Source organism: Atractosteus spatula, chromosome 16 (assembly GCF_055471065.1).
Source record: "Atractosteus spatula isolate fAtrSpa1 chromosome 16, fAtrSpa1.hap1, whole genome shotgun sequence".
NCBI lineage: Eukaryota > Metazoa > Chordata > Actinopteri > Semionotiformes > Lepisosteidae > Atractosteus > Atractosteus spatula.
The window spans coordinates 10,288,830-10,535,000 of NC_142721.1; the positions used below are offsets into that span (position 1 = coordinate 10,288,830).

A 246,171-nucleotide genomic window follows, 5' to 3' on the forward strand; every position below is an offset into this window, starting at 1 on the left:
TGTCAGCCTGCTGCAAGGACATTTCATAAGGCTGTTAATATGTCTGTGCCAATGAAAGAACATGCTTTAAAATCTTTTTTCCTCGGGTAATCATTTGTGACTGTGCACATTTAGGCTTACAAATGTTCTAGGGAGCAAGTACTGGTCTTTTACTTTTTACCCAATTAGGGATTTAGGTTTTGTAACCTGATCACCTTGGACTTATTATCATAAATATAATTTAATGGGGAAAGAAACAGCTGGGATCTTTTACTGATTTTCTAGATTGCTGTCTTTTGGACACAAGACAGGATATACCATTGATCGCAGGGCAGACACAGACATGCACACACTGGCACCAGGGCCCATTGTCCCAGAAGCGAAATGACCTAGCTGTATGTCTTTGGACTGTGGGAGGAAACCGGAGCACCTGGAAGATACCCCCATGAGTGTGAGGAGAACATGCAAACTTCACGCACCCCAGGAATTGAACCCAGAGCCATAGTGCTGTGAGGCAGCAATGCTAACCACTGCAACACCGTGCCTGAATGCTATGTTGGGGTTAAAGCTACAGTTACCACCCTTGGTACCCCAAGACTGTGAGGAGTGTGACAGTATTGGCATCATGAAATCTTAACTCCATGCAGAGTCTTAATACAGTGCCGTTCCCCCTCAGAGGTGTGTTGGAGACAGCAGTCTGCACCTGGGACCTTCTAGACCAGGCTGAAAGAAAGCAGTGCTGATCAGGAGAAATGCAATTTAATGTAGGCATGTGCGTAATGGGGCTTCTGGTGCCTGTCAAGTAAGTTTAGATCCCCCTCACCATGTCAGTGGTCCTTGTTGTAGTGGGTCAGATGCTCGACTGGGCTTTGTGGTCCAGGATAAAGATGTATGTACGGTATTTGGAATTGTGTCTGTGATAGTGAATGGGATCCAAGGTCCGGCCTCATGTTTTACACTTGCCTGTCCCCAGATGGCCCAGACTGCTTTTGCTTTTTGAATTTTTAATGGGAACAAGAGTTTCACATCCTGTTAATGTGCTTTGATGGCTATTAAACCTTTTATTTAAAAAAAAACCTCTTATCTGCCTAGTCTGTCTACAGCTTTGTGTGGCCAGAGGAGTTTTCAGTCTCCTAAAAGGCCTGCTTTAACTGGCTCGGTGTATTGTTCCTGTTGCAGAAAATAAAAAAATTGTGAAGTAATAAAATTCCAAGTAGATCCTGCAAGAGGAAATTACCTCAAGGTTGCTGAAAATATGATTTGTGTTCCTAATTGCAGATGCATTTTTTTAAGAAGATACCTTTTTCTTTCTTGGAGTTTCACAGTCAGTATTTTATCTTTTATGGTGAAAATGCAGTCTGTCTTTTTAAGCTACAGTTTCATGGAATGAAAACGGACATGTAGCCAGATAGAAAAATGGCACCTTACATTATGGAAAAAACTCTAGAAAAATAGGAAACTATAATGCATCTAAGAAGCTAGAGATTATAGCACTGAAACAGTTGTGCCAGCAGTTCGGTGTATTTGTCATAATGCACCTGCCATGAAAAGCTCAATTGCAATGAGATGCTTATATGGTAAATAAGATGTGATCAGTCTATATGATTTTAAAAATTGATCATCTCCTGTGGACAGTAAATGCATATTTTGGAGTAGCAAATACGTTGCTCTGTCTTTAGATTACTTTGAAATACGCTACTGAATATAACGTATTGACTGCCTTTGCCTCCCATGTGCTTGTTATAGCTCGGTTGGTGGCTGGGATGTGGAAGGTATTTTTCCATCTTGGATTCGGTTTTCCTTAGCAGTGGGGTGTTTGGTGTGTAAATCGTAGTGCCACGTGTCGCTAGTCATTTGTTCACCCTACCTGTACTCCACTGGGATTGTGTTACAGATTTAACATTCCCATTTATTTGTATTGATTTTTATGAAGAACATTTTGTTCTGGAAAAATCACAGGATATAAATGTTTTATTTTTCACTGTGTGGAGGCATTGAGTTGTGTGATCCGAACATTATGACTGTGGGCTTGGGATTATTTTTTTTTTGTCCCTTGGGTATTCTTTCTTTCTAACCCTCCCCCCAACAAGTTGCCTCCTTAAGTTAAAGCAAACTTTCCCAGTGAGGTAGATTTTTTCTGAAAATAGCAGTTGCGCTTAATATTTAATGTGAATGCCTGTGTAGGTCCCTTCAGCACCAAGTTCACAACCAAGTTGTCCGATTAAACTGGCAATGGTGAAGCATTTTAGTTTCGCCCATCCAACAGTGTTTCTTCATTTGACTTAGTTGTGCTGCAGTAACTAAGTTGGAAGGTTTGGATGTTTTGTGAAGCAGAGTGCTGTCAGCTGTAATAATTGCATTGGCTGACATTGAAATTAATCATTTTTACGAAGCTCTAAACGAGCAGAGAATGTACAAATGTGAGCGGTTTGGAGAATGGTGAGAGAGGCTTTCCTGTACCTTTTTTCTCATCTTGGAAAGTGAAATGGATGAAATTTAGTTCAGATCTTTTTATTGAAGTTTTACAAGGTGGACAACGCATCACCATAAACAACTGAACAAAGTTTCCAAGTTGTAAATCCCCTAAATTCCTGATCCTAGATTCAATCTCCCCCCTGAAGACATGGATGGGTTTTAGAAGCGTTTGGCACTCTTGTTAGATAAAAAGCTATTACTGGAACACTTGCAAGTTCCCGGTTTTGAGAAAGCTTATTTTTAGATCATTTTTGGACCTGACCTTCAGAATGTTTCCCCCATTGTGTTTTATTTGATTGGCTTCATGGGAACTGAAGTTAAAGGAGATGGTCGCCGCAACCCTAAGGCCCAGAACACAACTTTGACTTCCTCGCCAATCAAAAAATTAAAAATCATTACTTGATGACAAATTTTCATTGGGTTGAAGCAAGAACTTTCTGGCAGAAAAAAGGGCAGCTTTCCAGCTTTGGGTATATAATTTACAGGGTGGATCAAAGCTTGTGCTGAACCCAGGCTTTTGCTCCAGTGGGCTAATTCAGTTTTGTTTTCTTTGATTTCTTGAACCAGCACACACTAGGTTCCCTTGGTTCAGAGTAATCATGTTCTGACAGCTACAATGTGGAACTTGCTGTCAGTGGTTTAGCTGTATGTAAGTTATTAAACTGTAATTTATCATTGCCGTGATACTCAGTCCTTTCATGACAACGGAAAACAAATGATCTGATGCCAAAAATAACATCTAGGTGCCCAACACTGAATTTTCCTTTAATTTCATATACATTTTTTTTGTTGCCTTTGTCTGACTGGAGTGCAATTAGGGCTTTTTCTTTTTCATCTCCCTATTCAGCTCCTCAACAAAATTATTTATTTAACATTGCATAATCTGTTTGCCACAAACATGCAAATTGTCCTTCTAATGTCTAATACAGTGTTGCAGACAGATGAAAGTCGGGGAGATCTCTGTCTAGTATTGCAAGAAGAGTTCCAAGATGTTTTTGCCCTCTTTTTGAAAAGTTTTCTTAATTAGTTTAGGGTGGCACTGAAGCGCTGATGACGAAAAAAGCAACGTCAATCCTAATGCGGTTAATTGCAAACAGTGATTCAGCAAGAGGAGGAAAAAGACATTTCCTTGATTGGACTTCATGATAGGTTTGAGTCTGTTTTGCATTTTCCTGAAGATGGAATAATCAGACATGAACAAAAACGCTAATCATTTCCATTATTTCTTCATAAAAGCTCTGATTTGTGTTAGAAATAGAACGTTAGGAATGCTTTTTTTGCCTAGTTTCTATTTCTATCCAAGACTGAGTGGCACAGATAGCCCTGTACAAAGGATTCAGTATCTTGTTCGCTCCCAGATGTTCACAGGAAAAACACAGGACATCCATGATCAATATCTTAAGATGTGCCTTTATTATTGAACTGAGAAAGCTCCAGAATTGATTTTTATTCCATCACTCAATATGTATGTTATTAGTCTACACAGGTTTTTGTACAATGCCAGAACTAATGCTTTTTCAAGACAAGCATTTCCATTACTGTATCTGACGCGCCCACTGATGCCTTCCATATTAATTATTTAATTGGCTGTATTTTGTTGTAAGTCTCAGTTTAAATTTCATTGATGGAGTACTTTATTACTGTAGAACTTGAACCTGTGTAGAGGCACCTATTCATAATGCAATTTAATCACCATTTTGATTTGTTCTGAGTTGGCCAGCTTCCCAGATACTGCGTGCTAAAAGCAGAGAAGTTGTCATCCTTGCTACACATAAATCCATGTTATTGATAACATACTTTCCCGGCCAAAGCAGCTGACATTTAAAATTAATTGAATATTAATGGTGGCAGGAATCTGTAGTATTAATAGAGGGTAGGAATCTAGTGGAATGACCAAATTGCACTGTCCCACTGCCCTCATTTCTTTTGAGTTAATGGAGTAGGAGTGAAAATCCTACCACACGACATTAGAACTTTGCTGTTAAGAGTCTGTGCTTGTTGCTATATAAATAGCTTGTTGCTATGTATATAGGTCTGCGGTGCATATTGACAATTTCATGAGGTAGTATAACTCGTTTTTTTCATGTTTTACTTTTTTTAAGTAAATCTTCAGGTCATGAAACAGTATGTGAATGAAGAGGAGTCAAATGCATACTTCATGCATACTTCCTCATTTCTAATAATATTCCCAAAAGGGATGGCTACTTTAAATACTGAGAGTAGCTGTGTAATAGGTAAATACACTTAGGTTGTCAGGGAGGACCAAGCTGTCAAATGTGATGTCCAGTATTTCTGTTATTCCTGGGTGCTGTGGAAGACAACGGCGGAAAGGAGAGTGTGCTTAATGAGGAGTGAAGCTCTGCTGACAGACAGACAGGAGGGGAGGAATGAACATCCGTGGACAGCAGGGTTCAGTCGGAGCCTCCTGTAGGTCCACCGACCATCTGTCAGTAGGCCCTCTTTAAAAAAAAAAGCCCCACCACTTAAGGAAGATGCAGAGCAGGTGGCGCACCATCATTCGGAGGGCCCTTGGGCAGGGGGATGGAGGCTTGTGTGAGAGACTGCGGAGAGACGCCCAGGATTTGCAGCTGCACAGAGAAAATGAGCTGACTCCTTCTGCTGGAGTCCCAAGCCTTTTTCCATCTGGAGGCTCAAATACGAGCTCCTGCCGAAGCACAGTCTTTTAATCTGTGCTCGCATTACATTAGCCCAAGCGAAGAATCTGTTTACTGGTTTTCCTTTTTCTTTTTTCTTCGATTCTTTATTTTCTCTTTGGCAAATGACATCCACGGCTGGTCGATTCTGTAGGTCCCCCTTCTCTCCGGGTTTTGACCTCGCCAAGTCGTTGCTGGTTGTGACGGGTTCGGATCTGGACCAGAAGCAGGTGTCGCAATAAGTCACATCCGCGCTGTTTCGAGAGCAGGGTTGCTATGTGTGGGAACAGGGAACAGGTGTCACACTTCGTTCTGCTAGCTGCAGGCCTCTGCTCCTGGCCGTGGTCCCATATATCTTTATTTTGTCTCCTCATTGTACAAGATTCTTCAAGCTGTTCCTGGCACCGTTCAGCCCTCTTCCGCCACCCTTGTTCTTTGCCATTTTCTCCCAGATAAGAATGCTTGCTGGCTGCTGTATTGCATTAACCTGAGTTGAAATTTAAATTTAATTTGGAATATCAACTAGATTTTCTATCCTTTGTTTTTTTTAAAAATAGCAATACCTTGGGTGTACGATTAACAGTTAGTTAAGTGTGGAAGACCTGCTTCAAGACATTTAGCAACAATTTTAATCCCTTCTTATGATGGATTAGTACCCGTGTTATTTTATCTGGCTAAAAAGAAGGCAAGTTCAGTCTTGTTACTGCATCAGTACTTTTCCTTGAATTGGTTCTGGATTGGTGTCCACAAGTGAATGCTGGAGGCTTAAAACTAACAAATCTCCTCCCTGCTTCATTTTGACAGCGATGGAGTAGGTAACATTTTTTTGCTCTTATCAAGCTAAAAAGAAAACTATTTACAATGTAATGCTTTTCCTTCACTGCTATCTTGCTCTGAGAAATAATTTGCGCGCTGCCTGAAGACACGAGCGGATACCAGCACTCTCCTCGGAATTGCCCCATGACAGGTGGAAAGGGGCAAAAACATAATGCGCTAAATTACACATTCATTTCTTATTTGTAGACTTAATATTTTCATGGAATTCCGTCATATAGGAGGACCAAAATTCAATTTAACGCTTCAGGAATTTTGCCCTGATAAGGGGTGCGTTGAACAGTTCACTTCTGTACCCTGAAGTGGTTAGTTAGATATTCCCAGTTTTTCCTTGCACGTCAGTGTGGAGCTCTGTAGTTTTTATCACTTGGGCTGCAGACACGGCCCTGACAAAGAGCCGTGAAAGCTGTGAAACGCGCCATGGGTGTTGAGAATATGTAGGAGGTTAATGGAAATTTCTCAACTGCTTTACCGTGATTTATGTTATGTGATCGAAATCCTGAAGCTGCTGTCTGGTCGCAGTACCTGGAAAGTCGTGGAAGCTGCTTTCACATCACTAAGGATTTTTGTTCTGGAAGAAGATGTTCATTTGCATTATATATTCCAGTTTTATGTGGGTGTTTGACTGTTTGCTTTATTAATGCTTTTTTATTAAGCTGGAATGATTTTTGAGGTACACTGATGGGGTCAAAGGAATGATTACATTTCAGATAATCCAAAGGGGAGATCCTTTTTCCTTTTTTTTTTAATGGACACACAGCATCCTCTTTTTGCCTGAAGATTCAAGATGTTTTTGTGACTATTATTGTGTTTCAGTACTGGACACGGTATCGAGTAATGCTGTACTGTGAGGATTAAATGTTTTCTCATCCAACAGGAAAAAGGTCTTCTGTCCATTTCCACAAATTAAATTCTTCATTACTTAAGGTGATATACTGTAGGTGTTTCTGAAGGATATTTAATGCCATGCTCCTTTGCATAGACCTTATTTAAAAAAAAAAATTTCCTACAGTTTCAGTTTAGGGCTAACCATGGTCAATATAAAGGCTTCAGAAATTTGTAGCTGATATTTTGAAATTTCTGATTGTTAAAACCTTTTGCACTGTTCTAATTTAACTCCTGCTTTTTCCTAAACTGAAAAGAACATAACATAGTTAGAAAGCGATGGACATATTTTGGGTTACTGATATAGCATTTGGTAAAAATATTTAGTTTTCTTTCATTTTGCCACACTAGGAGTCTGCCTTTCCGTTTTCTAAAAAGGTGTTCGATTAGATGTGATTTCAACGTTTTATTAATCAGACCTGTTGTGCAGTCTTTCTTATTCGGAACGATTGTAGAAGGAGAGTCCGTACATCATCAGATGCTTTTTCCCTTGCCTGTTTCCAGGTAGGTGCTTTGCATTACAATGTGATTTGGGAGGGGGGGTGGCGTCTCCAGCTGTGTGGCTAAGTCTGAAGATCTGCAGCCTCTGGAGTGCACACTGGGATAGCTCAGCAGGTGGCAGCTTCACTCGACTGAACACGAAGACTGGAATTAGGGATTGGGGAAACTAGGGGGAAACGGCAGCACTTCCATCCACAGAAAGGCGAAATGAGACCAGCAGATGGAGACGATCCTTGCCGTGCCTCTTCCAAGACTTGTAAACCACCCAGGCATAAAGCATTCGGTTCATATTATGTATGTTTTCTAAATAATTGATGAAGTTGAACAGGTTTATGTATTACTACAGAAGTGAGGCTCTTTTTGAAACTGGCTGTGCTTTTTTTACAAGCTGGGACACCCAGCTCCACTCAGCCAGAAAGAGGGTTTGGTGTTCATAGAGGGTCTTTGCGGAATATTGGAAACGTATTAGTTCCCCTACGCAAAAGGAAACAATCCCTTTGTTAAAGATAGATACTTATTGTTGAAGTAGTACTCGCAGAAATAAGGAGCGATGCTGTGGACTGGTGATTTACATGGAAAAGGTCTTGTTCCAGTGCCCTAAGGAAGAGTGAGTTTATCATTGTCTTGCTCTCATCCACCTGATCTTAGTAGAAACTGCACAAGGCCGGACCTGGTCAGCACAGGGTTGAGAGACCTCCAAGGAAAGTGGGTTGCTGTTGTAAGTGGCGTTGTTGGACCAGTAGGTGCTGCTTTCTCCTCTGGACCAGAATTTGCAAAAACTAAATTCCCCAGTATGGCCCTTCCTGCTCTCTAGTCACTTTAATGACTCATCTAATGCGATGTACAAGCGAATAAGTACAGGTTCTGCTCCAGACCTTTTACTGCAGAAATGTTATCGGCAAAACTATCTCAAAAGTCGAGAGCAATATTTCTGTTGTATTAAAAGAGGTGTATTCATAAGCCTGCTCGTTTACAATGTAATGAGGTTGTTTCACCTCACCGGAGGTTTTGTTGCCTCGTTCTGAATCACAGACAATTACTGAACATGGCACTGAGCATACCTGTAAGTTTATTAATCTATTTTGTGATGTAAATTGGAGGATTTACATGTTGCTGTGTACATTTGACTTTCATTGTGGTTTCAGAATTAATTCATCAATGCTAATTCTTTCTAACCCCCAAATATAAAATTAGCATTGCAGTTTCCCTTTAAGAAGATGTGTTAATCCCACTGTTCTGGCAAAGTACCCCTTGGGGTCCGCATAATCTGGCCCCCTTAAGAGAAATTCCCACTTGGTGGAGCAGTTCCTTAACGTCTGTACCTGATCGGTTGTATAGTGGGACTCTTGGCGCAAAGTGACTGCTGTACGTTTCCCTTGTAGATACTGTGCTTCAGTGATGGGTGAAATGGGTCTCCTTTTATATGTGAAGCAGTTTTGGATCCTTTCAAATAAAAGTACTATATAAATGCAGGGATCTTGACATTAATTAAACAAAATAACAGTCAGCACGGCTACGTTTGCAGTAGAGTATCTTGCTTTGTGTCTTTTAACAGCCCTTTCATATCAATTGCACATATAATCACTACCCACATTTTGTTTACATTGATTTCAGCTATATTCTTGGCTGCTGAACACATAAATTACATTTCTGAATCTTGTCAACAGCATCATTTGACATGCTGTATCAACACTCTGGAGTTTGTTTTTCAGGATGCATAATTAATTTTGTAATTAAACTAAAAAAACATAATTTAAATCAAATATCCGTACATTTATTTTTTCAACGTATTTTACTTTGTGCTAGAATTTAGTGCCTAATCAGTGCCTTGAGCTATGTGATTCCTCTAGTTCAGCTGCAGCCCTGTAGGTAATGGTTAACTGGCTTTTGTTGCTTTATTCGTACAAATCAGCATCAGATCTCCAGAAAGGGAGGAGAATATCCTGTCGCCCTTGTTCTGAAGCTGATAAACTCCTCCGCAATTATTAGAAAGCACCACTGGCTGAAAATTATGTTGACTAAAATTACGCTGGGAAAAAATAGCTAAATTCCTTAATTAAACGCAGGTATTTTCTTCTAAAAATTGAAAACTTAAAAAAAAAACTGCAAAAAGGATTACCAAAAAGAGCTTTGTATTTAAATTGTTCCTGACTGAAAGGATGTGTTGTCCACATTTGTACTTTATTACTAATAAAATGGATCTTTTAAACCTTCCAAAAACAATACAATTAAAGATTTAGTAATGAAAACAATAATATTAAAGATGACAGTTGTATTGAAGTGTATTCAGTCTATGAAGTATTGACTTTATTTATGGCTCATCAGCTCAATATTTAACTGCTTACATGTGGGAAGCATTTCCTGTACCTCTAACTGAAAACTTTAGCTGAAATTTACTTTCAGCAAATATTTGAAACTTCAGAAAATAGTTTCTCAAGAACTCAGAATGATTCAGGGTTATACCCTAGAAAGCAAGCCATTTTTTACAAGAAGACCAAACTGTAGAACATATTTTCAGGATCTAAATGTATGTCTTAAATGGCCATTGTCCACAGTGCTCCATGAAGTGAAAGTGAACCTGACTAAATCTGAAAAAAGTGTCAGTCAAGCAGAGTAAGCCTTGTGAATATTTAATGATTACAGTTTTGAACACAAGGTGTGAATGTTTAAAAAAATGAGTTGGTTCAGGCTGTTTTGAGCAAACTTTCTTCATGTCTTTAGATTGATATGTAACCACACTGCAAAAAATGCAAAGAGTTACAGTTAAACTTGTTTGTTGTTGGTTGCCGGTTGTAATTATTTGCATTGAGTTAACGAGAATGGCAGATTTTATTGTTATTTAATGAAAGATGTGGTCCAACTTAAATGACACCAGTAGAGGAGGAACTATTTATCTGTCAAGAACTAGCTGTGCTTTGAGCTTGATTTTGTGCTGTTTTGTTTTCCGTATTCATAATTTGGCACACACTGATTCTGTAATGTGTTCAAGTTGCCAATGCTATTGGCAGGGCTACAACCAACGCAAAATGTGAGTAGAGTCCTTCAGCATCTGGAATGAAAGGACCAAGTGAGGATTTCCCAGACCAGATGGTCTTAATTCTTTTGGATCAGGTTCGCGTTTGAAAGGCCGAACGTTGTTACTTGAGTGAGAAATGTTGGTTCAGAAAAAAAAAATCTTTTATACTCCTGTTTCTGACTCTAGTTTCTGTAGGGTCAGTTCATGTGTACAGTCCCACAAGCCCTGCAACGTGTGCTGAAATGCCTTAGGTTATATTCTGCCTTTCACCAGCCGAGATGCCAATACTGTTAATTATCCCCTCTGGGTGAAGAATATCTTTTGCAGTGGCTTGGTAGTAGTTTTGTACGCTTGCCTGTCATCATACTCTTTATTGTGATATGTAATGAAAAATACAAAGAAGCCTAGTAGTACTTGGTTTCTGAACACTGAAAGGCATACCGTAAACTTTGCTAATGAAAATGTGGTTTATTTTTTGCATGCATCTTGATTTTGTTAGATTACACGTAATGGAATTCACATTTGCATAAAAATAATAAATTCATATGAACAAAGAGTGAAGTATAAATTGTAGATTCATACATTTGCTTATGCTAGACATTCCTGTGGTAAGTAGCTTGTCAGGTTAAAAGGTTAAATGCATTCCCTTCTCTAACTGTATGCTTTTGTTGTGGTATGTTAACAACGGTTTCATTACTAGTAATTGGAAAACAAGATTCTTTTTTTAATCTTGGTCATTTTGGTGAAAAGTGCTTGTGTAAGCACAAAAGAACAGAGCTGTCTTGGCTGACACTCAAGGACATTGGTGGAATGCAATCTTCTCTCTTAATAGGTTTTGGTGTGGGCAAGAGAGAGACCTGATAGCAAGACTGTGGAAGGCTAGATGTAAGGTAACTGGATACTACATTTGCATTAAAGCAACCAAAACCTATGCATACACTTGATACAACTTAACCAATAGGTTACATTTTAATTTATGAAACTGTGTCTTTGTTCTAACCCTGGACTGTAAAACTCCAAGAAAATGTGCTTGTTCACACTTAAATGTGAGCTCTCACAATTATTACACGGCTTTAAATCAGATTTAACTGAGTGACAACGTGTCTGCCACTGAATGCAAGAAAATCGTGCAGTGTTGGTCTCTTGATGATTTAGTTCAATACAGTACCAAATGGACTCTGGAAGAAATCAATATTTCAGAAGACAGACGTGTTTTAGTGAAAGATATTTATATAGTCTAAAAACAAAGAATTTACCTACATCTTTTTTCCCTATGACACAATCTTGTTAAGTGTGGCTTTAAAAAAATGTGTTTGAAATTAGCATACTAGGTTTCTCAGGAAAGTACCTACCAGATTCACAAAGATTAAAGTCCTCTACTTCAGTAAGAATAATGTTATGATGCTGAAACCTGTGTGCACTGAATGTTATGCTGTTACCAAAAATGCCTGCATAATGAAATTGGGAGACCTCCAGTGCAAAGAGGTCAGACCTTTTTAATGATTATTCATCACCTGCACAAGGCAAGCTTAAATGAAGACTGAAAAAAATCAAAATGTTTTTGTGTGCAACGTCACCCAGCGTTCACTGCTTCAGCCTCTCTCTTGATCTCCTGAGGGTTCTGTCTGTGTAAATGTCTCTTGAATGATAATTTTGATATTGGTTGGGGCTGCACTGAAGTACTGCAATGTATTAGATTAGCATCCTTGTTCTGCAGTTCTGTATACTGGGGCAGTACAGCCTGCAGCCCTTCCAAGCCATTGCATTGCGTTTAAACAACCATTTTTTTAATTGCTGTAATAATCCTGCTAATTATCAATCAACTAATAAAGGAGCTATACGTAGTAAAATTCCGCACTTGGCAGTGGATCCTCCTTGATTATCCCTTTTATCGCATGCCTGGCCTGCTACAACAATGGGTTAATTCATTGCTCCTATTTTCTCTTCCATTTAGCTTTCTTACACATGTGTAAGCACCAACAAGAACCTCTCGCTTAGTTTGATTCTGTGTGCTGTTAAGTTAGTAATGGATGTAATTTATTAAAAGCGCCCCCTTTAACCATTTTCTGCTATATTTAATCTTGGTCTTGATAACAAAATGATGGTGTCTGTGACTCTGTTATGGAATGGTACAGTCTGCTGTATTGTGGAGAGAGATAAGCACACCCAGCTGAACCTGATGTGCATTATTATATGACACTGAGCAACTCATCTGGGTGCCTATTGCCTCACTGTGCTGTGCTGAGTTCCAGCATACATTTAAATCTGAAGGGGAGCTTTTCAGTAACCTGGGAAGTCAAAAAATATAAAAACATTATAAAATCCTATCAGCGTCTTGCACTTGTCATTGTTATCAAAGCTATGTGCCCAGTCCTTGGATAGTGCAGGTGTAAAATGTGCTTCACAGGTTGGGCAGTAATTCTCTCGTCACTGGTGAATCCTCCCCCCGGCCCACCTCAGCCACCTTGTGTCCACTTTGTGACAGTTCAGGCACTTCGTGAGCCAGCTTCACACGGCCGGGTCCTGTCTATCTGTGAGCTGGAGCTCCTTAACGTCTCCTCAGTCAAAGGCTCTTGCTGTCTTTCATGTTCAAGATCCTGAAGTCCGTTCCTGGGATCGAGTGTAACCCGGTGCAGGGGCCCATGCACTGCTGGTCCAGGATCTTCATGCCTCCTGAAGCAGTGGAAGAGGCCACAGCAGGACATGCAGTATTGCGTAAAGTGGCTTGAGGAGACTGGTGTATGCATTGTCCCTGGAAGGACCCTACCACTTCAGAATGACAGTGTTGCCTCCAGCTGAACAGCCTAAATTGCTACCAGAGTGTGAGATTTACATATAAATATTCTTTGGGTTCTCGGATCTTGAACACTGTCGTCTTTCTGCACCTCCTGCGCACACTCTTCTTCTCGATGCTCCACATTTCACTGGCTCGTTGTCGCCAGGAGACGTGTATACAGTACTGTAGTTAAAAATGGAGGCATGTTGGGAAAAGTGAAGCAGTAGTGTTCCCCCCAGTAATGAGATTCAGGGCTTTTCTATTCAAAAGGTGTCCCCATGGAGCAAAGACCAGAGAAGGTGGTGGTGGGTCATCAAGGTGGAGCAGGAATCTACATGTTGATTTTATTGTCTAAGAAAGTGAGCCCAGAACTTGTTACTCTGTATATGATTTCTTTAGCATTATTCTTTATGCAACCTTAATACATTGTTTGGATTTTAAGGTTTTTATCTACTTAGAAGACGTTATCTTTTAATTTTTTAAGAGGTAAATGATTAGGAGGTTAAAGAGAAATTGGGATGTATTTTAGCCTTGGTAGATCTAGAGGAGCAGTGTGAAAGAGGCAAGGGGGGTGTTGCATCATCTGGATGATGTCTGGGAAAGATAGAAATTAAGTCTAACTTCGGCAGGAGTTTAATTTTTTTTGGCAGTTCTTTTTCCCAGTGCAGTTGTTTCCAGGATGAGCAATGTTTTCAGCTAGCTTGTCTAAAACCTACAGATTTTTTTTCCCTTTTGATGGCTGTCTTTTTGAAGCAGATCTATAATAATTATAAGGTGCAGGAAAGTATTTTAGTATTTATTCTCATTTGTTTTGTACATAGGGGTTTTATGTTATGTTACTGTGGCTATTTTTTTCGTAAAGTGCTCAGAATCCCTCGTTGGTGTCAAATTCCTCTCTCACCTTAGGCTGGCTAGCGATATGTTTTTCTCTACTATATATCTTGAAGAAAAGCAATTGAACACTGCACACAAACGGATCTTTTTGATTGTGTTCTCTCATTACTGCGGTTGAGTCCTTTGCCAGTTATTGCTAGTGACATTTCTCTGCATCTATTTGGCTATAAAGGTGATAAAAGCCATGTGATCTGAGCTGCTTAATAGGATTTAATGTAAATGGAATAATCTGACAGTTTAATACCTTAACTCCAGGTAGGTCTCCCTATGATTAAAACACAAATTCCTGCCAAAACACTGCAGACTTAATATTAGTGTTTTTTCTGTTGTGGGGAGATTCTGTATTAACAACCATTCAGACAACATAACCTTTAGTATGAGTTAAGTTCTATACATCTTTGGGCAAAATGTTCAGTTTAATGCTTTAAGTATTTCTGGTTTTGATAGTGGTATAAAATTACATTTGATAAAAACTGGATATCTGCCGAGACCTGAATGTTAGCATTTCCTTGGTTATGTACAAATTGGAATAAGGTTTTCTGTTAGCACTTTCTGTCCTTGTTTTTTAAATGCTGAAAAAATACATGAAGGCGTTTTCCCTTTTTTACCCTCGGAGTAAAATAAAATTCACTCTTTGTGCATGTGGTGAGCGAGAGTATTTATCATGGTCCCTAGCTGGGACTCCTCTATTGAGTCCACTGTAGAGAAAAAAAATCAGTCAACATCTGTGCAAGTGGTGTTCTAATGAAGAGAACTGGAGCCATTATTTCATACCCCATGAGACATAATGCCTTAGCAGTAATATCTGCTGAATTTATCAAAGTTGTGGCACCAAAGTGCCAGATTTGCTACACTGAGATGAGGACAGAACAAGCTGAAATATCAAAACCTATAAATAGATGTACTGAAGTGTTTCATGTGAAAATCTCAGATTTAAAAGAGCAGATGTTTAGTGCTGTACAGTCCTTTGTTTTCTTGCTTGCTGAATATACAGGGCAATAAAAACAGAACAACTGTGCATGTATGTTTTTAAATCACGTTTACAAATTCTGGATCTTGATATTAAATATTGCCCTCATTTTGATTGATCATTCATGTTTGACTAAGGCTTTAACTGATGTATAAGCAATAACTATGTTTGGGAACAAATGGTGATTTGTCCTTTCATTGTCAAGCCTAGTGAAAATAAAAAAAAAAACACCCGACAACCAATATTCCCCATTACCTGGAGAGCAACGTCTTTGTTGGAGGCCAATTGCACTGTTACTCACTGGGTGGGCTTCACAGTTAGAACCTGCCAAAATCAGCGGTAGGCCTCATTCTGGGAATTTAGGAACCCCGACACCTCACAGGATCGATGGTGAGGTCCAGCTGTGATGGTCTGAAAAAAAGTGTTTCGTTGCTACGGAGCTACACTTGCAGTGATTGAGGGCAAACTGATCACATGGTGGCCTGACCTGTTGCCCTTTTTCCTGCAGGCTCATGCTGCTCATTCTCGTGGCCTCATGCTGTTCGTGTCGATACGGGTTTCGTGCAGAGGCTAAGGCTCTCCACGCTCGACTCGCCATACTTGAGCCGCACTGAACTGGCGTGGGGTGAGCTGGGCCGAGGTGTGCCATACGCCTTGTCTCGGCAGCAATCGCCGCTTGTTTTTAATTGCTGTGATCGTGCACCGGGCTGTGATCTGTGGCGTTTTTGTCTTGGACGGGCAGTCCTGCAGTAACCCACACCGATGTCGAGTCAGCCCATCAGACTTGTAACCTGAAAGGAATCACTGCTGATGCTATCTAAAATGAGTTTGGTAGCTGTGCTCCACGAAGTCAGCCAGGTGATCATCAGTTACAGTGCCGGTTCTGAGGGGACGCCTTTCCTCATCCAGTGGTCTTCTGATTGGCTCATGGTTAAAAAAAAAAGGGTGATCTGCCCCTGTATGTTCACTTGCAGTAAACTATTAAGGCTGAAGTAGTGGGAGGAAAAGGGGAACAGGGAAATCATTATACTATGTGATCTGTTCTGTATCTGGGAAGGCCCAAATCCCTTTTTGTGGCATGTTAATTAAAATCTGGATGGTACGAATGGTCGTACGATTTGTTTTCACATTTTGGTTTCTCTGTGGGTTAAAAAAAAAGTATTGCTCTGGTGCCTTGCTATCTACTGTTCATATGAAGACTTCCTAAATGAAAAAATCTGAGTTTTGACTTGCCAGTGCGTGAAAATTAGAATTACGCATTTTTTTATATGATGGCATTCAGATCTCAGTTACCTCTTAAACACTGAGAACAGTACGAATTCTTCTAGCGGTTGGTCATTACAACGTCAGTCTTGCTGCCACATTCATTTGACAAGGGTAGGAGATTTGCACTGTCAGCCCTGTATGATATGCAGTGTTCTCCTGCAGGGAGGCGTTCAATCAGTGAGTTCGTAGTCTTACATGTTAGCATAAATAAAAGCTTCTAAACTGGAATGTTGTCAGCATTGTCACCCCTATCCCAAAAGAGGAGGAATACCTCTGGAGTTGTTTGATTCTTCATAAAAAGATTCTAATAGCTTCTAATAATAGCTATTAGAAGCTTCTAACAGCTTCTGATAATGGGGAAAATATAGTGCTTACATTTATATGTAATGTGGGAAATGAATCCCACTTGAGCTATTTTAGTGTATGTTTTAATTGAGAATTTAATGGAAAATAACCTGAAGAATGGTGCAGTTGTAAGGCTTTTAATTTAAAAGGAATTACTCAAATGTATATGTTGTAATTTGTGTTTGTTGGTATTTGCAGTCTAATACTATTCTGCTTTAATTTGAGTAGCATTTCTCCTTTCTCTGTTAAATGGTAGGCTGTGGAGAGTTTTTGGTTTCAGAAGTTTAGTAGTTAGTGGTGCCTTGGCGGGGCATTGAGCCAGAACTGTTTTGAAGCACACAATACATCGCCGATCAATTAGGGTTGCTAAGATGGGAAGTAACCGCAACAGTAACGTGCGTCGAAATATAAAACACAACCTTCCTTTGAAGTGAGGTTAGAAACTGCACGGGAGGATGGCATTTTAATGAAACCCAGAGCGTCGTCTTCTTCAGGGGTGGAAAGCAAAGATCATCGTTTGCAATGTTTTCTTATGAATCAAAAAGCCAAAGCGTGCATTGAAAACAAAGTTGTTGGGTATCTGACGGTAAAATGTTTCAAAGTCAGGAAATTCAAATGCTATGTGCATGGCCATAATTTCTTTGAATTTATCAGCCTTTCATGTTAAGATATTTAAAGAGCCCTCTCAAGCAGTCTTTGGGGACTGTTGTGATAGATGATGAAACAATAAACCATACTGCTTAACAACTGTGTTTTCTGGGGATCACGCTTGACAAAAAACGTTTTTGTCACAGCTGTAATGAATTGTTCTGACTAATGTTTCTTGCACAACATATAAACAAAATCACATTCTGCAGTGGACTAAATCAGACATGTGCTCTGCTTTGACGTGCTTAGTGCAGCACATTAGAAAGTGTGTGGTTTGGAGCCACTTGATCCTGTGTCCCTGTAAGTGTGGTTGGTCCATCCATGTGAAGCCAGGGAGGAGACTGGAGTATGACATGTTATGTGCTCGTCTCTTGTCCAGCCACGCGTGGCATGCCACTTCAGTTCGTTTAAAGTTCTGCAGATGTGTGAGTGCGTCTTCCATATCTGGCATCCTCCGACTTATTTGACGGTGAAAGGATGGGATTTCTGTGCCCCAGCCAGAGTTAAGCCCCTTAGTTGACTCGGCTATGCACAGATTTATTTTTCCCTGCCTTTCTTGAGTGAGGTGGACACACAGATAATCCGCAGTAACTATCCTTGCTTGAATTGAATGCATGTGGCCTGTTGGTTTTCAAATGACAACATTTGAATTCATCCCATGCAATGACAGCTGGAGGGTGATGCCCACTTATTTGGGAACATTGTGGAAACTGATATGAGTGTAGCAGGTGGTATTGCTTTGGATTGTGGCGTCGCACTTGAATGTTCAATATTATCTGTTGCTGCTGTGCGGAAGCTGAGTAATAAGCCTGTGTATGAAAATACACTGGCATTTACTTGAATTACTTTTGAATTCTGTAATGAGAACTGATGAAGGCTATTTATTTCCAAAGACGGGGTCTCCGGCTATGTCAAAATACATGGCTGACTGACATGTTTGTGAATTGATTTTTAAGAATGTTAATTATTAAAATTTTGCAAGCGCGAATGTTAGATTCATAAGCAAGAAATGTGTGCATAAAAAGCCGGGAAAGCACATTTACCATGTCATTGTAATTATTGCTGTATCTGAGGAGTTTTCAATGTAAGTGGTTGAAAAAGATCGAGTCAGTAAAAAAAAAAAACTCTATTTCCCCCCATCCTGATGTTTTTCATATGGTGGGAATGTGTGAGGAACGGTTTAAATGTAAATTAGCAGTGCAGTTTTGGTATGCATTGCTTAAAAGAGCTATAAATCCCCTGATGGATATTATAAAAAAACCATACCAGCATCTTAAAGTAGAATTGAATTTTCTCTTGAGACATTTATTTTATTCATAACTAATAAAGGATTGGTTCTGCATGCACACAAATATAATTGGAAAACAGCATTTTAAATATTTATGGAGGTGTTACATTTTTGCATTCATCAATCTCTGTAACCTGTTTGGCTTCAGTTAAAAAAACTGAATATAGTATGTGGAGCTAAAGCAGTATGTATACCATGCAGCCGTAATTGATTTCTACCTCTGTGCTATTTAAGTAGCCAATTTCCTAATGATTTTGAGTCACTTTTAAACCATGGGGGTTTATACTCTTTCTTGCAGGTGTGTTTTTCCTTCAGGGGCTTCAGCCAACGTATGAATTTTTCATGAACTGAAGTTTTGGTAATTAAATGGAGGCCTTGGAAACCAAGATACGAAATGCAGCGAGCAGTACAGAGAGGAAAGCTTGGGCGCCTCGGAGAGGTGCCACCATGAGCTCCATGCCGAGCTCCTGAAGCCACTGTGCCTGGCCTGCTTTTGCCCTGGTGAATTAGTATGTGAGAGGTCCTGGGATTTGTCATTCTTTCCCCTCTGTAGCAAAGCAAGGCTTTTGTACGTACTGTACAGCGCGATGGATTCACTTTGCATGAGTAGATCAGTTGAGTGTAAAGAACCAGTACTGAAGGCTATAAAGCTGTAGTACTATCTAATATATACCTGTCCAAAGGGCAGGTACAGCTTGTTGCTTTGCCCAGACGCTGTTTGGTGTGAAGTCCTTTGTTCATAAAAAAAAATGCTGTTTTGCACCTGGGCTTTAACATAATATCGCATATTCTTTTTGAAAGAAGCATCGCTGAACTGAAGAGGAGCTTTGGCCCAGGAACGGACTGCAGAGAGAAGAATACTCCAGGAAAACTGGTGGGGGAAGCTGCAGTGAGCTTCACCTGTATATCGAATGGGAACAGGCTGTGGGTTGTGTCTAAGATATGAAGCATGCTGCTGTGGGAGCAGCTGGTTTCCATTGAGGGCAAGACTGATGAACTCGATTGGAGAGATCTGAGCTCCTATACCTGGATCATGGCCCACAACACAGTTGTCAGAGCATGTGAGGCTAAAAGCTACAGCAGCTTTGAAGATTACATTACAAGCACTTTCGTCATGCATTGAGTTTTGGAGTGCTGTGTTACTTGAAAGAAAGGGTTTGGTATCTTGAAATCCTTGCTTAATCTTTTAAAAGGGATAGAGGCTTCATAGACTAATCTGTTTTTCCCAGCTTACAGGCGGTGTGTGCTTGGCATGTTTCTTTCTTTTTAAGTAAGGAGGAAGATTTCCTGCTATAAGATTTAGGTTTGCCTTGTAAAGACTCATCACACAAATCTGAAATGGATTTGCAAGCTGTTGTTGTGCAGGTACAACTATAGAGCTAAATCCTTTTATGGACTACCTATGGAGTTCCTGCATATAGTGTGTTCTGTATCTCAGTGGAGTACTGAGCAATGTCAGTACATTTCAGTTCTTGAATGTAGCTGTACACCTTAGTTTCGGTTTGCTGTAGTGGAGTGAACATCTAACAGGGTTTCAATTCTACTAGAAGGAACCATAGCACAAGGAGGCATATCCTATATGAAGTTTTAATTCCAACAAATAAAATTGCTTTCAAATTGGATTCATATGGCATCATTAATTTTAGTCTAACGTTTATGTAAATGTATTATCTTTCTCTTCTCATTATGACCAAACCTGAAGAAATTCATCCCGTTGCACGTTGCCACCTGTCGGCTGATTATTGTAATTACATAATTAAAATTAAAGTCCATTTCTGTGTTTATTGAGGAGTTTTAGGGTCTTGTAATATAGATCACCTTCTTTGAATGTGGGCGAGCAGAAATGTGCAGCTGTGAACAACATTTTTCCTCCCTCTTTTGATATATTTATGTTAGCAATTGTTGTATTTATATATCAGCATGTACTGTATGGTGTGTTTTCACATGTTCTAAGTCTCTTTGAAGAGTACTGTCTGCTGTTTTTATGTAGCAGGGTTGTTTCAAGTGTGTGCTGCTCATTTGATGGATGTTTGCCTGAGAATAATATAAATGTTTATGGGAGAGGGGCACTTGTAGGAAAAACAAACATTTATTTGGAGGTTTGCAACTGCTTTTCTTGGGTGGTTGGTCTCTTGTTGACGATGGAGTGCTTTTGTTTCCACTGTTAAGTGATTTTTTAAAAAGAAAAATTCAGCCGTGTTTTGTCTCCTACAGTAGTGATTTTAATTCTGATTTTGATACGTAGGCTTAAAGTCTGACACATTGAAAGCTGAAGAAGAAGGTACCGAGAGGTCTGATTTGGGTCGATGCCTGTGCAGTGCTGTGAGGCTGGGAGTGAGGCGATTTCCCTTGAACATGAAAAGGCCATCAATCATGATGGGCGGAAGGTCCCAATTGGGAAGCCTGTTTCTCATGTTTGCTTTTTTATTGCCAGCATGCAGCACATACACCTATCAATGGACGCATGTTCTAAGATTAGCTCTGGAGCTCTCAATGTTTAGGGTTTTGTCAGACATCTATTAGTCTAACCCCAAACTGTGACACTTTCTTTGTTACCTTCCCCTGCTATGTTTGATTTTGGTTGGGTTTAGGACATGCGTTGAGCTGCTTCACACAGCGTGATGTGTAGCAACCCCTGCCCCCTACTCCTTAATGCCAAACTCTGCAGATTTGGGAATGAAGAGGGTTTTTTTAGTTTCTGTGCCCGTGTCTGGGTTTCAAGTGAGCGCATCGGGACCTGTCTTAAGACATTTCTAGTATGCTAATTGGAAAATGGTTATTCTGACAAGTACCCATTTCTTACAAATAGACGTGCAATTATGCAACAAAGCCATTTTTATTTTTTAAATTGCACATTTTGAGCAGTTTCCATCAAAGACCACCTGCTAGCCAAGTGAAAAGTGGCCTGCTTTTGCTTAAAATTAAGTTATTGGAGCAGCACTTCAGCAGTAGGTTTGTGTGTGTATTGAGTGTGTGATTGTAGTATTGTTAAAGAACCCTTTTAACTGCAATTGAAAAAGACTTGGTCTATGTTTTTTCTTCTAAGCTTCATTAAACTTCGTGCAGGTAACCCCAGTTTGAGTGAGTGTTCATTAGCTTCCTTCACTGCTCACTAAGAGGATGACAACCTTTTGTATTAACAAGACATCTGTATTCAGGGGACCTCGCTTCGGGCTTCACATGACTGCATGCGCTTCAGACAATTCTCTCCCACTGTTCCGTCGATCCTGGAAGCAGAGTCAATTTCACAACAGTACAGAAGTTCCTCTTTGCTGTCTCAGGCATGTCAAAATTCAGCAGATTTGTTTTTGACTCTCCACTGCTTCTTCTTTTGCTGTAAGGAAGGCACAAAGGTTCTTCTTTTAATGCACTGCTAATTGTAAATGGTAGTTTTAGACATAAAGGATGTCTCCGTGACTTGAATTTGTCTTATTTTTGATGCAGTGTGCTGTCAGTACATTATCCTTTGAGAATGTGTTTGCACCATGTGTCCCAAGTCTCTTGAACTCTGGAGAGTTACATAACGATCCTGGTCAAGCTCATGCTTGACAATTGGTAAACACATTGCACAGATTTTTCATTTGCAAAATAATTGCAATTCTCTGTAAAGTAATGAAGCTACTGGAGATGCAATCATTAAATGGTAAAGGACAGAATATAGGCTGGGTGTCAAACATACAAGCAAAACTGGCCCACCAGTCCCATTTGTCTGGTCCTTGTGGCCTGTGAATTGCGATGCCAGGATTCAGTTTGCACCTTGTCAGAGCCTGCATATCGTGCACACAAAGCAGGTGCCTTTGGTGATTCCACTGTATCCATCCACAAACTCAAGCTCTCTGTGGTTCTCTGCCTCTGTCTAATCGCAGTGCTGCTTTTTGATGATATCACACATGTAGTTTGATTGGGGTGTGTCATTGCATGAAAAGTGCAAGACCTTTACAGACACTGCCTCCAATTTTTGGAGCAAGTGAACTGCACTGAAAGTGCACCTAGTTTTTATTATGATCTCAATTGATTTGTTTGCAGCAGCTGATTCATATGCAGCAGATAGCTACTTTCCAAATAGCAATAGTTGTAGAAGTGGTTGTTATTTGTTTTACTGGAATCTAGCAGTTAAATAACTTTCTGTATTTTTGGTGTTTTATCATGCAACTTCCCTTTAATCTTTGTCTTTTATCAATTTTATTTCCCAGTTATAAACCTTGAAACTGTTAAATATGAAAAAAGACAAACTGCTTCTCTCTTGCCAACAATAGCTTTCCAACAGAACATACAGAGGATGCTGATCACTCATCCCGGATCCCACATCATTTGTGTTTTAATCCTGTAGTTTACTAACGGATAAGTGGTATCTGTTGGTTTACAAAGGTAATTCAAAATTGTTCCCAAGGTCTAGAGAATTGCCTGCCATTACTCATTTTTAAGAGTACTGGATTGTCAAAATAAGGACACTATTGCTTGTTTATCATGATTAATTAGCTCATGTATCTCATTTATCTAAGTAATGAGACAAAATATGTAAGAAAGTATAAACTGATAAACATATGCACAGCGCAGCTACATTTAAGGCAAAGCAAATGTCTTTCTGTCACTTTAAGTTTTACAGCCAGGGGGAAATGTTTTCCTTATTTTCTTTGCTTTTGCAACATGTGAAACACTGGCAAAGAAAAGCAATTACTTAATAAGCAAGATCTCAAGGGGAATCACCTTTGTTGTAATGAAAAAGACTCATTTAGCAGCAAAGAGGTGTTAAAATAAACACTTTGTTTTAGCAGAAGTTAGGAAAATCAATTGTTCATCATACATTAACCCATCATTCAGTATAGTTGCACTTTTTTGTCAGTAGTTGGATGAGACATTCCAACAATATTCTTTTCAACACATCAAAGTTTTATGTAGGGTATACTAATCACCATTCCGATATTTTAAATAATTACAGTTAATGCGAAACAATATTCCGTACTCGAAGAGTAACCAGTGAGTTTAGCTGAGCCGGTACAGTATCTAGTAAAGACGCAATCATTTCTAATTGCATTTTAAAGAGAGATTTAATGTATAAACTCCAAAAAGTGCAAAGCACTGCAAATAATACTATTTAAGGTTTGTGTCTTGCATTTCAATAATTCATGCTATGTTTGGCCCAATTGAAGTACATTTAGATCGAATCTGGCCTGCCATTGCAAATGTGTTTGACACCTCCTGGCCTAGGTGCTCTGTTATCCTTAATTTGAGTAATTAAGGATATCTTCATTTCCTCTCTGTTCTGCCAAACAGCTTTAGTATGTACACTTTGTGATTATAATTGTAAATAGATTTTATTAGAGCACTCTAGAAGCTGCTTGGGTTTAAGTCTTTTTAAGTAGTATTGATTCTCCCATTACTATTGGTTGTTTATCACAGCAGTTACTTCACCCAACACTTGCAAACAGATACTTCAAAATAGGATTAGATTTTTTTTCGCCCACACCACATAATTTGCCTGGAATACTAATAGTGTTAACTGATTGTTTGACAGCCCCCTGTGGGTATTGAAGAGCCTTTGTGGTTTTTATTGCTTAGAACTCCTCAGTATTAGTAAGCAGATTTTATGGGGCTCAAGCAGTAAAGGCGCTTGCTTGAGATCTATGATCCAGGCATTACGGGTTTGAGCTGAGCTGCAGTTGGCCAGGGCTCTCTCTGTACTCGGCCACACGGCGCCCCCTGTTGGGACAAGGATGTGGGCGGGGCGGGCCGAGCATGTGTACGCGTCCTTGTTCTTGCGTGAGTGCAGGCGAGGAGGTTGTAACCACCAGCCAGGACTTGAAAAAGTGAGCACACTTTGGCTGATGCATGCCATGAGTATTTATAGTTTTCTATAATTTCTAAGTGCAGCAAAGGAGTTGAGAGGTAAAAAAAAAAGCTTGAATTGTAGCTTATCTGCTGGGAACAATAATAAAGAATGGCCATCCTAAACTATCAGTAAAAGGCTTCTGAGTTTCAGCTGGCACACTAATGCCTTCTGTTAAAACCATATGTACTGATGCTTCCTGGTTTTTATTGTTATGGTGGAATGTAACTGTAAACGTGGTCGTATAAAGAGACTAATCGATGCTGCCCTTGACACAGGTGGTTCATCCTCCTTACCGCCATTACAGAGGAGGTTTAAATGATGATTTTTGCAATAGGGAGAAAGCAAAGGGGCTCGTTCTTCTGGGCAGGTTAACGGGAAACTGTGCTCCTCAAGTCGCTGGCTCTCTTTATAGTCCTTTAATGGAAGGAAGAGATTCAAAGAGGAGTTATTTATGACTGCCTGCTGTCATTAAGCAAATAACAACATGGGAAGAGCCTTAATTAATTATAATGGCTTTTAAGCCATGGGAGGCCCAATCGGATAGCAGTTTAGAAACAGAAGGAGAGCTTGCTCACCTTTTTGGGTGGAAGGGCAGTCTTCTTTTGAAGAAGAAAAAATATGCTCACAGCTAAAGTTGTATCATTAATTGTGGTATATAAAAATGCCTAACATCAGTGTTTCTGTGCTCAGAAGACTTTCTGTTTAAGCTGATCATTACCTTCAACTGTTTTTTAAAAATGTTGTAACAGGATGTTTTAGATAGAGTGATTTATCGAATAGCTCTGTGATCACATATTCCAGAAAATGTGAAAATATTAACTTTGGATCTGCGAGAAAAAAAGATGTGATGTGACATTTCTTTCTTAAGTACTGTAAAGGTATTTCCTGGGTATTACAATACAGAAATGAAGACTCTACATGCTATTCATATGAGGTACTGATATTCTCTATTTTATCCTGTGAAGAATATAATGTCCTAAGTTTTCTTTGAAAAAAAATGTTTTTATTCAGCTCTGCTCTTATCTCACCACAGCGGTTTACCATTCAATTCACATTTACCCTGCTCTTGACCTTAGTTGTGTTATATGAAGACTGCAAAGGCTGATGCTTCCACATGGTCCCATTTGAAGGTGAATGGTAATATCTGTCCATTTTAGTCTGAGTGAATATTTTGAGGATGACTTGTAGGAGACTTTATAATCAGATGTGTTTAGTCTATTACATTGGAATATTTTACAGACGCCTACAGTATATCGCACAGTCACAATAGTTTGTTTTATTGATCTTATGAGTTCAGAGAGTGGCAAAAACTTACTAAAATATTAAAGATGAGGTAAGCTGTCTTTCGCTGTTCTCACATCTGTTAAATATTGAACACAAGCTCTTATTGACTCCATCTGCATATATAAACCACTAAGCAATGATCCCGATCTTGTCAAAGTAATTCTTGCTTTGAATGCCCCTTGAACAGTATTCAGGTTGACATGCTCCTATCTTGGAAGATAATTGTGTTGGTTAATGCTACAATTTATGAAATAGCTTTGACACATGGTATTTGAAATAGAAGAGAAAGTGACAAATATTTATAGCAGGACACCCATTGTCCTATTATCCTATTAATTTTTCCCCCCTGTCTTCAGCTGTGGTTTTTGAGAAGGAAAAGTTACAGAATTTAAAAACATTCCTCATGGAAAAAAGGTTATCATTGATACCATTAAGAGCCTAGTAATGTTACATGCATATGAGTGGAAAGAGTAATTGGCATTTGTCATATTAAATTCAATTCCTTTTTATTTTCAAGTCACACAGTATATTGCTACTGGCCCATTTCTTGTGTTCTTTATCTTCAGCAGTGTTGTATAGGGCTTGTTGTTCTGCATAGAGCAGCATATTCCCCTGAGAGAGAGACATACAAACTGGGGAAGAAAAGCTTTCTTTGTAGCCGATACTATTTATTACAGTGACTATCTGCTAAGGCAGCACAATACTGGTACACCCAGGCAGTGTCACACAATATCCCACGGCCTTGGGCTTCCTGTGTTTTTCAGTGATAAACTTCAATAACATTTGAACATTTCAAAGGCTTTTTAAAATAGAAGCACTGTGTGATTGTAAAATCCAGAGGGTAAATGCCTTGTTTCTTTATCAGCTCAGTGCAATTGTACTTAAATTCATCCTCTGACAACAGTTGCACAAACAGTCATTAAATGTGGTTGGTGTCTTCCGCCTAAGATAGCAACACCTATTTCTATATTTCTACACTGGATCAAATACAGCAAAATGTTTGCAATGTGGCATCAGTATTACTGTCAATACTAATGGTGAAAAATACAGGGAAAATAACCTGTTTTCATTCAGAATGTTGAATTTTACCAGCATTTATCTTGTGATACACTCTGAGTGGCTCACTTTGAACTAACATCTCACTAGTGTCTTTATGTGGATGCTTTTCTTATGATCACGTTACATTAAGTTTTTTGTTTCTTTTTCTCCTGACACATATAAGGGTGAGATGCTACTGAACAGTAAGAAGTACCAGCTGAGAAAAATCATCTAAAAAAAAGAGGGGTTTAGCGGATAACCTGAACTTTTAGCAAATCATTTATGTGATGGATTTGTGACCTTTACATGAATGGTAATAGGATTGCACAAACAATACCAAAAAAAAATGGAATGAGACTTAATCTTCATGCAGGTTGTGGAAGTCCTCTCGAGGAGAAAGCCTGAAACGTCACTCTGTGTCTGTGTTAACATGTCTGTGGCTTATTAATGAGTATTTTAATCTGTATTATCAAATGTGTGAAGTTGAGGTCCCATCTACCCCCCCCCATCCCCAGAACCCCTTCCCTTTATAAATTAGCTCCCGATATCCATGGCATTATCACTCCTCGCAGAACTGCTTTGTTATCACTCTTTTTTTTTTCTTCTTTGCTTTCTTCTTGTCATGCAAATCATGGCATTTCCCTCTCGCTCAGTGCACAGGCACAGATTAGAGGTGAAGACGGTGTCCCACTGACCAGCTGCTCTGTGCGTGTCTGCATGCGTGGTTTTTTGTTTGGTTCTCACTTCCCCGACTTTCCTAGCTCCTGCCCCCGTCGTTTCTCCCGCTAATGTGCTGGTAACGCAGTCCCCTGGGACTGCTGGCAGCTCCGAGGCCCGGCCTGGCCCGGTGACTCCCTCAGCGCTGGGCTTTGTGTGCGCAGCTGCCGTCCTGTGCTGACCTGGGGCAGGTGGCACATCTCGGGGCTCACTGCCTCCCGACCGGAGAGGGGGATCAGGGAAGAGGCGGGGATTCCTGTCCCGGTTTGGTGTCCTGATCCCCTGCGGATCATCCTCTGGGGCATGCTGGGGAGGTTTGCCGGTGGGCACAGCCAGCATGCTTGGTGGCGCGGAGCTCACTGATCTATTGATCAACTCCATTTGCTTCTTGGGTTTGAGTTTGAGTTTGTTGTCGTTATGAAAACAATCACACAAAAAATGTAGTTTACCTGTGTTCGTAATAAGATGCTATTTAATTTGTGCGCTTGGGATTTTGTTTTATCGTTTAGAAGGGTTTCCATCCACGAATGGGGCATGTCTGTGTTGTATAGTTTCTTTATAAGTAAGATATTGTGCTGGTTTCAGTATTTTTTGTTTCTTAAGGTACCTGTTGCTAAAATTGGTTTTGCCATTGTCCCTATTTTTTAACATGTGTGTTTGGATTAAATTAAGAGAAATTCATGTTTTAAATTCTATTTACTTATTATTTATGTAATATTTTTTTTACTGTGATGTATGGAAAAAGACTTTTCAATAAGGACCTTAACAACGATGCAATATACAGTAGTTGTCATTTGCCTTGGTCTGTGTGGGGTGAGAGAGGAATAGAGATATACCTCTGTGTGCAGGACACGAGTGAGTTACTCTGGCAGGCAAAGATAATAGGAGCGACCTTGTTAACTTCCATGTCCAATGGTGCAGTGTAACTTAGTAGGAAGCCTGGCTCTCTGTTTTTAAAGCATTTGCTGAACACAGAGGTCCAAATTCATTCTTTCCCTGTTCAAGGGGTAAAGACAAGGGTAAAGATAACCCTTTGGGAAAATTCTTCTTGGTCAGCGAAGGATCAACATAAATGGTTTGTGGTTTGATTCAAGCATGATTTTTATTATTTTATGCTGCAGTTGGTCTTTCTTGATAAATGTACAGGCATTTCACAAAGGTACAGTAGCTGGTTTGGAGTCATGGAAAGTGGAACCCCTATGATGACAGTGCTGACCGGATGGCCCTAACATCACCGGTGCCCAACAGAGGGTCTACGCTAACCACCAGGAGGTGCATGTACTCCTGCTTCCCCCAATCTTTCTTCATCACACGATTGATGTTTCTGCCTGGAAAACACCTGTCCGGGCGTTTTTTGAACATTTTAAGATTATAGTGACTTTTATTATTATCACCAATGTTTTTTTTTTTGGATTGTGTGGTGGGATACTACACTCTCTTTTCCAATTTAATAATAATAATAATAATAATAATAATTGCTTACACAATTATTAAAATTGCTTACACTTTTCTGGACACTCCACTCAAAGCACTTTACAGGTAACTGAGTTAACTAGGAGGTATTGTTGGGTGTTTTAGGGGATTATGGCACCTCCTGTATTCAGTCTGGCTAACATGTTTTGGAATGCTGTGGGCTATGAGCTGAATGAGAACAATTCTTACTCTCTTTTGAGTGGTTTGGTGGTTTGCTGTGTGCTGTTGGGATCACTGTTGGGTTGTTATCAGCAATGCAATTAAGCTGATAGAATCTGCACTTTAACAGGCCTCACACTGAACGTATGAAAATGTGTAGAATGTGGGTTATTCAGTAGAAACAGGTCGATGTAGTCGCAGTGGCTAATTGTTCAGAAGTCTGATCTGCTCAAAAAATCTGCTCATTGGACATCGCTGTTACCTTTAGAGCAGCATAACTAAAACACTGTTTTATTATTGGAGGTGGAATACAGAGGTGTAAGTTGTAGACTACAATTTAAGAACAATTGTCAGTTTAAGCAGGGGTTTGGAGTGGGGGATGGTACTGAAGACCCTGACATTGCCTAATGATTTTCTGATACTGTAGGAGGAGATGTAGATTTTTCTTCTGTTGTTTTGCAAGCATGTGGAAGCCATGACTGCAGCTTATGTTCCTTTGTTGACATTTCCCATCTAGAAATGTGAGTAATGCATGAATGCACCCTTTCCTACTTGTGTGCACCCCCCACCCCAACTCGGCCTGTCTTCATTAGCATGAGTTTTTAATGATCTTGCATAAGTTATTGCTGCACACATGCAAGTGCATGAGTAATATTGTAGTTCAGCAGGAATGCTTCCTGTAATTCAGAACAAGATAATGCTAATTAAATTTAAAAAAAGCAAACAAATGTGTGTACAAAAGGCAGAGGAAAGATATATTGATTTACTTTAGTTTAATTTACACCCAGCTCTGCTCCTTGTATTGCCATTAGTTAAACATTTTGTAGTTAATTTTTGGTAAAAAAAAATGGCTTTTGTTTTGTTTTTAATATTTCCAGTAAATTTCAATTACTATTGAAGTTTTGGTACCATTTATCACCTACCACCACTTGTTGAACTGCGCAGAAAAGTAGATTTGAATCTCACAACCCCACCCCACCCCATTTTGTACTGGTTTATAAGACATTTTGTTTTACAAGCCCCGTAGATCTTTTTTCTTTTTAACCTGCTAGATGACGGGACTGTGTGAAACAACCTCATTTTGGGCAAATACGGTACATTCATTTAGAATGTCCTTTTGAAAATTCCATTTGAAATAAGAGATTTTAGTGTCTAGTGGCACTTATGGAGTAACTGGATTAGTAAAACCCCTATTATACATTTCAAATAAGCTTCCATTTTATGCAGTGAGTGTGTAAGTAATTCTTTTTTGCCTTTTGTTTTGATGGTAATCACTGTTGTCTTTATATCAGTGGCTTGGTCAGAGATATTGTTTATGCCTTTTGTCTCTAGCATTCAGCTGTGTTGTCAGTTTTACTCTGGAGAGGTAGATAAAAAGCCATCAGACCAGCTTCATGTTTGCAGCCTTTATTCTGAAAAGTGGGGTAAGGGGTTGAGGCGCAGGTGAGCTGATTATGCTGTGCATGTAACTTATATATTCTGTTATATGTGGCATATTTCTCCACATTTCTGGTTTATTTTGATTGCTGTTACTTGTTTAGAAGCAGTGTGTTTTACTTTTAGCATTAATAGCTAGTAAGTTTCAAGAACAATAGGTTCAATAAGTTTCAAGAACTTATTTTCACCTTTTTGATATCGTGATGAGTCATTTTTAACAATTTCCCATCAGGAGATTTTGTCCTGTTTTTAAATGTTTTTTCCTCATTATAATCGTTACATATTAACGATTACATAATGGTTAATGTAAATTTTAATGGAATAATTTCCTGAAGTTGGTGGAAAAGCATTCATAGACATGCTTATTTTTTCACTCTGGCTAATTAAGAGGTATCACAAAGACTCAAATGGGCTTATTAGAGAGCTACAGCATAGACCCACAGTGTAGCTGAATCATGGTTCTAATTAAAGCAAGACAACACTAACATTGGTGGCTCCCTGCCAACATGGAATCCACTCTCTCCACAATAGAAAGAGGGTTTCCTCTTCATCGGGTGACCCCACACCTTACAAATGGACCAGATCATATTCTGCAAATAGTCACTTTGGTTCACAGCTGGCCTTGACACTATCAAGATGATTGACGAGCTTATATTTTATCCTCCTGGAAATTTAAATCTTTCTGTGCTGGTTTTGGTCATGGGCTAGGGAGCAAAGCTTTTCAATGAAAGCTTCTTTACCTGGACAGATTAATTGCTCTGCAAGAACTAAAAAGGTGCAACTGTACCTCCTTGAAATATATAGCCATCCAATTTGATGAATCTGATGAATAAATGAATAATATATATGAGCACTCCTGTGTAAATTTAGCCAATTTACTGAACATCAGTGATGCCTAGCTAACGTTGCAAAAATGACAAGTGTATGTTGGCACAGCAAGCCAAGGTTGCTATTGACTAGCTAGCTCTTTGTCTGACTGAGGCAATCACAAGCTGAACTGTGGACTGGAACGTGTAACCAAGAGAGAAGTATGCTGATCCATTTGAAAAGGCTGCTGTTCCATCATGCATGGTCTGCCTCCCTGTCTTGTACCTTTTCAATATTTGATTTCTGAGCAGAGCTCTTGTGGAACTGCTCCCGATTTGCTGCTGTGTGTGAGTGAGTGTTTCCGTAACAGTAACTGGCCCTCGATTTTGCCATATGTTTTGGGCTGTCTGGTTTCAGTCTCAATTGTGATGTGCTTCAGCGTCTCTGGGAAGTGTGCTTTTGTGTCAGTGTTTAAGTTGCAGGATCTGGGGGGTGATTTTGCAATATGCTTCTTCTCTCTGACAGGAATGGTGAACTGGAAGGTCTTATTGTCAGATATGTTTTCGAAGTGGATATAAAGAAGCCATAGTATGACTCCCAGTGCACACGTTAAACTAGGCTTTAGTGAAATGGTGACTCGAAGGGCTTTGTTATTGTTCGGGCTGTTCCCAGAAATATTTTGAAGGCTGTAGAACTCTTTTAAACTTACTTTAACCTTGAGAATTGATGATATTTGCATTCATTCATGTTACAATAAAGAGGCAGTGACAATAAAGAAAATCGCACAGCTCACCCAAGAACACCAAAACACCAATATCATAGGGTATCTGACAGAAACATCTGTTGATCTGGATGCCTGATGTAGGTGAATATGCAGAAGGTACTATTACATCCGTTCTGTGGCACAACTAGACAATTCTTCTTCTTTAGAAGAGCCTTTACTTAACTGGTTACATTCTTTACCCCTCTGCTCCTATTATACTTAGTACCACCATCCACAGTCTCCTCTGTGTATTGTAATTCTGTTTTATCTTGTGTATTATTTTTATTTATTGTTGTCATTCTTTAAAGCGCTTTGAGAAGCCACCTTTAAAGGTGCTATATAAAATAAAGTTTATTATTATTAATTCCAGTTGGTCCAATTTGTTTTATATCGCACAGCTCTGTACAGATGTAAACCTTTTGGTGCCATATATAGTAACTAGCCATTGAATCCAGCCACACTGCTCAGCATCGCAATGAGCTTCACTGTATTGTCTCCTGCTGAGATACTTTATGTGCTGCAACACAAATGAACATGTTGAAACAGACTCCTGGTATCCTTAGCCTCTGATCCTTTAGTGCTTTTGGAGCGTTTCAGTTCCTTTTGCCATGTGCTTCTGTGTAATTTCTGTTGGCCTTCAATGGCATTAGACATGGCTGTTGCATAGTCTGTGACCTTGGCAGTGAAAAGCAGATGCCTTTGTCTCAGCGTGAAGCCTTTTTAAGAAAGCCTGAGGCTCTGGCATTCTAAGCTTCTGTAGTCAGATTGTGAACATACCTGTTCCTAGCAAATGGGATTAGGGAGCAGTTCAGTTCTACAGACGTTCAAAAATGGCTTGATACATTGGGAAGATGGCCATGCATCATGGGAAGAACAAAGGCAGATCCTCAGGATTGAAACCAAGGCCTTCACTGTTGCGGTTTTGCTCATGTAGTTTGTGGACTGCTGTAGTCATTTGTTTGGAACACGAAAGAGACAAAACAGTTAACGTGTTGCTCCCACACACGCAGACACTCAAAGGTCTCCGACAGACTTTGCCACTCTAAAGCCAGCAGGCTGCCGATCAGCTTACAGGCACTGGTGGAAGAGGATAGTGACCGAGCATCCGACTGTGGATTAATGGATCAGCTCCCAGTGTCAAACTGCAGTGGATTACTGGTGTAATCTGGGATATTGGCTGCGACCTGTAATTGAGACGGCACCTTGCCAGGGAATCTGTCCCAGCCACCCAGGCACATTGCCTTTTTCTTCCAGGCCTCGCTTCAGGATTTATGATCAGAACAAAGGCATTATAACTGGGTGAAAGAGATGTTTTTTACTACTGGTTCATTGGTTTATTGTTTCTAATGAGCATTATAATTAAGTGTCATATCTCGTCTGAATGCTGGAATGGATATATGATTGGAATGAAGAACTAAAAGCCTGAGGGCGAGTCTGTGTTTATGGCTAGAATCCAACCTACTAGTGCTTGCCTGACTCTCTTGTACGTCTCTGAGAAAAAGTGGCGGCTCTTGGTGGTGATTATATAATGTGTTTTGTGAGTCCTGTGTAAAGTACCAAGGCACAGTTGTAAAGCTTGGCTTGTGTGAGCTTCTCGTTTTACATCCGTTCAGCTCAGTCTAGCGTTTTTTGTAATGCATCTCAATCTGTGGTCACATGGCAGTGCAGTGCAGGTTCACTGAATTTGTGGTGGCTCAGAAAGCATGAAACACAAATTTGAAAAAAAAAAGTGGTTTTCTGATATTAGGAAGCATGATTTTAATGGATCAGTGTAATCAGTCATTTTCTTCTCTTTTTTTATATATTCTGATTATAATCATATACATAGCACTACCGTGCATGCTATGGCACAGATAAAAAAGCATTTGAATGGGGTTATGTGTGGTCATTTCTGTGTGTAGGCTATCTGATCAGCACTGAGGAAGAGCTTAAAGGAGCTGTAGTTAACATTTTGTAGACATGGCCTTCTGAAACTGGGGGTATTTGCAGAACAAACATGTCATATTCTACGTTTACACTTGGGAAATCACAAAGGCTATGGTGGGAGAGCCAGTGATTGTAGTGTCTGATGGCAAGAGCCCAGTGTAGTAATAGATGATGAGTATTGCGACAGGTTGTCCTGTCTTTAGCACCAGTCCAGTGGTTCTTTGAAGAAGGTTTTCCTCTGTTGTGCCGGCTTCTGCAGACCTGCCTGTAGGGCTCCAGGACTGGCCTGAAGGGGGTTTTGTGGACCATGGGAAACGGATGTCTCAATGGCTGCTCAGAGCTAAACTGCTTCTGCTGAGCCAGTAGGAGAAAAGTAGCAAGGATTGTGGGTAGTGTTACCTGCACTGTTTATTTCCAGCCTTAGAAATACAAAAAGTGTTACTTTCAAACTTTTCCTTATGAAGAATTATTCATTTTTTTTCCTAATGGTACATGAGGAATTACTTGAATTGTTTTAAATTAGATTTTATGATAGGTTATATATACATTGAAGCGTCCTTCAGACTCTATTGGCTGAATACCCTCTTCTGCCATTTAAAGCATCAGCATTATTTTTAATGTGCTTGTGCCTGGTAGTTAGCTGCTAATAGACAATTTGATGCCATTGCTTCCAGTAGTACAGCTGGGTCTGTGAAAGCTGTCATAGCAGGGGTCTAAGAGTATTGTAAATGAAGAGGCAGAGTCCTGTCATCTGTAGCGGGGTTTTGTGAATGCTTTCATTCTGCTTTTTTGTGGCTGTTCCCAAAATATGCTGAGCTCTAATTTAAGGGGTCGATTTGCAGACGCACTGGTGATTTAGACTGCGATTAAGCTGGAAAGCATTTGCTTGTTGTGGATGGTGAAGGGTATGTGTATAATATCAGCTCTGAAGTGTTCACACATGTTTGCATGACTGGTGTTTAATATCATTGAGTCTGGCATTTTAGCTCACCTCCTCTCAATAGTAATTCATTTTCCGTACCGTAAGCACATTCATTGCAAGAATGAATGTAATTTCATTGGATGTTGCTTAAAAACACTTTGGGAGAAAATGCACCACAAATAAATGGAGCGCTCAAATGGGTACTTTAATAAACGCTGTGAAGATTCATTTGTGAAGGGGCACTCGTCTGTTAAATCATTCATCAAAGTTTCAAAATTGAGCTATATATAATTCACATTGAAGGCTGAAGAGATTATTTTGTCACATTTTAGCCTACATAGTTTAAATTTAGGGGGGAAAAAGACTTCTGTGGATGATAAATGCCTGTTGTGCTGAGTAGCAAAATGAGCCAGTCCAGGGTTTGAGTAATATTGCATTAATCCAGGGTAAGAACAAAAAACCTAATTGCATAGATTTTCCAGATTGACTCCCAATTATATAATGTATTAGAATTCTTGTTGATGACTGAGCCTTTCATTTCCTGAATAGCATTGTCAGGCTCTCTTGGGGAATTCTTACACTGTATACAAGTTTGTTATTTTTTTCTACGAGTCTTTGATTTGTCTTATCCTGAAGTGAACCTCTGGTTGATAATTCCACACTATAAAAAGCATTTTCCCTGAAGCAGATCGTGGGCGTTGATAACTAATACTTACAGTCTGATTCTTTGTGCTGGAACCCAGAGCATTCAGCAATTCACAAAATCAAACCAATGTTTGGTTTAGTAGACCATTTTTTTATGTGACTCTAAAAACAGTTCTTTATATCCAGCATTTAACTGTCCCTGTATTGATCCATCTAAGTGTCAGAAAAACAAATTCATAATCTTTTCACTGCACCATGGTTTTTTACAGTATTACCACTGAGAGACCTTTGTGCAGCAGAAGGTAGTGGTTTAGAAATGCTTACTGAATGCTGAAACTAAACCCATTATTTTTCTGCCATTTTATTCTACATGTACTTCATAATTCAACCACTTGTCAACTCCGATGGCTTGAAAAAAACACATAACTGCATTTGCTTAAATATGATACTGGGTCATGCTGAGTACAGGGGTACCTGGCTGAAATCTCAGAGTAGTTGCTTATAGCCATTTCAAGTTTCAAATACCCTGTTCTGAGAACAAAAAAAAAAGATTGGATACTAGTTTCGCCCCAGCGCCTTCAAATTAAACCAGCAGTCTGTAGAATAGTGAGTGGAAGTCATTTACACTGAGCCTTTGGATTCAACTTTTCCTTTCATCCTTGACTTTTAAATTGCTCTGACCTTTCAGTCTGCAAGACATTGAGTGGGCAACTCTTCTATTTAAGGAGTCAGCATTTCAAAGCATAGAACACAGCCATTATCGTGACCTAAAAAAAAATCAGTCACCTTAATAAGGTTAAGTGCTGTTTAATGTACTGTATATATTGAAATTTCATTGTGTTGGGTCAGTTTTAGATGAAAAAAACTGACATAAGTCTTCACTGTTCATATCTATTTTCACACACTGAGGCTAAGGGTGCATTAGCAGGCATCTGTTATAGGCAGCTATTCTAGCATTACACCACTGTTTAGGTGAAATATCCAGGAAGAAATAAAGTACATTTCTGCATCCTTGTGTCCTAGTCCAATCTGTTGTCCTCCAAATGTTGGGTTTCCCCAAAACAAAATCAGTACTCCTTCTCTCTCCAGCTCAATCCATGTCCCTATCAGCCACCTCTGCTCTTCCCTGCTAGTTGGTCAGTCTGGTATGTTTTCTTTTACTTAAATACCTGAAGCAGATGTTTCCCAGGTGTGTTTTTTTCCCTTGATTGCCGAGTTTCCTGGGACTTGAGTACCACGGCCTTCAGCGTCTCTCCACAGCTCCATTCCTGTGACCCTGTGTTGCGCTGTTCTGCCCCCTCACCACTCAGTGTTTTAATATATCCACTAACGGACATCCAAGACTAATCATTCCTTTGGTGAACAGTGGCAGAAAGTTGATTTAACATGAAAGTATACTTTTGGTAATTTTTGATAGGAACAAAATCAAAAGCAAAAGATGTTTGGAAAAACTTTGAATGTTTGTGTGTTTCAGAATGCAAGAATTACACATTTATCCATATTCCATTAAATAATTTCCTTTGGCTTTGATAACCATGAGAAGATGCTTCCTGTAGCCATTTAATGCTTTTAATCTTCTCAAAGCAGTTTAGACCTTGTGCTAAATCTTTCCAGCTCCTCCAGCTTGCTTTCTTCAGGTTTTTTAACATGTACCACAAATGTTCTGTTAGAGAGCGTATAACTGTCTCTGAGTCAAGGAAACTGATTATTGTGCCCTCTTAACCTTCTAGTGTATGTTAAAACCCATAATCTTTTACCTTAAGGTTTCATACAATCCTCTGACTTTCCCAATGAGGTGATATTGATTTTGTTTTGCTTCATTGTTCAGCCTCTTAATACTCAGTTAAAATCAAGGTGACATCTGAGCTTATTGAGACATTGAGGTTTTGTGTAAACCTCCTGACTAAATAACAGTACAGGATTAAATTCATGGATCTTATTCATTCAGTAATTTTTACAGTGATGTTCTTTGCTACCCTTTCCATACCTACAACCAAATAAGAGTTACCCTGTACTGTAGGTGGTGTCATCCTTCAGCTGAGATGTTGTACTTTGACATGACTGTACAGCAGTATCTATCGGCACAAACGTAGACCTTAGACTTAAGAAAACCATTTATTTTTTCAGCTCTGCATATGTCCGTTTCATTTGATGAGGAGAGCTGCATTTAAAAAGCAGCAGTGCGACAGACAGACAAATGACTCTTTGAGCCTGAGCCACACTGCAGGTAGCCAGCAGCTGTCTGCAGTTCACTTGATCTCACTCATATCTCTGAGGTGTAAGCCTTTCACTGGGAGGTGGCTGAGCCTTATTTTTCTCTTTTTCCTGTATTAATATTCCTAGAAAGAGCAGTGTAGGGTAAGCATGAGTACAGTAGTAGCCCTCATACTGCAGAGGTTTGAATGAATATGATTTTATCCGAACTAGCTCTTTATCACTTCTGTGTGGGGTTCTTTGTAGTTAACAGTAGTGCTGCCATGGTAACCAGTCACGACAGCTGTTACTTCAGGTTCCCTAGAGCAGATGCTGTATGAGAGTATGCTGTATGGCAGTCAAAGGGATATATGACTTGGGAGAGTCGGTCTGGACTGAGACCAGGTTGTAAATGAGCAAATAGTGTGGAAACTCACCAGCCTTATTAGCAGTAATTAAGAAACAGTTATTTATTTTTGGTGTGTGTGTGTGTGGGGGGGGGGGGGGGGGTATGACTGTGTTTTTCAGTACTAAACAGCTGTCTGTTTTAAGCCTGTTTTTAATTAAGTGAATGTAATTTGTTTGTGATGCTGACTTATTATGAGATTATTGGAAAATAGCCTTTGAAATGTTTATTACCTGGACCTCTTGTCAACTAAGTGCATATTAACCTTTTTACTTTTGTGCTTTTTGGCTCTTTGTGATTCTTCTGGGAATGCACTCCGATGATGTAATTTAAGGAACTAAGTAATCTATGTTGTATACTGTAACACCCTGTCTTTTCTAATGAAGCTATTACAAAGAGTTATTGCTTTGGGTGGGTTATCCTTCTGGGATTGTAAAGGGCAAAGTCTAAAGGCTGTAACTAAATGTGACCTGGGGGAATTTCTCATTCAATTGATGGTTTAATAGACCACATTGTTGGGAAGATTTTCTAATATAGTCTTTTGATTTTCCTGAAAAGTTGTTTCAAAGCGACAGTGTTTGTCCAAAACTGAACCTTCCCCTTAATTCAAAAACTGCATTTCAGAAAACACTGTGACAGTTTCTTTGTATGCATCTTTGAATACGTCATCCCTTATAGGTGAGATAAAACATTTCACCTCTTTTGTTTCACATGTGTAGCTTATCTTAAACCAAACTATGCAGTGTAATTTAACTGTAAAGTCCTCTGCAGCAAAGTGTTGCCAAATAAAAGTTGTGCTGTGCCAAATAAAATGATTGAATGATTAATCAAATACTTTCATTAAGATGAAAATGGAAAAATATGCTTTTTTTATAATTTTATGATTTTTTTCTCTCTTGATCTATGCTGTTGCTCCTTTTTGATGCATTGTCTCATTAATGATTTCACACTCTTACTATCATGGAATTTCTAAATGCTTTACCAGGGATTTAATGTATTTACTGAATTATTTAGTGGTTTTGTGAAATCCCCGGATCCACATTCTTCCTTAACGCGTATCTACATGGAGTACTGGACCTAATAAAGGTGAAATCTGAAATCTACAGATAAATTTGACAACCTGTGCTGTATGGCTCTACAGACCTTTCTTAGATCTCTGAAAGGAAATTTAAATGGTTTTTCTCCCTTTCACTCAGTATTATAACCAGTCATTTTTAATTTAATTTGCATTTAAATCCAAGGGAACAAAGTTAAATTGAGTCCTTTTCATAAAACACTTGGATATCCATTATCTCCTCCAGCTGAAAAAGTGCGATTCATTTCCTTTTTTGTAATCACTTAGTTAAAATGTTTAATCTAAGTATGATTTTATTAAATTTGTGTACTGTCAGTGGAGGATAGATTTAAATTAGAATCATTAGTTTTTTAATGAAGTCTAGGGCTTTAGTGTCTTGTTACTCTCATTCAAAGTAATACATGTTCTGATAAAAAACGTGGTAATTTACTCTGTAATTATACAGTTACTTGGTGGATGGGTGTGTGGTTTGGGAAGTGTTGGTGTGCATAAAAATAGCTCATGATTCTTGTGAAAGTGATGTCTGTACAATTTATAGAAGTTTCCTGAAAGGACAAGTGTAGTCCAGTAAAATGGCAGAATGTTTTCCTTAATGTCCTTCACAAAGTTTCTTTTGAGTACCATGTTTTTTTTCCGATTTACCACTTAATTTCTTGCAATTCCTTACAACTTAATTTCATGTTAAAATTAAAAGAAATGTATCTTAATTTTGTCATAGCATACCCTCTAATGTAGTAAACTATTGTAGGTAAAGTTTTTAAACCTTCAAGTTTTTTTCTGTTCTGTCTAATAGTAGGAGTTTTAGTGTTGTAAAATTATGTACAGTTTACTTGAATAATGTGAGATTTCATGTTAATGTCTTAATTTCTTGTGAACATGGTCTTGGTCTCTTATTCTTCAGCTTGAGTAGTAGCTTGGCTATGCACCACAACAATATGTTTACAAGCTCACCAAATGGTAATTGTCTTTACCTTTTCCCTGTCTGAGAAGCTGTTTTGAGATGGCAAAGGTTGTTTTGCTAGCCGTGAGGTATGTTTTTACCTGCCCATTCAAATTGGTTATTTTTTTATGACACCATACACACACATAATTGGTTATCGCTTTGCTGTCTGAGGACCTTTTAATCTTTAACTAGGAGCTACAGTCAAGTGAGTCACCTGATGGGTTATCTGTGAATCCTAAATGGCTATACTAATTACAGATTTTGAACAACACTTCCTCCTACACTTGAAAGCCTTCTTAAACGGCAGGATTGAGTGATAGCAACCTCAGCAGAAATGACACAGGCCACATTTCATTTTGCATTGTAAGGTACCGTAGCTACCATATGTTTGTATCTCAGAAAGGTCAGCAAATGAAAACCATATTGTGACATTTTGTTTCAAGGCCTGAAAGGTAAGTTGCATTTCTGAGCGTCAGTAAATGTTAGATACAGTGATATGTACTTCACTTCCTGGACTGATCTGTGCCAGGTTAGCAGTGGTTAAATATTCAGTAAGTCTACTATCATTACAGATCATTAAAATTGTCCACTCTGTTGAAGTCATATTCTGAAAAGAGTTATTTTCTTACTTTTTGAGTTCATTTATGGCTCAATTTCTTTTTTCTCCTAAATGTACAAATAAAGTGTAAAATGTACAACTACAGTAGAAATAAATGTACAGTTCTTTTTTTCAGAAAGTTAGGTACAACACATGTTTGGCAACTTCAAAAAGCAAGAAAAATGCAGAGGGCAGTCACAGAAACAATTGGAAGTCATAGAAGCGGCATCATCTGATGTTGTTGGAAGAGTGGAGGATAACATATAATGGATATTTGTTTTCTTTTACGGTATTTAAATTGAGGGCCTTGCTTATAAAGCATATTCTTATTACCTGTGTGGGTATCTGGCTCGGATTTTTTTATATCAAACCCATTCCTTTAACAGTAGAAATAATAATTGCTTTTGAATAGCATTTTCATTCGAAGGATCCTAATGTGCTTAACCTCACTATTGTACTATCCCAGATCTTTAACTCATCTTCAGCCTTTCCATGTTTTCCTACGGGTTTGTGAAAAAGTGATTGCTGTATCCTGTGCTATAGGAAACAAGTTGATTACCCTTGACCACTACTCGATAAGCATTGTGGTATATGCATCTGTATGACTTGCTTAAGGAATTCAAGGAAATTTCTAAACATGATACATACACTAGGAATGAAAAGACTGCCTGGGGCAGCCACAATTGGAGAGACATTCAAGAAAAGAAACCTTGTGATGATGATAGTTAAAGAGTAAAACAACTGAATATTAAAGTTATTGTTGTTGTTTTTTTCAGTTGCATCATCTTTTCTAGTTTTCCTAATATTCATATTTTGTAACTGGTATTTGTTAAATCTTTTTTTATCTTAGTAATTGCCAAACAGGTTTTTCTTTTCTGTTTCAGTCATGTTATAAACTCATTAAATGTGCATAATTCATTGAAAGGCCATATCACTGCATTATATGTAACTAAAAACTACAATGCAAATTCCCCGGTGTCAGGGAGCAGAGTGTTTACAGCCATGATTTAATTATCTGTCGGAGGCATGTAACCTGGAGCTCGGGGGAATTATTTGAAATGAGAAGGGAAGGGTTGTAAATATCTAGATGCAGCAGAGAAGCGAAGGTAATGACAGGGTGAGTGATTGCTCTCAAACCAAGACGCAGCGCTGCTGTGTGTGAAAGGGGATGTTTTGAAATGAAATTTTGCTTCTGGAAAAAAATACCCCAGCACCCTCCTGTCTGTTTTCTTAAAAAGAAGGAAAATGGGGGAAAAAAATGGAGTAGCTGATGAAAGTGCGTGTCAAGCTTTCCTGAAGCATGAGCAACTTGATGGATGTTGTTTCCTCTTACTGTGGTATAGGACTTGTAAGAGCCAGCTGACGACTTCACTCTGAAAGAGAGCAGGTTTACCCCTCCCCTCTCCTGCCTCCCCCCCCAATTAAAAATTGCTGAGAATGTTACCCAGCTAAACCTGCATGTGTAGCATGCACTCGAAAATGTGATCCTGGAGGTAGTCTAGACATATTTCGCTTGTTTTATATCCATGGCAGCATTATCATGTATATTTTAATGTTTTAGTATAGATGAGAAAACACACTTGCATGTCTGAGGAACCCCCTCTCACTACTGTAGCTCAGCATGGTGTTCATAGGGAATTGGAGCATCCAGCATTCATTTTGAATGTGTTTTGTGCGCACTGCACTTCAAACATGCATTCCACTGAGGATTACAAAATATTGTGTTTTCCCTTTGTCTTTGTTAGCTAGACTGTGTGCTTTTTAGACTGCTCTTGGAGAGAGAAAACTCTTCTTTACTCCGAGCTGAGCAGAGCTGCCCTCTCCTCAGCGTCATTTTGCACCTGTCAGAGCACTCCATACATAGTTTGCTGTACACAATGGGTCCCTGTCCTGCTGGAACACAACACACCAGCTCCTGCACGGCACAGCTGTGAGACAGTTGAAAGACAGGTACTGTAAATACTTCTCCAGCAAGGGGGGCTGTTAAGTGAAATCCTGCAGTGCCTGTGCCTTCAGAGGAAACTTGGAAGGGCCTCTTTCATAGTTCTGGACCAACCGAGGTATATGAAGCGCAGGCTACAAAACTGCTAACTCAAAATGAGTTGACCTAATAGTGAGGACTGCATACAACTACCATTTAAAAGGTAGGCCAGCTTAGTTTTTTGTCCTTTTGTGTTATACCTTTGATTTAAAGTCCACTTAATTTCCCTCCTTTCCTTTCAGTAGTCAACTGGGGGCGTTTCCATGATTGTTTTCTTACACGGTCTACATCCCAGAGGTACATTGTATGGTGCTCAAATAGAACTTTATCCGGCGCTGATTTACAGCACGGTCACCTGACTGGCATATTGTTTCTCTGTGATTCATTGCACCAACAGCAAAAAAAAAAGTATTGGATTCAAATTGAAATTGGATACGACTCCTTTATATTTATTTCTGACAGGTAGTATCCTTTCAGCTTCCTATTTTGAAATGTGTTCTGTGGGATGGTTCTGCTGCATATCACATCACTTCACATGTCTAATGATAGAGAGAAATTGGACTTTCTGCACAATGTCAATGACAGAGAATCTAATCATGAGAATTCTACCATTTGTTGAATACACCGTGGAAAAGACAGGCTCTCAAGTGGAACTGCCTCTGGCATGAGAAGATATTTAGGTTCTTTCCTTTCTTTTGTCCTTACTGTTACGTATCATGCTTATTATATAGGATAGACACCTATATACTGTAGCTCCAGTATATATGGCCTTGGATGCATTTTTGAATTATGAGCAGTAGTTTTTATTGTTAAGGTGAGGTGTTTTTAGCATCTGTGAGTTACACTTGTTTTGAAAGTTAATATCGGAAAGCTACAATAAAGTGATGTCTTTAAAGCTTCAGATGCGTTTGTTTCTTTTCATTTTGCTGAAAATATTTTTATTTCGAATTCTGCATTTTATGGTAGATTTTTGGTCATTATGGCATTTTTTTACATTAAAAAGGGTGAAATGGTTTGTTTCCTGTGTCCTTTCTCTGGCTTTAGACCTTCGTTACTGAATGCTTCCGTAGTTGCTGGTTATGTATTTTGGTAACTGCTGGGTGTTTCCACTGAAACCAAGCAAAACTGTGTATGATTTTGGCCACTACTATATGGCACCAGAAAATGCTGCTGAGCTATATTAGCAATAATGTCTACTCTTTGGTAAAAGTGTCTCAGCTGTAAATAACAAATTGTAGTAGTACTCAGCTAGTATTTTTTCATGGAAAAATTACAATCTAACAACAAAACAGTTCATATTAAGCCATTATTGTTTCCCGGCTAATTACTTCTGCCCTGAATTTCACTTCCCAATATTCTGAGATTAACCGGAAAATTCCAAGACAAAGGAGTGTCTGCAGAGTGCACGGATTATTTAATAATCGTCATTCAAAACAAAATTGGCCTTGCTCCTAGAGCTGTCTTTAATATAGCAGATAATGAAAGCTGGAGAGCTGATAAAACTGCAGCCCTTTTTCATTGTTGTAATAGTGTTTTTTGTCCCCTGGAGTGTGGGGAACAATGCCTAATCCGTTTTTAATAAAGCAGGAATATGTCTGGAGGTTCCTGTTTCTATAGAAACAGCATTTCTTGTAACCCTCCATATTTCGTGTATCCACTGCATATGGATGTGTATATTTATGTGTTATACATCGCTGTTTCTAGTGCTGTATTGGTCTTGTAAAGTGAAAGTGCTTTAAGCCCCTAGGTTATGCTTATTTACACCAGTGGACTGACATAAAAATTAAATTTGACCGCTTAATGTATGTGTTTTATAACTGATGTATCCATTTTTCATTTTAGCTTCTGAGTGATTATAATAGGTGTGTTTAGACACAACAAAGTGGAGTTATGTTTGCTATTCATCACGGAGAGACAGACGCGCAAAATCACCATTGCATTCATTAAAATGGCAGATGCACAGTCTATTTTTCAAAAATAAATCAGTACAGATGGTCAAAACTGCTTGCTGTATTTTTAATTTAATAAGTACAGAAACTTCAAAGACTGATGCACATAAATTGGAAATATACAAATGATGGCTTAGTACTTCCCGGTGGATGATTGTTTTGAATGATAGATGATAGTGCTTGAAGAGTGCAGTAAATAAGTTTCAATTTTCTTAGACATTAATTGGCGTCTTTCTGTTGTTTCAGATGAGTTTTGGAATGTTTGGCGCATTTTAACAAATGTTCTGGATCCTGTGCTATACTGAATTGAAAAAAAGTCAACACACAAATCGCACTTTAGAATCAGAAGCTTTGCCAATAAACAGCTACTGTAAAATAACTTTTCTTTTATTTGCCTTTAACATTTACAAGGGGAAAAAGTTTTACATGGCTCATGCAATATTTTATATATATATTTTTTTTCCAGTTGAACATCAGATGACAATCCAGTGTCAAAGACTTGTGCATGTTGTGTGTTAATGTGTGGTGGTGAAATACACTAATGTTTTAAATTAATTATGTAACTAGAATGCTTATTATATGTGTCAAATGAGCAATTATAAGCTGTATTTTGTGCTTTCCTTCTTATGTTCTGCCTCTGGAAGTCATTATCTGGTTTTAACTCGCATTGCTCACGATAATTGGAGTCAATTTCTTATTCCTTTGAATAAAGCTTTTAAGGGTGGTAATACGTTTCATTTGATTTTCAGATTTATGCATCAGCCCATTCACGTGATGGTGATGTGAGAGAGCCTTTTGCTCCACTTCTAACGATTTTTCTTTGCTTACTAACAGCTTTTTTGTTGGCATAGAGGGTGAGTCTTACTGTGGACGAAGTACATTGCACTTTATTAATAGAAAATATTTTATTTGGTTTATTTTATCCTTAACAAACACCCCACCACTCCCATAAAAATGTATTTTTAAGATATATACTACAAAATATTAATGTAAATATTATGTCAAACTGTCCCATGATTCTTATTGATCTGTTATTATTTTTCTTTTTGTTGCACAGCATACAGAGTTACTTATACAAGATATCTGTTCGTTATTACTTTCCTTTTCCTTGCACAATTTCTTGTTTCAAAGGTTTCTTTTTCTCCGTCTTTCTGACATTTTCCTTTTTAAATCCATTTTTTTAAATTAAATGATAAAATAGCTTGAATAATCTCTTGTCTGATCTCAAATAATTTTCTCCTCTGGTATATTATATTTAATATCCAGCATTTTTTCTTTCTTTCCTGAGATAATAGATTTCCAGTTGTGATATATACTAAAATTTATTTTTGTTGCCATCAGCTCATTCAGAAAGTGATGATAAGAAATTAGTTCTGGATTTATAGTCTGTAAATTATAGCTTCTGGCTTTATTTTGCTCAGGCCTGTAAGATAGTGTCGATATGGACTGATGAATTGTACTATTGTATTGATTTAAATAAAATATTCCCCTGATATTTCATCTCCTGAAACACGTGAGATCTTAAATCTAAAATCTTGTTGCATGTTTTTGATAGATGGCTCTTATGGTGTCATTTACTATACCTGACACTATTATTAAATGCTGTCCTAGAGGGGTTAAACATTTCAGGAAAGATAAAAGGTACATTGCTTTTACACATTCATATGCCTGTCTGTCTGTCCTTCTGTGCACTGTTTGTAGGAAATATAACTGGTGTCTTTCATATATGTATTTTTTGACTCTTCAGTTTGTGAAATATCTTAACATTATTTTGTTGAAACTTAAGCTTGAGGTAATGCAATTATAGATTTTTGATTCTACAGCAAACAGGGCACCTTTCTGCAGGAAATATGATTAGGTTGAGAATATGACGAGAGGACATCTAGACTGCAGTGGTTGATGTGATTAAGAGAAGACCAGCAATAAAGAGATGGAGATCATAGGCTACATGCTTGTCTTGTGTGCCTGGATTTCTGAAGTTCAAGCCAGTGCAAGGGTTCAAACAGGCTCATTACAGAGGTTGTGCACGTGTCATGAAGTCGACTCTAGATTAATGCACTGCTCAGCAGCAGAAGGTGGGAGATGACTTGTTTTAAATGTGGCTTGCTAATCACGTAAAAGGATTATGTGGTAATCTGAAAATTAGTCTGCTTTCCCTTGGAGAGGTTATGATGACAACTCTGTTTTAACCTAGTTGAGGATGTAAGCTCCGATCGTGATATTGATCAACTGTCACGGGACAGAGCTCTATAATGCAATATTATGTTTTTTCTAATTCAGAAGTGATTTTGGCATAGGTACTGTATTGTAATTATAATTCAATAATGATAGTGGCTTGTAATTTTAGTTGTTTACAAAGTGAGATAATAGAGAGTTTACATGTTGGCGAATAATGTTTATAGTAATAAAGCATTATTTGAACAAAGGAAGGGGTAAAGAATGAACAACCACTATGATGCTTTATAGACACTTCTCTCTTATGTGAGGACTGTCTAATGCAGTAAGACTGTACAATGACCAATAATTCTCATGGACCTACAGTAGTTGGTCCAGGCACATGGACCAAATGCATGATGAAAAATGAAAATGAGATGCAAAATGAGATGCAAATAAAAAAATGCATGGTTTTTCAGAGCACTGCTGTTACTGTGTATACTGTCAAGTACTATGTGGGATCTAATATATGGTTTTATAGTTACATTTTCCAGGGTTGCTAGTGTAAGATGAAAGCTTCTTGGGAGCAGTAAAATTAGGGATTTCCTCTGTCATTATTTAGTGTCACAAGTTTCCAGTTACTGTCTGGCAGGTAAAGAAAAACCACTGGTCAAGTCTGTGTTTTTGCATCTGACCCGTTGTGTAGGCAGATTTATAAATAGAACAGGAATCCTCTTTGGTCATCATTTCTAAAGTTAGCTAAAAATAGAAACAAAGGAGCAAATAATTGCAGAAAATAAAACAAGCTGCAATATGCCAGAAATCTGAATTCCTGTGGTTTGTGAGTATAACAGTGACCGCTTTGGTTGTATGTCTGCCAATACTGTGATTCTCTTCAGAATTTTGTTACTGTGAAAACAATAAAAAACAACATTTTATTTAAGCAATCAAAAATGGTATTTGCCCCCCTCCCTCTTCTTAATCTGTTTTCTTTTTAGCTTTTGGAACCCCATAATTAATAATATAGCAATTATGTTGTTTTTTTTTATTTACTGAACTGTTTCACCTTACAAAATCTCTACTGTTCTGGGCTCTGACTCAGCTAAAGAGGCAGATGCTTTGTTTCTGCTTAACCTTTAGACTGAATGCTTCTGGACCTGATAAGACCCTGAATTATTTATGAACAAGTTCATAAGAGTTTAAAGCCATTCCTAATGATTTTAACTTATTGATCTCTTTACCATCTTTTTCTGCTTCATTCTCTTCTCAAGAAAGATGAATATCATTTGCCCGAGCACTAAAGTATTGCCTTTGAGTAAATTTTGTTTTTAACATTCACACATATCCCTATAAACATTAGTACGTACCTCTATATATATGACTTACAATTGGGAGGCTGTTTATGTGTAATTTTATTTAATGTATTGATATATTGAAAGACTGTGTCGTGTAATTCTAGCCCCTCTTGTAAGTTTATATTGTGTCTGGAATAGTGGATTCCACAATTAATTTTTGTTGATGCTTGCAGGAAAAAGCATTAAAGGAAGATGCATGCATACTTTAAAGAATCGGACTATCAAAAAATAAATAATAAAAATTTAGCCATGGGATGCTGTCTTACAGAAAATGTTTTGATGTTGTTAATACTCCTCCTGGAATGGCAGAACTCAGAATCTATAGTTATTTTTGATTTTGTATGATCTATCGTGGTGATTGATGGTTAAGGGGTTAAAACTGACAAGTATAACTGCACAGAGCGGTGTTCAGTGCTCATCTGTTTCCCTCATTTTCTCTCTGTATTTTTGCCCAGAGCTCCGAGTTATTTGGTAAGTGTCTCCATTGATGTTATGAGAATTGACTGGTATTAGGATATATACAGGCTGCAATCGCAGTTTTATGGAGGATATCTTCACAAATGTGACATCGCCCTCTCACCTCTACCTTCTCAGCAGGGATGTTTGTTGTTTTCCATCACAAGTGCTCTTGTTTTCAGTTTTCAGATCTTCCATGCTCACACCTGGCTTCAGTGTAGTGCTCAATATAACAAGAAAGGTGGCTTCTCTTCACCTTCAATTTTTCTTTAGTTTTTTTTTCCATATGTTAGCGGCATGAAGTGCTTTGTTTTTTAAGGAGAAAAAGTCCTTGGCAACCCTTGTGAAGGTTTACCACAGTGGCAGTCTTGAATGCTTGGCATTGCTAATGTTAACACCTCTGCAATTTCTTGTTTGTCTGTGCTGTACGTCTGTGAGCTTAAACACAATGCTGTGAGTTTTTACCAACAAGTTTTGCTGATCGGGCTACTTGAAGACAAATCTGAAGACAAATAGCAAGACATGTTTGTAACAGAGTGATTTCCGGTACATCACAAACTACAACTATTCTAGTGGATTCCAAGGGGGTCAACGATGCACCTGGTGGTGTCAGACTTTTGCTCCGATTATTATAAATCCCCTTGTTGTTTAGCACCGTGAAATACTAAGAACAAAATAATAAAGGTTAAGGCTTCTCCAAAGACGCCACAAGTCTTTATTTCAATAGGTTGCATGGGTATATTTTCATAAATAGATGTTGTGATTATGTCAGACGAACAAGCAACATTATTTAGTAAGCCTAGAACACAGCGAGAAGTGATTTATGCACTGTAAGAAGCCGTGCTTTCTTTTTGTTTGGAAACAAATGCGTGAAATGAAAACAGTCAGAAAGGCGGGGAATCTTATGTCACAGTTAATACATTTTTATCAAGGTTGTTGCTCTTTACACATTCTTACTAAGATGAGACAATGAAAAAATTAGGTTGAATTAAGCAGTTGTATGGAAGTGGTGGCTTGAAGCTGGTGAACTCAAGCAGACAGATATGACCCGTTCTTTCATTCATCCATTTTCTAACCACTTTTTCCAATTCAGGGTAACGGGGGAGCCAGAGCCTGTTTCAGCAAGCAACAGGCACAAGGCAGGCTACACCCTGGACAGTGTGCAGTCGGGCACAAACACAGACACACGCTCTCACAGCAGGGCCAGTTTCCCCACAAGCAAATTAACCTAACAGTTTGTTTTTGGACTGTGGGAGAATACTGGAGCCCCTGGAGAACACCCATGCAAAAATGGGGGAACATGCAAACTCCTCACAGATAGCATCCCAGGTCTGGAATTGAACCCTGGGTCCCAGCACTGCAGGCAGCAATGCTAACCGGTGTGCCACCATGCTGCCCTTCCCCTCTTTCCACTCCTTCGAAATTAAAATTGTGGGATTTTGCCAAGAAAAATTTGTGCAGCCTTACCAGTCCCCCAAATGGTACAATAAACAGGAATATGTAGCATTTGATTCTCTAATTTTCTCACATTCCTGTCCAGGCAGTAACTACACTACCAGCAGCGATTATGTTGTAATTTAACAAAAATAGTAATTGTGCATTTATGCTATTTGTACTGAGATGAGTGTGGAGCACATAGATAATTTTTCCAAGGTGTGCTTTGCTCAGTTTGTACCTTCAGCATGTTCTACATTGCAAGGAGCGATCATATTTTTTTGCTGTGCAGTGATGACAGGCCAGGAGCAGACACAGTGCCCACAGTGACTTATAATATGGCGATTGTCAGGAGGAAGACATGTCAGGAGGGATTTATAGTACCCTTGGGAGCCGTCTTTTCCAGAGGGCCATTCCAGTTTTACTGCTGGGCACTGCTGCTAATGTGAACTGCACATGACTCTGTCACCTGGTCGCCTACTCCGAGGACATGAGACTTTTTTCTTGGGTTGCTTAGGGAATATACAATACACCTCCAATACAGCATGCCCAATTTGTCTGTACATTTCTTCTTTGACCAAATTACATTGTATTGCATGCCATTTTCATGATTTCTGCTCATCTTAGCCTGAGATCCTTGTAGATGGCATCAGCTAGTGTACCAGGACTGAACCGCAGATGAGCCAGTGCACAATGTAAACTGACAAATATTCCTCAGCTGTTAGAAGCTTACTTCCTTGACTGATGCTGGATTTGGGAATGTGCCAATCTAATAAGGCATTTAGCTGGAACACTGCTGTGCTTAGCTCAGCTTTCACAAAGTTGCTTGAGCTTGGAAACTGTAATGATCTGAAATCAAATGTTTATGACTGATATTTTGGATGAAGGTGGTTTTGGATGAGGCGTCTTAGTTAGTTTTTTTTTGTCCGTTTCTCAGATGGTAATGCCAGATTTGTAACCCGCTAAGTGTTATCATGTTGAAAATCTAACAAGGGCTTTTTTCTTTGTTGTAGAGCAGCAGATCCATAAGCAGAGTCTGTCTTTACTAAAGAAATGGACATGAAATAACAAGGCAGCCCCTCCTAAAACTGCAGCTTACTCTGCAGTCTGTTTCAATAAATGTTGAAGTTCACCAAATGGGCTATAATTAGATGTATTGAATGTTCCATAGCTCTTTGTACTTATTATGAACTTAAAAATATAACTTAAACCCTTAATAATATCAACATTAAAGAGTACGGATGTATGAAGAATTTTTGTTTTTCGGTATTTTGTCTCCCTTTGAGGCTTCTAAAAAAAACAAAGGAAAGGAAATAAGAAAATTCTTTTCAGGTCACCCTGAATATATTTTTGATCAGCACCATGCGATTCTGTAGCAGACACCAAGTTGGAACACTCAACAGATTTTCCTGGCTGGCCCAGAAGAAAAAAGGTCCAGAGTTCTTCATAATATATCTGAAAATATCGCTTCCAAAAACAAATAGGCTGGATAATCTTATTAAAACCGCCTCGAAATCCATTATATTCTTTCTTTTTCATCCACATTTTCTTCTTCCCTGACTTCCCTGAAATTCCAGTATTGGAGAACCTCTAGTGCTAAAGTCTCCTTGGCACTCATACCTTTAGTACTTACATGGAGAATGAGTACTCAATTCTTTTTTTTTTCTGACATACAGTACAAAAATCTTAAAGATGTGTTTTCTGTGGATCTGCTACACTGTTCATCCTTAGGTCTATTTTCAGCTGCTGTACTTATGGCTCTGTGTGCAGTGAATCATTCCGTACTGATGAATTGTAATCTTTCCAACCAGCCACTGAAATGGGATCTGCATCACAATGTAGATCATGACCAACAGTGCTGTGGGGTTAATTTAAAGCTCATCATGTAGTTCCTTCCCGGTGAGAATATCTGATTGTGCCTGTAGCTGTGTTGGCTGTGAAGTCTAGTGAAATGGATTCACCCTACAATTCAGACTAGGGGTCATTATATAGAATTTTGCAAAACCTATAGTTCTAAAAAATGAGAGTTTAGATTCAGCTGAATAGAGTTTTTTTAAGCCTGGAAAATAATTTTATATTGTTTATTCTATTCCTTCCCACAGATATTTGCTTTGTTTTGCTCAGCCTTAGTCTTTATTTCATTTTTTATTGAGGGGCATGCTTGAACAGTGGTTAGCATAGTGCTAGGGCTCCAGGTTCAATTCCTGGGGTCCCATCTGTGTGGAGTTTGTATGTTTTCCCTGTGTTCACATTGGTTTCTTCTGGGTGCTTTGGTTTCCTCTCACAGTCCGCTGACATGGTTAGGTTAATTGGCTTCTGGGAAAATTAGCTCTGGTGAGAGTGTGTGTGTCTGTTTGTCTGCCCTGTGATGGGTTGGTCTCCTGTTGTATCCTGCTAGGCGCCCATTACTTGCTGGGGTAGGCTCCTGCTCCCCTGTAACCCTGTATTAGATAAAGTGGTCAGAAACTGGATGGACAGATGGATTAATTTTCAAAGTTTTACACAGTTACTCAAATGGAAACCATTTTCCTAAGAGTGTGACCACCTGTACCGCACTGGCACAATGAAGACCTGCAGATGTGCTCTCCTTCCAAGTTCACCTGCTGGATCCCTTCTTTTTTTGACATGCTCAGATCTTCACAGTGTCTTTCTGGAGAGTTAGCTTCTACCTGGGATGGTGGCATGTCTCTCATTGAGATCACTACAGGCTTTACAGGCCCCTGTGAAGTCTCAGGAGCGGCTATTTCACTGAGAGCCAGAATGGCCCTGGGTGACTAATGGTTCACCCTACAATAGCAGCTTTCTGCCAGCTGTGCACAACTGCTTAGAAGACCAGGATGTGGTCTTGTGGACTGGTAGTGACATAACCCAGGCTTGAACTGGTAGTGTTTGTGTCATGATGCTCAGCCTGGACTTTTACTGGTTGAGCCCCTTGGAAGTCCAAAGTTATTATTTGTTTTCTTCTGTAATTCCCACTACCAAGTTTCCTGTGGATGGGGTAGAATTGTACCCTGCTGTATTACCAATGGGCGAGCAGTTTGTGTCAGTGAAGTGAAGCATGGAGGACAGTGTTTATATTCTGTCCTGTGCACAATGTGTACGAGCTCCAGACAAATGTCAGAGCATTTATCAAATGTCAGAGAGGTCAAGATAGAGGAGCACCATTTATTAGGTGCTCATGTCATTAAGAGCCGGGACAGATCAATTCCGTGCATTAGTGTCGACTGTCTTGTCATCAGGGATCTTGGGCAGAAGGGAGAGGCTAGCAGAGGGAAATGGATGAAAACTGAACCTTCAGGAGGAAAGAAATTGGATTTTTATTAGGATGGACGAGGAGTCCATCCAGTACAATAGCTAAAAAAAAGGTTGCTGTGACCCATTTCGTAATAAAAAAAATAGCAATGACAGTATTCAGAAGCTGTACAGTTCAAGAATTCCCACTTATAAAAAAAATTGGTGTGCCAACATGGTCTGAGGTCATAATGTGTCCTTTTTAAAAATAAAATGCATTTATTTGCTTTCTGTTGATTCAAAGTATTTTTCCTCGTATGATGCAGCCTTTATCAAGGGAAAAACGGCTTCTAAATTATAATACCTAGCAATAACAAAGAAGATAAATGTATTAGTTTCAGAAAGTGTTAAGAGAACAACGTCTAATCCAATTTGGAGCCGCACGCGTATAGAGTATTACGAGCAGCCAGTATAAGGAAAACGGCGACTCCTTTGCTTCCAAGATGCACAGAGGTGGTGTAGAAGGAAGGGGAGCCGTGTTGTGAATTGCATTGTAATGTGGAACGGGTTTATGAGGAGCAGAGCAGGAGAAGGAGGAGGGGTGAAAAGAGGGAGGCACTGTTTTTTTAATGAGACAAAAAAAACAGGTCTTGCGATTATATGCCGGCGTGGTTTGTAATAAAAAAATCCAAGTCTGATCACTTAGCTTCCCTTGACTACATTTCAGAGTTTTGTTTCCCCCCGTCTGCTTCGTTTGCTGCGGGGAGACGGGACCCTGCCTCATTTAGCTTTTGTGCTGTAAATTATAAATGAAGCTGCAGCATCTTGGGACCACAGGGGTCAGGCGGGACAGGCAGGGAGGCTTTTTAAGCTTTGCGCGTTGTGGAGCGCCAGAACAATCCAGGGAAAATGGGCCCTGAGGCACATGATTCATTGCCATACAGATGGAAAGGACAAGCGAGATTGCGACCTCTTGGTGTGCCCAGGATGCCGTGATTCTGGTCGTTGGGATACCTTAGGTGTGAGCGCTTGGACAGATGGGAGCGAAGATGTGCCGGAAACAGAGCAAGCGAATCACGGTTAATGAACGTCTGAGATCTCTGTAAATGGGGAAAGCACAGTACAGGGGGGACTCCTTCTGCACACAGACAGGCTTATCGCCGTTGGAGATGCGTTTCTTGTGAGCAGGATTTCCGTCAGGAAAGCAGTTTTTACTAAACACAGCGCATTCACATTCTAAACGCAGGCAGTCCCCCCGTTCAAAATTAGCTCTGTATTCATGAGTTCACTTTTCTCCTTGGCTTTGAAAAAGGGAGAGAACAAGACATACTGTGCAGTGAACACTTGTTTGATCCCCACATCTTATATTAAATGGTCCTTACTACAGAAGTTTTTTTCCCCTGTCCTTTTCAGAAGTTGCTCTTTTCAAAAGGAAAAAAAATCAGATCGTGAGAGCAAAAGTAGAGTATTAAAATGACAGCAAGGAGAAGGGTACCCACCGTGCGTGTGGGTGCTTGTGTGCTCAGCAAAGACGGCAGGGTAAGAATATCAGATGCCATAAACTGTAAAAAAATAAAGATATGTAGCCAGGCTGTGGAATAGATTTATATTATTTCAATTCAGAATTTGATGACAAAGAAACACAACTCCCCTCTTATAGTGTGGCTACTGTAACATCTGTAACGCTTGAGAAATCATTATTCGTTCTGTTCGGGGGGGGCAAAATATGGAGCTATCTTTAATTTCCAACACTACATTTTCAACTACTGTTTGTTGGAAATTATTTTACAGTCTTCATGTTTTTCATTATTATTCTTCATATTAAAATCTCACTGTAACCCACGTGTGAATGTGTCCTCCTGTCTCTCCACGTGAAGAGGATATCCCCTCTTCATGCAGTGGCAGTCATGAGATGGCCTTGCTGGTTTGTGTACACAATAGAAGCTGAAGAGACTAGAAGGGGTAGACGAGGCACAGCTTCAACAGCTAGCCTAAAGGAACCAGCGGCTATATTCCCCTGCAGCTCACAGCTGGCAGCCCACTGAAGGTAAGCAGGTGTGAGCCTGGCCAATACCTGGATGGGAGACCTCCTGGGAGTGCTTACCCTGTGGTCTTTGTGAGTCTTAAAGCCCCAGTATAAAGATGGGGAAACTATACTGTAAATAAATTCATCAGTACTTCAGAAGAGATGTAAAACTGGATCCTGACTCTGTGGTCATCAGAAATCCCAGGGCATTTTTCGAAAGCAGAAATGTTACCCTGGCGTCTTGGCCAAATTTCCCAGTGGCCCTTACCAATCATGGCCTCCTAATAATCCCCATCTATGAATTGGCTTCATTACTCTGCTCTCCTCCCCACTGATAGTTGGTGTGTGGTGAGCGTTCTGGCGCACTATAGCTGTCGTCGCATCATCCAGGTGGGGCTGCACACTGGTGTTGGTTGAGGGGATCCCCATTACCTGTAAAGTGCTTTGAGTGTAGTGTCCAGAAAAGTGCTATATAAGTGTAAGCAATTATTAACTCTGATCACTGCATTACTCTAGATGCAACAATTTAACATTTTGTTCTGTAAAATAAAGGCTCAATTGCACTAGGTGTTCCTGGGGTAATGAAGAGAGTCAGCAAGCTCTTTTCTGATTATTTAAATGAGTATACTGGCTTCAGTAATCTGCTTTAAAGTCAGTTGTTATGTAAATATGGTTTGGGATTAAAATGACAGGTAAAAAGATTGACTCCCACATTTACTGTTTACTGCACAGGCAGTTTAAGTTTAGTTGTGTGCTTGCTGTCAAGACAAATCCTGTTGCTTTTTCAGTATTAAATACTGATTAAGTTCACACAAACCATTTTAAATAGCATATCTTAATGAAGGCAACCTCTGCAGTGTTCGATAATGCATGGCTCATTTTTTTAGGTTTCCAAGGCTACTCCAGCTTGCCAGCCAATCACGTTGGCTGTTACTTTGCCGGTGCAGTTTAATTAATTTTTTTTTTCTTGCATAGCTGGAAGAAAACCTGACTGTTTTTTAAAAACTGTGAAAGAGGGGCTCAATTATGCGTTGCTATGAAACTCTCCCCCCCCCCTCCCAAAATTCCTTAAGCAGGAGATATCTTAATAATCTTTTAGAGAGTGTGGTTTGGCAATACTCTAGAGCTCCTATAGGCCATGGGGTTAGAGCTTTGTTATTGGTTAGGCACTGGTCATGGTTATGGGTCTATGACTGTGGTCACAGTTTTTTCTGTTGAAAAAGCAGAGTGCCAATTAATCTGATGTTGCTTATCTAAACCTAAAATTCTAGCCATTAGCATAGGCTCCCTGCTGCATTACAAAGTTAAGCCTGCAGGTGCTTCAAGCCATCTGTTGACAGAGGCGGTCTACAGTCTCTGGAATTTCCTCGAGAGACTGATTCACAGAGGAGCCCAGTCAGTGCTAAATGAAATTGGGTGTAGAAATTTGGGTTTATTTCAGACGTGTTTGCTGCCTCCTTGTGGTTTATACTAGTAACAAACTGAACCTGCACTTCCATTACCTTAAGTTAGAAAAATCGTGATTTAATTCTTCCTGCTGAGTGACCAAAGATTTTTTTTTTGCCTCTTGTTTTGGAATGGTAAAGAACATTAACCAATAAATGTGTATCCCCAATATGACAGACTTTGATTGATTCCAGTCATTCAAGATCTATCATATTCATGCTTAGAGTAATATCAGAGCCTGTTGATAAAGAAGAATTTGGTGTTGATTAGATACCTGTAAGCAAAATCTGTAGGAGAGGTGCATAAAAGCACAGGGGCTAGATTGTGATCAAATCGCATTAATTAATTTAAAAATACGTTCCACCAAATGTTATTTTGATAAGTGTAATTCAGTTTGATAGATGGAAATTGTTGGTGAAGCAGTTTCTCATTTCTCCAGCAGATCTGCTGTGCATTGAGACTGCCATTCTCCACCCAGGAAGAGCTGCAGTTCAGTGGTGGATGAAGTGGCTCCAATCCTATATGTAAAGTGCTTTGGCATGAAAAAGTACTACATGCATGCAAGGAATTATTCATTAATGTTCTTATTGTGAGTGGTCTCGAATAAGATTGAGTCAAGAAATGTAGAAGAAACACAGAAATAGAAACTTTATGACACTTCGAAATGGCCTACATTAAGCATAGGTCCTTTAACTGAAGGCAGACAATGCGTGGAATCTCAGGCTGCTCTCACACCTGGTTCGATCTACTAGAGCAAGTGCCAGGCATCAATCTCTGGAATGGGAAGGCTGTAGGCTGAGTGGGTGGCATAATAAGGTAGTAGAGTACTGGCTAAACCTCTTAAACTTATAGATATTTACAAGGCTTTTCTTTGTTTGTCATCCGGTGACAAACCGCTGTGCTGGATCAGAAATATGATTATGGAAAGAAGCTGTCAGGGTGGATTTGAGTAGCATCAGTCACAATGGAACTGTGGGGTTTTTTTTCTCAGCAACTTTATATGGGTTTAAGGCTGGACTTAGCTTTCTGCTGAAAGAGATAGAGAAGGCATGAAATAAGAATCGAGCAACAGAGCTGCAAAATAGAAGATTGGGTGTTCCAGCGTAAAATTTGCAATTTATTTTCAGTATGCCTCATTTTGCATTCAGTCAGAATATGGAGTTTCTGGAACTCACTTCTCGTTATAGAGCATCAAACAATTGATGCTTATAGGTCTAACTACATTTCTGTATTTAGGCGACAGTATGATTAGTTTCATTTTCAGCAGTTTGGGTATTATTTAGGTGCAGTAGAGAGTTATCACTGTATGCTGAACGCCTTGTATATTTATGTTATATAATGACAAGGATACAGAGTCCCACTTGCCCGTTTTTAAAACTCATTTTTATTATTTTGTTTAGGGTGATCACTTTTTGTCAGATATCAGTAGTTTCTGGAATTTTATTTTTATTTGCTCTCATTTTAAAATAAGCAGTAAGAGGTATAAAGGAAATGAAATAATGACTCAAGGTATTAGTGACATGAAATACTACATATTTTTTATTTAATTTAATTACATGAGCCTAGAAAATTTTCATCAGATGTAATGAATTAAGAGATCTTTGATTTTGATGTAACTAAGAAGCTATTGAAAGGAAATAATTTTATTTTCTAGAAATATACTGTTTTCCATCCAAGCAAGTGGTGCTGAATCATTCTTGTATGCAATTACCCTTCGTCACCAGCAGGTGGCATTGGAGTTTCAAAGGAATAGTCCAGTACTCCTTTTATTGTGTAGGTGTAAATGTTTGAGGTCTGAATATTACCTCAATACTGTCCAGGTGATCAGTCTATGGAAGAACACATTATATGGCTTCTGTCAGAAGTAGCTGATACAGCGTTTCTAATTGGCTGTTTGAATTCTGTTTTTAATCCTTTTGTTAAAAAAACAATAGATGTGAAATTATATTATACTAAGGAGTCTTTAGGCAAAATTGAATCATGTTAGGCACGCATGGCGAGTGAGCATAAAATTATAATGTTTTAATTAAGGGATTTTATGAATGCAAAGTAGATGCAATTATTTTCAAACTGGGGGCTTCCAATTTTAAGAGATTTCAAATTCTTATATTATTGTCAGATTAATTTACTTTATAGAAGAAAGGACCAAAACCTGGGATATAATTAATCATGCTACAGCCTTAAGCCACTTTAGGCTTTTGTATAGGTTGTAATGAAGGCTGTAATAGGTTGTAATGAAAACTAAGAAAAACTGATTTAAGATTTTATTTTGTTTACAGCAAGGTGTATGCTAAGAGGGTAAGATCTTTAGATTCTGAAATTGGCATATTCCTGAGCAAGATTTCCCTTTATTGCAACCTAATCACTTTTAAGTATATTTTTTTATTAAATCACTATTATAACATAATGTACCATACAAAATAACTGCATTTGTGTTTTAGAGTGTGATACTTGGGGTTTATTGATTTTCAAGAGGGAAGTTAATGAGGTTCAATTTTTCCAAATAATACAGAATTAGACAATTAGTATCATGTAGGGTCAGTCATTATTATGACAGCAATCAAAGTAATATAGAAAAATGGATGCATGAAAATAAAGCCAGGACATTTTTTTTTCACTGGACATTATACAGCTTCTGAATTATTTAAGATGGTTTTATATTGTGAAAATTAGTGTTTGTGTGAGATTTTTTGTATCGAAACAGTTCTCAGGTAACACATCTTAGCACATCACTAAGACATTAACAGCTCAGCCAGATGAAAATAAATGTATGCATTTCATTTCTGAAAACCATTTTCATAATTGTAAATCGGCACATAAAAAAGTAAATATTTGTTCCACAGGGATGTCCTTATATATATTATTATTAGTAGTACAACTTGAAAACAACTGAAATAAACACCCTGACATGAAATTCACATGAATCTACTGTACATGTAAAGTAGTTGCTAATGTGCCTCCTCTCATAAAGATACTGTATACAACACAGATTTCTGCAAGGTTATCCACTAGGAGGAGATAAAGGACTTGTTTCTTGAATCGGACATCAGCATTAATAATGCATAATAAAAGAGAATTGTAATTGTCTCTTAAATTCTCTCAACCTCTCTTTTCTTCTGGGGTCCTTTATAGTTGTCTCCTGGTGGAGGTGAGCATTTTCTTTTTTATTGTAGTTATTTGACTCATTGCTAGAAGCAGGGTAGCAATTGTGACATGAAGTAATGATGTCTGCAGCTTTAGTGAAGCCTTTACTATGCCCTTGCAACACCATTTCTTTGAAGGGAAAACTTGCCCAATGATTTACTTTTAAGTACAACTGAATAGCTAAAAAAGAGATACTGTCTTTTATTCAAAAAATGGAAAAACAAGGCATTTCTAAAGGCTGCTGCTTCTATTTCTTCTTATACAAATTAGCCACCAGGAAAAATCTCCATAAAAAGTATTATGTACAAGTAAAAGTCATGTAAAAAGTTTTCTTTTTGATATTTCAGTCAGAACAATAAGTAATGGGTTCTGTCATGGTGTGCACATACTGTACTCATGATCTTTGGATTACAAGAAGAAATGACACCAGGTCTGACATTCAGCTCTGATGCCAGTCCTATTTGCATGGTCTGCTGACTGCTTCTGTTTACACTACCATGTCGGAGAGCTAGCTGCGTGCATATTTGTCTTGGTTGTTTCTATAGCGACATCATGTACTGGAAGACAAGTTAAACTGTGCTGCTGGCACGAAGGCTCCTATATGTTGAACACATGGTGAAAACAGGGCTCATTTAGAGAGCCATAGGCACAAAACCCTCTTTCCCAAGAAAAATTCGTACACTCTTCCCTTAAAACCATTGGTTCTGAGAGATGACCTCCAGGCTGATGACCAAAGTGCATCGTTTCACGTTATAGTCAAAGCGCATGTGGCCATCATGAATATTGATTTGAGAGGTGTGGGCTGTTCACTTCATAAGTATTCAAGCTCTTTTTAGGTCTTGGGGGGGAAAATATCTAAAGGTTGAACAAAAATGTACATGTGCTGGGACAAGAAGGTCTGCGAATGTTGTCTGTTGTCTGTGAATACAGCTGTCTGATTTTTTTTTGTTTTTAAAGCATGACGTTAGGTTGCTTAAATTTATCACAGCCCATGAAGAACCAGAAGTAGGTTTCAGCATTTAGCTTTCTTCTGCTCATGGCATTTTCATGAAGGGTGTAAATGTACAAACTGCTATTAATCTTTAGTACCTCGTATATCAATTTGTTTTCTTTTTTGGGTTGTTTCGCCCCATGTTGCAGAATCCTTGATATTTGCAAAGCTTTTGGTCTGCTCTGCGGAGAGGTGAATGACGTGCACGCGGGGCTGGTGAGGGTGATCAATCTAGAAAGCTCATCTGTCAGTGTTCCTGCTGTTACTGGCTGGTGATCTTGGGATTTTCTTTTCCCTTTTCCCTTTCTTCCTTAAGGTCTGCCCTTCAAAAGAATTTGAATCTGCTTTAAAGCAAAGAAGACGGACCTTCCTTCTGCAGTATGCTGGATTTCAAGTCGGCGCTTATCTGCCATTCCCTCTGATGTGCTGAGGGAGTGCGGGCTGGCTTGTGTTGTCTTGCAGTGACCCAAGGGTGTCACGTCCTCCATGCTTCCTTTACAACTTACTGCCATCCTATAGCGTAGCCAAAATTCCCAGCGCATCTTAAGTGATGGAATAGAAGCCCAGCCTGGGTCTTTATTGGAGCTAATATTCTAATCAGATTTTTGCAGTTCTAAAGAAATTGATAAGGATTTATGCACTAGAGAGTTTGTTTTCACTTTTAGTAGATACCAGCACCACATTACAGTACACCTTCTGTATGTATTTCCCCATAAACTGTCAGTTTGTTTAATAGGGAGAACCCTGTTTATGACCATTCTTGTCTACACATCTGTAATATCATGGTTTACCTGGCAAATTAGGCTGTTCAATCAGATTAAAACAGATTTTAATAAAACTAAATGAGTCCTAAACTTGATTTGGAGCTGGAGGAAAGTCAGAACTCTAATGTCATAATATCTGAACTGTCTCCTTAAACACCCCTTTTCATTCTGAGGATAATATAAATGAAATCGGAATTCCAGAGACCTGTAATAATTGATAGGTTTTGAAACACTGGAGTAGTTGCTTAGCATCCCCTGTGCTATCTTTAGCTTTGTAGCTCAGTGGTGTTTTTTTGATGATTAATGCTTTTAAAGTCCTCCGTTAATGGACCAGAAAAAAATCAATATTGTATTATTCTTTAAATAACAATGTTTTTATAGACTTTGAACGTTTGTGAAAGATAAATGTTATTTGTGGAGTTTTGCAGTAAGTGCTTTTACTTTGGTGTAGAAGGTTGCCTCAGGGTGGTCTGGCCAAGATAATGTTTAATATCCTCGTCTTCAGGCCAGCTCCTCTTGTAAGGCAGTTAGCTTGTAAATCTGCATGCGTTTGGATTGATTAGAGAAATCCTCTTCTGTTTATTTAATATTAGCCACCCAATGTGGCTCTGGCTTGTGATCAGCATACTTCTGGCAGTGCTTTCTCACTAAAAAAGACTGCTGGCAGAATTGTAAGTCTGGAAATTGCACACTTTTTCCATGTGTATGGACATGCCTAAGACTCCTAATCATACTTAGAAAATAAAGAAACCAAAGCCACTTAACCATTAAAATGAGTATTAAAGTTAAAGCAAAACAAAATGCTGGTAAGTGCTTTGAATGCTCAATTTGATTTTAACAGAAGCCCTTTTGAGATTTTGTACTCCATAATTAGGTTATACCTGGGTCAGGGCCGTGCAAAGTGGTGTCTGTGTCTGACAGAGTGTGCCGCTGTCTGATTTGTGTATATATACACCTTTTATACAGCGTGTAAAGAATGTAGACAGTGATAGGAACACTGGCTGTCCTTTTGGTTTTTTGAAGATTATGCTTAACTGGGAATGTCAATGTGATTGATTTTCAAACTGGGCTGACCTACTTAAATTCAAGATCAATGAAGGAAGATTAATCAAATGCAGCAGTAAGACAGACCTGTAATGAACTGATTTATTAAAAGTATAATGGAAAGTTGACTTAGATTTTTTATTACCTTGAGGGCCTATTTTCTGACTGTGCACCTTGTTACATTTATTAAGCGTACTTATGAACAGCCAGATTAATCCCACATTGATTATTTCTGAGAAAGCAAAAAGTTTCCTTTTGGTGTTTTCTTATTTTTAATATCTTTTGGATTTCAGAACATGCATTGCCTACTTCAGATCCTAATTGCCTGTCCTGGGAGCACGTTGCAGTCAAAAACATGGTGCTGAGAGTGACTTATGATTCACTGGGGCATCATTAAAGGGAGTGTGCAGCCTGTCAAAGCTCATCATGTCCTCTGTGCTCTCTGGAGACAGTCTGCTTTCTTCACACTATACTGCACTCTTGCAGGAGTGTCCCAGGTCTTTGTGTCCACAGTGTCTTCAAGAATATAGAAAAGGCATATAGAATGTTTCTTGAAACTTAAAAATGGAACATGGTGGAGAGTGAGTCTGTGCCAGTTTAGCTTTGAAATTGTGAGCAACTCTTTTGCGCTGCCCAATGCGACTCTGAACATTTCACTTTTCAGATCTTCAGTTGTCCATACATGTAGGTCACTCCTGCGTGGAGTCTGTGTGAAAAGAAAATCACAGGGATTAAGATCTATGGAATACCTTGGTCAAGAGCAGCTGTGACCGAAGCATCTGGTGTATTGAATGTTCCAGTAGTACTAACTGCACAGTTGTAAGAGCAGCTATTGGATTGCAAAATATAAATATATAATATAAAACGGTCAGTCCTTTTAATAAAGACCCTGAGTTTTGCATGCCTAATAATGTCAGATTGCCTTATGAAAGCCCATGTGGCCATATTAGATCCAGTCTGTATGTGTGTGAAATATTATTTGTAAAATGTTTTACTTCATGTGCCATACTTTCTTTGGTTGCTATTGTCAATAATTCTGTAGCTGTTGACCTGAAGCAACAGCGAGTTCATAAGAAAAGCTGAAAGATGTAATGTGTTTTGTGAAGAGCCTTTGTCCTTGAACAGTAATGTGTGTCTGATATAAAATCAATATGAAGTCATGTTTGCAGGGAAAGAACATGACTCCTGATGCTGCTTATATATTGTGTGCTTTAATTCCTTCATTTAGAAATAAAGGAACAAGCTTCACACTACATGAAAATAACCTAATGGTTCAAAAGACCTTTTTTTTCCATTAATCAATGTTTCAGCCATTACTGTGGTTTGATTAACAATTTCATAGAGCTGAAACACTCTCTGTACTTAGTATTTTGTACTGTTTTCAAATTCCATTACATTTACTCTTGGAAAAAGAGTTTCCATGCTGTTTAATAATACTTCTTTGTTTACTAACCTCCAGCTTGCCTTATATAACAAACACACAATGTGGCACCTCTGATCATGGTGAATTTTCCTCTAGTATGCTTTCAATTGTGGTTGACACAGCAGTCTCAAAAGAAAATACTTAGGTCTCAGTAAAGCTGTGTTTGTATCTTAAATTGAGTTTGTAATAAGTCAGTTTGTCTCTTGTTAGTTGTGTAATTTGGGGGCAACCATTTAAGGTGGCTTACCTGGTTTCTGTCTCTGGAATGATGATTTGGGGACATTAAGTTATTAAATGTCGTAGAACTGTGCGTTGACTTTATAACACACCATTGTAGCTTTTCTCTGTGACCACTTGAGAAACGAGAATTCTAGGCTATTGATTGGCGAGGAGAGTGTTGTGGCTAAGGTCGTGGGGTTCTACATCTGTTATTGAGTTCCTTTTAGGCAGTAGGTTGCCAAGTCCAGTGCAGTATACAGTGATCCTTTAAAACAAATTAAAAGAAAAGATTTGAAAATGTTTAATTCAGTTATACAAGATGGACGTTATTTCAACATACCGTATTATAGTAAATATTTAGAAAAACTATGATGCGTTCATTTGGCAGGCAAGTGAAAATAACCTCCGTGTAAGGCAGTTCTTCCAGTTAATGGGGGTAAAACAGGAAATGTTTTCCATTGCTCCGGATGTTACTACGAAATCACAGCTTACCTTGTTGGATTTTTTGGTATAGCACCCCTGTTATGCAATGTTAATATAGTTTGAACATCATGACAAATTAAGGAAAATTTCTGATGCTGTATTTTTCCCTCTGTTTGCAGCAGGTCGGTATTTGAGGGTGTGAAATATATTTTCCTACAGCCATACTGCATACAGCATAAATGCATGATTTATTCTGAGCTTACTGTCTTGCATATTTAGACTGTGTTGCTTTGAAATGGAAAATATGAAGACCTAATTCCTTCATTAATTATGTGCCAGGAAGGTTTTTGAGTTATAAATCTGCTTGAAACGCATTTGTAATCATCGGTTTAATTTGTTTTGTTCAGTCCCGAGTCCTGACACAATATTTAATTTTCCCATTTTTGTTTGAGGAAATGGAGGAAATGAAGGAAGACTGCAGCCTAAATCTGACAAGTTGTTTTTGTTCTGTCTCTCCGTATCAACCAGGGGATTTGCATAAATCTTCTTTTCCTTCCAAACCTGCGCTATTTTGGTACAGTGCATTGTTACTGATGTCTGCAATGTAGCTCACTGTCTGATAGTTCACAAAGAAACCTTTCTATCCCATACTGAAATTAAGAACAGAGTAAAAATGCAATTTTTGCTAAATGTAATTGGGAGTACATCTTTGGAATGAATTCTGATGCATTAAAGGGCACATTCTGAACAGCTTGTTTTATAGAGTTGGATTAAATATATTCAAACAAATGTCAGAAATACTCCTTTTTATAAGGGAGATGCTTCATTGTTGTTTATAATAACTTTTTTTCTGCTGGCTAATTAAATGTAACAGAGGTGTAGCCAATAAATATTTAGTTCTCCTTTTTTCAGGATTTGATCAAACAATTTCTCTTGACTTGAATGTTTGATGAATAGCTTAATAAGATCTGAAATAAATGACATAAGTAAGTACAGTTACCTACAATACTAATAATGGTTTCAAAGTTCAAAAGTTTTAATAAGATGTGTAAATCAACCACAGCAACTTTGAAAGGCTTCTTTGTTTTGCTAATACTGTTACCAGTGTAGGCATTGCAGATAAATGCCACAACATTCACAAGTAGAGCAGTAATGTTTAATTGAGCTCAGCACTCTGCTTTTGTGATGTTAACCTGGTTTAAAAGGCATGGAAAATATTTGAAAGAATATTCCAACGTGGAATGGGACTTTCCTTGCCTTGTATGTATGTGCAGCGGAAAAATTAAGAATGAAACCACTAGAAAGGACTGAGCAGGTTCCGCCAGCAATTTATGAATCATTAGATATTCTTGTGCAGCTGTTTATTATTTGTAGTAAAACTTCCAAACATGGCTGACCAAACCAGAAGATTTAAAGAGGCATCTTTGAAGAAAGCCCATTGCACAGCCTCCTCTTTTCGACTTGTATATTTTAACATTGGATTGCTTTCCTCTTAAATGTATTTATTTATTTGTGCACGGCAGAGCTTCTCTGCAGGAGTGTTATTGTTCCATGTGCCACTAGCGTTTACGAGGAAATAATTTCAGAATGCTGCACTTATCTTGTGCTTTCAACAGGTCCTTCTTACTGAATGCAGTGACCAACAGAACAGGTCAGGGGCTTATGGCTGAGAGAAAGGAAACATATCCCACATGGAATAAATTCCTTTCAAATTCCATAACAGGATTTATTGCAGAACAGCATAGTTTTTCTCTTGTCTCTTACATTTTCACACCTATTAGTTTTGTTCCTCCCATTATTTCTATTGTGTGCAAATGGATATCAGTCCTGTGTGGAGCTACATCTTGTGTTATCTTTTGGAAGTGTCATGCCCACAGCATAGCAAGCAGTATGGACTTGGTCTTCACAAGTCTGCTTCCTCTTAGCCTACGCTCCATTGTGTGTTGCTGAAATGCCTTCTCTAGCTTCTGTCTATTTTTAACTCCTTTATCACTGTCGTTTTCTTTGCTAAATGTTTCCTGGCAGGAGCACTGAACTTCGCCAGCATAGGAAGGAATGTGGGCTCGTACTGGCTTGATACTGAAGTTACTTGGAAGGATGTGTTCAGCAAAGTTAAAATTTCCTACTGTTTGTTTCAATGAACCTTTCCAATACTATTCTTAGAAAACAGTCTTGGGTTGCAGCTTACATGGAGATTTATTTATTTTTCTCTTATTAGATTCTAACCTTGATGAGTTTTATTTCATTTTTACTGAAAAAATATGTTTTGTTCTCTATAGTTCCCCAAAACAGAAGGATTTAAAAAGCTGATGTTGTATACATGGCTTGCAATAGTATGTGTGTGGGCTCTAGAAAACCCTGACTTAAGCACAATTTTCCTTTTAATGTGGCAATCACACACCCTTCCTCCAGTTCCCTTATTTTAATAGGACATTTTAGATGGAAACTGCACTAAATATAAACTCATGGACTCTCAATTGCATCACGGCTAAAAGTAAATAAAGGTGGCAATATTCCTATGTTTTACCCTGGCATAGTCTTGGTGCTTTTCCAAATGTACAATATGTGCAAACTGAAACTCGGAAAGCACATGTTATCCTGGATGGATGTATTTAAAGTGTTTCTGTTCTGTCCATGCGAGCCATGTTATTATCAAAAGGAAGCCGAATAAGGGCCCAATATGATCAAAACGTTGGGTCTGAAATACTGTAACAACTGTTTCCTTCTCCCCTGTACAACGTAACTGCTATTCATCAAGCTGGAAAGAGTTTTGCTCCATTCTTACCCCTTTACTCAAAGGGTATGATGTACAGTAGATATCAAAAGCTTGAGCAAAAATGCAGGTCTAGGTATATACAGAGAATTGTGTACAGGCAGGGTTACACAGCAGTGCTGTGTTGTGAATACAGTGGTTTCCCTGGTAACAGGACAGCTCAGGAGCGCCACTCTGATGCTGGTTTCACTTAGCAAACTTATCGTTTATATCTGCCAACCCACTGATAATTTGAAAACATTCAATAGTGTATAAGCAGATATTACTAAGAATAGTATTCATTTTTTTATTTAATTTGATTCTATGACAGATCAGTCAAGTGCAAAACAAGCGGGATAGGGCTAACCATGGGTCTTGGTTTCTTCTTTTTAAGCATTTGCTGCAATCGAGTTGTACGTTTTAATTTTTGCTTTGCTTGTCCTCGCAGGCAATTGTGGTGGGCTTAAATCCAGTTCTGAATTTTGTGTAAAGAACATCTGGATGAGATCCTGGGTTTGATTGGCTGGCAAATTGATTGTAAGACAAGATGGACATCTCATCTGAAGCATTTATTTGTTTTTGTGTTCTTCATCTTTGCTGTATGGCAAGGCAAAATTTAGATGGCCTTTGAGTAAGTCTCTGTGCCTGACTAACACATGACACAGAGGAGCACTACAAAAAAAAAAAACAACCAAGTTTAGAGTTGTAAGGGACTTGCTCTCTGAAGAAATATCTAGTGGAGATCCTTTGATATTGAGAGAAAACAAAACATGAATAACTGCATATTCATCTACATAGTATAGCTACATCAATAATTATAAACGTAATATTTTAACATCTATTTAAGGTGTGTGCATGAGTTAAGAGTTTGGACTGTTGTGAATGTGGCATTCCTAGACCTGCTATATTGCACTGTTTATTGTCAATTAATTTTTAAGAGGATTTTAAGGGATTAATTTTGGAAGGCTGAGTGGTAAACTGGGTTTCAGTGTGGTTGTACTGAGTGTACGCTGCGTTGCATGTACTGTACTTTTCATTCAGCTCGGGATTGTTTTGATTGCAGAGTATTTTATGAGTCATTTGTGCCTCCTTTATTAAGAGGATAATAATTGGGGCATGTTCCTTCTTAAAAACAAGTCTGCTGTGCTTATACTGTATGCAGATAAGAAGCAACTTTCCTACTCTTTTACAAACTCAGATTTTAAATTTATCTGACCACTGTAATGTTCATGAGACTTGGATGACAGCAGCTATTCCCATAATGCTGCCTCAATTCATGAGAAATACTGTCCATCATACTAAATTATGGTCTCTGCCCAACTGCATGATTGCTTGGCAGCAATTTTCATTTGGCCGTTCCCTTTGCACTGCAGTTCGTGAGGGAACGATTAAACTTCTTGAGCCAAGCCAAATCATAGATGTCTTTCTAGATTTTCCACACGTGAAAATCATTTGCAGGAAATGGAGAAATTCCCGAATGAGCAGGTTGATTTCTTTTATATTGATGCTTTTTATTGTTTATTTGTGAAGAATGAAGAAGCTGACAAAATTAAAAGAAAAAAAGGGAGAATATTAACTCCTATCCTTCACCACTGTCACATCGAAAAGTGGGGTTTGGAAACGGCTGGTATATTTTGTCAGTAATCACAGGAGGATTCTTGCTTGGTGCTTTCATTTCCATGACCTCTTCCTCATTCAGAATAGCTTTATGGCAACATTATTAATTAAATCAAATCCCCTGTTACAGTAGAGTTAACGACCTTGATGTTTTGATCATTGACCTGAGAAGAGTTTTGCCATAGCAGTAACCAAGGCAATTCAAACATTTTGTTTCAAAGCTTTCAGAAGCTGTCCTTCAAAGTATTAGAACAGAGTGTCAAGGTTGCTTTGCTGATGGTGGTGAAGTATTAAAGATGTGAGTCTCTGTGTGAATACATTGGAGACTATCACGGTCTAATACAGATAACACATTTAGCTTGGCCTAGCTCCCTAAAGGGTTTAAGTAAACTGTGATTCATTGAAGCCATCTTCAAAATACAGGATTTCCCTTCAGAAAGAAATGTGTGTGATTTTACATCTTTTAATGGTGTTACGATGTGTCATTTCAGTCTAACATATCATTTTATGTGCAACTATGGTTCTACATTCTATTGGAGGAAGACACATGATATATGAGACTGTGGTACACAGTCACTCTTTTGCACGGCCATTCTCCTTATTTCACATTGCTTGTCAGAAGAAGATCAGAGAACAGCGTTTACTCTGTTTTGTCTTTTTAATATAAACTGTTACAGCTTTCAGATCAACTGCCTTGTTCCTGAAGTATTAAAAGTTTCTATTGGAGGGTTTTCAAATGGTAGTCAATCCACAGTTGAAATGTGTGCTGCTGACAGCTGCCATCGTGATAACAGCACACCGTCAGTCATATTTATTGAGACATAAGGCGTGGTATGAGACGGATTCATTAAACAATTTGCTGATACCTGCTATGTTAACTGCAGATACCTGTTATTGTAGTTCCTCTCCTGCTGTTGAAAAACAGATTTTATCTCACAGTGTATGTCCCTACACATTGCCCTGAAACACAAGGAGGAAAACAATTAAGGAGATGAGGGATCTCTGATCATTACCATATTGAAGAAAATTAATGCGTGCATGTTTGAGATGAAAATGCAAGTGTGGGGTTGGTGGTTTTTTATACTGGGTGCTGATGAGGCCTGCGAACACTATGCTATATTACATTTAGCAAATAATAATTGGTCTTTTATCTCTAATAAGCTTCCTGACACCTGCCTTTTCAGTCTAATTTTGTTCTTTCAAAATGGATAATTGAAACAATTTTCAAATAAAATAAGAATCCTCATCAGCAGAGTATTGTGATCCACAACCAAAAACCCTGAATTATTAATGCAGTACCTCTGAAATATGCTTTAGCTACTTACAAGCTCCAGTGTGACTGCCATGCTTTCTCACAGACTGGGAGCTTTAAAAGAATGTCATTTGTTTCATGGCTAATTAGTTCTGGAAACTGAGGGAGTTTTAGCTTTCATTTTCTAAGACTTTATATTTAATTAATAAGTGCCTAATTAATTACATTAGGGGATGTGGTTTGACATAGCAAACTGTAGCTTCCTATTTACAGTCTGTTATATGGATTGTAAAAAAGATATCTCAAACATTAAATTAGTGCTGTTTCCATAAGGTTCAGAGTTAGAGGCTAATTGAAGTGAATGCTTGCTTGCTCGTTGAAATGTTTTTTTTTTCCTCGGGGGCAATTTTTTATTTATATGTGGTATTGATCTGTCAATTTATTTAAAACACGTTGCAGAAACTTACTGCGGCTTTGTAAGATATTTGTTTCTGGAGTTAATGTGAACCCTGAGGCTGTAAATGCTCTTGAAAAATGTATATCGCCTTCCTTTAAAATAAGAATTGATTTGAAATTTGGAAGTGCTCTGTACTATACTAGTGAGTCTGTTCACTAAAGGAATGCCTCAGGGCTTTGACACAGACATGATCTACTTAGTAATCTTGTCGAAGATTCAACATATTAAATAAACACTACTTGTCATATACAGTAAAAGGACCCACAGTACTGCAACACTTAGTTTTACTGCCAAATTGATAGCACCTGACATGAAATAGCTCTTAATTTCTCATTGGTTTTGTATTAGCAGGGAATTGCTTTGTTGCGTTGCTGTGGAAACAGAAAATGAATTTAGAGGAGAAGGAAGAACTTTAGCCCCCCCCTTTCCCAAAGTCATTTGTCAGATGCTGTTGTTCTGCCTGTGTGTTGTAATTTAGCCTGACATACAGTAGAACATAATTAAACCTTTGTGTTTCCCCCACAACGACTTGATTTGTAATTAAATTTAAGAGTGTGAAATGAGTTTGGGACATTTTTGGAGACCCAGGAGATGGTGAAAACCAGGGAGAGGGTTTCCCCCAAAAGAATTTGGAATCTAGACTACTTGTCCTTAGTCCGAACACTCGTGATCACAGGGATTACCCAGGCAGTGTCTGTGTGTGTGTTGGGGGGTTTGCCCGGCACCAGTGAGCAGGCAGTTTTGGGAGAGAGAGCAGCATCACTGCTTTAGCCTGTGCTGGCTGCCGAGTGCTCCGCTGGGCTCATGTTGTGAAAAGGTGAATTTTCACAAAATTCAGAAAAATGTGTGCGCGACCCTCAAACCCTCCCCTACATTTGTGTACGTTTAATACCAATATGGTGGGTTAATTCACTTTTTGTGAGACCCAACTGTTTGGATTAAATAACTAATTTTTTATTTTTGGAAATATTTTTAGAGAGGTATTACCAGCTTGCCTGTTATTTTATATTTAATTTCATCTAAGTGTGCTTCCTCCATCATCTTCATAAGCAATAATGCACAGCAATAATGTCGCATTGCTATGGAAACAGCTCAATTCATTTATTGTACATCTGCCGTGTAATAATCTACAACAGCACTATGGCACTTCTCTTCCATTAATTTTATTAAAACTTTACGCATACATGTTTTAAGTGTTTTCTTCATAAAAGTCGTGTAGGATTTTAACAAAATTATAAAATAAGCAGTGAAATTTATTTTACTTTCTATAATGTATTTCAAACACCAGTTGCATATACAGTATGTTATCTTGTTCTTTGCTGTAATTTATTGAATGAAAACTTATTAGTTTTTATCTTTATTACATACCTTTTTTGATTCTAAATATGTTTGATTGTCTCCCCTCTCAATTAAAAGTGGAAGAAAAGTGCCTGTTTTACGAGTAGCTTTCTTTCTAACAGTTCCTTATTTTACATTATACTACATCATTTGGGTTTAATGTATTTGACTTTGTAAACATAAGAGCTTCAGGCTATCACGTGAGCTGTCAGATCAGTAGGATACACAAGGGTAGAGTATTGAATTAAACTCAGTTTATAGGTATTGCTCTTTCAGAGGAATACCTATAACCAAAACATAAGGTTTCTTTAAATTTCTGTTTTCCAAAACAGAAAAACGTTTTGTTTAAAAGAAAGTAATTGTACACTAACTTCAATTGGAGATGCTCGTTTGCTTAAGCAACTGCTAAACTAATAACCAGTGTTTAGTACTGTGGATCACTCTGTCTAAATTAAAGTATGTAGAAATTACTACTGTAAAGTCTCTTTTTATGTGATCAATGCTATAACAAGTGGCAGTGTTGTATTGACTTGCTGTTTGGCTCTTTTCATTCATTTCTTTAAATGCTGGCTTCATGTTTATAGTGTAGATTCTTTCTGCATTTATGTCTCAAAAACAAATGAGCCTCATCTTTCTTATTCTAAATTATAGCCACATAACATAAATCAGCGCAACGGTCGCTATTTAATCAAAACAGAGCTATTGGACTGCTCTGGGTATGTATATATCTATTAATCCATCAAATTAATCTTTTTTATCAATAATAGAGTTTTCTTCTTTGCAGATTGATCTTGACCCTCTAAGCCTCCTTTGACTGTTATTGTAATTTAAATTGAAGGGGATAAAGTGTCTCTGGGAGAGAGGTACTTTTGCAGCATGTGCTATGAAAGGCAGCCTCCTTTAAATCATTGGAGAACACTGTTCACTATAACTTTACTGACGTTGTTAGGCCTATGGCACCCTGTGCTGTATAAACTGTACAGTGTTTTGTGTACAGGAACAACAGCTGGGCTACAAGCTGCTGCAGTCCATTAAGTTCTGTTGTTGTTGCTGTAGTCTCTTCAGCGTTTTTGTGTCTTCGATCTTGTTAAATCATCATATGTAAATGTTTTATTGTGCTGATCAAAGTGACTAAGTACTGTATATCCCCTGATGCCTGGGTGTGTTCCTGATTAGATTTTCTCAATGGATAACATAAGTGTTTGTGCTGAGGGAGACGTGAAATTGATGCAATGCTTTAGGGCAAGCAAAAATACAATAAGGGTTAATGGAAATTAATTACAAAGACCAGGCTTTATAACAACTAGTTACACAGGTAATTGTCTAATGAGGGTGCTCATACTTTAATTTCTGCTACTGCAGTGAAAGCATTTTTTGCCAGAACATTTTTCAGATTTCTTCTTCTTGAATGAAACTGAAAGTAATAAAAAGATCTCAAGCAGATACTTTGCACCGCAGAGCAAAACAATCTAGTGCACATACAGTACAAAAATTGACCTTGAGTAACATAGGCCAGTGGTCAATGGCTGTATACACCACTAACACCAGAGGGTGCTACACTGGCTCTATGTGAGCATGATTTATATCCAAATTGGATGAAAGGACATGGTTAAGACTTGTGTGAAGTTGTCCATTCATTGTCGATGGGCGTATTGTCCTGTTGGTACTGTATGTGTACACATGGCTTCACTGTGCACAATTCTCATGATTATTCATATATTCTTATATGAATATATTCATAAAAACGAAGATCTGCAGGTGATCTCCACTGATGTTAAACTTAATTCACAGAAGCTTTGATTTTAGCATTTTGAAAATGATATGTTTTTCATACAGACGGAGAGCAGAAAGTTTCCTGAGATATTCCGTTCTCGGGGCTGAAGGAGCACAGTGTCTCTCTGCTGCGGTTGGAAAGATCTGAGCTGGTGGTTTTGCGCTTGTAGAAGAAAAGCCATTATTTGACAGCTGCAAGCAAGTTTCGGCACACATCCAGAGTCAGGCATTAAGCGTTCTTAGTTATAGAAAGCAGTCTTACTCCCTCTGCTAACTTCAATTTTAGCAGCTGCTCCCAAGAGAAGCCACTTTAATGAATATCAGTTGTGCTGTTTTTAAGGAAATTAAGAGCAGGACTGCAGTGCCTGCCTTTGGCTTAAAGTTGTCCTGTTAATCCCCCAGATCACAATAACCTTCTGTTTCAAGTTAGAAATATTGTTGGAAAAGCACAGTCTGCAAATCCTTAAAAGCCCACATGTATTGTGTGGATTGTAGGAAGCCTCTCTGTAAATGTACTGGTGTCTGGGTACACCAGAAGAGGACCATTATTTGGGAAGAATTTCCTGGAATCGCAAAAATCCTTTTGCTTCTCGCGTGTTTTTTGCTAAGGTCTTTCATGATCTCAAGCACTGCTTCCGCCACACATTGGCGGGAGTGTCTCTGAAGGAGAACCAGTGCTGGGCCAGGTTCTGTTTTCAACCCCAGCCTCGGCTCGGCAAAGCCTGTTTTGAGTTTGGTGGCTTTGTGATGTGTGCGACAGGCCGCATGTGTAAATCTCTGTGTGACTGCAGCTTTTGTACTTCATGCTGCAGGACGGTACAAGCCCCCAGATTTTGATGAGCTCAGATGAATCATGGTCATTCAATAAACACATCTGTCAACCAGGCTGCTCTGTGTGACTGCGATTAATGACTTTTATAAGCCTCATTATATAAAAAAGTACCTGTCATAATAAATCTTTTGAGCACTAAATGAAAACCTACCTCATGTTCTTAGCATGGATAAAAGTAAACCGAATCTGTTATTTTAGAGAGAGATGTGGACAGCATTCAAGTAAAATTACTTTTTACTTGAAAAAAAGCTTGTATTTTCATATTTTACTTAAGGGTGATATTTATATAGGTTAGTATGCAGTTAACCTCTTTCACTTTTATCTTCTTTCTCTTCCTCAAGGTACCCAAAGCTTGCTGAATCATCCATTAAAACAGGTGATTAAACTAGCTTTTGTGGAACAGTCCAAACAGTGCTTTCTTTGCTCTTCAGGATTGCATTTACCTGACTGGAAAAACCAATTACTCCTTCTGAATTCTTTGGGGGGGAAAGTAGACACTCTCTTTTTGCCTTGTTGCCTAAATAATGAATTATCTATAACAAGAAAATAATTCTGTCATAACAACAAAAATGCCCTTCAGATTGCATCAGTACACTTATGACTTAAAATAAAGACATGCAAAGAAGAAGGAGAGCATGTCTTCTATATTATCGAGGAGAAACGCAGATGAAAAGCATATTACTGTGCATCCGCTCATGCTTATGCTGTGGAATGCAGACCAAATAATCTATAGTGCCTGAAGGAGACCTGAAGGAATCTGTATGCCCTATTTAGCAATGGTAGGAATATTGTCAAAATAACCTGTCAGCCACAAGATTGAAATTCTTTTGTACTGTGGGCAATATAGCAGTTATATTAAAAGTAGAATAAGTAAAAACATGTTTTTTTTTCCTTGACAATATCTTTCCAAGGTTTCTGAGAGTGAAACATGCTGGTTGCTAAAATGTAATATCTATCATCCAATTTTATGTGTATCCTTGTTGCAGCTGGCTATCAGCTCTCTATGACTTGCCTTTTGAAATTCAAGAACTCTGAAGCAAACCCAATTGTTATGTATTGGTTAGCTTACTCAGTGTACTAAAGATATGCCTACAGTCTTAGCTTACCTTAAATAGATTGTATTGTGAATATTCTAATTTAATTCCTTAGATTACCATACCATTTTGTAAGTTTAAGTGAACACTACACACAACTCGGAGAGAAAGCATGGCTTTTTAATTAACAGAGATCTGCCCTCATTGTGGAATAGGAGACTGCATTCCAAGATCATCTTTCCTGGTAGCTTTGCTTTAACATTGGTGAGGTGTACTATAGACACAGAAATCCTTGTATCTGTTGAATGCAGTATTTATAGTGTTAAAGTGTTTAATATACTGTACAGTCGTTCTGTGGTGAACTTAATACCTTACTGCTTAGGGTGCAATGCTATAAAAGAGCCATGAGCAAGAAGCCACAAACATACAGTAAAGATTCAGATACAATACCTGATAAGGATGAAGGTGATACTCCTAAAGTTGTTCTTTTTTTATTCCTGTAGTTATAGTTAATATTTTTTTTCAATTTTTGCCAAATGTTTTAAGACTTTTCTCTGTACCAACAACAGTGTTAACGTATGCCTACACATGAGGCATTAGGAGGCTTTACCTGACATTAGGAAAGCTCCACAGCACTTAACATGAGAATTAGCACCTCTGCTCACTGCTTAACACTGTAAGCCAGTCAGTGCCCAGCAGGATACAGGAGTCACTTCTGCACGCAGAGGCTGACTGATGCCATCTCTAACCTCATGGCTCTCAGACTTGCTTGAGAAACTGGTCAGGATTGGTGACTGGCACGATCCAAGCTTGCACTAGCAATGTCTGAGCTTTTGAACCCATCTTATTTTTATTCTGGTATGTACTGTAAGTGAAAACTGCTGAGACAGCTGTTTTAATAATGGACCCTCACATTAACAGCTACATTCCTATTCCAGCTTGTCTTTTTTTTTGTAAGTATTCTGGAATGAGCAGTGACAACTCAATTCTAGATTTATTAATATTTATTCAATATAATTTAGTATGTGACTCTGTTTAACTTAGTTAAGAACATTAAAGTGCATCCTTTTTCATAGCTTAAAGGTGTATTTTTGTGCCTGGTGTTGCACTGTAAAGTTGAGCTAATTTGAGATTTATTTTCCATTCAGCAGTAGAGCACACTTGAGTCTCTCTCTATTCTTGCAGCTGGAGGCTTCGATTATTGCTTCCGTTGTGAAGAGAAGAGGAATGTTGCAGGATGAGTGAATTCCTTATTTGATGTGACATTTCGCTGGTTTTCAAAGGGCACTGCAGGGCTTTAATGTTTCTAAGCTGAGCGACCAAGATCTAAAATCTTTTGTTTAAAAGTCAAAGCGTGCTTCTTATAGATTGATTTTGTCAATAATGCTGAAGAAATGGAATAAAAACGGTTTTCCGATTTTGCTTTTTCACATCTGCAAGGTAATTTCAGGACTGTTTCCAGCAGTGCAGTAACAGGCCTATTAGAACCATCTTCTTTGGCTCTGGCTTGCATTAAATATCTTCCTAGTGAATTTGATCAGGACATGGCTACACAAAAAATCAACTCAAATGAAATAAAAAAATGATGATTTTGGAGATGTATACAAAAGTTAAAAGTGTGCTAAAATACTTAATTCATTTGTAATGGTGAAAACTTTAAATCTTATCAGGCACTCCCCTCTTATTAATTGGAGTCCTGAAATCTACACTGAGAAGAAAACATTGTCTTTTGTATACATGTTCTCCAAACATATATTCTGGGACTATACCCTGCTCTACTACATGGTTGAATTTTTGTAAAATGTTCTTTTTATAAAGTATGAGTCAACTATAAGAATCAGGAATGTTGCTGTCTTAATGTTATTGTGACCTTTGGTATTGCTGTATTAATATCAAAGGGTAAAAGAGTGTAGGTATTTATCTTGGTATGCTTACTTTACTGCTTTATCTGTATACTATAGATTAGTGTATCTACAGTATAAATATACTAATCTATAGCATATGTATAGAAAGATTACTACTGGAGATCTATAATATATTATAACCATCAAAGATGTTACAATACTAGAAAACACCAGTTGGTTATATGATTATGTGATTTGCTGGTGCTCTTCACATACATATGTTAAAACTCCAGATTTGTGTCTAAGATGTTTGCACAACAATGTCTGTTTGAATGAATGTGATATCTGCAGTGTTTATTCTGATATTTAGAGCTGTCTGTTTTAGTATTTGTGGTGAGAAGTATACAAGCAGAGCGTGTAGATTACAGTCCAAGCAGGATTATGTACAGTACAGACAGCAGGAGGCTTGTTGCACTGACCCAGTGCTGGACTGCCAGGCTGCCACTAAGCTGTTAAAGGGATTGTTTGCTGACTGGGCACTCAACGTTTAATCTAATAATGGGGATAGATACTTGCCCAGAAAAAAAGTGCAATACTGCTTTCCAGCTCTGTCAGGATGAGTGAAATGCTTCATTTGAAATAAAAATGCTGGCCTGTGCAGAAATGATTTCGCCATCCTTCTTTGTTGGATGTGGGTCTTGCAAGCCACAGTGCCAGCCTTCCTGTCAGGAAGGAAAGAAGCCTGGGCACTTGTATGGCTCCAGGCTTCAGCAAGCATAATTCCTTACTTGCCTCAGTGTACCAGCACTTACAGTAGCTTATCCTGGGGCTGTGGGATTGGCCACGTTATGGCTCTTGGGGGAATTAAGGCAACAAAGCCTAAAAACAAGAACTTCTTTCCTCTGCTGAAGGACCTTGGAGTGTTTGCACAGGAAAGTGTGTGGGAATCATATGGAAGAGAGGAGGAGGAGTCTGCAGTGAATTTTAGTCATTGGATACTACAGCATTACCACCTTGTAGCCTGATCTAGTCAGATCTCAGAAGCTAAGAATGATTGATCTGGTCAGTACAGGGATGGGAAACTTCTGAAGAAAATCAGGATGTTGCTGCAACTGGTGTTGGTGGACCAGTAGGTGGCGTCCTTCCCTCTGGATCTCTGGACTTCCCAAACCAATGCCCCTGAATGGTGAAACAGGGGCATCATGCTGTAATAGGACCCGTTCTTTGGATGAAATGTCCTAACTCCTCAATTATGAATGATCCCATGGCACTTTGTGGAAAGAACAACAGCTTTCAACTCGGTGTCCTGGCTAAACTCCTTGCTGGGCTTGAACAATCAGGCATAACTCGAGTTTTTTCACCTGATCTGCAGCATCATGAAGTTGTTGGCACCTAATGGCCGAGTCACTGAGATGGAACTAGTAAATGTTTATTCCATGCTGAAGAGAGAAGCAAAAGAAATGCAACATTTCGGCTGAGGAGGCTTCTTCGGGTGTGTGTGAGAGAGAGAGAAAACATTTTTTTTTCAATAATGCAATAACAATACAAACTGAAGCTTGCTACACCTTACATACAGTAGATCTTGCACTTCGAAATGGAACGAAGGTTCTTCCCATTCAGGTTTTTAAATTGACATTGATGCAGTCACTCTTTTCCATCGTATACAGCCACGCCAAAAAGTAGTTTTTACGAGTCTGTATTGGCCTCCATCGATCTACCGGACCATTTAATTTGTGATTTCCCCCAGTCGCAGGATGCACTCCATCAATGTAATTCATTACTTTGGTAATGCTGATGAGCTTTTTAGTGGTATTTCCTTTTAGATCCACTAACTCCCCCCCAAAAAACAACATCCTGAAGCCATTTGCAAATGAGAGGAAAAAGTCATGTAATGCTGTATTACTTGCTATGATATTATTGTTAATATTCATAAGTTTTCTAATACTTTTGTACGCTTGTGGTTTGTGCTGTTAGGATATAAATATGTACGACAGTGAGGTTTCTTCTGAATGGTGTATACTGATGCTAACTACAATGAATATGATGGAAGAGAAATCTGAGAATGTAATGAAGCCTACATAATGTATCCTTTTTGCCTATTGCTCTGTATGGTTGCTCTGGGCAATTAGTTTCTGTATGTCTTTTCATTGATTTTCCCTTTCCTGCCAACAATGCATAGCTGTTTGTAATAAGAAATTCAAAATGATATTGAAGACTTATGAAATGCACAGACTTTAAATGACATACTTGCCTTACAGCAGTAATTTCCACAACCTCATAATCGCTGCACTGTGATACTGTTTTTAAATAGTGGCAGCTATGCATATTGCAAAGATGCACATTACATGCAGTTTGGAAAATTTTTGCAACTAAAGCAATAACACAAAATACATTTGACAGATTCTTCCCATGTCTTGAACCAAAATCATCAAGATTAGTTAAATTATTTATTGTCACCACTCTAAGACCTCCGCTTTAGGCACAAACAATTCAGGTTTTACCAGGGTACAGTAAGACATCAATATCTCTTCTCTAGTTCAAACCACAAACCGACAATAATGAACTTTCCTGGTACTCACATTTCCAGAAAGAGGAAGTGACTCCTGGGTCCTGCCAGTACTGTCTCTCACCTGTAAGGTGCTGTAGAGCTCCCAGTTTGTGAAATGGTGAATGGCTTTGACTGGTGCATGCAAGTCCTTGCTTTTCCTTGTGGTACAGGGGCCATTCTAAAGATAAGATCACTTTATTGGCCATATACAATTTCTTGTATTAAGAATGTGTCTTTTTCACATATCCCAACTTGCTCTCCATGAGACACACAGATAGGGAGAGAAGCTTGGGGTCAGAGCGCAGGGTCATTTATACAGCGCCACTGGAGCAGCTGGGGTGAAGGGCCTTGCTCAGGGGCCCAACGAAGTAGGTATCCTCTGCCAGCTACGGGATACGAACCGGCAACCTTCCAGCCACAGGCGCAGATCCTGAGCCACAGAGCCACCGCCCTGCATGTTAAGAACTAGAATTCTTAACATGAGATTCTAGTTTCAAACGAAGTGGGAATTAAAACAGAAAATAGATTTTTTTTAAACAAATTGCGTTACTAGAAAACATCCTTTTCTAGTTCTGGTCCTGGGGAAAACTACTACTTCTGTATGTGTCTTTACAACCCACTGTACTAAAGACATGTCAATATCAGGTGAGGAGTCCATCTTCTTTATGTGGCCTCTCCCCCTGGCACTAATACTGGAGTTTAATGGCTGTCTTTATCAGACACAAGTCACTGCAGTGGCTGTGTGCTGAGTGCTTTTAAAAGTGACTTATTTCTGCTGCTCTGGACAGTCATAACAGATTGAATGGCTTAATAGCATTTATTGTAAAGGCAGGGGCCATGAAAGGTTGTGACCAATATGTTGGGTTTGCTTTTCTTTATTCTTTCATTTTCCCCCTTTCAGTTATGGCATTTGTAAATGTTTTTTTTTCCCCCAACATTAAATGTTCCTGTTGCATAGCAACTGGGTTAGCCAACTAGATAATAAATATACTTGGGCATTTTAGTAACCAGTCTTGTTTTGGGGCCACTTATTATTCTGGCTACCAAAGATTTGAATATGACAAAAAAAAAACTGTCAGTGAGATGCGCCTGAAGCTTGTTTTATGTTCTCAGACAAGCCTTTGACTAGAAATTTTTTTTATGCTATTGATTCTGTTTACTAATTAGCTTGTATTCTATGCTGCATTGTAAACGTCTCACATATTCTTCCTACATCTCAGCCTAATTTCAAAAATTGCCATTTGTTCTTGTTAGTACACTTGCACCTTTTTCATATCCAGTATTCAATATGTCTTTGATACAGTAAGCTACGTGCACAAGTTACAGGTGCAATACATAATGCTATAATAATCTCTTTGTATCAACTAATTACCTAAAATACACCAGAAACATGAACCATGTTAATGGTATCTGAACTTCTTTCAATGTCCAAAATACTTTTTACTGTTTGCTATTTCTGCTTTAGATTTGAATGGGTTACACAGAACTAAACACAAAAAGGTTATAAATGGCTAATTAAAAGAGCTATATGTCTTCCACTTTCCTGAACTTCCATGCAAATGAAGTTTTCATTGATCCTGACAGAAAAGCAGTGGCCATTCACACACGGCCCAACAATATTCTTTTCCTAAGCGCGCGGTTTTGCTGTGTCTGTAGGTTTCTTTTCAGAGCCTGCTGAGGGACCCCTGCTGACTTCCACTGAATTTAGCCTAAAGCACACAGAATATAATAGCATTGTAGATCAGCCAATACGTGTTGTCTGACAGGATCTGATTTTGTAGTTCTGTTATTCATATTGTTCAGTGACACTGAAAATTAAATTGCAAAATACAAACTTGAACAATAGGGCGCATTACTAGGCTGTCTGTGGATGACAAGGGTGAAGAGCTGGCATCTGCTTTAGTTTGAGAACTTGATTTAGCTGATAGCACTTGGGACAAATTGGAGTTTTTCTTTCCAGCTGCTGAGTTATTTGTTCACATAGGGGAGGAAAAGAAAGATCATAGAACCATGTAGATTATTATTACTTTTAAGAATTAAAAATGAAAATGCACATTTTTCATTTGTTTGTATATGCAGTATTGGCAATCAATACTTGTTTTCTTCTTTTATGTCCATTGATATACATTTGGGGATAATTATACAGCCTGAGGCCTTGCTGCCACTGCCATGCCCACTTCAGTAACACGAGAGATCACAAACGTGTATCCATTATTTTTTAATCAGTAGGTTTTCTGTGTCAGCTGGAAGATAGACATACTGTAGTCCTTACTGATTGCCACAGACAAAGGGGGCTACTGTCAGCTACTGTCTGGATCCAAACTGGCAACCCCTAGCTGTCTTTTCCAAGCTGATCCCCCCCTTAATCCTTATGATGACACTTTAACTTTAGGAATAATGTTCCCGATTTAGACAGTACTCTATCAATTGTACAGCTTGTCACAGGGCTGTTAGTTTCCATTGTGGTAACGATTCCGAGCAACTGCTGTACCGTGGTCTACCTTGAAACTCATTTTTTAATGCTATTTGAGTTAAACCTTGAAATGTCCTTCTGGCTTTCTATATAGGTTAATACACTAAGGTATCCCTTCCCTTGCCTTATTAAGGTAGTAAAAAAGAAGTTTAAACAAGGTTTACTACACGCTTCTAGAGAGATGACCTTCATGGGTATTTCCTTTGTCAGTGGATGAGGTCGATCTTGCAGAATCGCTTGCAGTGAATGGGTCTCCAAATCTGAATGCTGTGAACCCCCCTCGCCCTCCAGCCTCAGTCCCTTCCTCTCCTGTTTCACTATGCTTGTTTTAAAGACAATGTTAATTTGCACTTAACATATCAACAGCAGATGCCCTTTATCAACTGCTAGAACTGCCCATGTACACGAAGCAGAGGGAAGATTTCCACAGGCTCGTGCCAATGAGCTTTTTCCACTTGACAGGGCTGCCAGGGCCTCTTCTGTGGAGGATGTTGGGAACGTGATAATGGTATCACAGCAGGTCTGCTCACACAAAGGGTCATTATCATTTCCTCTTGCAGTCTGCTGAAATTCTGTCTCCTCTTCCTGCTGCCGTAGAGTAGTGTTGGGTATTGCTGCCATCAGATTGCAGAGGAAAGGAATCTTTGCGGTTTGTGATTTGTTTGTAGTAACCACTGTGTGATTTAGGTTGCCAAGCACAACATAGCGTTACCTTGTGAAGAGAGAGCCTTACAAGAAGAATATCCTGGACATATTAAATAAAAATCTGCTTGTTGTTTACAGAGGCCCCATCAATGTGCAAGGGGGGTAACTTGGTATTTAATAATTTTATCAGTGTCCTCTGTAGATCTGTTTGGGGGCGGATTAAGATGAGTTGGGAAAAACACCATATTGCGAAGTTTTTCATTCGCAGAATGAGCAGTGATTAGAGCTGGAGGTCATTCCAGTTCAGCATCTGATTTGAAAAGTGCAGGACGGGGACATGGGACACAGGGGAGGCAGAGCAGGTTCACAGACAGAAATATTCATCTGCAGGGAGCACAAAATCGAAGACTTGTAAATAAATTCATCTTGAAAGCTCCTGCAGCTCTGCTGGGCTAGAACTGGATTCACGATCACCATTCTTAGTTCTTGGCACTAAGTCTGTGTATTGAATCAGAAAGAGTAAAGTGTTGCTCTGTGCTTTTGGCGAGTTTATCATTCACAGATGTATGGATCTTCATTTTCAATCTTCAGTCCCAGCTCCGTCTAATGTTTAATGCTTTAGACTTACTCTGGTCAGATTAGAAGTGAACATTTCATTACCTTTGCAACATTTCTGTGTCTCAAAGTAACTGATTCAAAACAAGTAAAAGAGCAGTGTTAATCTTAAACGTAAGGTGAAGTTTTGAATGTTAATTGATTTTAAAGCATTTCATTTGAATCAAAATAAAATTGTCACCGGCATTGTGTGAACAAATTACATTGCAATATCTACACATCTAACCCCATGCATGTTCATTCCATTGATAACCTATGAAGAGTCTGCAAGTAACACATTACCAGGCTCGAGGATGGAAACAAAACTGCTATTGATTTGCAGAATATCGGATGGCAGTATTCCCTGTAAATTAAATGAGACCTGGGATGATGCATTTTGACCTCTGTGGTTTGTCTCTGGTCAGGAGAAAGTGAGTTCCTGTGGAGATCAGGGTTAGTAGAAATGATGCTGTGTTGATAGAGGACAGTATTCCATTATAGTCAGTTATTAGTTTTCCAACAGGAAGCATCCTCTTCCATCTTACAGGACCACAGGGGCCTGTGCTGTGCTGTAGGAAAGAGCAGTACTAACCTAAGCCTATACAGTGCCCCTCAAAGTTGTTCATACTCTAGATGAAATAGGAACTGTAAATATCAAGTAACAGAGAGATATACAGATTGAATGTTTCATGCGTAACACATTTTCAAAATGTTTTACAGCAATCTTAATAGCATTGCACAGAGCAAAGTCATATTTGCCATAAAGAATTACATTAAGTCCAGAAAAACAAGAGACTGATCATTAAACTCCTGTAAGATAGAGGATAGACTGTTGATAGGCCTGTAACTCTCCAAGTCTTGGGTTTATGAAGAGAACTCTGGATGCATTACATATTTATGAAATAGGCAAACAGTAATATTTTTTCAGCTACTTTGCTAACCCAGCGCTCTATGCTAACAGTCTCATTTCAACTTGTGTTGTTACCGCGTATTACAGCAGTTCATTTATCCCTTGGGCTGATCAGAACACAGTCCAGCATATCAAGCAGTAGGAATCTTTAATCATTGGTGAAGGAAATACATTATGTAAATACTGTATATGTTTGAGATGTGTTGAATAATACATTAATCACCAGTTTGTTTTACATGCATCAACCTTTAACTTTCCTACTTCATACAGTAATATTCATTGGAATTCATTTATCCACATTAGGATTCACAGATGCATTCTTGGATATGACCTAATAATGAAAATAATTTAGCTAATTTGTGGTGATTTTTTGTTGGCACTTAAGAAGAGTCGGTTTACCTTCCGCTATATTCCAATATCATATGGAGAGTACTGAAGGTATTGGAATTAATTGGACTTCATGTTTGTGTAAAGACCTTAAAGTATGAAGGAACGTTTCATTGAAATATGTCTGTTATTTGATTATATTCAAGTTGAATAATTAAATAAATAACTTTCTACAAACTATTATCATTGCGGTAGTTTAAATAGTACTTTTGCCAGTTTTGTTGTTTCTTTAGTCTAATGTATGATCATTTCTTATAATACTGTAGATATACTGTATGTTGTGCCACTAAAACACATTGTGAATACTAACCTATCAACTCTGTGCAGCTCCCCCCCAAACAGTTAACAAAATATTTAAGGAGTATAGTCTATAAATTTGTTTTGCCAACATGAGTTGTAGAAGGCATCTAAGTTCTTAAAGGAATAATATGGTTTCTTTCCAGGAATCTTCTTTTGTAATACATCTGCTTAAGAGTGTTTTCCCCTCTAACATCTAGCTTGTGTATGACCTGTTCTCTCTGATGAAGGCCTGCTCTTTGTTTTCTTAATTAAACACGCAACTGCAATGTATTAAACCTTTAGATCAGAACATTTGCCCGTATTTGAGGGACACTTTTCAAACAGAAAGGATGTTGTTATCTATTGGTTTTATTTAATGGATTGTTCGTGCCCGAATCCTCAGAGAGTGTGGTAAAAATGTCTAATGCCTACAACCTCCAAACAGTGGCAAGTTTAATTTAAGAAAGACATAAAAATAACTCTACTGGGGCATCTCCGGTAACTGCAGAGAGATTGTTTTACCTCACTTAATTTAGCCCACTGCAGTCGAATAAGGAGGATTCTCCTTTTATGGCACCAAAAGATAACTATGTAAATAGTACTTGTTAGAGTGTGGAATTGCTTTTCTGTTAATTTAACCATGGTGTTGGGAAGCAGACACAAAGGGATTAGTGTCATTGTCTGAAGCAGAGAAGGGAATCATTGTAGAGCTGGAAAAGGAAACAAGTCCCACTCTTCTTTGGATCATAACGTGGCTACTGTAGATTCCAGGAATATCTGGTATGTCATCCAGCAAGTGAACACTGTAGTCAAGGGGCATGTGGAACGTAGACTCTTTTCAAAGCCAGGTTTAAAACGCACCTGTAAATGTTATAAGATTCATTCACCATTTCACACCGGATCAAATCCATTTATGGTACGCAGGTGCCAGAGACTCAGTGCTGAACAGAGAGGTGACATGAATGTTATGCTGCAATTCATTTTATTTAGATAAGATTCTTTGAAGTGTATCTTTTTCCACCTTAGAAAGCTATATATCTGTACATACCACACAGTTTCCTAAAATACAAAAACGAAACCAATGGACCATTGTTTTTACTTGTATGGATTGAGTGATTTACAGTCACTTGTCAGCAGAGAACTGTAATGTTAAAATATTCATTGGTGTTTTAAACACAATCGAACTTGGGGTTAATGCTGAGATGCTGGTGTTGGATTTTGAATGTCTGGAGGTTTAACAAGGAGTCAAAATGCCACTTTGTACATAGCTAAAGGGAAATCAGATGGCATACAAAGCTTTTTACAGCCTTTTAAATAGATCATTCCTGTTATTTTTATGGTTTTAAGCCTTTTCTTCCAAATTCCAATAATCTGATCCCTTTAGTAATCGTAATGTAAAAGGGCTTTTAGTCCAAAGTGAATTACTTCCAAGATTTGTATACTGTCCAGTTGTGGAATGAGGTGAGAGCCATCTGTTTACAGCTTAGCATCACGTGAAGTCTTGCTGGGGATTTGAATTGATAGGATAGCAAGTTCCCTCGTGTCTCAAGCTGCAAATCTCTTACACTATTGAAATGGTGAATGTCTTTAAACGGTGCAACCTACAGACTGACTGTAGTACATAGGACCTACATTTTTACACTTGAATTAATCAAAACATAAATACCATTTTGAGTATTTTGGTTCCTTTAGTTTTTTATCTTGATATCCACATTCAAGTGTCTCCTGGGCACCTACTAACTCTGAATGTCTATTATGTGCTTTATTAATATTTTAAATCAGTAAACATTAGAATTCCATTAGAATTAATAAGTCTTGTTTATTCTGTTCTGTAATTAAAATGTCCAGACATTAAAGTACTTTCTTGATTTTCCTTTAGAGGAATGTTAAACAGATGGAGAGAGGGTAATGTGTCTTAATTGCTATCCATTAATTTTACAAGCTTTGTAAAAGGCTGATTTCACAGTGCTGCATTTCCAGCTGATTTTTAAGTAACATTTATGCTTCTTTCTTTGACCCTTTGATGAGGGAGAATGCTGCTATATTCATTTATTCTCAAGCAGATAGTTCTCTTGTTAGAGCTTAAAAATGAATTGGTTAATTTAATTTTTGAGAGACAATTTATGAATGTAAATCCTTCCCCAAAATGCCAAGTCTTATTTATCCTAAATAAGGATAAATAAAAATAAAGGTTTCCTTTGCTCTTCTTTCCCAAGATGCAGGGTTGCACAATTTATTAAATTGAGTTGAGACAAGGAACAAAGGCTCACTTCATTTTGGCCAATTAAAACTGAGTAACAGTGCTGTTTCTTCAGTTTTAATGTGTCCATCTTAGTATGAACTTCAGAAAATGGTAGTGACTTTAACAGTTTGCTGCCCCACTGTGAGTAAGTCTTCATCGGGTCATTAACTTAAACAAATATTATCTAATGGGAATTACATCATTAAATCCACAGCTTAGAGAACTTGTCTAGAATGCCAGGCATATTATAGAACTATTAGGCAGAAATGTCAAAACATGAGGGACTATCAAAATCCATGAACATAAGCTAATCAGTTGTGCTGTAATTTCTGTCAGTTCATCAAAACAATAAGTACTTTGATATCATGGCAGGATTATGAATACATTTCATTTTAAAACCCTATAGATGACATTTAGAGATTAACTCATTTTCAGTTATTAGCACAAAAACTTCAGGTGATGTAAACAAGGTCTAAACTACAATATATGTAGTTATGACAAAAATCAGTTTGTGTTTTGAGGTAATCAAAGTCAAAAGTCAGAGTTACCTTCTTTTTATAACTATTCCACCTCCTGGGAATTGTGAATCAATTTGACAATCTCATTTCTAAGCTTTAAAACATGGAAATCACCTGTCTGTGTTCATCAGTGATGAGGAGAATAATATCCTGTGGTAGGGTGGGAGATCCAAAATGGATCCAAAAACCTTGAGCACCTCTGTCTCCTGAACGGTTGGCCGTTTAGGTGCAGAATTCACAGTCTAACCATTTCTACTGGGCATTTACAGAGAATTTCATGAAAGTAAAGGGTGTCCGGTATCCAACTCACTGGACATGACCTGCTGGAGAGAGTCTTCTCATGTGGGACACAGAGCGATAGAACTCCTTGGTACATTTCAGAACTGTAGCACTGTAACAGTGTTTATGGGATTCTTTTGTTCACTGGATGTTTTACAACATCATGAATGTTGCATTTTGTAGAGATGCGTGGTTTAAGACTCTCCATTGAGCCATTAAAGCCCCTAGATCCTTTTCTCACATTAGTGCTGTTTATTTTGTTTTTTTTTCGTGATTTAGCTTTCTCCGGTGCTGTCTGCACACAGGGGAGGATATCAAATCACAGGGCTGTGCAAAGAATCAGAAATGCAGAGGGAGGAGAAGGCAGCTCTCTGCTGGTTTTTCTTTTTCTTTTTGTTGTGTGCCTGTGATGGTACTGTTGTTTTTTCCAGCTTGTCCACCCTTCCCCCCACCAGGAGAACTGAATCACACCTGCAAAATATTTTCCTCACGATGTGAACATGGAGCAGATTTAATCTGCTGTTGTCGTCGCCCTTCCAAAGGAGTGGCCCTCATGCCTGCTACATGCTGGGGTCACTGCATTGAGCTTGGATTGCCAGTAACGTTCTTGCAGACACAGAGGTATTCCTTTACACATTTGGATTGGAGTGACTGTACTGTAAGTGGGAAGGAGGATAGTACAGTCCATGGTGGTTAGTAACACACATACATGACACAAGATAGCCAGCTGCATAATAAATACTTGGGATTTGAGGAGCTGGTTCCTGAAGACATAAAGTGCAGGTACTGAGTTACCTATGGGTGGTAATTGGGGCCTTACGCCTGCTAGTATCAGCCTTTCTCTTTACTGACCAGTAAAGAAAGAGGCTACAGGGAAAGGCTAAGGGAAAGAGAATTTACATGCAAAGCTTTAACTAACACAGTCACATTATCAACAAATATATAAGTTCCTATAAAATTGGGGAGTCTTTATTGGATGTGACATTGTAGTCATTTTACAAGTGATGATCAGTGCTAATAATTGATCGATCTTTTGTTTATTAAAGACATAACTCAGAGAGTACTACCTTTGATATACTCTACTTACAAATTTGACAGTGGTGGTTTATTCAAGTTTAAGTTATCAAAGACATTTAGCAACAACTGATTGATATATTAGTATCCAACATGTTAACAAAATCATCTGTTGAGTACTGATTTAATTGTGCTTTGTCTGAACTCTAGTCTTTAATTGTTTCACAGTTAAGCAAAGGTGAGAATATTAGAGAAGTACTGTGTATTTATAAGAAACAGGGACAATAAACATTTCATATTTACCTTTAAAAGTGGATATTAGCCATCTTTCAGTATCTTAAGTGCTCGCCATGATAAAACCTTGTCCTTAAATAAATAGGTCTTTTCAGAGTTTTTGTGTTGTTCTAGGCATGCGTTTGTTTTAGCTATGTCTTATTCCAAATTGTCAAACAAATCAATGCCCTACATAAAGCCATGAATCTTTGTGTTTGCTCCATTGTCCTCTATTTAAAGTTCTATTTGGAAACTTAATGGAGTGTTTTGGTTTGTGTTGCTTTTTTCCTAAGGGGAAAAATCCTTTGGAAAAATGTGATGTAAAAGAGACTACTGGACATTTCCCCCACCCCAGCCCCCCCACAGAGAGTTCATGCTGAACTAAGTCAGATGTCACCAGTTCACGGCTGCAAATGTCTATTCTCTCAGTGGGGAGCAGCTAATGAACATGCCGTGTTCTTGCTTTTTTAAGTTCTTTTGGTTTCACCTCTGTTGTGGAGAGTAATCAAACAGATTTTTTCACACTTCAGATGTGTTCACTTGTTTACATGGTGACCAGATGTACAACCTGCCCTTCAAAATCCCAAACTGTTTCTGTGCTTAATGAGAGATCTCGTTGTCATTTTGGTTAGTTAAAATTACTTTTATGTCCAAATCTTCTTTGTCCCTTCAGTACTGTATTCTTTCAAAGTCTGTTCACAATGATTGAAACTTTGTGATTGAAAAATCACTCCATCAAATGGAGCGATGACATAGCTGAAAGGCCTTCAGGGGCCTGTACAAAATGGAATAAAAGGCTGTGAAATAGAGGTTAGGACCAAGGCCGAAGCCAAACCAATTTTTAGAAGATGGTGGGAAATTTTGTAAAGAATATGACTAAATTGCAGTGAAGTCTATAGTGGCAGTGATATGGTCTTGAAATTGCAGACCGGATCTGGCTTTTCGTTTTTGATTCCTCAGGAAATTTGATTTTAGGAAACCAGGGGTGTAGTGAGTATTACAAACAGTACTGTGCTGTCTATGTTATGGATCATGTAGTGTTCATTCCGTTTATTTGACATTTTGTTTCTTTGGGAAACCAGATCAGGCTGTGACTCAGTTGTATGGTTTTCCCATCAATTACTGTATAGCCCTTGCAGTGGTATTTGTCTTGGATTACCTGAGATCTTATTATAAGAAATAAGACATTTTTGAAGGAATAAGACATGCAAAGGTATCTGACTAAATTGGTCCCAAATGCACTGAATTTTTTCTGGTGCAGACCAATTTCCTAACTTTATATATTCACTACATAAGCCATTTTTGCAGGTTATTCCCACTAATGCCTAAGGTCAATTGCATGTCTGAATTCTACAGAAAACATTCTTTGTTCCCTAGTTTAAACGTATGACTTCAAAACGGCATCAATTTGTTTTTTGGTTCCAGGACCTCATATTGTCAGAAGTTTTTAATTTAAGGTGTGGGTTTGGGAGACAAGAAAAAAAATGGAATATGCTATATTTATTCTTTGAAGTACTGGAATATAAAATTGAAAAAAATAAATCTGTTGTCATGGGAACCTCTTTTCTTTCTTACCTGGAGGACAAATTGTAAACAGGACTACAACATTAAATAGTTGAGAATTTTAGATTTAATTTCATTTTAGAATTAACTCCCCTCCCTCAAACTGCTTTGTTGCTTACTTGAAAAGGAATGTATGTAAATGTCTGTTTTTATGTGTTTGTTGATAATATTGTGAAGTGTAATGCTCTTTTGTCATATTTCATTGATACACAACACAAACATTCATAATTATCTTGTAGGGCTGTATTTAAGTTTAGATCAATTAGTGGATTTAAAATAATGAGATTAATTGTGGAAAAAGTGTAATAATTATTCAGTTTGGTTATGTCACACTGACATGCTGTGGAAAGGTCTCAGGTGTGCAACAAAATAAAAAAAGACCATATTAAAAAGTGTGGATCCGGAGCTTTGTGTGGTTCTTTCCAGTACTGAACAAAAACATTGGACATGTTGTGTTCATTGAAACAAGCTCATGTTTCCTGTGGAGCTTCATGTAAAAACCTGAGACCCGAGAGTCATCAGGGAGAGCTGCTCCTGTCCTCCTGCTGCTGTTGCACTGTAGGAGCTCTGAGCATGCAGGGAAGGAAAGAAGCTGAAGGCCTGGAGGTGGCACCTATAGTAGGAGGATAAGTGTAGCTTGTCTTCATCAACCTACTGCTCTGCTCTTCTAATTATAGTAAAGGGACTTCATGCTTTTTCTTTTCCCAGCATTGCACATTTCTGTAGGAAGGGTAACGTAGGAACTGGATAACTCATACATACATTACTGTTGTAAGTAATTAAAAGTACAGTACTATTTATTTGAGGTAAACTTTTGAAAAGTCTATATGTCTTTAAAACAAATAAAAAACATAAGTGAAATGACTTTATTTTTCGATTCCCTGTCTCTTTGTGTACATTTTGTGAGGAATCCAATTAGCTTGGCAGGCTATTATACTGATGGGTTGGAAAACGTGAAGCCTTTTCTCCAGGCTTTCTCAACACTCAGACACACCCATAATCAGATCAGCTCGGACTTCCATTACTTAAGATTATGATAACTGGATTACCGCAGGCAGTGAGGGAGTCACAGCATCAGTTTGTCTTTCTATGTTATGGAATTGCAGTCGACATTAATTTCATCCAGAAACTTAACATCAATGACATCATATGTGTGGCGAGCCCATTTAGGCAATTAATTTTCAGCATTAATGCATTTTTTAATACACATAATGTTCTAGAATGTATCAAAGAAAAAAGTCTTAACAGTCTTATTTTAATTGATTAAACGCCCTCAATCTTGACAAGCACAAGTAAAATTACTTTCCTTTTCAATAAGCCACTCTCCTGTACACTAAGTGTTTTATATAGAGATGCCAGTTTGAAATAAAACAGTGGTATGATGATACTGTAGGAGGCTTATTTTGTAACCAGCTTGAGCTGTCCAAGTCATAGACAATGTTTTTTGCATAAAGGACGTACTGTTCATTCAACATTAAAAAAAGAAATGAACATTTATTGCCTTAACTGCATTAAAATATATTTGTTAGGCTGCTCATAATGCAGTCTTGCCCTACAAAATGTTCCCTATGTGGTTTCTTTCAGAAAATACCAAAGCTTCTGTTCAGACTTTGCTTTGAGGAGCTCAGAGGACAGTATGCCTGTTGCAGTTCTCTATTAGTTTGGAATAGCGCAGGCGCTGTATTGCAATGAAATGACAGGGAATTTCTGTAATCCTCCATGCAAACCCCTCCTCTTTTGCAGGGATCCTTTTTTTTTTCCAGTGAATGTAGCCAATCAGATTGCAGCACTCCACTACTGTCACACAGTACCCTATTTCTTCTTCATCTAATCTCTGTTGCCTCCTTCAGCTAAGCCAGGAGAACCTGACAGCTTTTTTTTTTAAAAAAAAGGTTCTTAGATCTGACCTGCAAGAGACGGTTTATCTAATGTGAACAGAAGGCAGCAATCAGCTGTGCTGCCTGGCGTCTGTGGGTGAGAGGCAATCTGTTTCTCTGCATGGAACATGTGTGAAGGAAGAGGTTCATTTCTAGTCAGGAGTTCATATCATCAGCTGTGTGACAGAGATCTTTAAGAAGGCACTGGGATGCGTTGCCTCGTCTGTGAAGAAAGCTTTGGAGGAAAACTGTGCCCATAAGGAGGATGGTCAGACTAAGATGCTTGTCTCCCTGAGTCTCCTCTCCAAGGGCATTAGTCATTAACTTGCTAAGCTACATCTGCTACTTGGCTAACGCTGAAGGAAAAGGCTTCTTAATCTGGAAATCCTGCAATGACTCCACTACAGTGACAGGCAAGCATATGTACAGTAGCAGCAAGTTGCCTCAAATGTTTTTTTTTCCCCTGTTTGAGCAGCACTATTCCGTTCAGCTGGTAATGAGAGGATAATGAAGGCAGAGCTCAGTGGGAAGAAGTATCGCATTATTGAGGCACAGGTGGGAACACTACCTCTGGAAACCCAAGGGGGGACAGAACGGCAAAAACTGAAGCAAATCACTCAGGACCGATGGTTTACCATTAAAAACTAGATAAAAAAAAAAATTAAACCGCTTGTCAGCAGGCTGTCAGGACACTCCTGAGCGCGAGCTCCGATTCTCCTGCCGTAGATGTTTAGTTCTGCTTGTGCTTCTTAATCGGCAGAAGCACGCGGTCTCACTACAGCAGCTGCTGGGGTTTTTTTTCCCTGCCTCTCCTGTCAGAAGCACATCTCTCAGGGCTCTGGCCTCTCCTCCTGACTGAAACGTGTTCGGAAAGCAAGAAGGGAAGATGCCGGCCATTCTGGTGGCCTCAAAGATGAAGTCTGGACTGCCCAAGCCCGTGCACAGCGCAGCTCCCATCCAGCATGTCCCAGCCAGGACTATTCCCCAGCCCTCCTACCTGAAGCTGGGAAGCAAGCTGGAGGTCTGCAAGCCCACCTACTCCAGCCAGATCCCCCTCAAATCACCCCACGGGCACGAGAATGAAGGGAATGGGGCTCCCCAGAAAAAGATTAGCATTGTAGAGAATGGATTTGACACCCAGGTTAGATCACTGCTTGTGTTTTTTCCATTTCTGTGTTGTGTGGGTGTGTGTATGTTTTAGAATAATGTTTCTACAGAGGAACCATGCTTTCTTTCTGTTTGCTAGGTAATGCATTGGAGGCATAGTTGTAACAGTCGTACTGGCTATAATCAGAATTAATAATGATGGTGATGGTTATTAGAATTGGCACCTTAGTGTATGTGTAATGCATAACGTGTCCCTCTAATGTGAATATCATTTTCATTGATTTGCGGGTGTTCAAGTACATTTCATGTGCATGTGTATGGTTAATTGTTTTTTTGAAGACCAAAATCTGAAATAACTTCACAATTAGTGTTTTCAGTGTCTGAAAATTTTAGGTTCTACTATTGTCCACTTTTATTTTAAGCATTGCAATCCTATAAGTAAAAACTGAAGAATTAGTCTGAATGTAGGGTTGCTGTAAATGTCATTTTTTACAGTTGACATTGCTTAAGTAATATGCATTTCATATTACTGCTGGTTATACATCTATTAATAGGATAATGAGAATGCTGTGGAAATATATTCATAAGAGGTATTGGCTAATACAGTAAGCTAAAGTGTGACCTATTTCCTGCTGGTATTGTATATTCAAGAAAAGATGTTACAGACATTTAAAGGCTAATATATTCCTTTTTCCTCTTCTGTATTTAGTATCTCAATGTTTTAGGTGGCAGCCCTTATGTTGACATTTTTAATCCTTTTATAACTCCAGGATATGATTTCATAGTTAAAGACCCTGTGATATTCATGCCGTGTCAGGGTTGTAAAAAGAAATGTGTTTATAAGTCCTGTGCACATTTCCAGCCCTGATCCACTCCTTGTGAGGATTTACGTCTCTAGCATATCTCTTTGGTTACATTTCCCCAAGAAGAAAATGTAAAAAGCCCACAGCGTTGTCCTTTAATGGGCTTACCGTGGAATTAAATGCAAGTGATAGACAGCTGGTTTAGAGTGATCCTTGCTACTGCATATAAGCTCCTACCAGTTTGATATACTGTAAAAGCTTCATGCGTGTGGGGGTGTTGTTCTCTGTATGTGCTTGTTGCTAAGGAGGGTTAGTATCTATTTAAAGATAACGTTAAAAAATTCTAACCTTTACGAAACTAGCTGGCACTCTCTGTTGGCAAGTAAATTTAGCCATGAAATATATAGCCTTCACATAAATTCTATCTTGGATGTTATAGAGGAAATGTGGTGCACTGTGCACATATTAATAGGTCTTACAGGGATATAGCTGATAATTTAAGGCTTGTTCAGGCAGGGCACTACAGCAGATTTTTAAAAAAGGGCTAGGATCATAACGTTTTTTATTTTTTAAAGGCAGGATGTTCTGCAGTTCTATAATTGAAAGTGTGGTAATTTCTAATTTAGATTGATCTTTGTGTAATTGTATTCTATCTGGGATATAGTGTGTTTGAATTAGTAGGTTATTTCAAGATGTTTTTAAAAAGGGTAGAAAACCAGTAACCTGTGACTCTGCCCCATCTGGCATCTATACAGAGAAATGTAGTTTTGTATGCAGTTCATGCAATTTGAACGTTTACATAGTTTAGCCTATATTTTACAATTTGTATAGAGTTTTCATATTTATTAAGCTGTCAGACCTTCTAGGACTCTCATTTTTTGTTTTGATTCTAACTGTAGTTAGTATCACCTTTCTCATATGTGTGTTATCGCTGCCAATATATTGTTGCTAAAATGCCAAAAATATTTTGCACACAGCGCCTTGTTTTTGTTACATCTATAAACTGTGCAAAAAAACCACAAATATATTCCTTACCATACAGGAAAGTAGTTTAAGAAACTTGGTAAACCCCAGTGTCACAGTGAAGTGGTATAGATAATTAAGAAGTCATGGATTGGACTTCATTAAGCTTTTAATGGGGATATGCATCTGTTAATATTGCAGATTCTGTTATCTGGTATTCCTGGTAATGAAACTGTAAATTAGTAAATGATTAAACTTATTAGAATGATTGCTGAGTCATAGTATGAGATAATTAAATGAATAAAAGATGCTTTTCAATGGAACATTGTAGAAATGTCTGTTGTGACCTGACTTTTAATTGTGTAGTGAATTGTGAGTGTGAATGCCTATTTCATAATATATGAGTTCTATCTTGTATTCTTGCAGTATGTCCCCAAGTCCCTGTCTCAAAAAAACTAATTACAAAAACTGATTGCATGTGACCACCATCAGTGTTGGTCTCCCTCCTGGGAGTGAAAGGTATTGTCCCAATTATTGACTTGGTTCCTTGTGAAGAAGGAAGCTTCCTTTAGCAGGGATCTCTCTGACTGTATAACCATCGTATTTTAACATCTGTTTGTTTTCTTTTGATTTAGCTTTACTGAAAATAGCTTTATTATGTATTAGATGTACTCTGAAGCTTTCAAAAGTAAGTAACTGCAGCAGTTTCTGGTGTGAAACCTGCAATGTGTGCCTTAATCATTGCAGCTGAAACTATAGAAAAAAGTACATTCTTTTCCCATTTTTATGTAAATCAATTGACATTTCATACTAAATGTACATTACTTCTCGTTATTTGCTGAAATTACTAAATTACTAAATGTCTTAGAGATAAATTGTGTTACAGGTTAAAGTATATTGGATTTTAATATATCACGATTAAGTGTTTATTAAACATGAAAACGTACCATCTCAGCATATATCCAAAGGCACTTCATAACAAGTAGCTAAAACAAACATCTTTTGTCAGTGCATGTCTGAAGGGGGAGTTTAAAAATCAATATAATCAATAGGAATTGGATTGTGAACAGCAACAAATTTGGTGTTTTCCGATTATGTGTAGCACAACTGTTTTCAAGTCAATATCTGAGATGTGTGTTTTTTTTTTCCACCAAAATGTTTTGAAAGGCAGAAATAATTTTACAGTGCATTGCAGATGTTGCGAAGGTATTGCAGGTATTGGCTCTGATGGAATGCACCCATAATTGCAGTTTCATCATTCAAAATACAAACACGGGGGCAGTTTAGGATCCTTTATTAATTAAAGATGTGGATATAAGAGCTGTGATTTTAAATAGATGGAATAATCCATTTTAAGGAATGTGATTAATAATAACTCCAATATTTCAGCAGTACAGCCAGGGTACTACACCATCTGAAGAAGTCCTAGTGCACGCAGACATCTTAAACTAGTCACTGTAGGTTAACCCTGGGAGCAAATGAATAGTGGTGGACAGTTCAAAGTGGTTTTAAAGATGTTTGAGCAAAACTGAGATGGCTGTGGCTTGTGGGCAACCATCTGCAATTTTCTTTGATGCCATCTGCTAGGGCAGAGATAGGAGCTGTTGGAGAGACATGACATCCTGCAATTACACAACCAAGTAACTACTGGTTACACTTCCAGCCTTCTGCAATTTAAAACAAAACCTTGTTGCTTTTCTGACATCAATGTAAAAATAAAACGCAGGATTTGCGAGACTGACCACAGACACATTGTTTTTCTTCCCTGTGTCATCTGTTTGAGCTTTTTTGGACTGTGATCATATACAGTATGAGAGAGACAGTAGCAAGCATCTGCTATTCAGGTTTTGTATCTAATCTAAATACACTCTATAATGGCAGCTTTGCCATTTTTATTTCACGGCCGCTGTCTCTACAATGTTAAGAGCGACTAACAACATTTAAGATCATTGGTTCTTTAATGTATTAACATAATATTGCTTTATGTAGTTGATCTTTGAATACCAGCACACAAACTCACAAATCCAGGCTACCCCATGACTCTGAAATCTGTTCAAAGTTCATAAGCTGTTCAAAGCTTTTCATAATTAAAAATTCTTTGTAACGTGTAAGTATTGTTTTGTAATACTCTCGTTGTAACACAAAACGTGTTGTGCATTGCATTGCTGGCTTTGAAGAAAATGTTTCCTTTGAGCAGAATTACACAGTAAATAATGTGAACTAATGTCATTTATCACTTTTTAAGCTCTGAAGCAAGGAATTTCATAGCTGCTGAAGAGTGTGATGTGGTTGCTTTTAAACGTCATGATTGTTTTCCTTGTTAAATTCTGCATAAGAACATAAGAAACGTTACAAGTGAGAGAAGGCACATCAGCCCCAAAAATCTACTTTTTCATTCCAGACAAAGAGAGAAACTGCAGTCCGTATTGAACCTGTTATGAAGTACAGCATCTAATATGAACTGCACAGACCAAAGGTGGTCAACTGAAAAAATAGTGCCTCCTGCTGGTGTGTAGTCTTCCTGGATGAATTATTACGTGGAATTGTTAATTGGAAGATTTGTGCTGTTCTCTTTCACATTTGTCTAATTTTTTCCACATTTCATATTTTTCTGGAAATTGTGCCAATTGGCTTCTTAAAAAGGAGAGAATCGTGTGCATTGCTGACACTTTGAAAAAACATTTAACCTTATTTCCCAATCAGGAACCTTTTCTGATATTAAAAAAAAACATACTATGTTAAGTAAATAGAGTTGAAAGTTGAGAGATGAAAAAGAAAAACCCCCAATATAATCTGTGAATTCCTATCTGTTTTCTTTGTTACCATTTCCACCCTACTTTAACAGAAGGGGAACCGCCGTAACCTCTATGAAAGTATAAAGATGTAACCTTTTAACTTAATTTTCTGTGGTTGGGTAGAATTTGTGATTTCTTCATTTGTATCATACACCATCTGTTTAACTTCAATCCAGTGCAGAGTTTGTGGGAGTAGCTACTGTAGCTTGGCTAATGTCAGGGCAGCGGCTGCACTTTCTGGGTTTGGTGGAGCACAGGGTTTATGCTACACCTCCAAAGTGCTCCTGGCTTCCTGTGAACCACATGGTCAAGCTGTTGCAGCAGAGCTGAGTCTGTTTGCTGTGGGTCATGACCTTGAGCGGTACAAGCCCTGGACTTGGAAATGGTACATTTTACTGAGCAAATACAGAGAGTTAGGTATGTAGTACCAGAGTGTTTTGTATTTCTTGTACGTCTTATGATCTACAAAACAATACAACAGATCTTCCCTTTGTGCTATTTGTGGACTGACATTGATATATCGTGAAAATAAACTGAGTGGTACAAATGTTTTGCCCCATGAGAATCAATTTTTGCCATGTACTTTTGTGAAAGTATTGAAAACTGCTGCTTAGTCTCAGAAAACAAGGCCTGTGTTGTGAATTAGGTTTTGGCCTTTCTTTGTATCCATTATGGTGGGTTTTTGTGCCAGCCTGCCAGCTGGAGTGTCATGTCAGTCCAGATGAATTAGCAGAGCAGCGTCCTGCTGACATACATAGTTAACTTGATTCCTAGGTAAGGAATGTTTTGGCGCCCCCTAGCGTTTGAGAAATGGCAGATCTGAATGTCACTAGTTGAAGAACAGATGTGAACTGGCACTTGAGCAGCAATCCTTGCCATTTTGAAAATTGCTTTTGATTGCTCAAAAACTAAAACAATCATGCAGCCTGAAAAATGTCCTATGACAGGTTGCCAGTTCTGAAATGTCTCATTTCGCAAAATTTCGATGGATCCAAGTGTGAAGAATTTGTGTGCATCAAATTTCATGCCTGAACAATGATGAGATTAATTGCAAGCTGGTTTTCAATCATTATTTTACTGTAGCAGTATGAATTAAAATACTTATTTATTAAGCATCACTTCATCTATGATTTGAAACTGGATTGTCAATTAGTGTCCAAATTAAATAAAAAGAGATGCTTACACTTGTGTGCTTGCCTCACTGGAGACATAGACACATAAGCTTCAATCCCTGATGTTCATTCTTTAGGTTGGTTCTCTAATCACAAAGAGACATAAAAAAAAGTCATGAAGTATATAACTTCCAACCTTAATGACTCCTTTTGAATTAGTGTCATTTGTTTTCATTGTAGTTACTAAAAAGCATTGGTTTATCCAAAGGAAATTACAGAAATTAACAGCTGAACCATGTACCCACAACTGCAGCCGCAGAGTGAATGTGATCAGGATTTGGATTTTATTTTTTATCTGTAGGCTGGATCATGCGAACGCAGAGCAAACTTGTTTAGTCTAGGAGGTCACAGTACACAATGCAGCCTCAGGGTAACCTCCATAACTGACCAATGGTACCACCAGGCATTCTAGTATATAAGAACGCATTGAAAAACAAAAAAGCAAAAATAAGAATGAGCCTGGTCTCTAAGCTGCATCTATTAATGTTGTAGTCATGTCACCATTTGTGCAAATTCAAGCACACAGCTGCATTTGGTTCTAGCTGGCTGAACTGGTCAGACTACTCTGAGAAAATGTATAGGCCCGCCCTTTTCATAGCCAAAGCCCAAAATTCCCAGATGGTTCCAGGAAACAAAAAAATCTGTACTTGCGTAACAGAAAACCTCTCTGAGTTTATTAGCCTGGTTGGTTGTCCCCAGCCTTTTAACTTGAAACAGCTTTGTTCTACACACTACCCACCTTCCGCAAAAACGTCTTGCAACTGGAAGCAAACCATTTATAGCCAGCAAAGCTTTGTTCTTCAAAAGAACTGCTGATGTGTTTCTGTACTGTGTCATTCCATTATGACAGAGAGGTGATAATTGCAGGAAGAATATTGACTTAACTTGCTTCTGTCTAGTTCTTCTGCTATGCATATTTGGTGCTGCTAGGATATACCACAGAATTTTCCATGAAAGCATACGCAGAATTGGGTATTACTGCAATATGGTTTATGCAGTACAGTATAATTAAAAATACTGTACACATTTCATATTTTGCCTCAGTCTTTAAAGTAACATGTACGTTTTCAGCGATTTTGCAATTATTATTTGTGAAGACCACTGCTTTTGGGGAAAAAAGCAAAATTACCTTGTGCTGTAACTGTGAAACGAGCTATGTAACTTTACTTTTGTAATGTAAAATTGTTGTCACTTAAAGATTCACGGAGTGATCTCTTTTGAGGGTGAGTATTTTCTAGTTTAATTTTTAGATGACGAAGGGTTGGCAATGTCGTGCGTGCCATGTGTCAAATGCCTGTTAATGGATGGAGCAGTTGGCTAATGGCTTGTAAATGACTTTTTGTCCACAATCAAGACAAAACTCCTTATGGGCAGTAGCTGCCTGTAGAAACAAGCCCGTCTTTGATATTCAGTGTGGTATTTGGTCAGATGCAGAATTCTGCTGGATTTTTAAGCAGGCCAATTTATCTCTCCTACACTGGGAAATGAGCTCTGTGAACATACACTCTGCAAGGAGCAGCATCAGATTTGGTATCAGCTTGACAGCAGGTTCTCATTTTGTTATAAGCGTTGCCTTACGTGATGACGCTGAATGTGTGTTACATAAGGTGGCAATAACTCCACTCTGTTTCCTCAATAAGTTTCACGAGCATGGTGTAATTTGTGCAAGGAGCCTGCTGTGTTAGGGGGAGTCTATTATCCTGGCACCGATGGGGCTCTGTAGCTATCTTTGTTACTTTGCCAGAGTCCACTTTATTGAACCTGTAAGGAAGAAAAGCCCTGCTTCTTCTCCAGCTTTGCATTCCACCAGAAAATTGAATTTAAGGCAAAATGTATAGCTTCAGGCGAAGGTTTTTATTTTAATAAAATACATAGTGATTTAACAACAGTAAAAATCCACATAATCCTTTGATTAAGGTAGTGAAGTTATTTCTTATGACTCATGAATTTAGAATATCCTACAGTAGAAACAAGGGTGCTTTTTTCTTCCATAGCGATTGTGTTTAACGTTGCATTTTCCGGCGTCAACTTGTATTCTGATTTCCCTTGCCTTCAGTAAGCTCTTTTCAATGTTTTGCTTTTCTGAGCAAGTTAGTACATGTCAGTTGGAAGCTTTTGAATTATTTTTATTGAGAAATGAAAAAAGAAGCTTAAGTCAATACCAGAGCCCACTGCGGCTCGTCCTGGCCAGAGCTCTTCATTTCTGTAGGGGTAAGCAGCCCAGAGCGCATGACTCCCCCACTGATTGGGACACTGGTCCATCACCGGGATGATCCCCCAGCAATGCTGAACCCCATGTGTACAGCATGGTTGACTGGAGCCACTGGGGTACAGTATCTCCTTCAAGGCACAACAGCAGTGTCTGCAGTGGGGACTCGAACCCACAGCCTCTCAGTTATGAGATCAAAGTCAAAGTCACTACACTCTGCTACCCCCATTACTAAATTAAAGTAAAATACAGTAATTTTCACTACGTGTTCTTCGTGTTTTATGTAGTAAGAGTACCTCTAAAAGAAAAGGTGATACACACAGGTACAGGCTTTGAGGGAAGTGTTTGTTTTGAGCTGAGTTTCTACAAGAAATTGTTACTTATTGATCCTAGAATGCGTTGTATCTATTGCTGTCCACTGTGTCATTGAGGTTCTATTGAGCGTCTTGTTTCTGAAAGGCATACATGTTGGCAGGTTTCCATTGATGTCTCTGCTCTTTTGTGAGTCTCCAATGTGGTTAAGGAAGTTTTTCCTCATTGTGAGTACACAAAACCTTTGCCTTTAGTGTAACATGCAAAAAGAACAGGAGGACAAAAGTCACTCTTCTTAGGCATTCAGAACTAACCCAATGATTATTTAAATGCCATCTTTGTTTCAGAATCTGTAGCATTAAGCAGTGCTGACATTTGCAAGACAATGACTTCTACACATAACAAAATCAACAAACTGTCAGGTCAATTGACAATTTTCAATGGGAACACTATTTTCCTTGACAACATGAGATGCCCTTTTAGTTTGGAAAATCTAGTTGTAAGCAGGATTTATAGGTCGAGTTAAATGAAGAAGGAAATGCTCATTTTTTATTCCTACGTAATTAAGCATATCTAATGCATTAGATTTGTTCAATTAAGGAAGAAAGTCACTTTAAAAAGATATCAGAATGTACTGCAGCATATACTATTACAGCTAAGTAACTTGTTAATTCAGAACACTTCATAACACTTATTTCCTATTTCCAGGCAGCCTCTGGGTTTATTCAGATCAGTGAAACCAGTGTTAGACTGACTGTCTCTAGATGGGCCGTACCAAGGAATATGATAAAGACAGGAGTGTCTATATCTAGGTTGTTGGCAGGTTCTTATAACTGAGTGACAGAGCTCTTCCACATGAATGCTATCGTGAAGCCTGGGGTGATTTGCTAATCCGCACCTGCAGTGCTGTGTCCCTGTTCATTATACTGTACATTGAAACTGGCCAGTAACAAAATAAAAAAACAAACACACTGACAACTTTCTCTAAGGGCTTTATCAGTGTCACGTGTTCTATATGATTCAAAGTATTCTTTTCAGTAAATACTAGTGACATTTTTAAATGAAAATAACTTGCAAGAATTTTGAAAGTGTTTTATCCTTCAGTAAAATTGTATTTTACTGAAATTGTCATTATATTGTATTCTACTTGTAGCAGATTTAATGGAGATAATGGCTGAGCACACCTGGCAAATTGAATATTTCATACACTGTATCTCAGAAGGAATTTTGTGACATTAAAAGCCACATACCCTTTTCATCTCCCATTATGAACTGATGTTGCAGATGCACATCTGCCTAAGTAAAACGAAATGCACCTCAGTAGTTCCGTTTTGCTTTGATAGCAGTCTTGGCTTAATTTTCGCACAGATTTGTTTTTAAATAAAGCATGCTGGCAAATGTGTATATCAATATATCTGATGCTGAAAAGCACTTATGTTTTGAGTTTTATGCATATTTTTAATAAATTGTTCTTGCTTTTGTAAGCCAGGGTTATTTTCGCTGTGCAATGCTTCAGAGTTTTTTAAGAATTAAAAGCTTACAGCATTGCCGGCACAGTAGCAATGAAATTAATGCATTTATATCTTTATGGCAGAAGAGACCTAAAGAGACAAGACATATCCCATAACCCCCCCCCCCCTCCAACAAAAATAAACAAAGAACTGTTAGTTCTCAGAGATTTCCCTTAGTTTTCTTGATTGTGGTAGTTGTGCTGACAATGATTGCTTAGGTTAAACTCATTCATTAAGTCAGGACATCTGTTTCCTTTTATTTTCTCTCCAGTTTTGCTCAGCTAGAGAGGCTAGAAAAATGGCTTTTTGTTAAGGTGCTGTTTTTGTGTCACTTGTTTCACGTGTATCTTGATGTTACATAGCCTTTATGGTCCCAGGAGCTTCCAACACAGTATGCCACTACATGTGATCGTGTCTCTTTCATTTTAAATGTGTGAAACCAGTTTTCTGTCAGTCTGCAAAATCACCATACATTCTCAAGAAACAGCCGAAGGTGTCACCCTTGTTGCTAGGCAATTAAAACAAAGTCACAGCCCTTAGTGGAGATTTTTAAGTTCAAGAAAACAGGGAAGATTTTCTTTGCATAAAAAAAAGATATAACCATCTATTAGAACAGGCATCTTGCTTACCTCTTATCATGTGTGATGCATTGTGCTTGTCTGTTTTTTTTTATTTTGAAGTATACATTTTTTGTTTCTATTACTAGTTTCTTAGTTTCTTAATATGCTTTTTTTCTGGTCTATTACACGTGTAAAAATTATTGTGAAATAGTTACAAGGTGTAGACTACCCAAATTTTTCTTTGCAGTCTACCATGTAGCTTTGCCCTGACGGGCAGCACAGCACAACATTTTTAAACGGTTCTACAGAGCCATGGGTATTAGTTTGAGGTCCTTGGAAAAAGATGTGCGGAATTCAAATTAGTTATGATTCACCCTCTGTTAAGGGAACATGTTTCAGATGAATGCAATGCACTTATTAATTAGAGAGTTGCACATGGATTCTTGTAAACCAATTAAGTTCTTTAGTAGTACATATCAAGGACTGTGATTTTATATTCATGAACAAATATCTCTGAAATAGATATGCAGAGGGAGGAAAAGCACATTTTTAAGGAGACTTTATAAAAACATCAGCAGGATTTTATCATCAGGTTCTTCTTAGTCATGTCAATCAGATCTCTCCACAGAGGGTGGCAGTAGTGAAAATGGTTTTGTATTTGAAATTAAAATTCTTGTGTTGACATCCATTGATTTGAGAAAGCATTTGAAGATAAGTACAGAGCACTGAATAATCTTTCGGCGATTCATACTGAATTTTTTCAGCTATGGCATCCTTGGCAAAAAAAACAACAGTTCCTTGGGTGTCAGGTACAGAAAATATGCTCTGTGCTTTCCGTAGTGCAATGGATGTCCTTCAGTGATTTATATTTGACTTCCTTTCCTATTAATTGAGCCCAGCTAATATGATTACCAGAGGGAGCGTTTCACCTCGTATTAACAAATCAAATTCTGAAAATGGGGAATAAAGTGCACATTGATGGCCTGTGTCTCTGAAAGAAATGAAATTGTCCTCGTGTGGCTTAGCCCTCAGCATCGTGCTGCTTCTCTGTAGATAAGTCTCTCACCCCACTGATGAAGTAAAGTAGGTGACAGTGGTGTTTGTATTATGGAAAGCGTCAGTGCAGATGGTCTTCATCCTTTCGATATGTATTGTAAGATATATCAATGGGGGGGGGAGAAACAAAAAATTGTTTTGTGTGTATCCATGTACAATGCACATGTAAAAAAGTCCCTGTAGCACGTGTAAATTTGTGCTAAATTTGTTTTGAATGTATTTTTAATTCACAACTGTTCAGCAAGTTTTACCATTGAAACGTCAACTACAGTTAGCATTGAAGCCCAGGATAAAAATTCAGAATGTGAATCCATACACAGTCATATAGATACCTTTGAGCTCTGTTCACTGTCACCAAGCGAAACTGCTCTGGAACCAGCCTCATCTAGTGTGAAATCAAGATGCTTTTAAATGCTTTTCTGGAGGAGAACAGTTGTGGAGTGCTAAATTGCTTCTTTACCCCAGGATTATATGCACTTATTCAAAGGCTTGTCATGAGGCCTTTGTTATTTCATTTACCCCCAGAAGACCCATACATCTTACTCTGTGCTCTCCAGCAGGCTGTGACCCCTTCTGATTCTAAATGTTCCATGACAGACAGTCAGTGGGGTGCACAAAAACAAAAAGCCCTCGAAAGAAGATTATGTTTTATGGTCCATGGCTACTTAGGTCTTATATTTAAATCCTCTGCTTTTAAGAAACAGGACCTGGTACCTATTGTCCATGATGAATAGCTTAAAAAACTTTTTGGATTTTGTATTGCTAAAAATAATCAACCACTTTCTAAGCGTCATCCATGTACTGTGCATTTTAATACCTTAGATTCCCGTCATACTAAAAATCTCACACTTTGTGTGAGTCCATTACTGGCAGTCGGAATTCAGAAATGTTGGCACATTAAACTGGGCTTATTTTGAGGTTCTGGACTGGAATAGCTACAAACACAGGACATCCTTTTATTCCCTTTTACATACCATATGTGTTTTATTTAAAGAACACGGGGCCTGTCATGTAGCAATCTGAAATGCAGGATTTGTGGTAACTGAAAAAAGAGAAGAAAGGTCAAGAAAAATGTTGTACAAGGCAGCCAAACCCATGTGGCTTTTTTTTCCCTTTTACAGACTTGTGTACTTAGTGGAGAGGTATTGATAAATCTCGGAGTGGGAAGGGTTTTAAGAGGAATCCTTTCTTCTCCAGATGACGAATGGTCCATTGAAGCATGGATACCCAATGTGAGTGGTGCTTTTATCTGGCAGGGGGGAGGGGAAGACTTCCTTGTCCTGACTTTCACTCCTACAGGCTCCGACTGCTTTCCTCCCAGTGCCTTAACAGAAGTTGTTTGGTTTGGCTGAGGTCTGAGCTCTGGGGCTGAGGGTTTTTCTTGAGCACAGCATATACTGAAAAGTACACAGAGCTGAGCGGGCGTAGTGGCAGAAACTACAGGGAGAATTAAGGAAAAAAAAAAGGATTGGAGCTTTTTCGCCCTGGAGGAATGTAACTGCTGGATGCTGCTGTTGACCGATCAAATGGATCACAGATGGGCCTTTTTGGAGGTTAAGTGTCTTTGTGAGCTTTTTGGGGCCTGCTGTCTTTGGTCCTGTAGCAGGTGCTTGGCTGAGCTCCTCTGAGGAAGATGAGTGCAATGCTGTGGCGCTGGGAGCAAAATAACGTCACCATGAAGCTGGTAATTACTTGTGAGAGGTTTCCTGTTAGAATAAACAAGGGGACATTTTTGGGCAGTCTTGGAGGATTTAGGGAAACTTGGTATGTGTACAGTATATTGCTGTTTCAATGTGGAACAATTGAGAGAGGCGTTTTTCCTGCTAATAATGTTTATTTTTTCTCTTTATATGTTAATCACAGTTTTCAAGATTTAAGAAATGATGAAATGTGCTCCTGAAATTCAGAGAAGTCCTGCATTTTGTTTTGCGTGAAGTGGTATTGCGGGTTTTTTTTAACATGTTGAAAACAAAATATTGGCGTGCTAATATTTTGATTTCTTCCCCTCTAGGGAAGATTATATTGAAAAACATGCAGCTCCGATAAACTAACAAAGCAGCACGTATTTGTAGATGTTTGGTTTGTTTAATAACACGGCAACAATGAACAATGAATAAGTATAATATTCAGTCATTAATTTTATAAAGCAGTTCATTGGAGTCATGGATTGAGAAAAGAGAAACATTTAACTGGAAATGAACTCTTCACAGAAAAGTTGGATAATGTTCAGTGCTTTTGTACAAATGTGGGCTGAGTAATCTAAACCATCCATATCCCTAAAATATGAGCTTTACTCATCTCATAGTAGTTTCTGTGCCTGTTAACATAATTTTTATCTTCTTCTCACTACATTTGTTCTGCAAAGATAATGTGAGCAAGTTACTTCCAAATCTAGAAGCAAAACAAGGTGTTTATTTAATTATTGACTAGCACTGTTAGGAGATGACTGATGAGGAATGGATGAGTCAGCCAGGGTTGCATGTAATTGGGGTAGATAGGACTGTTATTTTTTTAAGAGTGACCAGCCAGGAGGATGGTATACTGTAATTTAAAATAACTTCCCTGTCTGCTTCTAGAATAATCATAGCATGGTGGAGGGCATAATGAATTGCCTGAAAGTGCCTGTTCTCTACAGATTAAAACATAAATTAGCACAGTTTAACAGTACTGTCTGAATGGGCCTTATATGCAACAAGATGTGCTGACGGCGATTCATTATTTTTTTCATACTGAAATCATAGGTTTCAAATACAAAGCATTTAAATATTACTCAAAATTGTATAAGGCTTTATTAAGTCAATGATTCCTATATTAGAAAAAAACAGTGCTTGCTATAGTCAACTATCTGTATGATGTTACTGTATATTTGAAAAGTTAATTACTGTACTTATTGTTGACTTCCATTCTCTGAACAATAAATTTCTATTATAAATGAAGAATGCATCTTAAGTTTGTTTTAGAGCTTAACTGTCTCCCAGACAAACATTACAGTTACATATATATAATTGTAAGCAGATAAGTATACTGTATATTGAAATCAGTTGTTAGAGAAACCTTTCGGTTCACACTAAATTGTCTGCAGTAGCATTCTTGGCAAAATAAACAACAACTTCTTAGGTATCTGTTGTAGCAACTATGCTTTTTTTTGCAATACAATGGATGATTTTCAACGATTTATATTTGACTTCCTTTCCTATTACTTGACCCCAGCTGATACTGTACATTAAGGAGCATTTCACCTCATATTACCATTTGCTCATTCAAAAACAAATGTAGTGCTCTAAGCTGGGAAGGAAAGTGCACCTTGATGGCCTGTGTCTCTGAAAGGAATGAAGTTGTCCTCGTGTGGCTTAGCCCTCAGCATTGTGCTGCCTCCTCTCGAGATCAGGCTCTCTCCCAACTGCTGAACTAAAGCAGGTGCCAGTGGTGTTCGCATTATGGAAAGTGTCAGTGCAGATGAATCTTAATCCTTTTTTTTATGTATTGCTTGGATACCAATGGCAGGAAGGAACATGCGTGTCCATGTACTATGCACATGTAGAGAGCTCCCTGTAACATTTTGCTGAATAATGATGCACCCTGAGACGTCTTAAGTATTTACTTATTTAAGTTTTAAGTGTTTCTCTACTGTGCGGCAGGTTTTGTGGAAGATTAGTGGCTGATTGCATTACTTTTTAAAACGTCGACCATAATCAATGTTGAAGCTCGGTAAAAATTCAGAATATGAACCTGTAGAAATTTCTAAATGTCCTCTCTGTGGCATTTCTCGCATATTCCTGTCCTGTTGATACTACACTGGTAACACAGCATTAGATACAGTAAGTAGATTTTACTTATTGCTTCGGTAGTCAAGATGCGCTGTTTGTGTGTATCGATACACATGATGTGCCAGATGCTCATTATGAATTGAAATGAATTGCTGACTGACACTTGTCGGGTGAGTGTCTGTGTGGTGAGAGCTCCCCACTGAATTGACAGTATTAGCAAAAAAAAAAATGGGTCTCCAGGCTAAAGAGGTGGAGCAGAGCACATTTTTTCCGGGGGGTTTTCAATTCCTGCGAAAACGGAGGTGGGGAGGGAGATAAAATTATCCGTATAAACTAATTATGGGTATATTGTTCAGCTGCAGAAGACAGCTGCCTGATCCAGTTAGAAATGAGGAGTGCTAATTGTCTTTAATCCCCTAGAAAGTGCCCAAGGCAAGGCATTCTCCTGTTAACCATGGGTGATGGTGGGGGTTGTTAACCTGACCAATGCAATAGCAATATCAGATTCTCATAATCTTATTTGAGGCATGTTTGTTTTCTTAGGGCTGCCGGAGCAGCTGTTTTGTTAAGTGGTCTTGGTGCGGTTTAATCTTCACCAGTAGGTGTCTACTGTACATCACTAAGGACCAGATCACACTTCCCTTTTTGTTGCACAATATCAAAGTAATGAAAACTCGTCTGGGATCCTCTTAAATAATCTCTGTGGATTGTTTTAATGAAGGCAAGCTCACCCCAAATTCAGGAAACTGTTTTTTTTTCCTGTTTGAGGTCTTGCCTTGAGGGTAATCAGCTTAGGGTCCCTGTTTATAAGGTGTTTTCAGTGTAGTTTATGATAGTATACAGTCTTGTAAATATTGACATCGATGCCTCAGAAAGTGAGCATTAATCATAGTTGCTTCTCAAGTGATCAAGTGTTCTGTTAAAACATTACAGTTCACCCAGTTGGGGATTGCTCCAAAAACTCTTTCTTGTTAAAACAGCATATTTTTGTTGAAATGAGCTATATTTTTCACACAGTCTGCAGTTTTTGTCAGGGCTTCTATGAGTCCCAGGGGTTGAATAGCTCTGCTTTGTATTAAAAAATGGAAAGACAAGTTCAAATCTTCCTTGGTTTGTTGTCTTAATAAGTAAAGGTAACTTTAGATTTCTGCTGTGTTCTTTGATTCTCTGTGATTGTAATCTAAGGGTGTCAGGCACCTTTACTTTGAAATCACAGAGCTTTCATCAGCTGTATGCAACCAGAGACGAGTCATTAACAATTGTATTACATACCTCAGGCTAAAAGCACTTTGAACCAGTGCACAGTTTATGTAAAAGGTATTTTCTAAACCTAACAAAAGATGATTTGGTTTCTGTGTAATTTGTGGTAAATGGAAATGGGGTGTTTTTTAAAAATTAATCATGTTTCCGCATTTTTGTGTTTGGCTGGCAAGTTTAATGTGTATACTGCACAGTATAGCTTACTTTAAATGCCTCACTTTACAGACTTTTTGTTCCCTTAAAGGGTTTTGCTTACTTTTTGTTTACTGAAGATATTTCCTGTACTGGGAAATGAGTTGATACGGATCATTTAACTTAGAGGAAATAAAATTTGGTGCTTCTGAGAACATGTATCCCAAACAATTTGAAGTAAAATAGTAAGTTACATTTGTGAATGCAAAGCACAGCATGTACAAAAAAGTACTGTAAATCACAGTAGTATCCAAAATTGGATTATTTTTATAACTGAATCATTTACTTTGCATGTGGATTTTATGTACTTGTGGTTCAAAGGCTTTTATGGATGAGGGTCACTTTGTGTTGCTGTATATGTGACAAGTTCAAAATTCATTCTTTTTTAACAGTGTTTCAAGTTTTCTCCTTTAATATTTTTGAGACTCCTACAGGTATGTACGCTGTATACTGTCACAGCCAAGTGAGGTAACAAGAAGGGTCATTTGAGAAGCATTTGCTGTTCACTGGTGGAAAGTTGGACTATTTGACTGCATTTCCCTGGTAAAAGTTTGACCTGGTAAACTTGCTCTGATAATTTTTTGCAGTTTTGACCACGCTTGTATCACGCATTTGCTTTTAACATACTGTTGTGCTTTATTGGCCTATACCATGTATACCACTGCAAACATGAAGGAGCTGTCCATTGCACTCTCTGATAAAAACATCAGTCCTTTACACTGTATATGCCATGAACTCATCAAGAGTAGTTTCACCTTGCAGATTTTGCAACATTAGGACCTTATTCCAGTGTGCTAGGTACTTGCTTTGATCCGTGATTTTATCTGATGCTTATAGCAGTACTTGCTGTATTCCAAAAATAACCAAGTTGTTCCCACTTTGAACTAGTTTGAGGAAGCAAATACTGTACATGACATGGGATTGTGCATGGCTATTGGATGTCTGCTCGATCTGGATTCCAAATCATTAAGAAATGGAGAAGCAGGTTTTCTGTACTGTACCTGTTGAAATGAGTATTGACTTTCAATAAACCTTCTGTTTTTCATCTTTGGAGCTGCCCAAACCCTGACCCTTGTCCTGTAATTTGCTCCCGGCTTGTGAATTGCACTGGAAATATAAGGCCTGGGCCCGTGATTTATGTCTGTGGTGAGGAGTTATTAGAGAAGAGCCAGGCAAGGAGTTGACTTGCAGGTCAAACCTTGCAGATCAAGGCCAAGCAGGGAAAAAGCTGAGCCCGCAATTTTGTTGTTATTCTTACTCCCGATTTTGTTTGATTGTTTTATTTGCTCCTACAAGGCGAGTTTTTTAATTGGAATTGAAGCTCTCTGAATGGCTGCTGGGATCTGCTTTCAGGGAACGCTTGTTCTTTTTTGTATCCCCGTAATGCAGAACCACCAGGATTATTTTTAGTGATCTATTATAGCATAATAATCAAGTATAAGAAAAAAAGGGGATTAAAGCTCTTTTAATTGAAAACAAATGTTATTATAAATTGTCTTCCGACTAAAACTTCAATAAAGCTTTGAACCAAGGAGGATAGTCCAGGATAGTTTTCTTTGTCAGTTGCCGATGGGGTTGTGTTCTGATTAGCATAACACAAAACAATTTAGATGCAGAACATGAACCGCTGTGCTCCTCCTCCAAATGATTGATACAGCGGAAATCACTTACTAACTGTAATAATCTGGAGCACAAATGAGCATATGGAGTCCAGTTGAGGGAGCCACTGCCATTTTCCTTCTGCATTCATAACGATTTGCAGCAATTGTATGTGTACTATAGTTGCCCTACAGTGTATATTTATTTTTAAAAGAGCTTGGACTTTAAGATGAAAGATCAAACCAGTTTGGCTGATGTCCTACAGAGTCTCAACTTAGTTATGCCGTTTTTGATTGGAGAGTTTTTATTTCATTCACTTTAAAATGCACTTTGTAGAGCAAAACAAGCTACTGAGTTCCTATAAACATAAAAGGGCTAAAGGCTGAGAACCAGATAAGCAAGAGAATGCATATTTGGGTAAATATCTTACGACAGGGTGAAATATATTTTCACACAGGTAGTTGTTTTAGACATTGTCAGTAACTGTGTATACTGTATTACGTAGAAGACTGTTAAGATATTAATTCTGTAGTCTATTCACAATGCCCCTTTTAATCATTGTTAAAAACAACTTTTATATTGTTTATAACTGTACTATGTGTATCTTGGGCACTGTTTTCTCAATGATTTCAGTGGACGTTTGGACTGTAACAATTCTGGTCAGTGCAGGTCACTATCTCGACAAATGCAGTGAGGAAATTGATTACACCTTGACCTGTCCCTCTTTTATCACACATGACACATGATAGTGTATCTATAGGGAAATTCATCCATCAGTTATCCATTGGCCATCTGTAGGGATCCTGCAGTGTGGAAAATCAAGAAGATATTTTGTTATAACTAATAACAGATGTCAGCAGTGCTTCGTAGCAATTGATTTAATTTTGAGAGTTTAAAGGGCTTGCCTCATTCCCTGCTGCAGAAATATTTGTATTTGCTTTATCTTTTCCCCAAGAGAAGGAAACCCAGAAGTGATACTTACTGTAACATTAAAAATAAATGGGGTTGGCAGGGAAAAAAAAGCTTTGCAATTAATTCAACTGTCTCTTCTTCATGTGACATCTTTCCATAGCAGAAACAAGGTCAGGGTGACAGGAATGTAACATATGGAATTAAAGGGCTTGACATTAAGAGTGCTACCTATTGTACATTTACCTCCGGTGGGGTGCATTTAAGAAGATGAATCTGATGGTTTATATGTCATCATTGCGTCACAGAAATGTGACCCCCAAAAACAGGGCACACACAGACACACAGGTGGGTATACAGTATGAAATGCAAAAGATAAAACGTTGCTCTTCAAAACTGTGTTGAAAATGTTTAATTTTGCCTCTTTTGAATTCTGGCTTATAAATAAAGCATACTTATAACTACCTGTGTGGTTTTGAATAGTAATTTTCCAGAAAGCTGGCAGCAGCTGCATTATCTGTTGCTCTTTTCAAACATTTTCTCCTAAACAGTTCCTAACCCGAGTATGACTGCTTGTCCCAGTATACCAGACTGAAAACTGACACAGACAAGGGAGTACTATAACTTTACTGAGCTCCTGAACAGGCATTTCTGTATTTAGTGTGCCCTATAGGGAGCAGCTTGGAGCTATAGAGAGCTGAATGCTGCTTTTTGATGTGTGTGCAAGACGTGCTGTGCCTTAGCTAGGTTTTATCTTAGAGGAGCAGCTTTTTTGTTAGTGGAAATCAGAATCTGCATTCTGTGTAATGAATGCAAATTTCCATCCCTGCTTTGAATACCATAAGCTTCAGTTTCTGCGTGAGGGGAGGGGGGTTGGGAATGATGAGATGAGGTGGAGGTGCTGGAAGTGTAAGTGAGAACATGCAGCATAAAATTGAATTTACAGAAACATCAGCTCATACAGTAAAACATAACTGACATCTGGGGAACATATGGTCGGCCACAAGATTATTAAATTAGATCTAATGCTTCTGTGGAAATTAATTCAACGCTTCATGCTGTCTTACTAGTAGAATTATCTTATGACCCTTTTTATAGGATACAGATGGAGTTTTGGTGGGGGGGGATTGTTTAATTTTTTTAACTTCTTTTTTATATTCTAATAATTTTCACTGTGGTTGTAACAGTGCAATTATGCTGATAAAGCCGTCTGGCACAGTCTAGAATTCTCCTGCTCTTTATCAGGCATTCTGCAGTATGTGTGACTAAGGTCTGGTGAAACTCTACTTATTTTGCAGTTTAATAATGGACTTGAAGCAAAATCTCTTCAAATTTAATTTTACCACTTAATAATTTAAAACCTGGATAGATGCAGCGGTTACAGGCATAGGTAATAGAACACCTTATGCAGATCTTGCTGTGAATAATTGCCCGGATAATTAAAGTCAAGTTGAAAACTGTGAGATTTACCAGTATTTTGTAAGTAATAAAATTAAAAACCAAAAAGGCAGATTCTGTAGAGGAATTCAAAAAAACGTATTCCCTTCTGTCCTCTCTGCTGTTTTTTTTTTAAATTCCCACAAGTATTGAAATTCCATTTGCCTGTGGTGTTTAACTGGATTACATACTAAATAAAGGCTTGCCCTTTTAGAAAGGTGAATGCCAGTGGCCTCTTCATTGCATGAGCAGCGCACAACCAGTTGCCCATTGGCTCACACATGACGAAGGACAGATGCTGTTTGTCAGGGAGTTTGACGGGAAAAGTAATTGCTGATCTGTGCAAGTGGGGTTTCATGGACAGATATCATCCTGCTGCTACACAGGTAAGTCATTCTGGCTCTCTAGGGAGCAGTGAGTCCTGCATGGGTAATTTTAATGCCTGGACCAGGGCACACACCTCCTGCCATATCAGACAGATGACTAGGGCACAGTAAGGGTGCAGTTTCTGTTCTGCTGGATTTTCACAGCGAGCAGAGAGAGCACAATGCTGTTGAACACGCAAGCCTTTCCTGTACCCTGTTTATTTGTACTTACAAGGGATCAAACCTTTTTGCTTCCACTAAAGCTTCAACCTTTGTTATTTTTATGGCCAACAACTGGGCCTAAATTCCTAAAATGCCCTTTAATGGCATTTTTTAATTTTAAGTTTAATGGCAGAACTGAGGTTTCAATTATTCAAGATGGAAACCTATCATTGTTTCTAATTTCTGCCTAAACATCCATCCATTTTCGAACTGCTTTATCCAGTACAGAGTTGCAGGGGAACCGGATATTATACCAGCAAGCAACGGGCACAAGGCAGGGTACACCCCAGATGGGATGCCAGTCCATCGCAGGGCACACACAGACACTCACTCACACCAAGGCCAATTTTAACCCATTGGTATGTCTGAACTGTGGGAGAAGATCAGAACACCCGAAGGAAAGCCATATTAACACAGGGAGAACATACAAACTCCACAAAGACAGGTCCCCAGGCCTGGAATTGAGCCCAGGGCACCAGGACTGCTAGGCAGCAGTGCTAACTACTGCGCCACTGTGCTGCTCTCTCTGCCTAAACAGTTGGATAAAAATCAGAATATATAGGCAGTCCTTTGTTAGGTCATTGAGAGCTGGAGTGACACTACTACCAGGGAGCGTGTAAGCACATGTTTGCTCACTGTCTCATTTACTATAATTTCCCAGATGACAACTTTATGCGAGTGTAAATTCCTCTCCTCCCGACAGCCTCATTTCAGAATAATTTAAGCGGTGGTGGACAGGTTGTGATATTGGCATCTGGAGGCAAGGCTCTAAACCTTCAGTAATAAAAACCAGTGAGGTTTAGAGAGGACTTTTTAGCACACAATTTAGGATGGTCTTTCTTTTGTATCCTTCGGAAAACATTTAACTTTCAGATTAACAGATATAAGCTCCTGCTAAGCATACCATTAAACGGACCTCCACCCTTAAACAGACCTACAGATCTCCAGCGGAAAGATTTGTGTACAAGGTGGCAGGAGAAGGAGCTGCTCTGTTGTGTTGCTGTCTCTTGTTTTCAGGTGGTTGTCAAACCCAGACGAAATTTGGTCTGTCTTTGCTTTATTTACTATACCAGGTGTTGAGTTTAACAAGGCAGTAAACCCCTCTCCTGTCTTCAGGGAGCACAATCTTTGTATTTGCCTGTCAGAGGTTCATAAGCCAGAGAATGCATTAATCCTGTTTACATTGTCTGGGCCTGAACTTTTGTGTACCTAGAAGGGGAGGAGAGAGTTAAAGGTCTGGGAAGAGACAGGGGCTGAGTCAGGGTGGGCTAAGAAGCATGGTAGACACTGCTGGGAGGAATAAGATGTCATTTCCAGTGTGAAAAAAGGTTTCTGAGAGGAAAGGGGAGAGCATGGCTAAATTTAACTTCCCATTCTCCACGTGCCGTTGTATATCACCGGCCTCCACTACACCTCTTGCTTTGTGAGAGCTGGATGTGTTTCCCTGTGGCTGAAGATGGCAGCAAACACGGGCCTGAGGGCTCCTGTGCGGGACCAGAGCCTTCTCTCTTATGAGCACTATAAAACGGTAAGGGGATTTTATTCCTGGACTGGTGTGGAAGGTCTCCTTGGAGAGGCAAGTGTTTCTTTTGACGGAGCAAGCCGAAAACCTTTTTTTTGTTGTTCCAAAGTGTTTTGAAGTGTATGATGAAAAACTTTTTGGGGGGCAATGGCACCCAGGGCTTGTAGTGTGCTGACCTCTGAGGTTATTCTAGGTGTTCTTTTCTTCTGGTAATTCTTGTTTAAACACAAGCAGTGTTTCCTTTCCTCTTGTGAGCTCAGTGTTGCTGATCCTTTATGAATATGCAAGGTTCTGAGTGGCACATATGACTGAATAATTTTGAGAAGGCTATAATAATCTTTGTACAAATGTTCATATTAGATTAGATTGAATGTTTCACATGTAAATAATACACCATTTTTGTATTACTACAGGGTTATATAACAATATATATAGAACAGTTGGTTCCTAGTAAGATATGTACTGTAGCCCCAAAAATTAAAGTCTGTTGTATCTTCACAATTTTATTTTAACAACGTTTCCACTTTGTGCATTGCGTTTTATCACAGTAAAACAGCTGTGTAGAGTGTAATAGTTAAAATAACTTTTAAGTACTAAAAGAAAATACTTTCCCCTTTACCAAATAGCTTAATCTTTCAACTTTATAGGTGGCAACTGACTTGGTGGTTTAAAAAAGAAACAGATGTTTTTTAAACTATCATAATGACTGAGAGTATTTCTTAATGTCACAGTAGCATTGTGTGTGACCCTTCTTCACTCTTCCTTTGATGCACTTGGACACAGTGACTTTGCTTGTTATTGTGTCTTATTTACCTGGACCTTTACTTTGTGTGAGCCAGCTGTGATAGGAAGCTGTTAAAGTGAGTGTGTAAGGGCAGAGACTTTTGGGGCTGTGAAAACCTACATCTAAACTGAACCTGCTGTGGCAAAGAAGGTACTGTTTCAGTCCTTGAATTAGTAATAGTAATTTGTCTGTGAGAAAGCTACTGTACATGCTGAAATCTCGGATGGTTTTGTTTGGTGTTTTGTTTTAGTTATACATACTGCTGTGAAACATTTTTTAAGGCTTGGATTATAAAGGAAAAGAAAATAATCTTTTAAAAAGAAAACCGTATGGGAATGTGTTTGTATACAAATGGTCAGGTCACTGATAAAAGTCACTGCAATGTACTTGAGTGCGCTTCAATTAGGAATAACACCTGTTTGTGCAACAAGAATAGCTATTGGGAGAAAAAACAATTACTTCTGATCTAAGCACCCTTGAAAATAAAATTAGATATCTTTAAAACAAATGAGGCGAAATAAACAACTAAGTGTGCTATCTGCTGTAGTGCGATCTATACTGAAGACTTGTACTTAGAAATATGCCTTGAGAGACACCAACTAAAAAGTTTAATTGGCCATTTAGAACAAACTCAGGCTTCTCTTCTGTTGAGGCATGCAAGGTTAATGATTAATATGTACTGAGGGTACAAAAAAGTCTTTGTAGTGCCTTGTTTTGTTACGTTCCAAGGCCATAGCACACCATGCTCTTGGGGTAAAAATGAAAGGCCATTGAAATCAATTCAGTTTGTGGTATTAGTTAATGTGGCTGGTTTGAATGATTTGTCATGTGCTACTGATTCACACAGCCTCCAGATGGGTGGGGGGGTGGGGGGGCTAGTGGTGGCATGAAAGATGATTCAAGTGCTGTTGATAACAAAGGGCCAAATCATGTTCTGAAAAAAAACAACTTATTTACTTGTACTTTTAAACTTTGTAATGTTTAATTGAAAGCATAGGAAAGCAATGCAAAGCTTCAAATCCATTTAGAATATTTCTATATGAATTATTCTAAGAATTATGAATGTGGCAAATGATAATAAAAGTTAACAGAAGTTGTTTTCTGGGGGTGGTCTGAATGTGCTTACATTTTGAAAGTTAGAAATGTATATAAGTGTACTTCTGAAGATATCAACAGTTTGTCAGTGTCGTGTGGATTGAAATTTGCTGTAACTGAATTCCGAGAAAATAATGTGAATGATCATAAAAGTTAACTATTTAGTTTCTTACCCCGAATTATCAGTTCATCTGTGCAAGTGCTCTTTGATATTTAAATTCCTACTGTATCTGACAGCTTGATGTAGACAAGCCACAGTTTAAAGGAGATGTACAGTAAAATTCCTATTTCATTCAAAGCAGATTGATTTTTCAGACACCAGTCTGAGTTCTCAAGAGGATCCTGCTTCTTTTTGCCCTCATGGTGTACTCTATGATGCTGTTTGAAGTTTACAGGGTTGCTGTTAGATGTGAAATTAATTTCCAGTCCTGCTGCTGCTGATACTGACACACTTCATAATTTCTGATGGCAGATACATCATACAACTCAGCCGGTAAAGAGCATCTATCACTAATTAACCTTGGTGTTGTTCGTCCTTTCCACATAAGTGGAACATGCGTCAAGTGTATATCTCAGTATAGAAATGAAATACAATTTGGGTGGAATAATCTCCTGTTTCACAAAAGAAGTAAAATGGCGCATGAACCGTTTAAGACCATATGCCATTGTCTATGCTTTTATCAGTCTGGGAATAGCTTTTAACGTTCCAGATGGAAGTGGACCCTTACACACATTGACGTCGCTTTATGCGGGCGGTGTGGCGGCTCTGTGGCTAAGGATCTGCGCCTGTGGCTGGAAGGTTGCCGGTTCGTATCCCGCGACCGGCAGAGGAATCCTACTCCATTGGGCCCCTTAGCAAGGCCCTGAACCCCAAGTGCTCCAGGGGTGCCATATAAATGGCTGACTCTGCGCTCTGACTCCAAGCTTCTCTTCCTGTCTGTGTGTCTCATGGAGAGCAAGTTGGGGTCTGGGAAAAGACAAATTCCTAATACAAGAAATTATATATGGCCTATAAAGTGATGTTATCTTTATTATTCAAAATCCAGACTATATCTGAGGAACTGATACTGTGTTCATGACTATCATGATAATTCAGGTTAGCAGCAACGCTTTGACAGTACTAAGACTAGTGCTTTGCTTGGCTACTTGGAATTCCTGTGAATCCTGTCCTGAGACCATCTGAGCTTTCATGTGCTCTTTAGTATCATGCAGTTTGTGGACATTATGTGAATCTCTTATTTGCAGTGTCCTATTATAACTTCTCATCTTCAGCTTTCAATGAGCATTCTGCTGTGATTATTCAAATGCCCTGTAAATGAAACCTTTTTAGTTTTTGATTTTTCAGAGAGAATTAGACTATGCCATTTATGTGCCATGACTGATGGCTAGTTATTTTGCTTGCTCTGTAATTACCCAAGCAAATTCTAACCATGTTTAAACTTCAAAGATTTTCTTTCTTCTACTGTACTGTTCAGCCCCCTGTTTGGTGTTGTAATTCGTTTTTTTAAGACATGCTGTGAACACAACTTGAAAGAGTTGCTGGTCTATGTTTAATGTGAAAAAAAAATTGTGCACCTGTTGTTTGTGGTCAGCGGAAAGCAGTGAATCATTCTTGTGAGAAAGGCCACTTGAGTCATAGGGAATATAAAGACAAACCCTACGTAACGTTAGTCTTTCAATTTGTCTCCTTTATTGGGATAAGAAATGTTGACAGTTGTACACAATAGTGACTAGGAGAATTTTTCCACAACATTAATATGCTCTTTAGTTATTGTCCCTTGCAATGCATAGGAGAGACAGAGAGGATTTTAACTCCAGAATGTGAACATGAGCCTTTTTAAATTCTAGAAGCTTAGCCCACAGTAGTATGCGTTTGCGGAGAAGGTTTCAAGTTCTCTTTGAATACCTGTTTTTTTTTATCAGAGTCGCAATATCACACAAATTAAAACACACAACGTAGCAATGGTAACCAAATGAGGATTTCTGACATTGTGGGTGCTTTCCTCACAGTTCTACAGTCCAGATTTTGAATTATTTCAAAGAAATCAAGAACTGTAACTGACAACCCTGAATGTGTCACTGGACTTGGTTTTGCATTTAAACTCAAGAATTTTTGTTTATAGATTTGTGTATGTTAATAGATGTGTATGAAATATGTGCCGTTCTATGAAAGTCTTTGTAAATCCTGTAAACTAATTATAGTACTATCAAAGTCAGTAAAGTTATAAAAGACAAACTTGTTTCAGGGTTTGTCATTTGCGTAGCCGCTGAACAGAACTCACAATGGGTTTAATTCTCAATGATGCCTGCGCTGTCACACTAATGATTAATTCACACAGAATTGGAGTCACAGCAAAAAATTAAAAAAAAATGTGTAGAGTTGAAAATGAAATGACTTCAACAACTTCTGGATGAAAGAAAAAAAGCAATCTAAACTTTACTGGTATTGGAGGTAGGTTGAAGGCTGTTGTTAAAAAAGAAAGAAAGTAACCTCCCGTGTATTTATGCTGCTTAAGGACAGTTGCTCTAATTTAAAGCTTATGCCCTTGTAATTGTTCTGTGCGCTACATCTTAATTTGGTCCTGCTAATGAAATAAGTGAAGTAATTTGATAGTTTTGTTCTGTAGTTGGAGTGAGCTTTCGGATGGTTGTGCAGCTTTCCAGATTCTTTTTCTTTCCCTGTCATTCCCCCCTCACCCCCCTGGGAGTGAGTTTTGTGGAAGAACTGTCCCAGCATTAAGACCTGCTATAGAAACAGTGCTCCGTATTATTTAACAGTATAATCTCATAAGTTCCTCAGCAGTGGCGGTTTTGGTGTTTGCATACAGGCATCATATAATGAGATGCCAATATGATGGAGAAGCCGTTTTAAACACCCAATTATAAACAAAGCTATTCAGATTATTCAGACGCTTGTCTGATGCTCCATTCAGCCTCTCTTGGCCAGTGAAGGCTCTGTCTGTCTTAAGCTGTGATGTCAGACTCCACATTTGAAAGAAGCGCTAGCGGAGCCTGAATACTTGAATTGTATACAATGCCTTTAATTTGAATACCACGCCAATATGTTGGATCCAGCTGAGAACAAGCAAGTTTGCTCGTATGTTTTTTTACTTTTTTTCGAACGTTATGTATTTGTGAAGATGTCCGCCTTGTTTTTCACATTCCATAAAAAAAGGTGTCGGCTTCAGCGCTCTGTGATGCCCAGAGTGAGTAACACTTTTCTTCTTTTCCCTTTTTGCTGCACAGATTTACACTGATTGGGCCAACCATTATCTGGCTAAGTCAGGCCACAAGCGTCTCATTAAGGACCTACAGCAAGATGTCACAGATGGAGTGCTGCTGGCTGAGATCATACAGGTTGTAGGTAGGTCACCATTTCAAATAGCCTTTATGCATATTTTTGGCTGCATGGTGTGGAATGGTATTTTTAGTTATTTTATTTCTTGTTCTCTTTCATTCGTCTTTAACAGTGTACAGTAATGGAGACTTTTGTTACAGTTGTGTTCATTGCTGATTGATACACTATTAACATGTAGAGACTAATTGATGGAATAAACAAGACACTAAATTTCATTAAATTATGTATCCTTTTAGAGTACTAAGTGTCTTTTGGATCCAAATCTAAATGGGCTAAAAACCCAGCAAACAGCTGTTTCTAGTTATTGAATGTGTAACGCATTCTAGGAAAATGTCCAACATTAGCACCAAAACGAAGAAACCACAGCATATTGAATATTGTCATATAAAATTGAAGCGGTGTGTGTATTCCCATTTTGAAATTAATTCTTAGGAGAATTTTCCACCCTATAAATTTTAAATTAGTACAAAAGGTACAAAGAGTTAACTTTTTAGGAGTTACAAGTGCAAAGAGTTTTATTTTAGGATAACATACTAAAGGTGGGTACATTTATGGGTACATTGCTGACATAAATTGGAAGCTCAAAGTTTGGTTTCCGAAGTGCGAAGTACTCATTGAACAGAACCTGCTGTCTTCTGAGTTCATGTGCTCGAGCCGAACAGCGATGGTCCTGTGATTATAGTATCCAGCATCATAGTGGTGCTGCCAGATTGATGGGAACAGAGGTCCTTTCTCTGCACACTGGAAGGAAGGTTACAGCACATGTGAGCAGAATGATAAAAATGGCTTTAAACCTTATTTATATGACATGTTCACTGACTCTTGATATTACTGGATTTTCTCTATATTAACTAGAAACATAGGTTTGAGTTCTATTGCGGGTCTGTCATGTGTCATATTTCAGTCCTGATGCTTACATAATAAAAGATATGGAAGGATTTTAGAAACACTGATTCTTCTATAAAATTTATTTTTAGAATCTGTTATTGCTTGATTATACTACACGCATTGCAATTTTGCAATAGATGGTTTCCTATTATTTGACCCATCACTAATTGACGTTAGACTTTTATATTTGAATTCCATTGCACTGTATTTAAGGGGTAAATTCTGTCTAGCTTTGCTGGATTGTTACATTGCGGGAAAAAAATCATATACCCTATTGTCATTCAGTGCACTCTTTACATCTACAGTTGTTTTCAAATGTTGCATTGGGTCGACCTTTAATCCCAGCAGTGGTAATTTGCTTTATCTTACTCTGATTTATTTTTATTTGGTGCCAAATAACCTTGCCAATTTTGAAAGAAGAGCAATAGCTAGCAAAATAACTGCTGCACCGCAAGTGACTAAATCATTTTGCGTTCATTTGTCTTCTTTACTGAGAGTTTGGAAGGTGCCAGTGACATTGTCGCATGCTGTCCCACCCCCAGACAACAATAATGAACAAAAATAGGTGAATGCCGGTGTCAGTTTTCAGAGGGAAAAATGCTCAGGCTTCCGAACAGCTGACTGCATTTGCTGAAGAGGCTGTGTGTGGCTCCCATCTGTGTTTTCTCTGCCTTTTTCTGAAGACGTCATGAAATACTATACCACCCAACTTATTCTGCTGCCCTACAACTTCTGAAGCCAGTGAGGGCAGTAAACACAGCAAATCTCAAGCTTGTGATCAGTGAGGGAAACGTTTTGCTCTCTAAAGGTGTCACTTCTTTTAGTGAGTGCAGGCAGTGCAGTTGAACACGTCTTGGAAAAAAAACACACTTGCCTCAAATGGAAAACATTAGCATTGCTTTTTTATGAGAGATTTTTAAAAATAAAATCAACAAGTTAAGATCATGTGGGTGAATGCTAGATACAGAGTAGTATAGAGCTGAAACCGAATTAAAAACAAATGATAGTTCACAGCATTGGTTTGAGGCGTCCGTCTGTACTCTGGTTGGGTTTCTCAGTGGAATGGACAGGGCAAAAAAATGAAACCTTCTGATGACCCTAGCCATATATCCATGTTGTTTTAGTTATCGGCTACCAGTTATAGTCATCAGACTGCTTAACTTGCAAAAAGAAATTCAATCGGTGTATTATAGTAGAGCACTCAGTTTCAGATGCAGGTTTGCTTGTAATATTGATGAGGTCCAGCCTGGTGCTAGTGGGAAGTTTGTGTGTACTTTGTTTCCGTAATTATTTTTTTTCTCAGGGCTCTAAATAAAGTAAAAAAGGGTATATAATTGTTTTCTGAAGTGATCTTAAATTTAAAATGAAAGCCTGTCCATAGCCTTACCAAATGTCCTGTAGCCCAGGTTCTTATTTCATTGTGGAGCCTGCCAAAACCCAGACACATCTGACTGGACCAGCATTCATGTCATACCGGTTAAGCATTCCTTTAATCAGCTGGGAAATACGGTAGGCCGTAGTTGCAGCTGTGAGACAGATGGAATGCTCGGTACTTAAGTAAGGTGGACAAGCCTTTGCCATTGTTCTGGATATTTTTTTTTATAAGACGAGTTGCATTGCCACAGTAGGAGTATGAAGGAGTTTTCCTTCTTGTCTGTGTTGCATCGTAATCGTTTCGCTTGTACCCACAATGCAGTGTAATTTGCATTTCTTAGTTGCTCTCCCAGGCCATATGCTTCAGTAAAATGAGCTGTAAATTGGGTGTTTAATTAAGGCAGTGGTCTGCAACCCCTATCCTGCGGAGCCAAAGTGTCTTCTGGTTTTCCTTCCAACTGAGCTCTGGGTGACTTAATTGGATCAATCACTTTAATTGAGAAGAGTTAACATGCTTCCAGATCTCTGCTAGATCTCTGCTAACCAACCACTTAAGGTTGCGTATAAAAGCCGTAATAAAGATTTAAATATTGTGTACAGATATTTTATTGGGAAAGAAAAAAAAAGTATAAGTTTTGCATGTCTGGACTCAAGACTCAGTCGATTGTGCTCAAATTGTAATCGATTGTACTCAAACTGTACAGGCACAGAAAACCACAGTTTTCTGCATTCCCCCAGTGCTGGTGGTATTGACTTGTGGCTGGAGCTGCAGGGAAAAGTCCGACAGCTCCTAGCATAGGTGCTGTCAGCACAGTTGCTTGGTTTTAGAGGATGATCTTGTTTCAGCTGCTGTGGGCAGGGCAGGGAGAGCCCGTGAGAATAGTCCAACAAGTTTGCTGATGGCTCTCAGGCCCTCGCACATTTGCTTTGATAAGATTGGATTTCATTAATGTGGGGCACCGGCTTCTGGCTAGCAACAGGTCTTCTGCTTCAGTTGCTGGAGAAGTCGAGGAGCGGACAGATTGCCTTGGGTATTTCTAATGAAAAGTTATCCTTTTGTTTTCTCCCCTGTCCAGCAAATGAGAAGATTGAAGATATCAATGGATGCCCAAAGAGTCGGTCTCAGATGGTGAGTGACGTTTTACTTGTTTATGTTATATTTCCGTATCTCAAGCCTGTTTTCAGTGTCCATGTCCTCGTATGTCTTACTGCGTCTATTATGAAGAATCAAATGAAAGAGGGTGACTTTTGTGTACAGACATTTGTGTGCAGATCCTTTTAAGAAAATGTCAGAGTTGTTATTTTGCAGACTTCAGATGCTCTATTGTCTTGTGTTTAACTGAGGTGAATTTTAATTTTGAGTCAGGATAGCTTGATTTATGAGCTCCCTTGTTGCTGCATGAAAGGCTTTCTCATAAGTTTGATGCTATAAATGTAACTAACAGGGATCTCAAAACATAAAATTCCAGAGGTTTTTAACTACATCTAAACAGTTCTCCGTATGCATTGCAAAGTGAGTTAAAAGATCAAAATCAAATTTAGTGACTAAAGCAGTGTCCTTTTAATATGCAGAACATTGTTGGTGTATGATACACCAAAACGTAGTGGAAATAAGGCCTAACCCCCCACCTCTGTATTGTTAACATTAAAATGCAAAGAGAACTGGTTTTGTTGGGGTACCGAAAGTATCAAGATCAACCAGTTGTTCTCTGTAATCAGTTTTCGAGTGCACCACCAATTGATTTACTTAATGGTTTGTTCAAAACTAAATGCAGTATTGACCCACGTACTTAAAGCCATTTTCAGCACCACTGGGAAAGGGCACCCAAATCTTCAAATAATTCATCAGTTCTGCTGAAGTACAGGAGCACCCTGTTTAATTATGTAGATTACTTAGCAAAGAGTCATTACAGTCAAATAATACTCTTTCCAGTTCAGTTGCATAAAATGTCAGTTCTCTCCCTTGTTTTCTTTCTACACTGTAATTACGAGATTTTAAAGACATGAACGTTTGTGTACTAATTCTGTTGTCAAACAAAACAACTGGGAGGTCATTAGCTGGTGTGAGCCTCAATTTAGAAAATGGCTTCGATTAATATTCAGCTTTGCCAGTAATGCTTTGAGGTTCCATAGGAGTAATACAGAGGAGTGCTTACAGACAAGAGACCAAGCAGGTGCACACTTAGTGATTATGCAAATGTTGGCGTTTAACTCAGAACACATCAATGCATTTTAAGCCACAGAAAATAGGCGTGAAAAACTGTCCAGGCAAATGGAAAGCTTAATTGCTGAATTTATCCTGATTGGTACTAACACAAGTGATGTGCACATTTAAAATAATTCAAACCGATTATTAACATACCCATTTGTTAAAACTAAAAAAAACATAGCTTAGGCTTCTTGTAGTTTTTTTAAATCTTTTTTTTGTCTTCAAACAGAAGAATCTCGGTACAATACTTACTACTGCTACATCAAAAAAAGTGCTAATTATATATATATTTTAATTGGCAACCATCCATGATGGAGAATTCCAATCCTGAAATGTAGTACTCTTCCTGAAGAGCTGCTCTTTCAGATAAACTAATGTGCATTTGCATTTTTAAATAATCTCCTATACTTCAGTCATTGCTCGTGCATCAGATGGCTGGTTGTTTTAATGCTTTTATCAAATGTTTAGGTTATGTGCCCTATGTCAGCCACATACAGTACATTGCTTGCTTTACAAAAACCTAGACCCTGCCAGAGATTAACAGTGCGGACACTAAGCCCCTGCAGTCATTGATCCCTTACTTAGTGAGTCCATTTAAATATTCTGTTCCTCTTCAATTTAAAGTAAGTTAATATTTAATGTTTCCGTTTTGAGAAAAAAAAACTTTTCTGTTTTGAGCACCTTACACTGAAGTATTAAAATCCTGAGGTTAGAAATCAGGATTGTGTGTGCTCATGTCTCTCAGGAGAGAGACTTGCAGTGTTGTGACAACGTCCTGGGCAACATGCTAATCCACATAGTTTAAAACAAATAATGTGAAGATAGAGTATTACAGATGTTTATCACCAATGACATCACCGATACTGAATGAAACATAGTTCCTGAGAACAGATACCCAGTTGGGACGAGAAAGTTTTTGCCTTACAACATAACTGCATGTACCTGTAACCCCACCTGCATCTGTTTGCCAGTTTTCTTCGCTTTCAAAACTGAAAATGTTTTTATTGTATTGTAATTTTCTGACAACGTGCAAGTATAACACCTTCAGAGGGGGGGTCGAATCAGCTTTTTTTAAAGAGTTAGACTTGGGGGTGTATATGTCTGTATGACATCTTTATTGCATGAAATGTAATTGAATCAGCTGTGCGGAATAATCTTCAAAATTAAGAATTGTTCTGTCATTGTACCTGTAGTTTTATAGAATGCGATATGATACACTTTGTTAAACCCCAGGGAGGAAATTAAGTTGCCAATATAGCTCATAGACATACAGTAAAAGGCAGTACACTATACACACAACAATTATTTCAAAACATACATAAAACCCAGTATATTTACACAATTGATCACACCATAAAATGCACTATTCTTAAAACAAACTGAAAAAACACAGTGAAAGTCCTCCAAGATTAAAAGTATATAATGCAGTCATTGTGACTTAAAAACTAGCTTTAAGGTTCATATACATTTTTACACCTTTATCCCGGAAAGTTCAAAGTGAGGCATTTCAGGATTGTTCTGAGCACCTGATCCTGTTTAAATGAGACGTCTAATAAACGGGCTTCTTTGATAACATCTTCACATTTACATGACTTAACCCAAAGTGACACTGCCGCAGCATTGCAAACAAATCAAAGGAAAACAGTCCCTTTTAGTATTAGTCTACTTGGGAGCACCCATTGTTTAGCAGGGCTTGCAAAACCATGTCTATTGTTGTGCAGTATTAAAGGGAGTACAAAGGCATTAAGACTATTCTTGGTAAGCAATTTGTATTTTTACAATTACAGGAAGAAGTGGGATATTCCCAATTTCACAGTTCACCAGTTAGCCAAGGAAGTGTAAGCTCTAAATGACTAGGCCCAAACTTCAGGTTGAAGTGAAACTTAAAGGCTGTGTTTCAGTAAATTTTATTATCGAGCTGTTAATATATAGTTAAAAACACTGCATCAAAAATAATTCAGAGGATAACAACATTGGGCCTCAGAGACTGTCTGCCTGTTGCTGTCATTATTTTCACATAAATAAGCATAAATCTAGAATGGTGTTTGTTGCATAATCCTCACCCCACTAATTTAATGCTCATATTGGTATGAAATGTTTCATATTTGTGCCCCGACTGGAATGGCATGGGTTTAGATCAGGTTGTTTCAGTACAATTATCGTGGACGTTCTGTGTTAATGAATACTGCATTTTGTGGGGGAAAAAAATGGTCTTTAAGTGTCCTAGTGGACTACACACAGTCAAGGCTTTGAAGCAACATCACTAACACTGGTAATGACTTACAAAATATATTGGAGAGAAGTGGTGCAACAAGCTTGTGTTCGTCTTGTGAAGAAAAGGTGCATATCTGAAATAAAGACTGCACACCTGTGCTGACATACAAATAAAGTAAAAGAGCAGTGCATCGTCATGAATGCCTAATGTTTGATCAGTGCAATAAAGAGTGCCTGCCCAGCAACATTTCATCTTTGTGTGTTTGTGTTTATTGTAGTACAGTATCGGCAGTTCAGCCCTGAAAAGCAAAGCCCTGGTAATTCGGGAGGATTGCTTTGTTCATGCAAAGCACTGCAGGTCAGGCACAGTGCAGGTGTAGCAGATTCCTGGAGGGAGCAGAGAGCAGGAGCCAGCCTGTCATCTGCCTGTACATTTGCCACTGCATTCTGCAGCATACCGTCTGTTTTGATTGGTGTCCATAGGTAATATCTTTCCTCTCTGTGCAGTCGGGCAGTGTGTGTGTAATGCTTTTCATGTTAACAAAACACAATGTAGATTATTTCAAGTGTTGTAATTCCACTCAGATGGTTCAAATCAGATTTTCATTTTTTTTAATTCTGGGTTTTTCCGAAGATACTCAGCTTGTCTTTTGCTTCTTCTTTTAAGTCAGGTTTTAAGTAATTTCTAAGGGGGGGGGGGGGACTTTTTTTCCTCTCCAGTTATAATGGCGACTTCAAATATTTCTCATGTTTTGAAATGTAAAATTATGTGAAGTGCTATTTGTGCTGATAACGCAAAGCAATTAAAGCTGTTGTTATGCGAGGTGATACTTGGCACTTTCCTTTTATTGTGTGTTTAAAATGAAACTGCCTGTAAGACAGCAATCGTGTATGTCAGCCTTTGTTTTGTCCTACAGAATACAGTGTGATTTCTTGACGAAACTCTCAAGTGTGCCAGACTCTCCCAGGTGATAGGCAGTAGCACCTCCGTTCTGTTCTGATGGCGATTGACACAGTTCTCTTGTAGACAGCCTCTCTTGGGGGAATGGCATGCTGTACTGCTGGATTCTTTCATAGTTTTCCATTTTGAAGTTTCCAGTTCTCATCTCAGAAGAATGTTTCTGCCGCATAAAAGTCTCAGTAACCTGTGTAAATATTTGTTTTAAGTGGTGTAGCTGGCAGTGGAAAGTAGCGTGGAACGCTGTTGGATTCAATGGAGATGCATGCAAATTCAGAAAGATAAGACAGCGAAAGTCCTAGTGTGAAATTTAAGTGTGGTGTTTTAAAGCATCCACTGTAATACAAGTAACCTAAGGGACAAAGGTGAGATTTTCTTTAATTTATCTAATATGTGAAACTGCTTAAAACACACCTTTGTTTTTGAAAGACTAGGAATCCTGTCCATAGTGAAAATAAAAGTTCTGATCTAAAAATACAACTAAAACTTGTGATTGCAAACTTAATTTTGTAAGAGTCAGTGCATGCTTATTTTACAAGAGAGTAAGATATAGATAATTTTGGAAATTTTAACAAAATGTAACATAACAATGCAAAACAAAGAATGTTAAGGACGTTGCATATAAGTCACTGATTCTAACAGAAATTTCAAGACCATGTCAGTGTGGTTCAGTAAATGTTTCCAGATCTGTTGTTTTCTGTGTTTATCTGTTTGGGATGGTTCATCGTTCTTTAGGAATTACATTAGGGATTAGATTAGGGAAGACATGCTTCAGTATAGTTGTACGTCGGTGAGATTCACATTATTTATTATGGGGGGGGACTGTTTGAGTATTGGGGGACTGTTGACTAGAAATGATAGATGTAGTTTTCAGGATGTCCAGGCTGATGTGGAGTGAAGGAAGTGGCAGGAGAAGTAAGACTGCATGGCAGGTGAGCATTGTGAGAGAAGGATGAAAAATGACAAGCAGGACTGGAATCTGGCGCCTGCGATTTGAGGTGCAAGCACTAACACTGCAGTTCCTGCAACGGCTCAGCTGTATTGACTTAGATCAGGTTAGTTTCAAAACATTAGATATGTATTTGTTGTATGATAATGAAAAAAGTCAATATAATGGGTGGAGTGATAGTTAAACATTTACTTAGATTGATACTTTTCCTTTGTTTTAAGAATGTCCTATCAAAGAATTCTAACCTTTTGTGGTAAATTGCAGATTCAAATTCAGAATAGTGGCATTTCCTTTTTTTACAGCACACAAATATCCGCAGTTGTACTTGAGTGTCTAGGGATTTGTTCTATTTAGATGTATTGAGTGGCGAGTTATTTTTAAATTCAGTTCTTCAGGCTAGCGAGACTGGCGTTATTTCTGAAAGGCATGGAATTCTGAATGGGGCATGTTAGAGATTCCAGGAGAGGTTGGGTATGGTTTTCTCTGTGAACTAAAAATGCATAGGCCTCTACCATCGAAACAGCTGCTGGTTGTTCATTTCATCTAGGACTGCTTGTCACTTGTGGCCCTTGTGACACTATGGCAGCAGTCCTTGCTATTCTGTTTTCATTTAACTCCAAGAACTCCATCTGGAAGTGAATAATTATGACTAGCTTTCCCACTTTTTGCTTTAGCTGACACTCCTCAAAGTACACGGGATATGTATGAGTTATTACTAAAGAAAATCAAATGGCACTTCACTGGATTTCTTTATTTACGTAACACAAATGTGCTTAAATAGAGTAAGTCGTGAATGGGTGAAAAGGCAACATGATCCTCTTGCTCAGCTGGCACTGCGGCTGTTCACCTTAACATGACCCGTAGTTTGTTTGCCGACTATATATTCCTTTGTTTTCCAAAAAATAAATTCCGTCATTTTTAGTTTGTTCAAAGATTTAATTCATCTGCTATGGTGATGGATAATATGGCTGTTTTGGTCATGTGGTTTGCAGAATTGAGATGCATTACCTGTGCTAAGATGTGTCCCTTTTGTGTTTGAGTGGTGCAGGCAGCCTGTCATTCCTCTGCTAAGCCATATTTGACTAGAAAGGTACAGCGGCTGGGTCATGATTATAATGTAGCCTAGCAACCAACAGAGAGTAAATACCGTCCTGGATAATACGTCTATCTTCTTTCGCATGCTTTCCTGACTTTTTCGTTTTCTTCTCTCTGGAGTGAAATAAAAAAGGAATTATTCCTGCCCTAAAGCAAACCAATTTACTTGATGTTCTAGAAAACAAGGTTTTTAAACTCTGCTCAGTCAGACAGCCAGAGGTCAGGCGTAGATATACACCTGTAAGGCACTGCCATAAATCATGTTTTATCCTGGGTGTTCTCTTTGCAGAGCTGTAAAGTCAGTGGGGGAAGGGATTGGGCTGGGTTGTGAGATTACTCTAAAAATACCAATAAAACTCTGATTAGGAACTCTTTGTTTTTCAGTATAATGGAACAATATTTGCGGCAGTCTTGAACAGCAATTTTGTTTGTAGTTTCTGAACAACATTAACCATTTTTTAGATTTGTAAAACCCCTGTCTTCAGTTTAATTGAGCTCTGTGCATTTTCTCTGCATTTCAAACCTCATTTGTAGAAAATGGTTTTTAAGGGCATTTAGGTTCAAAAACATGAAAGTAAATAACATCCTGTTCTTCACTTGCTTTGAGTTTTTTTTCCTATTGTGTCCTTTGATATGCTATGAATATACCTTATGTTCAGCTGTGGAAGGATCTAAAGATTACATTCATCCATGCTCACTGACTTCTCCTAGCCCTCCTGAAGAATAAGGTGAGACTAGCGGCTGATGTGTGTTTTTACTTCTCCTGTTTTTCAGATTGAAAACATTGATGCCTGCCTGAGTTTCTTGGCAGCCAAAGGTGTCAACATACAGGGCCTTTCTGCAGAAGGTAAATGATTTAGATGCAGTAGAAACACAGAATAATTTTGTTACTGCTTATGTCAGTATGTTCTGCATGTACTGCTTCTAATCAAGTCTTCTTTTTTGATTTAGGATTAAAGCAGTCTGTATTCAATTTATTAGTATTCTCCAAAGACTTAATAATTTAGTCCCCCACCCGTAAATGTTTAATTAAATAGCATTATTTTACAATTTTATCTCCAGAAGATCACTTCCATTCATTTTGAGTCCTCAGTGCTTCTGCATTAGAATCCCATGTCAGTACCAACGAAACTATAACTTCATAATGTTAAGTAGCTGCACATATCATTACCATCTCCAGTGACATGTTACGGTTTACTTAACAAAATGAGAAATAACATGAGCTTTTTATAGTACAGCAGAATGGCTCCTACAAAATTAGGTGTGTTGGCATTTAATTGTTGTCAATGAGTATTAAGGGCATTAGTTTAAACAGCTTCTGTCATTAGGTTAAAGGGGTACTGCAGTCCCAAGTTCTTAGAGTGGTTATTAAATCTTGGTAACGAGAAATTAATTGATGGGATTACAACATTTTATAAATTCTGAATTAAGCACAAAACCATTAACGTTGTGAAAGTACTGTATGCTCGACATGTTGGTCTTGCCACTGGCAAGAGATTACGAGAATTATGACACAAAATTGGCCCTTCCTTCTCAATAGTCACTGTACTGACTCATGTAATATGATGTACAAGAGAATAAGTTCAGGTTGTGCAGCACACATTTTACCGCACAAATGTTCCAACGTGATCTACATGCAGAGGTAACAAATAAATAGGACTTCTTGGCAAAACTGTCTCAAAGTCGAGAGCTATATTTTAATTGGATTAAAAGAGATGTATTAACAAGCCTGCTTGTTCACGGTGTAATAGGGCTGCTTCACATCACCAGAAGTTTTGTTGCTTTGTTCTGATTTGCAGACAAGAACGGCAATATGGTGCTGCACATACCTGAAATTTCATCCGTTTGGGGATGTAAATTGGAGGTTTGTACGTTACTCTGTACGTACGTAATTTGTACGTTACACTGTACATTTTACTTTCATTGTGGTTTAAATACATTCATAAATACCAATTCTTTTTAACCCTGACGTGGCCCTTTCAACACCCTGCTTGGCAGAGTCACTGCAGGACTGCGAGATGGTTCTGAGTTTTACATTTACCCAGTTTGGTTGTTTTTTTTTTAATAGGCACCATTTTGATAAAGTGTAGAAGCATTCTTCGTTTTGTACGTTTATTTACAGTGTCCAGAAATATAATATTAACTTTAGAATCAATAAGAAAATGTTGTTAGCTTTGTCAAGATACTCTAGCTAAAGTATTGAAAAGAGCTTAACTGAACAGGTTCTCTGCATGCTGTCTTTTGTCATATTTTGCAGAAATCAGGAATGGCAATCTGAAGGCCATTTTGGGCCTCTTCTTCAGTCTGTCTCGGTACAAACAGCAGCAGCAGCAACAGCAACAGCATCAGGCCCACAAGCCCCCATCTCACCATCACCATCCACATCACCAAGTCCACCCTCCGCCCAGCGCTGCCTCCCAGCATCCCCAGACTGCCCAGAGCCACAGTCAGGCCGGGCCTCCGCCGCCAGGCCACCACCCTGCCCACACCTCGCTCCCTGTGCAGTGCCAAGCACAGCCCTCAGTGTCGCAGCAGCAGAAAGCACAAGCAGAAATGCAGTCCAGGTAACAAGGGCATTTGTATTGATCGCACTGAGGATATTGAGCTCTGACTGTCAGTCTTCTGCACAGTTTATAACCACAGTCTAAAGGGTTTTTTTTTTTTACATACTTGACAAAATGTTCAGGTATGCTTTATGGGTTTTGTAATTGTTCAAGCTTATCCGCCATTTTGCGTAGGATACTGAAAGTACTAAAGAGAGAAATCTAGTAAGTCAAATCTGACGGTTTATTCCTTGTTTTGTTATATAACCTTTTTTGTGTGTATAGGATGTGGGGAGTGTAGCTTATATAATATGCTTGGCAGAATGAGAATTTTTTTATTCATTCGTCTTATATTTGCTTCTTTCTCAAAGTCTACTCAGTGATATGTGTCAGCTCATTTCTTCCCAGCTTTTTAAGTCCAGCTATCGTCTTCTGTAGCCTTTGCCCGTGCTTCTTCTCTCATCTTCTCTTTCCTCTCTTTATCACAGTCTTCCATCCAAGGATTCATCTCACAGTAAACTCCTCAGGTTTACCCTTGGTCAGAGAAAGTGCTCTAGGTTAGCTCTTGTTTGTGTTCTATAGCTCTAACTCTGCTTTTACTGCATGCTGGGGAATGTGTTTGAGGGAGGGTGAGGAGGGGGGTGGGGGCAAACCACATATAATTTGACAAGGCATCCTTCCTTTTCATTTGAGATGTCTCCTCTTGTAGTTGAGGCTAAAAGCATCTACATACCTCTTGGCCCCAAATGTGGTTGAATTGTGCATGAAAGAGTAATTAAAAATACAACTGGTGTTAAAGACGTTAGAATAAAGACTGGTGGAAAATACTTAAGTATTGTATTTGACTTTAGGGAGTTGTTTATCCTAAAGTCATTGTATATATAAATAAGTAATGAGCTAGGTTTTTTTTTGCTGAACGCCATAGGGACATTTATTTTAGACTTATTTCATACATTTCTTCATGTTTCTTTGTCAATAAATGGAATTACGAGGTGCTAACAAAACTCTTATACAATGAAACAACTCCACCTAGTGTTTAAACGCTTCAGGTGTCGCTAATCTAATGCTTTCAAATTTCTTAGCAAGTTTTTGTGAAAGGCTTTATAGTCATGTTTTGTTCTTAGTCATTCTTTTGCATCGAACACTGTATCTTGTTCATCTCTGATCTCATGTTCTGTTGGTCATGTGTAAACTGTCCTGTGTGCCACTGTCTTCGCTCAAACATATATTGAGAGCTAACATAAACATAAAATAAAATGGATTTCAGATTAAGTCATGAGCAAAATTTTTCTAATATGAATGCAAGAATAACAGGATGAGATTATTTACAATTACAAGCCTGTTTTTTTGTACACCAGGAAAAAATGAATACATACAATTCGACTGGCGTAACACTTATTAAAACATTTTTTTAATCTCTGTGCAGTTTATTAGTGAGGCAATTGGGTAATAGATGTCAAATGCACTGTGAAATTGAAAGTCAAATGAAGCCCAATTCAAGGTTTTTATTCCAGCAAAGAAATGTATTAAATAAAGGTATGCTAAATGAGAGTTTGAATAGCAAATAGAAAATTAGCACTGTGATGTTTTACATTGGTATTAAAAACTATAATAGGCTTATAGGGTTGACAGCATTTTTGTTGATACTCCTGTCATAGAATTTGCAATTCATAAGGCCTGAGCTGAAGCTTAGGAATAAATCAGTATTGACATTCACTTCTGGCTAGTACAGCAATTCAGATAGCCCGGGAAAGCCGAGAGCACTGAGCTATGGGAGAAATGTCAGCTTTATCATCAGATTTAATCAAACTCCTCTGCTTGAATTTGATTTTTGTTGTGGCAGCTCTATGATCAGCACTGCATTTCAGATGGATCCCTTGATGTCCTCAATCAAACATTACAAATAGTCATTGCAGTGAAACATCAGTGATAAGCAGGGTTTATTCGAAGATGTCAACAATGAAAACAAAGTGTTATCATGTTGTTCAAGCCAAAAGACTTGTTTTTTTTCAAAGCATTCTTTGGTAGGAATTTTTATTATTTACACTGTTGTGTCTAAATCTTTGCAAGCAATCAATTGTGGTATGTATTGTATCCACTCCTACAAATTTTAATTTCCTGATATTAAAGCTTTATGGAAGGACAGTCATTATTTCTTAGCTATTTTTTTACCCATAGATGATTGATACAGCCTGTTGCTACCATTTGGAGTAAAATATCTGTAAAAAGAGGGCGATGAGAGGTTTTGGTTTCTGTCACGGCTACCTCTCGTGTTTAATGGGTAGTAAGTGAGATCCATTACCTCGGGAAGATGGTCAGATGGGCCCCCTCTGTTTAGATGACAGCTTGGTCTGTTTCTCATCTTCCACTGTGCCTCTACTCAGGCTCCCAGGCCCCACCACGAGGATGTCAGCTGCAGGCAGTGAGACCAAGACTCGTGGGCCAGTTGGTGCCAACAACAGACGCAGTCAGAGCTTTAACAATTTCGACAAGTCCAAGCCCACCCCTCCACCTGCAGGCGGCCATGAGAAAGGTGAGTGACAGAGCAGCAGAGACTGAATGTGATGGATTAGAGAAAACCCACTTCTAATCTTGATGTGTATTTTCTCAGTCTAACGTGCAGGCCGCCCAATCCATAGTAAATAATTTGATAGGCAGTGTGCCCGTTGTTTGTCCTTAAGAAAAACCGGATCCTAGATTTTCACGATTTTGTGCACATTTTTTATTTAGACTAGCTCTCTCTATAGCTGCTTGCAGATGTTTCAGTACTCTGTTTTATACATACCGTAGTTTACACAGAAAGGATTTTCATCAGTAAATAGTGTTACATTCGTTGTACAAACTATTTGCTAAATAAAGGTTTGTGGACTTGCATGTTACTGAAGGAGATTTCAGATCTTTTGGTAAATTTTGGAAGACTTTTTGGAAGCTAAATAACACTGGTCAGGCTTTTCAGATTTCTATTTCAGATTGCTATTTGTTTTTCACTAGCAGTTTTTTTTAGATGAAGCTTAACAGAGTTAATGTCATTACTGTCAACTTTTTCATAAGTTAAAGTTAATCATAAGCATTCAGCAGGCATATGTATGACACCAGGCTTCTTACCATGTAAAAGCAAGATAGTTTTCAAATTTGGTAGTTTAATAAATCACTGTGGCACCTGTGAAGGGAATGTTTCATTTAGTTGTTTTAAGGCAGAGTTAATGTGTCAAGGTCAGCAAAAAATGATCCCTGAGCTCTGATGAGATGTCTGAAATGGGTGTTTGAGTTGTGCTGTGACTAGAATAGATTATAGCCACCAGCCACTGTCTTCCTGATCCAAGCTAATTTCTTCATGCATTATTTCTCATTAAATTCTGTCAGTCCTGAAAGACTGAGCTAGGCCTGTAGGGTAAGGTTCAGGGATCATATTACAACATGGCTGTTTTCTGTTTTAGTCCTAGAAAAATAATGTCAAAAGAAAGTTTTTAAAAACTAAGGAACCTTGCTTAGTGAGGTGCATTACATATAAGGAACATACAATGTACTTCCAGTAAAAATATATTTTTGCGAAACATGGATCAATTTGCAGGTAATATATTTAAATGAATTGGCAAATATTGGTCACACTTGAATCTTTGGAATGCAATGCAAGCTGCTCCAAATTATAATATGAACTAAAATTATTACATCAGACAACAGATTGTTATTTTCCATTGCAAATTGCATTTCATATAACAATTTAGAGTAAGAATTGTACCATGTGGGTATACTTTACCTTAGATGTTGTTTATGTTGTTTATAACTACATGGTTAATTTGAATATAAAATTCAGATGCTTCTACAAATCTGCATAGAGCAAATCACTTTATAACCCACACTATATTAAGCACACTAATTCAGTCTAGGGAAAATGCTGATGGATTCAAGAGATCTAAAAGGGCTTAAAACCATCTTTGTTGCTAAGGAACAAGGTGTTCAAAATTCCTGAGTGTGGAGGAGGAAGAACAGCTGCTTTTCGTGTTTATGATTTATCTGTAATGACTGACTGTCAACAAGACTGCTCTTATAGCAACATTAATAGACTCCACCACAGGGGTTAAAATTTGCATGGTTTCTGTGAGCGCCATTGAATGTAGACAATTCTAACACTGATGGGTAAAATGTGGACTTGCAGAAAAACATCTAAATGCTGTTGTATTAGAGTAAGCTTTGGATATATTTGTATTGGTACATTGGGCTTTTCTACAATATTGCAGTGGAAACTAAAATTAGTATAAAGTAGATGAATTAATAATATTGATGATAGTACATTACTGGGTTGACTTGACTGTGCTTCGAAACATAGGCAAGCAACCAAGACAGAAGATATCATTGAGATCCACTGATACAATGAAATGACAAACTTCAAAAACTGTTCTTATGCATTACAAAACTATTTGGCTTTAAGATTTTAAAACTATAAGACTTTAAAAACTTTTAAAATTATACTTCTCAGGATTAATACAAGAACCTAATTTGCTGGAAAACAAAAAAAAAATAATGCATAGAATGTTTGTTGTTTAGAAAGCGATTCTTTTTTCTTATAAAACAAGCATTTTCACATTAAAGGGAAATGATTTTATATTTGGTATTTTTTCTAAAGCTTTGTTGTACTATTCATTAGATATGTAAACTTGTTCAGTTCATCCTTTTCTGTGTATAGCTTTCATTGTGAATTTACCAGGCACACTATCACAATATATGATATTTCAGTTCCCTATGGCACACCAAACCCAGTCTGTTTCTGTTTTGAATAAGTTATTTTATTTTGTTCACTGGATCTATTGGCTCAAATACCAGATGTGTTGACAGGAAAGGCAGGCCATGTCCTTGTATGCCTGATTAATTCAGCCCTGTGGTGCAAATGAAGTTAAATATTAGCACTTGAATAACACTGCATTACACTGTTGTGGTTTAGCAGCATAGCCATGGATTGATGTGGTTTCAGCAAATACAAAGAGATCACAGGTTGGGAATCATTATCTTGGACCTTGAAAACCAAAAGCAGAAATTCTCCCTTAATTTCTTTTTTTTTTAAGTTCTGTCATTAAAATAAACCTAAGGTCAAGGACAGACACCCCTTGCATTGTCTATGAAAATCGCTTTGCTTTGAGTTTAACATACAGTATGAAGCTGCTTTAATGTGATTTAGTGGTTAGAGCTTTGGACTCTGGACTCACTGAAAGTTTGTGGGTTTGGTTCAGGGATGCTGGTGAACTGCATCCTAGAACGAGCACGCTGGGAAATATGTATACACAGCACTTCGTGAGTTTTTGTATTTAATGATAACACACTACTGTAGTTCAGTTTGAAATCTGTAAAAGTTATTACCTGCCTTTGCTATGAAAACACTGTAGATCCCTGTATGTATGGAGCAGAGTTTAGAGTTTAGAGAGTTATGTTTAATTCTAGCATCTGCTCCCCCTACAGTATAAGAAAGTTATTATACACTATATGCCGTTTTAGTGACTCAGGTTTTGCTATGAAAGCTCCCACTGAAGTTGAGCAAAGGCCACAGTTGATATATACTGTAGTAAATGAGCTGCTCTGGAATTCTTCTATTGTTTGAGTGTGGTTTGAGTTTGACCATGTAAATCCTATATCCACGTGTTTTTCACAAAATGATTCTACCTCTCTATAGTATACAAACTTCAACATTGTTTGTACAAGCTGCTCTTCACAATAGCAGCTAAGGTCACGAGAGATAAAAAGCAGATTGAAATGAGCACAGTTAAAGAAAGGAATGATTTAAGGTGCTATGTAGTTCAGCAATAACTATCGCGTAACTATCAAGTGTTGTCATTATGGTTGTTTTTTTTGCTTAGTATAGAACTGGATGTTCTATAATACAGTGTAAGGAAGTTGGTTAAGGTGCCCTTTAGCGACCAAAAACAAATCTCTTAATGTGATAATATATCTGTTGAAAATAGGCTGCAAAATAATTATTTTGCTTTCCTGTGAGTTACAGCTTTTGGAAAATGGCCCTGGACATAACTATAAATCTCTAATTAGATGCACAACTTTTCTTACTACTGTTTGAAAAATATTTCATTAAAACTGGATGTATTGGGGATAGTATTGCCAAATCTTCATCACAGCCCCTCTGTGTAGTAATCAGCTGAGGAAAGCAAAACTATGCCTATGAATTCAAGGCACCAGGATTCACGTGTAATGGCTGCAATTTACTGTACTTTAGCTAAAATTAGAATCAACCATTGTGCATTGATTGACATCTAATTAGTCTACTGGTATCATTGAATGAGAGAACACATTGAATTTCAGGCTGAACTACTGTGACAGGGAAAAGTAGAAATCTGATTCAACAGGGATAAAAGAGCCTTATCTGTGTTTTTGTTTGGTGTCCACTTTGGAGTGTGGTTCACTGGAAACACGGGACGAACTGTGTCGTGATTGTGGAGCTCTTTATCACAGAGAGTCACATCATAACAAAGATTGTTTTTTTTCTATGAGCCAAATTCGTCTTCCAAAGCTGTGTGTGTACCAAGTGGGTGGAGAATCCATAAGCACAGGCAGCTGAAAAGGAATTGGAGTATTTTAATAGTTTAAACAGGTTTGTGCAGACTGGGGATCTCCTTGTTTTAAAAAAAGAGTTAAAATACTTTGAAGCAGTTTGTTTTTTCTATCATAAAGCAAGTTCAGTGGAATACAGGCACATTAGACGGTTTGTAAAATTCTGCTCCTTTATTTATAGATGTTGTTGTCATTGTAGACCACTGTTAATTTGCAATGTAAAAACATTATGATATGATGAAATGCTTGTTATAAACGCGGTGCATTAATGAATTCACATGCATAATGTTTTGAGCTGTAAAATACTATATTATTGCCTGAGGATTTGAGTGTTTTCTTTGTTAAAGCTGAGTATTTTCTTTTTGAATGTATTTTATCAGTCTAACCAACTTAATAATTCAGTTGTCAAAATAATTTTTATAAAACCTTTTGTTGTAGTTTAAGTCTTTTAATTTTACATTAAAGGCATTATATTGGAGATTACTGCTCTACTTATAGAGGTTGTAGTTTTTTCTTTAGTCTGTATCGCTGACATTTTGTGGGGATTTGCCAAAGAAATGTAATTGCTTCTTGTTGCTCATCCTTACCTACCTGATAACTAACACTTCTTAAAATCAAGAGATCCAGATCTATTGTTCTCAGTCTCAGACACAAAATTCTGACAAACTAGTGTGCAGCATTCAAACGAGTAGATGAAGAAAGTAGATGCTGACATGGAGAAGTTTGAAGATGCTGTGATGCCTTGTGAGAGAAGTTGTTTGTGTCGTGCGTAGAACAGTTAGTTTCTGCCACCAGTTAGACGCAACTTCACTTCAGATAGCAATACATTTAGAAAGCAAAACAACAAGCTTTTGTTGTATTTGTTAATATACTGTAACTGATTCATTGTTACCCTTGTGGACTTTACACTAGTTCCTGTAGTAAGGGAAAAGCACTCAGTGAAGCTAAGCTGTTTCTTTCTCATGAGATATTTTATTAGACTCTCAGGTAGTGGAAGATCGTAGTGAGTGTGGCTTTAGGCTGTTTGTGATTTTTCTCTTCTTGCTTCCAAATCTTCTCATATTCCAAGGTTGGACAGCCTGGCAGCTTCTTATTAGACAGGTATACTTGGACAGATAAGTCATTAAATATGTCCCAAATATTTGAGTCCTTTGGGTCAACCGGTGGTAGTCTCACCAGGGTATTTCAATATGCTTCTAAAATCATCTTATGAACCATTTCGTTATTTGAATTGCATCTTGGAAGGCTTCATCAACAACTTAACTTTTTTTTTTGCAACTGCAAGTTGCTGTTTTTATTATCACACCTGTTACAGCACGTGAACTGTTCGTGGATGAATCATGGCCCATTATGCAGTCTTTTCCTGCTCAAGTTCTGTTTGGCCAGTGCTAAATTTACCTGCAGAAACCAAGATGGTGCCTGACCTCATTTCTTTTTCTTCAGTGTTGGTATGCAGGCAATAATACTAACTCTTGCTGTTTGAAAACTGGCCACCTCACTCCAAACTTGGTTAGTCCTAGTGAGCACATCATGAGCTTGTCTGTGCACGTCACATGTAACAGAGACCATACGTCAATGAACAATGTAAATGTTATCTTCGTTTGGAAATGTATGATTTTATTCTCCTCAAGTGGGTTTTGTTCTGCAGTTTTTTTCATTCTAAACTTTCTTTAAATGTGTATAGTATATGTTATGTAGCAGACATTGAACTTTAAAAATTGCACTTAAAAAAACCAAATGAGTCTTTACCTTATTAATAAGAGTTTGTTTGCTTTACAGAGGAAATACTGAATAGAGCTTAGCTCTAGTTCTTGTATTCATGTTTATTCATGTGGAGTAACTTCTCAGTTTTAGAAATTAGAACAAGAGGATATTGTCTAACTCACTTGAAAGAGCACAATGACTGAGAGGTTCTGTACTTCCATGTGGAAAGATTTATCAAGGCAGCATTAGTTGCAGGGATGTGATTAAACATTCCTCTATGTAAATTACTGTATCTTCCCTCCAGAAACATCATAAACTTTGAAGCCCACAAAAGTCTTCCTTTAAGGTGACTGGAATTATTTCTTAGCTGGAAAATCTGAAGGCTCTGAAACTACCAGGTCCTTGAACAGCTTGTCATAAAGGCCGTAATACTGTACTGTATGTTCATTGTTATTTTGGAAACATCTTCAGTATATGACTCATATCAATGTTACAATGTTGATTTTGTAAGAATTTAATAATTTATTAAGAAAAACTATTTTCATACTCTTTTTTCATTGTGTAACAAATGGCACGCTCAATGTTTTTGGCAACTAGAATTGCTTTCACCTGACCTTAAAAAATCAGGTCATATACAGTATATCAGAAAGCTGCAGTGGCGGTTATGGTTTTCACAGCCGGATATGCCAGTAATTTGACTGATCCCATGATGATATCAGGAACAGTTCAGTGCTCCTGCTGGGCCTGACAATTTAATTTCCAATCCTAGTGAAGGGTCTTTGCATTAATAGACCACATCCTGTGAGCCACTGAGGTTAAAGAAAAGAGAGTTATGAGGCTTGGAAGTTAGGAGTAAAAGAGTTTAGAGATGTTCTGATTTTATATTATACAGCTGAACATTTTGTCATATTTAAGCGCATTTAAAAAATATATTTTATAATTATATTTATGTCTTGTATTCTTTGATCCAGATTGTGTATTGGTGGTTATTTTTTATTCTATTCAGTATAGAATCCTTAACGATTTGCATGTGAGAATGAGCAGCAACTCAATCAGATGATTAAATTTAAAGCAAGATCCCTAGTTCATTTTCATACTGAAACATTACAAAATGTTTTATGCCAACTGATTTGCAGCCCCATTTTAGAACAATTAGTGGTGAACAATGCATTATTGTGGTTGTATTATTTAAGTATTGGATTCATCCAAACATTTGAATTAAGTGCCTATTGTGAGTTTTGCAGAACACTTACTGTACAGTGTTCTCTTGTTTCATATCCGTGGAACTGGAACATATTTAACTCCCAACAAATTTGTCTGGTAAACCGATTCTGTTATGAATGTTCTTTGTAATTTTCTCTACTTATTGGTTTATTGCATTATTGTTGAACCAATTGGTATGGTATACCGGCAATCCTGAAAGATTTTGCAACAGGAGTTTGATGTTTTTTGTGTGTGTGGTGAACTTTATTTACCAAGCTCTTCCAAAAAGCTATTAAATGGTACTTTTTTGTGGTTTCTGTGTGGATAGGATTGTAACTTGGCAAAAGGAAACTCCAGTTTCCCAGGACGTGGGAGCACAGTCAGTGTTTGCATTGAACTGCTTCAGCACACTGATAATTACAACCGGTCTTTCATTCAAGTATTTATATAGGAAGCTGTTAGCAATTTGACCTACTTTTCTGGCTGTTGGCATGGTTAATTCATCTAAATCACTTTTCTAATTACTTTGTGTGACTGCTTCATAATTAGAAATTAAGTAAGCAAGTGAAAGGAAGTGGAGTGTTTTACTAATTAGGGCACATTAATTATTTAAAGGTGCAAATAATGTGCACATAGAATCCAGACTTGTACTGAAAGAGTTAAGCTTTTATTAAATATTAACCTTAATCTCTGGGTAAATTTATTCTAAGAGTTTTGATGAAATGTAATAAATTCATTAATTAATTTTGAGCTATGACAATGGGTTAAGCATTTGTCCCCCAGATTTCAGCTGTGCTCTTTTACTTATGAAAATGAAATTAAGTGCCTTGCCCCTTTGCTTGAATTGAATTGGGAGAAGCGGTTGGAAAATGGATGGAGGTTTTGAAGGTCACTTGAGAAAAGTTGTGTAGTTTAAGAAGTTCCAACCAGCACACTACTCAGGTTTTAATCATAGTAATAGACATTGTGTTTTATTTGTAACATAACAAAATACCTAGTGGTTGAGCATGTTTTCATTGAAATATATCCTTTATATGTGTGTTAATACTGTAGTTACAGCATTTTTTTAAACGTTTTTAACGTGAAAAGTGTTAAAAAAAAATGTGTTTTCAGATATCAGCCCTAATTGTTGCTCCTTGAATTACCCCTAACACTTGCTTTGGAATGGGCTAAAAAATGAATGTTGCCAAATGAATTTGAAAGCTTGAATGCTTCTAATAAATCTAAAACAGAAGTTCATCTGAGCTTATTCATATACTGTGGAAGGCATGTAGAATTTCTCATTAGTCCTTTGTGGTCCTAGTTAGCTTGTCTCACTGAGCGATCTAGAAGTTTTACACAGAACTTTGCAATACACAAAACATTTTTCTTTATATTTACATTTTCTATATATATTTGTGATTTTTTGTGCAGATACACAGTACAAACAAAAGCAAACTAAAAATCATTATTTTATAGTATTTGATATACTACAGTGTAGTATTTTATAGTACAACAATGTACTGTGAGTAGTAAATTTCGGTTTAATGGATAACCGTTCACAAGATAATTCGGTTGATTTTTTTTTTGCCTGAAGCCTAAAACCTCTAAGTGTTGGAATTTTTTTTTTGTACAAAAGCAATGCCAGACAAGGGGAGGGGGTGCCAAAAGGGCAGTGAGTGCTACACAGATCGGTGTGGAAAGAGGAATGCCGAATGTTTTCTGTAGTATATTTTTAAAAACTGGGATCACATTCACTTTATGCAGAGAGTCGTGGGGGTGAAATCTGATCTCCCACTCCCCCCTCCTCCCGGAAGCGTTATTACTTGTGTTCTTCTGGAGACGGTGGATATATATTGACAGTTCAATGGGATCGGGATATAATCATACTTCTGAAGATACTGGATCAATTCCCTGCAGTGACTGGGTGAGGAGAAACAGTGGCTATAAGGAGAACAGTCTTCCCCTTAAATTTACTGCACTGGTCTCACAGCTTGGCGTCTCTGAAAATGTACACAAACTCTTCTGCAGTTTATTTTTGAATTTTAAATGTCTTCTACGGATAGGTTACTGTTACTGGTGCATGTCTGTTAAAAGCAGTTAATTTTTTCAACCATCTGCCTTATATTAAGCCTCTCTTGAAAAAAGGGTGACACTGAGAGTAGGCAATGATTCTGTGTACATACATCCTGGGAAGCTGCTTTCTGGTAAAGAAAGTGTGAAAGGTAAGTTTTGCAGACACAAGAATTTTCTATTAACCTTATTCAAGCAGTTGCTTTAGAGCAGGCTTAAAGGCTTAGGTTGAAAGCTACCTCTGAATTGTTTTATGGAGAGTTGAATGGCTTCAGGTTTTAATTTTTTTCTAAACTCTTATTATTCTAACACTCTTCGGTTTCTAACCTAAGGGCCAAGGTGTAACCTTAAACTGAACTATCCATATTTGTCATTCCATAAATTAAGTCTTAACGGAGAGTGACCTTTTTCACTCTGTATTATCTTTCTAAAAACATATTGGCATCTCTTTGAGGAGAGGTATTTCTAATGTCTAGTGATCTGTGTTATTATTATTAACGGAAGTAGTACCGTGCCACAATCTGAGATTTGTTGTTTAAGAGCTAAATTCTTGTGGTTACTGTCAAAACAAGCTAAATTAATAAAAATTAAATTCTGAGTCATTTATTTTGTTTGGGTATATGTTTACAGTAGGTGCAATGAGGAAATTGTATCACATAGAACTTAAGCCAAAAATGACAAATTAAGTCTGCAACTGTATAATTTAAAGAAAAGGTTCTTTGAAAACTCTGCTGGGTATAGCAATCCTTGATGGTCATGTAAATGTTATTTAAGGAAAAGCTTTACATAATAAATATGCATAACTTATTCATATTTCTGCATTTTATGACAGAAATAGTTACTCAACAAGGATATAAACACATTGTTTTACTGTGTTTTTCAGAATTCTGTTCTTATAGTTTAAAGGCTTCTATTTGAGAAAGCAGGCTGCTGCTTCTTTTTTTTCCTAATGGGTCACAACCTAACGTATGACACAGAGGAATAATGTCAACAATTGAGATATTCATGTGAGCCATCTGAAGAGTGGTTTTCCTTTTATGGGTAGCTATTATAGCCGCCACTTTTTATGTAAACTTGTTTTTATTCTCCTCCCAGAGCCGGCCGACAGCACGACCACACAGCAACCAGGCATGAATGAAAATGCGCAGCCTTCAGTTCCCATGAGCAGCAGCAGCAGCACGAGCACCATCAGCGGCAGCTCCTCTTCGGCCATCCCCCAGCCCAATTCTGCTAACAAGCCCTGGAGGAGCAAGTCCCTCAATGCAAAGCACACCGCCACGTCTTCCATGCTCTCCGTGAAGCAGCCCAGCCAGGAGCCGCCCAAGCCCCCCGTAGAAGCCGTCAAGTCGACTCCCAATGGGCAGAAATCAATGCTGGAAAAATTAAAGCTGTTCAACACTAAAGGGGGCTCCAAGTCAGCTGGACCGCCCCCTGATATCGCTGTGTCCAGGGATACTGCTCCGGAGAAAGTAGAGGCCACCTCCAACACCGAAAGCGTGGATGATCTCGATCCATCAGGACGCTGCATCAATGGAACGGGAGCAGTCACCAGCAGCCCCAAGATTGCTCTGAAGGGCATCGCCCAGAGGACTTTCAGCAGGGCCCTGACAGCCAAGAAGAGCTCCCTGAAGGCGGCCGAGAAGGACAAAGACAAACAGAAAGACAAGGAGAAGGACAAGGACAAGGACAAGGCGAAGGAGACGTCCAAGAGGGTGTCGGTGACCGAAAAGTCAGAAGTGAAGGACGAACCCAAAGAAGAGCCGGTCGGGCCGGCGGTGGTAGAACCCAAGAAGACTTCCAAGATCGCTAGCTTTATTCCCAAAGGGGGGAAGGCCAGCAGTGCCAAAAAAGAGAGCTCAGCGCCAGCACACAGTGGCATACCAAAACCTGGTACGACAAAGGCTCCGGTGGGAGGGAAATCTGCAGGTGCTCCTTCCTCCTCCTCCGGGAAAGATGGGGAGAGGCCCCGCAGCGTGAAGCTCGGCCCCGGGATTTCTCTACCTAAAGGTCAGCTGGACGGTCGGAATTCTAGCTCTTCTTCCAGCCTGGCCTCCTCTGAAGGGAAGGCGGTCACGGGAGCTCAGCAAACCAGCACCGGGGCCACAGCCAGCACTACTCAGACCACAGGAAGTAACACAATCAGTGTTCAGCTACCTCATCCTCAGCAGCAATACAACCACCCCAACACAGCCACTGTAGCACCGTTCATGTATAGGTAAGGAGCTCTAAAAAAGACCGTTCCTGCTGTAGCAAGAGGCAGACAGCCAGCAGCAGATTAATACAGGCACACAGTATGCATTCTGACTTCACTGTGATGAGCTTTGCTGACTTTCACTTCTGTGAATTGTTTATATTCAAAATACAGCACTTGGGGCAGAGGCTTTACTCATGGTGATGAATGGGAGACTTCAGCCTGGAGTTAGAAGTTCACAGTTTCTGTTTGAGTAGTTTTGAGTTGAAACACTTGGGAACATGTTATGAAGTAAATGAAAAAAACTTGCTTCTTTTTTTGTGGGACACTGAGCATTTCAGGCCCTTTTCAAAATGCAAAATTTCACTGTTTCTGCTTTTATGTTTTTTGAAGATGGGAAATATTACCAGCCAGTGTGTGGTTCAAAATTGGTCATTAAATCAGTTCCCTTCATTTGTTTTCTTAAACTCCATAGGTGTCTTTAGGCTATGTCTTCTCGAATTTATTAATCTTCTGCTACTGCTACTACTATTAAACTGGCAAAACATATTATCTTCCAAACTTGGGATTATATTATTAAGACAAAAATGAATACAACCAATCCTGTTAAATGCATAATGTTTCAGCTAAAGAAAACTCCAGGAGTGGGTTTTACTTCATTGCATTCAGTGGAAATAATGAAGAATTCATTCTTTGTACATAAATAGAATGCAATTGCTCACATTCATGTTGGTCAGAGCCTGCTGCTGGTCACTATTTCTTTTGATACAAACACAATTGCACATTTCAGCTGAAGGTCTTTTGTATTTTAGGTTTTTGATCATTTTAAATGAATATTTCTTATCCTAGAAGCACAGTTACAGCCCAGAAGTGCTTAACTATGTCTAGAAGATTTGTATGGATGGATGAACCATTCTGTTAGCAGGACGTAGCACGACATGGGACTAATGAATTATGTAAAATGAGTCTGCTTCTTTGGTAGGAAGCACTCTGGGTAAGTTGGTACGAGCTTTTTCTTCCCGCATTGAAAACATACTTTTACTGGGTTTGTAGGTCACAGACAGACATTGAGGGAAATACAATGACTGAGTCTGGGTCAGGAGGAGGCAATGTGGATCCTGCAACCTACAATAAACCGGGACAACCCTGTGTGGAGGATCTTGCAGGTAGGCCTTTGGAGCTGTCTGTGTGTTATCCCTTCTGCTTTCAGGGACTAAACGCATGTAGTGCTGGAATGCAGGATGTGTTCAGCAGGATGGCTTTACATGGATTTGATATTGAACGTGGGCTTCTGTAGTGTTTTGAATATGTCACTTTTCTGAGCGATAGCTTTAAATACCACACTTGGGCAATACAAATTTAATAAGCATTTTATTCCTTTTTCTCACAAATGTATTTTTTTTTCTTGCGAGTGATAATAAAATAGGAAGTGGCCTTTGCATTGTCTGATGGTAGCGGCTTGTTCAGTGCCTCATGTTGTGTGTCCACTCCCGTTTCTTTAGGTCTCTGTTAGAGCAGGAGCCTCGAAACCTCCAGCAGAGGGCAGTCTTTTCAGAGCTGTCACCTGGGAGTAATCTCCTAATTCACTGTGACAGTTATGGAGAGCAGAGGTGAACCAATCCATTCAGACAACATGGAGGTGTCTGGCTGAAGTTAAAATATTAATGTCGTTCTCACTCACATGCAATAATATAATGGAGCACATTAAAATCTGGAATGTTAAACAGTCTGATTCTGGCTGCTTCTGAACAGTTCATTTCCCTTCCTGTAATAAAATAAAAAACTTGTTTCTGTATAACATTGAGGAAATTGGCTAAATAGTGAATTCAGTTATATTTGTACACACTAAAACAATCGCCCTTTTCTGAACTGTGCTTGTCTGAGCAGTTTGTGATTTTGACATCTATGTGTCGTGGAGTGACAGACAGGAAGGTTGAATGGAATGCAGGGCAACTTTTATTGCTTTTTTAAGTGAACTGAGGTGAAGCTTTTTTTTTTGTATTTGACTGATTTAATAAGTAAAACCCCAGCGGGTTGAATAGACATGCCTGTGAGCCTGAGCGCAAGTTATTTGGGTTTTGTGCCCTGTGCAGCTTCCAGTGCCATGACAGCCTGGAAATAAAGGCTAAACGGGGTGAAAGGAAGAAAGGGGCTAATCTGCATGTTAAAGGCAGAGTGAGAGTGAAAGACTCTGGTGATGTCATATAGTTGCTAAGGATTCTTACACAAGATAGGCTCTGTGTGACTGGCTGGCCGGCCCAACAGGCCTTTTTGCTGTCTGTTAAAGCAGTCCTTGGCCTCAACTGCACGAAAAGCAGCCCTTGGACATAAACGTTTTCCGAACAAGGTAGCAGCTTTCTCCAGCTTAAACCGCACTTCGCTGTTGTTCAGCAAGGGGAAAAAATATCCAGCATCAAAGAGGGGGCTAAAAAGTTCTGCTCTGACTTTAAATATAAGGAGATATACAGCTTCTTCCACTGTGCGGCAAACCAATGTAACCATCAGAACCGACCTGCCGAAAAAAGCACAGGATTAAGCGGTCACCTGCCTGTGCCTTTCCTTCCCTGTTCGCTTCGTTTGTGAAAGAAGAATAATGCGTCGTCAGAAAGAGAAGGCAGCTGTAATCAAACATAGTGGCTGTTCTACAGAAGGATTGCAGAACGAGACTAGTGTGAAGAACAGAACTCCTTCAAAGTCAAAGTTGTCGCTGAGTTGCGCTGGGCTCAGCAAGTCCAGTCTCCAGCCCAGGCCATTAAACAGCACACCTGTGTGTCGGGTACATGACCCGGTCTTCACTGCGCCAAAGTTATTGGGAATCCTAAAGCAGCCTTCAGCTGGCGTGGCAGGTGGACAGAGGAGCGGAGTTATGCCAAAGGGCAGCTGTAGGCCACCGGTCAGCAGGAAAAGCAACGCAGAGACCGAACGGACACAATCTGCTACTAAGAGGGTAACATGGCAAAATGTCAGCATAGATCCCACCAAGAGAACCCGGCTATATCAATTCCATGTACAGCAGACTTGCGTCTGGGATGGAATAGCTCGTCTGAATGAAGAGATATTGCTGACAATGCTTGATATTTATCAGAAATTTGAACGTAAGTGAAATGTTAGTTCTTATCCACAGGCAAAAGCGTAAAGGCTAGATTGTCTTAAAGGGAAATAAGGCAAAGAGGGGGCAGGTCAGATAATATTTGCCATTATGGAGACTTTTGTTGAGAGGCAAGCTTTTAAAATGTACTTTTTTTATGTAGCTGACCTTGAACAATCATCACACTTCTTTAAAAGAAGGTTTAGAACTATGGGTGGAATTGTTTGTGTAATTTCAGCTTCCTGGAAGGCTAAATTTCAATTCTGCAGTTACTACAATGTCACAACAGGGACCCTTCCACTGTCCAAATGCTATAATCTTCTGTTTGACTTTGGTTAAGTTTGCACCTTTGATCACAATACTAGAAAAGTAGGTTTGATCATTTATACAGTGTAACAGATTAATGACTTCGAGTGAGTTTGCATATTGACATTTTTCAAATGATCCATTTCATTCACTCCTGCTTTATTATTTCCTCTTATTCATATTACTAACTTTTTGGAACCTGTACAGTATTTTTATAGTAACCCATGAGTTTAAGTGCCCTTGTACTTGGTTGCTGGAACGTTCAACCTATAGCCAGCAGATGGCTCTGTTAGTCATGGTTTTCGATCAGACTGCTGTAAACAATGCACTGTAATGATCTGTGTAACAATTTCAATTTGTTTCAGGAGAAGACCCAGAGGCACGAAGGCTGCGAACCGTTAAAAACATCGCTGACCTTCGACAGAACTTGGAGGAGACCATGTCCAGTTTACGGGGAACTCAAATAACCCACAGGTCTGTCCCAGATTCATCCCAACACCAACTTCAAATGATTTTCACTTGGCATTTTGTCAATGTGCGATGAGTGAATCTCCGTCTTTGTCGACATGGCAAGCTAAAAATTAAAATCAGAAGTTGAATTGGTAGCAGTAGCGCCTCTTGGGGTCATAAATTATCAAAGGGTTTTCTAGGCTGTGGAGGACAAATGCTCTGTGACGACTTTAAAGAGAAACTGTGGGTGGTGCTGTTTGTACTAGTAATAAGTTTCATTGCTCCTGTGGGCAGAGATACTAATTTGAAATGCTGAGCGCTACAGTCTGGAAGGAATTAACTGTTGGGTTTAGCAGTGTGGAGATTGCCATCTACTGTCCATTTAGAATTAGTGTTTTCCAAGCTAATGTCTGTTAAAGGGAGCAGTTAGCTGCAGTAGCATAAACGTCTCTTTAGAGTAGCAAAGCTTAATTATAAATACTACATCAGGCAAGCAAAGGTTTAATTTATGCAGCGTTGGCAGTCAGCAGTTATCAACAATTATCAACAGTCTCTTTGTGGTCTGTTCCTAGTAACAGTATAAAATGTGCCTTTAGAAATGCCCTGGCATTAGGACCTCAATAACAGTACATTACAATCATCATGCAGCTTGATAGTAGACATCAGCTCATTCACTCATTAACCATCGGATTTTTTAACGATATAAGCGCTCACAGTTTCTGAATGCATCAGGGGTCTTGTTTTGAAAATGTCCTCTTTATGCATCTCGGAGTTTCTGTCCCATAACTCGAGCATGAAATTGTGCTAGACTGGTTAAAGTGGACTCCTGTGGTTTGCTGTTACAAAAGCCTTTTTCTGTTTCCCAAGAAGATGAAATGGGAAGAACGAAGCTTCTACAGTGCCAGCTGATATTTTCAGTAGCGTTTTTTTTTTATCTGAATGAAAGAATCTGAAATGCAGCCAAAGCTATTGTTTAAAAAGTGGCTTTTGGTTTCATTCTGGACTCCCACAGAACAGAGTGAATTCTTTTGATTCTGACTGTTGACCCTTTAACTCTCTACTTGTTTATATCTGTATCATTTTTGTGGCACATTGCAATCAGTAGTCCAGTCAGTACAGCAAGAGTTTCCCATATTTGGTTATAAAGGGATATTTTACACAAAGATCTGCTCTGCTTAGAATGTTCCATAAACTCATTTTAATGTGTGTTTTTTATTTATTGGAAGTGTTCGATTTAATTATGCTGTAAGTACTATATATGCAAATATGATTTGCTTGTAGGTGTGTTCAAACTAAAAAGCTTTTTAAGTATTTGAGACCAGAAACCAAATAATTAATTCTATGTATTCGATGTATCACAGTCAAATAAATTCAGTGACATAAAAGCCAAAGTTCCCTGTACCTTGGCCAGTGGCCAGATGTTAACAGGCTCGCTGAAATGGCTGTCTGTTTTTGGTAATGTATCTGGTTCCTAGTGTGCAAACCTTTAGAAATGGCAGACAGGAATATATTAACCTCCAGTAATAGGGAAAACATAAAAGGCCCATATTACAGTATTTGCTTTTCTTCCATTATCAGCTCTCCTGTCGTGAAAATTATTGCAGAGCTAGAGCTCTGTTTTGTATATGCCTGCTCTTTCATCTTTTCTTTTCCGTCATGTAAAACAAAGGCCTAAACCCAAAAGCGCAACTGGAAAAAGGAGTGACAAGCTGTCCGATAAGCTGGGACATGTGCGTGTGTCTTGCTGGCTGCGTGATGCGAATTCTTTGCCCTCTTTGCCTTCATTTCCAGCACGCTGGAGACCACATTCGACAGCAGCGTCACCACGGAGATCAGCGGCCGCAGCATCCTCAGCCTGACGGCCCGGCCTACGCCGTTGTCGTGGCGACTGGGGCAGTCCAGCCCCCGGCTGCAGGCCGGGGACGCCCCCTCCATGGGGAACGGTTACCCGCCCAGAGGCAACGCCAGCCGCTTCATCAGCTCCGAATCCGGGAGGTACCTGTACTCGGCCCCGCTCCGGAGGCAGCTGGCGTCCCGGGGCAGTGCGGTGTGCAGCACCGACCTCGCGGACAAGGCCGACGAGCTGGATTTAGAGGGCATCAACATGGATGCCACAGGGTACATGAGCGATGGGGATGTACTGGGGAAGAACATCAGGACCGATGACGTAACCAGCGGGTGAGTTGAAACGGGACCTTCCCAAGACAGTGATGTTTTTCCAGGTGGCATCAGCAGTCAGTTCTGGCAGGAAGTTTACAGCCATAACCATAGTGACACCACAGGTTCTCTCCAGTTAAGCCTAGCTAACACAAATCCATATACAAATATTTTTTTGCTAAAGGCGCAACTAACTGGTTCCCCATGTTATATGAAGGACAAATTGCTAATGTAAAAAAATAATTATTAAATCCAACCACAAGATGGCAATGTTTGTGTGCTTGTTTTGCCTATCAGGCAAATTGAGATGTAGTGAAAGAAAATCACTATGTATAATTTTTTCTTGGTTGGTTTATTTCTTCTGATGCTTTCTGGTTCATTTGAATTCCACTTATCTTTATTTAAATTTGATTAGCTCCTAGGTCACATTTTAAAAAGTAAAAAAAAACCCAGTTTCTTCATTTAATCTCTGTGTATAATGTCTGAGCACGAGCTTATAATGTATGGGCTAATGGCAAGGCCATTCTTTATTCATAACGTTTGTGTAGTTTTTATTATAATGGAAGTCTAATATTTTCATTTTTTTTTTCTTTGTGCTTGCCTCATTTTTCCAACTGGAGTTAAAAAATGCCATCACAAAGCAGGAAGTGTTTTTTTATATAAATAGGGTACAAGATGAAGAAAAAGGACTTTGGTTTTTCAGAAGGTTCTGCTTTCCGTTTAGCTTGTATTGATGCCCATCTACTTACATTTGTTTTAACTGGCAGCACAGAGGGCAAGACAGCCAAGTTCTTATGAGGCTAAAATATAGAAATGCCTAGTAAAAATAATCCTTTCAGAATGCTCTTAAAAAATATAGGCCATGGGAAATATTTTTGGCAGAGCCTAAATATGTGTATGAAGGCCTAATTTACTGGAGATTTTGGGGATATGAGCCAAAGGACATTTGAGTTAAAGTGATACACTACAACAGTGTATTCTTTTGAATGACAATTAAAAAATAACACATTAATTTTATTTTATTGCTTACTGCAGGGTTACACAGCCAAATAGTGTATACATCCGTTAAGGAATGCAAGGATATTATATTATATCATAGTATAGCAAGTTCAGGGATGAATTTTAGGATCTGAAGGTTGGTCCCAGGAGGATGCAGGCAGTCCTGTTGTACCTGGTTCTACCACAGGGGGGTGCAAGGGAGGAGAGCAAGCAGCGCAAGAGGAAAAAGAGTGGCAAGAAGGAGCCGCAAAGCGACTGTCAGAGCAGGAGAGAACAGGGTGAGAGGAAGTATAAGGAGAAACACGGAGACAGGAGAGGGCTGAGTTGTGCAGAAATTTAAAATTCTATGTGAATATAATTAGGAAATAAAGCTAAGGAGTACAAAACAGTGAATATATCAATGGTGCTTAAAAGTAACATCAGTGTTGCTGTGAAATGAGGTTTAAAGCCTTTAAATAGTCAGAGACATCCATTAATGATTGCATGTATCTCATATATTTCCATCTTTGGTGTCATGTGCCACATTATGTGTTATTTTTTGTTAAAAAAAAACAACTAATTGAGGAGATAAGGACATATGACTCCTCTTTGCTGGGGTAAAGAAATATAGGAGTAAGCTTTATAAATTGTCCCCGATATAAGATAAGGTGTCCTGGGTAGGACAATCTATGTAAATCAAATACATGTTTAATGTAGTTGCTGCCATAGACTAGAAAACAGACTGTAATAGTCTGTAGGCTGCAATTGGCTAGAAAACATCAGGCTTTTATTTCAGTATTGCCTGAAGATTTCGAGGCAGCAATTTTTTGTTTTGTGTATTCTTTAATACTGCACTAAGTGTTTCAAATAGCCAGGTTTTCTCAGGTGGTTGAAGAGCACAATGGAGCTGCTGATACAAAGCATGATAACAGAGGACTAGATTTAATGTCTTAACATTCTTATATGTCCTGACCAAATGTTCCTGAATAAATGACCTTTCACAGTGGGGGAAGTTGTTTCTTTTAATGACTAATCAGGCAGATGAAAACAGACCTTGAGGACAGCTGGAGTTTACAAAGCAAATGACATGACTCTTCTAAGGCCAGTGCAAACAAATGGCTTGCACTCAGCACACAGGAGTACTATGGTTGTGATCAAGCTGACACCAGGGAGACTCATGTTATTCAGTAACTAAGTTAATGGGAAGCCATATATTGTAAGAGGGGGGCTTTTGTAGTGGATCAGTGGACAATGGCTTAGAGGGGGGTAAATCTTTACTGACTTGGGCTGTTCAAATAACCTTGGTAAGGCAGTGAACTTTAGAATCGAATGTTATTAAATGTCTCTGCTCTTCTGAAGGGCCATTCCAGAATTTTCCTGTAAGACAGTGGGGCACACAAAATAGCCTTGTCAGCCACAGAGGAGATTTGGGGAGCCCTTTAAACCTAGAGACAGTCTAGAGAGTCCCATAGCAGTTTGAAACCCACTAAATGATCTGTCCAGCTCTCGTCACTGGAACTGCCATGGCAAATTTTAATATGGACTCTTTGCCCTGCGGTACCGATTTTAATATTTCATTTTGCCCCGCGGATGTACATTTAAATTGACAGTCTCTGTTGAGATGAGCTGCCAGCTAGATGGATTTGGGGGCTTTGTATATAAAATGTCTGAAATATGCAGTAGGTAGAAGGATATGTCTGTACTTTAGACAATTGGCCAAATAGAAAAATAATTGTTTTTGGCCATAATCAATACCTTTATAGAAAAGAATGGCATAGACTTCTTTCAAAAGTTTATTTGTGAGTCCTGTCTGCGGCTGTACTTTTAGGTGTTATGAGCTTCTGAATTTTTACATGGAAAGAGGCTACTTGTCCCATCCTGCAACAGCAGTTGTGCTGTAAATCGTCTGAGCTCTGTTCTCTCTTTCTGTTCTTTTTTGCTGTCTTTCATAGAAAATATTATTTTAGGACTCCTTAGAATGTCCAGAACAACGTAATCACTTGATGTTCTTAGATAAAATTGTTGCTGTGCACACCTGTTATTTATGCATGGAAGGCTAGAGCTGTTCATAAGAGACTTCAGCCTGTAACCGTCAATATGAAATTACCTGTCTGTCTGGTTCTTCTGCATTGGCTGTGAGAGATCATCTGTGTCAACAGGAGGTGTTTGATGTGTAATGGTTTAATCTTCTCAGAACTGGTTTCATTTCCCATCTGGTATCACATTAGCCAAGGGGGGTGAGATAACAGTTAATCCTTTGAATATTCTTGAAATATAGGCATTAGTGCAGGAAGGCACCCCCTTCCCCGCACACACACACTACAATAAAAAATAAAAGTTGGTTTAATTTTTTGGGGCTGTATTGTCTTGAAAAATCAATGTGCATTTGTGTTGTATTTAAATTCTGTGCTTCATTTTTGACAATCAAGTTGTTAATTTGCTTTTAACATATGCTGTAAGATGCAGCTGAAATGGGTTTGCGGTGCATCAAGTGTTTAAAATATACTACCTTGTCTCTCATCTGTAATGATGCATAGCAAATAGTAATAGTGGTAAAAGCTAGCATATGTTAACATCGACTATACATAGCTATCTACAAAGAGAGAGGAAGAAAAGTGATCTATTCCCTTCTAGACAATATTGTTATTGTGTCTATCTCATTCGTTAATCTCTGCCACAGGCTATTCAGTGTCCATCCATCCCCCATCAACTCAGTGACACCTTCCTCCACGTGCCCCTCTAGGTTCCTTGCCTGTGCTTGCTGTGTTAAAACTGCACAAACTTGCTGAGGTGATTCAGATCTTACCCCAGGCATCCCCTCCTCCTAGCTCACACACATTAGTGGGAGTAATTGGGGCTGGTCTTCCCAGCCAGCTGCCACTCAGCACAGTGACAAGGATGTGTGGAGAAACCCAGGGCTCACATTCCTGCACTCATTAGATTGAAGCACATGGAATGGTAAATGGAGCAGGAGTGGTTAATATTCCAAACAGAGCCACTTAATTGAAGATAGGATTAAGCCCAGGACTGACGTGTATTAATGGGATTTACAGTACTGACACTTTGGACCTCTCAGTTGGTGCGTCTTCTGTAAAACGTGATTCTCATCTACAAGGAGTTAAGTATTCAGAGATTGCTGTGATGTTCAATGCAGAAAGGTATGTCAAACAGTATTTGTTACCTGTATTTCTTGTTTTGCGAGGCATAATTTCATTCAGTTTATATTTCTTTTTGTGTGATAAATTACGCAATTTATTCTAATTGACAGTTACATATAGAGTTTATTCAGCTGAGTGTGGAAATTTGATGAACCTGGGGCAAAAAGGTTCTTTTCGTGTTCTGCAGTAATGTAGAGCTGAAATTGGGAAATGAACTCTGGCAGTTTTGTAGACCGATTTCCATAGATACTTGTTAGAAAATCATCTCATGAACACCTCAAGTGTTTACCATTTACACATTTTCTTCTAAATTCCACGAAGAGCTTTGTCACGAAGGGTCATTTCCATAATACTGGTGCTGTTTGTTTCCTGTCCTGAAGCTTTTGTGAAAGAGGGTGTGTTATTACTAGGAAAGGTATTGCACAAACAAGTGAAATAAAACAGGGCAAGAAACTCACCTATTGAGGAAAATAACTCATGGGGAATTTATATGATTTTTGGCTTGCTATTGTGAAATAAGTTTCATTATTTTGGCCTGGGTTATGAATTTATTTTAATTTATTTTTTAATAACAAAAGTCACATTTTTAGCTTCCTGCTGCTAAAACATTTACCTTTTTGTAGACAGGAGTGTTGAAAGATTAAAGTAAATTTTGTGGTGTTTGCAGAAAAGTGTCTTTTTTTAATGTTTTTAGCTAGTGACATGAATAATGCTTCAAAATGCTTCAGGCAGCACAACAGATTCACACGGGGATTTATAATAAAAATTCTGTCTTTTGCTGATCTGAAAGAATCAATCTCAGTCCGCTGCTAAGTATGTCCATGTTTATGTGAATTATTGGATAAATCTTATCTCTGTCAGGTTTACAATGCTAAAAAGCAGATTTCTATGTCCCTAAAATATGTCCAATTCTGCTTTCCATATATTTATAAAGAACCACAGACATTGTGTTACCCATCTTATGGCTCAATAAGAGTGCTATGGCTGTATCTTGACCAGTGAAACAGGCTTAATGTGGGTCTTCCAAGAAGCAAATCACAGAGTTATGGTGTTTTCATAAGTCACCACAAATATTGGAATATTTAAGTAACCGTGAGCTTCAACTGTTTCTCAACACTGTACATCTGTACACTGTACTTCTAAAGAGACTTCTAATTCTGTGTGTAACTTCTTGACATGATCTTGGTAAGGACTGAGGAACATAAAAGAGACGTCATTGCCAAGTTTAGCTTAAAAAATATGTATGACACTTATTTTGTGAGTAACATTATTGACTGTTGAGTGTACCAATGCTTACGTCAGTGACTGTTATAAAAGTAGGATGTGCTATGATGGATGAAATGTATTCAGACTTCCTGGAGAAAAGCCGAGACACCACACCATTTTGACGTACTCTATTCTAATGGGATTTTGGCGTATGTGCTATAGCATTTAACGTTTAGGTAGGTTTGATTAGATACTGTAGAGCTCATACAAAGGAGAAGTGCTTAAAAATGTAACTTGAATCTCATTACTTTGAAAGTGTAAAAGGCACCCATAATGCAATCTTATTTTAATTAAACATGTTTAGGTCAGTTACAAAATGCTAGAAAGAATTCACTTTCTGGTACTGGTGCAAATACTGTTAAAAGCTGATTTGCCAAAAACTCCTGCTTATTTATTCTTATTTCTAACTAAAAGCACCTTAGTACTCTTTCATCATTAAAACAAAGTTATCTAAAATGTTGTATACTTTATATTAAAGTAATTCTTATTACATTTAAAAGAAAAATAAGTACTCAAAATATTTTGTCTGTTTTAAATGAACAACACTCGTGTTTGCATGCATGTGTGAAAAATGATTCTAGGAATCCCTCAGTGTTGTTGATAAAACATTTATGTTTTTCCCCATATTTCTTTAACTTCAGACCCTGGTATCAATCAGATAATTACTTCAAGGTGAAATGGATCAGAGGTGTTCCAGCAGAAGCCCATTTTCCGTAGCTTTGAAGAGCTATATGTTGTAAAAGATGACTGTTTCCTTCTATTTGAGATCCTTTTCAGAGTGTGCAGTTAAAGGGAAAATCTCCCTTTACAAGCAACTTAGTTTATTAATAATGTTCATACATTTTATGTTTCCTTCAGAATAGTTTATATTGGTAGTATCTTTGTTTTACATTGTAAAAAACGTTAATTCGCTGTAAATTTCAAACAGTGGTTAATATGTAATGGACAGAAAGCTTCATGTTTAAACAGTGGTGCAATTTTTCCTGTGGTGGCACAAAATGTGAAAGCAAAAGCTCAGGAAAATGAATGCAACGCTCAAATGTATCAAGTTTAAATGTCATGGTAATCAATCTTACACGTAAAGCATGACTCATGAATGTTGCATGGGTCTTTGTCTGCTGTAGGAAATAACATTTTTTTTCTGCATTGTTTAGCCTAGCAAAACAGCATTGAATGATAAAGCCAGCTCACGGTTTTTAGTGTTTATAATACTTAGACTACATTTTCAAACAGAGAAGGTCCCTCACCGACAACTGGGGAGATGGAAATGACATAAAATCCATTTTAAAAACATCATGTTTTTAGTCTGGCCTCTGGTCTTGGATTTCAGAAGTACAAAAAAAGAATTCCAAAAACAATGACATCAAATGTACGCTTTATCCCTGTTCTTGATTTAAGGCAGGTGTGTAAAATGCCACATTGCGTTTGACGGGGTGTGTGTCTGTTTGTCTAGCTACATGACGGACAGCGGACTGGGCCTGTACACACGCCGGCTGAACCGCCTGCCCGATGGGATGGCTGCTGTGAGAGAGACCTTACAGCGCAACGCCTCCATGGGGGTGGGGGATGCTGACAGGTACGTCACCCCTCCCTTTCTGCTTTTCTTTCCGGGCTGCTGCTCTGAGAGCCGAACACCAGGTTGATTATTTTTAAAACAACAGTCGTGACAGCCCATTTTAGGTTTGTAATGGTTAACAGAATTTGCCTTTACCCTGGTCCTCTGTTCACAAGCTCTCTGTCTGTTGCACACACATGAAGGAGGCTGAACAGTTATTTTAGGTTTCAGTAAGATGCATAATATCTCCTCATGACAGTCTGATGCTGACCTGCCCACAACCCCACTGACATTCAAGAGAACACAGGCTTGGTTTTTTCAGCTTCAGTTGTTGTGGGGGGGGTTCCATGTTTTTTTTTGCTTTAATGTCACAGTGCTGCTTTATTTTCCCAAAAGCTTTTTCATGGTGACTCCTCAGAGTGCTTTATGAGCCAGAAGTGGGGTCATGTATTTTAAACAGCCTTCCATTGAATTTCAGTGATGATATCTTTGTAAGGACGTCTGAGAATTGTTTTGTAATGGTAAGATGTGATTTGTCAATGAAGGGCAGCCCTTTTTTTTTCCTTTTATGTTAAGGAATATTCCCCCAGAGTATTGCAGTAAAATGTTTTAGACTTCACGCAGGTGTGTTTTTGTTTCCTTTAGTCTGTCCTCCCCTTACAGTCTCTTGTGTTTAGTCTACTGCTCATTTACCTTTTAGTCTCTGGTGTTTCAAGGACATTGAGGTAAAAATACCATCGATTAGCTGTGCACTTCTATCAGAATGTCCAATATGGCTTCCAAGTGAACAAGGAAGACTAAATGCTAAAAGTTCTAAAAATACTTTCAATGAAATAAAGAAAAAATGTTCTTTTTGGTACAAAGGAAAGTTTGTGCTGTTCATACTACAGTTGAACTACACTGTGACAGTATGAGCCATACTATGTTAATGCATACAGTAAAGATTAAAGTGTACCTTCAACCTTTAAATAGCACATACAGCTCAGAAGAATTTGTCTTCTGTAGATCTTGATGAAGATATTTTTAACAGTTGGTTTTCATTGTTTTGTGTGTCCATTATCAAAGACATTTGATCAGAAGATGTTTAAGCTGGTACTACTATATGTATTATCGTTAATGCTGAATCTTACAGATGCTTCTCTGCTGCTGTTGTCTGTCTCTGTTTCTTATATACATTGTATTTGCATGCCAGCATTCCAGAGCCATCAATTTAATAGACTTGAAAAATCCCCAGAGGAATGTTACCAATTTGCTTACTTGTTTGTAGAGGACCTCATTAATTGTTGCTAGTTGTGAGATAGATTATGCACATTAAATATATTACCATAAAACACAGACCTTACACGACGCGTTTCCCCTGAAGCGTAAGTGGAAATCTGAACCAGGCAGTGTAATTTAATAGATGAGAGAGGTTAATGGGACCAGTGCAGGACGCACCTGAGCTCCATTTTTGCTTGCTGGAGATAAAGCTACTGTATATATTGTTTGTACATTAATCCCGGTTGAGATCTAGTTTGTGAATAGAGCCCCCATTTGTTTTAAAACGTGTGGGAAACCACAATGTTTTTACATATTTCTGATAATGATCGAGCGTTTGTTATGGAAATTTGAATAATTGAATAATTGTTTCAATTGTTGTTGTTTTTTCCTCAACATATCTTAGCATTTCGGTGTATATGTTTTACTGGCATTTGATATAACTGGTTCCCTTCAGCTCCTTTTCGGTTTTCCTTTGGAAAAGGATCAAAGAGTAACATGTTTGAAAAGGAATTAGTCTATAATGCACATGATGTATCGTTTCTGTATGGGCAGTGAACATAACATTAAGTAGCTTGAAAAGTTCGTGTTCAGTCCTGAAAAGCTCATCACGGAGCAGCCCTTCATCCTGTGTCATCATGGCATTAATTGCAACCTCGAGGGAAACCTTTCAATCTGGGGTTAAGTACATCAAAGGCATTTACGTAATGTGAGATTCTTGTTTTAAAATTTATGATTTAATTAAAGCATGTATTGTTAACAATTTTGATGCTCACGGTGATAGGGTATGGAGGATGTTCAGAAGCCAATTAATAGCATCATCATGTACTGTACACGGCTGCAACGTGCTTGTGCTGAACTAAACAATTGACCAAATATGGTAGAAAGCCATCTAAACCTTAGACCTTTTAAGTAATCCTTATAAGATAATGTCATTTGTTTTAAATCAATTTGGACGGTTTGGGATTATTTTAAAGGAGAAATGGCACCTCTCATATTTTTGGTTATTCTCACTCTCTGTGTAACAGCTCAATTTCAGCTGTGGAAATTTAACCAAGTAACAGTCACACGGTAGTGGACTAAATGTGGTCTGGGATCCTTGTCTGGTTTCTTTCCTGTTTCCCTGCGCCAGAATAGATTAGATTTGAACACCAGGAGTCACTCCTAGCAGGAGAAGCAGCAATGGATTTATGGTGATGACCCAAGAATCTTCAGCAAACACTTCTTGGGTCACTTGTATAGATCCATTTCTGTGGCCCTGAAGTGAAACTGGTAGACTTTCTGCAAAACCAACTGCTGAACCACTATATCATTTACACAGTTCCAGATAATGTAGAATTTCCACTTTAAACCAATGTTTTTTTTTTAAACCAGTGCTTTTTTCTTTTTCTTCAGATGTTTCTTGTGTTCTCTTAATGGAGTTGGCTAAAATTGCTCCTAGGTCTTTATGATCCCAGACTTTCAGCTGTTACTGCTGAAAAAGTCCTCCCCCTCCACTTCAACACTGACCCACTTGTCAGAACAAAGTACAACCAGTTCATCTCCTTCAGGCAAATGGCTCTGTTCCCCTGCAGATCACCCATCAAGAAAGATGTCATATGTATTTATTAGTTCTGATGGGAATTTAAACAAATAATAGAATCACTTAAGCATTGTTCACTAATATTTTGTTTGCCAGAATTAGTATGGTGCTGGACATCCTTGACAGAAAACAAGATAGGCTAGATGTAAGCCATTTTGATATAGTATTGCAGTTCTATATGGCTAAAACAAGGGCAGATTAATTGTAAGTTAAACTTTCATGCGTGTTTTGTTCTTTCTTTCCAGAAATGACTTATTATTATTAGTTGTTACTTCCTGTTTAATTAGAAACATAAAGAAAAATAATAATCTGACTTTGAGGAACAGATTGTAATACTGTAATAAAGTTCAAGAGCCTTGGAAATTACAAGGATTTATTTCAGTGCCCGTGCACACCAACAACGTGTGGGACACTTTACTGGGTACAATCACAAGCACTCAAAAAAGAGAATCAAAATAACAAACAGAAATGAAGAAATAAAGATAGAGATAATAATAAAAAACTGGAAAAGAGGAGAAAAGGCAGGCACTAATTGAAAACCTGACTGAACACATATGTATTGAATCTAGATTTAAAAACTATCCAATAGTTTACATTTCTCAGAGAAGCGATGAGTGCGTTCCAGAGTTTGGAGTGAGGTAGCTCCAAACTGAGGTACTGTAGATACTTGTACCAATAGAAGATACTGCTTAAAGATGTGCCTCAGCGGTGCTTAAAACCCTGCTTGGTACATGAGGTCTGTAGGGCTTTAAAAGTTAAAAGTACAATTTTGAACTGAATGCACTGAATGACCCCATGTGCAATAAAGTGTTTTTCCACAGGCCTTCCTCCAGGGCAGAGGTGGCTGATGAAGAAGACAGAGCTGGGGGGTCAGTTTGTACATAGCCATTCTCTTTGAACCAGCCTGCCACCAGGAGCCTGCCTGTCTGTTATGGTGTTAATGATCTAAGAGGATCAATTTTGGGGCAGTGGGAATGTGTGTGTTGAAAGGCAGCAAGCCTGAGATAGTTGACTTCAGCTGAGCAGTTGCAGGGGCTAAATCTTTATCATTCTGTAGACCGGTGACAAAGGATTTCACGGATGAGTTAAAAATGTCCTGTATTCAGGAAAGAAGGACCAGTGTGGTGCAATTCTCACTAATTGGGAATCGTAAAAAGAAACTTTGGCAAGAGTTGCAGATCTAATTTGATCTAATTTATATTTTTGTCATCAGTGTGTATCGCTGAGTTGATGAGAAACCCATTTTATGAAATTTTATATTTAATTTAATTTTTATTTAATAAAGGCCTGACTGACCCTTATAGATGTTTTTTTCCCTGGTTTTATCCTTATATATCATGTTCTTTCTTTCACTGTTTGTTCTCCACCATTTAGGTAATTTTGTACTGTACCTTTATTACGCATCTCAAATGACATTACTATTCTTCACAGCATTTTACTCTGCTTGGTTTTCCATACTATCACGGAAATAGTACATAGTACATGTTTTCGTTTCAAAACATATTAGCAGTACACTATCATCAAAAGGTTACATTTTGGATGGGTAAATTTAAGATAAATAAACCCTAATTCACAAAGGTACCCTGTACTAATAAAAGCATATAAACCACATATTAAGGGCACATAAAAATGTGCCCTGAAATAAAGCATCTGAAAGCTTCGTTACACATGGGAAAACTCAGATGATGTGTAAATTTTCAAGCACTTAATATGCACTAAATGCATGTTAAAATATGCAAATGATGTTGAAAAACAAGTAATGAGGGTATGCACATGGTATTAATGAGAACTTTATTACTATAAGCCACCTAACTTGCATGCAAGTTTGCAATTATGAAAAGCAGGTGCACTGAGCTGAGAATCTTCTTGTAAAAAAAAGGTGCTGTATGGCACAAGATGTTTATCTGAACTCAGAGGTAATTCCTTGAAAGTTAACCTTGTTAAAGAATAGGGAACAGCAATGGCCAGAGAATTCCTTTGAAAGCATAAATATAATGCTGTGTTAGAGAAACATTTTTGAATGTTTTGTGTTGTCTAAAACAGAACTGCTGTTTCTCCAATTTCTCCCCATATTTCCAGTCTTTCCTTCTGTCCTTATTAGCTGTCGTTGACTCTGTTAGGCATCGTTCCTTCTACACAACCATCTTCATGTGCACCTTCTGATAAGGAACATCTATTCATATGCTCAAGTTACACACCTGCTTTACTTAGATGTGTAGCTGTGCTGATGCTAGTGGTTTCCACTACACACATCTGCGTATTTGAATGCAAGCTTACTTATGCCTGTCCAGTTAGATGGATTGCCTCTCTGTGTTTTTTGTTAACTTGAACTAAACCTTTATAAATGAGATCCTATATGTTTAAGCTGCAATAACAAGAAGTGGTGCTTTAAAGTCCAATAGAACAGAAGACCAAATAAATGTTATTACACGGGTAGTAATGAATTGTTACTTAACATGAATTTCTATGAATATGAATCCAACACAGTTATTTGGTCATTTCACGAACCTATTACAATTTTATTTAGGATACAACAAGCTCAAAGTGCTCCAAGATAGCACACTAATGTAATTTCATTGTTTGATTAGCAATTTGACTGTATAAGAAAGCCAAATGTACTTCTTTAATTCTGTATCTGTATTCAAATACATACTGTGGCTGTAGCCTTGTAAGGAGGCTGTAGTTTGCTCAGATGAGGAGAATCAAACCACTCCCTTTCTTTGTTTGCTCTGAAAGTCTTAACTGCAGTTGCTTTTAGCCACAAAATCTACATTTAACAAGGATGTGGGGACACAGACGGACACCCACACACAAATATAATCTGAGAATATGGCACAAGACGCATCACCTCTTACAATTTACAAAGTGTGCAAAATTGTCATGATTGTCAGGTTCTGTGGGAAGAGCTGCCTTTTTAGTTGTAAATGTGGAGTGACACAGTATCATTTCTTGTTGAACTATTTCCTTTCTATCTTATATATGAAGTACTGTAAATAGTTAAGTGTTTTACACAGCACAGATGGATTGTAGGGTTACAGAAGATAGTATTATATTTGCATTTGCTTTCCATGGAAAACTAACACGCATAGCTAAACTAACACCTTAGAATCAAAGGACAAAATGCAGCATGGCGTGTTGTATTTTATGTTCTGATAAAAGAAAAACCAGCCCATGCATTGTTAAGTGCTTAGAGGGTAAATCATGAATGAAATTCCTGTGGCTTAGTGTTTTATTCAGTTACAAGAAAGCAGTGTAACGGAATACTGTGTGATTCTTGTAGTCCTTTCAGCTGGGCAAAAGAGGAGTCTTGCCTTACTAGACTGCTCCCCTGTGCAACACCAATACGCATGATATTGAATGTGTGAGCACAGCTGTGGACTGGACCAGATGTTCATGTGAGAGAGGGGGGTTGGGTCATCAGGAAAAATTTTCCTTTGGGCTTTCAGTGAATCCCTTGTGGGTTTCTATTTTTAATAACGGTAACATAGCTGCGCTTCAAAGATGAATATTCATTTCTTAAGATGTATTATGGTAGCACCTGTTGGTTTCTTTAATGAAATTATTTCATTTCAATAGGAGATGTGAGTGGCTTTAAGTACCAGTATATTTTTAGAATCTTGTTTTTGCCTAGATTTCTGAAGGAAGGCAGCTCTTGTGTGACTGAACATTTTTTCCCGAGCCATTAAGTAGTGCTCAAGATGTGTGTGCATAACTGTTGCAACACTAAACACCACGCACTGAATACATCTGCCACCTTTTCTCCCAAGTACCAGACGGTATGCGATTTCATAAATGCCAACATGCACTGTTCGTGTACTAATCAGACAAAAAAAGAGAAAGAACGCGTGGCGTGGTCAAATTAGGCAAATACATGGTTACATTAGTATTCAGCTCCAGAATTGGGCTTGTGAAGAGAGAGGATTTGCTTGTCTAGTGTGGAGGAGTGAATCACAGCAGTAGAGGGGGGGAGTTTTCTCCCAACCCTAGGTACAGAGACTCTTCAGGCACAGTTAAACCTGGTGCTTTGTCTGGAACACACCTGCTATAGCCAGGATACAGGTAGGGACTTTCTGTACTGGAGCGTATGCGTTCGTTTTAGTACAATAATAAACAGAATACCATTGTACTGATCAAACCAGTGTGTTCTGTTAAAGATAACAGAGATGCTTCTTCTTTTTTTTTCCCCTCTGTGTTCATGGTGTTGAAAATTCAAGCAATGTCTTTTTTTTCTGATTCTGCTTCTTGTATGCTCCATGGGGTTGACTTTTAAGTAATGACACTCAATACCTGTTGAATGTGACAGTTAAGTAAATATCTTCTCTACAAAATTCTGCATTGTGAATATTCTCCTGCCTTACTTTAGCATGCATTTAGAAACGTAGTGTTACTGTATCTAATGAGAAAATTGTGTGTTATTTCAAGGCATTTAATTTTTACACTTATTTAGTAAACAAAACATGCAGAAAGCTGATGATTTCATTTTGAATGTGTTGTTTGTGAATGAGAGTGCCATGTTATCATGTTTAAAACCTTTCACATGAGTAATGTCTCCTAGTGTGTGTTCAGATTTTTTGTTTACAGTAATGCTGATACCTTGTTTCTTAACACTGTAATGTGATAAATGAATACCGAGCTTGCTCACCTACTGTATAGAAGTAGTGTTAGGAAACATGCTTGCTACCATACAAGGGCGGTGCGGTGGCTCTGTGGCTAAGGATCTGCGCCTGTGCCTGGAAGGTTGCCGGTTCATATCCCGCAGCCGGCAGAGTAATCCTACTCCATTGGGCCCCTGAGCAAGGCCCTTTACCCAAACTGCTCCAGGGGCGCCGTATAAATGGCTGACCCTGCGCTCTGACCCCAAGTGTCTCTTCCTGTCTGTGTGTCTCATGGAGAGCAAGCTGGGGTCTGCGAAAAGACAAATTCCTAATACAAGAAATTGTATATGGCCAAAAAAGTGATCCTAAGAATGCTGTAACTAAAGATCACTCTGGTGACTCAAGCCCAGATACACAGTTACTGCTGAGGTACCAGTGGTGGATCGAGGGGATTTAGAAACTTGAAAGAGAAACCTCTTCTTTATCCTTTATCTTCTTTATCCTTTTAAAGCCATAAAAGTCATTGGCCTTCATATTTTGGAGAATGTTAATGCAGAGCTTTGCTTTCATTCCACTCGTTTAATGTGATTTAAATGTGAGTCACTTTATTTAACTGTTTAATGTCAGAATTGACAGAATTTGTATAACGAATGACATCTTTTTAGTGTCTCATTTTAAGCTGCTTCAGGTAAATGGTGTTTTCTTTAAAATATTTTAAATAAATGTCTACTTTTTTAAAAGTCCTAGAAGTTTTGAAAACTCTTAACTAAGTAAGAGTTATGTGGTCGATTTAAAATTGGTCAGCTTCCATGTTGCTTTTTCAACTCTGTGTGCTTTTCAGTTAAATGTTTCCACTATTAACGAAGACAAATATCCTTATTACACTTTTAAACAGTGTACCATACACACTGTCTTATCAGAAGAAAGAAATTGTGATAGGAATATTAAACTTGATGACAGACAGAACCCTAAAAAACAGATACAGACAAGGCAGGCTCTCTTTGTCATTCAAATACTCTTCAGCAAATCCAGCCATATGAAATCTAAAGTTAGCGGGGTCAGTTGTATATTAACCATTTACTTAATCTTACAGCCTGCTAAAAAAAAACGTTGAGAAGACTGGAAGGCTGGAGTATGTAAACCAGAATTAGTCTGGGATGTGGAATTCCATGGTCCAGTTTGTTTTCTAGTCTAGTGCACAGCCTAGGATTTAGGTCTGTAAAGGTCTTTGCAAGTGCAATGTAAGCAGCACATTTCAGAATTTTTAGTTTGATTTTTTTTACAGGTGCCATCAAAGCTGCTGTTGGAACCTGTGTTTGCAGCTGGAATTGCAGTTTATATCTGAACGCAGCTTTTGAAGGCGTTTGAATACTAAATCCAATAATAAATGTCCCTGTAAAAATACAATTTTTACAGATTTACAAAAACCAGAAATGGTCGTTTTCTAACACCTCAGTCCTCTAGTGGCATATTTGCAACAGGAAACTTCTTTATCTTTGTACATTTTCATACGTAGTCTGTGAACACTTTTGTTAACTGTAATCTTAAAACCATCATTGTTTGGGAAGCGGTTTAATTAGTTTTAATAACCTTTTCTACAGTGGAGTCTACATTGTGCTCATTACTTACTGTATTGTTGTGAATGGTGGTCAAAAAACAGTAGAGGCTTCATATGTTCTCATCTCTGCACTCTTTTGTTGGCATTGCTTTTATTGTAGTCAACAGTTAACTGAAGGAAGGGCCGCGTGTGCAGGGCTCAGGCACATATTTGGGCAGTGCTGTGTCCGTTATTAGAGTTTACTGTAAATTAATTTTAATTTAGGCTACAGGAGAGGAGTAAGGAGTGATACAATCAAGAAACCGCATCTATCTAGGAATTTTATGAGAGATGTTTGAGTTTGCATCACACACCAACAATGCATTTAATTACCTTAAAGTGGTTAGAGATTATGCCCCAGTTTTGCATTCATATGTAGATAGGGTTAGTGTAACATTCATTACATGTTGCACTATCAGTGAGACTGAGTGGAAAAACAGAAATAAATTGAGGGCAATTATGTAGGTTTGCACTGTTCTTTCTCTCCTGGTGAGCTGCTTTTAACAGGAAGAGTGAAGAGATTTTTTTTTGTTTGGTAATGCCCTTGTCTTTTTTTTTAAATGATTTGAGAATGGCTTGCCTTAAAAATGAAGCAAAATTGCCTTCATATGCAGTTATAACTACCATAATTTACAACTGTAATAATGTGTTTTGTACCCTCGCCATGTCTAGAAAATAGATATTGCTGATGTAGTTTTGCATAAAGACTGAAAATTGTGTATCAGAATTAAAGGCTTTGTTCAGTTTTAGTCTATTCGCTGTCAGCAACCTTGGTTAGGGTTAAGGTTTTCTTTGTCTCTTTTAACTTTTATTTTGATCTGCTAGTCTTTGACTCTAAGAAAAAGACTAGCAAATGTAAGATCTACCATACTGTTTTGGAAGGCATTCCCAGATACCTGCTGGAGAGCCAGGCTAATATTGGGCAGTAAAACAAAGAAAACGTTTTCTCCGCCTTTCTGGCATAAATAAGTCTTTCATATGCACGCACAGCATCTGTGTTAAGGGTTTTCTAACAGAACCAATGATTTGGGATTTTTTAAAAGAATGAGGTGGGTCAAATGACTCCCTCATTAGCACAACAAACACTTAATTTGAGGATTGGTGTGGCTTTGTTGATGACAGAGAGAATATCAACAGTTCACACCTTCTGTTGGAGCCAAGTATGTGCTTCAGATCTTCATCAGGTAATGAAGAAAATTCACTGTCTTCCTGAAAAAGAATGGTACATTAACTTGTGCATGCTAGACAGTAAAACTTTATCACTCATAAATCAGTGTCATTTAAAATATTTTCATCGGATGGGGGAAAAAGAGATTGGCATTTATTATCAGTTGTTGCCAAAGACGTTTTGCTAAGGGCAAATTAAATACAAACCCATCCTTTCAAAATTTTAAATAGCCTAAATCCTTCAGGTGATCTTTGACATTTTGACAAGATTCTTAAATCAAAAGAAAGGAATCCATTCTCCTTTCAAACTGGAGAAAAATGTTGATTCGATTTTGTTTCTTTGAGTTGAAGCCATTGGCAAAAGTTAAGGTGTCAAATTTTATGTAAGCCCCAGACACACTTATTTTCATTTCATTTCACTCTATAAATTGTCACCTTCTTTCCCTTAAGCAAAAAAAACTCAACTGTTATGAAAAGGTATTAAATTATATAGTCCTATCTGTCAGAACCTAAATTCTTGACATTGTGAACTTAAGATGTCCCCACTTTCAGGCTGTTGTATGATTACATTCCACATTCACAAACCAATCTGAAATGGGTATTTTTGAATATAGTATTCATCTCCATTTTAATTTAAGGAACAGACCCCATTTTACCTTGAGCAACATTAACAGGAGATGTTGATGGCTGCAAGTCATGCACAGCTGCTACAGAAACTACTGTAGCTGCATAGTGTCCCCAGAATCATGTCAGAAATGAAAGGCTTTAGAAAACCGTGGAATTAATAGGAAAATATTGCAGTGTGCCGCATGCAGTGACAGTTTTACTGAAAAAAGTTGGAATTGTTTTCAGACTATGAATTATCAAACCATTAAAAAATATAAACAAAGAAGCAAATCCATCATTTTAATCTGGAGATGTAGGTAAATTGCTTTAAAACTTGCAGGACTGCACGTGGATAAATGAGAGTTTGAAACTGCTGATTCAGCTGACTGTTACTTATTTAAAGGTGAGCTTTAGGCAACAAGATGACGGACTCTTCTTTCAGTGCAGCTTGTGTATTGAAGCAGGTGGTCATTGGAAAAAAAACATTAATGGATGCAGACAGGTATTTGAGCTACTTAAAAAAACGGTATTTTTTCTACCATGATGTGATGGAAAAGTTTTGCTCTGCTCAAGGAAGTTCCCTACAACAACCTCTATTTGCTTCCTTTTAGGGAGAGTATAATGAGTGTTTTGGGATGGAGAAAGCCATAATTGCTTTTTATATATCAGTTCCTTCATCTACAAAGATCCCTGCAGCACCCGTGTCATGATACAAGTATGCAGAGAGCAAGTAAGTGTATGTTTAAAGGTGGAGACAGACATAAACCAGCAGAGAGGCTGCTATCTTTTTCTCCAGTAATCCAGTTATTCATCAGTAATCCCGCTAAATATAGATAAGGGCACCAGCAGCACAGGGAGGGTTGCTGAATGAGTTGGCAGCATTGTAAAAGGCACAGGGGTTTAAAATTATACAGGGACTGGAGAATGTGGTATGTGTGTGTAACAAATGAGTTGCCTCCTTAAAGCTTTTAATTACAGCAAAGTATAAAATTCTGATGTCGCGCATCTTCATAAGAACCTCAAAAAACCCAGAAAACTCCTAATAACACACTGTAGTAAGTAGCAGAAGGAGTTACAAAATGAAAATGAAGACCATCATTCTAATTATTGCCTGCTTGTCTTTTAAGAAGAAAAGCCAATATCTGTGAGCTGTACCACATTCCCCATCTATATATCAGTCCTCCATCTTTTTTGTGTTGATAGGAGGCTCCAGCAATGCCCTTCCCTCGATTCCCTTCAATTTGCATCCTCACCCCACTGCTCTGCCTCAGACCAGGGGTCTGATCAGTATCATCTGATAAAATGCGCCTAGACGCAGCATCTTCAGAGCTGGCCGGCTACCTTGCCAGAAAAGCCCTCAAGGATGAAGCCGAATAAGGGTAATCTTCCAGAGGGCTGCCTGAGGATTTTGCATAGTGAGGGAATTCACTCGAAACCGTTTTCCCTTCTTTCACAGCCCCCGGGGTCTGGTTGCTACAGCAGCCCTGCTGTGTGCCAGAGGTGCTCTGGCAAGGCCAGTTAATGAGCATGGCTGAGCCTGGTTCACTGTGACACCCAAAGGGTTTGCTAGGTTTCACATTTGGCACTTAGTTTACTTCCTTACATTTGACTTTATCTTTGTCAAACCATCCTATTTTACTTATTCCATCAGTTGGTATTTTCTAAGTTTTGACATCCAGGATTATCCTCTTTCTTTATTTTTGGTATAGTATTGTGTTTTGAATCTAATAGTTGCAGCTACTACAAATTTTCCAAGGGCGTTTTTTTTATCATGTTTTGGGTGCTCAGAATATGAATTGACTTTATGCCACAGTCTTTATAAAATGTGATAGGAATTAATTTGTGGGAGAAAAATAGCTCAAGCTTACACCACAGTCGCAAAGCATTTCAGAAAAAAATACAGTATGCATTTGCAGGGTTCAGCTGGAAAGACTCCAGATTGTTTCATTTTTGCGATTCTCATCAGCTCATCTTGTCTCACTTTAAATAACAGCAGTGCTTGACTTTATGCAACCTTTAAAGATTATGTGTAGACAAGACCCCGATAGAGTGGGCTAATCTGCATGGTAGAAATTAGATGGGTTACGAAACTTTTTCACTTGTTTCATTTTGATATGTTGACTCAACAAATATCCTCAAGCTAGCCTGGGAAACTTAATTCATGAGGCCTGATTAGTATACTGTAGGTTGTGCTGCTTTTAAATTCCTGTTTACTCATCAGTGTGCTCTACAACGTTTTATGAGAGTATAGAGTTCCCTTTGGGAGACATAATTAGTGAAAAGAGAGGAGATTATTTGGTTTTAGTAGAGAGAATGTGAATTGCCTGGGAATTAAGAATGGATTAAACTTCAGTCTATAGGTATTTTAACATAAAAGGGAATCAAGTCATTAATTTTAACATGGTGAATTGGCAGCAGTTATTTTTAGCTGTTAGCACTGTTCAATGACTATCAGCTTGTATTAAACATTAATCCATCTCTACATGCAATTAAGGACTAGTAGCAAAGCATTTTGAATCAAAGCACTGGTAGAACTTTTCAAATTAGCAACTCTTTGTCTTTTAATTACAGTATCTGGCACTCTCTGTTTTCCTTGCTCTTGAATCACAATGCAGCAGACCTGCCAGAGTCCGTGCCAGCAGCGCGCTCTGACCTCAGACTCGTTCAGCACTTACCAGGTTAATTTCGTTTGGGATCAAGTTTCTTCCAGGGACGTTTGGTGATGATCTCTTTCAAGCCCTTGCTTGCAGTTTTCTCACAGTGCCCGTGTGCTGTTGGAGCTCACACAGCTCTGCTGCACACTCCAGGATCATTGACTCAGCAGGCTGCATGGAAGTCCCATGAAGCTATCGGCTTGCAAAGTCAACTTCAGCACTTTCTGTGAAGCTCTAGGTGCCCGGACTGGGCCAGGAATGTTGTGGCCAACCAGCATACAGAGGTAGAAAGGGATTTTATTTTATTTTAAATAAAGCTAGCGTTCACAGAAGATATGTTTCTAGTTTCTGTGCATGAAACATAGCTATCTTTTTTTCACTCTTTAAACTTTCTCCTTTAGCCTACACATACATGTCTATAATACATTAGAAAGGATTATCAGATGCTTTGAATGTATGCTTTTTAGTTGCAAAAATATTTTTCTGATATTTACTGCAAGTTAACTCCATGGATGAAAAAGCTTATAGAGTCTACTTGTACAGATGTATGTAATGTATTGAAAAATTTAAGTGTACGCTTTATAAACTGTAAAGTGCTTCTCGGTCAAAAATCCTCCCTTATGTTTATTTGTATGGAGTGCGTTTGTGTAGGATTTTAAGTTTATGTTTTTAGTAAGCCAAAGCAGTAGGTGTGTTGTGTCTTAAATCAGATTAGTTTAAGGAAAGCCTTAAAAGGGTGTTCAGTCTTTGCCTTAGGCTGTTAATTTTTCTTAAATTTAGTCTGTCGTATTGCCAGAATGTCTGTTTCACTTCATCTTTCAGTCACGTAAAAGATATACGTTTGGTGCCGGTTAATAATCTTAAGCCAAATAAAATGGTACATAATGCACAGATGTAAAAAGCTTAAACATTTTTCTTCGAGCTTATGTTGCAAATTTATATGGGACATCTTAGAAAAGGTCACATACCTTAACTGTTTAAACAGTTGGTAACCTGTTGTTGCCTGTTAACAGTTTCTTGACAACAGCATTGCATATCACAGCAAAAATAAGATAGATTGCTGCAACAAGAGTAATAGAAGGAGAACACTTAGTTATTGAGTGTGTAAAACCTCTAAACTGCTTTTAACTGTTGTTCTGGTTCATATTAAGAAAAAGGACTGTTAACAAAGTAAACCAATTTCCTGGCCCAGAGACAGTCAATTAATCCTTTTACAGCTCTGGGGCTGCAGCTAATCCTTAGTTTGGGACCGAATTGTGACCCCCACTGCTTTCTCTGCCCGGCCCCGGGGCTCTGGAATCAGAAACAACCGGACTGAACAAAGATGACAAAAAGAAAAAAATAGTCCCGCTAGTCAAGATGTCACTGCTTAATATAGTCGTCTGTCTGCTGTGTTTTGTTGCTGTATTTATATATAGTCTGTCGGCTGTCCAAACTGTAACACAAGTAGGTGAAGTGTGATGTCATGCTTGTGTAAAGCTTTTATTTCTCCCTCCCAATGCATATCTTCACAAATATCTTACTAAACCGTTTGTGCTGTGCTGGCGGATATAAGATTTCCTCAGGTCGTAGACTGAGACAAGCCCTGGGCTGTAAAGACACCCAGGCACAAATCCCAGGTGCAGAGTCGCTGCTGCTATTATTAATAATTCACACACAGCATGTTTTTCAGTAATCACTCATGTAGGGGATGTTCTGTGCAGCTTTTCAAAGCCAATTTCAAACAATGAAACTAGATATGAGGCCCAAACTACTGAGTCTGAAAGCATTAATTCATACCAGTTTTTTAAAGCAGGATGGCTTTAAAAAAAGACCTGGAAGGTAAAGGATTGTGTTCAGTTGTGAATAGTGCACTGTAAAGATTTTGACCTGTTTAGGCAGTGTGTCTACAGTTTCAAAATGTGTTTCTCCTCTCTTTGTCTGTTGAAAAGGAATCATTAGGTTTTGTTTCTGAGGGAACCTGAAAGTCTTTGAGTTTGAGCGGTAATATACATTAACAGCAGGCAGTGTCTGTTTTATATTGTTGCATTTGTAATACAGAATCAAAAGTTCTGAAAGGGTGGAAAATCAGGGAGATCGCACAAGTCAAGCACTAGAGTGACTAAATAGGATCTGGTAGGAGAGGCAGGGGTGGTCTGTCTGAAGTCCATGCAAAACCACAGAAAATAACTAGGCTTTTCATCTAGATGGAAAGCTGTCCTGACATACCCTTAACCCTCACCACCACCTTTGTTAAATTCATTGCAATGAAAAGTTGAATTGTTAAAACAGATTTGTGTAGTGTTGTTGTGACAGAACTAAAGCTTGGGCTGGAAACAAGGCAGCTTTGCACAAAGGGAGACAATGAAATTGTTCGGTGGTGCCCTTTTTTTCTCAGCAAGATGACTGAAATTGGCAGGCAAGACATACATCTTTGTCAAGGCACTGTTTCAGCTCCCTGTTCCTCTCGGCCTCATTTGGCATAACAGCTGAGCCCTTTTGTTATTAGAGTAGCACGTGGTCCTGGGGGAGCTTGGCTCTCTCTGTCACCTGATCAGGCGTTGGATGCATCATATAATCTCAGCACCAAGGGAGCGGTTTTTGAATATGTACAAGATAATCCAGTGGGGAAGGTTGCCTACGTCTTCCCCCTGCTTTTGCAAAACCATAGAACCTTAAGGGCTCTTATCCCAGTGGAAGGACACAAACAAGCCCTTCATTAGCTCTTTAACAAATTTGCCTTGACTTTCACCCTTGCAAATCGTGAATCGATTATAGCAGTGTAAAAGATGAAGGTTTAGGCCCATATTCCAATTTTATTTGGCTAGAAAGAAAATCTCTTGAGGGTTTCATACCAGGAAGTATCATTAGTGATCATTCCTGGTATGAAACCTAGCAGATATTAGTTGAAATAAAAGTGATTTCAGAAAACCCAAGTTCCTTTGTTCACATATTTTGTGCATTGGTCGTATTTTAAAAAGAAGATTAAGTAATGCTTTATTAATTTTATAAACCTGATTCGATATTACCTCACATTGTTTGGAAAGTTCTCAAATGAATCAATTAAGTATGTAGCAGAACATATTATCTTATGCACCTATGTAAAAGGAGACATGGATTCATCATATATGTCAAAAGTTGTTTTTCTCTTAATGCACTAGAGCTCTTATCTTTCCTTTTACTTATAAAGGAATGTCCTGATGATTGCATTGGGTTTTACATTCATTATTAATAATCATTCCTTGCATTTGTAATGATTTTGATCCCATAGATCCCAGAGCATTTTACAAAAAGATGCAGACCTACTTCATCCATTGCTGAAGGGAAGAACCCGCTTGTGTGTTATGTGCCAGTAGCCCCACTACACAGCAGAGAAGTGAGAAATTAAATCACCAGTTGAATTATAGTGGAACTTTTGGTAGCCCAGACTCTAGGATCAACAACCTTGCTCTTACAAACGGCACTGTGGGATCTTTTTGATACCCACAAGTAGTCAAGATCTTATTTAACCAAAGGCAGTGTCCCGACTCACCATTGAGCGCACTGGTGTGAAAATTGTGGTCCAGAGGGTGGAGTGCCAGCTACTTCTCCACTGGCACCCCCCCGCAGGACAAATTGTACATCTCCCGTCCCAGCATCGACCAGGCCACGCCCAGCCCTCACCCGCATCTCGAGCTGAGCAGGTCCTCTGCTTGGCAGAGGAAGCAGCAGTTTTATTCAAAACTCTTTTTCTCCGTGCTGGCAATGCATGTGCGGGGATCAAGGTTGCTGCGCGGATGGAAAGATTGAAGGGAGACACCATGGGGTTTCATTAGCAGATTGTCTTGACAGTGCTGCTCCTCCTGTTAGGCATTGATAACTTGGAGGTATGACAGCAGTTGGATGTGTGTGGATAACCTGGTAATCATTACACCCTCCCGCATGTCCTTGAAATCTTCACTGTGCTAACTTAAGTGAAAGATGGCGAGATTTACAGAGCCTTCTGTAATCTCAGTGGCTGCAGTTTTTTTTTAAGCTTAATGTACCATAATGCTTTGATTTTGTTTTGGGGCTGTTGCACTTTTAAAAGTAGATGGCAGGGGTTCCCATTGTTGTTGCATTTTGACCATGGTTGAGTTGTTTACTTTGTTTTCTCACAGCTGTAAAACATAAGGGGTTTTAATGTTTCTTTATTGCTTTGCATCTGTTAGCCTTTGTTTCATTTACATTTGAAGCTTATTTGCAAATTGATTTTTGTGGGGTTGATTCAAATGAAAATGCTGAAGGTAATTAAAATTCTTTTGGTTCATAACTGAACGTTTTGGCATGGAATAAGCTTACTCCCAGCATGCTGAAGGTAGCGTTTGTTTCTTCTGTCAGATACTGTATGTGGTATCACCTTCACTAAATTACAGCTTCAGATACACAGACTGGTTGTCTGTGATGTGTTCAGTGGTTTAAGAAATTGTACACTAAGCAAGCAGACTACACCCTGAAGGAAAAGGTTCATTAATTAAAAACCACTTGAAAACGACAGACATGCATAAGAGTACTGGCATGTAGGGAATGCAATTCATAATAAATTTATATTATAAAATGAATACACCCTGATAGACATATGTAGGCTTCCAGAATAAACAACAGTGACACAGTGTATTGTTTTAATGAGCAGAGATAAGAAAAGAGCAATCACAGAGCATCAAGAAGTGCAGCTTAAGTCAGACTTTCACCTCTGCCCCATTTTTCTCGCAATCTTTCTTCCAGCTGGGATGACAGCAGCTCAGTCAGCAGTGGAATCAGTGACACCATAGACAACCTCAGCACAGATGATATCAACACAAGCTCGTCTATCAGCTCGTATGCCAACACACCCGCTGCTTCCCGAAAGACCATAGACGGACAGGTGAGGCTTCTCTCCAATCTGCACAATGACTTCTTACAAAGCAGGGCAGGGTGCACTGCAAATTTTAATACAGAGCTTCCTCTCTCGTCCTTGTTATGTTTTTTCTGGCAATCATTAGAAATCCTGGCACCCCCAGAGATAGGGAAGGTTTGATCTCAGCTAAGATAGTCATCCTTCCTTTCGCATTCATTTAATTACTTAAACTATGATGTGTTTTTGTATTTGAAATCACCGACACCAGTGTTTTTCTCTGTGAAGATAAGTGTTACGAAATAGCCAGATAATTCGAAGAAGTTGTTTCCGTTTTATTTTATTCCTCTTGATTGTATACATCTAAGATAAGGATGATCTTGATTTCTGATGTCATGCATTTGTATTCTGTATGTTGAAAGGCCAAGGCTGTTTATTCCTGGCAACAGTGCCACCTGCTGGACCAAATGCTGCTAACAGTTTTTATTAGGTTAATTATAAGTGCTATTCTTTGATGGAGTTTGCTTTTGATTTTGAGTAATGCCTTTGAAAAAATAACAAAGTAGGATGTCGGGGAATTAAGTTTTTATGACATCCTAACCAGGGTGGTGTTTTAATGCATGACATTGCACTTTCTTTCATGAGATCTTGGCAAGATGCAAGTTTGCCACATGGAGACCAAATGTAGCTGTGGCACGGTGTTAAAATTAAGTTCACGTCAAGTAATACAGCCTGGTAGTAGATGCTGAGTTTAGATTGAAGGATTCAGGAAGACCTCATCACATAGGGTCCTAACTGAGCACACCAATGGCAGTGTCGCACACAACTTTAACCATTCTGCAACCTTTTTTTTCCCATTTTGAAGCTTCAAAAGGAGCTGTGAGTCTGTGAGGGAGGACATGCAGATGTGCCTTCAGATTTCATGGTTCTGTGCAAAAGTGAGGTGTTCAGTAACACAATCTGGGTGTAAAATGGAAAAGAAAACATTACAGTTGATTTTATTTGTTCAAACCAATAGGGATCTGACCGACTGCAGTTGTTTATATCTAATTTACTCCATTGCCAGAAAAGGCTTAAAAGGAATACGAATGAATTAAACTGGGCACTGAGACAGTCCACTGAAGCCAAGTTTTTCACTAAATTGTTTTCTCCTGTGAAACAGTTTTACCTTTTATAGACATTTTAATTCCACAAATATCTAAAAAGGAAAATACTTTACTTTTTAATATTTTTACCGCCGATTAGAATGTTTTGGTGTGCTTTACTGGTTAAAAGAAAGGCATTCATCATTCAAGGGTGTTTGCAGGAGCAGTTTAACAGCAAACTGCTGCTGATAAGGCTGATGTAAACTAGAGATGATTAGACCTGTTTGCAGATATAGACATTTTCTTGATGGACAAAGCAAAGGTTGACGATTCAGGTCATTTTAGGTGCCTTTGAATTACTACTGTTTACTTTCAATGATTGTAAAAGCACATGATATTTTTAGCACTTTTTTGTTTAATAACCAAATTCATCGGCATGAATGTGCCTTTCAGAGTTACTCTTTTCCCGTCCAGTTTTAATCTTTTATTGTACTTAAGAAAAATAATGAAAATTGCAGGCTACTGTTTGCTCAAGTTTTTCAGAAAGCAAGTACTCTACCAGCTCTCTAGCATAACCTTCTTAAGAACAGGAGGAACCAGTGTTTGTATAATGGTTCAGGGACATACCTCAGGATAAAAAAAAATGTGTTGTCTGTATCGCCTATTTTAATTTCTGTTGCAGTTTTAAAAGACACTGGTGCAGGCAGATTTAAAATGTTTTTCATAAATCTTCCGTGGGAGTTAATTTCTGGTGGATGTTGAATGCAGGTTGTCCATAGTGTATTTATGACTCTCTAACATGATCTACTGCACTGGCTATTACTTTAGCTGCCAAAAACACTATAAAGTGACAGGACAGGGGAATTATGTAGGCTTCGCTGGCAAGGATTAAGTACTTCAGACTAAAGTAAGGTGGAGGCAAAAAAAGAGAAAAACAAGCACTGTGGAGTCTTCATGGCTAATGCATATTTAAAAAGAATGTGAGCGCTTCAGGATAGTTAACATGGGTGGTTTCCAGTAAAGTATCAGTGCAACTGGGAGAGTCACGCTACAACAGGAGGCATTTGCATCCAACATTTGCCTAAACAAATTTGCATGACATCTCCTGCAACTTTCGGGACATCTTTGTTGTATTCAAGAGAACAGCACAAAGGTCAGCAAGATCTTTGTGACCTTCTTATAGTGGATTAATCATGACCAGGGAGTGGAGTTTTAATGATGGCCTGAGTCTTTTCTAAGAGTCAAGAAACCTCAATTCACCAGATGAGCAGATATTCTCGACATGTTTTCTCAGTTTTCTGTCTAACAATTTTAATGAACTCCGTGCAATGTGGTGACCTGGTCCTAGCAGTAAAGTACTTTCAGTTATCACTTTGTTTTGAATTAAACAAATAAAACATTAAGCAGATTGATAAAATGTATTCTCCGGTGTACAATCCAGTTGTCTTCAGCTTTTCTATAGCATTTAAAAGCTTTTGTCTTTGTGTATTGTATTTTGATGGCAGTGAAGGTTTTGCAGACCAGTGATTGCCTGCCTGCCCACAACAGCCCCTGAATATTTCTTCTCCTTGTCCTCCTGATCCTGGCTCTGGAGACCCAGACTCCTGCTTGTTTTCTTTGCAACTGACCATTATTTAAATGATTCCTTAATGGGATCAGCACATTGTTTGGTTAGAACCTTTACAATATTTTTTTTTCTATACACAGGTTGGCAATTTAATGTTATTTAAGAAATACACTTCTTAAAAGGCAACGTCCTACATGTTAAGAAAACTGAAAACAATTAATTTAATTTAAACCTATAATGGGGTCTAATAAGGATTCAATTATTTAAATGAGTTCTCAAGTGAAACAAAAGCTAGCAGGTGTGTGGGTTCCCAAGACCAGGACTGGGAAGCACTATCCTAGTCTAGACTAGCTGTTATGTGGTACAAGGGACCAAAATGTGGAGTACCATGCTTGATATGAAGTACCATGAGCACCTACATTGTGAAGGTTAACTCCATGTGAAGAAGAGGTATATTCAACATTCTCCCTGCTGGTTCCTCAGCCTCAGACAGACGCAGAGAAGCACTGTGCTGTGGAAAGGAACTCCATGTGGTCCGGAGATGAAGTAAAGAAGTCTGATGGAGGCTCTGACAGTGGAGTCAAGATGGACTCAGGGTCCAAGTGGAGACGAAACCCTTCGGATGTGTCCGACGAGTCAGATAAAAGCAACTCGGGCAGGAAAACCACCATCATCTCCCAGACCGGCTCCTGGCGAAGAGGCATGACTGCCCAGGTTGGCATCACAGCGCCCAGGACCAAAACAGCCCCAGCAAGCTCCAGCACACTGAAAACACATGGAACAGGTAAGTGGAAATCCCCCTCTTTTAAACCGGGTACCATCTGTTTAGTTACATTCTTTCCAAAATATGACACTGTACCCTATGGTGGATTCTTTTTACTCGGTCTAGGTAAAACGGACGACGCTAAGGTGTCTGAGAAAGGCAGGCTGTCCCCCAAATCGGCGACCATTCAGCGATCCCCCTCTGACGCTGGCCGCAGCAGTGGCGACGAAGCCAAGAAGCCTCCCTCCAGCACGTCCAGGACCCCCACCAACACTTTCGGCTTCAAGAAACAGTCTGGAGGGATGACCATAATAACCGCCAGCGGCGCGACCATCACCAGCGGCTCGGCCACGCTGGGAAAGATCCCCAAATCCTCCGGGCTCATCGGGAGATCTGGTGGCCGGAAAACCAGCGTGGACGGTTCCCAAAACCAGGACGACGCTTACCTTCCCATCAGCACACGGACTAACCTGCAGTACCGCAGCCTTCCCAGGCCCAGCAAGTCCAGCGGCGGGGGCCGGAACGGAGGTGGAAACCGCTCCAGCACCAGCAGCATCGACTCCAACCTCAGCAGCAAGTCAGCGGGGGGGCTGCCCGTCCCCAAAATCCGAGAGCCTTCCAAAGTGTCTGCGGGAATCTCCCTGCCCGCGGGAGCCAACCAGACGGACCGGGAGAAGGGCGTGTCGTCCGACACGGAGAGCGTGGCCTCCTGCAGCTCCATCAAAGCCAGCCCGACCTCCCAGTCCGGAACCAGCAGCTCACAAGGCAGTCGCCAGCAGGGATCCAAGTACGCAGATGTGTCGTCCCCAACGTTGCGTAGGTAAGAATCAGCTGCTGCACAGAGTGCAACTGTGAGATAATTACAGGGGGTTAGATCAAGCAAGGAAGTAATAATTCATTCACCTTAACATCTAGTTTCACCTTTCTTAAACGAACACAGAGCTCTGTAACCCTTAATCACATTAAGCTTTCAGCAAGCACCGAACAGAAGCACTGTTTATGTAGATGAGGCTGCAGGCAGGTTACTGTCTGGTAAGTGAATGTCTGATCTCAGTGCAGATACTTTTACTCTGTGGGGAAGGACTGCCTGGAGCTTGTCAGCTCATAAAACAAGGTTTAGGTGTTTCTGCCAGTTAAATTCTTTGTACAGCCATAATGTGATTTTGTGGGCACCCCTCACACAAAGCAGAAAACTCTCGAAAGAGATTAGCTCTTACCTTACGAGTGTTTCATTGTTGCAATGTATGTGAGGAAGGAATAACATCTTACATTAATTTTGCTAAAAAAATACAATAGTTTCTTTCAAACTTTACTGTTGCACTTGTATGGCATCACTTACTTTTTTATTTGTACATGCCAAAATATTTTTCACTACTAGCAATTTTATCTTTAAAATAGCAAAAGTATGTAGTCATCGCATTGTTTAAATTTGAGATAAAAGAGATTTTTTTTCTATTGGTGGTAACTGAGCAGTTCAAAATGCACAGAATTAACCCAGCAAGGTCAAATATGATACTTTAGACTTTCTTTACTCAAATAGGTAATAATACTAAATAACCAACGCTGTTTAATCCCTTCTTATTACTTATCTCGGAGAGTTTGTTTGACACTACAAACTAATGAACATTTTAAACCACATGAGCACAGAGGCAGAAACGAGAGTGGTGCACATGAAAATACAATATATCCCCCTTTCATGACAGTGTGTGTTATGAATCTGTAGAGAAAAATGTAGTTTGCTGTTTAGTGTTTGCAAGGATTCTGTTCTTTAAAATTTAAATCCACAGGGACGCTGTATAACTGTGAACATCATTACACTGCAAACATGATAACGGCTACATTTCTGCCAATTATTTTGCTTTACCATGCAGTGAATGCTATGGGCTATAAAGAAAGGAAAAGGCAGTATAGTAATTTCTCTTTCCGAAAAGCCAAAACAGAGATCAGGCTGGCACCCTGATTGTTTTTTTTTCCCCGTTGTTTTAATGCAGACTCTTTGGAGGCAAGCCAGGTAAACAGGCCCCAGTCACAACAGTGGAAAACATGAAGAACTCAACTGTTATCTCCAACCCCCACGCCACCATGAGCCAGCAGGGCAACCTTGACTCTCCCTCGGGCAGTACCGTGCTGAGCAGTGGGGGCAGCAGCCCACTGTACAACAAGACCACCGACCTGGCTCACTCCTCCTTGGCGTCTAGCCCTGGTTCTGCCCACTCGGCCCCTTCCAACAGCCTCACATGGGGCACCAACCTCAGTAGCTCCTCCACAGTTAGCAAGGAAGGCCTGGGATACCAGTCCGTGAGCAGCCTGCACACCAGCTGCGAGTCGATCGACATCTCCCTGGGTAGTGCGGGTGCCAGTCACCACAACTCCAACAGTGGACTGGTCCCGTCAGGCAAAGACGACTCCCTGTCAGCGTTCGTCAGGACCAATAGCGTCAAGACGGCCATGTCTGAGAGGTAAGAGAAGGACGGTGCTGCTCTCAGAATATGCATTTAGAATTATTAAATGAGGCACAAAAATGATCTTTTTCTTCCATTCTTTTTGAGGTTACGTTTAGGGGGTGTTAAAAGGAATAGATGTCAGGGGATATCAAGTGTTAAGTGTAGACTTATTCGCTATCTTTATGAAGGATTGATACTGTACAAATGACTGTTTCTGACTAAGTGGCAGAGAGAAACTTTCAGATCTGATCATCTTTAAGTTGTGAGATAATGGGACATTCAGACAGCGGCATTGTAACTCGCTTCACTTGACAGTTTAAATTTTCTTGTAAGTAATTTTGAAGCACAGTAAAGATACAGTCTCTCTGCATTTCCTAAAAGCACAAGCAATTTTTCTGAAACCTGAAAAATTATCGAAATGCCACCAACTTTTGGTGATGGTAAATTTTCCAACTTGTTGAATATTTTTCTCCTTTTCCCCACTGCTGACTAATTCTCTTTCTGTTCTGTTTACCCCTTCCTCAGTCCTCTATCTTCCCCATCTGCTAGTCCAAAATTCAGCAGAAATACTTTACCTCGGAAACAGGACAGGTAAACGTGTCTGTCTTGATCAGTGAATTATGCTGAGCTTCACAAAACTGTAACTAAACTCATTATTGTGCACGAATTGACCTTCTGCTGCACTCCTTTCCTCGGCCACTCTGAGGTCTTGCTACACCCTGCAGTGTAAAAAAAAAACAATTTTGTGTGGCACCACCTTGTGGTTACAAATATTACTAAAATCTGGTATGGCCCGTAATTTAGAATATATTAGCCTTAACAGTAATGGCTTTTGTAACAAAAATAACTGCACTGCTAAATCTAACATTAAATCATTATACCATCTTAATCTTTCACAATGTAGCTTGCTCGCATTCTGTAAATGATTAGACAGCAGTTAAAGATCATTTTAGAATTTGAAGGGCACAATTCAACTAAAAAGTAGGATTTTATTTTTTGAGATTAGAAATAACGCATAATGCGTAAAGAGCAATCAGACAGAGGCTCTTAAAGAAAAAACTAAAGTTTGACTACTATTTTTTTAAAGTGCTTTAAGTGTGAGGTATCTTTTCTTAGCTTCACTGGTATTGTTATTCCAAAATGTAGGAAATGTCTGTCCTCACCTGCAGACATTGTGCAAGCAGGTTACATTGTTCTCTGTGCTTTAGTGATATATGAATGTGCTAAAGGTGCCTGCAAAGTGAACCTAACAGGACTAGTACCTTTTGTTGGTACAATACTCTCCCCCATGTTTGTACAGTATGATAGCGATCACAGGTAACACCTGGCTCAGCAAATTCCACTCCCCCCAAAAAAGAACAATAGTTAAATTAATCTTATTGTTTTCCTGTAAAACAGATTAGTTTGGGTACACTAGCACACCAGTTTTCTTCAGTTTCTCACGGCATGCTAGGTTCTGTCTTGGCCGAGTGTCATCATGTCATCAGCCTTTCATTTGTGTTTGAAATTTCCCTTGATAGCACCAGATGGTTCTTTCCAACAACACTGTGAACTCGCATTGCAGTGCTGTCATCGTCCTTAATAGAAATGAAGCTTTCCACATAGAGTACAAAAAAAAGGCATATGGCCTGGTTTTGAGCTATCTGACAAACAAGAATTCTTGTGTAGCTTCAAAGTTGAGAGTTAGTCACCAAATTGAAATGACTGCTTCGTGAATCTTTCATCACCAAGGCAGGTGATATCACGGTTGAATTAAAAGTGATAATACTAAAATACAGTGGGAAAAGCAAATCTGAGAAACAGGTTGGTGTTATTCCAAATAATGTTAAACCAATCTGTGGCAAACATGTAATTCCAGTTCATTGTCTAAAAATATAGCCATAACTTTCCACTTATTTCTTCATAATCTAAAAAAGTAGTGACATCCATTTAGCCTGTTTTGTATGCAGTCTGTTCCTTCAGTGTTGACATTGCTATGTATTTATGGCAGTTAAGAAAGAACAGAGACATTTCTGAGGGCTTAATTTTGTTGCCCCACCCTTTGTTACCCTCCTCCTTTGTCCTTCCATCTCTCTCTGTCCCTCTCTGAAGTTTCTCTCTAAATCTCCTGCAGTGACCCACACCTTGATAGAAACACCTTGCCTAAGAAGGGACTCAGGTATTGGTGCTTCCTGCTGTATTGTAGCGCCAATGCTGTGCTCTTGTTTCCGTTTTTGTGGCTATTGGTGGCAGTTTCTGCTTTGCACACTGTGTGAGCAATTCCGTTTTGCATATTGTGATTTTTGGGTTTGAATTTGTGTAACACCTCAAAGTGGGCACATGCATGACGTGTCACCTGTGTTTGTAATTCCATTGTCACATGCAAAATGCATGTCTGGCACAGCACCATGTTTCTGTAGGTTGCCTCTTTTTTTATTTTGCAGCCTTTTGATGTAAAAAAAAATCTTCTTTTTTTTAAGATGTTTAATGGCACATGGAACATTGAAATGCATTGTAAGAACTTCCAGGAAGTTTTCCATACATGTTTTTATCATTTACAGTTTCCTTTACTTTACTGTGCTTTCTGGATCTGCTCTTGGGGCAGCCTCCCTCGGCTTTCAGTTTTGAAGGAGAAGGTTTAAAGTGGTGTTGAATTTCAACTAGCTAGGATAAACAGCGAGACCAAGAGACAAGAGGACAGATCCAAGTTGTAGTCAATGAAAATGCCAGTATTTTGTAATGGTGTACAACATGTTTGTGAATAACAGTAAACATAGCTTTTCCACATCGAAATGTCGATAAGTGTTCTTCATGATGATCCATGAATAGAAAATTACATACTGTCAAATGTATGGAAACATTTATATAAAATCACATTTCAGATACTTCACCATAAATGAGATTTCATAATTTGATTTCCTACAGAGTAGATTTCAGATGTTAACCTGCTTAATTTTCCTATTTTCATTTATTTCATTTTAAAGTGATAATATGGCATTGGTGGCTGTTGTGCAGTTCTGTTATATTTTCCTTGTTTATCCTGATTATACCAGCAGAGATGTTTTGCGAGCTTATGTTTCACTTTGTTTGTCTGCTTCCTCACAGCATAGCTGCTCACTGCTTTTTTCCTCTATAGCACAGCACGTTTTACTGATCACTTTGGTTAACACCACTGCTGAGCAATTTGTGCACATTTACTCAACAACTTGTAACTCCGGTTGAACAAAACTTTTGCATTCAGTCATCTGAAACTGTGTCATCATGTCACTTTTTTAATACTAGGAATTTTAAATTCATTGTAGAACTTGAATCACATTTCTGCTCCAAATCGAGATTTTAATTGTGATATTTGTGGATGTGTTCCCAATTGCTTTTCTTTTGAATTGTTGAGGGAGGAACTTAGAAGTCACTTCATTAGCGTAAAGAAACAAGTGCTGAAGGTATGAAAAAGACTGTAGAAGCGACATCTTTTACTACTTGAATATTTTACAAATACTTTAGTGGATTACAAGATTTGTGATTATGTGGTTATGTCTTGGTGTTCGTGTATGTATTCTCCTGATATGACCTGTGGAACATGAAGGAGTGGAGGAGTAGGCGTGCACTGTACTTCACTGTATACTATATACAAGGTTACCCAGACACCTTTGTCCCAGTCTGTTCTGTGCTGCCTTAACCAAGATAAAAAATAATAGAAATTGTCTGAGCCTGATACGAGTACCCCAATGCCTGGAGTTCCTCCGGCCACAGTTTCCCAGTCTTCCTAGTGGGAGGGTTGCAGTTTGACTGTGTGTGTCTTGTCAGGTATGCTCCTTCGGCCCAGCTGCGGAGTCACGAGGAGGCCAGGGAGTGGCTGCGCTCCCACTCCGCCGGAGGCCTGCAGGACAGCGCCAGCAACTCCCCCTTCTCCCCCGGCTCCAGCCTCACCTCCCCGTCGGGGACCAGGTTCAACTTCTCCCAGCTGGGTAAGGCTCACCCCTGTGCCGGTGGAATCTAACCTGGCCCCGGCCTGGAGGCACTGCTGCGTATGACTTTTGGGAAATACCTGTGAGGTGGGGAAAGAGATTGTGCAGTGTGTGGAAGTGTCTTATGTAGTTCTAATGCATATGCAGTGGTCACTTCTAATCTCTCATTCATGGCAATAACAGAGGGTGAGCAGAGTAGTGCTCAACACTATAAAACTTCCTGCAAAACTGCTTGGAATCAGAGCACCCCATGGGGGAAGCACCTTGTGTGTGTGTGTGTCTTCTTTGGTGTGCTCCCCAATTTCTTGGTCCCAAGTTAAAACTCATTTCACCTCATGGCTCTCTCAGGACTAGCACATGAGCTCATGAGAAAACCCACCAGTGAAATGGCACCCATCTCGCTTGTCTGGTTGCTGTTAGGTACAGTAGCTGATTCAGTTACAAATCTCTGGGGGATTCCCAGACGTCTACTTCAGCAACAGGGCAGGCTTGTCTTGTTTCAGTCCCCACCCCCTCTCCCAACATGCACTCAAAGTTTTTCTCTTTTGTGTTATTTTAAAAGCATTATTGTGTGACGGAACAGGGTGTCTGCCATCAAAATATGTCTGATTCTTTTGACAATTAAACTTGAGTTTCAGAACTTAAGGTCCATATTTGCTTTCCAAATGGGCAATCACTGCTTTTTGATTGCTTCATGCACATTGCTTTGCCTTACGTCTTTTGTTTTCATATTGTACAGTGATTTTATAGGATTATACGTCTTTACAAATGAATGTTCAGGTCATCTGCTGTGCTTTCCTGCAGGTGGATTCTTCATTCATTTTGTGATTTCATTATTTTAGATTACATGTTATATGTTGCATTTAAGTTTGTCTTCTGAAGTACCAGGTGCTCTAACCCAGATGCGTGTGTTTTCACAGCTAGTCCCACCACTGCTGCTCAGATCAACCTTGCAAACTCCTCCATGCTACGCACCAACAGCCTGTCCAATCAGGACGGTTCTTATGACCCGTACAGCGATTCACGCTTCCGGAACAGCTCCATGTCTCTGGATGAGAAAACCAGAACCATGAGCCGGTCAGGATCCTTCCGGGATGGTTTTGAAGAAGGTAAGATCATTTGCTGTGAAGTAGTCCTTGGCAATACGAGAACTACAATTTAGGAAAGCATACATTGAGTACTGGAATTCCCTGCTCATTAATGACAAAACAGTCTGGGATGTGAAATGAGTTCAGCTATGGTAGATACACAAGAAAAGACAAAACTGGAAAAGTAGTATACCGGTAACAAAATTAATGATTACTGACAGGCCTTGAAATCTGGTTTGCAGTTTGGTGTTAAACAGATCAAGCTTCATGGCTGATTTTCTTGAAGGAATAGTTTATATAGTTTTGAAATGAAGGTGTTGTTTGCTACATGTTCTAGCTGGAGTCTGTAGTCTTTGTGTAGTCATGTGCAGTCTTGCAGGCAGAAGATAATATTTTTAAATACCTCAGTAGTGTTTTCAGTGCCAATTCCCTTCTTTATCCCCTGAATCCATTTCAAAACACTGAACCTTGTTTGTTATTGATTAACGTCGAATGGAAAAGAAGTTAATTTATCAGGTGTGTATTGATATATTACTGAAAATAAACACCGTGCATTCACGTTGTCCATTTCTTACTTTAGGGAGAATTGATATAGTTTGAGTATAAGCTCCTTTTGCGTGTTGTGACTCATTGTGTGACTCATACGAGGTAGCTGGCCTGTAAAGCAAATTTTCCAAATTAGAAATGGAAGCGTATGAATTAAGTTCTGATCAATTTTCTTTTTCCCTGAAAGTGTAGGTTGCACATTATCCCTTAAACTGTTCGCTTAAGGAGAAACAGATCTATTTTAGTTTTCAGGCAATTTTCTAAAAAAGTGATGGGTTATGAATTGGATATCAAAGAAGTGTCCTCTCTGTTAGGATTAATTTCTCAGTATTAATTACTGATATGCAGATTGTTTCAGATTTGTGTACACTATACCTATACAGAGTTCTTCTCACTTGTTGATAAGTCATTATTCTGGCAGATACTAGTTTTGACAAGTGGAGACTATTGCTAATATTGCAGAGTTAATTAACAACAGAGTTTTTCTAAAGTGTTTTCTTCCATTTAGCTCAAGACTGAACACTAATTTATTCTGAAAAACTCAGCGCTGGCATTTATTCAGCAGGTGTTTTCTGTTATCTGAGGAAAAAACAAGCTGTACAAATCACTCAAAGCCTGATGAGTAGAATTCATTGTTCTGTACTATTCAGCTTCACTAGGCATTCTTTTTCTTTTGGATTCTATTATGACCTTCACCTCAGAAGCCTTGATATTGTCTTGTGCTCATGAGATGTGATGCCACAGCACAAATGAATGCTGCCCATTGTGCCAAAGATCTCTTTCTGTCTCTCAGATTACAGATTACTGACTTTACTAATTCAGTGACAATTACACCTAAACGTCCAGTGCCTTTAGGGCAAATTGCATATATTTATAGAAGAACACAGAATATGTAGTCTGCCAGAAAAGATCTCTGCATTGTTGCGTAGCTGAAATAACATTGTTTGACCTTTTGTATCTTGCTGATTATTTTCATAAAAACTGAGAAATTAGGTTTTTCTTGAGATGGAAGTACAATGACTACTGTTATCCCATCTGATGTTATCCCATCAACGATACCTGACCTGTAGCCCATTAACCATTGGCACTCACAAGCGACAAGTGAAGGAGAAAGAATGCTTATTTGCAGTTTTAAAATGCTGAGTTCCATAGGGTAATTGCTGCTTTCGTAATGGGATTTGTGGTGGTAGGAGGAACTTGTAACCAAGACAAACAAGTCACACCACCTCTAGGGTGTACTAGTACAAGATAATTGCTCCCTGTGTTTGTGTTTGTCAAATTTGGATCTGCTTCTTTTGTTTCTTGGCAACTGTATTATACCATAAAATGACACTTAGAAAATGCAAATGATTCTCTTAATATGCTTAGATGCATTAAAAAAACCTGCAGTTCAGTAAATGCCTTACAGAGTATTATATTCAGTGATGTGATGAGTGATGAATAATAATGATAATATTGGACTTTTATCTCATGTTGCTTTCAAATAAACACTTTACATTAAATTTGAGAGAAATGCTGGCATTTTCTACAACTACCCAATAAGCATGTGGCCTTTTTTTGTATTAACATCATTTTTATCCTGCATTGCAATTCTTAAAATTGTGTTCTTTTTTCCCCCAGTTCATGGCTCTTCACTGTCTCTTGTCTCCAGTACCTCCTCTATCTACTCTACAGTAAGTGTCAGTGAAGTGAGCCTCTTGAGGCTGAGAGTTAACTTGGTTTGTGCAGCGTCCTTAATGAATCTGCTGTGTGTAAGGTTAAGACACCAATTTGACCCACTTTTACACTGCCATTTTTGATCCAGATGAAATGTTCTGGAACATTTGGTACTGACTGGCGTTATGGTATTCACATACTACTCTTCTCTTGCCAGATCAACTCCAAGTCTCCCTGAGAGCTTCACACGCATAGTTCAGACGTTGGAATCCCGTGTCTTAAATTCGTTAACTTGAACATATTAACTACTGCTTTCTAGAATGAATACATGTTCAGTTAACGTTATACTGTATGTGGGTCAGTGACAAATTAATATTTAATAAAATTAATAACTTTATTTTAACTTAGTCTGTTCCTGTATAGAAGTTGATACTTGTGTTTTTATGAATAATGTATGGATGTAGGTACTGAAGGTGACAGTGTGTAAATTGCCCACTGAGTTTTCTCCAAGCACAGACATTATGGATTGAGCAGTTTGCTGCTCTTGGCTAGGAACTCTTACACAGGCAGTGGACGAGAGAATTATTATACAGGTGATTTGGAACAGGGGGAGTATAATCTGATCTTTAGTTAAGCTGGCTGTGTTGTACATGCCTCACTTCTTTTAAGACAAAAACAGCACTAGACCTGTAGCAACATGAGGCAAAGCAAACAAAGGCAAACATTTCTAATAGCTAGATAGGAATAGGAATAGCATGTTCCTCCGTTTTCAGTTTTTTTCAAGTCTATTTTCTCTGCAGATTTCCTTTTGATTCCATTAGCTAACAGTGCTACTGCCCCTGAAATGAGGGAATGAGTGTTAGTAGTGAAAGCCACTATCAAAAGCATTTGCATTCGTGTGGTAGAAAGTTTTCCCCATTGCACGCATGGAAACGTGTGGTGCCAGCAGCTCAGTGAAACGGGAACACATGGAGCTCTTCTTCTGAAGTCCCTCCCATGTAAACCTGAGACGATGACTCGAATAGCTGTGGGGCCGGTCACGCGTTCGCTGGCGGTGTATTAAGAGCGAGCACTTCTGTGTTTTCACAATGCCAGTGTTGGTCAGGTGTGGCAGAACCTGACCCTGTGAGGCAAATAGTTGTGATGCCTTTTAAAGCAAGACAGGGAGAGTGAAATAGCAGCCAGGTTCACAATGATGGCAACCATATCCTTCACAGGGACTTTGAAGCCCTTTGATCACACGGTAGGGAGACTTCTGCTTTGCAATCTAGAATCTGCAACTCACGAAATACCTGAGCTATGCAGTAAGGTGGTTCATTGCTTTTACATTGTTTAGGCTGTTTGATTTCTTGTACTGTATGTTTTTCTGCATGCCAAGGTTTTCTTAATTAGAAATAGTCACTTTCAGGGAATCCTTGACTATCATCATCCTTTTTTTATGGGGGTGGGTTACATTTATCCTTAATAGGCAGGATCAGTGATGTTAATTTTTATTTTTAATGTTATTTTATGTACTATGGGTACCTGTTTTCAGGATGTAAACGCAAATAGAAATAAGTATAAACAGTTTTATTTTCAATTGTCCAATTTCAATTTATTTTCAATTGCAATACAGTATGTACCCAGTTCTTTCATAAACAATTTGAGCCTGTAGGTCACTAAAGAAGTGCCCTACGATTATAACACTGTTTAAAAAGTGTTGACATAAAACGAGTTACTCATTATAAAAAGACGTCATAAGCAATGTTCCCTCTAAGGAACACAGGTAATGAAATCAGCGCACATAGGAAATTGAACTGCACACAAAAAATTAAATTCCAAAAAAATGTGATGATAAAACCAATACGATCGTGTGCTAAATTGACCACATGAAACTGTCGGCGAGAGGCCCAACGTGGCTGTGTGCATTATTATTGCTACTCGATCATCGATATCTCTGCTCTCATAGTCTCGCACCTCACTGCTCATGCTCGCTCAATACTCAGTCTCCATGACTGGGCTTGTTGAATCGCTGTCCCGGTCTTTTGGATCTCTAAGCTTCTATGAGGATGACTATATTAACAAAAAATAATTTCAGGTTTACAATTTTACATACACTCAATTTAGTGTGCACAAGTGTTTGTCACTGGGGGAAAAATTTGTACAACTTGAAATTTTTGCACACACAGGCCATTAAAAATTAGAGGGAACCTTGCTCATAAGCCAAAGAAGTTCATTTCTGTCCAAAACAAAGGCTTGTTGATAGAGCGAAGAAATTGAGGGATTTCACAGGAGAATAAGAAACACAGTACTGTACAAAGTTTCTACAAAACCCAAGCAATTCAAAAGCAGCAAAAGGCACGACAGAGGCCACACAACACAGTTCCATAAAACAATATGTAGTCTATCACACAAGCAGCCAATCTGAATGTCAGTATTTCTGCAACCACTAATCTTGCCAAAGGTCTTAAAAAAGGATTATTTTCAGGAGACTTGTTAATACCTAGAAATGTAAGTTTTTGTGATTTAAAGTTTCAATAAGCTTTTGGCCAATACTGCACTTATCTATATGAAAACAAGTGTTTAAAAAGCTGGGAGTCTGCTCAGCCCATCTACAGTATCTCATTTGGCTTTTAACAGCAAATTGATCCAAAGATCTCCTACAACTGACTGTTTTTGTCAGTTATTTCAATTCCGAAACTGCTTGCATTATTCTCTTTGAAAAAATGAAAGCAGAATGATCAGGTGTTTAGTAAGTCAGAATAGTATTAATTGCAAATAAAAGGAATTCCTTGCTATTCTGAGTGGTCTTTCAGAAACATATGTTCCTTCAATATTTAATGGATGTGATTGGAATCAGGCTAAGTTCAGTGTTCAGACTTAGTTTCATCATCCATCACTAGACATTCTTTCACAGCACAAATTTGCAAGTCCACTGAACTCAGAAAACTTTATCTTTTGCGGGACTATGTCTGCCTGTCTCACTCAACAGTATACAGTTGCAGACATAATCATTGACACAATATAGGTGAAATAAAGTTATGAACTAATGCGTTAGGTGAGGCATGTTTAGTTGTCATTATGTCAATTATACTACTGCTGAGTTTGTTTCAGATATAGAACAGCACACATAAGTATTAGAATCCTGTACATGACAGGAATTAATTTATTAGGCTTGTTATCTATCTATTTATAGGATGAGTGTCCAATGACATAGAAGATGTAAATGAATTAATTCTATATGCATACAGGTATATGTACAATGTGAATATAGGTTATACAGAAATAGGAAGATTTCCATGTTTACAAAAAAGAAAATAAGAGGTATAAATGCATTCTGTTTTTAGAAGGGGCACTTTAAAATTATTTGACAGAAGGCACAGGGATGAACAGGTTTTGTTAGGGTGATTAGTTGACAGATGAGGGATTGTCAGTCACCCAGCCACCCATTGTTGTCAAAAATAGAATCCAATAGAGAGGCTTTTGTATGAAGTAAATGTTACTACATAAGAGTTATGTCATCTGTTTAAAACAGCAGCAACAGTAAAAAAAAAATAGCCTAACAATCATAACAAAGGTAAAATCTCTTTTTGTTTGGATAATACTGTAACTATAGCAGGTATTATGTCTGTTATCATTTGCCTGGCAATTGCTGTGGAAACATTGCCAGACATTGGAAAGCATTAGCTAAAACAATGCATTTTTATACTACGTAATATAATAAGAGCTGTTGAAATGTGTAGATCTATAAAGGGCCTGTTCTGAAAAACTACTTATACACAGACAGGCCTAATGGCGATTTGTAATGCATTAATATATCCGATAAGTATTTGCGTATGACTCTTGTTAGTTATTTTCATTTGCAGTGTGTAGTCTTGCTAAGGTTGCTCTGGTAGTCCATCCAAATAATGTTGATATTTTTTTAGGCACATTTCTTGTAAATAAGATGGAGGACACCTGCAATAAAAAATAAACATTTGTCAGGAGACGTGCAGTGCAGAGCCACATTGGTGATAGGATACTCTGGGAATCCAACCATAAGCCATAAATCTCCCAGTGTACTTCTTGCCCTGAGCCATATGTCAGTGATGTCTTTTCACATGAATTACCAAAGAGCCTAAGAGCCAGAACATAGGAGGTATTTGCATTTGAACAAAATGTAGATATTACTTTGAGATTAATGGACGGTGCAGACAAACTCTGTGCCTTGGCAGGTACGAAGGTACAAATGAGATTGATGATTTCTGTGATCCTTTGCCCCAAAGTGGAAATGTTATCTGTTTGATCTGTTTTTCCAAACCATCACGATCCGTCTCAGAAAACATTGGCAAACAGGTTTAGCCCCATAAATGTAAATATTTTTTTTTCTTGTAATCCATGTAATTAAAGTTTTTGTTCTGTTTTGCTTTTTCTAGCCTGAAGAAAAGTCACAGTCGGAGGTAAGGAAATCCTGATTTTGCTTCTACAGTACCTCTACTCCCTGCCTCTGTAACAGGAGAGAACCGTTTGAAGCGTTTGAAGTTGTGTGGTTTCTGAACAAGAATCGCCAAAGTTCATGTTCTTTTTTTTTGTTGCTTTTATTTAGATCCGCAAGCTTCGAAGGGAACTCGATGCTTCCCAGGAGAAAGTGTCAGCTCTTACCACACAGCTAAGTGCAAACGTAAGTGTAAAGGACCCCTACAAAAAAAACCCCATTACAAATGTATTTATTTTTATTGCAATTTTGGCTTGTGGTACTTAAAGAGATAATCAAACATCTGCTGGTTTCTTCATTTTTCTTTCAATTGTCAAAAAAACCTGTGCTGCCTTGGAAAGAAACAAGTGGTTAATAATAAAATTCACAAAGGCTTGCAAACAATTAATTACTGCCGTTAAGAAACAACATAAACACAAAGAAGCAGCATAAGGTTTTAAATGTGCTGTCTGGTCATTAAATGTTTTGACTACAAAATGTCAATCTTGAGACATAGTCAGAATTTTGGTGCCTTTTTTCCTTGAACTTGACACCTTAATTAATTAATTCTACAGTAGTTTCCTAGTTTTTTGTGTTGAACTGCTTTTTTCTACCTTTCCAAGCCTCCAAAGACAAGTGTTGCTGAACACTTATTCAGACGTTTAATAAAAGATGGGCTGAAACCTGAACAGACTTGCATGGTTTGTGGTAAAAAGATCTGTTTTTTTGAAGATGAAGCAGGAATCTTTATTTGAGGTTTTATGTCCTTTATTGTTAAAGTGTGGATTGATAAAATGTACCTGTATTGTATATGAAAGAGTTTTTTTTACAATAAAAAGACATATAAAAAAACTGACAGGAAGCTTTCTTGGTTTGGGTAGCTGCCAGCATGATTTCTAAAAAAGATCAAAAGAACACGAAGTGAGTGGCTAAATTGGCTACTGGCTACTGAAGACTATTGAAGAAACGTCTTCAGTCAAAGATCTCTGTGCTTCACTTGCTTACAATTTATTAAGTCAGGACAAAAACACACCTTTTTTAAATTCATGCCTGATAATGGAGCAAATGGAAACAGTGTAACATCTGACTCTTTAATTGCCTCCAATATTAATAGATGGTTAGTAAAGGTTTATTAACCTGAAGGTTATGAAATACTAAATACATAAAAGTTTCGTTTTGGAAGTGTTTTGTGTTAGTAAAATTTTCTAAAAGTTCTGAAGTGTTCTAAAGTTTAATATACCAGAAGGTTTGTTTTGTAAAACGTTGTGGTTAAGGCAGTTATGGCTCTTATAGCTCTTTGCAGACATTGTTTGGGTTACAAGGATTGCCAGTGTGGGAGTTTCCACAAAACAGGTGCCTAGGTGTAAAGATTTATAGGATAAGACATCATGGCACAGAAAAATCCACCGTAGTTCGATGCCTGTTTATTTTCTTATGTAATATAACTTTAAATGCCTTTATGCTCACAGTGTTTAGATAAGATTTGACATCAGTTCAGTAGTTTTGTGTGACTGAACACAAGAATAACAACACCTACACAGCCATGTCTTTTAGCAACAAGGGTGAGAATGGCAAAATGCGAGAGGGGAAAACTGTTTAAGCTACCATGTAGGTTTTTAAAGGTAACATAAGAAGGTGTGACATGGCACTGTTGTCCTTTCAGCACATAACCTGATGTGTGTTCTATGAGCGTGATAAGACCTGGTATGTTTTTATATGGGCCAGTGGAGACACAGAAAAGGGGGCTGGGGGCTGTATGTTATTTGGGATAAGAAAGGGTTTTCTGCAGACAACTACATGAAGTAGACTATTGCTACGAGATGTTTTACAAAAATAACTAATGTGCTAAAAGGTCTTTTTTAGCCATGTTTGATTTTCTTTACAATTCTAATAGGTAATGCATATTATTGTGTTTTATTATACTGCATGTAGATGCTCTTTTACTTCTTACAGTTTCACGAAGTAGGCAGTTGACTAACACCAGGAGAGTTCAGATCTTGTTTTTATGTGCATTGTTGATGCCAAAAAACAGACATGCTTGTCATGGAGTGTTTTCATGTGAAGGATTTGTCTTCTTTGTTGAAGAGTAAAATGTTTTCCTGATACTGCTGTTTAGATATTAAGAATGAGTAAGAAGATGTTTTGGATCACTTAAGAAACAAAGAGAGGTTTCAAAGTGTCAGTAGACTGTCTCCCCAGCACGCAGAGCAGTGTCAGAGAATCCATTGTTCTTACTTGTTTTCGACAACAGGTTATGAACTGCTGATTTCCCTGATTAGGGTGTTTTTCAGTGTTTTTTTCTGTGATGACTGTGTTCTCATTACGCAATAATCCATTTCTTCAGGCTCTTATACCAGACAGGGCTTCTGAGTTCAAGCTGTCCTTAACTGCTTTTTTTTAAATCATTGGCATGTTAATGAACTCAAGTTAAAATTTCCAAAAGACTGCAATTTATTGGAGACTGTGGCCCATTTGTTTTAAATAGAAATGAATAAGCATTCCTGGTTTTAGTTCAAATGTCCAGGGGGCTGACATTAATTGTAAGCAAAACTTGTCACTGCAGTTATTTTTTTTTTAAAAGAGATGAAAGTACATATGTCAAAGATAACGTATAATGTTAGTTGTCAGTCTCATTTTTTTCATTAGCCATTCCCTTCCTGGAAATTCTTTTCCTTTTTAACCTTTCTGCTTGTGTTTTCAAGAGTTAATTCTCATTAAATGACAAAGTGCTAACTGTTTAGAAGTTAAATTCCATCTAAAAATACTAAAATATAAACAGAACAAAACTGAAAAAAATGTTTTGTAGTTGTAGATAAAGCATTGAAAGTTTTAATAAATTCAAGAGGTGCAACTTTTATATTATTCTGTCCATGGACATGCTTACTTTTCTTTTCTTGTCTTCTGGGATTGTTAATAAAATGGGACTTCCTCTCGCCTGCATGCTTTGCCTATATTTATTCTGTATGGCATTCCTGAAAGGTCTTGTGTTCTTACCCAAAGCTTTTCCCCTTTCAGGATTTTCTGCTGAATGACATGTTTTCAGTGCAGAATGCAGGTTCTTTAAATTAGTGAGCTTGCTCACAGTTACTCAGGTCTTACTTTCTCTAGGTTGCTACTTACAGTAGGTGTAGATCAAGATCACCTGCCAGTGCTGTAGCGAAATGCCATTAAGATAAAAAGTATTCGGTTCTGAGAATATTAACTTTGAGGAAAATGATCTGAAGCTGGGGTGTAAGACTGTTAATACAAACCGTCTTACATGGATCAGCTTTGCTGTGGGGAAATCCTCAACAACTCACTGTGCCTCTACTTTGTCTTACCACGTGTGTGACGCACGGACTCTTGATAGTATCGTCGGATGCTTCATTTCTGTGTTCTGCTGTCTTGTACAGCATAAGTCGGAAAAATATCTGCAACTGCCTTGTCTCGTTCTTTCATGTTTGCTGATTTCAGAGAAGGGTTATTTTGAAATAGTGTCAGACCTATCAGTCCCATCACTGGTTCAACTGGCTTGCCGACTCAAGGAGGTGGGGGTGAACTGGCCAAGAAAAGGTCTAATTTGAGACTTTAGGCTCACTTTTCATTAGTTTGATTTAAGCTGTTTGTGATCGTGCAGAGGGAGCTTATAATTAGACATGTCGTAGTTTCCTTTGAGTTTAAGAAAATTGCATACATTTTAAGGTGGCACAGACTTTATTAACATACATTTCTGGATACAGAAACTTAACCTTTTCTGTTAGATGTTTGCTCATGTGATGCTTAAAAAGAGCTGGAAAATGAAACAATTGCTATCAGAATATTTGATCTAGACTGGAAGGAAAAAAGACATTGAGGTATGTTTTGAAATTCATGTTTTATGTGTATTTTGTAGGTGTTCATAGTACATTTTGTGGTTACTGCATTTTTTCTCTGTACTGACTGCATTACACATTTCTAAGAGATTCTTTAGTGCGAGAGATTCTTTAAAACTATAAGGAAGTACAGAACATTTGCATAGACTTTACATTATGAAATCTTTTAATTATTAAATTGTTAAAGTAGTTTTTTTAATTACATTCCATAATGTAATGATTTATGATAACAGTTATGTTAAGATAATATGCTTGTTATTAGAAGTTGTTTTTTCCAATTAACTGTTTCAGTATTAAGCAATGTCAACTGGTGGGCAACCTACTGCAGGAAAAAGGTTTAACCAGTGCACTCTTATCTTCAAGCTTAGACAGGAAGAAGAGTAAAATCATTTTAAATATTGCCAGGTCTTTAAAGCAGAAGCTGATTTATATACTGTATATATGAAGATGACACATTATTTTTTCATAACTTAGTAATTGGGGAGGAGAATAATATTGCAATAGTCATTGTTGAAAAATGACTAATTTGGAGCTAAAACATGTTTTGTGTTCTGAATAATACAATGAATATTGAATATTACCAAAGAGAAATGATATAAATATTACAAGAGCAACAGATCAGTAACACTCCACTTCGAATAATGTGGTTAGTAGCTGAACTACATTTTCTTCTTACGCTCTTAGTCATCTGCAGTGGTCTGTGTATACCATATCTTCAAGGTATGGAGTGATGTTTTCAATTCGAAGATGTGCTTTTGAAGGCGTAGAACTTATTTGATACAGCAAATTGACCATATCCTGGCTGCACTTCAACCTACATGTACTGGCAGTTTCTCTTTTCTCAGCATGATGTCACAGTTTGCCTGTCTGCCATGCTCTCCCAGGCAAATAATGCACAAGAGATCTTCTTTCAGTATTTGTGCTTCTGGCATTGTAGGTTTAAGGTGTTTGTGTGGGCCTCATTGTGAGTTTTATTTCAATACTGCAAGTATTATAGAGACAGGCTGGGGAGGTGCCCAGGCAGGCATGAATCCAGATTCTGAGCTGTATTCACAAATCACGTAGCCTGATGTAAACCCTTGCCAAAATTGTAAGACACTGCAATTGCTAAGCAAAAATATTATAAGAACAAGTAAAAGTTTATTCCATGCTGAAAAGGGAAGAAAAGTAACACAACGTTTTGGCTCTGGAGCCTTGGTTTGATTATCGGGGAAAGGAGTAATTAACTCTTTTACTGGGTTTTCTTTCTCTACAGGCTCATCTTGTAGCAGCCTTTGAACAGAGTCTTGGAAACATGACCATTAGACTCCAGAGTCTGACTATGACAGCAGAACAGAAGGTGAGGGGACAGTGTGCCCAGCTCAGTTCCGTATTCATTTATCAAGCAGAGGTTAATTCCACACTGAAAAGTTGAAATAAAAAAGAAAAATACACTGTTCTTGGACCTTTTCTCTCCAGTGTCCTCTAGACATTTTACATCAATCCCAGTGGGGTAGCTCCACAAGGAAGAAGGCTACTCTGTGGAAAGAAAGTAATCAAACTGTCAAACTGTGTTTATATGCAGGATTCAGAACTCAATGAGCTACGGAAAACTATTGAGTACCTGAAGAAGCAGAATGCTGCTGCCCAGGCTGCTATCAATGGAGTTATAAACACCCCAGAGCTTACATGTAAAGGTGAGAACCCACAGCTCCATCTCTTAGTATTGCTGTTGTAATAAGCGACTGGTAACACTGCTATAACATCTCCTAATGAGAGCACATTTGATAGCTAAGTTAGTATTCTAAGACAAGACAAGCTAACCAGGCAGTGAGTTGAAGCCAGGTCTCCTGGTTCCTTCAAGATTCACAGATCATTAAACTGCAAGCTGCAAGCAGTTGAATGCCCTCCTCTTGTTTTGCACCTTTTTATGATCTTATGATCTACAAGCTGTTAATGAAATTAATTTAAACGCATGTACATTTTTCTCTTATTAATTTCAATTAACAATAGACACAGATTACAACCCCTGTGTTGTTTGTGGTGTCTATCTCAATGCCATTGACCTCTTTAAAATAAAGTCATACAGTTAAGAAGAGTTTTGATATACTGTAAGATCATATTAAGAAGTGGAAATAACATCTTTCTGGTACGAATCTAGCTCAAAGAGGTGGGTGCTGGACCACAGTGTTTTCTGGTGTGTATTATATTGAACAAATATGTCAAATATATCTTACTTGTTTCATTGTTATTTGCTGTTACTACTGGTTTTTATTGCTGTGACCACCTAAAGGGAAAATGAATGAAAGGTTTTTCGGACATGTTTTGCTGATGGGTCCCGCCTCTCTTGTGGCCTTTCAGCGGCTGGCAACGGCGCCCCCCAGCAGGCGGACCTGCGCATCCGCCGGCAGCACTCCTCCGACAGCGTCTCCAGCATCACCAGCGCCACCAGTCACTCCAGCGTGGGCAGCAACGTGGAGCTGGACGCCAAGAAGAAGAAGAAGAAGAACTGGGTGGGTTCACTTTCGCCGCTTTCTGACCAGAAAAACGAAACGTATGAGAAGCTGTGTCACCAGGTTAAAACACCGCTGAGTCGTCCCCCTCGGCGGGCTACGCAAATGCGTTTATACGGAGGAGCTTGGTGTTCAGGCTCTTTCACTGAACTGCGAACAGCAGTGGGATCTTTTTCTTTTTTTTAACTACGTTTGTCTATCGCAGTGCAGTGACTGGATGCATCGCTGCTTCAATATGTAGAATATTGCCATTATGTATGCAAGAATCTACCTGTAGACCGTCTGCTTACTAGGCATTATTTTCATAGGGTTGCTGTTATTATTTGGAGGTTTTCTTATTGCATGACAGTGTGCTTGGTCTCATTGATTTATTTCTCCTCATTACATCCAAAGACGGTTTCTTGTGCTGGAGGACAGGTGAATATGGGTTTTGTATACCACTGTGCTGATCTATACTTATGTGTGGTGCATTCAGTGTCTGGTAAAGATTTTAGTGTTGTTTTCTTTTCATTTTGTGCCTTCAAGTAAGAGCCTGTGATGTAGTAATAATATATTTGTTTCTACCTATTACATCAATAGACTGTGTCCTGCACTGGAGGAAAGGTGAATATTGGATATGCACTAGAGAGACCCGTAGTGTATTAAAGACAGTAGTGTATTGTGATGATACTACAATGGCTGTGCATATTGGCAACAAACTACAGTATGCCACAGTTTTCTACTTCTTTTTTCGTGGGATTTTTTTTCCACTGGCCACTGTAATACCATTTTGAAATGGTATTACATTTTCAAAGTCACTCCAAACTATTGTCAGATTGGAAATTGACTCAGAGATGGCCGAAGAAGTAACATAAATGAAGTGAAAGGATGAATCATCCTATTTTGTTGCCAGTGTGCAAATTTGATCAGTTCTAGTAAGCTTTGAAGAAGCATAGTGAAAATCAAACTTAGCTGCTTATTAGCTATGGTTTAGCCTGCCATGTTTAGAAATAGGTTAGAAGTCACTTGGACTTAAAGAATTGGACAGTGTGCGGAATTATAAAGCTAACATTTCAAATTTGAAACCTATTCAAATTGTATTACCAACCTTACAGATCCCTTTCCCAGTCTAGTCTTTTGCATAGATTTTGACTAGAATCATGGCTTGAAATAAGTTTTGAAGTCCAGTGGGAGTAAAGTTAAAGCCATTTTCTATTGATTTAGCCTTATTGGATAAACGTGAAGCTACCTGTACATACTGTACCACAGCTCCTGCTATCATTGCCCCACCTTCTGTTTTCGGCCAGGGACACAGGTGTTGCGTTGCTATTTATTGTACATCAAAATGTGAAGCGTCACAGCACTGTGTCGCATAACCCAAGCATCAACACAGGGAAACCCTGAAGCAAGCCAATCTGTTTAGCATCTTTATTTCACTAATTAAAGGCTGTATCATGCCATGAACCAGAAGCTGGTGTCAACAAAAGAAGAAGATGATTTTAATGTTATGAATTGGCTTGATGTCCAAGTCTGAGGAAAAGAACGAGGACAGCATTATACATTGAATCGAATGTTTAGAATAAGATGTTGATTTTTAATATTTGGGATAACAAAAACCGGCTCAGAGGTACCTCTGGAGACGGTGTGAAAAAGCCCAACCGTGGTTTTCGTGAACCACTGTGTCAGACTCCTAGAAAAAGCAGGTTGACGACTCCAGTGTGTCAAGGTTCACGGAGACCCCTTGACTCAGAAACTCCCACCCAGCTGAAGCTCTTGAGTGCCCCTGGCCTTACATAATCACTGCTGAGTGGTGTGGTTCTTCCTGAATCATGGTCATTTGTGATATGGCTGCCACCTCGGAGGTGAAGTCAAGAAGATGCTGGAAAAAAAGAGCTTGGGGATAAGGGCAGTGTGTGTTGTCACATCCATATGAAATTCTTTTAGAACATCCATTTCATGTACAATAAATAAAACCAATTTCAGGGGTCTGAATAACACGGTGGGGTAAATTAGTGTGTATGTGGTTCTGAATTGAGGTGCTATATGCAAATCACTTAAGTACATTTACAACCAGATTTCATTTTACTTACTTTTCAAGATTTTGCTTATAAAATATGGCTGATTGGTGTACTTTGACCATTCAGCTCAGGATACCAATAAAACAAATTCATGTACAGCCAACCACAAATAGCCAGTAGCTATACCCAAAACTGATTTTTTATTTGTTATTTGTTTTTCTTTCCTGTTTTTCTTTGTGCTTGCGCTTCATATGGCAGGTCTATGAGGTAAGATTGTATGTTCTTGCAAACTGCTAAACCCGGCTAACCTAGCGCCTATTGGATACTAACCCAATTCCCACTCTTTTTCTGAAACATGAGACATGCACTTAACCTAACTGTTTCTCTCGGTTTACTCAAAAGTGACTCTATCCATTCTAAGCAAATGTTGTCCTGGTTCATACACAGCTCTGCGTGTCCGTTCTAGGGTGTCAGAAGGGGAGACCTTTATTGTCTCTTTTGCTCTCAGATTTGTTTTTGTGTAAGAACATTCAGTGTTCATTTGATGTTCAGCAAAATCTGATGGCTGAGAAAATCAAGGTCATTGCTTGAGGACTGCTTGGAAGTTCACCTTTATATATGGAGCAAGAAGATCAGTAGTACACCTTTTGGGTGGTGGTGAAGATGACATGAGTTATACGGGTCAGATTATTTAACAAAGTCACAGATAACGAAGTCCGAATCACTTTATGTGATAAAGTCACTTTTTTTCCTCTTCCTTCCTTTTCCTCTTCCCAAAAATGTTTTGTTTGGTGAAACCTCGTGCGCATTTTGTTTTTTAAAGCTGTACAATAGATCATGTTTGTCATTCTTCTGTTCTTGCAGTTGAGAAGCTCTTTCAAGCAAGCGTTCAGCAAGAAGAAATCGCCCAAGTCTGCTTCCTCCCACTCCGACATCGAGGAGATGACTGACTCCTCCCTGCCCTCTTCTCCCAAACTCCCTCACAACGGCTCCACTTCATCCACCCCCATCTTGAGGAATTCCCACTCCAACTCCCTGTGCGTAACACACCTCTCCTGTTTTCCACTTCTCTCAGTAACTTGAGTTTTTCAGATTGGTCTTCACATTCCTGCTGTAGCCTGCCCACATCCAAATGTATTCAAATTCAAAGAGCTTTTTTTGGCTTGGCCAGTGAATTGAAATGTTACCAAAGACATGACAATTAGCAAATGGTTGCTTCTCTGACACATTTGCAAACATTAGCACGATGCCAAGCAGGTGAGATAAGAAAAAAAGAGCACTGTATGAATCAGTTGTAAGAATATATAAGCCGTTTAGCATGTATTAAGTGGTAGAGGACTGTCCTTTAAAGGCACCCACTCAGTTTGGGCAATTACAAGGCAATGAGTTATCTTGCTCCTTCTCCCACATACCCTACAGGTACAAAACAATCAAGCCTCTGTGTTATACAGTGTTTTTCAGGCAAAACCCACTGACTTTTTCTGGGCACATTGCTTTGTCACTTGAACACAAATTAATCATGTCTGTAAAATCACATATAAGATGTATACCCTGCTTAATATTACTTGATATACTGTACTATATGTGTTGGTCTTACAAATCAAAAATTCTTGCGTCTGTGTAAGTGCATGAATTACATTTCCACCCCCAAAGTTTATGCACTAGCCTTTTTTTAATTATGCGAGTTATGTAGAATTCTAAGTTGGTTTTAAATAGGTTCAACTTGGAAGTTTAATTTCTCGCTCCCTGTCCCTGAGGTTGAGGAAGCAAAGAGCTGGGTATGATTGTCCCGGTGTATTCCTACTCTGTTCTCCCCGGCAGGATATCGGAGTGCACAGACAGCGAGGCCGAGACCATCATGCAGCTGCGCAGCGAGCTCAGGGACAAAGAGATGAAACTGACTGACATCCGGCTGGAGGCCCTCAGCTCAGCCCATCAGCTGGACCAGCTGCGAGAGGCCATGAACAGAATGCAGGTGAGGCCTGGGGCTCTGGCACTAGTGGGTACGGGCGTTGGTAAGGGGATTGGCCATTTCAAGGACCATTTGCTCTAAAATTGAATATTACAGCCAGGTCATGTCCTTTCAGTTCCCAGACAAAAAAATCTGCCTCAGTAGTCACTGGCCAAAGTCATAGATTTATCAAGATACTTACAACCAAAAATGTAATTTTATTTTGTAATTACAAATATAAAAGCTATCTCCTGATATTCATAATGCTCTTTTGGATTAGAATCCTAATCCTAAAGGTGTCTGGGTAGCTCAACCAGTAAAAGCACTCTCCCACGCACGAGTTCTATGATCCAGAAATTATGGGTTCGAGCCTGGGTCACGTTACTAGCCGACTATGACCAGATTCTCCAAGCAGAACATTATTGGTCAAGTGGAATTAGTTGGCCAGGGCTCGCTCTCGGAGCTTGGCAAGACAGTGATTCCTGTGGCCACTTCGCAGACTTCCCACCAGTCAGAGAGTGAGCGGTCACAGGGCTCATAGCTGAGAGCCCGGACATGAAAAGCACACAACGTCTGAGTCCAAAAATGGGGTTTGTTATATTTGACAATTCTAAATTTGAAGAAGAAAGACATCTGAGTCCCCCTGTTTTGTACTTTCTGCAGGTTGAAATTGAAAAGCTAAAGGCTGAGAATGATCGACTGAAGTCGGAGAGCCAGGGGAGCTGCAGCAGGGCTGCTTCCCAAGTCTCCATCTCCTCGTCCCCTCGGCAGTCAGTGGGTCTCTCCCAGCACAGCCTGAGCCTCACGGAGTCCACCAGCCTGGGTGAGTCCACTCACACGCTTCTCTCAGCACAGATAATATTGGAAACCCACAAAATTCACAGAACTCTATTTTTACATTTTTTTCTGCAGTGTCTTATTTTACAGGCAAAGAAGATTAAAGGTTATCAAATTCACACATGGTTGGCAGCAATGTAGCAAAAGCTAGGGTTAGGGTAAAGGTTGGGCTACGATTCGGCATGAATTAATATTGTAGAGTTAAGGTTGGTCTACAGTCAGGACTGTGTTGTGGTTGGTATTAGTACTGTATGTTTAATGACAGGGTTGGGTCTTGATTTGGGTCCTGTTCAGGGTTAAGATTATGGTGTGGTTTAAAGTAATAAATGAGACAGCAATTCTGGATGGTTTTAAAGTAAGGTTAATGTTAGGTATGGGCAAACAGTAGGGCTGTTCTGTTTTCCAAATGTTGATTTGTTGCTCTGGCTCCATAGACATGCTGTTGGATGACAATGGAGATGGTTCATCTCGGAAAGAAGGCCGTCATGTGAAGATCGTTGTGACCCTGGAAAATGACATTAAATGGAAAGAAGTGAGTTACACTGCTTTTAATGTTAACGCAGATACAAGGCATAATGCCCAAAAGAGCAAATGATCTGTAGTCTGAAGTTAGAGAAAATTCTATATCCTCTATTTTAAGCACTGTTCAGTTTAAGTTTAAGAAACTTTTCCCCCCTACTAGGAGTGCAGACCTCATCATTTTCTCATTGGTTGCATTGGAGTCAGTGGAAAAACCAAGTGGGATGTCCTGGATGGTGTTGTCAGACGCCTTTTCAAGGTAATGAGAGAAAAACCTGTTGTATTTTCTAATACGAGGCATAATGAGTCCTTAATGATGTGCCCGATTAAACATATGGAGTCAGCTGGTGGCTTTGTGACCAGGTATAAATGATCCATTACTGTCGATCATCTGGTATCATGCTTGTATCTTGTTGTTGAACAAATCCCCTTTTGATTTTCCTAGGAATATATCATCCACGTGGATCCAGTAAGCCAGCTGGGTTTGAATTCAGACAGTGTTTTGGGATACAGCATCGGAGATATCCACTGCACCAGTGGAGCTGAGACCCCAGAACTCCTCCCTTGTGGTTACCTGGTGGGAGAAAACAACACCATCTCTGTCAGCCTGAAAGGTACCTGCACCAGTGTGCTTTTACCTTACTGCTTTTTAAACGTTTCTCTGTGATTGAATGCTTACACTTTTTTCCTTGAATTTTCACCTGTTTGGGTATCTGTGATGTGACTGTTTTAATATACTGTAGGTGTGTGTATGTGTAAAATATCGCCTAGGAATGCTTGTTACTTATTGGATACAATATCATCATCACTAATATCTGGTCTTTATTGTGAGAGTTTTGCATACATATTTCTTATGTATAGAACACAAGTAACAGTATACTGAAAGATACTTGCTATTTTTATGAGTGTTGCAGATTCGCTTTTAGGAAATGTATCAGTTTACTTAAATTTCTATTGCTAAATGTGGTGATTAACAAAACCATATTTTGTGACAGCTACATTTTGCATTGAGCTTGGACTAGACCAAGATATACTGTATATAAACAACTGATCATGTTAAATGAATTTTTAACATTATTATTCTTTTTTTGAAAAAAATAAGCAGGAAAATGGAATCAAATTTATCAGTATATGCAGTCTAATTCGTAAAAGTTTCACTTTAGTTTTAAAACCCCTTTTTTTGAAAAGGGTGAAGCAAACTCATAATGTCACAAAAACAGACTTACAGGTATGTTAACAAATCTCAAACTGGCGTTGTAAAAGACATATCTGGCACTTTCAAATTGTGCTTTTCTCACTTGTAAAAAACCCAGTGGTAACTTAGCTCTGCGAGAAATAGTTAATGAATGTGGACATAAATATTTTCGGGGTGGGAGTCCTTAAAACTAAAGCAAATAAGAAACAAGAGAGGCTCCAGACTGACACAGCGAATACTGGTGTCTACAAGCCTGGCTCATGTCTGCAGCCGCCTGTGACTGCACAGCTTCACTGGCGTAGGGCACAGGTCAGCCAGGACTTCCTCTGCTTTTGACTATTTGGCTCGACTCCTGTGACATGCTGGGAACCTGCAGGCCTGAAGGTGTGGATATACTGTAAGTCAGGCCTTGCCTCTGGTCGACACTGAACCTCCTGCGTGTCGAGAGGTGAACTGCTCTGACAGACATGTCAGAAGCGCCAGTCTTCCTTCTCTCACTGGTGTCCAGGAGTCTGAGCTGGAAAGCTGTGTTAATTAGCAGTTATTGGGGTATGTAAGAGATAATCGACCAATGCAATTTAAGGAATTGCACCGGTAAGGTGAGAATGTTCTTAACGACTTAAGTAACCTGTGGAGAAAGATGCTGCCAGGCTTGGAGGGGAAGTTGGCGAAGTGCTGAGTGGTGTGGTGTTGCTGGCCGCAGGTATATCGGAGAACAGTCAGGACTGCCTGGTTTTCGAGACGCTCATCCCCAAGCCCATGCTGCAGAGATACGTGTCCCTGCTCCAGGAGCACCGGCGCATCATCCTCTCTGGGCCCAGTGGCACTGGCAAGACCTACTTAGCCAATCGGCTGGCGGAGTACATGGTGCTGAAAGAACGCAGGGAGCTCACTGATGGGGTCATAGCTACCTTCAATGTGGATCACAAGTCCAGCAAGGTAAGTAGGAAGCTCAATCAAACCCTTCTTGATACAAATAAAGGCAGTGATACTGTCCTAAAGCTGTGTGCAAAGTATTGGTAGATAAACCTTTTTTCTGCGTCAGCTCCTATGCATCCTCCAACTGCATTAGCACTGGCAAGGTTTCTTCTGCTGTCGTGGTATAACAACTGGAAAGTTTACTGGTGTTGTTGTCTACATTGTCAAACTTTGCAAAAAGAGCTGAGAACAAGGACAGGAATTTTAAAATGTCTGAAAATTTCCCAGATATCCCACCTGCCGGTTTTCTGTTTCAGTAACATTTTTGTCTTGTGGGCCTTGCTCTCGTAGGAGCTGCGGCAGTATCTGTCCAACCTGGCTGACCAGTGCAACTGTGAGAGCAACGCAGTAGACATGCCTCTGGTGGTGATTCTGGACAACCTGCACCATGTCAGCTCCCTGGGAGAGATATTCAATGGGCTTCTCAACTGCAAGTACCACAAATGGTGAGTCTGAGAGTAATGACTAAGGCGAATGATCTTTCATTGGTTAGGTAGATGTGCAAGATTTCATTGTACATAAAGAGAAAAGAGAATGAGTTTCAACTACAGCACTAAAAGATAATGTGCATGAGAGTCATTCTTTGTAAGACTTTTGTTTTTTTTCCCCATGTTTTTCTTCTTACAGCCCCTACATTATTGGGACAATGAATCAAGCAACATCATCAACTCCTAATCTGCAGCTACACCATAACTTCAGGTACTTCACAAAAGTAGCAGTGTTTTATGCAATTTGATCTTAATAAGAGACATTTTTAAACTGTGTAGCTGACAAAGTGGCAGTCTATGTCAAAAGTAATATGTATTTTTCCAAGTGTAAGATTGATGCATTTCAGAATCATAAATTCAAAAAGTACCATTTTCTATTATTTTAAGTTTAAAAGAAAATATAGTTTTGTATAGTTTCCAGAGCATTAATTGATTACTATGCATTCCATTTGTTGATAATACAGCTGAAGATATGTAGCTTTCTGGTTACTGGGGTTATTAGAATGCAGACAAAGCTGCATGTAGCACTCACATTTTTCCACTAGAGGGCAGTGTTTTGTCATTTTTGCGATACTGTTACATGAAAACCTGTGTACCATATGTACTGAGGGGCTAGAATATAAACAAGTACCTCATTACTGATTGGTATTTTCTGTTCATCATTAAAAAATAATGCTATGAAGTGCTTCATTTATCTCATCCTCAGGTGGGTGCTATGTGCCAATCACACGGAGCCTGTGAAGGGGTTCTTAGGTCGTTTCCTGAGGAGGAAGCTGATCGAGACTGAAATAAGCACCAGAATGAGAAACATGGAACTGGTCAAAATCATCGACTGGATTCCCAAAGTCTGGCACCATCTCAACAGGTTCCTGGAAGCTCACAGCTCCTCTGACGTCACCATTGGTGAGAGACAATGGACTCAATCTGTAGATCTTGCATTAATTATAAGTTTCCACGGCCTTCCACGTGTTCAGATGCAAATGTATGCAGCTTAAGTGAAATTTCAAATGTTTCTTTACAGGTATTAAAGCTTACCTAAAAAGGTTAGTTGTATCTTTAAGAAACTGTCCTGCAGAAATTAAAAATGAAATTTGTAAAATATACAAACAAACATGGTGTCTTGGGAACGTTTTCCTACCTGACAGACCTACCCGAAAGTACTAGATCGGATCAGTGTGACAACCATTTAAGTCCACGATAACGCCTTTGTACATTGCTTAACAGTTGCCTCTTTTAAGTACAGTTGTTTTCAGTAGGAGTGTTTTCCCCTGTGGCCATGTCTGATTAGCACCAACCTATCTTTGCCCAGGACTTCTATCAGAAATATTGTGGGATCCGATCTTGGGCTGGGGACACTGCTCTTGTGCCCTTGAGCAAGGTGCTTCTCTCAGATTGCTGCTGACAAGTGCCCAGCCGTAGAAAGGCACTTTCCTGTTCGTCATTATGGATGAAAATTTGTCTGCAACCAATGTAAATACAGGCTCATTGGCACGCTTATGAAAACGTACCTTTTCCTTTAGGTCCCAGACTCTTCCTCTCGTGCCCAATTGACGTGGATGGCTCGAGAGTGTGGTTCACCGACCTTTGGAACTACTCTATAATACCGTACATGTTAGAGGCAGTCAGAGAGGGCCTTCAGGTAGGTGTTTCTGCTCAGATGTTTACTCTCCGCTTACATTTGTAGTTTTATAAACCATAAATCTTTACAAACCCCAAATTTCATGACCAGAAGACTAGTCCAAAGTCCAAAGACTTAGTCCAAAGTCTTTTTTTTCCCAGACTTTCCATTCATATCATCCAGTTGCTTCTATCCACAAGTCAATAGTGGTTGAAACTAAAGATTTAATAAAACAACTTGAAAATGTATCTAATAAATGCTTAGAATATTTCAGCTCTCTGTAAGAGCCCAGAGAACATACCATTAATCACTGAAGCCTAATTACTGAATATTACTGATGTTTTGCCAATCCAGGGAATTTACGAGTTAGCATTTTTGCAAATACGATTATTTGATTATGTATGTAGCCGTTTCTTAACATTGCTATTGCTACTGTTGATACTGAGTATGGGGGTTACAGTAGACTGTTTTGGGTTATTTTTGTATTATCAGATCCATTTATTCTTTAATTGAATTTTACTTCTAGTTTGTCTGAAGACATGGCATTTACTCCTGCCACTTCTCTGTTACTTTGCAGTATAAAATAGTCAAAGCATTTTGTGACCCAAGCTGGGGGCTTTATTATGCAAAAATTATACCTTTTAAAATATATTTCTTCCAAATTGTTGCAAACTCCATGAAATAGGCAAGCCTGCAAACAATATGGTCAAAACATTACTACATTTATAACTTGATCTTGTCCGTAGTTGAGCAAAACTGGGCCTAGTCAGTACTGGGATGTGAGACCTCTAAGGATAACCAAGTTGCTGTTGCAAGTGATGGAACAGTAGATGGAGCTCTTCTCTCTGAACCACAATTTCTAAACCAAACCCTTGTTATAATGTTTGGGGACATTGTGCTGCAGGAAGTATAGTCCTAGCTAAAGACCCTTCTAGGCTGGGACAATCTGTCCTATATTTCTCCTTAAAGCAACTGCAGAACTTATTTACAGGTGGATGCTACAGAGAAATTGATAATTGTTGAAAAGGTTTGAGTAGAATTTTGAGTAGTATACCTCCCAGCACAAGAACAGATGGGATTTAATTTACAATAAATTGTATGAAATTTTCGATAGATGCATATTATTTTTTAAAATTCTTAACTGATCATGGTATTCTTCCTTTCCATATTTTGAAGTGTCACGATTCTAATATCTTTCTATCGTTTCTGGTGGAAACATGTCATTTCAACTTGGAAGGTTCACCTTCTTCTAAAGATGTCACTGCACTACACAGTTCAGTCTAGAACAGAAAACGGAACAATATTTCTGTCTCTGGATCTCTTTTTCAGTGGTTTGTGTGTCGTGCATCTTATGTTCCTCATTTGATCTCTGCGTTGTGGATGTCTGTTCTGTGTTTCACAGTTATATGGGAGAAGAGCACCATGGGAAGACCCTGCCAAATGGGTCATGGACACCTACCCCTGGGCTGCCAGCCCACAGCAGCATGAGTGGCCTCCTCTCCTGCAGCTGAGGCCGGAGGATGTTGGCTTTGACGGCTACTCCGTGGCCCGGGAGGGCTGCACCAGCAAGCAAGTCCCACAGAGTGATGCGGAGGGAGACCCACTGGTCAGTGCAGCCGCTAACCCCCAGAGCAGCCTGTCCTCTAAGTTAGCCCTGTATGTCAGAGCATGTCAGACATGCACCACAGGCACTGTGTGTCAGAGCTGTGCCTGTGCTGCTCAGCTTCTTCTCAGCTTTGAACGCAATTTCAAGGTCCCGATGAGGTCTTTGTGTCACTTTTTCAGATAGCAGTCGGGCTTTTAGTCTCCTTGTCTTGCTTTAAGTGTCTTACATACGTCCAGTGATGATCTTGCATTTTCTTTTGAAATTTGCAGATTGTACTTGAGGTGACTTAGGGTTTCATATTTATTTTATACAGCTTTAGAAAACAATGCAACTGTGGCGTCAAATTAGCTGGCCAAATGTGCTTTGATTAGCAGTCAATTGATATATACTGTACATTGAGGAAAGTGCTGCTTCAATAACACTCAAATATTTTTTTCATTGACATACAGCAGAAGTAGTAGCTGCCGAGATTGCTTACCACACCTGTTCCTACATTCCTGATGCGTTGTATTCTGATTTATTTATAGATGAATATGTTAATGAGACTCCAAGAAGCAGCCAACTTCTCCAGCCCCCAGAGTTATGACAGCGACTCCAATAGCAACAGTCATCATGATGACATCTTGGATTCATCACTGGAGTCAACATTGTGATCAGGTTCTCCAGTCAATATTCTGTTTTTGATGTTCAAGAAGAAGAAGAAAAAAAACACTTGATTGAAAACCATACACGGAATGTGACTCCTTGTTTTTAAACTCATCTTCAAGAACAAGCCACTTTAATTGTTGAATTGTTGAAAAACAAATGGGTGCAGGTAACCCAGTGGAAAAGTCTTTTCTAAGTTAAAGTAAAAGTGAAGCTGCACTATTCTATTTTTACAGTGTATTTGCAAAAGGCTTTCACAAGCCAAATTGTAAGATGTTAATGTACATAAACTTATACGCAAAAAAAATGCATTTGAAACTGTGGAGCAAGCATTGTGCCGTGTACTGTCCATCTAACAAGAAATACTATTGCCTATGCTGCTGTGAACCAAACTACCATTGAAGGCTGGACACCAGCATGAGCAGGGCCATCCTCAGCTGCAGTTGGTTGGTGCTACAAGCTCCACCTTGTGTTGCATTGTGCAGGGGCAGGCTGCAATACTCCCCACACACAGACACACAGACACTTACATCCTCCATCGCACACCAGGCTTCTGCTGTACTCAGGAAACTTGGTGGTAGATCAGTCTGTCTGCCTTTTGAAGGCAGCTACGGTCTCTTAATGTCAAAACCAACAGCAGCCCATGATTGAACTACACATCCCTGCTCCCCATTCCGAACCTTGACAGATGTTTCTCCTTAAAAACAGATCCTGGTGTATTAAAGCCAGCCTTAAGTAGACCTTGAAAGAAGCCAGTATGTGTTTATAATCTCTTCAATTCAAACGGAAAACTTTCAAGACGCAGGTTGGCTGTTTTTTAAATTTCCCCCTCCTGGACATTGTTTACTTTGAACACTGTAAAGGTTTCATGCCACCCAAGGTGGATAACGCACATTCAGGTCTGAAAGGTTATTTCTGCCATTTGCACGCTGGTGGCAAGACCTCTTGTAAGATGAGTAAGATGAAAATGGGTTTCTGTATTTCTCCGACTCTTTTAAGTGCACGCGTTCACCTTTCGTGTTATTATGGCTTGTTCCTTTGGTAAGGGCATAAAACACCTCAACCAGCATAGCACTTTCTTTTTCAAGCAGACGCAACAGGAAAACTGACTCGACTACATACAGCTGTGCCAAGGTGCATTCCCTCAGATATCCTGTGCAAGGTTTTGTGAACATCTTTTTGGTGCTGAACTTTGAAATGATGCCTTACTTAATTTTGTAATAATTGTGTTAAGGTGCATTAGTGCTGTTTCGTCTTTGTTTTTTTGCGTTTAACAACAGGGCTGTAACATCATCTCCTAGAATTCTGCGAAGATCATAGGTTCAAGGCTGTGACATTATTTTTGATATCAGAGACTTCATGATATGAGAAAAGACGAGAGAGAGAGAGTGATGCTTTCAAATTCATATCAGTCTTTGCAGCTAATCATCCGTCTGGATGATCCAATGGTTTCCCGATGTTTGGAAACTGCAAGAAGTGTAAAGTTTGCTTTTTTTTTTCTCCCCACTATCGCGAAAGAGAAAGGCATCTTCCTGAATGAAGCCAATTAAAAAAAAACCTGTTTGGCTTGGTGCTCAATCTACACTTTCGAAGATGTACAGATGTATGAAAAAGTAAAAGGAAGGGGAATTTCCTATACCTCATGAGCCTTTAAGGTTTATACCATTGTCCTGCTTATTTTAAAAATTACAAATCATGATGGAATGATATCACTGCATGAAATGTGACAACTGATGTTTTTGCTGCTTTGTTTTGAGTAACTTTACTTAAACTAATGGGGGAGGTAAAAGGGTACTTAATTTTATGGCTTTTCCTTTTCAGGATTTTCAGGATTGGATTTCCCAAAACGTGCAGAGCAAAGGGAACTGTTGTAGGGCTGTTCTTGGATCTTAGAAATAAAGTACTTTCCTGTTAAGAATGGCTCTGAATTGGCTAAAGCTTTGATTACCTGCATTTTTTTAAATGATAGTTGATACGTAAAATTGTTTTTCATGTATAAAAAATAAAAGAGTGTTCTTCCTTTGTAGAGAGCCATAAGATTCAGTTCTTTTTAAAAACTCACTCTCGTTAGTATGATATATGGCTTCAGTTGTTTCCTTTGCAATGCTTCCATTTTGTTCACTGTTGGAGCTGTTCATTTTGAGTGTTCTTAGTTACGAATCCTATGCAACATTCATCTTGAATTTTAAATGGGAGCCAAATAGTTTCCTCGTGTTTTCAGAACTGCCAAGAACTGTACATCAAGTAAATAGACATGTGAATAACTTGTCTGTATGTTAACTAGCATTTGCTGTACACTTTGGGAAAATGTTTGCTCAGTATAGTTGATGCAAACACTATGATGATGTGTTTTGCTGTTTGTCTACTTGTGATGACTTTGTTTCCACAGAGGTCTGGATGTTGAAATTTTATGGAAGGTTGCTGTTGAATCTAGTTGTTTAAAAGTGCAAAAGTTTGTTAATGAATGTGTTCACTATGATGTACATTTTTTTCTTTGTAACATAGAAATGTAAATATTTGATTACAGTGCTGCATTTTGATGAATTTTTCTAGCCATTTTTAAACAGAACTAGGAAATGGGTATTTTGTGTACAGTCTGATGTTTTTCATCCCACGGTTCTTTCAAGTTTGTCATTAAGGGTTTTCCAAGATTGTGATTCCCTCTTCAACCATGAATCTGATCTGTACCAGTCTTAAATTATTCATGATTCAATAAAAGAAATGAATGCTTATTTATTAAATGCTGCGCTGAAAGTTCATGAGAGGACTTTTATTTGAAAAGACATTTTCTTTGGGGATTTACAGAAGTTTTTCAGATTTTGCTAAAGAGACTGCTCACTTAAATTTCTTACTCTAATTGTAGTTCCCTTGACAGAAGCATAAAGGCAGACATTACATGATAGAGCTATTGAAATTAAGACGTTTTAGGCAGCAGTGCTATTTGATTCACAAAAGGGTAATGCAATTGCAGTGTGCGGTGTGAAATCTACAGTATATTGATTATTTTTTAATACTATATATTTAGTCACATTGTTTTGATTCAGTAGAAGGAAACTATTTTTTAATTATACTTTTAAATGTGTTTTTTGGGAAATTGCCTGCTTAAAATGGTATTCTTCCAGAACCACTGCAGCCCAGTATAAAAGGGAGATACTGTAAGTGCACATTGACCTATATTTATGGAACACTATAGCCTGATTGCTTGAATTCCCTCTCGATTTTATTTTTGGGCTTCCTGATTTTCCAGTGTAAACGATTTAATAAGTTATTGCAAAACGGATTATGAAGGTCTTCCTTTATCTTCAATACCAGGAGTTAAAATTCAAATATCAAAAACAATTATAGGTAATTTTCTCAACTAAAATCTGTATTGGATACTTTCCACATTTTTAACACCTGGAACAATTCAGTTGCAAAATACGCTGAGCATCGATTTATAATTAGAATGTTAAGTATCCTTACGTAGGCAGAACCGCTGAGTCACGCTCCAAAATTACAATCCAGAACCTATGACCTAATGAACCCAAATGTGTGAAACAGACCGGAAGCTGACACTGCATAATTTGTCACATGCAACCACTGGCACTCAATAATTGTTTTGTTTTTTTTTCTTTTAAAACCATTACTAAATACATTTCAATGAGTTAGCTTTCTTTGCAACTAAGTCGTAGGAGTTTGGAAGGCTAAAGGTCACCAATGCACGTTGAATGGGAGACAGGGCATGTTCTCAAAAGAATTTTGGAGTGAAAGGCTAAATTTAGATTGATTGTTCCACTTAATGAAGACCCGAAGGTCCATTTTTAGGTAAGTAATTAGCTAGCATTACCTTACCGTCGAATACGGTTTGTTACATTGATGGATATCTTGAGAAGGACGATGGCGTACTGTGGACCATGTTTACTCCTACTCTAACGCTAAATTCGGCTTCTGAGTCTCAAATATAACAAACCAGGTTTTGAACATATCCTTAAATACCGTGTGTTCGCAATACTTTTATTACTTTTTATTCGGTCATCTCGTCGCAATCCTGTTTTTAAAATATAATGGTGACGTTTTGCAATGTACAGTAAATAGGAAAAACGACGGGGTTGGGGTTCTTACCACAACAGGCATTACGCATAGCATCTGGTGGAAAGTTGGAAAGTTGGGTCTTCATTTGAAAACACCTGATCTCGTCTCTGTGGAAGTGCTCTTTGCTCTCTTGTAGCGGCGTGTTTCAAGGCAGTAAGTCCAGCAGTTAACAAGTTTTCTAGATCTCACTCAAAGTGAAGTACGGCAGCATCTTTTAAAGGACTTGTTTGTCCTTTAAAATGAAAATGTATTCAATTGGATTGTGGACCAAAAGAGTCACATTACCGATTGTTAAATCTTTCCCAACTAGGTATTACATTTAACAGAGCTAGCTGGCTCCAAATTTTAACTACATAAAATACGGCCGGTTGTGCACGCGATTTTTGGATTTAAGACTTCTTACAGCTTTGAAGTCGTCTTGCTCCTGCAAACGGTATTATCATGTTTGTTTTTTTCTAGTCAAAAAGTTGTGTATATTGAGCTATATTTGCAAATTGTATTTGGATTCATGTAAGCTAAACAAAACATTGAATTTGTTTTGTTTTTTTAAAGCGTTGTGCATTCAGTCCGTTCAGAAAGATAATAAAATGTTTCATACAATTGTTCATACAACAGAGATAAACCCTGCCGAGTTATAACGTATATTTAGTTACTAATAACTAAATTTATATTCACTGTGTGAAAAATAGTGAAAATCTAATGCAAATAGTCAAGACATCGTTTACTTCGAGAAACCATTATATAAACGAGATGAGGTTCTTGCAATAATGAAAACGTAAAGTATTTTTAAGAATAGATTAAGCATACTGTAGTAGTTGCTTTTGTCTCAAATTTTAAAATTTTAAAACCAGTCTTTGGAAACTTGATGTGGAAACTACGTATGTGTTAAAGACATTTTTTATGTTTTGACATAAAACGTTATGTCCATAATTATAATTTATTGCTCATTTCACACAATTAGACACTAAAGGGTAAGAGGTGGATAGACGATGACGGTAGGGGAAATGTATTAAGCACAGGGTAATTGAATTTGCAGTTGGTTGGCGATTTAAATGAATTAATTTTTTAATACCTCCATGTTTATAATACACGAAAGAATTTTTTTTGTCTTGATAAGTCCGAGATAAATGTTTGCATTTTCAAGATTTTATTTGGTGTTTATACAAAACATTTAACATATATAAGCTACACATTTCAACTTCGTGGACAGAAGCGTACAAAATAATATATTTCTTTATAAGTTATACATTGAACTTCTACATTTCTTAGTTAAAAAAGGCTTTAAAAACCTAATGTAAAAACTGTATAGCCATTCATAATACTCTTGGTATAAAATTTCCATACAAAAGAATATTTGTACAAAATACTGTACATTTCACAAAAGCTGTGCAAACACAGCAAGTAATTTCAAAGAAGTTTATCCCTTTATACGAGATGATTTTTTTGTAGAATTGCAATTTAAGAACTTTATTCCTTATGAAACACTGGAAAGTGAATCGATAAAAGTCTGCAATTTTTATACAAAACTCCAAGTGAATGTGTGGTTTTAACTTGTCCAGAGGAGCAAGTTAACAAGGGCATAACTTAAAATATTTCAAGTAACAGCGATTAAATAAAGGGATAATCCTCTTTAATATTATAAAAGGGCTGGCTACATAGATTTTTATATATATATAACAGTCAGTTTTATACAAACATAATTTATTGTCAATATTTATGAAACCGTGATTTCCTCTTCTTCTGATTCTGAGAAGTCTGAGTGTTTGCTGGAGTTCGACGGCGACGACAGGTGCGACTCGATGTCCATGATTTTGTGTTCTGCAGCCGAGTGGCAGAACGAAACCCGCGGGCTGTGTTTGCCGGCCGTTTCATCTTCCTCGGAGGACTTTTTGCCAACGTCGCTGAGGTCGGGGTGAGGGTTCATTTTTGTGGGCAGGGTCTGTTCCCTACACCCTCCAGAAGAGAGTAACTCCCTCTCCTTGGAATTCCTCCACTTCATTCTTCTGTTTTGAAACCAAATTTTTACCTAACGGGGGCAAAACAATTCGAATTGTCACTTTTCATTTATTATGTCCAGCAAGTGTATATTTACATATACAGGTTAGAAAAAATCTTAGGAACAGTTCTATCAAAGCTAAGGATGTACCGTATAAATCCCAAATATCTGAAATCCTTTATTGGCTTTCAGAATAGACGTTATTAACGACATTTCAACATGAACTAAACCCGATTTTGAAATTTTAAGCGGTTACATACCTGCGAATCCTTGAGACCGAGCTTTGCAGCCAGCTTCTTTCTGTCCGGTTTGCTGATGTATTTCTGCTTCTGGAACATTTTCTCCAGTGCTTTGCGCTGTACGTCGGAAAACACAGCCCGCCTGAGCATTCCCCTGCGAGGCTTTCCTCTGGCTGCAAGTGGCCAGGAGAAGGTGCCAGGAATTGGTACTACTGATGAAGATGCTGTAAAAACGCCATAAAGGAAATTAGTCAAGAGGCCGGAATCCCTAAATAGGTTATAGGCGTGATGACCAGTCATAGAAGGGGGTTGCTCTGTGCCATGCACAAGTAGGAGGGAATTGAATTACTATTTGTTGTTTTACTTTTGAATTTAAGAACGCGAGGTTTTTCGATTAAAACATCTACGCTGACGACAACGTTTTGTTCTAAATCGTTATCAAATAGCATTCAAGTGAATGCAATGGAACGAAACAGCTAATTAGCACATTGCTTAGTTCCCGGTGGCATTGGTATGGTAAAAAGGGAGAGTACCCTTTAAGAAAATTCCAATGAAAGATAGAGGTTCTAATGAAGCGTGAACGGTAATTGTGTAGTAATGAACTAACAGAAAAAGACTGAGGACAGGCAGCTAAAGCCATATATTATTGTAACAAAAGAGATTTACACTTTCAAACTAAACACAACTGCATGCCAGGATCATTGTGAGAATACTGATGACGGGGGCCTATTTTTGCCCCCAAATCATTTTCATTAAATGAACACGAAAAGCTATTCATAAACCTCAAGTTGTTTTGTTGAGGCATTCACATAGCTAAGAAAAGAATCACATTCTATTATCATTAGTCTGAATGAAAGCACGATCTAGCGACTTTATAGACTTTTCCTAAAGATTATACTTTGTTTCACTGCATAGTCAATACCGTTTTAATAATGAGAGCGCATCTTTAAGCGTATCTATGCACTTTTAACATAACCTCCCATGTGCCAGAATGGTGACGGAATGTTGAGTAAAGCTAGTTTTCGTTCTCAAAACGCTGTCCCTTTTTTGTCTACACAACTTTTGTTTTATTAAATTTTGTTGTTTATGCGTGCCATCGTCCCCTCTCGTCCCGTTACATCATTTTATTGTCTCGTTTTTAATGCAGTCCTCAATAGTTAATTGCAAGCTTTAAATCTACAAATGCTACGCCTGGACTTCCCACAAACACGAACTGCGCTCTATGTGGTCTTGTGAAAATATTGAAACACTGAATAGCCCATAATGGGAAATTAGTCCATGACTGGTAAATGCCTATCAGCAGGATGGTCAAGTCAGCGCAAGGTCTGTGTGTGGCTGCCCGGAGGGAGCTGGCCAATTGGTCATGGTGCTGAAACCTTTGTTAGCAATCAGTGGCTAAGTGCACTTGCTCTGTGGGAAAACCGAGGCCATGAAGAGATGCCAACAGTTTCTCTGTGAGAAGGGACCCGCCTCAAATTTGGACCATGACAATTCCTGCTAATTTGTAGATTAGGGAAACGGTGCAAAATGTCAGCAGTCACTGCTTGTGCTAAATAGGGCATCAAATTGGCGAGACTGATTCCACAATGTTGTACCGCTTCCAACCTCTGAACCAGAGCCTTCAACCCCCCTCCCCTCTCCCTCCCTCATCCGGATTCGCTAAGAAACAATCTTCGAATACGCGTAAAACTACAGGAAACCTCAGCGGCCCAGGAACGGTCATTTTTCAAGATGGCGGAAGGCCTACCTGGGAAGTATGAAGATCGGATGAAGGGGTGGAAAGATCCGTCAAAATACGAGAACGGGAAGGCTTTGGGGTGCAGGCACTGAACAGAAGGAGGCGACGATTCTGTAAGCGAAAAGTGAAGACAAATCAATTCATAGAATCTTTTTATTCTCAGCTGTATTTCTTTGAACATACAATTCTAACTTAGATAATGTATAAGAAAGCCAAGTACCTTGGAAAAAATCAAAAATTGTTTTCATGGGTTTGCTAACGTAAGTATTTCAGTATTATTTTTGCCATTCAACAGCTATTTGAAACTATTTTTGTTGTTTCGATTTTAGACCCCAAAATGTGGGTGTGGCAATCAACTTCACCTGAGCCTCTGGTAAAATATACAATTAGGTTGCAATTAGGTTTCTGTCATATATATATATAATACGTTGAACAAGTCTAAATCTTACCGTTTCTTGAAGATGGCGCCAGTATGGCGTTAACTCCAAACTTCAGGTAGTTGGGGTCGCTGTTGGTGGACAGTGAAGTCTGGGGTGAACATGTTCCGCGTGACACTGACACCGAGGTGGAGGTGTTAACGTGGTCAGGTGACGCAGTGTTCAGAGTCGTGGTTCCTGAGCTCGGCGGAGACGCGGTTGGTGATGGGACAGTCCGATGCAAGTAGCTGGCAGGTCGGCTGATCCTGAGCAGGTCCTCCACTAAAAAGCTGGAGTGCGTGGTAAACGCAGATTGCAAAGTCTGTGGAAGTGTCAGGGTAGTCGATGGCCGCAGGAGGCTTGGATACATTGCAGGTGGCGCAATAACACCTGGGAACATCATCGCACCGTCTGGGGACAGGAGAAAGTGTCACGTAATAAACGTCCGTCTTTTAATTGAAGAAGATTTCTTCGCTTAGGGTCCAACTGGAAAGACAGGCAGCACTCTTCTGCCCCTTCCTTCTAGGTGAAGGGTTTTATAGTGGACTGCTTAGCAAAGCCCTTTCAAAACTGACAGCTCCAACAATAAGGTTCAACAAAGTTCTCCACATGAGTTTCTTTCAGCCCGCAATCTGAGCCCCCTGATTGGTCCAAGGATGCAATTTATGATTGGATTAGACTTCATAAGCAAGCGGTAGACAATGTCCCTTTAACAAAGAAGGTGTAGTCATCAATTTTGCATATTGACCGCCTCTTTGGAATACGTTGTTGTATAGAATCTCAGCAGGGTTTTGTTTGGACTCCGCTCACACAGGCTAATTAAAAGCCTATTTTAAAAGTTTCAAACGTCATTTTGCCCCCGAATGAGAGAATTATTAAAAGAATTCTCTAAATTTATTTGAGCCCCCCTGCTGTGTTTACAAAATAGATCAATAAGTATTCGCATAAAAAGCTGCAGGCCATTGAATAAGACAGTGGGTCCAAATGTTTTAAGTGGATCTGGGTGGCAGAGTAATTTGGACTGAAACTAACCAATCAAGTATTTCCTAAATAAAAAGTGTTTCTCGTGCTGTTATATTGTGCAGCGAAATACAATATTAGGAATAAAAGCTGAAGAGTTATCCGGTTTTGCGTGTTGAATTACTTTATTTTTTATGTATAGAGTTATAAATTCAATTCACTGGCAAATATAGTGGATTTTAAACGCATGTATTTTTAAAGTTATTTCATGTTTATTTTTAAAATATACTACTAACAATCATAAAGTTTTAAAGCGTAAAAAATGTTAGATTATGAACTCGGTTTTTAATATTTTCTTCTAGATTCATTTCGTCATTGTCCACAACAATAAAAAGAGTGATTTTGGCAAGAAGTGTATTTAATAACCGGGTCCGCTTTAAATGTTTTGGGTAATTTCTCTTCGTGCTGTTTTTTTTTCAGTTTCTGTCTGGTCCGGGTTATGGAATAATGTATTAAAGTGATTCCTCGTCACAGAATGCTTTAACAGATGTGTTAAATATTATCGGTTTGAAAAGTTTCCTAATTTCCCTGGGTCCGCTGCACATTTGCAATGAGAAGTGTGCAGCCTTAACCATGCAGCTCTTATCCTATTAACCATGAACTAACTGTCACCCTCAGCTGTTTTGCTGTCTTTCTTTTCCAAACACAAAGCTTTCTGAAAAATCTTATTATCCAGCTTTATTTCTATGGACGTGTTTTTTTGTTCTGACGTTTTTGGTCCATTATCCCCATGTCGCTGCTTTAACCATTGAATAAAAGTGCATCTGTGATTTATAACACATTTCTTAAAAAAAGACTGTTAAACCTCATATTAAACTCAAATTAAGGAGACGTTGAATATATGTTATTCTGCATTGCAGTCTTAAGCTGTCCTACTATTCTTTTTTGTTAAATACCGGTTTCGCCAGCTATTCATTTCTTTAGAAAGTAGGCTGTGCTTTACTACCCGTTTGTTACCAACGGAATAGCAAAAAGCAGAATAAGTTAAATATTTGTATTTAATGTTATTTGTAGCATAATTGAAGATACACCCCAACAAATTTAAAAATGAAGGAATAGGACTATTCCAGTTTCACACAAGTTAATGATAATCTTTGCAAGCAGTCTACACCATGTGGTACCTTCACATTTCTGTATTGGTATCAAAATATTTTGAATTAATACCGGAGTCATAGCTAATAATAATAATAGAAAAAATATTGCGTTTTTGCTTTTATATTGCTTTAATAAAATGCTTTTATTTATTTAGTATTGTGGTCGTTGTGGTATCCAACTGCATGATTTATTTTACTGCTCTGTATAGAGGGATAGAAAATGTGTGTATATATATATAAATTGGATGTTTTTATTTTCTATAGACCCACTGCTGGCAGTTTCTCTGGTTTTAAGAAAGGGGAATGCCTTTGTTTGTAAGGTTGGGTCAGACACATGCTGAGCCACACGTGGAATAAGTTTCATGTGGTTTGGCTGAGCACACCCTTGAAGAATTTCTTCCGAACCGCAGGAGAAAAATGATAAGCACCTATTGAAGAAATAGTTAATAAGGCAAGAAAAATTGACAAAAGGTTTTATTTTTTAAAATCTCTTTTGGGCGTGCTCTTTTCAGCGTCTACTCATTTAAGAGAAGAGAGTTCTGAAGTGCTGGGCTAAGACCTGTGACTAATAGTGTTTGACCAGTGTTCTGTCCGTTTTGTTCGGTGAACTATTCATTTTAAACTGGATATCTTCAATTTTATTTCTTAAAAGTCAACTCATCTTTGTCTCGAGTTTAAAAAGTTGAGGGAAGGAAAGTTTTCAACCCCGCGTGTGTCACAAGTGAAGTCAGAGGATAAATCTCCATGAAATTGTGCGTTAGACGCTCAGAACCCAGTAGGAGTCGTTACAGCAGGAACTAACGGCAGCAGGGTAAATGGCACTGTAGTGAACAATATTACAGATCGTCCAAAGAATTCGGACATGTTGCGTTTTATGCCTTTTCTCTTTTCTTCTGAGAAAAGCGCGTTGCTTTCAACGGTTTCTAATATTGCGTAACTTTTTATTGTATGAACAATTCAAATACGTTGAAGCCAATACTCAGCTTTTGTTATTCGTCCACAAAATTATGGCCGATGTATTTTTAGTAACAGGTGGAATCGGGCAATAATTCGTGTTAATATTTATTGATTTATTTTATTTCGTATATATCGGTTACTTTTAAAGATCATATGAATGATTTACCGTAGCACTGAAGAAATTACTTACAAATTAAAAATCAACTCCGCGACAAATATATGGTTCAATTTCGTTCACCGGACCTTATATAATCTTTGAAATGCATATAATTCAATCAATAGTTATTTGGTCTATAATGAAATTTACCAATTGTTATTATCTTACGGTAAATCCTAAAAATGTAAAAAGGTCTTACTTTTTCAATTGATGTTAACACATTGTGTGATCTTGAATATAGTTTTAGACAACCGATTTTGTTCTACAAAAAACGTCTGCGCTGTGTATTTTAGTTCTGATTGCATCCATCACCAAATAAGTATAATTTCATTTTGAAAAAATAATTAACATCCCTCTGGGGACTGAAGCCACTCTCCAATGTGACTAATATTGCAACAAAACCTTACCGAGTACAAACGAGATTCTTCTAGCACTAAAGCTTTTCATATGACCGTTATATAGTAACCTTTAACCTTTATTTAATTCAACGAATATTACCTATGGGTCGGATTTACCTAAACAAAATTAAAGCCTTAGCTTATTCCAAGTACCCAAGCCCTTCTGAACAGTCCCCAGACCCGCAATCTGTGGCAGTGGTATTAAGACACCTAAAACAGCACCTTCACAATTCCCTGCAAAAAGTAACTGTTGGACGTTCAAAGCTTTTTTTAATTCCTTTATTTTCTCCCGAAAATCCCTCTATTGTGCCAATCAAGCAGATGGTTTGCAGGAAATATAGCTTAGCCCCAGTGACCGAAACTAATTTCAACTAGCTTTCCAAGCTTGGCACGTTTGTTTTCCTTTACCAAATAGCGCAAAACAGCTGGCAATGGTGAATTAAACCCATTAAAGGCACATTTATAAGAAATTATATCCACATAGAATGTCTCACCACCTTGTGCGCCCGAGAGAAGAGTTGGGCGCATTTAAATGAAAATGTACCAAAACAGTGCAGTCCTTAACACAGCCGCGAGATCTCAAAACATTTTACTAAATAGATTAACTTGACCATTGTTTTGCATCACATTTATCAGCTTCATTAAGTGAGTGGCTGAACAAATATATTACCCATGCATGAAAAGCTCTTTTTGGATTGCTTTATTGTACTTCTAGCCTGACAGGTGGTTAACTGTTTTTCTTCCTGTTACTGGTCTGTCTGTGGAGGAGGGGTGAGAGTCATTTTTGTATTTATGAATAAATGGACAGCCCAAGCTAGTATTGTTTATCTTGAAATAATTCTTTGTATATATGAAGGCATTCTCACTTCACGTGTTTCACTTCAAATATCTACTCTTTGCAAATAATACATTCCCTTGATATTTTTTGTCTAAATATTAAGTCGACCCCCCACCTTCCTCGCAGTTTTGTTTATTTGGAATATGTCAACTGGAAGCTGTCATTAGCTATTTGTTGTCAAAATATTATGGCATCCTTTAATTAAGAAATATTATATTGGGTATTCTTGATAAAATATAATTTGAGTAGCCCTTGAACAGGCTAAGAAAAAGTACAGCTACCGTCCTATGATGTCGGGATGTTTGAACTGATATAGACTTTCTGAGTAGCAGAGGTGGAAGTTTTTGCATTGAATATCTTAAAGAAAACAGCTCATCCCAAGTTAAATTGAGCGTTTCTCTCTGTTTCTACCCCAGTGAGGTTTTAGATAAGACCTGTGAGCGAGATTCAGCTATATTTAAAACTAACATACAGTAGCGTGTCCTAGTATCAAGCCTTATACTCAATATAAAACTTGTCATTAAGATATTCATTCAGTTCTATTAAGTTCTCCTTTCCGACGAGTGTTTCTTTTACAACAGAGCAGTTAATTCGATTTAAATGAAAGTTAATTAAAAGCGTAAAAAGTTTTAATTGTGGTATTTTAAACAAAGAACATAACAGTACTGTAGATTTAACGGTGTTTTGTATGCAGTAGTATTTTCTGTGAGTGCTCGCATACGTGTTAACGAGATTTCAATGCGTACCAATACATTTTAAAAATTAAATCAAAACAATATACAGGCTTTAAATGTTTATTAGATCCTTAATAAATTGTCTTAATTCCGTTCGTTTAATCGCAAGCTTCACCTCATCAATCAGTCCTACCAGCCGAAACGAGCAGGCACGGGCCCCTCGCACACAAAGGAAAGGTAAACCAGAAATACGCAGAATTGCCCTTTTTTTTTAAAAGAACAACAACATTTATTTTCGCCGTGAAATCCTTCGTAGAGGTAATGGGCTTTGTCCTAATGTCATGGGTACAGGAATATGTTCTTTCTTCAGGCTCGTCCTGATAGTTAATATCTCAAGACCAGCTGCATCTGTTTCTGAGTTAGACCCGAGGACTGTGGAACATTAAAAGGATTAGCGATGCTGTAAGATACAAAAAATCACTGACAAGCATTAAATCGATATTAACTTTGCATTAAACATAAACCTTTTTATGTTCAATGAAAAAAAACCGTATCTCTTTGTACAAAGCGTTTCAGCTTGTCTTGGTTTCAAAGCACCTGTTCTTTGATTTGCTTGCTAGCCAAATCTGAAGGCTGAAGTTCAGAACAAGAACATTTTGTGTCGGTAGCTCAATGAAGGGTTTTGAAGGTTTTGATTTCGTGCTGTGTACGCATGGGTTTATGTGGTAATTCTTAGATTCATAATTCCTTTATGGTAAATGATTATGATGTATTTGCTTCTTGACAACAACATGCTCAAAATAAAAGAAGAATTGTGAAACCTTGTTGTATTCAGTTACTTAGATTCTACCATGAAGGTGTCACACATTTTTATATTTATCTAGCCAGAAGTTAGTACCATGATAGGACCCATGGCAATTTAGCAAATTTAGGTGATTTTGTGTATTAGGGAATTTACGGATTTGTTATTTTTTCCTTGCTTGAACTTTCCATCTTGGTATAATCATATAATGGTGCCAAAGTCTGTTTTTGTGCTTTTCTTATACTCATAAACACTCATAAATCTCAAGTGGCCAAACTAAGAGCTATCTAAGAGCTATTGGATACTTGCTTCAGTGGCTTGTTTGCTATGAGACAGTGGCTTTTATAACTGTTGAGAAATGTCTAGTGAATTTTGTTCTCGGTGGTTGGTGCAGTTAAATATAAATTTCCAATTTTAATGTAAGTTCTGTGTGGTATCCTGGTGCTATTTATAGTAAGAGAAAGCTTCATTGGAATGTATACATTTGTAACAAGCACAGTTCCTGTGTCGGGTAAAAGAAACACTGAAAATTTCCAAATAAATTGTCAAGTGAATCCATCCATCCCTCCTCTAACCCCTTCATCCAATTCAGGGTCATAGGGGAGCCGGGATGATTGTCCATCATCAGACACACACAGGGACTTGCACACACTCATACCAAGGCCAGTTTTCCCAAAAGCCAATTAACCTACCAGTATTTCTGCGAACTGTGGGAGGAAATAGGAGCATCCAGCAAAAACCCACACAAACACAGGGAGAACATGCAAATCCCCTATTGATAGCACACCAGGCCCAGATTTGAACCCAGGACCCCTGCACTGCATAGCAGTGATGCTAACCACTGTGCCACCATGCCAAGTGGCTCACTACTGTTATAGATCTGTTAGAGAGAAAAAGCATTAGTCCTGCCTTTTGAACTGACGGATTATTGAGATTATTTTACCTGCCTCTAGTCACTGCCATTGCAATATGTTTAATTTATATTCTTTCACTTCTTGTTGATAGCATTTTGACACAATGCTTACTTTTTTGAGAGCATTTTTATCAGTAGAACCTTCACATCTTAAAACATCAGGATTATATGACCAGTGTAGGGGAAAGTTTAAAGAAGTTACAAATTACTTGTTTAAGGGATTGTTTCTTAAAATGATCAACATATGAGAGGGAAATAATTTAAAAAAAGTAATTATTTATACTATTCTGTGAAGTGTGTGAAGGTACTGTATTATGTAAAGTAATAATGTTACTTCTTTAAAGAAATTTCTGTCCAAATTCTCCCAACTACTTATGTAATTAAAAAGTAATACCTTTCTGTAGTTGTAATGTATTCCATCTTTTCCCTCAGCACTGTTTATGGTTAGGTGCTAGAAATGATTTTTTCTGGTCTGTATTTTGGTGCTCACTAAATGTATGCAATTGAAGATCACATTTGTTTTTTTACAACTGTCAGCCCTTGGTGATAAGATTGTTGTATTTTGCAATAGGCAAGGAAAATTGTCAAATCATATTGGCAGTGATTTCTCTGGAGCAAAAGAATTAATCAACATGAATATATATGCTATTAATGAGTATGTTGGTGTTTCCTAACAGCATTTTACTAAAAACAAATCAATAAGCTTAATGAACCTTTTTTGAAAATGAAGTCTGATGGTAAAATTTGTAAGCATTGCACTGACAAAATAATCTCATACAGTTCACACTTTTATTGCCAATTGAGAACAAATGCCAGAAATCTATAGAGAATTACTGACATACAGTGCCATGACTGTAAATGTCTAATGTAATTATTTGCATAATCTGACATCTAAAGCTATTGATCACAATCTTGTATACAAGATTCTAAGATAATTGGTTTCCTAAAGTTTCTAAATGATTTTTGGACTTAAAAAATGTATTTGGCTATAAGTGCAAAAAAGGGAAAATCAGAGCTGTAATTTATGCTGTTATTAGCAGTTTTTAGATATAAGTGTGAAGTAGATTGAAATAATTTCTAAATTAGTTGAAAGGTATTAAAATATAAAAGTAGCCACATTCATTTTTGAAATACTAGAATTAACCTTTGAAATGAAAGCTCAGTAGTTTCTTCATTAGTTAGATTGTTTCTTGTCTTGCATGCATACTGATTCAAAAACAACTCTGAATGTAAAAACAACAGAATACCCTCATTAGTTCTAGATTGGTCATGGGGCTTGTTGCATATCAATGTGGTCAATATATTTAATTGTAATTTTAATCTTATTAGAAGTAATATGGTCTCACAGTTTCACAGGAACAGTGAGGCCTTTTGAAGACTTTGCTGCACCTGGTAGATTGTTTAGAAATGCCTTGTAAATGCTTCTGGTTAAAATGTGGTCTCCAAAACCCAAGCTTCGAGGTGCAATACTTAAAAAAGGAAATTTCTGTGGCTGTCAACATGAGTTTAAATTAAGGGCAGAGGGATAACAAACGATGGCTTCAGCAAAAATTGACCCCTTGGTCATGCTAACCTGCAGCATTATTCTTATAACAGGGACACGTTTGAAACTGAACTCAATAACATTCAAACGGTTTAAAAAAAAACCCGAAGCATTTTCTGTCAGAAATAAGACCCTTTTTAAATCCAATAAGTTGTATAGGGCTCTTTGGCAATATAATGCTGTTCTGGAATTTCAGCCCATCAACACAATATTTTGCTTTGTTTTAGGGCTGAGTGGTAGGAGCAGAGTAAGGCACCTTGTCGAATAGGGTCCATTGAGAAAGGATGATGGGTTGAGCGTGGGGCTACGAGGTGGCAGCGTGGGTGCTTGTTTACCAGGGAGGAGTTGTCGGTTGTTAGCTGGCCTTATGAATGAGGGACGCTAGCGTCTGTTGGCTGGGTTGGTATTGATGTGATTTAGCCAAGTAATCGGATTGAAAGTGAGCCATGGTATTTATGTCAGTTCACATTTCGTCAAATGAATAATATGGATTGCTGTGGAGTTAGGACTCTGCATTGAGACTTTGGCCTGCAGTTCAGTCATAAAGAAACCGAAGCCTCATTTAATTCAAATATAATTCTCAGTGAAGCATTTACTGATTGATCAATTTGCATAACAGCACAAAACCTTTGCATTTTAGGTTTTATTCGCTGCTTTTTTTGACCTGGCCTGTGAGTGTGTTTTGAAAATGAAAGGGTTTTTTAAAGATTATCAAGGAAAATTAAACAAAATTTAGAATAAAAAAGCAGGCACCTGACATTTAACATTCCTCACTAAGAATGAGCTATGCGCTCAGCTAAAACAAAAGGCTGGATCAAATGAATAATCATTTTTTGTAGTGTATGGCACAGTGATGCTTCACAGGTATATCATTTGATGGGTAGGAAGTTAACCCGTGGCATTAATTTCTAAGTCCTAATTGAGGTTTATTTCTTCCTTTCAGTATTGAAAGGAAATTTATCAACTTAAAATTTACAAACTTTAAATTGGCTCCCATCTGACTGTAGGTGTAAGATTGATTGTGATCCAGTAGACTCATTAACCTTTACAGATGTAATTTAGTAGTCCAGAGTTACTGTGTCTAATCTGCACTTTAGCTATGTAATGTGCAGAGATGATAATTAATAGAAATTAAAAAAATATTAAAAAGGACATTTGGATTTGCAATTGGAGTTTTGAAGAAATCACCATTAATATTCACATACATATACTGTGCCACAAAATCAACCAGCCACTTTGTTATTATAATGAGAATTATTGTGAACCTGAGGCGTTTTCCCAGTTAACCTAATAGACAATTAAATAAATTATAAGGCACATGTGAAAAGTTTGATATATTTTCTTCCAGTAGACAGCTATGATTAGTCAGATAATTGCATATTGCCTCCGTTATCTACAGGGAATTATTATCACCTCTCCACAGGTCCCTTTGGCAGACCAGAAAAGTTTATATTGAACCAAAATATTTATTATTTTGAATGTGTTTTATTTACTTCTGAATGTGCTTCTGTCTAATCGCAACTTTGCCTGTTAGTTCCAACTTTGTTTGCTTTAAGACTTAGGCTATTAAATCCATGACTGAGATGACAATTGAGGATTAGTCTACTGATTGGTGTCAACAGAATGGCGACAGGACCAGCAGATCTGTTGATCTGTGTCTTCTCTGGGGGAAAGCCCAAGTCAGGATGTTGCAGACTAAGAACCTCCTATTCTCCTGTGTACATATGAAGCACAACGACTGTGGTAGCAATTTCATTGCAACCTGATATCCAGTGTAGCTTTCACTGTGATTGGCGTAATAAGTTTATTCTGATGTCCTTCATGCAGTTAGTGTAAAGAGAACAGGTAGTGAAATATCACCTGCCTATTTGTGCTTCATTTTGTTTTTAAGAAGAGACAAATCAAACCACATATTTAAAATGTACCTGAAATGGTACTGCTCTAAATGTAATCAATAGTAAATAATTGCGAAATGTCAACTCACCCTGGGTACAAAATATTTAATGCAGAAATCATTCAAAAATATTTTTAAGATCCAACCTTTAGTAACAAATTGTTTAAAGTAATGGAGTTGTTTTTATTTGAAATTCTCAGGCAAGCTTTAATCTCTCTTTGCTCATCCTAGATAATAGGAGAGTCATAATAAGGTTTTAAATGTAGCAATTGCATTCTAGTATTCTGGGTATTTCATTAAGCAATACACTGCAGATTCCACAGAAAAAAATAAAATATATTAAATCATTAAAGGTCCATGTCCATGAAGTATAATTTCATAAACTGAAACATTCTGGATTACACAATTATAGAAATCATGTGATGTAGTTCATTATATGTGTACAAAAGAAAGAGTTTTATGTAAGAATCTTCAATAAAGAAAAATTGGCATTTCTTAAATAGTTCAATATTTAAATTTTGATTAAAGCACAACTAATGAATTTATATGTGAAAAGAGAAATAAAAGAATAGTGATTCTTAATCAACAAGTTAAGGTCAAATCCATACAGTTAATATGTAATGTGTGTTCTTCAATACCTTATGTAAATTAGGTATTTAGATTAGGAGCTGCAAATAATGTCACCTTATAAATTCATGATATACAAACCAGCTGTTATCATATTTATAAAGTATTATAAAGGTAACGATGGGCCTTTTCCAATATATTTATATAATATCATATTTTTCTAATATGCAATAAATCTACAGTAGAGGTTAAATATAATATTTTTGTCAGTCTATTAATACTAATTTTCCACTTCTAAACTATTACTACATATTATTTGCAACCTCTATTTGCAACAGTGTTACTAAATTGTTTTTTGCAACCAATTTGGATTTTGCAAAATTCAGAAACAGATACGAAAATTAACACAGTTCACACAGTAGCAAAATGTACAAAATGTAACCTAGCCCTTCTTCCTTCCAGAAGAATTTCTGTAAACGGTTAAAACAGAGTGCTATGGAATGGTATCTCAGACACAACAGAGCATCTGCCTCTATCTACAAATGGGACGAAAACATCAAGAGTTTCTTTGAATCTGCTGTCTGACTCTTTTAATCCACATTCCAGACTTTAATTTTACTCTTTTTTTTCTTTTTTTGTGTCAAAATTACAGCAGCAACTGAAAAGCAGCTGGGTAAAGTGGTGTTAATATCAGCATGTTTGATTTGAGATTATATATCTTAATCTTCTTTTATCTTTTCTGGTGTGAAGATCTGAAAGGCATCAAGAAGGAAGCAACAGTTGGAGCCCTGGGATAATGCCCACCAAGATACCTGCTGAATTCATGGATGTGAAAGAACCAAGTTCCTTTAGTCAGACCAGCTTTGTTTACTCAAAAATAGTTTTTTTTTCTCATTTTCTCACCATTACTACTCACTCACTTAAAAGGGAAGGTGATATTCTTCCATTCATTGAATGTCACAAAAGTGTAATAATACTACATGCTGGACACATGCTCATGGTATAATCAGTACGTTTTCAGGAGAAAGCTGAATAAAGATAGATGTTTGGAGAAGCCTCTATAAAGTAGTTTACTGTAAAAGATGAATGTGATGGTGGCAACACTTAAATAATACTCACGTTAAAGTACATTTAAGCACGCTATATTATAACAATACCTCTTTGTATCACCCCCAGAAATTCAAGGTGATAAGCAAGTTATTAAGGTGTAATTTACAAACATATATAAAGAGTCAAATTACCGGACCTAAAGGTTGCATTCTATTTCAGTTATTCTAAAATGAAATAAGTTTGAAATAATTTTCAAGCTCCTGTTACATTATTACCCTTAAAAAGACGTTTTTAAAAGGTAGGTTTTAGCTTACAAAGGAACAATTAAAGGTTTATTCCGTGCTGAAAAAAGAAGGAAGGAAATGCAATGTTTCGGCTGTGGAGCCTTCTTCGGTTGTTTTTAGCTTACTGTACCTCTATAGCACAAATGTGTACATAAGAATAATAGAAGAATGTTGTGTTAAGGTTAAACAAGAGGAGGCCATTTGGTACATTTATATCATTTTTTTCTAGTAGATCTAGTAGATCTGTTTTTTAATAAAACAGAAGAAAGGTTACACATATAGGAAGGCATTTAGCCTGTAACACTTCATTGCCTGTCAGCAGCTTCAATTGTGTCCTTCAACCATTTGTTGAAGAATATTGTTTGTGAATTGGGAATGTTAATCAATGCAGGTGATTTACAAAGCCATATTAAATGACATTTGTAAACAGTGCAAAGTCAAAGTCATTGATTTTTTTTTTAATGCCAGATAGTGAGTAATCTTCATTTGTGCCTTCTTATCTTTAAATTTGTCTGACTTTACTTTATTTTGCAGTAAAAAGAAAGCAACTGCATATAAATATGTTTGTGTGTGCTTGGGAGTGTGCATGTGTGTACTTATACATAGATATGTTCCTAGAAGTAGGCTCTGAACATGCCTTTACTAAGTGCTCTAAAGCTAAGTAAACTGCATGCAATCTGTAGGCAGAGAGAGGACAATAGATGAGAAGGTGTAGGTATAATGAGGATAAAGGCAAAAAGAAGACAGAAAAGGCTTCAGTTCATCTTTTTTGTCGACTTCATGAAGTGAACAGCCACAGTAGCTCTGTGGTATTTGCTCCCATCCACAGTTGGTCAAGACTCAGGGCAGAAAGGTCCTAAACATCCCATCAGGACCTTTTGAACTCTTGGCTACTCTGTAAAGAGAGCTTTTGAAAGAAGCACTTTATTCACCAGTCTGTCAGAAAGAGCGGGGTTCTGAAATGTAGGCTGTAAAATTGAAAAGGCAAGTATCCAAGGGTGGCTATACCATTAAAAAACATAAGAAGAACGTTCCAAATTTTGGAAGAACTTCAGCTTATCTTTTGGCTCCCATTTCACAGATGTATTCAGCTACTTCCTTGTGATATATGTAGTAAGGCCTATAAAAGTGGCATAATACAGTGAAAGGTGACATTGAGCAGAATGCTGCAAACCTTAAAATACAGTTTGACTGACTGAAGGTACAGAATAAAAGTGTTTCGTCTGTAAAAGTGCTAGAGAGAATTTATAGTCATTTTCTGCCAGAAAGTGTAAAGGAAAGGCCTCCAAATTTGTGCTTTGCACAAAACCCATCCAAGAGTGAAGAGGCCAAGCTGAACACTTGGCCTCTCCAGCTGCCTTGAAGTGAATGCCTTTTTCTGAAGGCATTGAATACTCTCTGTCTCTCTGCATACAATGTAGGTGTTACTGCTCTGAGAGAAAATAACAAAAATACTCACTTGAGAGCTAGAGCACAATCTTAAGGGTTTTTTCATTCTCACTCAGTCATGAAATCATGCCTCCTGATGAAGAGGGGAACTTTATACAAAAGCAGGGAGAGCTCAGAATGGCACTTTAGACTTTTTTATGGGATCCTTTATAAACTTGATACTAAATTTGATTCTGAATAAAACATGAACTTTCTTAAGTATTTTTTTAAATAAGAAACTTAACTATCTCAAACAATAAATGGAATTAAATCAATCGCAGAAAGAAGAAAAATTAAGCTTTGGGAAGAGGAGTGCAGAGATTTGAGTCTGGAATAATGTTCACTTTGGTGCTTTTTTGTGTTTAAATTCTCATCGCTCTCACATCACTCACACCCAGGAAGCATTTTGCATGAGTTACTTTTGGCTGGAGAAAGATTTTTTTTTTCTTTTTTAAGGTTCACCCGGACAAAGAGGTTAGTTGGGAGGCTTTCTGTGGCAAATAACCCTTGCTGGGTCAGAGCAAAATCTAAGACTTTTAGAACCAAGGCTTTACAAAAGGTTTGTGGGGGAAGTTGTTAAAAAGGAAACCCCTTTCTCTTTGGGCTGAATGTGATGCAGAGATTAAAACTTTCATTTGAGATTTTGCTGTATTCATAGTACCGCGGTCTTGAATAGAGCCAAGTCAAAGCCCACAGTGGTAGCTTGCCCTTTTATTCTTTGACACATTTTGAGACACAGGTTGTTTTGCACTTGAAAGAGGTGAGAGAGGGAAACGTGGGATTTTGACAGCTGATATTGGTCTCTGAGCTCTTGTTGGGGATTTTCTAATTAACACTGAGGTCTCATCAGGTGGCCTGACTTCAATGAGTTTTGGACACAGAGGCCAAGAAGTTGGAATCTCATTTTACCTTCTAGTGTCTACTTTTTATTATGGCAAAAATGAAAGAGTAAAAGAGCTTGCTTCTGTTACGTGTTACCTGAAAATACTTAAAAATAGTGTGACATACTGTATACCACAACAGAAAAGCAAAAGCTGTAGTCAAGTTCAACAAAACAGATGTCCTTTTCAGGTGTGAACTTCAGATGATAGTTTTAAACGTACTTCTTGGGTTTCATTCATTAACAGATCTAAAACGAGATTTTGTCAATTTATACATTTTAAGGAGTGTATTGAAGTGTAAAATGAAATATAAACAATTAATGCACAATTTTGTATTATGTCTCTATTATAAATACTGTGTATATAGTGTATATAAATCAATTATTATAAAGCAGTAGATAAACAAAGATTATTTGTGGTGCTGAGCTGTATAGGAATTTGTGGAATAAAAATAATAGTAAATTAAATGAACATAGAATAGGAGGATAAGTCACTTGTAGATACAGAATTGTATCACAAAAATAATAGTTAAAAGTTTGTCAAAGTAAATAAAAGATAAAATTACATTTAAAAATAAAAAAATCCACGCTGAAATTTTACAAAGGCTCACTTGGTATCCTCCTGAATAGTACTTTAATTGAAAGTGCTCGCTGGCTATTCATCCCCAATTTGAACTGCCTCATGTATAGGCTGGGGGTGAAATGTGCCATATCTGTAACACTTAAGAGTCTGAAGAGTTGGAAAAGAAGGCTGGGGCTTGTTTTAATCAATATCTGTATAGTTCTGGTTTGTGCTTCTTTTTATCCTGCCTCAGCAGGGGTGCTCTTGTTTGGCTGAATTCACGTGCCGATCCCACACAGAAGACTTTCACCTGTTGAAAGGCGCCACCAGATTGCTGACAGAAGCAAACTCCTTTTGTTCCAGCTTGCTTTTATTTTCCCGAACAGACTGTAATTTCATCAATTTTTCATGGCTATAGTAGCCATGAATACTTTACATTTCCATGTCTAAACATCAACAAAAAAGAAATTTCATGGCTTGAACTTATCTAAGGAAGAGCTACTGGCAGGAACAGAAAGAAAACATTAAATTGCCTAAATGTAGAACTTGCGTTACAGTTTGGAGACAAATATGCTCATTTAGAATTCACTTATTCCAAATTATTAAAACTTTGTACCAATAATATCGATTCGATTTTACATATAAATTCTGTGAAATGCAATCAGGTCCTATATGTGAGCATCGTATAAGAAAATATTAGATTACAGATCATTTATGCTTAATAGTTGCTTAAAAACTTCAAAACAGGATCTTTTCTAACAGGATTATGAAAAATATGTCTCATTTGACTAGAGCAAGCTAAATCAGTTGTTCATAAAGAATTGTGCCTGCAACAAACAAGAGAGCAAAGTCAGAAGACAACAAACTGGGCGAGGGTACTATGCAATACAGCATTAAAGTCTTTGCAAAATATCCACTCTATGAAATCTGACTTCCTATATAAATCTAGACTTGAAAGATAAAGAAGTGGCTCTGGAGTGGGCCCTTGAAGAACACCTTTCAGTATTTAATATTGGTCCATGCAATACAGAATTGTTGCTGAAAATAAAACATTTACTATTATATAATGTTGCTCAGTAGCTATATTAGAGTTATTTGAACTCCCCACCAAAAGGGAGAGAGTGATAGTTTTTGTTCACAAAATTCATGGACATGGACAAGTTTTAAACAGAAGAAAGCAAACAGTTTTAACTGAAATTCATCTCACATTAAAGAGAATTTTGTTTTTTGCTTAAAAATATTTTAAAATAATTGTATCATAGCTTAATAAATTGGACTTTAATACCTCTAGGAGAAGAGACAGTTATTTACTGGCATAATAAAGCACATGGCCAGAAGGCACATGGACAGCTGTCTGTAGGCACGGCTAGTCTCCAGTTCACTGGCTTTGTAGCTCATGAAACTCCTGCCTTTCGCTACGTCTCCTACCTACCCCCAAACCCAGCTATCATAGTATTAGTCATAATATAACAACATTATAAATCAATCATACTGTCTTGACTCTTCCAGTTCTGTGCCGGCGAATATGTATACATTTTTGACCGGAAAAAAACAACAAACCTAAAAAAAAGAATACATATTCAAATCATCTTCAAAGTCCCTTCTGTACTGTGCTCTTATGACATCTTGTTGCCTTACTGAAATACATGTTGTGAATCTATACCGGTTTAATTAAGAATATATCTAGTTATGTTCTAAGTGGTCTTTATCTATCAAAGCAGTGTAAAATTACATGCAGATTTCCAGAGTTATTTTACATTTTAACTTACGTATTTGCTTAAATAATTTAATGTATAAATTAATTGGGTGCTTTATAGCTTCTTACTATCTATGAAGAAACTGTATTCAACACTAATGTTTAAAACGTAAGAGGCAACAGTACTTATACCAATACATTTTTTTACCTAATTAAAGCAAGGAGATGTTAGTGCCAAGTTTTACTTTTTTTTACATATTATGAATTAGTAAAAGAGAGGGTCATTATATTCATTTATAAATTTGATAGAATTCTTATGAATATATGGCAATTCCTTTCTGTAAGAGCAAATAAAATCCAAAATAAAAAAAAGCTGCCTTCTTGAAATGTTATGTTTTTTTCTATAGTTAAACATTAACATGACTTACGTAAGAATTTGTTTATCACTTAATTAAAACAACACTCTAAAATAAAGTAAGAAATAATTTTTCAAAAGGCAAGTCAAATACAATATACGGACATATACAATGCTGTATATACAAGTATATAAAATGACAAAATTAAAACTTAAAACTTATAATGAACAGCACAAAGATAAGTTTAAATTATCAGATAAAAATGAAAATAAAACAACCTAAACTCGGCACTAATAGTACATTCACATATGAAATACAATTTATTATGAGTATATTACAATGTACTGTAGCTTACTGAAATAAGAAAATCAGCAAATATGTTGTAGTATTTTATTGATTTTCTTATTTGAGTACGGTAAATATAAAAACAGCATGGAGTTTGGCTTGAATATAGCTTTGTTTTTGATTCACTGAAGTTAAAAGAAAAAACAAATCAAGAGCCTAAGCTTACCTTTTTTGTATGCAATTCTTGTAGCTGTGGGTGCAAAGGGAGAGTCAGAAGAGATGCTTAAAAATTCTATGAGACAGACCTGTTGTAATTATTTTTACACAAGTGTAGCAGCACATTTCATTAACGCACCATGCTTTTGTTAACTGCTTTACATTTGGAAACAGATTTAAGTATTAAGTGCCTAATGTCTGGACCCAGGGAATCCTTTCCCAAATTTGTAACAGTGAGCAGAACAGACTGCACTACACTCTCCAAATGGTACACTTTTGCATTTGAATGTATGAATTATCTCGGTTTCTTAGAGACGGCCAAAGCACTAACATCTTAAATCCTTAAAATATTGTCAGCCTCTGTGAATGCTCGTGATCTAAGCATATGTGTAATTATTCTGTAATGCTCCCCAAAATGTGATTTCTTGCGTTTGCTTAGTGGATTTTCCCCATTGTTATTCCAGTAATTGTTTCTTTTTTGACCGTTTCTTTTAAAAAAAAGAAACGCCACAAACGAGCCAGTGTGTGCACACACCACATATAAATTGACAATTTACATATTGACAGTTTCTCCCATCTTTCATCAAAAAGTGCTTGATTTGTTTGAAGGGGCACGTTGTGGTCATGAAAGAACAACTTAAGATAGGATGCATTGAGTGGCGGCTTCACACAGAAAAAATGGCCCTAATGTCATGTATAAGAGACTCTGACTAAGTCATGTATAAGTAATAAGAATCTGCAGTTCTGTCAGTAGAGGTAAAGAAACCTCACATATAGAATTCCCTTTGTGCAATGATCAGACTATAACACAAAGTAGCAGCTTTGATATCGGGAGGAGAAACTACAATCACAAACATTTTTTTCTACAAAACTGTATTTTATAATTTTAGTGTGCTTAAGCAGGTTTATTTCATGTTGTTTCATGTTGAAAATATTTTTTTTATTTTGATTTGATGTTGTGGTGTGATTCATATGTGCAACATACACTTTAGTTGTCTGCCATTCAGCTAACTATTAGTGCTTATGTTAAAAAGTAATTATTTTTATGAAAAAAACAGTTAAATAGAACTGAAATGATATTTAATATTTTTTAAAAGAATGCAGTATATTTAGTTAGTAGTGCTTTGATGTAGAAGTAGAAGTTGTGAGGACAAAATTCAAGACTGTTATAAAAATGTCTTTCTTTGAATGTCATATTGTTGCATCATTGGTTTGTCTTTCTGTAATGCTATTTCTTTCAAGGCTTAAAGTGTTCAAAGGTTTTTATCATAGATGTTCATTAGATAATTACGTTCTTTAGATAATTGTAACTATATAAGTTTGGCACTTCTTTCCAGTGTGATTTTTTTGTAAAATATTAGGCATCTTACTATGTAAGTAGATTTTGATTAAATAACTATCATCTCTTATCTGCTGTATCTCCTGGACAGCAAATATGATCACTCTGCGGGAAAGAGTACGTTTTCAAAAACTGAACTGTGATAGGTTTAAAAGTGAAATTCAGATGGCACTGGTGCTGTTGATACTGCGTTGTTTTTCTGAGTTTATTTTTATGTTAGATCCATAGCGGATGATATCATCAGCAAAAGCGAGCAGGACAAACAAGTTTACAAACAAGTTCTTTCGGCGAAGTTCCAAAAAAGGAAAAAGGTAAAAAACAAAGGTTATGAAGATGGCTTACTTTCCAGATTGGCATTAGTTCTCATGCTGGGAAAAAGGAAGAGCAGTTGGCCAGAAAGTGGTATACACTCACTTTTAAGTTTCCTATAAGCTTAAAACCTTATATATACATTGAGCTTCCACAAAGACCTTGAGTTAATTAGCAAGAAGTGTTGGCTTGAAGAGGACTTTGAAGAAGCTACATTCATCTCTTCTCAGTTTTTTTCATTCTAAATAATGAGAGGGGATGACATAGTGAGAGTAGGGTTTTCCCTGGTTTTAATTTGAAACAGAGTTTAATAGACGGTCATTGTATCTAATAGGACATTCTACTGGCACCAGCCAACACATGACTATTTAAGTGCAAATCAACAATGCCTCTGCTTTTCTTTGGACATAAAAAAGAAATCTTGAGATCTGAAGGGTGATGGTAATTTTGGGGTTTAATTAAGACACTCCAGTTCATCTCTGAAGCTTTCTTTCCATAGTTAAAGAAGAGTGTGTTGAAACAATCTGATAGAAAAAAAATGGAAGAGTGGGTATTTGGGGGAAAAGAATTAGGATTAATTAAAAGGACCAATCATTACTTAACAAAAAAGTAGCTCATGCTTTAAATTCTGCACACATGGTTTTTCTGTAGAAAATCATTGTGATAGATGCTTTAAAGAAGATCCCACCACCTTCCCACATCAAGAAGCCTGCTAACCCAGAAACAATGTCATGATGCGTTTTTTCAGATTTCTTTTTAATATCCAGCTTCAATTGAAAATTACAGTGAGAAATAAAATCATTGATCCATTGATTATATTTTCACGATAAATGAGTCACAAGTAATCCTCCTAAAGTTTGAAATCCATTTTATAAGTTTATAATACAAATAAACTGAGTTATAATTTCCTGAATGCCACTCAAAGTGATGATGCTAGATTAACTTAAATATTTAGATCAATCCATGAAAATGGTTGCAACATTAAGTAGACTTCAGCTTGGTAACAGCTTGTGGAGAATAAATCCTCTCACAGAAGGTTGTGTTGATGTGAATAAATTCAATTTTTAAATCCTTCCTTGATCTAAGCTCGCTTAAGATCCCTGAGGTCGAAGGACTCTTGGGGTCAAGGCCATAACAAAAGGTATGAAAATCTCTTTTCTCATATTTCTTTGGAATATACCATAAGCTCCCACATTGCCACAAAATTCGTTAGTAATAATAAAGATTAAGGACAGTACGTTTCTTGAACAGATTCTTTAAGATCTTTTGAGGCTTAGCACTGGCTTGAAGTTGTTCAAGTTCATTGCAGAATCATGGATTGTGCCCTTTGTTTCTTAGAAGAAAGAAACACTTGTTTTTTTTATTTTACATTTCTTGGTATAGCAGATATGCTATTATATTGTAATTAGTAATAGTTGCTTTGTGCCATGCGTGTACTTTTTAAATAATTTCATATAAAACAATACAGTACATTGATAGTCACATATTCCTGCATCTTCCATTAAGCACTAGAATGATTGCTTTAGTGCTGATCTGTGCAAAGCCTTTGTAAACACAATGGTTAAGGACTGCAATGCTTTTACATATCTTTTACATTTTGTATTACTATTGAATTAAAGTCCTTTTAAATAGAATTGAATGAACATGTTGGATTTTTAAAATTGAATTACAAAAGAAAGAAAAATTATGTCAAAGTTCGAAAATCTTTTATCCACACAAAAAGAGATCCTGCTACTGTTCTTAGTGTCCAGGTCAGCAGTCAAAAATAATGATCACCAATTAATAAGTGAATTTAGTTTAGAATTGTTGTAGCCCAAACAGCTGGATTTTAACAGATGTTACACATGAAACCTTTGCTTAAAAAGCTTTAGCTGTTGACAGAGTCTGACACCTTTGCATATGTCTGTTAACAAGAGAGTGTTCTGTATTGGGTATGAATGAGGGGAAGCCTAAATGACTTTCAGATTAGCTGGAACAGATGGAGGGGTCACACTTGAACAACTTTACACAGGAGCATAAAGACAATGTTTAAGTGGAGTTCATTGCCTCTGACAGATACTGTCAGTCAAACCATGTGTCCCTCAGTTAGCCAGTAGCATGTCCCTTTAAGGATGAAACAAGGGTGGAAAAAGTATTGTTGTTGCACTGAAATCTTCCTAGTCCGTGTTGTAGCATTCATTGTAACTTTAATTCTTTACAGAGGAGAACACATTGCTGTGTTTTAGATCAGATTTTATAACTGGATATTTCACTTTTCTGTTTTATGTCATCCAATCAAGCCAAAGGGAAGATCAGCCTTGCTGATCTTGATGGCACTTTTGATTACAACACTGGCAACTGTCTCTCTGGCTCTGTAACCCAAGACACAATTTGATTTCAGATGCTTTTGGGACCTGTCGATGGAGTAGATGTGCCTTTTTTTGTGTAGTAGACTTTTGTGTAGAAACAAGTGATAATTAGAAGGCTGTAAAGAGCATAAAATATTGTTTCTGCTATGTATCATCAAAAGTATATTTGCTTTGTTGTGTATTAGCTTTTTTGTGGAGTACACATTTGTAGTACTTTATATTATACAGTATATAATAATATATTTGATTAAATAGGAATAAAATGATATATAACTTACACCGGTTTGCAATGAAATGTCAGACATACGAAGTGTGCCTTTTGGAAACAAATAGAATGTTATAGTGAAGCACTATACTGTAAGTTAAGTTGTCCTGCACCTCACTGCTCCCCAAACCAGTTCTTATGTACTGCTTTCTGGTTCAGGAAAATGGCCACAAAATTCACAGTAAAAATACAAATTAAAGATATAAAAATATATACATGCCTATATATTTAAATCTAACAAATGTGCATTTGAAGTTTTAATTTCCACCATTACTGCTTCAACAAATTCAGTCTATAGCAGTATTGTGATAGTGCTCTGCAACTGTGATCATGACTCTTTCTCCTCTGGAAACCAATTCTCAGACTGAATTGCGTCGAGATGTTCTTTAGTTAGTTATAAATCCTAGAGAGTTTGCAAGGGTACTTGAAATATTAATGACACCTCTTTCAATGGTTCTTAGCCTTAATGTAAATTATATAATTTGAGTTACAAAGTCTTATACCCAAGTACCTGTTTCATGTTTTCTACGTGCCGCACTTGTATGACATGCTTAATGTGTTCTATCGAACCCTGCTTTCTAAATTCCACTGAGTATCCACCATAAAAAGGCACCATATGAAATAAACTTTGACAAATTAGACGACTATTAACATGGTTTAGTGTTGTCT

At 38.2% G+C, this 246,171-nt stretch overlaps 2 protein-coding genes across 2 annotated transcripts; one reads left to right on the plus strand and one right to left on the minus strand.

Moving 5' to 3' along the window:
• The first annotated feature begins 93,215 nt into the window (after positions 1–93,215).
• Positions 93,216–217,903, plus strand: nav2a (neuron navigator 2a). The gene is made up of 39 exons (XM_088934843.1): positions 93,216–94,429; positions 122,175–122,292; positions 125,625–125,677; positions 132,748–132,820; positions 134,231–134,537; positions 135,005–135,073; positions 136,901–137,049; positions 147,123–148,242; positions 149,272–149,384; positions 151,978–152,086; positions 153,854–154,240; positions 161,075–161,197; positions 179,357–179,495; positions 182,601–182,901; positions 183,007–183,700; positions 184,872–185,339; positions 185,850–185,915; positions 187,438–187,482; positions 189,108–189,268; positions 190,189–190,377; positions 192,523–192,575; positions 196,953–196,976; positions 197,123–197,197; positions 202,097–202,180; positions 202,406–202,517; positions 203,182–203,333; positions 206,195–206,367; positions 207,152–207,305; positions 207,945–208,104; positions 208,553–208,650; positions 208,801–208,896; positions 209,083–209,251; positions 210,536–210,771; positions 211,102–211,256; positions 211,438–211,509; positions 212,005–212,201; positions 212,819–212,937; positions 214,319–214,522; positions 215,050–217,903. Exons 1-39 carry the CDS (start codon positions 94,175–94,177, stop codon positions 215,173–215,175), a joined length of 7,398 nt encoding a protein of 2,465 aa, XP_088790969.1. The 5' UTR covers positions 93,216–94,174; the 3' UTR covers positions 215,176–217,903.
• Positions 217,904–220,368: 2,465 nt separating this feature from the next.
• LOC148819551 (homeobox protein DBX1-B-like) lies at positions 220,369–224,143 on the minus strand. The gene is made up of 4 exons (XM_088935091.1): positions 223,661–224,143; positions 223,221–223,322; positions 221,495–221,697; positions 220,369–221,264 (listed from the first exon to the last, which is right to left on the minus strand). The coding sequence occupies exons 1-4, from the start codon at positions 224,028–224,030 to the stop codon at positions 220,953–220,955; spliced, it is 987 nt and encodes a 328-aa protein (XP_088791217.1). The 5' UTR covers positions 224,031–224,143; the 3' UTR covers positions 220,369–220,952.
• Between the last annotated feature and the right edge of the window lie 22,028 nt (positions 224,144–246,171).

What these genes read in the sequence shown, in the direction of transcription:
- nav2a (XM_088934843.1), top strand. Translation starts at nt 94,175, where the DNA reads ATGCCGGCCATTCTGGTGGCCTCAAAGATGAAGTCTGGACTGCCCAAG. An exon ending in CACGGAGTCCACCAGCCTGG is followed by an intron (nt 208,105 to 208,552) that starts GTGAGTCCACTC and finishes CTGGCTCCATAG; the next exon opens with ACATGCTGTTGGATGACAAT. An exon ending in CAGCTACACCATAACTTCAG is followed by an intron (nt 211,510 to 212,004) that starts GTACTTCACAAA and finishes TCTCATCCTCAG; the next exon opens with GTGGGTGCTATGTGCCAATC.
- LOC148819551 (XM_088935091.1), bottom strand. Translation starts at nt 224,030, where the DNA reads ATGATGTTCCCAGGTGTTATTGCGCCACCTGCAATGTATCCAAGCCTC. An exon ending in GGCGCCATCTTCAAGAAACG is followed by an intron (nt 223,323 to 223,660) that starts GTAAGATTTAGA and finishes TTTCGCTTACAG; the next exon opens with AATCGTCGCCTCCTTCTGTT. An exon ending in TCGGTCTCAAGGATTCGCAG is followed by an intron (nt 221,265 to 221,494) that starts GTATGTAACCGC and finishes TGCCCCCGTTAG; the next exon opens with GTAAAAATTTGGTTTCAAAA.